This window comes from Crinia signifera, chromosome 1, assembly GCF_055691185.1.
Source record: "Crinia signifera chromosome 1, ASM5569118v1, whole genome shotgun sequence".
Taxonomy (NCBI): domain Eukaryota; kingdom Metazoa; phylum Chordata; class Amphibia; order Anura; family Myobatrachidae; genus Crinia; species Crinia signifera.
This window is the reverse complement of record NC_139217.1, coordinates 253854498-254142855: the sequence shown is the minus strand read 5'-3', so window position 1 is coordinate 254142855 and position 288358 is coordinate 253854498. Positions and strand designations below refer to the sequence as shown.

Genomic DNA, 288358 nt, shown 5'->3' with positions numbered 1-288358 from the left:
CCCAAATCTTCCATCTCCATGTGTGTGTCAACCTGTCCTGTGTCAACTCTATCCAATCCCGTGCACAGGGTACCAGTATGGCAAGCTCCTGCGCTTCAAATGCCATGTTCCTGGTGCTTGGTTCCTCTGTTGGCCTCTTTCGGCCGCGCCCACGGCCACGGCTACCAGTCGCTGTACTTGAAGTGCTGGCCAGGCTACTCTCTTGTGAAGCCACCTGCTGTGTTCCCAATGATTCTGCTGAGGCAGAACATGGCCCAGCTGTAGATTGGGCAGCTGTAGATTGGTCAGCTGTAGATGGGCCAGCTGCCTGCTCACCTCCCAATGGCTGGTCTCTGGTGAGGGCCATATTGGAGGTGATAGAGTCCAGGCGAGCTAGGAGGAGCTGATGCTCCTGTTCTCCCTCTGATTGTGAACCAGACATGTTTGCAGCACAAAGTTGTATTTTGTGCACACCTATATATACACATTGATGTAATAGGCGTACATCAGCCCCACCCTGCGTTCTGTGCGGCAGCGTACCGTACGGCGACGTACACCGTGGTGTTTGTGCTGCGCATAGGCCACGCCCATACCAGCGAAAAATCAAATGTACAAAACCAGGCGTACAATCTAAGTCTTATTTTGAACTCAATGCCAGATTTTAATCACAATGAACAACTGCACCTTTAGCCAGACATAAATTAGATCTGTGAATGTTCTTTTGTACTGTGCACTTGTTTGGTATGTACTACAAATGACACTAACCCATTCCATATGTTAGTCCAGTCCACAACTCATGCATTTGTAATCACTGATTGCATCCCAATCACATGTGATAGGCCTATAAATACTGGCTTGCTGCTAGGTACATTTAAAACCACATCTATAGTGTGGGCCGGTATAAGGTAAGTGTATAAATGGCACCATGGCCTATTAATGGGAAAAGGTATAGCACTATTTTGTATGTTAGTGGTGTATTGCTTTCAGACCAATAAGGCTGTCTAATTTAGTACCTTGTACAGATATATGTGTAACTGTATATTGTGGCACACTATTTTACCTGTTGTTTTCACCCATGGTTGGTGAGTATTTTGGATCTCCTACTTCTTTCACCCTGTCTGCTTTGTATGTGTAGCGAAGGCAAGGTCAGCGATGCCAACCTATGGCAAGGGTTGCTTGGCGATGCGATATTTTCGCCGATTGTTGGGCGCATACACAATGTTCATGTCAATATGAATAATAAAGTTTATACCAAATAGTACACTTCACAACCAATCACAGGACATGAGTATTTATCATGCGCCATAGCTAAAATGGCTTCTTACGGATGTGCAGCACCTTTCTCCACCGCGTAGCTGCTGGCCCTAGTTGCCGTAATGGAGCAGAGGCTGGGGCGTGCGGGCCCATATATCTCGAATCGAGACAAGCGCCGGGCGTACGTTGCTGCCCGGTGCAGGATACTCGCCCGCACACACGTGCGGAACACCGTCGCCCAGCTGGAGAGGCGATGGTCCGACCTGCGGAGGCGCCAGCCAGAGCTCCTCCAGCGTTTGAGGCGCCGTATTGAACGGTGTAAATTTTTTGCTATTCATACATGATTAACAGTGAATCCTTTTCAAATTAGTAACAAATTTATTAACATGAGGTAAAGTGGGTGTTGATGATTGAGAAATGGCATATACAATATATGTGTGATACTTCCTCTTTCACATGCAGTAATGGGGATATAATATGTAATTGTGATAGAAATTTGACTGTAAAATGACACTCATCCATTTTGTCAATTTTTCCCACAGCGTGGGAGAGAGCCAGACAGGCCCGTGAGGAGGCCCAGGAGGAGGCCCGTGAGGAGGCCCGTGAGAAGGAGGCCCGTGAGGAGGCCCAGTAGGAGGCCCGTGAGGAGGCCCAGGAGGAGGCCCGTGAGGAGGCCCAGGAAGAGGCCCAGGAGGAGGCCCGTGAGGAGGCCTAGGAGGAGGTGGAGGAGGCGGGCCAGGTGGAGGTGGAGGAGGCGGGCCAGGTGGAGGAGGAGGAGGGCCGCCAGGAGGCGGAACACTTCCACTGCACTCCCCCTACACACACCCCTCCCCCTAGCCACTCACCAACCTCCTCATTCTCCCTTTCTTCCCCACCCATCTACCCTGGTCATGATGACCCACCCCTACCCCTACCCAACTACCCACCACCCAGCAACGTGGAGGCTGAAATGGGTGTGGAGCTGGCAGGCAGTGGTACGTAGACGTAATGCCTCATTACTTACTTATTTAGGTACAGTTTGTTATGTTGCACAGCTGATTACATTTTGCTTTACTATAGTAAAGACTAGTAAAACCAAGTGGTTAGAAACAGACACACTTTGGGGTTATAGGGCCCTGCTGCAAACGTAGAATCTGGAGGCTCATGTAGGTGATTATTGATTATTTATGAAGGGTCTTTCTATATGGAGTATGGGCAGGCCTGATTTATAATGGAGTCACAAGTGGGCAGTGCCCCTGGGCCCCCCTCTAGCCAGTGGGCCCGTGTTGTTGCCATGTATTTTTGAAACCAATTATGTAGGATGGATTTTATTTAGAAAATGTTTGGTGCATGGGAGAGGATTAGTGCTGCACCTTCACCTATCTGGCAATGTGACAATGATTCATGGAGTAAGGGATAGAGGGAGTAGCCCAGCCTTTTCATGTGGTATGTATGTAATCTATCTATCTATCTATCTATCTATCTATCTATCTATCTATCCTGCAGTTTAGCATTGAGCACTGACATGCAGGTTTATATGTATGGCAAAATGTGACAAGTTCTAGTGGATGTTGCTTTCTAGTACATTGGTGAGTGTTAAGGCAGGACAAGTGTGAGTGAGGCTCAAGTGTTGTTGTGCTTTTGAAACATACATTGGCAATGTTATAAGTAACATGTTGTGTAGTGTAAGCCACTGTGTGTGTGTGTCACCATCATAGTATTTATTTGAATTTGAAACACTATTGGCTATTTAATTGTGGAATGTATGATTTATCATGTTGTAGGTAGTTGGGATTGAATGTAGGTATCACATTGTGCAATGTCAGTCCGAATAGCATACTTTAATGTTGAACCCCCTTTAACATGCCCACAGATGACCAGAGGGAAGAAGGCGAGGGTGTGCGAGGGGCCCTCCAAAGGATGCGCCAGCACCTGCTCCTCCTGGCAGCAGATGTGCAGGACCTCTGTGACCTGCTGCTATACATGTTTTATAATTTGTTTTGTACTTAAATAAATGTTTATATGAAAGTTAGAAGTGGTCTGTGTGTTTTTGTATCATTTTACAGTATAGGTATAAATAGTGTTGTATATATGTAAGTTGCAAAAGGTATATACAGTATATAGATGGGTTTATTGCATACAAGTGCTTGAAAGTGAAGGGTAATATAAAGATGTAAATAGTGTGTTGGTGTGTATGTGTGTGTTTGCATTTGAAGAATAATTTATGATACATGCATACATAACACATGGGCGTAAAGGGGCAAGAAAGAATGTTTGTTTTTTTGTATGATGTAAGGGTTAATCTAAAGTGGTAGTAATGTGTTTAATGATCAATTCAAAAAATAATAGATGACCATTAAAAACAATCCCTTTTTAATGAGGTAGCCTAATTGCATAAGTGTGTCTTGTGTGTGATGTATGAGTTCCGATGATAGTAGTATGTTTTGCGGAAATACACCGCATCGGTGCGTACGGGCAGGTTCCCGTCCGCTCTGACGCTGTAAGACCGTGCAGTCGCTGTAAAACCGTGCAGAATATGTGTGTGTCCACCGCACACGCAAGGTTTGGATGTCTTCCGTAAACACGCCCTCTTCTTAAGAAGTGAGTCCGTCCGAATGCGGAGGACCGATGGGCGTTTCTTCTTACGATGTCCGCACAGCGTGGCGTGCGGTCCGCTCCGAAAGAATTCGGAAATTTACGCACCAACCAGAATAACCTCCATAGTGTAGGACTGAAAACTACAAGCACTGGTTTTGCATATTACATTGATCATAGATCATTTTAATTGGTCGTGGCACCACCAAGGAACTACACTGCATCCACTGAATATGGTGGATATTTATTAAATGTATGTTCTCTACGTGTTCTCTCCTAATGCCAAATGACTTTAGGAGAAAATTATAAAAATATATAAAAGTAAATGAACTAAAAAAAATACTTACATTTTTTGTAAACACCCCCCCCCCCCCCCACACACACACACACACACTTTTCTAAGTTAAAACTTTATAGTGCATATAATCATCTGTTTCTACTTTGCCCTTGGCTCAGAGCTTCATATGAGATACTGACATATGAATGGCATTATGAATTTGAGTTGCATAGTCATTATGAATTAATTGAAGTGACTCCAGCTGTCAAATATTCAAAAAGAAATGCACTCAGCTTGCTTGCATGTAAAACTAATTTGCCGAAGCTTTTGTATCTGAAACACAAGGCTCATCATTTATTTGCATACTAAAGACAGTGTGCATTAAAAAAATTCTGATTGAACAGATGAAGCAGCTGAAATGTGTTAGTTAGATACATAATATTAATTACATTATTATGTACTGTGTACATTTCATTTTGCACCTTAGCCACACTTGCCTACCTGACCCTCTCCATGCGGGAGAAAATGCTCTGTTCCTGGACTTCCCTGGTAATTTATGATTACCATCACCTGTGGGGAGCCAGGTAAAGGTGTTTCACCACAGGTGATGGCAATCATAAATTACCAGGGAAGTCCAGGAACAGAGCATTTTCTCCCGCATGGAGAGGGTCAGGTAGGCAAGTATGACCTTAGTCCTGCAAATATGTATCTGTTTTGGGGATGCCATAAAAGAATTAGAGTCAGCAATGTAATTGCACTGTAAATATATTTTATAATTCAGATCTGATCGCAGTACAAATTTGTTTGGAAAATGGGCAAAACCATGTTCACTGCGGGTGGGGCAGATGTAACATGTGCAGAGAGAGTTCAATTTGGGTGGGGTGTGTTGAAACTGAAATCTAAATTGCAATGTAAAAATAATGCAGCCAGTATATACCCTGCACAGAAACAAAATAACTCACACAAATCTATCTCTCTCTGCACATGTTACATCTGCCCCACCTGCAGTGCACATGGTTTTGCCCATTTTCCAAACAAATTTGTACTGCGATCAGATCTGAATAAAGGCCATTGTGAGAAATCTTATGAGCACCACTTTAAAAATACTCCTGTGACTCTTAAACATATACATGCGCACACAGAAAAAAAATATGTACAGTATCTGTATATCTCTATCTATCTATCTATCTATCTATCTATCTATCTATATACATATATATATATATATATATATATATATATATATATATAGTGTGTGTGTGTGTGTAAAATATATATATATATATAGATAGATAGATATATATGCACACACACATACTGTACATCAATTATTAAATAGACATTATCAATTACATAGTTACATAGTAGGTGAGGCTGAATAAAGACTTGCGTCCATGTTGTTAACCAATAAATGTTTATCCAACCTTATTTTAAAGGTATTTATAGTGTCTGCCGAAACCACTTCTCCAGGAAGAGAGTTCCAAAGTTTGACTGCTCGGACTGTAAAGAAATTTTTTCTTTTAGATGAACAAAATCTTTTTTCTTCTAATCTAAACTCGTGGCCTCGCGTCCTAGATTCCGTTCTAGTAGAAAAAAGGGTGTTTGACGGTTCCTTTTATTGGCCCCTAATATATTTATACATGTTGAGTATGTCCCCCCTTAAACATCTCTTCTCTAGTGTAAATAGTCCCAAATTGTTTAATCTTTCCTCGTAGCTTAAATTCTCCATTCCTTTAATAAGCTTTGTTCCTCTTCTTTGGATTTTTTCTAATTCTATGATGTCCTTTTTATAGTGCGGGGCCCAGAACTGCACTGCGTATTCGAGGTTCGGTCTAACCAATGATTTGTACAGAGGCATAATTACTTTTGAGTCCCTAGTTTCCATGCCCCTTTTAATACATGTGAGAATTTTGTTGGCCTTTTTTGTTCCTGCATTACATTGAACACTACACCGTAGTTTGTTGTCTATTTGGACTCCTAGATCCTTTTCGAGTACTGAATTACCCAATTCATCCCCGCTTAGGTTATAACTAGCACACTGGTTGTGTCTCCCAAGGTGCATGACCTTGCATTTGTCCATATTGAACCTCATCTTCCACTTTTTTGCCCACTCATCTAGATTGTCAAGATCATTTTGAAGTGTGGTGACATCTTCTGATTTAATAACTCTGCTCAGTTTTGTAGTAGTCCGCAAAGATGGATACATTGCTGAGTACACCTTGAAAAAGACTTAAGTGTTGAAACGCATTGGTGTTTTTTATCTACCAGTCAGGAGGCCTTCTCTATAACTATAGTGAGGTGATCTGTGGTGAGTTAATGGTGGCGCCCCTTTGTTGCTCCCCAGTCTTCTCACATATTCTTTCATCTGTGAAGAAGTGCCTTCCTGTTTTATGCATATATTTTTATTATCAATAAATAAATTTGAAATGAATTTTTGAAAACTGCTTGGTGCCGGTTCCTCATATTTGGAGAAAGAAACCGAGATAGGAGGACTGATTGTGGAGAGGAAGTAAGATCACGTGAACACACTATCTATTAAAAAGATACCTTTATATGTTTCCCATCATTAGTGCTAATGTAAGCCTATTGTAAGCACCTGTTGATGAATATCACACAAAGGGTGACCCCTTAAAAAATAAGATCATGAGATCCTGCAAGAGGGGATTTAATCCTATTTGTACATCACATTTCTAAAGGACTTTTGATCATAAACAATATCACACTATATTTGTTTTTCTTATTTTTCATATGTAATATATTGGAAAAATTTGAGAATCTACACAACAGGAACTTCTGATTTCATCCTACTACCATTGATACATAACTATAAAATATCGGTACTTGTGAGTTATCCGGGCGCCCGATGTTGAAATTGAATGTCAGTACAATAAGAGTACGATGCGACGCGATGCGACGCGATTTCCCTTGAAATTTCATCGTTTCCAAAATCGCGCCGTAATCGCGTCGCATTGTATGGTATACAATGCCACGCGATGCGACGCGACACGATTACAGTTATTCCTTAAATTCTGTTGTCCTTAATGTGTCAGATATGAATGATATTGATGAATGATATTGGATGTTCACAACCAGGCCACTATCAACGTGAACCCGAAGCGTGGCGAGCGCAGCGAGCCCGCGAGGGGCAGCGGTACGTGTCCTCCGACCTTTTCATGCCCTACTATCCACTAGGGCGTGGAGTGAGAATAGAATAGTGTGGCGAGCGCAGCGAGCCACCGAGGCCCGAAGCGTGGCGAGGGGACGCGGATACCTTCACAGGTAAGCGCGTCCCTTCGCGGGCTTCACAGGTATCTGTGTCCCCTCGCGGGGCTCGCTGCGCTCGCCACGCTTCGGGCCTCGGTGGCTCGCTGCGCTCGCCACACTATTCTATTCTCACTCCACGCCCTAGTGGATAGTAGGGCATGAAAAGGTCGGAGGACGCGTACCGCCGCCCCTCGCGGGCTCGCTGCGCTCGCCACGCTTCGGGTTGGCGTCAATAGTGGAGTGGCATTAACAATGGGGATGGGATTTAAGTTTTGTTACTTTTTGGGGGTTTTGGCCATTTTTACATTGAAATTAATGTAAGATCGGGTCTCAGGGACCATTTTACATTGATTCCAATGTTAAAATCGGGTACACTGCTAAAATCGGGTGCTGATCTCGTCGCGTCGCATCGCATGCCATTTGGTTAACACGCGATGCGACGCGATCCGATCCGATGGTACCCGATCTAAAATCGGGCGCCCGGATAACTCACAAGTACCAAAATATCTTTATATAGTCAGTGCGCAAAGATTATTTTACCATTCCTTTTCTTGTACACTGCTGAGTAACTTAATCCCAATATGGTTAATAAAAATGTTAAACAAAATGGGCCCATCTCGTGCGTGCGCATCCCCTTTCGCAGATACAGATGGCGGGTGGCGGGGGATGGCGGCTGGCGTCGCCATCGCCATCCCCTGCAAAGACAAGCCCGGCTCCATCTATAGATTAGTTTGGCATGAACGATTTTTCATGAACCCATGCTGGTTATTACTGAGTAAACTGTGAAGGTCTAAATATTCCTGGATACCATCTCTTAAAAATCCTTCAAATAGTTTACCCACAATTGATGTTAAACTAACAGGTCTGTAATTAGCGGGATCCTCCGTTTTTCCTTTTTTGAATAATGGCACTACCTCTGCTATTCTCCAGTCTTTTGGTACCTTTCCTGATGATAGTGAATTATCAAAGATATAATGTAGAGGGGAAGCTAATTCCTCCCTTAATTCCATTAGTACCCTAGGATGAATCCCATCTGGCCCAGGTGATTTTTTTGTATTGATTTTGCTGAGCCTCAATATTATTTCCTCGGTAGAGAAATCAGTATTGAGGTCCGGCTTGTTCATCCCATTTTTGGTATGTGTGCGTTCCACAGTCTGCTCTCCCTTAGTAAACACTGATGAAAAGAAATCATTTAACAGTTCTGCTTTTCCCTTATCTTCCGTAAAACTTTTTCTATTGATATCGGTTAGTGGGCCTATGTTGTCCTTAATTATACGTTTACTATTTATGTATTTGAAAAACTTCTTGGGGTTAGTTTTACTTTCAGTGGCTATGCGCTCTTCATAATCCCTTTTAGCTACTTTGATTGCCCCTTTGCAAATTTTTTTTGATTCTTTGTATTTGGTGAACGCCTCCTCATTTAAGTTATTTTTAAAGAATTGAAATGCTCTTGTTTTATTGTTGATTGCTGACCTAACTTTTTTGTCCAACCATGGTGGCTTTTTTTTATTGAATTTACCCTTATTTACTTTAGGAATGTATGTAATAGTTAATGATTCAAGTACATTTTTTAGAGCAGGGGTCCTCAAACTATTTTGCTCTGGGACCCCATCAGATAATAAAAATAATTACAGGACCCCAGCAAGTTACTAAAGAAGGTCATCACATCACATATGTAGTCATCAGACGGCACATACATGGCAGGATTGTGGAGACACAAAATGATGTGAGGAGTCTAAAATAACAGACAATTCCACAGATTTTTGAATCACTGACTGAGATTAGAAAAGCCATCAGCCTGATGGTCAGCAACATGTAGTCGTGACCCCATGCTGAGAATGTCGGGACCCACTTTGGGGTCAGGACCCACAGTTTGAGAACCACTGTTTTAGAGTATCCAACATTTCCTCAGCATTTATCCCCTCAAAAACTGTTTCCCACACTATTTTTTTAAGGGCTTCTCTGAATAATTTGAAGTTCGCTTTTCTGAAGTTTAGTATTTTTGCCGATCCTTTATGATGTAATTTACTGAAGTTGATTTCCAGTGAAACCATATTGTGGTCACTGTTCCCTAGGTGTTTAATTACTTTTGTGTTTGAAACTAAACCTATGTTATCTGTTAATACTAAATCCAATAATGCCTTATTACGAGTTGGAGCTTCTACCATTTGTGTGATAAACTGGTCTTTAAGTAAGCTTAGGAACCCACTGCTTCTTGCTGTTTTACATTTTTCCAATCAATATCATGTAAATCCCCCATAATTAATACCTGACCCTGATCTGATGATTGTTTGATTTGGTTTAAAAGAAGAGACTCATCCCCTTTGTTTATGTTCGGCGGTCTATAGCATACCCCTATTAAAATGTTGTTATTGCTGTTATTAGGTTTTTTGTTATTGTCGGTTATCTCTGCCCACACGGCCTCCATGTAGTCTTCCTCTGTACCTGTGCTCATTTCTTTCTCACACGATGTTAAGTTATTTTTTACATATAGGCACACACCCCCGCCCTTTCTATTTTCCCTGTCTTTTCTGTAGAGTGTATATCCCTCCATGCATAATGCCCAATTGTGCGACTCCTTACACCATGTTTCTGTAATACCAATAATGTCATAATCGTCTTTAGTGACCACAGTTTCAAGTTCCCCGATTTTACCTGCTAAACTTCTAGAATTAGCCAGTAGGCATTTTAATTTATGTTTATTTTTATTTGCGTCCCTAACATTGTGTTGAATTTTTCTCCTCTGGACTTATTTGTATTCCTTACTAACTTCCTTGTACCCACCTCCCCCTTAGTAGACTCTCTACAGCCCTCCCCACCATTCCCACTGTCCGACCTATTTACAGTTTTGAAACTTTCTCCTATGTCGTTAACTCCTTCCCATATCCTAAGGTCATCTGTACCTAAGAGCTGTAATGAGGTAATATTACTGTTATTACATAATATTCCTGGAGCAACCCGGGAATTACCCACAATATTACCCTTATTAGTACCCCAGACTCAATGTGTGCACCCTGTTATTTCTCTAGTCCCTAGGGGATGTGGCTTCATCCCCTAACCCTTGCTTTCCTCACTCTGGGGATCTGGGAGATGCCGAATGCTCCGGGAGACTGCTGTGACTGGAGTGTCTTCTATTACATTGTGAAAGGTGCTGCGTGCTGCACATAATGGCCCTTATTCTAGTTCACTCTTAGAGGCAAATTCCTTCTTAGATGGACAAAACCATGTGCACTGCAGGTGGGGCAGGTGTAAAATGTGCAGAGAGAGTTAGATTTGGGTGAGTTATTTTGTTTCTGTGCAGGCTAAATACTGACTGCTTTATTTTTACACTGCAATATAGATCTCACTTTGAAGTAAAACCCACCCAAATCGAATTCTCTCTGCACAAGTTACATCTGCCCCCTTGCAGTGCACATGGTTTTGTCCAGCTACGAAGGAATTCGCCTCTAAGAGTGAACTAGAATAAGGCCCATTGTTACAGTGTAGCACCCGGCTCCTGTCAGTCAGCATTTTGGTCTCAACTCAAGTGAATGAGATCTGGGTGCGGCTTGCACTCTCTGCCATAGGCAAATTAAGTTTTCAATATTGGTACTGCACTTCATATACATATATATATATATATATATATATATATATATATATATAGGTGCAGAAGACAATTGTATATTACAATACATGTGTATAAATACCTTTCCTTGTCCCACGCAGTCCACGCCGGCCGCCAGGCACGCCGTCGCCAGTCAATGACGTCATCCCGCGCTAACAGCCGGGTATGGGCGGGGGAGAGGGCGGGCATTCATAAATCTGTGAACATAATAAAAAAGACAAATATAATATATAATATAATAGTGCAATTTGCATCAGCATAAAACATTCATATATGCAGCCATAATACAATAATAAAGTGCAAGTGCAAAACAATTAATAAGAGCGTGTGCCGCATGAAACTAGTGTTAAAATTCGTGTATCACTTCTAATGTGTATGTATGGTGAACATAGATAAAACCTCACGAATAGACAGACTTACATACATCCTCTCTATCATGTAACCAACCTGACTCCACATTCTATTTTCAGATGGTTTTGTATGCAGGTGTCGATTTCACCATATCTTTACATAATCAAATATATCTGCTATTGGTTGCTGTGGCTGAAACATATGTGCTCTTGTTTATGTCTCTAATTAAATGTAATGGATATTACCCCTCACATACTGGATGGCCGATATGTAAACCAATATTATGTCATGCTCCTGATTTAACGGAGCTTTCACTGTTACTAGATTTAAGGTGAACATGCACATCTCTGTGTCAGCTGTCAATTTTGATAAACATCATATGTGGCTAATAGTTCAATTGGGGATAACTCAAATCTCACAAGAAATATAAGTACCCCGCATGTTCATTAAGTCCCCTTGGGGCCAGGGTTTCAAGTTTGTAGATCCAACTACTTTCTGCTCTACATAGTAGAAGTCCCCTGTCACCCCCTCGTTTGGGCTCCGGGATCTGTTCTATAACCCTATACCTGAGGGATGTTAAGGGTTTTTTTTCAGTGGCAAAGTGGCGTGCCACGGGCTGGTCACTGTGCCCAGTGGCAATCGCCCCTTTGATGGCCGATCTATGTGCAGCCGCCCGTTCCTTAAATGCCCGGATCGTCTTACCGACATAGTGTCGGCCGCACGGGCAACTGATCATATAGACCACGTAATTAGATGTGCATGACACTCTTTGTCTGATTTTAATGGGTTTTCCAGAGTAGGGGTGAAAAAATGTATCCCCAGCGGTCATAAAGTTGCAGGTAGTACACCCGCTGCATTTAAAACACCCAACCCTTGGACTCCCCAAAAAGGTTGACACAACTTTTTTAGTGGACACAATGTCATTTTTTACCTGAATTTTTTTTAGATTTTTACCCCTGGTGCAGGCGCACATGATTTTTTGGTTATGTAGTGACTTTAGGGAAGGGTCTGTCTTGATAATGGGCCATTAAGTTTTAGCAATGCCACTGATGGCTGGACTAGCTGAATGTTACGCATTTACCCAAATGAATTTTTCTTCTTTAGGCTGTTGATTTCTGCCATTAATGGCCGTTTCCCTTGGTAATAGGCTGACTCTATTTTTGGTTTCCTCCAGCTCCACTCTATTGTAACCGTGGGCTGCGAATTTGTCAACCATTTGAGACAGAGATCTATCTAGTTCCCCCGGGTCACTAACAATCCTGCGCACTCGTAACATTTGTGAGTACGGCAACCCTCTTTTAAGAGGGGTAGGATGATGGCTACTAGCCAACAATAAGTTATTTCTGTCCGTACTCTTACTGTACAAAGAAGTTGAGATTGTGCCCTCCACAACTGTGATTTTCACATCAAGAAAATTGACACTTTCACTGCTGACATTAAATGTGAACTTCACCGGTGAGTTAGACTGATTATGTCCCTCAATCAGCTCCTCGAATTCAGATTGTGGGCCATTCCAAAAGATCAGCAGGTCGTCTATGTACCTTGTGTACAGCACCAGACGCCTGCTGATCTCTGGATTGCTAAGAAACAATGCACGTTCTACTATGAACATGTAACTATTGGCTAGCGATGGGGCCACAGAGGACCCCATCGCACACCCACATTGCTGTAAGTAATACCTGTTGTCCGACATAAAAAAATTGCGTTTGAGGGTTAAGTTCAACATGGTTAAAAAGAACTCTACGTCCGGGCCAGAATACAACGGGTTTCCCGTGATTAGTGTCCGCACCGCCGCGAGTCCCCCCTCGTGTGGAATACACGTGTAGAGACTCGCGACATTCACGGTACACAACAGGCACCCAGGTGGCAGCTGGCCCAACTGTGACAATTTCTTTAACAAACAATTGGTGTCTTTTAAGTAGGAGCTCTCCCCCTGAACACAGGGTTGGAGGAAATAATCCAAAAAGATGGATACCACCTGTACCTATATAATTAGTTGAAAGTATTTACACAAATAGAGACACACCCATGAGCAGACCACCCAACCAGAACACTGGTCACGCCCCCCACATTATTAGTTGCTGGCCACAACCCCTATTATTGCGCATAATAGGCACTTGATAATTTTCAGCTCCAGGCCCATTTAGACCTTAATCTGGCACTGGTGAATGAAAGTGAGTCCTGCCTCAGTCTTCTTCCGGTAAAATAAAGCATAGGTACTTGTTTCCTAGCACGGCGCCAGCGATAAAAATTGTATCCATCGGGACCCCAAAAATCGCGTTGATCGCATCGCATGCAACCAAATCGCATGCGATGCGATCGATGCGATCGACGCGATTTTTACATTGGAATCAATGTAAAATGGTCCCTGAGACCCGATTTTACATTGGCCCCAATGTTAAATGCCCCCCAGACCCCAATTTTCATTGATTCCCAACCCTGATGGGTCAAATGCCCCCCATTGTTAATGCCACCTCACGATGAACGCCAACCCGAAGCGTGGCGAGCGCAGCGAGTCTGCGAGGGGCGGCGGTACGCGTCCTCCGACCTTTTCATACCTCCACTATCCACGTCGGCGTGCAGTTGACTATATATAGTGTGGCGAGCGCAGCGAGCCATCGAGCCCGAAGCGTGGCGAGCGCAGCGCGCCCCGCGAGGGGACGCGCATTACTTCAGAGATATTACGCGTCCCCTCGCCAAGCTTCCGGCTTGGTGGTTTGCTGCGCTCGCCACACTATATAAAATCAACTCCACGCCGACGTGGATAGTGGGGGTATGAAAAGGTCGGAGGACGCGTATCGCCGCCCCTCGCAGGCTCGCTGTGCTTGCCACGCTTTGGGTTGGCGTTCATCGTGGGGTGGCGTTAACAATGGGGGGGGGGCATTTGTCATGTAAAATACCCATAAGGGTGGGTACACAATGAAAAATCGGGTCCATTGGCCCATTTAACATTGTTCCCTATGTAAAACCGGGTCCATCGCATAGGTCGCATCGCATGCCTTAACTTAAGGCATGCGATGGATGTGATTTTTTCATTGTCGGGGAAAAGGCTTAAAATAGCCCTAAAATCGCGTCGGTCGCGTCCATCGCATACCTTAAGTTAAGGTATGCGATCACCTACGACGGGCGCCATGCTAGGAAACAAGTCCCAAAGCATTAATGAGAAAATATGGACATTATATATTAATGATTGGCCTGCTGGGGCTACAAGTAATGTGGAAGTAAAGAGTGACATTTGTTTCCACATTTCCAACAATTTAAGTACAACAATACATTTAACACAGTTATCTATAATGTAATAGTAATTATTTTTAAGAAGCTTTGAAAGAAAATGTTATTTTTCAATAAAGAAATGATTGCTATCCCAAGTCCTAATAAGAGATAACAGAGAAAGCTATACAGTACATACTAATCAACTACTGCACACACAACTGTAAGCTGGAAGAGCAGCAGAGTCCAGTCCATTCATTAATGTGCAAGAAGTACATCTAATGCTACCGATAAATCATCTACTTAATGTTTTAAACCTCTGACCCACATTAGATCTCCAAAGACAAACTAATAATAAAATGAAAGCACTACAGTAGTTTGGAGATTAAATGAATGATAACAGAGTACTAAACGTATTATGCATTACATCAGAGGCAGATTTTCCACAAGGCAACCTAGGCACCTGCCATGGGCCCAGAAGTGCCCAAGGGGCCCCTTAAAGATACTACTCTAGCTGTCCAGAACATTCCCAAAAGAGCATTGCGCCACCTCCACATTACATTACATGGACCTGCGCACACTTAGAAAATCCCTTTGATGTTCTTAGGATAAAAAATATTTGGACACACAATCAGTTTACTTTATATACGGCACTGGTATTAGGCCTAATTCCGAAAGACCTACAGTAGGAGCAAGTTTCATCTTTGCTCCTTTGTCCATGGCTAGCCATGGCTAGCCATGGCTAGCCATGGCTATTCTATTGTTCTCAGCTGCAATACAATACGTATTGCAGCTGAGAACAATAGAATAGCCATGGCTAGCCATGGCCAAAGGAGCAAAGATGAAACTTGCTCCTACTGTACAGCTTGATTCAGATTAGTACGCAATGCTGATGTTCATGCAATTATTGGTAGACTGAGCACATGTCAAGGTACTCGATGCCGGCTGCAATTAGCAGCAAAAATATAATGCTATGGGCTGTATGAGGAGGGCCCCAAATCGGGATCTTGCCTAGGGCCCCATGAGGTCTATATCTGCCCCTGTATTACATATTGTATGCAATACATCTCGCCACTTGTAGCATGCATAGCTGCATTTATTTATGCATGAATAAATGCAATAAAAAATCCAAAGAACAGTTCTTCATTAATAGATGCGATTAATAGATTAATAGTGTGTATACACTGAGCGATTTTCAACCCAGCGATATTCACCATCAACATTGCGATGTGGCTGATTCGGTATATGGATGTAAGTGCAATTCTGTTTGCCTTTCTCTTAAGTCAAAAGGCTGACAGGTCAATTGTAAGTAACATAACAACAACCCAAACATATTTATATTTGACATGAAGTCTCCCTGGCATTTTAACTTGCATTTTAAAGGCTTCCTTTAGAGATCAATTTTGCAAAAGGAGAAGGTTTCTGGAGATTTTCGACAAATTGCCATATTTAATAAATTGCAAATAGTTGCAAAGTTGCAAAGTTGCCAATAGTTTGCAATTCCAAGGGGAAAAAGTGATTGCCAGACGATTTAGGAAGCACTAAGATTTAGCCGCAAAGATTTAAAGTGGCATTTTTTAAGGCAAGTTAGCTCCAGGTATGTAAGGTTTATTTACTTATTCAAATACACTCATTGATTATAATAAAAGCAAATAGTGCTTCAACAAAAAAATGACATTAAGGGTGCGCACTCTTATGTAACCAGGGTATTGTTGCATGCTGTGTGCTGAGTTGCATGGGCCTGGAGAGGTGGGGGTATGCGATCATACTGATTGCACAACCGATTAATCTGCCTCTGGAAGAGGCAAATGGTAAAATGCTGCATTGTGGCACATATTATTTTTTATGGTTTTTTTCTTAAACATAAGGGGGACTGTACACAATTACGCCACATCCCACTTCATTACCCGGAACTGGCCTCCCTCTCTATGCTGCTGCCGACCACAATGCAAGTGCTCTCACACAGGGCCGTCTTAACAGCAGTGTGGGCCCCTGGGCAAAGCAATGCACTGGGGCCCTTACCCATTCTCCCATCCTAGGGGTGGGGGGTGCTATCAGCAGCAGCTTTGATGTCCCACGGGTGGCAAGAGGTGCTCTATCTTCCACTCAACATGTAGGACCTGGAGCAGTACCTTCTGCTAATTACTCCTTTACTGCACAGGTGGTGGGAGGGTGAACACTAACATGTGGAAGGGGGCACTGAGCTGAATAAAGGGTCTATTGTAAATGACTTCCAGGGAGGTAGGGGGTGTTTTATACGCAGAGGAGGGTTGGATAATGGAGTGGGCTTAATATTCATCATTTTCCGGTGGAAGGGCAACTTGTTTGACTGCAGATAACGCCATTATCTGGAAATAGATTTCTTAGCCTTTAATAGAATAAAAACCTAGAGTCCTAACTTTCAGGAGGTGCTGGGGACTTGGGGATCAAAGATCAGGAGCCAGAGCAACCCATTGACAAAAATATAAAACTGTATACCAAACGTTCGGAGCTGGAGCAGGGACCGGCTGCTGGAAGGCTGATATCTCTGGTTCTGGGTAGACTAGAGACAAGCTGCTAGTGTCGGCAGAAATGGGAGAGTCCCAATTTTTTGAATATATTATCAGAAAAACTCTAAATCAGAGAGAACCTGAGAAATATGACTGGGAAATGTAATTAATAGGTCGGATGTGGATGTGCTGTTTTGAAGCTGGATATCTCCAGTTTCCCAGGGCCGATTCTCAAAATTCTGGTATCCCTGAAAAAAGGGGATCCTCAGCTATCAGCAAAGGGTCCTTATACACATGGGGCCCCTGGGAAAGTGTCCATTAAGCCCATACGAAAAGACAGCCCTGCTCTCACATGAAACTTAAAAAAGAAGGCAGTGGTAACTACCAGTTTTAATGCTGCATACCTTCCAATGGTCCAGATGCTTACATGACAGTCCCGTTTACACTTACACCTAGCTATTAAGAAATAAATGATGAACCGATGGTTATTTAGCAATTGCCCCTTTGTACAGGTAACGTCTGGGCGTACTTTTTGTGTCTCTAGGGATAACTTTTTACATAAAGAAAACAAAGAATATGTTTACAATAAATGAAACACAGATCTATTGCCTCTTTAATGCATTTGTACATACATTCCTACATACCTACCGACCTACAGTACATAAACATGCTACCAACTGAGACACACTGATCCATACTTACACGATACTCATATGCACATACACTTTACATAATAATTGTGTTGCCATGGTTAAATACTTCCACATTTAACTCATTTCCAAACCTATGCCCTTATTGTGTCCCCAGAGATCACCATCTGGAGAGTAAACCAGGCTCGTGCAGTCAGTCCTCTGTCACACGACAGAGCACAAATGGGCAGCTAATGGTATTTAAATTGGCAGCATGGGGGAGGTGGAAATAAATGGGAGTTTTATAGCAGGATCTTGGCAGAAAACAGCAGCGGAGAAACGTGCAACATGATTATCATTTTGTCTACAGCATCGCACATCCTTCTAATCACTTGTACTGCTCATCCATTCACCTGATCCATATACTGTAGCTCAACCTGATTCGTATGACTCAACCACAACCTCGGCCTGAGCCATACAATGTAACACAACTTAAGTTGACTATTAACAGTAATAAATATACGGCATACACACAAACATCATGAAAACCTATTGCAGCTTACAAATTACCCAATGGTGCTAAAGGATCATTTATAGAAGTCATAAATACCAATTTACTAGTACTACATTAAGGTGCTGCATTTTTACTAAACAATATCAACCATTCACACACTTATTTCTACTGTCTAATTTGCCAAATACAAAAGCTGACTGCTGTTTGGTTACTGTGGTTCAGTGCAATGTCCTAAAATATAACGCTGAGGTGGAACTATTATTGGATGCAGCAGGTACTGTACATTGCACCAGGGCCCTGAGGACCAAGGGGCGCACTGCTGCTTAGACCAGCAATGAGTTATCCCCTGGCCTCCTGCAGACCATGTTGAGCATTGAGTGAATGGCCCAGTGCAGGGATCAGGGTGGTCCCCACTGCCTGAGGGACCTGGCCCTTACCCAGGGCCGTTTTTAAACAATTTGTCTCCCAGTATGTTAACTCTTATGAGCAGGGCCCTCCTTCCTCACGTACTCACCCTACCTCATTACCTCACCTGTGCTCCTGTCCTGTTCTTCCCTTCCTCTACTTCATCTTCAGTCTCCTTGACAATTTTGACACCTACTTCAGAACTGATGCTGATTTTAGTTCTACCAGCTATACCCCTATTTATACTGTATCTTTCAACACACCCTGTACGTTACCTTGTAATTTGTTTTTTTGTTTGCTATGTACGGCGCTGCGGACACTTTGCGGCGCCTTATAAATAAACGTACTACTACTACAGTGCGAGGATATAAAATTGCGCCCCCCCCCCACACACACACATCATCTGTTAGTGAATAAATTGCACGTGTCAAAAAAGGGTGTGTGGCTTAGTATAAGGGAGTGGTCTAGCAGGGAAAATATTTCCTTACACCTCACTTTTGCAACCTGCATGACCAGACATTGGTTACAGCAGGATTGGTCGTTGTCCTCCCACGCAGTGACATATAAACATAAAGGCTCACACAGTGACCTAGTACGCCTCACAAATCAAGCCCAAACAATAACAGGCTACTTAAATACTTAAATACACTGTTTATCCGTAATGCCAATTACACATTATGCCGCACACCGTGATGCCCATTACACATTACGTCCCACACCATGATGGCCATTACACATTACGCCGTCCACTGTGTGATCTTTTGGCGGCAGCACCAGGTCCCAGCGCATCATTTACACAGCATCAGTTCAGCCTCTTGGGGTTCCCCTGCAGCCGCCCGGCGCTTGTTATAGACACAGGGGACACCAGGCAGCACGCGCTCGGCCACCGGAAACATTCGGATTTGGGGGCTGGTTCTCCTGGTGGTGGCTGATTGGCCTGAACATCCCTTTTAAGGGAGACTACCTAATACAGCCCCGCCTGTGATATTGCCTCCTGCAGGTGATTGCTTGGCCCTCTGCTGATCTCAGTCAGGTTCCTGTCTGTTTCTGTGTATAATCAGCCTGTTCCTGTCCATTCCAGCCTGCTCCTCTTCATCTGCAGCTGCTGGAGGTCTCCTGGTCCTTCCGTTCCAGTGTGAGGTTATGTAAGTGCTCCTTTGGAGCCCGGCTCATTCTTATCTTATTCTATCTAGCGATTAGCCTTATCTCATTTGTTATCTTAGTTTATTTGGGATTCTCCCTGTTCTGTTCCTCCCCTGCATGGTGAAGCCTTCAGAACTTTACTGCTATAGTCATTTTGGGTACCGTTCATTTGTGGGGGGCGCGGCATATCCATTCGCAAGTCGGGGTTAGAGTGACTCATGCCCAAGCGAGTCAATCTGAATAAAGGCCACAATGTATCATTAGAATATTGAAATGATGATTGCTGGAAGTTGGCCTCTATGCACCTATGTAGATATTCCTTAAAAAAACAGAAGTATGCAGTACGCCGACGGGGGAGATGACTGCGGGGCCCTATTCAATGCTGTCTTCCCTGACAGCATTGAACAGGGGATCTCGGCAGAATGAGCCTGACTTCACAAGCAGTCGAGTTGGTACTTGTGAGTTATCCGGGCTGCCGATTTTTTCATCGCGCCCGAAATCGTGGGCATCGCGTCGGTCGTGGCCGTTATAAGGGGCCGCGACGCGATGCCCGCGATTTCCCATAGACAGTAATGTTAAAAGACGCGATGGACCCGATTTCCCATAGACAGCAATGTTAAAATAAAATGACAATGTGAAATTGGCCAATATGGCCATTTCACATTGGATATGTTTTAAAAAAAAAGGTTTCATGGCCCCCCACCACCGTTAATGCCACCCCGCTATTGACGCCAACCCGAAGCGTGGCGAGCGGCGGAGGTACGCGTCCTCCGACCTTTTCATACCCCTACTATCCACTAGGGCGTGGAGTGAGAATAGAATAGTGTGGCGAGCGCAGCGCAGGGACGCGGACACCTGTGAAGCCCGCAAGGGGATGCGGATACCTGTGAAGGTATCCCCGTCCCCTCGCAGGGCTCGCTGCGCTCGCCACGCTTCGGGCCTCGGTGGCTCGCTGCGCTCGCCACACTATTCTATTCTCACTCCACGCCCTAGTGGATAGTAGGGGTATGAAAAGGTCGGAGGACGCGTACCGCCGCCCCTCGCGTACCGCCGCCCCTCGAGGGCTCGCTGCGCTCGCCACGCTTCGGGTTGGCCTCAATAGCGGGGTGGCGTTAACGGTGGTGGGGGGCCATGAAACCTTTTTTTTTAAAACATATCCAATGTGAAATGGCCATATTGGCCAATTTCACATTGTCATTTTATTTTAACATTGCTGTCTATGGGAAATCGGGTCCATCGCATCTTTTAACATTACTGTCTATGGGAAATCGTGGGCATCGCGTCGCGGTCCCTTATAACGGCCATGACCGACGCGATGCCCCCGATTTGGGGCTAAATCGCGGGCATCGCGTCGGTCGGGTGTCCTTAAGTTAACTAAACTTAAGGACAAAATCGGCAGCCCGGATAACTCACAAGTACCGTCGAGTTTGTTCTGCTGAGAACGTCAGGGAACTGACGAGCTCCTGGCTGAAGGTCGCCCCTTTCAGGGGGTATTCAATCTTGGGTCACGGCTGTTGAGCTGGACGACAGCCGTGACCCTGTCCAGTTCTCGGTCTGCTTGACCAAGAATTTGCAGGTGGGATTCAATGTCCTGCCTGCAGCGTGACGAGAAGGGGGCGTGGCTGTGATCTGCGGCCGGGAATTGTCGAGCTGCAGCCGGGAATTGATGAGGTCATCAACTCCCTGCCCTTCTCGCCAGAACGAGCCTGACTGCTTGTGAAGTCGGGCTCCTTCTGTCGAGATCCCCTGTTCAATGCTGTCGGGGATGTATATGTTGGTCCTGACATAGAGCAGTTTATCCAATTATTGTCGCTTACACTCAAAAGAAATTATTTTCTATTTGATAAGCATTGGTCTTGAAAAAGTTCCCGGTTGCCAAGGGAACGAAACGCGTCGACGTCACTTCCGCCCTAGTGCCAATTCCTTCCTGAGGTCACGAGGTCGTATACACGGAGCCGGCTTACTACACGGCCTGCCGCTACTAAAACAACTCCGTAAGCTTCATTCAGCGCATCAGCGCCTACAGCTGTCTGCACCTGCCGCCTATTTGGCGTCCTCCCCTGCTACCTCACATTGGATACAAAGCACGGACGCCATCACACCGTGAGCACCGGGTTGAGCCTCCGTGACATCGGGCTCCCCGCCCCTCCGCCACTATTCAACAAGGAGGGTGAGCATACTGCAAGGAGCTTTTACCTGATTACCTGACTATACTTCTCTGGCGTTTCCAACAGCGCTAACAGGTTACTTACAGCTTTCTCCTGCAAAATCAGTGCTCTGGCTTGTACTTTCCTGTGCTTATCTTGCTATTAACCAGCTGGCTGCAGCAAGTTGCATACTAATACCTACTGTGTTATTCACAACTGTATCGACCAATTATATGACCCATTTTGGAATTGGCTATTTCGACACTATTCATTCAAGTGTCTTCTATATGAATTTATATGGTATCTGCCTATAATTTTATTAATTGTGTATTTTTTATGCTTTATTTTTATTGTTATTGTATATGTCCCTATATGAGCTCTTTTTTATTATGATATTTTCCTATATATAAAATCAACAACGTTAATCAAACTGTGCCCTGGTGTCCTTCTGTTCAGTAAGGTTCATGAGGTTCATTCCTGTCCCCAGCAGCGCTAGTGCATAACCCCACCCTCTTGATAAGCATTGGTACCTGCAGCACACGGACTGTGCAATAGCCCCTGCGTTTGCCAACAGCTTCATGTTTGATTTAGAGAGTGACCTGTTTTTCAATGATTCTGATATTGCTAAGCATATCTGCCTGTTTGTACGATATATTGATGACCTACTGATAATCTGGTCCGGGAGATGTTGGTTCATCTGATAGGGTCAATCAATACAACAGAATCTACGATCATATTCACGTATGAAATTAGTGAGACTACAGTACACTATTTAGGCCTCACAACACGGGGGAGATTAGGACCCAGGAGGATTACCTGCCTCAGGAGAGAGCGGGAAGGTGAACTCCTGCAGGGATTGGCGGCAGGAGAGAGCGGGAAGCTGGAGAGGTGGAGCTGAGAGGGGCGCACGAGGAGTCCTGGAAGTAGAGGAGGGCTGAGCTGCCGAGAGAAGACAGGTGACGTGCTGTGTAAGGAGCCAGCAGCCTTTTGCGCAGGGGGAGCGGTGTGGAGGAGAGAAGTGCCGGCAGGAGAGAAGCGCTGCCCGGCGGTGATTGACAGCGGGGACAGGCAGCGGCAGAGTGACCCGGCAGTACAGAGGACGCAAGAAGATAGCTCAGCCGCAAGCGTGACCCCCCCCCCCCCGGCAGTGAGTGACAGGGGGAGAGAGGACCAGAGCAGCAGCGTGACCGTGGCAGGAGAAAGCCACTCAGGAGAGAGAGCTTGCAGCCCACCTACGCACCCCAGCAAGCCCCGACAGGTCCAGCAGAGCAAGGAGCAGTGACGGACAGCCCATCAAGTTTAAAGGGGGAGGTGCATGCAGTGCGACTCCTTGAAGACTCCAACCGTGACTGGCACTGGTCCTGCTCAGCCCAATGTCTAACCATTCTATGCTGTGCCTCACTACCATTCCCTGAGGTGCTTCCCCGGGCATTAATCTGCACAGGCCTGTATTACTAGGCCCTGGGCACAGGCCTGTCCTGTCAGGTCCCACTTGAGAGCCACCCCAGGAGGCCCTTCTGTGAGAGACTGCCCTTCTTACCCCAGTCCATGACGGTATCCCCATTTGTGCCCTGTGATTGCAACCTGAAGGCCGATTGAGCTATCTGTTGGAAACCTTAGTGAATTACACTCAGTACTGGCATTGTGCCAAAAGTGAGAACAACCCTTTTGCCTTGGATTACAAGTCCTATCATTAGTTTTTTTGAAAAGACACGGTGCACCTAGGCCAAGCAGGTACCTTATTACTTGAAAGAACTGCGCAGTTCAGGGATTGTTCTTCTGTAAAATGGACACTTATTGCTACTGATATAAGGTATAATCTGCTGCATGTTATTGTCATCCATTTAAATGTTGTTACAAGTCTCTTTTGATTGAATTGTTTGCATTGTAGTCTAACTGTATAGTGACATTGGTGACGCAGTATACCATGCGAATTGCGGCCCACAGGTGTTACACGTGGCCCCATCGCGCACAATATCCTCTTTACAGAACAGTATTACTCTGTTGCCTTCCCTGAAATTATTAGTTGAGCGGTGTATTGCATTTACTGCAGTGTATTGTGCGAAGTGCGACCTATGGTGCTACAGTGGCCCCATCGTGCACAATATCATAAGGAAGAATTGTCTTTACCTCTTTGCCAACCATTGCATTCCAGTGTTATTATCATGGTGTTGGTTAACATCTTTCATAGCGGTGATCCGTGAATCTTTCAGCAGCTAAATACTGTAAATTGTTTTGATTACTGTCAGCATGTGTGGTTGTTTTGGGGTATTGTCTTCCCGGGGTGCCTTTGTCCTCCGCCCTCTGAATTGCAGGCGAGTGAAGCAGGCAGGTCGCAGCCAAGCAGTGCCGAAAAGGAGAACAGGAACACCAGGTAATGGGCACACACCTGCACGCAGTTTGACAACATCACACTATGACTTTTTATTTATTTAGCACCTTCTAGAAGATAGTAGATAGAAACTTTAATTGTCATAAAAAACATCCACATGAAAACTTATAGCCAGCTTTAGCCAGCCAATGCTAGTTCAAGCCTTGGCAGTAGGGTGAACAATCCCGGGATCAGGATTGGTAATATTCCAAGGTTACAGGTCAAATATGCCGGGATCTTCCAATCCTGGGATTTGCGGGATTAAGCTATGTATGATTGTGTTTTGGCCAACCAAGCTTAGGGCTAGACTCAACCTCAGATACTGCCCAGCCCCGGCTTCTGGGTTGTATGCAGCGCAAAGTCAGTGAGGTCATGCTGCACAACCCCACATTAGCCCAGCCTGCCCCTTCAGCTGCGCCAATCTGTCAGCCATATTTTTGAGTAGTGGACTCAGAGCCATGCAGTGGATCGTGAATGACACTCAACAAGGTGCCAGGGTTTCTGGCTAAATTGAAGAACAGAGAAAAAGGCCAATTACCTGACAAGCCAGTCCTCTGTCTCAGTTTCCACTCACAAAACAATATTTCCATAATTCAGAGGAACATTTAATTTTTAATAGACTCATATCTGGTCTATTCTTATGTGAGTTGCAGGTGATTTATTTATAAGAAGTTTAAATTTCAAGATATAAGGTATCTAGGCCAATCTAACCTCACAAGGTATTATATTTTATATACAGTACTGTATATCATGACAGTAATATGGACACCCCATATTTTGTATCATCCTCTGGTGGGGGAAGTTACGCCCAAATATGTGAATATGCGTTATAATAAATTATAAGAGCAAGTTGTGGGAGGTTCCTTGGATTAATTATTAAATCTCCCAATCAGCAAGCCTTGGATGACTTTACCCAGGTGTGATACTCTGAGGATAAAAGGTGTGCTGACCTATGGTTCTAGATTCAGGCTTGGGAGAATCTATGCCTGGCATGGATGTTTGTAACCTGCATTCTCTGCAAGTTCCTTTTGTCTCCTGGGACAGATTAGCTGCACATTTAACTCTGAATGTTTGTCATTTTTCTTTTAATTGCTGCATGTATGTACTTCTGTAACCATTTAATTGTTAACATTCTTTTCAAAATAAGCATTGTACCTTTTTGGTAAAAAAAATCTTCTTTTGTTTAATTCCATCATACTGTATATGTCTCCAGAACCCAGTCCCGTAAAAAGATTGTGAGACATTCATTAGGTTGACGTGGTCAAAAGGACAACACAAGCAAAATGTCAACATGAAAAATGTAAATATGAAAAATGTTGACATGGGAAAAGGTCAACATGACTGTTTCAATAGATTTCACAATTCTTTTGTATGTATGTTCACTAATGTCAACATACATACAAAAGAATTGTGAAAAACTCATGTTAACCTTTTCCCATTTCGAGCTTTTGACACAGCCGCCATGCCAGGAGACTAGTAGAGCAGTGGAGAACATGGCACCTGATGATAACGGCCACCATGGGCTCCCTGCTTCAAAGAAAGCTGCCGCAGAGGGGACCAAAAGGGATACTTGAGTCATGGCACGAGGTACCAGTCATTTATAGGGACAGTTTTAGAACTCCAGCTTAATATAAAGAGACTTAATACTGAAAACTATCAGCTGCGCAACAAAGTGGAGGACCTGGAGAACAGGTTGCTCAGGAACAACGTATGATTGGTTGGCATGCCAGAATCCATTAAGGGCCCGGCGCTGGCCCACTTCATAAACAACACTCTTCCCTTATTACTTTAAATTTAATCCATTTGCCAGGATATGGTGGTCAAGAAGGTACACAGGGTGGGCCCAGACCATGCTCCCGTGTCACCCTCTTCAAATGCCTTAATTACCTCCGCAAGGTAGAAATATGTGTCAGGTGTGTTGCTGCTGGTTTTGTTATTTATCTGTTGCTAAGCAATCTGGACTGGTTTTCTGAGCTGCAGCACACCGGCCATGATTATCTCATTTGCTGGTTCCCTTTATTAGGGATTCTGACCAGCTGATCCATGCTGGTTATACTTCCTGTTGTGTTCTCCAGTGAGTGTCAGCAGTGGCTTCTCACTGTGCAGTCTGTGTTCCAGCCTTAGTTCCGAACTGTGGGTATGCTGTCCAGACTCCGTGTGCAGCGGCATTGACTTAGTTTGCTATTGGATCTGCTGTCTGCCGCTGGTCACCTGAGTCCAGTACCAGTCCTGCGTCCTCTGGCCAGTCCTGAGTTACCCAGGAGGTTGAGATAAGTGCACTCCCTTTCTATCATGGTGCCTTACTACCAATCTGTGAGAGATTCTGTGTAGAGTTATATTGTCTCTCTTTCAGGCCAAGTGTCTTCTAAGACATTGTGTCTTTGTACTTGTTAATAATTTTGTGTAACATCTTCATGCATTGTTGCATTTACCAGCATTATACTTGTGCGTTACTTTTAACATCTTCATGCATAGTAGCATTCATTAACACTGCTTGTGTGGGTTGTTATTTCTTATACTGCCATGCAGGGTGGTTGTCCGTATTTTGTATGCAGGGTATTGGCGTCATTAGTTCTGAGCTTTTACCTCCTAACTAGGGGCCTTATTTTGGTTCATTCTTTCTGACAAAATCCTTCTTAGATGGGCAAAACCATGTGCACTGCAGGTGGGGCAGGTGTTACTTGTGCAGAGAGAATTAGATTTGGGTGGGGTTTTACTTCAAAGTGAGATCTATATTGCAGTGTAAAAATAAAGCAGTCAGTATTTTCCCTGCACAGAAACAAAATTACTCACCCAAATCTAATTCTCTCTGCACATGTTACATCTGCCCCCCCCCCCTGCAGTGCACATGGTTTTGTCCATCTAAGAAGGATTTTGTCAGAAAGAATGAACCAAAATAAGGCCCTAGGTCTCTTGGGCCTGTTTGGTCATTCCTTGAATTACCCGTTGGGAACAATTGTGCCAGGTACATTATTAGTTATAGTTCCCTGTTCTGTCCCTATAGAACAGGGGGTTAATCCTAACAATATGGACTGCCTGCAGAATGATCAAAGACCTTTCCTGGTCTTTCCTGCACATTTTTCTGGACTACTCCACCAAGTTGTCCAAAGCAAGAAAAGCCTTTGCACCCCACTACTCTCAACTCACCACCGAAGGTCGAATATTTGGCCTCATGTACAGTCAGTGGCGTAAGTTTGTCCATGGTGCCCGGAGGCAAAATAAAAGTTGGTGCCCCTCCCCCATAGATAGATAGCAAGAGAGAGAGAGAGAAACAAGACTGTCAGAGAGAAAGAAAGAATGTCAGGGAGAGAGGGGCTTTCATAGATGTCTGCTGCTGCAGTGTCTCCCACCCGACTCCCAGCACTTTGTCACTGTCTGACAGTGACACTGTTGGCTGGCTTGCTCAGCCTCAGGCCAACTTCCACCCCAACCAGCATCCAGGTTGCAGGGAGAAGCAGCGACACGGCCGCTACGCACAAGGCTGGGGGGTGCTGCTACACACAAGGCTAGGGGGGCTCCCGCTACACACATGGCTAGAGGGGCAGAGGGTGCCCACCGCATGGACCACTGCACACAAGGGTACGGGGGGCACCCACCCACCCGCACCACTGGACACAAGGGTATGGCGCAGGGAGGGCTGCACACAAAGGTATGGGGAGGGAGGAGAGCGGCCCGTCCTTGCTGTGCTGCATTAAATACCCGCATGCCGCTGAAGAAGATAAGTGCAGCAGCGGCACTAATGAGCGGACCATCGGAGGCAATGGAGCCAGTGCCCCCTTTAAGCCTGACAGCAGATGACTCCATTTCTGCCGGGAGTTCCGCCACTGTATACAGTATCCTGAAAAACTTAGGATATATGATGGAAGCTCCTTTGAGGACTTCACCAACCCTAAAGATGCCTCAGCTTATCTACAAGAGCGATCTCGTGCTGCGTCAGCAGAGATCAGAAACCCTGCTGCCTAATTTCACCTGCAACTTGACTACCCTCGTGTTATGTCTACTTACTATCTATAATTGAAAGTTACAGACCCTTGTAATTCTACCCAGGTACTTTCTCTGAACTTGCCATATACTCAGGAATAACACCTCACAGGCTACACCAACATGTTTTTTTAGAAATGCTTACACCCCAACCTGGCATCAATCCACTGGCAAGTCTGATATGTTTTTGACTCAACATACGGCTCATTTACCATGCAAATTTTATATACTGTGCCACTCATTGGGTCTCTTTGTCATGCCATTGTTTGCATGATATAAAACATTACATTATAGGCAGTTACCTTCCCCTATTTAGGGAGCGGGGGGACAGGGCTGGATGCCAGTGTCCTCAGGGTTCGCAAAAAAGCGCTATAGCGCGTATTTTACCCCAAAACAGTCCCCGGGGACTCAGCTGTCAAAACTAAAGGGGTCCCCGAGGACGCGCTGTGCAGATTCTGTACCTGTGACTGAGACGCCGGCGTGAGCCAATCACTGCAGCGGCCGCCGGGACTCAATCATTGTACAGTGGCCGCCTGGCAGCCAATTGTGGCACCCCAGCCTTCGCCACTGTCTTCCAGTGGGGGCAGGGTTAATACTCAAATCATTTGGGGTGCGAAGAAAACATCCCCAGGCTGATTGACAGCACTGGAGGATGTATGGGAGCGAGGAGGAAGTGAGGTGTGACTAGTGAGAAGAGGGGTCAGAGGTCCCAGCGAGAAGGGAAGCGGTGTGACCAGAGGGAGCAGCGCGTGTGTCCGCGGAGGAGTAGAAGTGAAGTGACGGCGGGAAATCAGAGGCGGACGGGAGAAGAAGCTGTCCTGACCTGAGAAGGCATGCACCCCGGGACCGCTGGAGGGAGAGAGGACGCCTCAAGAGCCAGTGACGGGAGTTGTGACTAAGTGCAGCAACGTTCCGGCGCCCGCACTAGTCCACCCGCTGGCTGAAGAAGGAGAGCGGCGCGCAGACATGGAGACGGCGTGGAGTGACAGCCAACTCCAGCGGCTGCAGAGAACAGCGCAACTGAGTGCGGCAATGCTACCTTTGTGTAGCATCGTCTGCAGCGGGAGACCAGGGACCAGAGGCCGGGTGTCGGTGTCGGGACAGGCTGGAGCCTGCAACTTGATCCAGCAGAAAGGTATCCCCCTACTCCCGCTGCCACACTTACCCAGCGCCAGGCACCCTCCAGCCAAACAGCACCTAACCGCATAACGGTGTGTACTGTAAAGTGTACTGGGCATAACGGTGTGTACTCTAAAGTGTACTGGGCATAACGGTGTGTACTGTAGTGTGTACTGGGCATAACGGTGTGTACTGTAATGTGTACTGGGCATAACGGTGTATACTGTAATGTGTACTGGGCATAACGGTGTGTACTGTAATGTGTACTGGGCATAACGGCGTGTGCTGTAATGTGTACTGGGCATAACGGTGTGTGCTGTAATGTGTACTGGGCATAACGTTGTGTGCTGTAATGTGTACTGGGCATAACGGTGTGTGCTGTAATGTGTACTGGGCATAACGTTGTGTGCTGTAATGTGTACTGGGCATAACGGTGTGTGCATGTAAAAAAACATGCCCTAAATTTTTAGCGCGCGCCTTCGGCACGCACTGTCCCTTTTTTCAGGTTTATATAGTTTCTAGTGTATACTGTATGTATCTTTATGCAAATCGGCCAATTCATACTCCCCCTCCCCCCCCCCCCGACCCACATGTGCCATGCTGGGGAGAAGGCGAGAGGAGGCTTTATTCTGTTGGGACCCAGAAAAGGTCAGGTAGGACCCCAATTTTTAGAAGTGAAGGGTCCCCGGGACCCACTTTTTTGGGTGGTTTTTGCGAACACTGGTCCTCTGTCTGGTTGTATTATACCCCTTGTTTACCGGAAGTTTAACTCTGATGGCGTAGCCTCAGGGTTTAGTATTGTGTTCTTATATCTCATGATCTCATGTTACTTTCTCTTTTTCTTCTCTTTCTGCCTTTTCTTTTTTCACGCCTTGCCCAACCCTCTTTCTGTTTCCCTCTCCCTGTCCCCAACCCAGAATCATATATTTTATGTAGGCAGCTTGTTGTATATCCTGTTAGATACTGTCCGTTTTCAATGGAGTGGTCATTCTTTGCCACCCTTACATTTAATTTAAGTGCTGAGCATTGCCTGATCTTTCCTTTTGCACATGGAACGTACAGTAGGTGTGATAAATTCACCTGCCAAACATAGAAAAATTGGGTACTTATGTAATATCTGGGCTCCCGTTTTTCTTATGAGACCGCGTCCCCTCGCCACGCTTCGGGCGCGGTGGCTCGCTGTGCTCGCCACGCTATATAAAACCAACTCCATGAGTAGTTGGATAGTAGGGGTATGAAAAAATGGGGTGCATTTAACATGGGAGCCCAGATAATACATAAGTACCAAAAATTGTTATGCACCTAAACAAAAATAACATTGATTTGGCCTTTTTACAGGAAACCCACTTAACCCAGTCAGAAACGCTGAAATTGCAGATGCTGGGCTGGTCCATGGTGGCCTCTTCATCCTTCTCTTGCAAAGCCCGTGGAGTGGTGATACTGGTCAAATGCTGTCACCCCTTGGATATCCTTAACATAAAGCAAGATGACAATGGAAGGTATGTGGTGGCATCTGTCCAGCATATGCAGAGGACGTGCTGCAAATGGTAGAAGGAGCCACCTCTTCCCGTACAGTGATGGGAAGGTGAGGCATCGCAACCACCAACGCCCTTGGACTCTCCTTGGGGATTTGTGATATCATGACTTTAGAATTCACAGTTGTTTGCTGTGTTTTTGATGACTGCTTAACTCTCTTAAAATTTCTAGTTGTGTGAAGCTAAACCACTAGTCATGAACATAGGCCAGGGCCTTAGTCGTTCCTTGTCACTCCGTATCGTAAATGGCATATTGGCAAGCTTACGTTTCTCGATTTACATTTTTTTCCTTCAACTTATTGAACCAATTTGGATTTTACATGCAGTCTACAATGACATTGGGCACTGGCCTTGGCAGGCGACGTTGCTGGCATTTCATGATCTATGCCATGATTAGTGGCAGCAGCTTCAGTACTTGGAGGAAGTGGTTTTTGTTCTTTCACAATTTTATCCTCCAAATTTTTGTTCTCCATTATCTATCTGGAGTTATAAAAAGATGCGGCACAGGAGAGTGTACCTCTCGACCCCCCCCACACACACACAGCAAAGCCTGAAAAAAATATGTGGATTAAAATAACCCTTTTGGGGGGCGGGGGTTAATTTATATGCGGCACAGGAGGACGGTACCACACACACACACACACACACACGGCACTGTGTGTTTTTTTAGAGTGTATACTGGACTTAACGGCAGTACTGGACTTAACGGCAGTAACACAGGACTTAGCAGTAACACAGGACTTAACGCAGTGGCGGAACAATAAATATTGCGTCACCCCGCCCCACCCCAGTTAATACACCTTCCTGTGGAGCTGGCAGGGGGTCCGTGCGGCGCGGATGTACCTGCGGCGCTGTGTAGAAGCTGCGGTGAGAGGGTTCCCTGCGGCGCTGTGTAGTGAGTTGGCGCTGGGTTCCTGCAGTGTCTTGGAAATAACCGGGCAGTGGCGCGGGAAGCTCTTCTGATTTTGAAAACACTGGCCGCATGCTGATTGGCTGAATCTCAGCCAATCAGCGTAGGCCAATGTTGTCAAAATCAGAAGCGCTTCCCGCGCTGGAACTAGTTTGCGGCAATCTGCTGCCCCCCCTCCCCCCTGTGCTGGACAGCAGCAATTTGCAGGTAGCACCGGCACCCCCCCTGCATCGCGTTAATCCACGGGCTTTGATGCTACCCCCCCCCCCCCCCCCATGCTGGACAGCAGCAATTTGCGGGTAGCACCCGCACGCCACCCCCCTGTAGCGCGGTAATCGGCGGATGGTGTCGCTGCCCCCCACCCCACCGTGAGCTATTGTGCCTGTTTGAGGAGGAAGGGAGGGTCGTCTGGGGCCCTGTGACCAACATATAGAAAAAAGTGGTAAATAAAGAGGAGATAAAGGTACATACAGTAAACTATAGTTTATGTACCCTTAAAATTTCTATTCTACCATTTAAACATGTAGGAGTAAATTTACTAAGATGGAAGTTATTTATCTAGAAGATAATATATAGAATCTGATTGGTTGCTGAGTACAACATGCCATCTTCAATAGAACTCCCATCTTAGTAAATGTACCCTGTACTGTATACACCTTAACACATTACTATACATATACTGTAAACTCCCCCTAATATTATTTCAATAAAACCTATTAATTTTCCCTCCCTACATCCCTAAATAAAGACCTGCACCACGAAAAGAACACATTTCTATTTGTTTTACTTCATTGTGAATAGAGAAATAATGCAAGTTGTTGTAACCATCACAACTCGTCCTGTCATAATAGTCACACAACAAATTGTTCTAAGTTTATGTGACAAGTCGACAGCTATTGTCAGGATACATATATATACTACATGCCACATACAGTCGCCATACATGGATAACCCTAAATGTACATTTTGGAACAAATGCAACATGATTAGTCAAGGCAAAGTAAAGTAATTAGCAAATGGTTTAACCTTAATGTAATGGGCACCTTACATTTTTATGTTATATAATGTAAACATTATACATCTCAGAAATAGCAAATCGCAGGTTTCAAGGGCTTTCATTTGCCTGCCTCTTCCCACAATAACCCTGTAACACTCCGCAGCCTCAGAACAGTCACTGTAACCTCTCTACAGCTGATTGCAGTGGAATCTTTTAAAAGAGGGCTGATTGCCACTATTGTTCTTATGGAAATATGCCTCCTATTTCAATCTGGAGATATATGGGATATAAATATGATTTGTTTCTAAAATCCCTGTCTGTCTGTGCTCCTGGGTCTCAGCTGTTTTTCTGCGGCTACACAGAAATAATAATGATGAATGACATTTTACATTATTTTGTCAGCTTGTGTTAAATTTGATAGTAGGCTTTCTAGGACAGACCTGGGGTGTTTGTAGCGAACAGAAAGAAGATGAAGAGGTTATTTATGGGCTATAAAATGTAAGTAGTATATTGGATACATCTGAGTATTAAGGGTCAAACCTAAGAAGGAGTGTTTAGGTGTCAGCTTGTACAAATAGCCTTGAATACTGATTTAAATATACAACACCATAGTGACATTAGTATTTGGGATGTAGCTGCCTTACAGAATGTTATGGGAGGCATAACAACAATAATTGCTATGTGGATGCTAAATAAACTCTTGGTTATCGTAAAAAAAAGTTGAATGCAATGGAAGAACTAACATGGTTGCCGGAGGGTGGGGCTGCTCTGTGGCCAAGTAAGGATAGGGCCCTCTATTCCTCTGAAGCCTGTGACACACTTTAAGCACCGACATGGTATAAATGGGGCATTCTCAGAAGAAACCCAAGAGGACACGGACAGGGCCAGATTAACAATGGGGCAGATGGAGCGTCAGGCATCCACATAAAAATTGGTCCATCATCATGACAGCATGATGATCACCAGCTTGCTACTACAGGATTGGCCATAAATCATAAGTATTAAAAATGTATACTTTTTTGTCCACACAAAATTATGCAATTTTGTGTATTTTTTATATTTAGGGGGACATTAGGGCGTATAATGTATGGGTTCTACATGCCAACATGACATTGGCCTCACCTCCTCCACTTATCATAATAGGCCCTTGAACATTTTCAGCTCCAGGCCCATGATGCTGTTAATCCAGCCCTGGGCACAGTGGTAACACTGGTCCTGGTGCTATGTGCATTGTAATCTTTTATATCTAGTCGATGTCGGCTATGGACTAACTAAAACATAACCATAAGCCAGTAGCGCACGCAGGGAGGGTTTCTGAGTACCCAGAAACCCCTCCAGGAGTCTAAGGGCCCTAGGCTGAAAGCTGAGGGTCTCCTCTTTCCATGGGTACAAGAATTTTAAAAATCGGCCCTTGGGAACCAGAGATATCTGACTTCAAAGCAGTGGTCCCCATCCAAGCCTGTTAATTGCTATTCCCAGTCAGATATTTCAGGTTCTGGCTGACTTAGAGTTTTTCTGAGGATATATTCCAAAAGCTGAGACTCTTCCCCTTTGATGGACACTAGTAGCTTGTCTGTACTGTTCCTAGAACCAGAGATATCAGCCTTCCAGCAGCTGGTTACTGCTCCAGCTCCACACACCTGGTATGTAGTTTTATATACTCGTTGGCAGATTGTTTTGCGTCCTGAACTCTGATCCCCTAGTCCCCAACACCATTTGGTAGGTGGAATTCTCTAGTTTTTAATTCCATTAAAATCTAAGAAATCTATTTCTGGGAACTGGAGATATCTGCAGTCAAGCAAGCTGTCCTCCCACCAGAAAATTATGAATAATAAGCCCACTCCACTATACACCCCTCCTCTGCGTATTAAACATCCTCTACCACCCTGGAAGTTATGTATTAGGGCCCCTTCATTCAGCCCAATGTCCCCTTCTTCCACCCCATGTCCCACCATCTGTGCAGTAAAGGGGCAATTAGTGGAAATTACTGATCCAGGCCCTACATGCTGAGCGGTTGATATAATACCCCCTACCAGTCGCGGGACATCAAAACTTCCTCCACCCCTACTGCAGGAGGATCGGTAGGGGCCCCAATACATTGCTATGCCCAGGGGTCTACACTGCTGTTATGTATGTATGTATATATATATATATATATATGTGTGTGTGTATATTATTATTATTATTTATATACATTTGGTCTATCTATAATACTTTAACTGACCCGGAATATACTGGGTCACCTAAGTGTCCATCTCCGTGCTTTGCTCCGCCCCTCTGGAAACCCCCTTCTGAAAATCCTGCGTTTGCCACTGTAAGCAGTATTTAGATGACAGAGAATTTATATATTTATGTATGTATTCATCTGAGTCACTTCATTGGTTAACTGTTTTCTACCATATTCGATACAAAATTATTTTACTCACACACAAAGCCATAAACCAAACTACACCAACATACATATCTTCTCTTGTCTCAAAATATCTTCCAATCCGACCTCTACGCTCCTCCCAAGATCTGCGTCTCTCATCCACACTCATTACTCGCTCCCATTCCCGACTGCAGGACTTTCGGGCTGCACCAACTCTGTGGAATGCCTTACCAAGCACAATAAGACTCTCTACCAGTCTCCAAACCTACAAGCGTTCATTGAAAACTCACCTCTTCAGACAAACTTATCAAATTCCTGAACCTGCCACTTAACCTTCATATACCGTTCCTATCTAATCACATCCCCACTCTACAGTACACACATATCCCCTCTCTTTCCTTTTTTACATTTTCCATCCTCCTGACCCCTGGCCAAACTGCTGCATCACCGTATCATACGGCACAGCAGGAACCTTTACATTCTGGTGGAATTAATGCAATAAAAATATCTGTCCTTGTGTATCAATGCCTTTTTCCCTATAGGATGTAAGCTTGCAAGCAGGGCCCTCATACCTTTGACTGTCTGTAAATACCCAGTTTGTTGAATCCCTGTCTCTTATTGTAAAGCGCAACAGAATATGGTGTGCTGTATAAGAAACTGTTAATAAATAAATAATGTATATATGTATTCTGTATATAGATAGGAGAAAATTGTTTCCTTGCAAGCTGCGAAATTGGGGATAAGCCAAATCACAGCCAGCAGGAACCCCAGCGCTCTAAATTAAGACCCAATATGGGGTGTAAAACGGGTATAAATATATATCAAGTATGTAGCAGCTGCTGCAGGTCACACCTGTGGGTTTTGCCTGTACCCACAAATAATCAATACTAGAAAAAGAAAAAGAGGGGAGTGGTGTGTATTGCGCTGCTGGCTACAGGTAAATTTGTGGGAATATACTCCAGATAAAAGGGTAAATGACCAACGTGCAGAAAATGACACGGACACACTGCTTAAAAAAGTATAAATTTTATATATTAAATCACATCAAGCAATACATAAATAACAATTAAGAAAATAATCATATATACATAAGAAAATAAAAAAACACAATAAATACACTATAACTGTAATAATGAATTAATTAAAAATAGAAAGCATAATAGGTATGGAAAGGGGGGGGGGGGGGATGGAAGACTGGGGGCTGTTAATATCGAGCCTGGTGGTAAACAGTCCTTAATGGGACTAGAAATGGATGTTTGTTGGGGGTGCTCCGCTGTTGATAAGTAGCACAAATGGTTAAGAGCCAGGTGGTTAATAAGCGTCTCAAGAAAAATGCTGTTATAATGGTATTGGTTAGTTTGGTTAGTGAAAAACAGTCCGATTGAAAGTTATTGTTTTTAGTAGTGAAATTAATATAAGTCAACAGTCACTTTAGCATGTAGATTGCATGCAATGAGGATGGAACATGGCTGGGCTCTACACCAATAGCAATAAATATGCAGCAGTTGTATATGCAGCGGTTAGGGGAAGGAATTACCAGCTGCCGGCGCCTACATTAAGGTGACCCACAGAGGACAACTACCGGCCGCAATCCGCCCTCCGTGAACGGAGCAACCATCAGACCGGACAAGTCAGCGTATCAACAGGGTGAGATAAAAATCCAAAATTCCCTGCACCTAACCGCTGCATACGGTATACAACTGCTGCATATTTATTGCTATTGGTGTGGAGCCCAGCCATGTTCCATCCTCATTGCATGCAATCTACATGCTAAAGTGACTGTTGACTTATATTCATTTCACTACTAAAAACAATAACTTTCCATCGGACTGTTTTTCACTAACCAAACTAACCAATACCATTATAACAGCATTTTTCTTGAGACGCTTATTAACCACCTGGCTCTTAACCATTTGTGCTACTTATCAACAGCGGAGCACCCCCAACAAACGTCCATTTTTAGTCCCTTTAAGGACTGTTTACCACCAGGCTCGATATTAACAGCCCCCAGTCTTCCATCCCCCCCCCCCCCCCCTTTCCATACCTATTATCCTTTCTATTTTTAATTAATTCATTATTACAGTTAAAGTGTATTTATTGTGTTTTTTTTATTTTCTTATGTATATATGATTATTTTCTTAATTGTTATTTATGTATTGCTTGATGCGATTTAATATATAAAATTTATACTTTTTTAAGCAGTGTGTCCGTGTCATTTTCTGCACGTTGGTCATTTACCCTTTATCTGGAGTATATTCCCACAAATTTACCTGTAGCCAGCAGCGCAATACACACCACTCCCCTCTTTTTCTTATTCTGTATATAGATATCTATTTATTTTTTATTAAAGCAAAAACTTTCTTAATGAGTATCTACCTATGTTTATATGGGATGCGGTCATCTATTAGAATGAACTTAGGTCTACAGTCATTAGGTCTACCCCACTAGGTCGACTGGCAGGAAGGTCGACCTGACTTAAGGTCGACATGGGCCAAGGTCGACATGACTTAAGGTCGAATTTGCATAAAGGTCGACATGAGGAAGGTCGACTGGTCATAAGGTCGACATGGGTTTTTCACTGTTTTTTGAGCCGACATGTGCCGACAGGCGGTATTTCATGCCCTACCATCCACTAGGGCGTGGTGGGAGAATAAAATAGTGTGCCGAGCGCAGCGAGGCACCGTGCCCGAAGCATCGCGAGCGAAGCGAGCGATGCGAGGGTCCGATTCTCATTGCCAACTGTGTCCATGTCGACTGTGTTGACATTCGGATAAAAAAAAACAGTGAAAAACCCATGTCGACCTTATGACCAGTCGACCTTCCTCATGTCGACCTTTATGCAAATTCGACCTTAAGTCATGTCGACCTTGGCCCATGTCGACCTTAAGTCAGGTCGACCTTCCTGCCAGTTGACCTAGTGGGGTAGACCTAATGACTGTAGACCTAAATGCAGTCTGACGAATGATCCCATTCAGTTTATATGTCTTAAAGGAGAGTGACACCTCTGTCTTGTCCTTCCTCCAGACCAGCCGTGTGTGCTAGGGAAATCATTTAGTAGTTGCTTGGGAAAGGCTAATATATTACTAAAGAATGTCCCCAATCCCCAGTCAGATCTCTATGACATGCATGTCAAACTACAAAAGCTGGCATCTAATTGGCTGCTCTATTTTTTGCACCTAAATGCATTGTTAGTCAATGATAACTATTGTATTGTATTCTTTTTTTCTTACATATTTTTCTTGGTACCTCCACCAAAGATGTGATAATGGGTGTGTATGTTTTGCGGTTATCATGATTTTAATGAATGTGTTTTTTAAATTAGAGATCCAAGATACATTTCCCGGAGCCAGTAAACATATTAAAACATAGCAAATCTCTGTTTTCCATCACTGCTGATCGCTGCAGTGGGTTTTTGACGATATTTAATTACAGAAATCCTTCTTTTGATCATTGCAGTAGTTACGGCTAGCAAGTTCACCTTGTCAGCACAGAGCTATTACATGCAAACTCCGAGCCCGTAAAAATAAGAGCCTTATGGCTGTGACTTCATTCGTCTGCAGCAGCAGCAATTTAGTTTGTTCCAGTGGCGCTCCAGTGTGTGATGTCACCAGAAGTAACAAGTATAAACCTTTTCCTTCCCTACCAAATTGAATTCTTTTTTTACAATTGGTACCTTTTAATTGTATTAATTCTTCAGGAAATCCATTAAGATGAGGTCAGATGCAGAACTCATGTCTATATCAGAGTGTCTTAATAGCTGTTTGTAAGACAGATTCTTTACACTGTGGCTAGCATGAAAAGTACTGTACTGTATGTGCACTGACATCTCTGATGGTCAAACCACATTTACATGCATTCACGTATACATGCAATACCAATTTAATTGAATTTCCCAGTGGTATAACTACAATTTTTGCGCCCCCCCCCCGCCGATATTTTGGCAGCGCCTCCCCCTTAAGAGTTAACACCCCCTCACCCCCCCCACAGCAAAGTTACCCTCCCCCACACACTCCGAAAGCTGCTGTAGCAGTACAGCTGTACCTCTGTGGTCCCGGCTCCCCTGTCCGGTCCTGGCTACTACAGCGTCTAATCTAAATGAACCATCACAAAATGTGACAGTTTTCTGCTGTATGGGGGTGGACATTTTGTGATGGTCCGTTTAGATTAGAAGCTGTAGTAGCCAGGACCGGACAGGGGAGCCGGGACCACAGAGGTACAGCTGAACTGCTACAGCGGCTTTTGGACTTAGAAGCAGAAGTGGGTCCTGGGCTCCGGCCACCGGCCACAGAGGCAACAGGTGAGCTCACGGCAGGCGGCAGTGGCATTACAATAGCCCCGCAGACCCCCGGCGCCCACACCTATGCAGCGCCTCCCCGCCACCGCAGGGTCTGCGGGGCTATTGTTACGCCACTGGAAATTCCCTAACACTTATGTGCAGGGGAGGCTCCAGAGGTGGGTCTGCAGCACACTTCAAAATTCAAATAGGGAAGCCACAGCAACTACCACCAACTGCCACACCAAAAGTGACTCACTGGCAGTGGGTGTGGCTGACCTATTTTAACTTTGAACTGTGGTGTAGACCCACCTCTGGAGCCACCACTGCTAATTTCTTACTAACAACATTTTTTATTAAGATGGGAGTTCTATTTCACATGGGATGTTGCCATTGGCAACCAATCAGAATCTATTTCTTATTTATTTAGCAACTTCTAGAAGATAATAGATAGTATCTGATTGGCTGCCCATAGCAACATCCCATATGAAATAGAACTCACATCTTAGTAAGTGTTCCCCAATGGTCAACATATGTACAATAAGACTCTCCACTAGTCTCCAAACTTTCAAGTGTTCCCTGAAAACTCACCTCTTCAGGCAAGCCTATCATATTTAAGTTCTACACGCATAACCCTCTGATGCTGCTTTAACACCGCAAAACCTGCTTAAACCAGGTATTTAAAACGTTTTTAAAAACGGGTCAGAGCCCTTTCACATCGCATGAAAATACCTGGTTTAAAGCAGGTTTGCGGTGTGAAAGTCTGCAAACCGTTTATCCGGAAGGGCGAGAACTCAGGGTGCCTCTAGGGAAGTGGGTGCCTCCAGGGGGTGGGGGTGCCTCCAGGGGGTGGGGGTTTGAAATGCCTAGGGGGGGGATACAATACCTCGTCAGTGGCGGGTCCTGGATGGAGATTTCGGCCAGCTGGGTACTGGAAGGTCTCCATGGTGACGCGTGTCTTGCAGGTGACGTCAGAAGGAGTCCCGCTGCAGCCGCTGAGGTGACGGTGCAGCCGCCACCATGTTCCGGAGCCTGGTGTCCTCGTCCCAGCACCGGCAGCAGCATTCCCTCTAGAACTGTCGTGCCCTGTCCTCCGCCGACTGCCTGCTGCCCCATCTGCCTGGAAGTACCAAGCTGCGGACACATGTTAGTATGACTGGGGGCAAGGAAGTGCGGGGGTGCAGGAGAGGCGAGCCGCCTGGATTTGACTGTGCATATCTAATGACACACTGGTCCGCTCATTAGATATGCACAGAGCGGATGCCCTATTGACTGGGTCCTAAATACCGTTTCAGACCTGATTTTGGTGCCAAAATACCGGGTCTGAAATGGGTAGGACCCTCCATTTTAACCGTTTTAAAAAAACTGCTTTTTTTTTAAAACGGTATATCGGTTCTGCACCTTTCAGACCGCACATATAACCGTTTTGAAACGGTTAAGAAATGGCAAAATACCGGTTAAAAAGTGCGGTCTGAAAGGGGCATAAGGCACTTATGTATTATATAGCTTCCCTTCTGGACTTGTACCTTGGTGGGACTGCTATGCTATTACTGGTGCCTGTCCTTGTGTCACTCTTCTATATGCCTATAGATTGTAAGCTTGCAGCAGGGCTCTCCTACCTCCAAGTCTGTCTGTTGTTACCCAGTTTGTTTTATCACTGTCTACTATTGTAAAGCGCAACGGAATCTGCTGCGCTATATAAGAAACTGTAAATAAATAAATAAAGATGTAAAGGTCAACATGAGTTTTTTGGGGGGAAATTGTTTTCTTTTTTTGTTTGTAGTTTTTTGGGTACTTGTTTCCTAGCACGGCGCCACCGATTTTAATTGTATGCAATCGGGTTGCAAAAATCAGTTCAATCGCATCGCATGCAACCAAATTGCATGCGATTTGATTGACCCGACCAACCCGATTTTTTACATTGGAACCAATGTTAAATGGTCCCTAAAACCTGATTTTACATTGGCCCCAATGTTAAGTGCCCCCCAGACCCCATTTTTCATTGTATGCCCCCCCATTGTTAACGCCATGCCACGATCAACGTGAAACCGAAGCGTGGCGAGCGCAGCGAGCCCGCGAGAGGCGGCGGTACGTGCCCTCCGACCTTTTCATACCCCCACTATCCACGTCAGCATGGAGTTGATTTTATATAGTGTGGCGAGCGCAGCGAGGGGATGCGCATTACTTCAGACGTATTACACGTCCCCTCGCGGGGCTCGCTGTGCTCGCCACGCTTCGGGCTCGGTGGCTCGCTGCGCTCGCCACACTATATAAGATCAACACGCCGACGTGGACAGTGGGGGTATGAAAAGGTCGGAGGATGCGTACTGCGCTCCCCATCCTTCGGGTGGCGTTAACAATGGGGGAGGGGGGGGGGGCATTTGACATAGAAATTACCCATCAGGATGAGACCTGATTTTACAATTACCCATCAGGATGAGACCTGATTTTACATTGGCCCCAATGTTAAGTGCCCCCCAGACCCCATTTTTCATTGTATGCCCCCCCATTGTTAACGCCATGCCACGATCAACGTGAAACCGAAGCGTGGCGAGCGCAGCGAGCCCGCGAGAGGCGGCGGTACGTGCCCTCCGACCTTTTCATACCCCCTGTTAATGGTGATTAAATATGACCGGAGAGACAATAAGTGAAAAGCGCAGGTTACGTAATAAGTCCGCAACCTGCGTACCCTTTATACCTAACTACGTGCGAACAAAACGTAGCGCAGCGTAGCGTACCTTTTATTGTTTTTTATACACCGAGAACCAATACCTTAATAAGAGATTCCTTCGCAGTACTTTGTCTCTAATCTGCGAATATACCTTAAAGGACAGTGTCCGTAATATACCTTATCGCTATTATGCGAATAAACAGACACGACCACTGTATAGAAATAAGGAGATAAGAACTCCGTAAAAAGGTTGTATTTAAGTCCCTAATGGACAAAAGGGGGTTACAGAAATAAGAATAAACAGGTATAACAAGTGATACAATATACTAACAATGAATAATAAACAGGCTCTGCTAGGGGGAAAGAATACAGATACAAGACACAACCAGCCAACAATATAATAAGAATAAATACCGTGAATGCAACCGTTACCCGTCTCATCAAATATGCGAAGCGCAGTCCGGTCAGAGCTCACTATCGTTCAGGGCTGAACTATAGTCCGGTAGAAAGTCAGGGAAAGGTAGATGTGCCGAAGTGACCGGGCAGCCCTGGGTCACCTATCTTATAGGGTCAGAAGGGGGAGGTCAAAGGCCATTCCCATTGGTCAGAGATCGTATGTCAGGTCCACTGTGATTGGGGGGTTAGATGATACAACTGGTTTGACTAGGTGCAGGGGGGTGAACTTTAAGAGTCCTTTGTTTGATGGTTTCGGCGTCAGCAGTGATAAGAACCAGTTTCATCCAGATTCCTTTGTTACATACTTTCAACAGAAACTGTCCCTGGAATATGGATTATGTCCATAACTATCGAGCCGTGTATATTGCGAAATATTCGCAATGACCGGAATACTTCGCACAATGAACGGAACGGAACGGTACTAAACATGATACAATCAGATGTATGCAGGGCTAACTAAGCTATGTGTGGCGTTCTAAACCTTTAACTATATTTTATTTAGTGTCAGTATGTTATTATGAATTTATGTGTGATAGTATGGCTACTCTTCTGGTCCACTTTGTCACGCATACTCGGGTATGGAAACTTTATTTGCGCAACTCTGCGAACCAAAATGGCGGCCATACTATCCTAAAATGGCGTGTGTGCAACTAGACTTCCACAGTCCACCCTTTAACAGTAAATATAAAACTGTTACAATACAAAACATTTTACACAGCAATACAGAAATTCATAATCCTAACAAAGAAATTGGGATCCATGAAATAAACATATAAGGGGAGTAAACCATCTGCTCTTGGCCGATCCAGGATCACGGATAAACGATGGGCCGCATTTATCGAACAATCTACTCAGGGTCACAAAGGATAATGTACAGTTTTGGGATAAAAATAAAAACAGGGGTGGTTACAACATATACACGTTTTTCAGATATGGCATCCTTTGGTAGGTATTGTTTGTGACAACAGACCCTTGAACTCTTTGTTGTCTCTCTTTTTTGTATGCTTTTAAGTATGATGGTATTATCACTATCAAACATCCGGTCCTGGGTAATGTGTCAAGTTTATAGATTCTACCTTGACCTAAACTGGGATGGGTAACACACTCTCAGAACTCTGTATCGTCCGTCCAATGCCTGGCAGCAGTGCGGCGGCGGTATCCTTGATTTTGAAGATAACGGATAGTGTGGGGGGGAAACAAGAATAGGACCCACAACAATAAAGAAAACTGAGAAAGGAAAAAATTTTGTTAGTGATCCTTCCAACCTGTTACCAGTGGGGTGTGTCACAGTCCCTTTTGTAGCTTGTACAGGTTGCTTGACCTTAGCTGCTCTCCAGTCCTCCCGAAATGGTGCCTCTTAGCGATTTCTTTCTTTCGCCCTCGAGTGTAAGGACCTTTTGGTTTTTTTGTTCCTTTGGCAGTAGGACGAACGTACCCGAATCTCTCTCTCTGCGACTTTGTTATTGAGGTAGTGCTGGTCAACAAGATCTGGGGTGGTCCTTTCCAAAGGTCTATCAAGCAACCTGTATATGGCAAAGCAGGGGAAACAACAACAACATCTCCTGGTTCATGGTTATGACAGTTCACAACAGGTGTCAACAAAGTCCTTTTGCTGCAGTTTTCCAGGTGTGGATACATCACTTGCATTTGTGGTCTAGGATCTCCTTGTGGGATTACCATAACCTGTGGCTGCCGGCCAAGCAATGTTTCGATGGGGACCAATGAGGTGGAGTTCTGAGAGTGATTCTACTACTACAAAAAGAGATTATGGGGTGTACCATCAGTCCCTGAAGGTTCACACATGACTTAAACCTTTCATATATATATTTGCATACTCAAGGGTGCTTCTGGGCTGCCATATCTATACACACAAACGTCAACATATATATATATATATATATATATATATATATATATATAAAAAATAAATAAATAACTTAAATGCTTCTAGAGTGGACTGTACAAAGCCAATTTTGTATTACCTGCAGAGGATCCTGCTGGAGGAGGGATGTGGAGATGGCTCTGTGGGAACAGCCGTTGCAGTTTCTTTCCCCCAGACAAGTAAGGCATGATCCTGTCATCTTACCTGTCTGTGGGCACACTAGTAATTTCGGACTAATTTTTCCACATACCTTCCCTGTCAAGACAAGTCAGGCCATGGGCTATCTCTGTCCTGACAGTTTGGCATGTTCTTAGAGTCACTGGTTTTCCTTGTCCATCTTTCTATTCCTGTCCACATCCCTTCGGCTTCCAGACTGCTTCTCCTGCAGGGGACGCAAATCTTGTATTTCTATGTGAATATACTGACATTTACAGGGGGAACACAAACATTATCCGCAGAGCGCATGGCTCACCCAGCTGCCTTGCCAGCATGTTCATTATCAAGTGACACTGAATCCTCATCGAAGATGTGGGCTTTACACTTGATAACAGCCACTCTGTCCGGCAGCTGTGTGACTGTCAGAAATCTTTTAAACTTACAACGCTTGCGCCACTGGAGTGCCAGTTACTGAAACAAAACATCTGAGGCGCCATAGGGCCTAAGATCTTCTGTATTACCCCAACAAACGTACTTGGAGTCGGCATGAATATTGGCTGTTTTTTTCTCTCAGCCCGCAGTACTACTAATGAGACTGCTGTTGCTGAGTGAGACGTCCAATGGGTTCAGCCTCTACTATGCCTTTTCCATCTATTACGGTATAGCCAGTGTACAATTTTCCCCTCTCTGTGTTGTGGAAAGAAAAATGATTTTCCTCTTCCAATGGGTTGTTACCACCCTTTGGGGGCATGCTGCAAAGGTCTGATTCAAACATGTCATGCAATCATATTCGTCTCGGCTCCCCCCTAAACTCCACCATTCCAGCAACCTCAGCACCACTCCACCCTTTGTGCCTTGGAGGGCACACCTGGTAGGAGTGTTGCTGGGATTACAATATTACCCGTTTTACTGGTAACATCAATGCAAGTTCCCATTTAGTGGACTTGGCTGATGAATATTTTTTCACATGTTTAAGCAGAATTTTAGGAATGTCCAGACTATATGAGGAGCATAAACAGTTAAAACACACCCCAACACCACATTCTCAGTTTTGTTTACCGGTAGTGCTATGGCAACTACACTGTGTAGACAAGTAGGAAGTGCTCAAATAATAGGGTTTAATTGTACACTGTAGTACGACATTGGTCAGGCTGGCATCACCAGGTTTCTTACGTCACTATATCTGTCGCCCCCTCAGCAGGTCTAATATTCTAAATCACATGATCTCTTGTGTCAGTCATACCCATGTCAAAGGCTGTAATCAGGCCTGTTTCTCCTTCTTTATTATCCACATCTGTCTGTGAAGACATGGGTATTGTGATTGCACCTATTTATATGTAAATGCATTTTACAACCCTATTCATTCTTTGTAGAAGGGGAATGCTTTGTGCATTACTTGGACTGCTTTTCACAAGATGGTGGCTGTGGTTGCCCTGGGTAACATTAGGAGTAATGCTTAAAGTTATTGGGACTTTGTTCAAGATTTACTGAAAAATATATATTGTGACTACTCGCTTTATGGGGTACCGCATATTCACAATTGTATTTCTCTGCTGGGAGTGCGACAGATTCTTCGAACTATTTTTCTATGATTTGTGGGTTTATGGTTACTAATGTGTCCCAGATTTTCCCCTCCCCCCTCCTTGTTCAGGCGCAACCGCAATCCATCCTGAGATACCTTATGTCCTGCCTCAGGAGGATACACCAGAAGTTGTCTATCGCCATCTGCTGGTGTTTTGGATGAGGAAAGGACATAACAATAGATAATTAACCCATTGTATTGGTATTTACCCATTGGTGGGCCGTGAGGACAGTGTGCGATTTTTTGCACGACCCGGGGGAGGGGCTTGGCGGCTCTCTGAGGTTTCTGGAACAGAAGAGTAGGGAAAGGAGAAAAAAATTGGGAAAAGAGAGAGAGAGAAACAAAAAAAAAAAAAATTAATGACAGTAGGGTGTACAGTTATTTTTAAACAGGAAATTTCTCTTTTATTTGGATGACACCAGGATTTGGCACTATGGGGGAATTGGCTCTCAACTATTTGGTTCTTACCCTTTTCAACTCCTGTTCTGATTTGTAAGCCCTCCCTCTTTCTCTTTCCCAGTGTGTTTGTGACTATGGGCTGTGTCTAGGGGTATTTTGCTAAAAGTTCTCTTTTGGGAACCTTGTTATTTCACTGGGTATTTTTCCAGCTCAACCTCAGATTTCAAATGGTGAAGCTGTACTTTGGGGCGCTATACTTTCTGTTTTTAACAGGGTTTCTATTGAAGCTATGGTTGCCATTGATTCTGTGTCCTTCCCATCTTTAGTTCAAAGGGAACTAGGTATTTGTGCTGTAGTTTTTAGCTACCTTAGATGGATTTGACTCTATAACAGTGGAATACAACATTAGCCTCTGAGGACTGTCCAGCATATCTTGCACTTCTTGTGTAAGATTTCTAGGAGTGTCTAGAAATACCCCATCAGGGGTGCAATAGATGACACATCCCATTTTACATAGTAAATCTCTACCCAGGAGGTTAGTAGGGGCCGCTGCAGCCAACAGAAAAGAGTGTTTGGTAAGCAGAGGCCCGCTTGTAACATCTGCTGGTTTCGTCAGTGGGTAATGCTGTATTTTTCCTGTTACCCCAATTGCTGCTACTAATTGCTTGGCACAACCTAGACCAGGAGGGAATGTTGTTAACGGGTTTGATACAAAAAAAACTTTATATTTAAACTATTCCACTTACCCATATCTGAGGCTCCTCCCTCAGATATTGTCTTATGTTCCCTGGATGTGGGGTGTATGTGTGTCCTACTCCCTGTTTGCATATATGTGTCATGCTTAGGGCGGCGTTGGCTACTAGGTGGGGCTATGGCTATGTGTTGAGACCTACTTGTCTTCTCCCATTGTGTCTCCCAGTTACTTACATATGTGTTATGTTTCCTATGGTTACTTACCCTGCAATGTCTGGCTATGTGTCCTTTGTTTCCACATTTGAAACATACCATTTGGTTTTGTCTTTCTGTCATAAATCGTTTGTCCAGATCAACAGCAGATTTCTTTAAAGTGTGTATTGACATCTGTCTGCAGTTGGGGTGAATGGTTTCTGTGTTGGTTCTCAGATTTTCCCTAAGACCTTGTATCAGCACAGAGACAATCCCTCCCTTAAGATGTATGCTGTCCCTGGGGCTGGGGATACCAGAGTGTTCTGGCAACGCCTGTAAAGCACGGTTGAAATATCCGCTGGTGGACTCACCATCTTTCTGTGTGATGGTGAACCCTAGGGTATTTTCAACCGTCGCTGGGAAATATACACCCAATTGTATATTTATTAGGCGTATATTTTCCTGGTTGCCCTGTTCAGTTAAAATCTTATCGCCCTCCACACCACTGTCTCGAATGAACTTCTGGACATCTATGTGTGAAGGGAGGCAAGCTCTCAACATGTATCGCCAATCCTTATTGGTGGGCTCATCTGAATTTCCTCGCTCCCTTACAAATTTCTGACACTTTGTCAGATCTTTGCTGGGATCAGGGAAATTTTTGATGATTGAATGACGTTCCAATCGTGTCCATGTATTGTGCATGTCACTATCCTTTACAGGCATTACCTCATCCCCGTCTCCCCGTCCACAAGGAGGTTCCACTGTGTGCAGAGGGCGGATCTGTATCCCCCCTGCACCATTGGACAACATCCCAGGAGCAACTATCTCTGTGCTGTGTGGTGTGTACTTACCTGTGTCTCCAATCGTGTTCCTGGCATCAGCCATCTCCTCGACCAGAACGGCAGCAGCAGCTTGGGCTGTCTCAGCCTCTCTCTCCTTTCCGCTAGCTTCGCAAGGGATGGCTGATGTCAGGAATCTCCCTTGTGGATCTGTATCTTGCTTATAGGGGGTAAAAACAGGGTACAAGTTAGCAATGGATACATTATTACTCATGTCTTTCTTATGAGTCATTAACCCCTTCGGCACATATGGGGGTGGGGGAGCTGATTCTATTGTGGCAACGGTTGCATTTTTATTGTGGCTGATTGCGTCAAGTATTGCCAGACCTCTGGTTCCCCATTGTTCCTGTCCTTCCTTCTGCCACAATTTAAGAATATCTATGTGCTTCACTCTCTTCTTACGATTGGAGAGTAGGCATATTTCATCTTTTACTGCTGATAAGATTTCTGGATCGAAGCTACCAACACTGGGAAATTCTAACTTGCTGCCTTGTGTCATTTTTCTCCATTTATTTTGGTAAACAACTGCGAGTTCACCGTGCTTCCTGCACATAATAAAAGCAGCCGATCCTTTTGGCCGGCTTGCTTCCTCCCTAACATGCACGTTATCACAGCGTGACCCGTTATTACCCATAATTACAGGAATAAACGTTCACAGCTTAATAGATATCGGTGGGTTATTAATTGTCTGAGAGCTCCCCAAACACTCACTTCTACAGCTTCCTAGAACATCCCACAGTCAAGCAGGTGCGAAGGATACGAGGTATGATACTCAATCACCAAGTCTTTCAACTAGCAGCGAACTTCTAGCCAACTTGCTTGGTGCGGCACAATTTTTCCAGGGTACAACAAACTTGTTTTCCTGTACCCCCAAAAATTGGATTTCTAAAGTAGCTAATCGGGAACAAGTGCGTTCCGATGTATCTTCTTGTACCCTCCTAGCGGAATCAATTCCACTGAAGGGGCAGTTCCTATGGGCACGTCGGCACGTGAACCCGGTCCTAACTGGACTGTCCTACACTGGACTACACTGCGCTTGAGTCGTGCCGTCACACACCCGTTCGCCTCAGTTATTTTTCACACTGGGCGCTAGTTACACCTTGGTCTTATGCTTATTTTTTAAATATTTCTGTACAGAAAATCTTCCCAGGCCGGTAGCTTTTCACTAGATACTTATGCAGGTATAAATCCCTTATAATACGCTATAGGAATCTATTAAAATAATGCTTGAGTTGCTTGTTTTAAAAAAAATGAACAAAAAGAAAAAAAACTTATTTTCTTTTATTAATCACCGCCTTATTCGCAGTATATTACTATACTGTTTAAATAAAACTAGTGGTTTAATACTGTTCACCTTTGAGTTCCTATGTGTGCTGCATGTGCAGTACCAATGAACAGCCACGTGGGTACGTGCGTTGTTCACAGGCCGCCGATGAATCGGCCACCCACGTGTTCTATAGTGTATTTGCAAGGTTGCGCTCGGGTTTCGCTATACGCAGTAATTGCGCCTAAATGTGGAATAAATCCCTTAACTCCGTCCGAAAGTTACGTATCAAGATGCGAAATAAATCCCGCACTTAATCCGTAAATCACGTACAAAGATGCAAAACTTTCCCGATGTGGGCACGTGCGCGCGCACCTTGCGTAATACACAATAGACGCTTTACGTTACTGTAAAAGGCCCAGGACTTGTCGCCACGTGGCGGAGTCCCTGGTTTTGCAGTAACTAACAATAAAAGTTATAGTTTTGCACAGAGGGGATCCTCTATGTACTATAATAAACACAGACTCCACGTGTGCGAACCTTATCGCACGTGGTACATATACTGTAATGAACAAGCAACTCAAGACACTATACCCCGTTAAACTACTTGTGGCAGGCAGAAGTACAGTTTACTAAACACGTAATATATGCTTTAAACACGTGGCTTTCACTTATTGTACTCCGGGTTCAACGCTAGCACTTCCCAAACCCCGCACCGCCGCGGACCCGGCCTATCCAGCAATGGATAATACTTCCACCCTTTTGCTGGTATAGGTCGGGTCGCACGCCTGGTACTGAGTTCTGGAATGTGGAGCGGACGGACGAGCCCTCAATTGTTAATGGTGATTAAATATGACCGGAGAGACAATAAGTGAAAAGCGCAGGTTACGTAATAAGTCCGCAACCTGCGTACCCTTTATACCTAACTACGTGCGAACAAAACGTAGCGCAGCGTAGTGTACCTTTTATTGTTTTTTATACACCGAGAACCAATACCTTAATAAGAGATTCCTTCGCAGTACTTTGTCTCTAATCTGCGAATATACCTTAAAGGACAGTGTCCGTAATATACCTTATCGCTATTATGCGAATAAACAGACACGACCACTGTATAGAAATAAGGAGATAAGAACTCCGTAAAAAGGTTGTATTTAAGTCCCTAATGGACAAAAGGGGGTTACAGAAATAAGAATAAACAGGTATAACAAGTGATACAATATACTAACAATGAATAATAAACAGGCTCTGCTAGGGGGAAAGAATACAGATACAAGACACAACCAGCCAACAATATAATAAGAATAAATACCGTGAATGCAACCGTTACCCGTCTCATCAAATATGCGAAGCGCAGTCCGGTCAGAGCTCACTATCGTTCAGGGCTGAACTATAGTCCGGTAGAAAGTCAGGGAAAGGTAGATGTGCCGAAGTGACCGGGCAGCCCTGGGTCACCTATCTTATAGGGTCAGAAGGGGGAGGTCAAAGGCCATTCCCATTGGTCAGAGATCGTATGTCAGGTCCACTGTGATTGGGGGGTTAGATGATACAACTGGTTTGACTAGGTGCAGGGGGGTGAACTTTAAGAGTCCTTTGTTTGATGGTTTCGGCGTCAGCAGTGATAAGAACCAGTTTCATCCAGATTCCTTTGTTACATACTTTCAACAGAAACTGTCCCTGGAATATGGATTATGTCCATAACTATCGAGCCGTGTATATTGCGAAATATTCGCAATGACCGGAATACTTCGCACAATGAACGGAACGGAACGGTACTAAACATGATACAATCAGATGTATGCAGGGCTAACTAAGCTATGTGTGGCGTTCTAAACCTTTAACTATATTTTATTTAGTGTCAGTATGTTATTATGAATTTATGTGTGATAGTATGGCTACTCTTCTGGTCCACTTTGTCACGCATACTCGGGTATGGAAACTTTATTTGCGCAACTCTGCGAACCAAAATGGCGGCCATACTATCCTAAAATGGCGTGTGTGCAACTAGACTTCCACAGTCCACCCTTTAACAGTAAATATAAAACTGTTACAATACAAAACATTTTACACAGCAATACAGAAATTCATAATCCTAACAAAGAAATTGGGATCCATGAAATAAACATATAAGGGGAGTAAACCATCTGCTCTTGGCCGATCCAGGATCACGGATAAACGATGGGCCGCATTTATCGAACAATCTACTCAGGGTCACAAAGGATAATGTACAGTTTTGGGATAAAAATAAAAACAGGGGTGGTTACAACATATACACGTTTTTCAGATATGGCATCCTTTGGTAGGTATTGTTTGTGACAACAGACCCTTGAACTCTTTGTTGTCTCTCTTTTTTGTATGCTTTTAAGTATGATGGTATTATCACTATCAAACATCCGGTCCTGGGTAATGTGTCAAGTTTATAGATTCTACCTTGACCTAAACTGGGATGGGTAACACACTCTCAGAACTCTGTATCGTCCGTCCAATGCCTGGCAGCAGTGCGGCGGCGGTATCCTTGATTTTGAAGATAACGGATAGTGTGGGGGGGAAACAAGAATAGGACCCACAACAATAAAGAAAACTGAGAAAGGAAAAAATTTTGTTAGTGATCCTTCCAACCTGTTACCAGTGGGGTGTGTCACAGTCCCTTTTGTAGCTTGTACAGGTTGCTTGACCTTAGCTGCTCTCCAGTCCTCCCGAAATGGTGCCTCTTAGCGATTTCTTTCTTTCGCCCTCGAGTGTAAGGACCTTTTGGTTTTTTTGTTCCTTTGGCAGTAGGACGAACGTACCCGAATCTCTCTCTCTGCGACTTTGTTATTGAGGTAGTGCTGGTCAACAAGATCTGGGGTGGTCCTTTCCAAAGGTCTATCAAGCAACCTGTATATGGCAAAGCAGGGGAAACAACAACAACATCTCCTGGTTCATGGTTATGACAGTTCACAACAGGTGTCAACAAAGTCCTTTTGCTGCAGTTTTCCAGGTGTGGATACATCACTTGCATTTGTGGTCTAGGATCTCCTTGTGGGATTACCATAACCTGTGGCTGCCGGCCAAGCAATGTTTCGATGGGGACCAATGAGGTGGAGTTCTGAGAGTGATTCTACTACTACAAAAAGAGATTATGGGGTGTACCATCAGTCCCTGAAGGTTCACACATGACTTAAACCTTTCATATATATATTTGCATACTCAAGGGTGCTTCTGGGCTGCCATATCTATACACACAAACGTCAACATATATATATATATATATATATATATATAAAAAATAAATAAATAACTTAAATGCTTCTAGAGTGGACTGTACAAAGCCAATTTTGTATTACCTGCAGAGGATCCTGCTGGAGGAGGGATGTGGAGATGGCTCTGTGGGAACAGCCGTTGCAGTTTCTTTCCCCCAGACAAGTAAGGCATGATCCTGTCATCTTACCTGTCTGTGGGCACACTAGTAATTTCGGACTAATTTTTCCACATACCTTCCCTGTCAAGACAAGTCAGGCCATGGGCTATCTCTGTCCTGACAGTTTGGCATGTTCTTAGAGTCACTGGTTTTCCTTGTCCATCTTTCTATTCCTGTCCACATCCCTTCGGCTTCCAGACTGCTTCTCCTGCAGGGGACGCAAATCTTGTATTTCTATGTGAATATACTGACATTTACAGGGGGAACACAAACATTATCCGCAGAGCGCATGGCTCACCCAGCTGCCTTGCCAGCATGTTCATTATCAAGTGACACTGAATCCTCATCGAAGATGTGGGCTTTACACTTGATAACAGCCACTCTGTCCGGCAGCTGTGTGACTGTCAGAAATCTTTTAAACTTACAACGCTTGCGCCACTGGAGTGCCAGTTACTGAAACAAAACATCTGAGGCGCCATAGGGCCTAAGATCTTCTGTATTACCCCAACAAACGTACTTGGAGTCGGCATGAATATTGGCTGTTTTTTTCTCTCAGCCCGCAGTACTACTAATGAGACTGCTGTTGCTGAGTGAGACGTCCAATGGGTTCAGCCTCTACTATGCCTTTTCCATCTATTACGGTATAGCCAGTGTACAATTTTCCCCTCTCTGTGTTGTGGAAAGAAAAATGATTTTCCTCTTCCAATGGGTTGTTACCACCCTTTGGGGGCATGCTGCAAAGGTCTGATTCAAACATGTCATGCAATCATATTCGTCTCGGCTCCCCCCTAAACTCCACCATTCCAGCAACCTCAGCACCACTCCACCCTTTGTGCCTTGGAGGGCACACCTGGTAGGAGTGTTGCTGGGATTACAATATTACCCGTTTTACTGGTAACATCAATGCAAGTTCCCATTTAGTGGACTTGGCTGATGAATATTTTTTCACATGTTTAAGCAGAATTTTAGGAATGTCCAGACTATATGAGGAGCATAAACAGTTAAAACACACCCCAACACCACATTCTCAGTTTTGTTTACCGGTAGTGCTATGGCAACTACACTGTGTAGACAAGTAGGAAGTGCTCAAATAATAGGGTTTAATTGTACACTGTAGTACGACATTGGTCAGGCTGGCATCACCAGGTTTCTTACGTCACTATATCTGTCGCCCCCTCAGCAGGTCTAATATTCTAAATCACATGATCTCTTGTGTCAGTCATACCCATGTCAAAGGCTGTAATCAGGCCTGTTTCTCCTTCTTTATTATCCACATCTGTCTGTGAAGACATGGGTATTGTGATTGCACCTATTTATATGTAAATGCATTTTACAACCCTATTCATTCTTTGTAGAAGGGGAATGCTTTGTGCATTACTTGGACTGCTTTTCACAAGATGGTGGCTGTGGTTGCCCTGGGTAACATTAGGAGTAATGCTTAAAGTTATTGGGACTTTGTTCAAGATTTACTGAAAAATATATATTGTGACTACTCGCTTTATGGGGTACCGCATATTCACAATTGTATTTCTCTGCTGGGAGTGCGACAGATTCTTCGAACTATTTTTCTATGATTTGTGGGTTTATGGTTACTAATGTGTCCCAGATTTTCCCCTCCCCCCTCCTTGTTCAGGCGCAACCGCAATCCATCCTGAGATACCTTATGTCCTGCCTCAGGAGGATACACCAGAAGTTGTCTATCGCCATCTGCTGGTGTTTTGGATGAGGAAAGGACATAACAATAGATAATTAACCCATTGTATTGGTATTTACCCATTGGTGGGCCGTGAGGACAGTGTGCGATTTTTTGCACGACCCGGGGGAGGGGCTTGGCGGCTCTCTGAGGTTTCTGGAACAGAAGAGTAGGGAAAGGAGAAAAAAATTGGGAAAAGAGAGAGAGAGAAACAAAAAAAAAAAAATTAATGACAGTAGGGTGTACAGTTATTTTTAAACAGGAAATTTCTCTTTTATTTGGATGACACCAGGATTTGGCACTATGGGGGAATTGGCTCTCAACTATTTGGTTCTTACCCTTTTCAACTCCTGTTCTGATTTGTAAGCCCTCCCTCTTTCTCTTTCCCAGTGTGTTTGTGACTATGGGCTGTGTCTAGGGGTATTTTGCTAAAAGTTCTCTTTTGGGAACCTTGTTATTTCACTGGGTATTTTTCCAGCTCAACCTCAGATTTCAAATGGTGAAGCTGTACTTTGGGGCGCTATACTTTCTGTTTTTAACAGGGTTTCTATTGAAGCTATGGTTGCCATTGATTCTGTGTCCTTCCCATCTTTAGTTCAAAGGGAACTAGGTATTTGTGCTGTAGTTTTTAGCTACCTTAGATGGATTTGACTCTATAACAGTGGAATACAACATTAGCCTCTGAGGACTGTCCAGCATATCTTGCACTTCTTGTGTAAGATTTCTAGGAGTGTCTAGAAATACCCCATCAGGGGTGCAATAGATGACACATCCCATTTTACATAGTAAATCTCTACCCAGGAGGTTAGTAGGGGCCGCTGCAGCCAACAGAAAAGAGTGTTTGGTAAGCAGAGGCCCGCTTGTAACATCTGCTGGTTTCGTCAGTGGGTAATGCTGTATTTTTCCTGTTACCCCAATTGCTGCTACTAATTGCTTGGCACAACCTAGACCAGGAGGGAATGTTGTTAACGGGTTTGATACAAAAAAAACTTTATATTTAAACTATTCCACTTACCCATATCTGAGGCTCCTCCCTCAGATATTGTCTTATGTTCCCTGGATGTGGGGTGTATGTGTGTCCTACTCCCTGTTTGCATATATGTGTCATGCTTAGGGCGGCGTTGGCTACTAGGTGGGGCTATGGCTATGTGTTGAGACCTACTTGTCTTCTCCCATTGTGTCTCCCAGTTACTTACATATGTGTTATGTTTCCTATGGTTACTTACCCTGCAATGTCTGGCTATGTGTCCTTTGTTTCCACATTTGAAACATACCATTTGGTTTTGTCTTTCTGTCATAAATCGTTTGTCCAGATCAACAGCAGATTTCTTTAAAGTGTGTATTGACATCTGTCTGCAGTTGGGGTGAATGGTTTCTGTGTTGGTTCTCAGATTTTCCCTAAGACCTTGTATCAGCACAGAGACAATCCCTCCCTTAAGATGTATGCTGTCCCTGGGGCTGGGGATACCAGAGTGTTCTGGCAACGCCTGTAAAGCACGGTTGAAATATCCGCTGGTGGACTCACCATCTTTCTGTGTGATGGTGAACCCTAGGGTATTTTCAACCGTCGCTGGGAAATATACACCCAATTGTATATTTATTAGGCGTATATTTTCCTGGTTGCCCTGTTCAGTTAAAATCTTATCGCCCTCCACACCACTGTCTCGAATGAACTTCTGGACATCTATGTGTGAAGGGAGGCAAGCTCTCAACATGTATCGCCAATCCTTATTGGTGGGCTCATCTGAATTTCCTCGCTCCCTTACAAATTTCTGACACTTTGTCAGATCTTTGCTGGGATCAGGGAAATTTTTGATGATTGAATGACGTTCCAATCGTGTCCATGTATTGTGCATGTCACTATCCTTTACAGGCATTACCTCATCCCCGTCTCCCCGTCCACAAGGAGGTTCCACTGTGTGCAGAGGGCGGATCTGTATCCCCCCTGCACCATTGGACAACATCCCAGGAGCAACTATCTCTGTGCTGTGTGGTGTGTACTTACCTGTGTCTCCAATCGTGTTCCTGGCATCAGCCATCTCCTCGACCAGAACGGCAGCAGCAGCTTGGGCTGTCTCAGCCTCTCTCTCCTTTCCGCTAGCTTCGCAAGGGATGGCTGATGTCAGGAATCTCCCTTGTGGATCTGTATCTTGCTTATAGGGGGTAAAAACAGGGTACAAGTTAGCAATGGATACATTATTACTCATGTCTTTCTTATGAGTCATTAACCCCTTCGGCACATATGGGGGTGGGGGAGCTGATTCTATTGTGGCAACGGTTGCATTTTTATTGTGGCTGATTGCGTCAAGTATTGCCAGACCTCTGGTTCCCCATTGTTCCTGTCCTTCCTTCTGCCACAATTTAAGAATATCTATGTGCTTCACTCTCTTCTTACGATTGGAGAGTAGGCATATTTCATCTTTTACTGCTGATAAGATTTCTGGATCGAAGCTACCAACACTGGGAAATTCTAACTTGCTGCCTTGTGTCATTTTTCTCCATTTATTTTGGTAAACAACTGCGAGTTCACCGTGCTTCCTGCACATAATAAAAGCAGCCGATCCTTTTGGCCGGCTTGCTTCCTCCCTAACATGCACGTTATCACAGCGTGACCCGTTATTACCCATAATTACAGGAATAAACGTTCACAGCTTAATAGATATCGGTGGGTTATTAATTGTCTGAGAGCTCCCCAAACACTCACTTCTACAGCTTCCTAGAACATCCCACAGTCAAGCAGGTGCGAAGGATACGAGGTATGATACTCAATCACCAAGTCTTTCAACTAGCAGCGAACTTCTAGCCAACTTGCTTGGTGCGGCACAATTTTTCCAGGGTACAACAAACTTGTTTTCCTGTACCCCCAAAAATTGGATTTCTAAAGTAGCTAATCGGGAACAAGTGCGTTCCGATGTATCTTCTTGTACCCTCCTAGCGGAATCAATTCCACTGAAGGGGCAGTTCCTATGGGCACGTCGGCACGTGAACCCGGTCCTAACTGGACTGTCCTACACTGGACTACACTGCGCTTGAGTCGTGCCGTCACACACCCGTTCGCCTCAGTTATTTTTCACACTGGGCGCTAGTTACACCTTGGTCTTATGCTTATTTTTTAAATATTTCTGTACAGAAAATCTTCCCAGGCCGGTAGCTTTTCACTAGATACTTATGCAGGTATAAATCCCTTATAATACGCTATAGGAATCTATTAAAATAATGCTTGAGTTGCTTGTTTTAAAAAAAATGAACAAAAAGAAAAAAAACTTATTTTCTTTTATTAATCACCGCCTTATTCGCAGTATATTACTATACTGTTTAAATAAAACTAGTGGTTTAATACTGTTCACCTTTGAGTTCCTATGTGTGCTGCATGTGCAGTACCAATGAACAGCCACGTGGGTACGTGCGTTGTTCACAGGCCGCCGATGAATCGGCCACCCACGTGTTCTATAGTGTATTTGCAAGGTTGCGCTCGGGTTTCGCTATACGCAGTAATTGCGCCTAAATGTGGAATAAATCCCTTAACTCCGTCCGAAAGTTACGTATCAAGATGCGAAATAAATCCCGCACTTAATCCGTAAATCACGTACAAAGATGCGAAACTTTCCCGATGTGGGCACGTGCGCGCGCACCTTGCGTAATACACAATAGACGCTTTACGTTACTGTAAAAGGCCCAGGACTTGTCGCCACGTGGCGGAGTCCCTGGTTTTGCAGTAACTAACAATAAAAGTTATAGTTTTGCACAGAGGGGATCCTCTATGTACTATAATAAACACAGACTCCACGTGTGCGAACCTTATCGCACGTGGTACATATACTGTAATGAACAAGCAACTCAAGACACTATACCCCGTTAAACTACTTGTGGCAGGCAGAAGTACAGTTTACTAAACACGTAATATATGCTTTAAACACGTGGCTTTCACTTATTGTACTCCGGGTTCAACGCTAGCACTTCCCAAACCCCGCACCGCCGCGGACCCGGCCTATCCAGCAATGGATAATACTTCCACCCTTTTGCTGGTATAGGTCGGGTCGCACGCCTGGTACTGAGTTCTGGAATGTGGAGCGGACGGACGAGCCCTCAATTGTTAATGGTGATTAAATATGACCGGAGAGACAATAAGTGAAAAGCGCAGGTTACGTAATAAGTCCGCAACCTGCGTACCCTTTATACCTAACTACGTGCGAACAAAACGTAGCGCAGCGTAGTGTACCTTTTATTGTTTTTTATACACCGAGAACCAATATCTTAATAAGAGATTCCTTCGCAGTACTTTGTCTCTAATCTGCGAATATACCTTAAAGGACAGTGTCCGTAATATACCTTATCGCTATTATGCGAATAAACAGACACGACCACTGTATAGAAATAAGGAGATAAGAACTCCGTAAAAAGGTTGTATTTAAGTCCCTAATGGACAAAAGGGGGTTACAGAAATAAGAATAAACAGGTATAACAAGTGATACAATATACTAACAATGAATAATAAACAGGCTCTGCTAGGGGGAAAGAATACAGATACAAGACACAACCAGCCAACAATATAATAAGAATAAATACCGTGAATGCAACCGTTACCCGTCTCATCAAATATGCGAAGCGCAGTCCGGTCAGAGCTCACTATCGTTCAGGGCTGAACTATAGTCCGGTAGAAAGTCAGGGAAAGGTAGATCTGCCGAAGTGACCGGGCAGCCCTGGGTCACCTATCTTATAGGGTCAGAAGGGGGAGGTCAAAGGCCATTCCCATTGGTCAGAGATCGTATGTCAGGTCCACTGTGATTGGGGGTTAGATGATACAACTGGTTTGACTAGGTGCAGGGGGGTGAACTTTAAGAGTCCTTTGTTTGATGGTTTCGGCGTCAGCAGTGATAAGAACCAGTTTCATCCAGATTCCTTTGTTACATACTTTCAACAGAAACTGTCCCTGGAATATGGATTATGTCCATAACTATCGAGCCGTGTATATTGCGAAATATTCGCAATGACCGGAATACTTCGCACAATGAACGGAACGGAACGGTACTAAACATGATACAGTCAGATGTATGCAGGGCTAACTAAGCTATGTGTGGCGTTCTAAACCTTTAACTATATTTTATTTAGTGTCAGTATGTTATTATGAATTTATGTGTGATAGTATGGCTACTCTTCTGGTCCACTTTGTCACGCATACTCGGGTATGGAAACTTTATTTGCGCAACTCTGCGAACCAAAATGGCGGCCATACTATCCTAAAATGGCGTGTGTGCAACTAGACTTCCACACCCCACTATCCACGTCAGCATGGAGTTGATTTTATATAGTGTGGCGAGCGCAGCGAGGGGATGCGCATTACTTCAGACGTATTACACGTCCCCTCGCGGGGCTCGCTGTGCTCGCCACACTTCGGGCTCGGTGGCTCGCTGCGCTCGCCACACTATATAAGATCAACACGCCGACGTGGACAGTGGGGGTATGAAAAGGTCGGAGGATGCGTACTGCGCTCCCCATCCTTCGGGTGGCGTTAACAATGGGGGGGGGGGCATTTGACATAGAAATTACCCATCAGAGTGGATATACAATCAAAAATTGGGTATGGGGGGCCATTAAACATTGGTTCCTATGTAAAATCGGGTCCATCGCATTGGTCGCATTGTATGCCATTATAATGGCATACAATGGACCCAATTTTACATAGGAATTTAACATTACATACAATGCTTACAATGTAAAATCGGGCGGTCGCGTCGGTCGCATTGCATGCGATGGACCTGATTTTACATTTGTCTGGAAACCTCAAAAAAAGCCCGAAAATCGGGTCCGTCGGGTCCCATCGCATACCTTAAGTTAAGGTATGCGATGGGACCCGATGGGCGCCGTGCTAGGAAACAAGTACCCTTTTTTGTACTTTAGCAGCCAACTCAGAATTTTAAAATGTACGGAATGCAGCAGTAGCGGAAAGAGGCACCTTGTCCAAGCCATGCAAGGGGAAATGGTACACTAATTTGGGGTCCATGTAATCAAATCTACAAATTGATACAAACAAAAGATAAACTAATGTCGACCTTTTCATATGTCACCCATGTCCATTTTGACAATTTGCTTGTGTCGACCTTTTGTCGGTGTCGACCTAGTGGATGTCGACCATTTGGTGTGGACCGATTGACTGTTAACCTAAACAATATTGACCCTTTATACCATAACTCTTCTCTAGCTACAGTTTCTACATTGTGCATTATTAGCTGGACATACTGTATAATAACAAAAAGTAGATGCTTCAACTAGTGGATGTCCAATGTTGATGAACATGTGTTTCTGTGGATATTTGTTGTCATCTTTGTACTGTGTTAACCCTTTGAGTGCCAATATCTCTGCGAGAGTTTTCAAAATTACCGGCTAAAAATATATAAGGTAAACATTACAGGTCATTATGATGAATACAAATGTTTGCTTGCCAATTTTCACACCAATTTTGACAAATTTGCTTGGCGCTCAAAGGGTTAATACTGACAGACATGATGCTTCTGCAAAATATATACACATCTGCAAAGGAGACATCTTTGTTATATAATCCACCTGCATGCTAAAATGTAAACATGGTACACACTGGAGTAATGTTAGCACAACATGTCATGTCATAACGACATATCACCTACATCGCCCTTCATTCAAATGTGTACCCAGTTTTAGGGAGAGATGTAACAAGCCATCAAGATAGTTAAACTGTAAAGGTGGGCATACATCAAGCCGATTTGGACCGATTTCGGCCGATTGCGATCAATCGGACCGATAAATCGTACCAAATCGGTTCTTCGTGACATGGGGTCGGGTCCGATGCGCGGTCCCGTGCGTATCGGACCCGGCCCCAGGGGTTGGACCGGCGGGACATACGATGTAGGTCAGTCGGACTCTGGGCGGTGAGGAGCAGTGGGGGCGGGCGGCTGGGGAGGAAGCAGTGGGACAGCTGAGCAGCGTGTTACCAGATCAGTGCTGGGCGGTGACCATCAGTCTCACTCTCCAGTCTCTACTGTCCATGTCCATTATAAAATAATGTGTCAAATGACTCTCCGGCTTTTGATTGGCTGAGATAGAGCACTCTCAGCCAATCAGCGGCCGCGGAGGAAGGCCACTGATTGGCTGAGAGTGCTCTATCTCAGCCAATCATTAGCCGGGCAGTCATTTGACACGTTATTTTAAAGATGTAATAGCCGCGTCTGCCCGCCCGCCACAGCGCTGGACAGTGGCGAGTGAGACTGATGGTCACCGCCGCCTGCCCCAGCACTGATCTGGTAACGCGCCGCTCAGCTGTCCCACTGCTTCCTCCCCAGCCCCCCACCCCCACTGCTCCTCACCGCATTGCAGCTCCCTGTTGTTATTTTTTTTTTACATGTGATAAATCACATGCGATTTATCACATGTAAAAAATGGCACATCAAAGTCCTAATCGTATGTGAGCCTCCCGGGGAGCTGCCGGGCGGCTCGGAGGAGAATAGGGTCCGACATGTCCTTAGGACAAGTCGGCTCTATGTATGGGGGCCTTAAGCCAAGTGCATACGGTACGATTTGGCCAGGAGATTTTGACTATATAGTCAAAATCGCCTAGAAGGTTAGCTAAAATTACACCGTGCTTATACTGTGGGCGATGGGTGTGGATAGTTTTATGGAACACACTTAGGTCGACAGTTATTAGGTCGACACCGTTGGGTCGACAGGTGGTAAGGTCAACAGGGTTCAAGGTCGACATGGGTGAAGGTCGACAGGTGTCTAGGTTGACTTTGGACAAGGTCGACATGGGTTTAGCTCGACACATTCGTTATGTCAACATGGGTTAGGTTGGCAGGTCGTTAGGTCGACATGGTTTTTTTCTACAGTTTTTTTACCCGAATGTCGACACAATCGACATAGACACAGTTGGAAATGAACGCAGCCCCTCGCATCGCTCGCAATGCTTCGGGCACGCCCTAGTGGATGGTAGGGCATGAAATACCGCCTGTCGGCACATGTTGACCTAAACCCATGTCGACCTTGTCCCATGTCAACCTATCCACCTGTCGACCTTCACCCATGTCGACCTAGAACCCTGTCGACCTTGCCGCCTGTTGACCCAACGGTGTCGACCTAATGCCTGTCGACTTAAGTGCTGTCGACTATACAACCGTATCCCGTGGGCGATAGTGATGCACTGCCCCGTGACATCACTATCACCTAGCCAAATAGACTGTGCACACAAGGCAATTTTGACTTAAGGTGCCCATAGACTGCTGCGATGTCTCGCAGCAGTGTACGGACACCCGATACCCTGCGAGCATGTGTCCCTGCTTCCTGCCTGCTTCGCCGCCAGGACGGAGGTCCCAGAACGGGTGGTCGGACGGCCAGCAGGTCCAACCAACTGCTCCGGTCCAGTGTGCATGGGACAGCACATCGGACCTGACAGCATGTCAGGGACAGCCAATTTGGTCTGATTAACGGCCCGATTGGTCGCAATCGGCGTGAATTGGACCAAATCCTCTCAGTGTATGGGGCCTCCCCACACAGTATATTTAGTTTACATGGCTGGGGATGGCAGCCGTATATCTCCTACAGCTAACTTCATCTTGATTTTGAATAAGCCTAAATCGCGTTAGTCCAAATCACCCAGCTCAAGCCCATATGCACACTCCTTTAAAAGATGCCCATAACAACGACGTCTGTCATGTATAGGCAGTACTAGATAAATGAGAACTACAGTAGAAGCTAATTTCTCCACTTTATCTCTTTAAAAGGTTTGTTAAATCTCCTCTTAAGTAAATGTTAGTGTCTGCATTAATATGCTCCATAATTATTCCAAATAATGTAGTGTACTCAAAGGCAACATCTAGCTTTGTATCTCCTTGGCAATGGGGAAGACACTTGATCAGTCAGGATTGTGTGACAGCTGGCTCCATTACATCTGAGTCCCACATAACACAAGAAGTCAGCTATAGTAACAGATATTTAACCCTTTTCTAGAGGATGAAACAGAGCAAAAGATAAGCAAGCAAGTTGTGCCCTAATATAGCATTTTGCATTAACAAGTTATTTGCTACTTGTAATCCTTATCTTTCCTTTTCTTCTTCTTACCCCGTTTCCTTGCTTACTTCTATGGCTCTATTCTGCAAGCACATTTCTACTAGAATTATAAGGTAACCAGCAATTCTGCATCCTGTAATTTAAGTATTCCCACTGTTCAGCAAAGGGTTATCAGACAAGACAGAATAGTCTTCTTTGTTACCACGCCGCTACTACAATATTGCACTATAGAAAGAAAGCCATTGTTCTCTACAGTACTAACATTTTATGCTATCCACGTAGCAGAAAAACATGAAAGAAATGTACAAAAAAACAATTATGTTACACCACCTCAGAAAGGTGTTATATGAAGAAAAATTCTTATTTCATTCAAATCTGCTGGGCTGAACATTGACTTGGGACTTTCACAAGGTGGTAACAATGGATCCCAGAAGACAAACTAGGGGGTTGACCACAAATACTATGACATACTATGGGGTTGGGGTCCCAGTGTACCCTGGCCAGAACTTCAACCTGGGGAGCATGTGATGGGCCTGCCACTGGATGGATTTTGTAGAAACTCCACAAAGTGGTAATATTGGATCCCAGAAGACATACTAGGCAGGGGCGCATTTAGGGGTCAGACCACCCCATAGGCACAAAATATTTGCCCCCCCCCCCCCATATACATGTAAGCACCTCCCCCCCCCCCCAAAAAAAAAAAATAAGAAGTGACGCTGCCCCTTCCCCACACTGGAGGAGACTGATGAGAGGGAGCATCCAGGAGGCAACACTGCAGAGGTGCGCGAGCAGGCTATGAGGGTTTAGCCGTTACCTTGGCTACTGCACACACCAGCTGATCTAGCTAGGCTGATTGGCAGAAGGTGCCTGGCGGCTGCCGCCCATGACAGGTGCCGCCCCTATGCCCGTGCCTCACAGGCCTAGTGACAAATCCGGCCCTGATACTAGGGTGTTGGGGTCCCAGTCGGACCTCCCGTTGGTATATGTAGGGCAGAACTTTGCCACAGGAAGCCTATTCTTGGCTTCCACTGAATGGATTTGTTTAAAAACCTTAATGAACTATAATAACTGACAGAAATGACCATAATTCAATGCCCTTCGGGGGAAATTTACTAAAGGAAATTTGTAAAAAAAATAGGTGTATTTGTATCCAGAAATACACTTATTTTTTACATTTACTATCCTGAAAATACGGCAATTCGTAGTCGTATTGATGTGCTATCAATACGAATACGAATTGCTGTATTTTCGGGATAGTAAATGTCAAAAATAAGTGTATTTCTGGATACAAATACACCTATTTTTTACAAATTTCCTTTAGTAAATTTCCCCCGAAATATCTGACAGAAATGGATGTGGGAAGGCCAAAAATTTTGTGTACCCAAAAGTAAGAACAAAGTGAACGAACATAAGAGAGAGATCTTATTCGAAACAATATTTGCTGTGACCACTCATTGCCTTCAACACTGCATGAATTCTTCTATGCTCACTCACATACCATTCATCCTGAAATTTGCAAGGAACTCCACCATGCATCACTGTGGCCTGCAGACACTCAATCTTGTATGCTCTCCAGCTTTTGTTACAGCCAGTTCACTTGCTGCAAGTTTTCTGCACCCCAGTTCCTACAGTGCATCCGAAAAGTATTCACAGCGCTTCAATTTTTTTCACATTTTGTTATGTTACAGATTTATTCCAAAATGGAATAAATAATTCCCCCCCACAAATTGTAGAAAAAGTGAAGTGCTGTGAATACTTTCCAGATTTGAAAGTATTTTAAAGTTCATCCTGAAACAGGACACGTGTTTTGCTGGCCATTAAGATACACTGTAATGAGCTTTCAATTTTTTTGTACATGGGACATAGTTTGTTTCATTAATTCTGTACCATTATTAATGTTTGTGCTCGACCACTTGCGTTTCGAAAAATCAAATGAATGTATGCTTGATTTTAAATGAGTTTCTCTAGCATTTAGATTCCTGAGATGCTCTGTCATTTTCTATTGCCTTACATGGGTTCAGCGCCAGTTATTCTACCTGTGCTATTTCCTAGCTATTTCCTTTGTTCTGTTGCTACTCCTCATCTTCATCTATGCATCTGCCCTTTCCAACTTTTCCTTTCCTCCTTACGTCTCCCTTTCTGGCTCAGTTACAGTCTACCAGCTCCGTTTTAGCACCATCTGGCTCTCTTTTACTCTATCTACATATTTCTCCATATATATAACCCTCTTTTGTCTCTCCCAGACCTATAGCCTCAGCTTCGTTTGCCACTTCATCTACCGTCTGAACACTTCATCTGCGCTCTCACACTTTTTACCTTCTAGATGAATAATCTCTTGCATCCTCTCAGTGCCAGCGTTAATGCTCTCAGATACTCTATTATACACTGTTATTCGAGTCCCGTTTCCTAACATCTTATTGTTTCCTTTGCTCTCCACACTCTCAGTCTCAGTGTCTCTTTATTGTCACAATGATCCTCTCCCCTGTCCCTGGGCTATTGATTTCTACCTTCAGCTCTTGTACTCTGCTTTCCCATCCTATTGTGTCTAAAAATTTGGATGTGCTTATTGTCTTTTTCTTGTATTTGCACAATCTATAACTCAGACCTTCCTTTCACCACAACCTCTAGCATTAACCCTTCCTGTACCCCTGCTTTTATCTCACATTCTCATTCTCCCCATCTAACCTAACTGATCAATTAATCATCCTCTATTTCACAGGCCCGGCTCCTATGTATCCCACCTTATTTTTATTGCATTGATCAATATTTTATCTCATCTATCTCCGTCTGTCTCCATATATTCCTTTTAATTCCATCATTTCCATTCATTTAAATTCTCTTTCAACATTATACAGTGTCCATTCCTGTCCACCTTCTACTATATTCCATCTTTCCATGCTTGATTTCCTCTCCCGTGCAGTCACTATGTTATCTTTTAAACACACATCTTATTAAACCTGCAGTACTCCTTGACCCTGAGACAAAAAGCGTTAATTCACCGCATTTCATGACTAGTAAATGCCCAATGGTTGTTGTCTTTATGAATTCAACAACGTGTTTTTAGCAATAGAGATTGTGTTTCAGTGGTAACAAACCCCCTGCAGTGCAGCACCTGAATGAGCACCAGTCTTGATCATAAAGGGTGCAGCTAAATCCCCACGCATGCTCACACTAGACTGTCTCCCCTCTCCCCCACCTCCTCTAAAGCACTGTGGAGAGAGAGAGCAGTATCTCTCCTTCTCATTTCCTATTGATCCCTGATGGGATGTTCCCTGACATAGGAAGGGGATGCCCAGGGGTACTGTGTGTGCAGCCTTTAACCTTAGACACCCCTTCCCTAGTCTGCTGATGTGAGGGAATACAGAGGATGCAGTGGAGATGTATGCCTGTCTTATGTACACACCCCTTCTAAGAAGTCGCTCTTCTGCAGCATCTCTGCTCTCTGGTACCCAATAGACCTGGATACCTAACCTGCCTCTTGTCCTGCTTTCCTGATCCACCTATCGTTCCCCTTACCACTGCTAGCCCCTGTGCACCTCTCCTCTCTCTCTCTCAGCAGCTGCATATTAAAGAGCTATTCCAATGCATTCCTGAAGATCATCATTATGGATCTACAACATCCAAGCAGGTAATTATTGAGCCTTATTATTTATCCATTCATATGATCAGAGCTTTCATTAACTGACACACTCCGATGAAACACATTACTCTTATTTATTTAGGATTACAGTGGGCTAAGTACTTTAAATTGTCCTAATAAATCCCTTCCGTGTCTACTGGTATAATGCTTTTGCAAATATGTTTTAATAGGATTTCTGGTGTGTTGCTCTGCCATTTTACTAACTGCAGTGTGTGTTAGATAAACCTTTATCGGTTGTATTAGTGTTCAGGCTTTTTAATTGGATTGACTATTGTTGTTGGAAGCTTTTTTTCCATTTGAGTATAGCACACGAGAGGAAAATTAATTAAAAAGCTAAAAGCACAATTTCGTACTATTATACCGTGTTACATACGGCTTGCACAAAAAAAACAGTTTTCACAACGTGATTTCAAATATTTCAGCAAATTAACTGATTTCATCAAAATATAATTGATTTTATTTGTGTGTTTTACTCAGCTTAATATGAAGCATTTCACAGAAAGTAGTAATAGCCTTTTATTACGGGGTTCATTTACCGTATTGTAACCCGCAGTGTCATTTGATAATGTCTTATAGATACTTCATCTTTCCATTCTTGAACGGAACAACTTTTTTAAGGGCTTGTAACGCAGCTTGTATTCATTTTGCATGTGTTTACTTTTATTAGATGGATCAGTGTTTTTTCTGTAAATTGTAGCAACACAGACGTTAATTAATGAACAGTGTATGTTTTCTGTTTGGCCGCCTACAACATGTTGCTGGAATATAGAAAGAAACCATGTTGGTAGTAGATCAGGCTGCTGTGGGAAATGCCTATAGAATGCAGAATGACTTCAGAGTCATCAAGGCGAAATGTACATGGATACATGTCATTTTTATGTATCTAGGGGGCTGGAGAGAAAGCCATTCTTACTATAGAAAAGCAATATAATTGGCATTTGTCACTCTATATTTTCCTCATGTGGAGCAGGTGGGCCATTACATTCCAGTTTGGCAGTCCTTCCGAAATTAATAGGAGGTAAGAAGAATGGAGCGTGCACCAATGAAGTACGCCGTGTACTACAGAGACATGGGAATGATTCATTCCTTTTTTCTCCCACAGTGCATGACACCAGAAACACAGACGCTGTCTCTAACATCAGATAGACATATGCATACATACATGTGTGTTGTACATGTATTAGATAGATAGATAGATAGATAGATAGATACCAGGATATACACCAAGATAGATACCAAGATAGATACCAGGATGGATAGATAGATAGATAGATAGATAGATAGATAGATAGATAGATAGATAGATAGATAGATACCAGGATATACACCAAGATAGATACCAGGATGGATAGATAGATAGATAGATAGATAGATAGATAGATAGATAGATAGAAGGATATTTACCCATATATATACCCAGATATATACTTAGATAGATACCCATATATACATAGATAGATAGATAAATAGATAGATAGATACCAGTATATACACCAAGATAGATACCAGTATGGATGGATGGATAGATAGATAGATAGATAGATAGATAGATAGATAGATAGATAGATAGATAGATACCAGGATATACACCAAGATAGATACCAGGATGGATAGATAGATAGATAGATAGATAGATAGATAGAAGGATATTTACCCATATATATACCCAGATATATACTTAGATAGATACCCATATATACATAGATAGATAGATAGATAGATAGATAAATAGATAGATAGATACCAGTATATACACCAAGATAGATACCAGTATGGATGGATAGATAGATAGATAGATAGATAGATAGATAGATAGATAGATACCAGGATATATACCCATATATATACCCGGATATATACTTAGATAGATACCCATATATATACCTAGATAGATAGAGAGATAAATAGATAGATAGATAGATAGATAGATAGATAGATAGATAGATAGATAGATAGATACCAGGATATACACCAAGATAGATACCCAGATAAATACCAGTATATATAGATAGATAGATACAAGGATATTTACCCATATATATACCCAGATATATACTTAGATAGATACTCATATATACATAGATAGAGAGATAGATATAGAGATAGATAAATAGATAGATACCAGTATATACACCAATATAAATACCAGTATGGATGGATAGATAGATAGATAGATAGATACCAGGATATATACCCATATATATACCCAGATATATACTTAGATAGATACCCATATATATATCTAGATAGATAGAGAGATAAATAGATAGATACAAGGATATTCACCATATATATATATACCCAGATATATACTTAGATAGATACCCATATATACATAGATAGAGAGATAGACAAATAGAAAGATAGATACCTATATATACCCAGATATATACTTAGATAGATACCCATATATATCTAGATAGATAGATACCCATATATACTTAGATATATACCATTATATATACCTAGAGAGATATATAGATAAATAAATAGAAAGATACCCATATATACCCATATATATACTTAGATAGATACCCAGATTTATACCTAGATAGATAGATAGAGTAGGTACCAGTAAGACAGATACCATATAGATTCCTAAATAGCTAGATAGATATTCTTTCAGTAATGTATGTATACAGTATGTACTGTATAGAAAGTTTGCCAGTTACTGGAACCCCCTAGGAGCGGTATCACTACCTATTTTGTTCACTGCGTTTACCATTCAACTGAAATATGTGATCAACAGTACAGGGAAGATTAAGAGAGCCAAACACAGCCCATTACTGTATAATAGGGTTCCCATAAATCCTAAGAGACAGGTCACTGAAGAGGGGATACTAATATGAATAATGTATTGGGCAGGCTAGCATTGTTGCTAAACATGAAAGCAAACCCATATTTGTTCAAGTACTAGATAACAGCAAAAAGGATATTTGTGTGGGCACTTGATAAAAGTGGCACTATAACCAACAGTATATTAGATCCATTTGGTTTCTGCTGTTGTCACTACCAAGATAAATATAGACATAGCCTCTATTCCCGTAAACTTCCACATGAAAATAAGGCATGAAGCTGTTTAACAATATCCTGTAAAGAGAAATCATTCTGCTACAACATATATAACACTATACAACTTTAATCATTTACATCTAAAATACCCCCCCCCCCCCTTCCCGGCTCTGCTGTTCACTTTGTTCTATGTTGCTTTTTTGCTTTCTCGCTGCTTTCTGTTTTCTTCTTCTTTGTCTTCTGTCTGCTGTTGGGTCCTCTTTGCTCTTTTTCATTTTCAGTGCAGTGACATCATTATGTCACGTGGGCTGCATATAAGAAGCCTGTAGGCATCTGGGCACCATTTGGGCACTAATTGCGCACTTATGGTGTCATTGCATCCTATAAGTGGGGACCAAGTGCCACTGGGGCAGCAGATGTGTCCCTGCTTGGACTTATGTTCTCAGTATGGCCGTTAGTTAAAGACCTTCATTCATGGATCAAAGTGAGAAAATAAAAGTACAAAAATGATAAGCTGCTAGAAATATCCAGGACCCTGACCTCGAAATCATAGTTGCCATATTACATGCAGCTAGTTAAGTGAATGGTGGAAAGGTGTTACTGTATGTGGCAAGATTAAGCTGTTTAATTAACAACCTAGCTGCAGAATTGTATACCAGTTGCAACTGGCACAGTTGTCTTTATGTAGTTATGTTTCACTCAGTGTGCAATTGGGATACCAAATGCTTTTTCCTAGCCAGAATTGCCCCTCCCTTTTGGCACCTGAGTGACACACCTCTGATTGAGCCGCTTACCAACAAAAGTGTTGTACAGTTGTCTTTTTTGCCTGGCAGAGGGCCTTATGCATGGACACAAATGCATGTATGTAGGAAGATCTTCTGAAGCATCAAACGCTTGGCTCTGGCTATGATCGCCAGATTTAATAATAGCTGACATTTTCAATTCCAAGCCCCCTAAAGCCTGTGTTCAATTTGCTGGCCTATCGTATTTGACTTTGTTCTTTCACCATAAGAATCACTGTTTTATCAGGATTCAGTCTCAGCAAACTTTCATCCCTAGAACTCAAGCATACAGCCATTTACATTTTAAAAGGATATCGGGTTCTTAGAAATCGCAGCAAAGAACAGGTAGAATTGATTATCTTCCATGAAGTCTGATAATTTTACCCAATAATTGATTGTATACTGCATGTAACATAAGTGATAGGCTTGAGCTCTGAGGTACACCACATGAGAAGGGCACTGATGCGTATCTATGTACTCCTGAAGCTATATTCTCTGTCCTGTCAGTGAGAAATGATATGATCTAGCTAAGGGCCTGCACTACACAGTCCTCCAGGTGCTCTATTAAAATCCTATGGTTTATGGTCTAAGATGCAGCAAAGAGATTCAAGAGGATTGTCTGATTTTGCCATGAGAAGATCGTTATGCATACGTACCAGGGCTGCTTCTGTATTTTCCTATTTACCCCTGTATCCTGACTTAAATGAGTGATACATATTGTGATTGACAGGCAGAGTTCTAGTTGGATTGCAAATACCATCTTTTCAATGACAACTTACTATGGGCTTGATATATTTGTCATTATAGAGACCTATCTGTCTGTTATTATCCATGGATGTAGGTGCCATTGCTATTGTGCCCAAAGCTTAGGGGGTCCACCTATGAGCCCTGACTCAGCTGCACCAGGTCTTAATCTTGTCTACCAGGTTCATGGAATTGCCCGCTAAGCACTGTATGGCATAATGTGAACAGTGTGGCATATATACTAGCAGCACTACAATGTGGAATATTTTGAACTTGGAGCACTGCAGTGTGACATAATGTGAATAGGGGGCATTGTGTGGTATAATGCGAACTAGTGCACTACCATGGGACATATTAATTACCCTGGCACATAAAATAAAGTGTCTCTATAGAAGGGGTTAGGAGCCTGTTCAAAGGGCCTACAAAAGTATAGCTACAACCCTGTGTCAATCTCAGTATTTTGATACCGTATTATAATCTTTTCTTTAAGATCCACAGGGGCAGATTTATTAAGCTTGGAGAAGAGATAAACTGGAGATAAAGCGGAGAAAAGGTAAAAGGAGATAAAGCACAGCCAATAAGCTGTGTTTGAAAAAGACAGTTGGGAGCTTATTGGCTGGTGCTTTCTCTCCTTTTACCTTTTCTCAGCTTTATCTCCAGTTTATCTCTTCTCCAAGCTTAATAAATCTGCCCCTAAGGAAGCTGGTGCTGAAAGTGCCACATGTGCTCTTTCCTTGGTAAATGTGATAAATGAGTGTAAAAGAGAAAAAGAAGAGTAAATGAATGTGAGTGACCTCAGAGTAAATTGGATGTGAAATGATAGGGTGTAGGAAGGGGATTGCGCTACATGGTTAAAAGAAAAGAAAAGAAAGAAAAGTGAGAGATGTGGACCTGCACCAGATTTATTATATGAATATCATTACAATCTGCTTTATAACATATGTAACAAAGAAACATTGGGTGCAAAAGACGGACATTTTCCAAATTTTTTCCTGAATGATTCTTCAGGTTTTTTAATATTTTTTTTATTGGCTATCTAATTTGAACACCAGAAAAAAAAACAAAAAAAACAGTCTCACCTGAAAAGACGCAGGCTCAGTGAAACCTGGGTGATTTTGCTGTTTTCAGTCTAATTGAATGACACCCCCCAACAACATCAATAATCAGGAGTAATTGAATATAGCCTATGTTCTTATTTCAATGATTTTCCAAAAATACTCGCCTCACAGTGTATAGTAGACAGAAAAGTTATGGTTAAAAGGATATCAGGGGTCATTCAGATGTGGATGGAGTAAATTGTTGGAAGCAGCAGTGATAGCTGTGTATGGTAATGCAGCAGGAGTAGCCCATTACAAACAGATGCCTCCTGTATCCTAGGATGCACCACCTGATCCCATATACACCATTAGACGCTTTACGGCACCCATGCTGATGCCACCCATCCAATGAGATTCCTTCCTTTTCCTAAACAGCGGCGTCACACCTTCATTTTTCCAAACTGAGCCTGTTGCCCCCCCTCTACTCCCCAAAACAACATCAGGCTATCAATTACTTTGTTGCTTCTCCATGCGGGGGGGGGGGGGGAGCACCCCATTGGGTGCAACAGGGTGCAGGTCCCTGAATAAATGGGTGGGATATGGGTGTAGTGATGCGGATGCATCATCACAGCCCTGCCACTGCTATGCAATGGCCATATTACCAGCATTGCAAAGTGTGTGGCAGTGATACAAATATGCAATTTAGCAAGTCGCATCATCACCCCGCTTACTTTTCACCCACGAGCAAGGTTGTGCGGAGACCAACAGGGGGTGGAGAAGGGCAGCAGGCCATGAGAGACTTGCCTACCCTTTCCAGAGGGCCGAGAGTGCCACACGATTTTCGACAGAACAGACAGATAATAACAGATAATAGTACAGTGTATGTGGGTGACCAGTCTGAAAATATAGATCGCCAAGCATGTCTGTAGGGTGTAATATAACACTGCCCTGTATCGCCGGCCACCGCATTCTTAATGATCGCATGTGCTCTAACATATGCGATCATTAACGCAAGGGACAGCTCTTGCGATAAGAGCTGTCCCTTGCGATGCGGCCACGGCGCTGGACTTCCAGGTCTGAGACCCGGGAGTCCATCTGCGCATGTGCATAGCACGTTGCCGGCCACAGTGCATGCTGGGAGGGATCCATGCCAGATCCCTCACACAGCGCTGCGGTAAGAAGCCTATAGGCTTCTGCAGGTAATCACCAGCTTCTGGGGTTAGAGCATACAGAAATGCAGTAAAAAAAATAACAAGGTTTTTACCGCATTTCTGGTTTAGAGCATCCCGCCCTTAGCGAGTTAAAATTCAGTGGCGGAAGGCGTCATGAAAGGAAAGAACAAATTACTGCTTCTTATGAGAGGAGTTCAGATATTAAGGCCAATTCACTGTGGGCCAAGTGACCATATAACTGTCATTCTACAGTGTTTGTAAAATGACAGTTAGGGGATGGGTGTTCATCACTCTCCCCTTTATCACATTTCGAAGCTTGGTGCCTCTGGCCATGTGAGAGGTTTCCCAGTGTATGTCCGCAATATCTGTAGAATCTGGGGATGTCAGATAACATGCCTCTCGATCTGAAAGGAATTTTATCTGCATGTGCACGGATAATGTTGGGGTGGTACAACCAATTTAATCCATAGGTTACAGCAATGCTTGAACTCCACTCAAGCAGAATTTTTGCCTTGATTGTGACATAATTGGATAACTCTCTTCTCTTACTATACAGTATGTCAGATGAGTGCAGTTCAGCTCTCACTGCACACAGCTTTATCAGAAATATATTGCTCCTATGTGACAGGGTAGATGTGTTTCCTTACATTAATACATTAATAATGGCAAGGACTGAGCTATTATGAAAGCTGTACCGAACAAGCTAGAAAATTCCAGCATCTAGGCATTTCTCTGTAATACCACACTCAATCCTTTTTATTGTAGTAGAATCCTCTATAGCAGTTATAAGTTAACCTCAAATAATCAAGTAGAATCTTGACACACTGCATTATTTCTAATAATGTACTGCTCTTGTGCATCCAACCACCTTTGCGGAGTAAATACCATTTGTATGGCCTCTTTGTATATTTTACTTTAATTCTCGTAATAAATATATTATAGAAATACAGATCTAATGAGATGATCATACATTTTTTTCATGACAAAACCATGTGTCCCAGAATCCTTTTGGGTTTATGCAGACCATCACAGCCATAACAAAAGTGATACCAATACCAATTATATATCTTTATATTTATGCTATTTTTGTTATATTTGTAATATTTATGGCAACATTCATATGATCGTATTTAAAAATCATGTTAAAAATGTATGTTGTGCGTGTTTCAAAACGTCTAGTGCTGGATAACTAAGCTTCATCGATTGGCATAAGCAGATGTTTCATTTATCTCTGATGACAGATTGAGAAAAATCTGATTAATAAACCTACACTATGAGGTGCAATCTGTTGCTGTTTTTATTTGTATCATGATCAACTTACTGTAAACATTACCACTTAGAAATTCCTTATGATGAAATCCAGAGATGTTAATGAAAGCACTTTTCACATAAATGTTAGAATTATTAAATGTCACAAGATTTGAAGAATTTCCATGGCAACCAATCTATAGAATGAGTTATTTCTCCTGCCATGAGTCAGCTGTACAACATTCACCCATCCATATGTGAGTTAATAGTGCAGTATTAACTGTTCATCTATTGCCACAAAATGTCCTCTAGCCCCTAATATGCTTTGCAGCTTACCGTTATTTTGTTTTATAAACGTTACACAGGCAGATGCATTCACACTTCTTTCATACCCACTTATCTATAAAATAAAGACTCGGACAACTGAATGTGGCGTGAAAGGGGTCGGCTTTTATTTATTTGAAGAGAAAGGACTATTTATAGCCTATTTTCCTCTAAGCTAAGAAGAAAGGTTTCAAATATGAACAAAAATTTATACAAAAATAAAATTAATTAAAAATACAAAAAAGGAGGGCCAACTGCCCTTCAATGGTCAGGGATCGACCATCTGCCACTATTCATGACCACGACACAACTCGTAAGGGCAGAGCTGCACACTCTAAACCCTTACGGGGATAAAAATCGGGCCAACTGCCCCATGATGATTCATATACTGTAGATACGACAGCCAATCATAAAGTGGCATGCGAGCCCACCTGGACCGTGATGCCCATATTTGTGAACTGATATACATGCCTAGCCACTTATATGACTAAACTGTCCTTCAACCAATACTTTCATATATAATCAAAAAATATAACCGTTCTGAACCGGCCATCAATAAAGCCGACACATCAATTCAAACAAAACTAACCCAACCACTTAAACGAATCTGACTGAAAGAGAAAGAACCTTCTAGAGCCAGGCATATATTGCATGCAGGATCACTCCCCTGATGTTCCATCAGCCAATCAAATTATTACTCCCTTCACACAGTGCTCCTCCCCTTAAAAGCATGACCCCCAGCCAGTGTCTATGATTCCATGTCACATGCCCATGCCGGTAAGTTTATGTCGCTTCGGATAAATTAATTATCCTCTGCGATCTTTCCATCAATATGCCTAACATAATCTTTACAAAGACTAGTAATTTAAATATTTCACTTTACAAACTACCAAATAGAACAAGTGCAAACATTTTTTTTCCCAATAAGGCATTACCTAATACTGCATTTGTGGAATATCAGTTATAAGCCTCCAAATCTATATAAGGCTAATGGGCCCTACACACATTGCGATGTGTGCAGGGCTACCTAGCTATGCTAGGTCGGGCTGTGCTGCGCCGCTATCGCCTAGCACACAGAGCTGACAGCCCACACACAGAGCGAGCTGTCAGCTCTGTGTGCTAAGCGAGCAGACAGCGCCAGTGTTCTCCGGTGGGAGAACACTGCCGATGCCGAGATTGATGGACACTGTCCATCAATCTCGGCCAGCGATAAAGACGCGCGGGGACGCGCATGGATGCCGATATAGCCCCCACACATACACCGATGTGAGGGTATTTGCTAAGCGACTTTGCCAAACTAAGCAAAATCGCTTAGAAAATGCCTTAATATCGGCATGTGTGTAGGCCGTATAACACTGATCTCTCTACTTCACTCCTCACTTGTATTTCCAACTGGCTCTGCTATCTTTTCTTGCATGTCCCAGTGCTTTCTTAAACTTAAAATGTCTAAAAGGTGTGAACACACGGCCTGACTTAGCAGGCGTCAATATCGATACCGAAGGTTACCAGGATCTAGCAGGCAGTGGCGTAACTATGAAAAATTCTCCCCCCTGCCACAAATAATTTGCGCCCCCCACCTCGACCCCAACCCCTTTACCCCTCCACATAGTGTCGCTGCGCCTGCCCCGGGACCTGCCGCCGGCGAATCAGTCTGCGGTCCGGCTCTCCGTCTCCCTGCTCTCCCGGCTCCTGCTACCATAAAAAATGTGTCACTCAGAAAATGGCTGCCCCCATACAGCAGACCATTTTTAAGGATGCTAGTGGAGGCCACCACCTCCTGTAGCACCCTCAAAAATGGTCTGCAGTATGGGGAAAGCCATTTTCTGTGTGTCACAATTTTTATGGCAGCAGGAGCCGGGAGAGCAGGGAAAACCGGACCGCAGGTTTATTCTCCAGCGACTGGTCCTGGGGAAGACGCAGCAGGTAACAATAGCCCCGCAGCCCCCCCGGCGCCCTCAACTTCTAAGTGCCTTCCCGCCACCGTGGGGGCTGCGGGCGATAGTTACACCACTGCTAGCAGGGTACAGGCATTAGCTGGCAGGGGGGATGGACGGCAAAGGGGGGGGGGGGGCTCAATGCTGCTGCCTGGCCAGGGACGGTACTGGGAGGTTCGGCTACCTCCTGCGAACTATAAATTTGCGCCCACCCAAACTTAACAAAGGGAGGGGCGTGGCCACACAATAGTACTCCCACTCCAAATTACAGTAGCACAATCGTATTCACCTAACACAGCACCAGTGCTGTAACTAGCCATTTTGATGCCATGTGTTAAAAAACAGGGAGAGCGTGCAAAATTGAAGATTGAGAAGCGTGGCTTCATGGGGAATTGGCGTGGTCACATAAAAGTACCAATAACACCATATCCCCATAACACATTATGCTCACACCTCAAAGCCCATTACACATTATGCCACACACAGTAGTGCACATTATTCGTTATGCCACACATCATGATGCCCCTTACACATATGCAGAACACCATAATGCCCATTACACATTATGCCACACACCATAATTCCCCTTACACAATATGCCATGCACTATAATGCCCATATGACATTGACACACATTATTCTACACATAATGCCCAGAGTACTTCTGTATATTCCCACATTTGTAGTGTTGCTTATTCATAACACCCACACCAGTTGCGAAAAGTAGTTGCTCTGCTTATACGTAGTGCCCACACCAGTTGCCCACAGTAGTAGTGCTGCCTATATGTAAAGCCCACACCAGTTGCATACATTAGTAGCACTGTGTAAACATATGCCCACACCAGTTGCTGACAGTAGTAGCGCTGCCTATACACGTGCCCACACCAGTTGCCTGAAAGTAGTAGGACACAGCATTAAATGTGTTTTGTTTAATATTACCCAAAACATTAGCAATTCAGGAACAAAGGAACTTCACAAGAGAATAAATCAGACCCCAGGGCCTGGATTGGCTCAATCTCTGTGTTGGACTACACCACGGATGAGAACCACAGATTGTTGTGTCCTTCCCCAAATAAATAACTACTGAGATGTGCCTCTCATGAAGGCCAAGTCTCATGGTGTCACTGTGGCACGAGAGTCTCCGGGACGGAATCCCAAACCTACTATTATTATTCCGAGCAAGGTGGTGGTGAACTAGGTACAATAGGTCATTCCTCAGGGGGCTCATCGGGGAAGACATAGCCATTCAGGGCAAGTCTCTGTTCTGTTTTATCTTGGAACGAGACCGAAAGTACCTCTCTCCCCTCCATACATCATGCAGCTGTCAGTGGTCGTGTTGTTGGTGGTTTTTGGTGAACCTGACCTTCCCTTTGGCTACTTAGATAGATTGCTTCAAGTGGATGGCTGAGCTGTTTGACCGAGCGGCGAGGAAATATACAATATTCTCCTTCAGAAAGATTTCCCAATTCACGGTTCTGCTCTCATCTGGCTCCGGGCTCAGCTGTACCTTCTCTTGGCTTTTCCCACTGGTGCTGCTGGATGGGCTGCTCTCCGACATTGGACCCACATGGCTAATACTGATGTTACACAAGACTGCTTCTTTAGACTGTTTGCGGAACCAGCCATGCTGCACTCTCTCTTGCAGTGGCTGCTGCCAATCAGCCTGTCATTGTCCTGGTCCAGGGACAGAAATGTTGCACGTGCCCGCTCCCTCTCCTTGGCAGACATCTGTCTCAGCAGAGAATTCAGTGAGCACAGATTCTGCAGCAACCAGATAGACACATGGGAGAGGAAATCCACCCATTCTACCTGCCCCTTCTTCTCCGGGTCCACAGAGGAGAACTGTAGGGTGGCCTGTTCCTTTCCACTTCATTTTGAAAGACATGCAGGAGCAAATCCGACACGGATAGAGGCTCTCGGCCGTCCACACCTCACAGATCTCACAAATCTCATCATCGGCGACCTCTTCTCATTGGTCCAGGCTGATCTCAGGGGAGTCATCATCATTCAGCGCCCATGTAGGTCTGATGAAGGCAGGTGGGGTGAAACGTGTCATTTTCTCAAATTCATCAGGTTCTGACCCTCTCCCATCATGTAGCCTTTCCCAGGCTGCCCTGTTTATGGGGGTCTCCTGCCGAGTCTGACAAGGGGAAACACTCTCATCTTTCTCCTCCTCCAACACCTGAACCAGAATGTCAGCCTTGTTGCTCTACCTGATGCAGCCCTCAGATTTTCTCTTTGCGGATGGCTTGTCATTCACCCTATCCTTAAATGTGGAAACTGCAATTCTGACCTTCTGCACCTGCTCAACAGTCTGCCGCTTGGACATCAGAACACCCATCCTCCCTCTTGAGTTGACTTGGCAGTGTCTAGTTAATCCAGCTTGTCTTCCTCAGTGCCATGGGCTTGTCCTTCCAAGCAATAGCAGCCCAGTGTTCCCAGCCCTCACTCCATCCTCCCTGGTGCCCCTGACAGTGCTCCCTCCAGCCCCCAGATGCAGGGTCTGGGCAGTTATCAGTGCAATAGATGCTGGAAGTGTGGGATGTGCCCCCTGGGACAGCAGGATGCTGGTGGGAGCTCTGCTGCTACCAACTGCTGCTTCTCCTATACATTGCAAACCCTTCTCCTCATTTGACCAGCTCAGGCCCAGGGGGCTGCAGAGCACTTAGTAAATGCACAGAGTCGTTGACCTATTGACTGTCGACCTAGACACTGTTGCCCCAATGACCACATCCGAGCTCATGTTGCGTATGTGTGGTGTACTATGGGAGATACTCTAAGCTAAAAATGCGGTAAAACCCCCGTTGTCAGGGTTTTTACTGCATTTTAGGATGCACTAAGCATCCCCCGCGGGGTTACCGTGGCGGGGGGCATCGCCTATCTGCTTCTGGAATTGTACTATGTAAATATGCAGTGGTCAGATCAGTTGAGCGGGTGTGGTGCAAATTATCAGCTAATCAAGGAGATTACTGACCCTCTGCTGCAGCTCCAGTCAAAGACTCCAGGGGGAGCTGACAAGCACATATCAACATAATGTACATGTAAAGTTGTATTTAAAATATGTAGTTTCTGCCTTACCCGGGGATCAGTTGCCACAGTACAGAACACAGGCTTACTGCACTGAGCCTATCATCAATAAGCAATATATGCATCATCAGACAGACAGAACAATTATCTGACAGTGGGGGGGAATGTTCTAAGATGGGAGTTCTATTTCACATGGGATGTTGCTATGGGCAACCACTCAGAATCTATTTCTTATTTATTTACCACCTTTTAGAAGATAATAGGTAGTATCTGATTGGTTGTCCATAGCAACATCCCATGTGAAGTGGAACTCTTGTCTTAGTAGATTTCACCCAGTGTAGGGTATGTCACAAGATATGCCTGATGGTGACTTTTATCTTCACAGTATCTGTCCTATATCTGCTTCGGTTGTAATAGAATTATGCTATGAGCATGGCATACTTGTTTCAGGGAGATTATAGTTCATAGTAGAATTTTGCACAGCGCCCCATTGTCGTGGCATGTCATGCTAGAACCAAAGGGTTTGTCTAGTTCCATATATGTACAGATTGTGAAAAGAGATTGTGATTGCGGCATCTAGAAGCGTGGGTGTGTAAAATTTAAAATGATTTATATACAAATATAGATGTTTAAAATGCAAAGCAGTTAGTAAGAGTTACTATACTTGCTAAAAAAAAAGAGTCACTGATACTGTACGTTTCAGGGATTGTTCATCTATTGTGTTTTACACATGGTTCCATATAAATGCCCACCAGACATCATAGGTGCCGGATTATGTTTTTGCTGGTGGGTGCTCAAGCCAAAAATATAGGAGTGGCTTCATGGGGAAGGGGTGTGGCCACAAAATAATACCAATTTATATTATGGAGCACAGTTGTCTCCAATATTCAAATTACGGCAACAGAGTGCAGGTACATAAATGCCCCCACAGTGCAGGTACTCCACGGACAGAATACACTCTTCCCGGCATACTGTTTCCCAGGTGGCGGGTCCGGCGATGTGGGTGCTGCAGCCGCAAATTAGGAAGTTAATATGGTGGCCCAGCAGCGGGACTCGGGCCCGTGGGTGCTCATCAATTTCCGTGGGTGCTCAGGCCCTATCAGCACCTATGCCAGACATGCATGTAGCCTTCATTGTGGGATTATTGTGTTTTATTAACAATGCTTGGAAATGGTGCTGGTGATTCAATATAAGTATAACTATATCTCATTCCTTTTTTTCCCAAAAATGTAACAGCTACATAATGTGGGCTAGGTGAAATGAGGGAGATTGCTAGACTAATGAGGGAGAGAGGGAGATTGCTGTTATTTCAGGTAGTCTCCTGCAGAATGCAGGAGGGTAGGCAACTATGGATCATGCACATTGATCACATCATGTTAGGTACTATAGCCGTGGAATCCTATATCTGTATACTATAGAGTGTAACAGACATGTACTATGATCAAGTGCAGCAGCCAGATGTACTATATCTGAATACTGTATAGTGTGATAGAGTTATTGTATGTACACATGCAGTGGTCAAGTCATGTGGGATAGATAATCTGACCTATATCTATAGATATTTTGGATTACAATAATTTATTTGCCCAACAGCAAACTAAAAATTATTTGGAAATGTTAAGTACTGTATGTGAGTATACTTTTGCTTCACCATGCTTCCTGACAGGGATGAAGTAATGAGCCACCTGTAGTCTGCCCTGGATTTAAGTTTATAGTTCCCTGAGGCATGTTTTGCTATCCTTTCTCAGAACTCCATAGTGGCTGTCCTCCATAGCCTTTAGTTACCAAGTCGTCTGTATTAAATAGATGTCAGTCGGGTTCCCCTATATGTTACTCCTCTACCCCAGCAGATATACAGTTACAGATAAAAAAAACTCTGCAGTCACCAAATTACTAGACCCTAGCCAGAACTTAAGCTTTAAACTAAGAATTATATGGTCGTTCCACAAATTCCGATTTTTCTGCAATTTCACAAACTGGTCCCATTAGATTTGAATTCAAATGTTAATTTGTGCATTGATAAATCAAAAGAAATATGAGTAACCTTTGTTCACCAATTAGAAGGAATAGGTAATGCACCACACTCATGTGGGGGAAAAAAATCATTAAGAAGATACTGTAATAAATGTATTACTTGCTAAAGGGAAAAAAAATGCCAGTATCGCTCACAGTGACTGTTCTTTTTTTGGGTGCAATATTTATCTAAACTTCAATTTATTGACTTGGCTGTACTTGTATTTATTTATAATAAAAGAACAGTCGCGCTGTAAGTGATGGTATTTTTAACAAAGTTTGTAAGCTTGCAGCAGGGACCTCCAACCTCTATGTCTGTCTGTTTCACCCAGTTTGTTCTTTCAGTGTTGTCAACATTTGTAAAGGACAACGGAATCTGCTGTTGGCACTCAAAAGGATCAAAGTCAAAAGGGGCTGTTATACAGTGGCCTCCCTTCTCTGGGCAGTGCCCACATCCCTGCATCTTACCTCGCACGACAAGCAGGGTTTGCGGCGTGGGTTTCCATGTGCTCTGCAGACCCTGCGCCATTATCAATATTTCTCCTGTATGTTTCTTTTCCTTTAAATGTTTTTCCTGCTTCTGCTTTTCTACCATACCATTTTCCCTGTTTAGCAACAACAGAATGAATCCTAAGGCGTTTGGATGTGACACATTGTTGAAGACTGTTGGAAGCAAATAGTGAGGTTGTGAAAATATAGCCCCTGTGTGATTGACGAACCTACTGTAGGTTACAGTTCCTTCAAAGTGCAAATGTATTCTGACAAACAATAGTAACAAGTGTGTGTTTATCCATGCAGAAATGGTTATTAATTAGTAGGAGAAATGTAATATCTTTTTAATGAATACTGTCTGCATCGGTATAATTGCTTTGTAAGTGAAAGCTCCCTGTCATGCACAAACGTCTCTCCTTATCTACAGCTATGTGACTACAGTGAGGTCTAGATTCACTAAATAGTTCCAGATTAAATGCCTGCCGCAAAATGTAGTATTGAGATTCCCTACGTACAAGCCATTGTAAGCCCTCCCAAGTGCAGGACCAACCTTAGCCTTCTCCTCAGCAAATCAGCATATAGGGCCTTATTCTGGTTCACTCTCAGAGGCAAATTCCTTCTCAAATGGACAAAACCACATGAACTGCAGGTGGGGTAGATGTAACATGTGCAGATAGAATTAGATTTGGGTGGGGTTTTTCTTCAAATGAGATCTATATTGCAGTGTAGAAATAAAGCAGTCAGTAATTTCCCTGCACAGAAACAAAATAACTCACCCAAATATAATTATCTATGCACATGTTACATCTGCCCCACCTCCCCTGCAGTGCACATGGTTTTGTCCATTTGAGAAGGAATTTGCCTTTGAGAGTGAACCAGAACAAGGCCCATAGTTTGTTATACTTGTGTATCTCTATTTTGTGTACTGCATGTTGTTAGTTCCCAGTGGATAGTGATGAGCAGCAATGTGGTGCCTTACAAATCTAATACCCTGTTCTCACTGCCGCAAAAACACAGGTTTTTGCCAGAGCAAGCAGGGCAGCCGAGAGGGGGGGGCGTGTACTAATTACCCAGGCTTGCTGGAGGGGCCCTGCAGGGGCCCTGGTCCGACCCCTCCCTTCCCCCTCCGTCCCTCCCAGGTAGCAACAGCAGCACACACTTCTACTTCACACTTTTTCTGTGCTGATAGCAGGCTCAGCATGAGCATCTGACTGACAGAGTGTGAGCTCATGCTGAGCCTACTGTCAGCACAGCACATGTTTAGAGTTTTTAGCGTTCTCTTTCACCCTCCTCTAAACATTTTGGGGCCATGGCCTAAGTGCGGGAGGTGGCCACACCTCCCACACTTAGGCCACGCCCCCAACATTTTACCGGGGCCCGGCATTCCTCTCAGCTGCCCTGAGGGGAAGCAGCAATTTTTCAGTGTGAATGGGTGTGAGTGAAATTCCCAGGCAGAGCCGGCCTTAGGCATAGGCAAACTAGGCAATTGCCTAGGGCATTTGGAATGCCTAGGGGCATCAGCAGCTTCTGCTGATTAAAATGATATGCAGCATGCCTATATTCTGTGTGTGACTGAGGCTGTATCTGCATATGACATAGTGTATTCATGGAAATCACTGTAACATAGTATTCCGTATGCAGGTACAGCCACAGTCGCACACAGAATATAGGCATGCCACATATCATTGTAATCATCGGAAGCTCCTTGTGTGTGCTGGTCATATAACAATGCAAATAAGATGAATTTTCAGCAAAAAAAGGCACCCAACGTTAGCAGAACTGGCCAGGAGCTGCATGGCTTATTGAGTCAAGATGTATGAGGAAACATCTGTATCCAAGCAGAGGCAGAGTTCACAGTGTTAGTGGCTGTGCGAGTGCTATCTGCTGGTGGGTTGCTTGTGCAATAGTGTTCAGCATATGTGTAAGGGACATTATGTGTGTCATGTATAAATGCATTAATAATGTGCGACATATGTGCAACAGGCATTATGTGTGTCATGTGTATAAGTGCATTAATAATGTGCAACATATGTGTAATGGGCATTATGTGTGTCATGTGTATAAGGGCATTAATAATGTGCAACATATGTGTAAGGGGCATTATGTGTGTCATTATGTGTATGAAGGGCATTAATAAAGGTTGGCATAATGTGTAAGGGGCATTATGGTTATAAGGACATTAATAATGTGTGTCATGTGTAAGGGGCATTACTGTGTGGTATTATCAGGGGTACCAAGAGAAAGGGGTAGGGGGGGCAAATTACCCAGGCCAAAGTCTGATGGAAGGGCCCAGTGGGGGCCCTGGGCTCCCTCCCCTTAAGTGACAGCAGCAGCTGCAGCTCTTCTCCTCTGCCCAGCACACGCTGCTTTGTGCTGGGTTGCAGTGTGGCCATGGAGGTGCTTAAAATACGATATTTTATCAGGATTTTTTTTTAAGGGTATAATGTGAATAATGTGAGGAGTAATGTGCATAAGGTAAAGTGGTACTACTGTGTGATGTAACTAGAATAAGGGACACCATCACAAGATATAATGTGAATAAAGTTGCACTACTGTGTGGCATAATTTGAATTGGGGGTACTATTGTGTGGCCATGCCCCTTCCCAGCAAGAACACACCCCTGTTTGGGCTGTTTCTATTTAAAATATTGTGGGTAGGAGCACCAAAATGATGACTGCTATAATGAGGGTTGATGTTGCTCGGAAAGGGGAGCAGGGTCAGAGGCAGAACTAGTGGCGGTGCTAGGGGGCACCAGCCAAGATCTTGCCTAGGGCGACATTTAGGCTAGGGGCTCTGTTCCCAGGTGTAATGCCCCTGTAATTGCAGGGTTTTTTCATGTTTTTTTGCAGGGTTATTCCTACGAATTACATGGGTGTATCAACCCAGGTTTTTTACACAGGACTTGAAAAAGCAAGCTGATTGGGGAATGAGATCAGGTGACATGTGGAGGGATGAGGAGGTGCTGGAGCTGCTGGCTGTGAGAGGGGAGGAGGAAATAAAGAAGCAAGGATTGGACAGTGTACTAAAACATATTAAAAAAACCTGTCTGCCCGTGGCATCCATAAAACCCAACAACAGGTTGTGAACAAACTTAAAGCACTTTGGACGGGATGCTCTAACATTTATGACCCCCCTCCGCCGGGCTTTGCATTGTTAATGATCGTATATGCTCTAACATATGCGATCATTAACACAAGGGACAATGATCCAGCGCTGGACTTCCGGGTCTGAGACTTGGGAGTCCGTCTGCGCATGCGCAAAGCGACAGGGATGGCGGGGGGCATGCTGGGAGGGATCCGTGACGGATCCCTCACACAGCACTGCTGTAAGAAGCCCATAGGCTTCTGCAGGTAATTACAATCTTTTGCTGGCGATTCACTCCGCAGTGCTGACACTACGGAGAGGGGTTAGAGAATACAGAAATGCGGTAAAAACCCTGATAACAGGGTTTTTACCGCATTTATGATTTAGAGCATCCCGCCCTTTGTAATGCAGTGTACACACGGGGGCGATAGGGGCTGAAATCGCTGGGAATATGGTCGCTGAGCGACCATATTGCCAGTGATTGGAGTGTGAACCAGCGATAAATCGCCGGGTGCGCGCTCCCGTTTTCAGCCCCTGAATGGTCGCTGGTCGGAGGAACATGCTCCTCCGACCAGCGACATCCCCTGCCTCTTCACCCAGCAGTGTTTAAATTTTCATCTGCGACCATCTCTGGTCGCAGATGAAAACGGGACACGGGGCAATATGATTGCTGAGCAATATATTTCAAGTGATCATATTGCCCCGTGTGTACGCACCTTAAGAAGTACTCCAAGGTGCATGAAGAATGGTGGTGCCCGTATGGACAATCAAAGCTGCTCTTTCAACAACCAAAATTAGCTGCTCTTAGATTCCTCACACTTGTTGGCAGGGCAGACCAGGGAAGCAGTGTGAACAAGGCAGACACAGGCATTTTCCGGGCCTGTGATGATCTGTGCCCTGCCAAAAACCCAACAACAAAAATCTGGGTTTTTGCAGGGGCGGCAATGAGAACATGGTATAAGTTAGTTGTATTAAGTAAAACAGTGTATTATACCCCGTTCTCACTGCCGCAAAAACCCGGGCATTTGCCAGGGCAAGCAGTCATTTCCCATGTCCTGTTTCAGTGTGAACGGGTGTGAGTGAAATTCCCGGGTGATGTGCCCCGGGAATTACACACGGGTTTTTTGCAGGGTTATTCCTGGGTAATACACGGGTGTATGGCAGTTTGAACAGGCTAGACCAGGGTTTTTCTCACAAGATGCAAAAAGCAAGCTAATTGCATTGCTCAAAGCTGCATTTTAAATAGCCAATACCCCCAGTACTGCCAACACTGCCAGCCGGGACTCACTTGCAGTTGGTGTGACTCCCCTTTTTGAATTTGGCCACCTCTGGAGCTGACACTGTGCATAACTATATGGGCACCATATCAAGATTTATAAACATGTACCACCCCTAATCAGACTCTGGGGTGGAATGTGCTACAGAAAAATGTGGAAAAACCCTATTCTCTAGTTTTTTATCTGCTTTGTTATAGGAGCCCGACAGTCGGGATCCCAACAGTCATAAGCCCAACGTCGTGATCCCGACTGCCCGGACTCAGACAGTGGGGGGAGCGCAATGATGCCCCTTGTGGGCTCGCTGAGCTCGCCACGCTGCGGGCACAGTGGCTCGCTATGCTCACCACCTATTCTGTTCTCCCTCTATGGGGGTCGTGGTCCCTCACAAGGGATAATAGCCGTTGGCCGTCGGGACCCCGAGTGTCTTTTAACAGTTGGGATCCCGATGTAGGGCTAATGACTGTCAGGATCCTGATTGTCGGGCACTTATCCGGCACCCCTTTTTAAATGGCTTTGCTGCGGATGGTTAAGCCAGCCCTAGCTGGTGAAACCCCATAGAAGCCTATGGGCTTCTCTTCGCAACACTGACATGGATCCCTCCCAGGATGCCCTGTGGCCAACAAAAGACCAGGCAGTCACAGGGATTCCAAAGGGCAGCTCTTATCGGGAGAGCTTCCCTTTGTGTTGCTCATCGCATATGTCAGTACATATGCGATGAGCATGGCGACAATGGGTGGCGGGTTGTACCACTGCTGCTTGGTACATCTCGCCTTCTGTCTGCTAGCCACACTGAGGGGAAAATTTATGAAGCAGTGAAATGAGTGGAAAAGTGGGCCAGTGAAGTAGCCCATGACAATCAATCAGCTATCAATCAAGTAAAATGTATCATATTATGCATTCTATAAAATTATAGGTAGCATCTGATTGGTTTCCGTGGACTTCTCCACTGGCAAACTTTGCCACTCTTTTCACTGCTTATGCCACCACTATTAGGTATATTCAATGCCCCTGATGGTGAGCTATTGACGGCGAGAAGCGCTGATAGCTCGACGTCAGTATTCAAATCCTTCCCCTTCACTCACTGTTTCCACCTCGCCTGTTCCCTGAGGCGGGGTGGAAATTGTGAGCGTGGCCATTAAAACATTGGGGCTCGCCACAAAATGCAGCGGTAGACCTCGCCATTTAAGGAAATCCTCGCCATCCTCTCGTGGCGAGAATTCTGGGCAAACATTGAACATGGCAAGGGGATGGCGAGAGGGTTTACACAGAGAGGATGGCTTGTTTTCTTCAAGGAAAAGCCATCCTCGCCTTACAAACCCCCTCTCCAGTCTCATTGAATAGTCAAGATGGCATTTCCCATTACAAGTTTGAGAAATACGATCTGTTTACTAAAAAAAATTAAAAGGCTTTGGAGTAGTTTTTTTACACTATTTTAGTAAAAAATTATGTTAATAAATATGCCCTCTTATTTTTGGAGATTTGGGACTCCTACACATGGCAAAGCATGTGAGGCCATGCCCCTGAAAAGGGATACGGTGACCAGCAGGTGGGACAGCGCACCCAAAAAATTAGACTGTCCCACAAAAATTAGAGACAGTTGGTAGGTATGCCCGCATGCATGACCCAACCCTCTCTCTTTCACCTATTGGGTCATTGTAATTTCATCATTCTTTTATCTTGAGCCCTCACATGCCTATTTCAGATCCCGTGATGTCCTAATGGGATGATTTTAAATAGCAGGCATGTGGTAATAAGATTGTCAGGGGCATGGCCTATGATTGCGGCACTTCTGCAAAGCCACGCCACAGCTCACAGAGCACTGGCCATTTTCAACACTGTGGGGCACTTTGTGAGCTGCTGGCCATGCCCCTGTCCCTCTCTCCCAGTGAAAAGAAGCAGCTAGTGACATGGAGGACTCCCAACTGCCCCCCCCCCCTCCCACCATGTGACACTGCTGCCTGTGGGTGGGACAAGGGTAGGTCACAAACATAGTTTTTTTTATATTAAATGGGATTATTGTTTTTTACATGGAAGGGAAATGTACACAGTACTGGGATTTTACACCAATGATTGGGAGACAATACTTACTGAACACAATGAACTCCCCCGTAGAGCAAAAGTAGTTATGCTTTAACTTGGTTTTCAAGTTAAGCCATAGGGGTCTTTGTGCAATGTAAAAAAAATGCAGGAAAATTACACTGAAGATCCCACTGGGATGTATACATCTCTGGTTTCTTTTTTCCAAGTGTATACAGAAACAGAATGTGGAGTAAGGGTGCAACCAGTTGGATTGCTAGACCTGCAGGGAAACAGGGAGCCCCCTTACATTCATGGAGAGCTGACATACATTTAAGGAGAGTTAACAAGTATAATCAGTTCTGAATTTATACATCCAGGCAGCGACATTGTTTTGGGAATGAGGAAGATACCATATTACCATTCAGATGATTTGTGAAGGGATTTCACAAGATTTTTTTAACCTGGTATTTTCCATTTAGAAAGAATAATAAGGAGCTGAAAGTCACTGAAATTCTAACGATTATTATCATCCTTTGTATGGTGTGTGCACTGTCCTTTACAGAAGAGAGCTCTGTGACAATTAAGTGAATTTATTGTCCAGTGACTTTTTTACCTGGACAAATTCCCGCAACACCCACCATACTTTATGATGGTAGGATCTTGCTATAAAGTGTTGGCTACTCCATAGCATAACAAGCACTTTTAGGCAAATCATTTGGGTTAAGGGGACAAATTGGGCTGCTGTTGCTAGTGTATAAACATCTTTTCAATGGTAATTTGACCCCTTAACCCACAACTGAATCCCCAACCCTTCCTCTAGTGCTTTTTAAACTATGCTGGCTACAATTCTTTGCAACCCACATAGACCACTATGTCAACAGGGATGGTGTAATGGTTAGCATTACTGCCTCACAGCACTGAGGCCATGGGTTCAGTTACCACCATGGACCTAACTATGTAGTTTGTATATTCTACCTGCGCTTGCGTGGGTTTACTCCAGGAACTCTGGTTTCCTCCTACAAACCAAAAATATACTGGTAGGCTAATTGGCTCTCAACAAAATTAACCTTAGAATTAATGTGTCTGTGCGTGTGCATGCGGTATGGAATATAGATTGTAAGCTCCACTGGGGCAGGGACTGATGTGAATGTTCAAATATTCTCTGTAAAGTGCTGCAGAATATGTGTGCGCTATATAAAATGTTGAGACCTCTATTGCAGCCTTACTGCTATTTAGATAGTGAGAGAGAATGGAAAGTTATGAGAGAGCCTGGCAGTAAAGTGTGAGTGAAAGTGATCACTTTACAATTCACTCTTTTGGCTCAATTCAATGTTGTGCCTGCGAGCCTTGTGTTACTATCAGATTGGTGGAATTTGGTTTGCAGGCAGATAGGGGGAACGTGGTGGAACTGAGTGCACAGTAATTCCAACAGAAAAGCCAGTCCCAGAGGCTTCTTCTGGCACAGCGTATGTGATGTCATGCCATCACCGGTGCTGAAGTGAGGAAGAGCCAGTAAGAGGATCAGGCTCTGTGCTTGCTGAAGACAGGTGAGAGGGAACTGGAGTGACTCAGAGGTGGGGAAGCTGTTGGAGGGACACAGGGCATGGAGCTGCTGAGGGACATGGACAGTGAGCTGTTGGAGTGACAGAGACAGATGTGTATAAGCAGCACAACTATGGACATTATGTTTATAAGCGGCACTACTGTGTGATTTAATATGAATCAAGGGTACTATGTACGGTGTAATGTGTATATGATTGTGCTACTATGTGTCGTAATATTTATTGGAGTTACTATTGTGAGACCACATCCCTTGCTTGTGGGATCATTATCACTTCATGGGAGGTAGGGCACAAATTCACTAGCACTAATTGGGGGGTTCTGTGCTATGGGAAAGAGGAGTTCCACCACCTCTCCAGGACCACTTTAAGCCCTGCAGATAGGGCTACGTCTAAAAAATCCACAAAGAGTAGACAGCAAGGGATGCGAGTCCCACTGCCTATGCCGGTGTTTCTATTCTATTGCAATGGCAATTAGACCTTAACCGTATTGACTTCTTTGTCAGCACAAGCTTTAATTGGAGCCACTGTCCTACTGTATTAAGAGGTTTTAGTTAAATTGCCCCGAAAAGACATCTGCTAAATCTGCAAAGTGGTGATAACAGTGGAAACATATTAGGGCAAAATTGCAATGGGGCTTACACAACAGACGGCAAAGTGTGTTTAAGGCATACATTTAAAATGCAATAAAATGTAAAGATTTACTATGTTAATTAAGGTAAAAGGGTGTAGGATCATATGTCTGCTTAGAATGTACGGTGGGAAGCATATAAAGATGTTCCTGCTCAGCAACTGTGTCCTCGGCAATAATATTTACATTGCGACTATGATTTACTACTTTACAAGCATTATTTATTAATGATTATTGTCATCAAGTATTATTCCACTTTACATCCAGGCAACAGTACTTGGCACCTTCTTTCTGGTTGGTAAAGAGTTACTCTTCATCTTGTTATTACCACTAATCTCACCCACCCAAGAATGCACATACTAATTTCTTCCTCTCCCTGCTCGTGCTTGCTTTTAATCGGAAGTTAATCAACGTTCTTTGCATTTCCATATTCTTGCATGAACATTTATTATTCATGAGATGTCTAAGTGATAGATGTATCATTGAGTCATTTTGCATTGCTCACAATTAACATACCTGCAGTGTAAGGCGGGGGGGGGGGGGGTGGGGGTGGGAGTTGTTATTAACATTTGTGGCTTTGGAGAAATTTGTAGCAATTTTGGCACTTTTTTCTGAGGTAAAATATACAGTTAGTTGCATTTACATGGCTGCCCATGATATGGGGCTTTTAGTTCAACGTGTAAAACAATAGTTCAGTTTGATTTTTTATTTTATGTTGTAACTTGTAACATTATATAATAATAATAAGGGATGAGAAACAGCCTACTTACAGTATATGTTAGATATATGGTTTCTATAGGCATACTGTATCTTACATTACCAAGGCATCATTTCTTGATGCAGAAGGCATGTGTGGCCCTCTAGATATATGACGGACCCCATGGCAGTGTTATCTGTTCAATGTCAGTGGGTTTGAATAATCCCCCACTGAAAAGATGCAGCTTTAAAGACTCATACACATGAATGGTTTACTATTTTCTTCACACTATGGGGTCTATTTATAAAACTGAAAATCATGCGGAAACTGCAGTGATTAAAGTATCCCTGCTATTTCAGTAGAGCCTAAAGCGGGAGATAGAGCTATTTCCTGCATTAGGCAAATGAATGATGCAGACCACTGTCCTCATAATTCTCAGTGAGCACAATGGTACGACCCAACTTGCCAAGCTGACAAAAGTTTGTCTTTTTGAAGCTTGACCCTGATAGCTAAAGCCATCTTCAGATGGCATCAGCTGCTCTAACCCTATGGTTATTGAATGCAACAAACACCACAAATCATAATGGAAGAGCAAGGAAGCCACGAATAACTGAAGACACCGTAAAACACAGCATGCACAGAGCTATATTGAATTCATCTGCTAGATAAACTAGACTCTCACAGTTCCAATACTCCCCATTGGATTCACTATTGCATTTACAGTACCTGGGCTGAGTTAATTAATGGATTTTTTTAGCAAATAATTCAACCTTCTTATTAATTAAATCAGCCAGCATAATAGTATTAGTCATTTAAACAGAACATTTACAAGGGAAGCAATTTGCATTGTGTGCAATATGTCATGTTGGAACTAGGGGCGAGATTCTATATAGCAGAGATGCGGTAAAAACCCCGTTTTCGGGGTTTCTACCGCATTTCTATATGCTATATTGTGCCTCCGCAGTGTCAGCGCTGCGGAGGGAATTGCCAGCAAAAGCTGGCGAATCCCTGCAGAAGCCTATGGGCTTCTTACCGCAGCGCTGTTTGAGGGATCCGTCACGGATCCCTCCCAGCGTGCCCTGCGGCCGGCGCCGGGGTCTGCGCATGCGCAGATGGACTCCCGGGTCACAGACCCGGAAGTCCAGCACCGGCACCGCATCGCAAGGGACAGCTCTTACCGCAAGAGCTGTCCCTTGCGTTAATAACGGCATATGTTACAGCATATGCCGTTATTAAAAATGCGATGTCCGGCGAAGGGGGGCCGCGGATGTTATAACATCCCGCCCTAGTACTGGGCAAAGGCATGCCTACCATAGCAGCAGAGGTTCCTTCTTTGCAAAATATAGATCAAAATTGATACGTTGAATACAGACCATGTCAACTTTAACATGTGTGCCCTTGTAAAAAAAGCACACGCATCAGTATCAGACCGATATTGCCCATGTTTCATTATGCAGAGAGATGTTCTCCCCTTAATGCTCTATGTGGAATGTGATGTGAAGAGGGAAGTCAGTCATAGACAAAATATCAACACACGGAAAAGGTCAACATGGCAATGGCTGACACAAAAAGGAGTCGACATGAATAAAAAAAAAAATGTTTTCATACTTATAATCACAAGGACTATGATTCATAATGGTAAAGTATGCCAAGCACAGTTAGGCACCTGACCAAAGGGAGATTACATGGTACACAAATTGAGGGTCCATGTGCTCAGGTGTCGACATTGACACCCAAAAAAGTGAAAACTTATGTTAACATTTTAATTTTGACCTTTTTCTGTGTCAACCTTTTGCAAGTGTCGACCTTATTCCAATGTCGACCTTTGAGCATTTCAATCTTTTGGTATCGACTTATTGGCTGTCGATCTAGACACTGTTGGCCGTAGGACCCATGCCCTATTAAGTTAACACACTTATGGTGTGTACACACGGTGAGATTCCCTTGGTATTCGACTTAAGATTTGAGTGCTATTCAATCTTTGCTATCTCTGTACTTTTAACATACAATTCATACAATCTGCATTAGATTTGCACTATATAGTCATTGCTGCTCTGTCTATCTGGGTTTCGATTTGCGCTATCACGGGAGCGCGCATTAGGATTGAAAGGTAAAAAATCTGTGATATCTGCATACGATCTGCTTACGACCAGCATACGATCTGCATGCGATTTTGACTATATAGTCAAAATCAAATGTCAAATCTCACCGTGTGTACACAGCATGTGTACACACACTTCAGACTGAATGTTTGAACTGAACATGTACAGAAATATTCACAAGATTTCTCTGAAAAAAAATCATATTTTCAATCCACTACTCCGGGTGGAATTTTTACTACTATTTCATCTTTTTAGCAGAGGTGCACTTACAATCAACATGGAAGGCACCATATACAGTATTCCATACTTTATCATAAAAAAATGTCTGCTATAATGATGAAATAGTAGTAAAAAGGGCAGCACGGATGGTGTAATGGTTAGCGTTACTGCCTCACAGCGCTGAGGTCATGGGTTCGATCCCCACCATGGCTCTAACTGTGCAGAGTTTGTATATTCTCCCCGTGCTTGTGTGGGTTTCCTCCGGGTACTCCTGTTTCCTCCCACAATCCAAAAATATACAGATAGGTTAATTGGCTTCAAACAAAAATGTAACCCTAGAATGTGTCTGTGTGTGTGTGTGTGTGTGTGTGTGTGTGTGTGTGTGTGTGTGTGTACATGTGGTAGGGAATATAGATTGTAAGCTGCACTGGGGCAGGGACTGATGTGAATGGTCAAAAAATATTCTCTGTAAAGCGCTGCGTAATATGTAAGTGCTATATAAGAAACTGTTAATAAATAAATAATAAATAAATTAAAACCACCCAGATTGATGGATTGAAGTTTCCAAATGAATAGCTAAATTGAAATGTATGTGTTTAGAGGACAGCTCTTGTTATAAAGGTCGGGATGTATGAAGCTGAAAATGCGGTATGTACTAAAACCCGGCCTCACCATTACCGCCGGGCAGGGTATCGGCGATACACTATTAAAGCCTATGGGCTTCTTTTTGCCACCTCCGCCACAAACCCACCGCCTCGCCGACCCCCCTCTTCCCATCCCCCTAGCTTACCTTCCTGCTGCAGGTCCTCCTGGACCCCAGAAGGTAAGCCCCTCCTCCCCCTAGCTAGGCAGCCGGAGATCCTTCTGTCTGCAGGGGGGAGGAGGAGGCGCCGGGGACAGCCATGCTGAGCTGTCCCGGCGTGAGGGGAGCAGTAGGCGGCTGAAAGGTGACAGAGACCCCCAGCACACCACAGTACAGGTATCGCGGGGGGCCTCTGTCACCGCACAGCGATGCAAGCCGCATATATTAGTACATATGCGCTGGCATCGCATCGGCCAGGCGGCAAAGGGTGGCGGTTTATGTTAATACATCCCGCCCACACTCTTTTAGGTTTTAAAGTTTCTTGGAAATAAGATATACAGTAGGCCCGTATTCAATGTGAGCTGCGAAGGGGGTTAAATGGCAGGGATCGCAGAAAACAAGCGATCTTCTCTGTTTAACCCCAGCATCGGCCGCTCATCGCAATTAATGTTCCGGGGACTGTGAGGATTCCCGCAAACAGCGAGGCTCGCAGCTAATGCTCTTACCTCCAAGTCTGTCTGTTGTTACCCAGTTTGTTTTATCTCTGTTTACAATTGTAAAGTGCAACGGAATCTGCTGCGCTATATAAGAAACTGTAAATAAATAAATAAATAATGCAGGGAGCCGCGAGTCTTGCTGTTTCAGCAGCCGCATATGCCGATTCCCCCTCTCTCCAAAAACGAGAGCTGTGCCGGCGAGCAGGCAGCACTGTTTTCTGTCACAGCTTGCCCCCTGCATTGAATACACCCCTTTATATTCAGATGTACAGTGCTGTGCAAACGGTTTAGGCAGGATGTTGAAAAAATGTTGCAATGCTTTCAAAAATAAAAATATTAATTGTTTATTTTTATCAATTAACAAAATGCAAAGTGAATGAACAGAAGAGAAATCTACATCAAATCAATACTTGGTGTGACCACCCTTGGTGTGCCTTCAAAAACAGCAGAAATTATATTAGATACACTTGCACAAAGTCAGGGGGTTTCTAGAATCTGTCAGGTGTATGATTAATCAATCATAACAGATAGGCGATAATGATCATTATTTAATATGTAGAATGGAACACAGCCAGAAACAGAAGCAGCTGTGTAGGAGGCAGGGCCGGCGCTACCCACTCAGCACAGCCTGCAAAGCAGGTAGGCGCCGGCCCTGAGAGGCGCTCAGAGTCCCGTCCGGCAACTTACTGTACACTGTTGCCGGGTGCACCTGTAGCCGGCACCTGTCAAACTATATGACAGGCAGCGGCGCCGTCAGTGTGCTCAGCGCGCACACAGGCAGCACAGCGGAGCCCTGAGTGTACCCAGAGCCTAGCCTAGGGTCGACTCTGCTGACAGCAAGCATCAGCGCGGGCTGAGGACTGCCAGAGGCAGTGCATGGCGGGATAGGAGCCGGAGGATGGCAGCCAAGGAGTAACTGAGTGACATGTGGGAGCCAGGGTTAGAGGAGTATGCCTGGGCTGGATTGGACTGAGCGAGCCAATCCAGTCTGCGGGGGGAGTGGCTAATGCAGGCGCTCCTGTCCTCGAAGTGTGCCAGTAATTCCGCCCCCTCCATTTGGCTGTCCCGCACCCGAGACTCCTCACCTCCGCATCCGCTAATGTCAGACCCCCCCACTCCCGCTCAGGCACCCGGTGGCGTTGTCCACCCCCCCCCCCATGTGGCGGTCTCTCATTATCAGCACCAATCCATCTGCCCACCCCCATAAAGACACCTGGCAGGAGGCCTCGCATCCCGACCCCCGGCGGCTGAGCTGACCCGAGCAGTACTGAAGATCTTTAACAGGGGTCACAGCTATACAGTATGCACACGAGGAGCCTGGTGAGTACAGTGAATGGTGGACTTCTGCCTTCTGGTGCTAGTAATAGAGGTTCTAGAAGATGGTATTTTTATATTAAATGAAAAACCACTTCAAGGATCTTCTAACAATTACATGATCAGATACAGGACCAGTTAAAAAAAAACAACCAGAAATAAATCAAACTGTTTGTGAACCCGAGAACAAGCTTAGACACTGACACAGATACCATGATGTTGGCTTTATGTCAGCATCTGTGTCAGAGTCCAGCTGTCAGTGTCTGTGTGTGCCTCTGTGTTTCAGTATAACTTCGTAAGTCCATATGTCAATATCTGCGTGTCACCGCCCGCATACCACTGTGTCAGCATATCAGACTCCATGTGTCAGCATCTGTCTGCGTGCCAGTGTCTATGTGTCAGCATTAGTGTGTCAGCTTTCACACAGCAGTGTCTGTATTCATGTCAGCGTCTTTGTGTTGGCATCTATCTGTGTGTCAGTCTGTGTTTTAGCATCTGTCAGTGTCCGTCAGTCTGTTTGTTAGCTATATATTATATATGTATTTCAGCAAATGTCCATGTAGCAGTGTCAGAGTGTCAGTGCCTTTATCAGCATCCATCTGTATGTGTTTCAGTACCTGTGTATTAGCGACCACAAAGGAAAAACAGGACAGCATGGGGAGCATGATCTGCAGTGCTGACGGTTCCACACAACAGCTGTTAGAACTTGTTACTGGTACCCTCCCCATTGATGAGACAGCTGATGAACATTGGCAGCAGCATGCATCATAGGACAGGCAGTGTTGTAATATTTACTAATATTCCATTCTAATTTAATTTCTGTCCCTCCACCCCCCTCCCCACTCTCTTACCCTCTCTTCCTTTCCCTCCTTCCATCACACACTCTCTCCTCCACATCTCTTCCACACTCTGTCTCCCTTCCTATCTCTATATCATCCACTCTGTATGTCTCTCTTCCTCTCCATCACACAGACACCCCTCCTCTTTCCCCTCTCTCTCCCCTTTCTCTCCATCCCTCCTCTTTATCACTTCCTTTTTTCCCTCCCTCTCTCCCTCCTCCTTTCTCCCCTCTCTCCCACAGTCCGCTCTCTCTCAACCTCTCCCTTCTCCTCTCTCTCACTCTGAATATGGGTAATTAAATTACATATTTTAAATTTGACACTAGAGCTATTTTCCTTATCTTAAAATACTTATCTATTTATTCAATTTATTTATCACTGGTCTACCATCAGTGCTCTATGGGGTATAGTGCTGCTTCCTGTATTATATATGTGTATACGTTGCAGTACTGTATAATGGAACATGTATACATGGCATTGCTGTGTGGTGTAATATGAATAAGGAGCAATACTGTGTGGTGTAATGTTAAAAATGGACACTACTGTGTGGTGCAAATTTCAGTAAGAGGCATTACTGTGTGGCTTAGCCTGAATAAAGGGCACTTACAGTATGTATGATGGCATGTGAATAAGGGGACTATTGTGTGGTTTGATATAAATAGGATTGCACTGCTGTGTGGCGTCATTTGAATTTGGGTTAGTATTGTTTGATCACTCCCATTCACAGCAAGACCAAGCTCCTTTGGGGAGTGGCAGTGCCAATGCTCCTGCTGGCACAGGGCACCAAAATGTCTAATTGTGGCTCAGTGGATAAGGAATGCTATGGGTGAGAGGTGCTAAGTGTTGCTGGCTGAAGGGTGCTGGGTCAAAGGGGGAACTAGAGGTGGTGCTAAGGGGCACCAGCTAAACACTTGCCTAGGGCATCAAATTGGTTAGGGCCGGCTTTGAGTGTACCACACTGTAAGCCGCTGCTGCTGTCAGTGTCAGCCAGGACGAAGCAGGTGCAAAAACTTCCAGGAAGTGACTCCTTGCACTTGCAGCAGACCCAATGGAGACTGGATGTGCTGACTGCAGTGCTGAGAGCCAGGAAGAAGGTAACTAACCATTATGGGAGGGGGCAGGCTGCACATCGTCCCAGACACCCGGAGGCAATATAATGTCCAATTTGGCTTTATTATTATAATATATGTGTCCCTGCACTCCACTTAAAAAAAAAAAAACTTCCTTGTAATCTACAGAAAGTTGCACCCCTGGTACCTTCCAGAACACTGACAAATAGCAGCATCAGCTCCCTCCCAGATACACACTGCATCAATTGACTTCTATGCCCCCGGCAGTGCTACTGCTGTCGGCAACTGTTGTGGGCGCTACGTATAATCAGCGCTACTAATAAGGGCAACGGTGGGCATTATGTATAAGCACTGCTACTACTGTGGCCAACAGTGGGCATTATGTGTAAGCGGCGCCACTACTGTGGACATTATGTATGTGTAAGGGTTCTACTACTGTGGGCATTATATGTATAATCAGCACTACTACTGTGGACATTTTGTGTAAGGGGCACTACTCTGAAGTGTAATGTGAATAAGGGGCACTAGGGGCTGTGCAGGGCCATAAATAGATGTGCCAGTGGTGCCCTGCCCATTTGCACTGTGGGTATACCATCTAGAAGCAGCACTCACTGCCATTAGCCACTGCTATCAGCTGCAGTTATTGATTGGCTGTCGGACCGAGAGCTCCGATTGGTTCATGAGCTGGTGTCATACTGTGATGCATATTGTGGAATGGCCATTACGGCATGTGGTATAATGTGTAATAACGATGTTACTATTATGTGGTCATGCCCCTGTTTTCTCTGTGGTGGTGGTGGTGGGGTCACAATTTTGTTTCTGGTGCTCTGTAATGAGAATAAGATTGTGCTACTGGGTGGCATAATTAGAAATGGGATTACTATTGTGTGGCCATGCCCCTTTCTTGTGAGACCACACTTTTTTTTTGTGCGCACTGTCTCTTTGTAAAGTATGAGGGGGCGCAAATTTAAAGTTTGCAGGAGGGCGCCAAACACCCTAGCACCGGCCCTGGTAGGAGGAATAAAACTGGGTGAGGAATAGTCAAACTCTGCTACAAATGTGAGATTGTGGAAGGCCCAAGATACTGCATACTGCCTACAACGTTTGCACAGTATAGTATTTTTCCAGATCCATAGGTGTAACAAGACATTTGTTGGTCCCAGAGAAAACGGTGTTCCCCAAAATGACAAAAAAACTCAACTAATGCCCCTTTCCCACTGCAGGCTTTACACGTGTAAATGCCGTTTTTTTAGCCTTTTTAAACGGCTAGAGCTGCAGTGGGAAAGCTCCAGGTTGCTTTACACGGGTAACAAATACCGGTTTTTGTTACCCGTGTAAAAAGCAGTGTTTTTAACATGTAAGAGCCGTTTTTTCCGCAGTGGGAAAGGGGTAGCCCTTACACGTTAAAAAAAAACCGGCATGGGGTCCCCCCCCACTGCCGTAACCAGCACCAGGCTGAAGGAGCCGGGGCTGGTATTAAAAAAATCAGGAAACCCGACAAATAGGGGTTCCCTGATTTTTTACAACCAGCCCCAGGCTCCAGGTCCGGGGCTGGTTCCCAAAATACGGGAGACAAAATGACTAGGGGTCCCCCGTATTTTAAGAACCAGCCCCAGACCAAACAAGCCAGCAGGGTAATGTCACAGCCGGGGGACACTTATAATATAAGGTCCCGCGGCCAAAACATTCTCCCTACCGACCAGTCAGCCTGGCCAGGGGCCCTGGGGGAGTGGGGACCCCCCCAATAAAGGGGTCCCCCCCCTCCAGGACTTACCTGACCAGGCTGAAGCCTGGTGCTGTCCTCGATGCCCCTGGGCGGTGGGCATCGAGCTGATGGTATGGTGTAAAAAATAGAATAAAAACCATTGTCTTTTACTGGTGAACTATGAGTCCCAGCAAGCCTCCCCCGCAAGCTGGGACTTGGAGAACCACAAGTCCCAGCCTGCGGGGCATTAAAGGGCCCGCTGGGTCTTGTAGTGCCACAGTAAAAGAAAGAGTTAAATAAACACACTGACACACGTGAAAAATAAAAGTTTAATACATACATAACACATACATACTGATACTTACCTATCTTGAGCCCGTAGGTAGCCCTGGTCCTGATGTCCTGGTCCGTGTCGGCGTCTGTATCCATGTCGGCATCCCTGTCGGCGACGGCGTCGGCGGTCCGGAGTCCGAAGAAATCCATTTGGGAAGCTGTGGAAGGAAACCATACTCACCTGTCCCAGCGCGACGTAGTCCAGGTAAGGTCTTTGCAAAAAAAAAAAACCGACACCCGAACCAAGCGGACAGCTGAGAGACGCACGGTGTGTTTACATCGTGCGGCTCCGCCCCCGAATGCCGCTATTGGCCGCCTTGCGGCCTAGCGGCCAATCAGGAGCCACTAGGCCGCAAGGCGGCCAATAGCGGCATTCGGGAGGCGGAGCCGCACGATGTAAACAAACACACGTGCGTCTCCGTCAGTCCGGTCTGGTTTCGGGTGTCGGTTTGTTTTTTTTGCAAAGACCTTACCTGGACTACGTCGCGCTGGGACAGGTGAGTATGGTTTCCTTCCACAGCTTCCCAAATGGATTTCTTCGGACTCCGGACCGCCGACGCCGTCGCCGACAGGGATGCCGACATGGATACAGACGCCGACACGGACCAGGACATCAGGACCAGGGCTACCTACGGGCTCAAGATAGGTAAGTATCAGTATGTATGTGTTATGTATGTATTAAACTTTTATTTTTCACGTGTGTCAGTGTGTTTATTTAACTCTTTCTTTTACTGTGGCACTACAAGACCCAGCGGGCCCTTTAATGCCCCGCAGGCTGGGACTTGTGGTTCTCCAAGTCCCAGCTTGCGGGGGAGGCTTGCTGGGACTCATAGTTCACCAGTAAAAGACAATGGTTTTTATTCTATTTTTTACACCATACCATCAGCTCGATGCCCACCGCCCAGGGGCATCGAGGACAGCACCAGGCTTCAGCCTGGTCAGGTAAGTCCTGGAGGGGGGGGACCCCTTTATTGGGGGGGTCCCCACTCCCCCAGGGCCCCTGGCCAGGCTGACTGGTCGGTAGGGAGAATGTTTTGGCCGCGGGACCTTATATTATAAGTGTCCCCCGGCTGTGACATTACCCTGCTGGCTTGTTTGGTCTGGGGCTGGTTCTTAAAATACGGGGGACCCCTAGTCATTTTGTCCCCCGTATTTTGGGAACCAGCCCCGGACCTGGAGCCTGGGGCTGGTTGTAAAAAATCAGGGAACCCCTATTTGTCGGGTTCCCTGATTTTTTATTACCAGCCCCGGCTCTTTCAGCCTGGTGCTGGTTACGGCAGTGGGGGGGACCCCACGCCGTTTTTTTTTTTTAAATTCTCCCCCCCCCCCCCTATCTTTACACTGCTTAAACGGGTTTTTAAACGGGTAGGTGGGAATGTGACAAAAACAGCTTTTAAACGGTAATTTACCGTTTAAAAGCTGCAGTGGGAAAGAGTCTTATGGCTCTTACCCGTTTAAAGACCCGTTTAAAAAAAACGGGTCATTACCCGTGTAGGCAGTGGGAAAGCAGCATTATATAGAAAAGGGTGTTTTGGTTGTTTTTTTAACAAAAAAATCCATGCATTAGCTGTGCCTGATGGCAATAGCAAATTCAATTTGTAGAATGGAAGCATGGTTTATCAAACAAAATAATTAAATTATAATGTGTTCAGTTATTCCTTGATTTCTGTATTAAATTTGTTTTGAGGTTTTTTTAAAAAAAAATTGTGTCTTACATCAGGCCAGTTTTAAGCCCCATACATGCTAAGTGATATTGTAAACAATATTGCTCATTTCCCCTCTTCTCAACAATATTGTTTAAAATATTGCTTAGTATGCTAAATATAAGCATACATGCACACACTCCTGCGATCACCCCTTTGTCACCCTGTATGTACAGATGAGGGAGTGCATTGTTATTGAGGACTATGCTGTAGAACGCAGATTGGCCCACGCTCCCCCCTCCATTGCTTCCACTGGCATCGGCAAGTGTCTATGCACTCGCTAATGCCGGGATTGGCTGAGGCCCTATCAACGCCAATATCGCTGGGTACACACACAAACCTGCATGACATCCATGCACATAGCTTCCAAATGTCCCGCTTTCCATAATCTCATTTAGGGCCACTGAGAGTGGCCATGGGCCCGGAATTGAGGGGGGAATGGCCACATCCCCTAAAAAAAAAGATTTCCCGGGTAACCACATATCAGGGCCGGCTCTACCATTTGGCAGCTTTAGGCAGCTGCCTAGGGCCGCCAGGCTCTTGGGGGTATACCGTCATGTCTGCCTATCAAAAATCAAGGATGTCTATGAGGATGCTTGTTGTACTTAATGCAGGTGGCTGCTGAGGAACTTCTAAGACCTCACCTCCATTCTTTCCCTTGAGGCATACTTCCCTACTTTGCTGCCCCCTCCTCCTTGTACTCTGTTGTGGGTGGCAAAGGGGTGCCTCCAGCGAAAGTAGGGGACTCGCCCGAGGTGGGGCTGGGAGGACCACCCAATTTTTTGGGAGCCTCACTGTCATTCCAGAATGTTTGTCAAGTATACCTTAAGGCAGGCATTCCCAACCACGGTCCTCAAGGCACACCAACAGTGCAGGTTTTAGTTATATTCAGGCTTGAGCACAGGTGACTTAATTAGTACTTGAGTGATTCTGATGAAACCATCTGTGCTGAAGCCTGGATATCACTAAAACCTGCACTGTTAGTGTGCCTTGAGGACCGTGGTTGGGAATGCCTGCCTTAAGGGGTTGGAAAGTGAGTATTGGTGGCAGTATGGGGGGGGGGGGTGCAGTAGGTTTTGCCTAGGGTGCTGTGAAGCCTTACACCGGCCCTGCAGCAGCTGCAAAAGGGACATTTTTCCCCTTCAACAAGCCAGGTTCCAAGTATTTGATACTCGCTCCCTTCCCCATGGCACCCCTAACCAGATTTACCTGTCGATAGGAAGTGTCCCAATCTGGCTTAGCCATAACCATTTCAAGTGTTAGAACTTTAGAAGTATATCCAACAGGAAAAGATTTCAAAAACAACCGGCGCTTCACCTCAAAGCGGCTGCACGAATCTCTAATTTTAGCAACTACAACCTGCTAAAACAAAACAAGTACATATAACAACAAAAGGTGGTTTAGAGATCTCTGCGCTGCTTATCCTCTCAAAATGATGGTCAGAATTGTTGCCTCACATAAAGGTTTTTTCTGTGTTCACCAAAGATGTTATTTCTTCAGTATAAGCCGAATCTCCACATATGGGACAGGAAAGAGAAACAGCAAAAAAACAGACCGTCAGGCAACCTTCTTTATGTACACAATCAATGGAATATATTCCAAAAAGGGGGGGATCCCAAAATCCCAACATGGATGGCTTACACGTGCTTACAGGGATAGCGTGTGTGACAATCCTATCTGGGTATCTTTTAATGGGACCACCAGTTAGTGCTCAAACGATGTTAGCTTACATGTGCTTACATGCAAGATGCTTAGGGTACACATAAAAAGGTATCTTTGCAGACTTTCTATGGGACCACCACTTAAGTGCTTAAAACGATGTTAAGCTTACATGTGCTTACATGCAAGATGCTTAAGGTACACACAAAAAGGTATCTTTTGCTGACTTTAGAACAACAATGCTCACACTGTCTTACGTATTGAAAAGCAGCGTCAATCATACAAAGGTATCTTTCTCTTTGCTCAGGACAGATGTGATGTCATATGCAACAAAGAAAACATCTCCTCATGGTGCAGATATGATAAAGACACAATTCTTTATTTACAAAACAAAATATTAAAATGACAGGCCAAGCCTCGTACCTAGGGTGGCCAATCCCGGGATCGGGATCGGCGGGATCCCGGGATTTGGCCTCCAAAATGCCGGGATTTCAATCCCGGGATTGGAGATTCCAATCCCGGGATTTCGGGATTAGACTGCACATGTGCAGTCTAATGCAGGGCAGCGTCTGAGCACCCGCTCAGACGCTGCCCGGCTTCTCCCATACCCTGCGTGCGGCCTGCGCAGCGTGATGAGGTCAGCTGTCACGCTGCGCAGGCCACACAGCGGAGCCGCCCACACACCCAGCAACCCGGTTTATCAGCACACAGCACACGCCCACCGACCCGCCAAGCTACGCGACCACCCGAACAGCTGCCCACCCGCCCAGCTGAAGCTGCCCACCCGAAGCTGCCCACCCAGCTGAAGCTGCCCACCCGAAGCTGTACACCCACCCGCCCAGCTGAAGCTGCCCACCCGCCCAGCGGACTTACCTGCAGCCCACCCGGCTCCCAGCAATATCTGCACGCTCGCCCACCCACCCAGCACCCGCAAATGTAAGTTCTGTGAATGTGCAGGGTGGCTGGGGCGTTTTTTTTTTTTCAAATTAGGGAAGCCAATCCCGGGATCCCGGGAATCCCGGGATTGGGCATTTTTCAATCCCGAATCCCGGGATTGAAAAAATGCCCCGGGATTGGCTTCCCTACTCGTACCGTAGGTCAGGGATATAACAGCAGGGAAAAGAATGGAAACCCGGGTAGCTCCTGCTGCAGTCTCAACCTGGTCCTCTGTAACGTGGATGGCCTCCTAAAAACACTCCTCCAACATGTTTCGACGCTCCAGGCGTCGATTCGGCTTATACTGAAGAAATAACATCTTTGGTGAACACAGAAAAAACCTTTATTTGAGGCAACAATTCTGACCATCATTTTGAGAGGATAAGCAGGGCAGAGATCTCTAAACTTTAGAAGTATGTTGACCATAGAAATTAAATATTTGATTTTTTTCTGTATGCAGTTTACTATTGATAAACATATATTAATGTTCCTGATAATGTATTTTGCATTTATTAAACTGGAAGGATTTATGCATGTTCCTCCTGGGCTCTCCCTACTAGGAGAGAATGAGTTCTCCTTTAATCCAATGTACACACCTTCCAGTTTAATAATGTGGCCAGTTTTAGCAATTCCCTGCCCGAGCCTAGCATATGCCTGGTGTTTTGTTTCTGAACAGGTTAAAGCATGTGTTCATTATCTGCCTAAAAATGTGCTAATTGCATTTTTTTGTTAATTGCACTAAACTGCCATCTGCAGAGGAGATGGGAACAGACGCTGAGGATCCCTGCAGATTCATGTCGGTTTAATGCATGTATTTCCATTGAAATGTTAGCTTTTAGGCATGTGGTAAACTACAGAGTAACCTGGGCCTGACTATCAAGCTACAACAATAAATCAGGTTTGGGTCCCATAAATTGTGCATAGGCCTCAAGTGTCTGCACTTTATCATCAGTAGATTTTTACAGCACGATATTGAATTTTTTATATTTTTTGGAATGTGGAATGAATTTTTCTCTTTATGGAACTGTTAAGTTTAAAGCTTTCATTTAGCATTAGTTTACAAACATGTTGCATTTCACACTTTCATACTGTGCTACACAGCATCCATGCACATAAACAAAATGGTGAACACAAGGGTGGCTAATAAGACATGGTTAAGATGCATAGACTAAGGTCTAATCATTTTATTGTATCAGTATTCATCTGTTGATTATTCAAGATGTACCCAGTTTTGCAGTGGGATCAGTGGCATAACTAGATATTTGCATAGAAAATTTTGTAAGGGCACCTAGGTCTGATTCTGGTTGACGCGGTAAACTGAGAGGATCACAGCTTACCAAGTACCAGAGTCCCTGTCCCGCTGAATACCTGTCCGAATGCCAACCCCGCCGTCGAGTCCTATCGGTACCATTCGAGGGGATGTGTAAGGAAGACACATCCCCTCGCATACCGTCGCTGCAGGAGAAATCATTCAATGGTCCCCGACTATGATTTCTTCTGGCTTCTCAAATAAAAATCAGTAGCGACTGACTTTTATTTGCGGTCACCAGGATGAAGACATTTCGTTCTGCCTGCAAACCCATAGGAACACACAACATTTTCATGGGGGCACCCCCGGGCCACCCTGAACCCTGCAAATGTTTCACCCCCCTTATGTACCACCCAATGATGAAAAACGTATTCTTTACTGTGACAGGCAAGGTGGGCCCCTCTTAGCTCCAGGCCCCATAGCAGCCGCACCTAAGGTAGTTACGCCCTTCGGTAGGATGGAATTGAAAACAGCCAATCAGAACAAGATTATTACACCACAGATTTTTGCCAGGTCGAGCTGTGTCTCTGTGGGGAATGAAAGCACCATTTTGAAAAACCTGGGTCCAGCGACCCTGTATTCCAACCAGAGTAAAAAAAGAAGGGTTTTACTCTGGTTGGACCCGGATTGCTGGGCAGTGTAAACGGGTACACAAGCAAGTGATATTCCCAAATCTGCGCTCCTCTAGGCTGCCACAGAGGTTATAAATGAGGGGTAATCCTGTTAACTCAAAAATATAAACATAAATGGAAACAAAGTATATAACTTCACATGGCTTATTGCCGGGTCGCTAAGGGGAGATTCACCTTGCAAATGCTGGGTCGCTCCCAGGATCGACCCGTATCCAAAACCAGGGTGCAATCCAGCATTTGTGTTGTGAAAGGGGTATTATTTAAACTTGGCATCCTTTTTATTATGTGCATCCTGTCAAAGATTAGAAAACATTGACTGCACTGAAAAATTATCATTGAACTGGTTGACTCTTCACCCAAAAACTTTTGCCAAGTTAGTGGTTGGCTTTACTTTGTAATTTATGTATAGAATATATATATATATATTATGCCAATATAGTTTAGTCATTTAATGCAATCGGTATGGGCTATGATTAATTTAAAGTGCAAGAAATTACACTATTTGACATTAGCATATTATAAATTACAGTGCAAAATAAATTACGTTAAATAACAGCTACTTAACTATGTACACCATGCTGTCTTTCACAGCACTGCAGCAGATTGTAACCTTGGGACAGAGCCTTTAGTGACTAAACAGTTTGAGTTTTGGTGACTACTTTGTAGACTTGTTGTAAAGAATTCACTGTTTAGATTAGCTGACTTAAGGTGCCCACACACTAGAACGATTTTTGGGCCGATTGGGCGATTTCCGATAAATCGGCCGATATATGTTTACCGATAATCGGTCGAAAATCGGCCGATTTTTGTCCGATGCGCGCTCCCGTGGATCTTTAGCTGAATCTTCTGATCTTACGTGGTGCACAAAAGATCAGAAGATTTAACAAAAGATCCATAGGAACGCACAGGGGATCTTAAGAGAAATCTTTGGTAAAGATGTGCGCTTGCCTGAAATCTTTTGTCCAGGACGGAAAAAAGATTTCAAGGCTATTTATGCGCACATCTTACGATCGCAGATCTTTCTAGTGTGTGGGCACCTTTATACACAGTAACGGAGACAGACAAGTGGTCACCTTTGGGGCCAATGTGCCTAATTCAGATCTGTTCGCAGCTCAAATTTGTTCTTAAAATGGGCAAAACCATGTGCATTGCAGGTGGGGCAGTTGAACCATGTGCTGAGAGAGAAGATTTGGGTGGGGTGTGCTCAAACTGAAATCTAAATAACAGTGGAAAAATAAAGCAATAAAAAAGAAAAACAAGAAGTGGAGCGCTAGGGAAAAATTGGATTAGGTCAATTGGGTATCACAATAAAAATACATTTATTTAAGCATATATGAAGAAACCTATAATCGATTAGGCTCATACAATAATTATTAAGAACAGTGGTATTTCGACCATAAAAACAATTGGTATAAAATGGTATAAATGGGACCGAGCTAACGTATTGTGCGTTCTCCTACTTGCCAATAGTCCAGATCACAAGGTGCCCCTTGGTTACCCCTTTAGTTGGTTGGGGATCCGAATGGATGGGTGTCCATAACCATGCTGGGATGAATTCGGCCGCTGTGTCTCAGAGCTTACTGTCCGTAGTTGGAATGACGGTTGCACAGATGGATAAACGGCTTCCCAATTAGGCTGGTGATAGTGTCCCAAACAGGATTCTTCCAATGTAGGGGTACAGTAAAGTTGGGTACAGATGGTACCAGGCAAGGTAATTATAGGAGTGTCCCGCTGTAAAGCTTCAGGTCCCAATACACCAATGTATCCTGACGCGTTTCGTTACCCTAACTGGTAACTTTTTCAAAAATTATATGCCAGGTACCATCTGTACCCAACTTTACTGTACCCCTACATTGGAAGAATCCTGTTTGGGACACTATCACCAGCCTAATTGGGAAGCCGTTTATCCATCTGTGCAACCGTCATTCCAACTACGGACAGTAAGCTCTGAGACACAGCGGCCGAATTCATCCCAGCATGGTTATGGACACCCATCCATTCGGATCCCCAACCAACTAAAGGGGTAACCAAGGGGCACCTTGTGATCTGGACTATTGGCAAGTAGGAGAACGCACAATACGTTAGCTCGGTCCCATTTATACCATTTTATACCAATTGTTTTTATGGTCGAAATACCACTGTTCTTAATAATTATTGTATGAGCCTAATCGATTATAGGTTTCTTCATATATGCTTAAATAAATGTATTTTTATTGTGATACCCAATTGACCTAATCCAATTTTTCCCTAGCGCTCCACTTCTTGTTTTTCTTTTTTATTACTTATTCTCAGGGAACTGACCTTCCTTGGTGTGAGCTGCTCAGGTCACAAACACCCCATCCTCGGCGCCCCTCTCTTACCTTTGGTAAGAAACCCACTTTTTTTCTGAAAAATAAAGCAACCAGTATTTACCCTGCACAGAAATAAAATAACTCACATAAATCTAATGGTATGTACACACGGTGAGATTTGGCATGAGATTTTGACTATATAGTCAAAATCGCATTGGGATCACATGCAGATTGCACAGGTTTTTTTAACCTTCCGATCCTGATGTGCGTTCCTGAACAGCACAAATTGAAGCCAGATAGACAGGGCTGCATTGAATATATAGTACATATCTGTGCTAATATTTATTTATTACCAATTTCTAATATAGCGCACACATATTCCGCAGCGCTGTACAGAGAATATTTGAACATTCACATCAGTCCCTGCCCCAGTGGAACTTACAATCTATATTCCCTACCACATGTACATGCACACACAGACTTTTTGTTGGGAGCCAATTAGCCTACCAGTATATTTTTGGATTGTGGGTGGAAACCGGAGTACCTGGAGGAAGCCCACACAAGTACGGGAGAATATACAAACTCCACACAGAGCCACGGTGGGAATCAAGCCCATGACCTCAGTGCTGTGAGGCATTAATGCTGACCATTACACCATCTGTACTGCCGTACCATATAGCCAAATTGCATGCATGTCTTATGGCTTGCAGTGCTATTCGAGCGCATCGGGATTGATGCACGTTCCATCAGCCCCTCCTGCAGTGCAGCATGGTTTTGTCCATTTTGAGAACAAATTTGTTCTGTAATCAGGTCTGATCTTGTTTAATCCTATTCACTGCTTGGGCAGGAGGTGGGGAGCAGGGTGCTGTTTCCATTAAGAACTATGCAACAGCTATTGCGGTTGATTTGATACTGAGCACTATAGACATATTCAATCACTCCTAAATGAAGATGCTTTTAAAGAGCAATGATAAATATATTCCTCTAATTTTGCAAAAACATTTGTTTTTGTTGGCTTAAGTGGCAGGGATCATTTATAAATAGGCCCACATAAATACTTTCATCGCAGGGGTCATTTTTGATAATGTAATACAATAATGTAAATGAAATGATTGTAGTACATTTAAAGGATGTCTGAATAACCATTCAGTCATTATGTGGTCATATTGTGACACTGTGGGTAGACCGTACACTGTGTTCAATTGTCTGAAAGCATTTAGTGGTCTATTTATATTGGTTATCATTTTGTACATGTTTTAAGCATAGGGTCGAAGTGTGGCGAGCGCAGCGAGCCCCGCAAGGGGACGCGCATTACTTCACAGGTATTACGCGTCCGCTCGCCACGCTTCGGGCTCGGTGGCTCGCTGCGCTCGCCACACTATATAAAGTCAACTCCACGCCGACGTGGATAGTGGGGGTATGAAAAGGTCGGAGGACGCGTACCGCCGCCCCACGCGGGCTCGCTGTGCTCGCCACGCTTCGGGTTGGCGTTCATCGTGGGGTGGTATTTAACAATGGGGGAGGCATTTGTCATGTCAAATATCCATAAGGGTGGCTGTACAATGAAAAATCGGGTCCATTGGCCCTTTTAACATTGTTCCCTATGTAAAATCGCGTCCATCGCATCGGTCGCATTGCATGCCTTAACTTAAGGCATGCGATGGACTCGATTTTTAAATTGTCGGGAAAAAGGCTAAAAATAGCCCAGAAATCGTGTCGGTCGCGTACATCGCATACCTTAAGTTAAGGTATGCGATCACCTGCGACGGGCGCCGTGCTAGGAAACAAGTACCCTAGCTCATTACCCTAGTAATATTTTTATGCCCATTGTGAGTTTATCCTTTAATTATCCATCTTTATTTGTCCTGCTCTATACATTTCAGTATGTGTAGTTATATAAACCCACCTTTTTTTATACTTTTGAAATTTACTTACATTTCACTTGTAATCTCTCACATTTTATAGTACATTTTCTATGTGTGCCTGTTCTCTCCCTCCTTATGTATCACAGCTCACTCCTTCCCTCCTGGTCACTTTTACGTAGCCATATAATACAGTATGTCAGTGACTGCCTCCCACTGTATGAACACGTCCTCCCTATCTCCTGGCACTTTGTGTTGTGTATGATAGTTTAGGCTTTATGCCTGCTTTCAGTCTGTGGCTTCTAACTAATTACTCTTTGTCTGCGCTCCAGACTCAATAACAAACAGCCAAGCCACATATTTCTGAGCCAGAAGCAGTGTGCTTTATCCTGGTCTCAGCAGGCAATTTGTGAAGGATTCTTTGTGAGGAAATCCGTTGACACATTTCCCCAGTTTAGATCACACACAAACACACAGTGTCACAGGAACAAGTGCAAGATTTTGACAGAGCGTATTCCAAATTTCCCTTGCACCAAATTGTATTTTATATTCTAATACTACACATTATCATACCTCCCAACTGTAACGATCACCCACCCCGCCGCCCCAGCCTAGTGGGGCGGAGACCTGAGGCCCTGCAGCATGAAGCCCCAGGTCACCGTACCCAGGGGGCCCCGGTGGAGCGGGGAATGGATAATCGGCACACAGTGCGCCCTGCCCCCAACCGGCGGCATCCATGGCGGGACGCTACACAGGCGACCTGACTAAGGCGGTCACCTGTACAGCCGGCGGGGGAGGGGCTGGGCTTGCATGGGGGACAGCTGGGGGGAGACTCCAGGTCTCAGCCCCAGATGGGGCCTGCTGAGGAGTGGCTAGCTGTGGAGGGGGTTGCCGTGGGGCAGCCCCGGGGAAACGGGCCCTGCCCTGTGTGAGGGCTGGTCATGACCTCCTATCAGATATGTGGGCGGGGTGTTAAATGGTGCTGGAGCCCGGACATGGCCGCGGGTGACCATGCACCCAGGCGCGTGGACCCACCATTGGCGGCGGCGTCCCCAGCGCCCCCTGAACCTAGTGCTGCTTGTCCAGGAGGAGGGGATGAGCAGGCCGGGGAGGGCAGGGAAGCCCTGCCCAGTCCGGAGCTTCCGGAACGGGTGTGGTTTGGTGGGTGGGCAAATGTGACGCGTAGCGCATCATAGGTGGGAGCCGGTGGCGCTGGCGGTGACGCATAGGCTGCATGCGGCGACTGGTGCCCGCCATGTGCAGCCGGGGGAGCTGAGGTGGGCACCCGGGATCGTTGGGGTGGGGGCACAGCTGGACCCAGGAAGGGAGAAGGAGGCGGAGGAGCCAGAGCTAACCCGGAGGCGGGCTGAGGTGGGCTGGAGGAAAAGGGGGGCCGGGGGGTGGTGCTGCCAGGAACTGGGAGGGAGGGGGCCGGGGGGGGCTGACCGGAGCTGGTGAACTCAAGGGGAAGGTAGCCTTCAAGGAAACGGCATGGGGGGGGGAGCGGAGCTGCGCGGGGGGAGGGATCAAAGAGGTGGTAAAAGGGTATACAGACACTCCAAAAAGGCTGACTGCACACTGAAAGAACTTCTGCTAGAGGAAGTACTTCCTGTAAGGACCTGCCTATATACCCCTCTCCTAAGCTCACACCCCTAAGCTCACCCATAGGCTAACCACAAAACTGAAACCAACTTTAAACAACTAGCAGTCATTAACTCCTTCCTGCAAACCCAAAAAATGTAAGCCTCTTAAGTAAGCTCTGGTTTAGGCAGCCCTTGCTTAATCTAGTACATCATACACTGTATATGTGGGCGATATGTAATATTCTTTGTCCTGCAGCCAATTAACTGTGCAGGTCTTTACAAAGGGAATCAATTAAAATAATTTCTAAACACTCTGCCTTTCTCTCAGCTCCGTTTTGATATAAACCTGCCTGGTTTATTTGTAAGGGAATAAAGAGTCACATGATACACTAATGTCAGCATTTTATGCTGAGCCAATTAGTAACTATACATTACTGATTTTGTAATTCCATCCTGCCCACCTCCTCCTACTCTCTCAGCACTAAGCACAGACACGTGCTGCCTTGTTCCTAGCTTCAGAGACTGTGTGCACCTAGAACACAAATACTGTATGCAGTGCAGTTTGCTCACTGCTGCTCCTGTTCCTTTCCACACACATACAGTGTTGATAGTGCACTATTCTCCTGCTTCACCATTCTTTCTCATCTTTACTGTATTGATATTCACACATATTTCTTTTTGTACGTTTATATCATGCTCTTGAATGCACAGGCACATTTTGGTTAATGTTACATAGATGTGGAACACAGTCATGCTCTACTTAACACAAGTTGTAAGAAGATTTTGGGGCATAATTGCCTACCCTCCTGCATTCTGCAGGATACTCCCTGAATTAGCAGCAATCTCCCTCTCTCCCTCATTAGTCTAGCAATCTCCCTCATTTCACCTAGCCCACATTACACTGTTACATTTTTGGGGAAAAGAGGAATGAGAGACAGATACACTTACATTGAATCATCAGCACCATTTCCCAGCACTTTACCAAGTATAGTAGCTCTTACTAACTGCTCTGGGGCTCATCTACATTTGGATATAAGTCATTTTAAATTACACACCCACACTTCTAGGTGCCAAGTTCACAATCTTTTTCCACAATTTCTCCATATATGGAACTAGACACGCCCTTTGGGTGGAGCATGACACGCCCTCTCAATGGGGCGCTGTGCAAAATTCTGCTACCAACCGTAATCTCCCTGAAACTACTTTTCAGAAGTAGGCAAGTATGTTTTGGGGCCATTTAATATTTGTGGCTAATTCCCTGAAAACACCCATTTTCGGAGCCCCTGCGTGAAGGAAGATAAATCTGCATATTGCTGGGGTAGATCCCGCCTATATCGCATTGTATATGTGATCTACTGTAAATAGGCCCTCTTGTTTTCGACACTCTGGGCCTGATTCAGACCCATTCTCAGGCTGGCAAATTCGCAGCCCTGACGATTATCGAATTATTGAATGTGCATGCATTACGACATTACGCAGGGGTCCCCCTGTCAACAAAACCAGTGATGGCTAGCCGTTCACAAGATGATTGACTGATGGTGGCCTTTTGTGGGCGGCAACCTGGGAGTGCTCTGGAAAATGCAGACGGCACCCAGACATTGGGACGGAGGGCCGCTGGTGTCAGCAGCGACTCCCATCTCCCCACGGCCATCGCAGCACTGAGTAATTACAAATGGATTTCCCTCTTTCTGCACGCAGGGGCAGGTTTTCACTCTGGGGGTGGGGTTTACCTTATGGCTGGGCTTCGTTTAATGTCTCCTCTTTAAGCAAATCTCATTTGCCAAACTTTCTAGTTTGCTGTTTAATAGTTTACTTATTCTGATCTTTGATGTTGATGATGTTCACACCGTGGTAGAATATAATAGTCCCCCTATTTATATTCCACCATGAGTGAGAGATTTTGGTAGGAGTTCTTTTTTAAAGTGGCAATCATTTCTACTGCAAAACCAGGTTATGTGAATGATTGCCACGTTAAGAAAAAGGGGGAGAACTCTCACAAAATGTCTTATTTTCTGATTCTTACACTGGTACATTAAACCCCCCCCCCCTGCCCCCCGCACCCCAATATTTTCCTTTGTGTTTGCAGTGCCACTTAAGCCAGTGGTTCCCAAACTGTTGTGTGCTTGGCCTCCTGGGGTGCCACAAGTCTCCTTGGTGTCAGCAGAGCCGGCCTTAGGCATAGGCAAACTAGGCAATTGCCTAGGACATTTGGAATGCCTAGGGGCATCAGCAGCTTCTGCTGATTAAAATGATATGCAGCATGCCTATATTCTGTGTGTGACTGAGGCTCTATCTGCATATGAAATAGTGTATTCATGGAAATCACTGTAACATAGTATTCCGTATGCAGGTACAGCCACAGTCGCACACAGAATATAGGCATGCCACATATCATTTTAATCATTGGAAGCTCCTTGTGTGTGCTGGTCACATAACAATGCAAATAAGACGAATTTTCAGCAAAAAAAGGCACCCAACGTTAGCAGAACTGGCCAGGAGCTGCATGGCTTATTGAGTCAAGATGTATGAGGAAACATCTGTATCCAAGCAGAGGCAGAGTTCACAGTGTTAGTTTCTGTGCGAGTGCTATCTGCTGGTGGGTTGCTTGTGCAATAGTGTTCAGCATATGTGTAAGGGACATTATGTGTGTCATGTATAAATGCATTAATAATGTGCGACATATGTGTAACAGGCATTATGTGTGTCATGTGTATAAGTGCATTAATAATGTGCAACATATGTGTAATGGGCATTATGTGTGTCATTATGTGTATGAAGGGCATTAATAAAGGTTGGCATAATGTGTAAGGGGCATTATGGTTATAAGGACATTAATAATGTGTGTCATGTGTAAGGGGCATTACTGTGTGGTATTATCAGGGTACCAAGAGAAAGGGGTAGGGGGTACAAATTACCCAGGCCAAAGTCTGATGGAAGGGCCCAGTGGGGGCCCTGGGCTCCCTCCCCTTAAGTGACAGCAGCAGCTGCAGCTCTTCTCCTCTGCCCAGCACACACTGCTTTGTGCTGGGTTGCAGTGTGGCCATGGAGGTGCTTAAAATACATTATTTAATCAGGATTTTTTTCTAAGGGTGTAATGTGAATAATGTGAGGAGTAATGTCTATAAGGTAAAGTGGTACTACTGTGTGATGTAACTAGAATAAGGGACACCATCGCAAGATATAATGTGAATAAAGTTGCACTACTGTGTGGCATAATTTGAATTGGGGGTACTATTGTGTGGCCATGCCCCTTCCCAGCAAGAACACACCCCTGTTTGGGCTGAGCACCGAATGTGTGCACTGTTTCTATTTAAAATATTGCGGGTAGGAGCACCAAAATGATGACTGCTATGATGAGGGTGGATGTTGCTGGGAAAGGGGAGCAGGGTCAGAGGCAGAACTAGTGGCGGTGCTAGGGGGCACCAGCCAAAATCTTGCCTAGGGCATCATTTAGGCTAGGGCCGGCTCTGGGTGTCAGTGGTGTCTTGGGTTGGTGGTCCAAGACCAAATCAAAGCATTTATGTCAAGATTATAGGAAAAACCAGTGCCAGTTGCTGCGAATCATAAAACATACTGTATACCACATCATTGACTCTAAGGAAGACTTGTAGGCACAATTTAATTAATTTAAGATGTTTTCCAATTTTATCAATAAAAGCCTTTTAGGAAAAAAGGCTGATACTTTGGGGTGCCGTGGTTCAAGAAGATTTGGGAACCATTAACAAGCTGAAGATTAAAGAGAATAAACACAATTATTAACGTGTCTGCCTTTCATTAAAACCCTTTATTTAAAATGACATTGATAGAGATTAGAGTAGGGTATTTATGTAATAAGTTCTTTAAGGTTCACCAGGATGATCATCTGAGGAAGGATAAGAAGACGATTACGGATAAATACTAACTTGGAAATCACCACACATTGGGGGTTATTCAGTTCTGATCGCATGGCTTCTAAATCACAGAGCCCTCTGATCATGCAATTGCCCTGTGATCAGGTAATCGCTGCTCGGAGTGAGATCCCACACTGTGAAAACCTGAATTGCTTAGCACGGCTTATGAAAATTGACTGGATCGACAACTAGCTGCAAAACCATATGCATGCGGCTGACCATCAAATGATTTTTTCCAGGATGTGCAGTCTGTGTGTAGCCCAGGACTTACTCGGCTTTCTGTCAATTTATTAGCGTACAGCCAGCAATTAAAAAAGTAACTGGATTTTGTTGCAGGATGGCCTTTCGCATACATACAACAATCCGTACGCATACACAGTCTATTGGTAATCACCCAACCTGTGAACTTGCAGCTGTGTGATCAAGTCTGAATAATCCACATTGGCAAAAGATTTATTTTTCTGAAGTTTGGAAGGTACTGTAAAACCTCAATCCACTGTGCAATGGAGTATCTTCAATAGCCCTACATTGCTCTCAGGAGATTTAGCTCAAACCACATGGTATGACTGGAGGGAAAATACAGCTATTATGTGCATTTCTGTTCTTTCCACTCATAAATACAGTACAGAAACACACCATAGTGAGAAAGAGGGGAAAAAAGAGAAACAAAAGGGCAAAACAGATACATAAGCATGATTGGAAATAACAACACAAAGGAGAAAATGACCAAATACACTAACAAAACTTTAAACACTATTGATCATTTTGGAGGCCTTTCTGAGATAAATTTTTGTACTATCACTTAGGGCATGAAAAATTATAAAATGGTGAGTGATAAACCACCAACCAATCAGGTCCTACTTTTTCAAAAACAGCCTGTGACATGTAAGGCAGGAGCTGATTGGCTGGTGGTTTAACACTCTCCATTTTATCACTTTCAAGCTTAGTATATTTGGCCCCTAGTGCGTATGCTAATCATTAACGATGCCCCGGAGGCCCCGTTCGTTTGTACATGCAGCTCAATTTGACTATATCGTCAATGACTGCACTTACGGAGCGTGAATATAATGATGTCACTGAACAGTATTTCTAACGATATCGTTCAGTGTGTATGCACTATATAATTTACCTGAAAGTTCATCAGGAATCGTTAACGATATTGCTGTGGAGCAAATCGTCTAGCGTGTACCCAGCTTTAGCCCTGTATCCATTCCCGGACAAAATTTTTGGCAGCCGAAAAACTGTAACTTTTCACCCATTTTTTGGGGGGCGAATTCAATCCCAGTACTGATTTTTTTCCTGGGATAAAAATCCAGCACTGGGGTAAACTGCGTGTATCGGCGAAATTGCAGAGAAATCACGTGGTTTTGCGAAATTTGCGGCTGTTTTAACCTGTTTTCACCCATGCCAATTCGCCTCCAAGAAAGAGAAATAGCATGGGCAAAAATGTACTAAAAAATGAGATTAAATACACCCCTTAGTGGTGGTCTGAAGCTAAATAAGTCAAAGGCAATGGGACATGGCCTCAGCATCACATTTTATTTGTAATTTTTCAGGCCATTTTATTACCACTTCTAATTTTGACTGGAATATGGCTTTATGATTTCACCCACTCATTTTTCACAGCCTAGCATCATACTCCCTGTCTGACATGATGTGCAGATTAAAGAAGGTGTGCAGTACCGAAGGAGGGAGTGGAGATAAAGTCCCAGCCAAGGGCATAACTACCATAGGTGCAAAGGGAGCAGCTGCTATGGGGCCCAGAGGTGAAGGGGGCCCATCTTTGCTATCTAAGTAATATGTTTTACATACATTTATCACCATTAGTTGCTAAATAAGGGGCCCTTACAAACTTTTGCTATGGGGCCTACGAATGGGATGCAGTTAAAATCCCGCTGGTCGGGATCCCGGCGTTCAGAATCCCGACGCCGGAATCCCGACCGCCGAAATCCCAACACTTTCTCCTTCCGGGGGTGTCCATGACACCCCCGGAGGGAGAACAAATTAGTGTGGCGAGCGCAGCGAGGCACCGGGCCCGCAAGGGGGGGGGGGGGGGGCGATCCACGTCCCCCCCTTGTCTGGATTTCGGCGGTCGGGATTCCGGCGTCGGGATTTTGAACGCCGGGATCCCGACCGCTGGGATTTCATACTGAATCCCTATGAATATCTAGGTATGCCTCTGGTTCCAGCCAATCATCTCCTAACTGCCATATTATAGAGTTGGGGCCAAATGGAATAGGGTGTGAAAATCAGAAAGTGAGAGATTTTGGGAGAGTTTCCCAATGTTTTTAGAGCGGCAATCACTTACATGGCAAAATCAGGAGCCAATTCCATTGTCACTAGTGAGGGTATGTATCAAACCTTGGAGAGAGATAGTATGGAGAGAGATAAAATACTGGCCAATCAGCTTTTATCTGCCATCTGTGTCAGAAAAATGACAGTAGCTGGGTGGTTTGTACTTCTTTATCTTTCTCCAAAGTTTGATACACCTCCGCCTAGAACAGCAGCTGCTTGTTGGGAACCAGAGCAGCTAGAAGCCTTAGTAATCATAAACCTAATTTTCCCCACATTTAGGGGCAAATTTACTAAGATAGGAGTTCTATTGAGGATTGATAGCAACCAATCAAAAATCTTTCTATTACAGTCTAGACTCTAGAAGGTGCTAAATAACTAAGAAGTGGGGCTGCAGTGCGGGATTCCGTCTGAACATCCCAGCTTCAACAAAACTCCCATCTTAGAAAATTTACCCACGAGAGTGCTCAAACTTAACATAAAACTCCTCCATTTAAAACTGCTAGGCCCCACCTCAATTTAATTGTTTGGACAAGAAAATGTCCAAAATGTTTGTTTTTTTGGACAAAAAAGCCAATATTTATGTCAGGGGACAATTTGCTTCCACTGCTTCCTCCTGGGTACATTATAACATTATACTAAGCATCAGAAGTTACCCCAATGATAAGTAATTCATTTCCTGCTCTTCTTTGAATACCCTGACACACACAGAAAAATGACATGACATACCTTTACTTCTTAACAGTTTAGTGTCCTTGCAGGCAAGCATCATCATCCATTCAGCAAGATACCTTTAGAAAAATGTCTCCCTACTGAATGTAGGACGACATATGGTCTAGAAAGGGGTGCTGGGTGGTCATTACACCAATGTGGAAATCCTGACTGTTTAAACCCTGATTGACATGGGCTATTCTCCCTTGTGGGGGTCCACGACCCCCATAGAGGGAGAATAGAATAGGTGGCGAGCAAGGCGAGCTTGCAAGGAGCTTCTTGCACTCTCTCGACTGTCTGAGTCCCAGCAGTCAGGATTCCGACGTCAGACTAATGGCTGTCGGAATCCCAAGAAAGCAGTGTTCACAGACTGCAGAACATGCTGTCACTTTGGCCCTTATTCTGATCGGTGCGGCCCGATCAGAATATGCGGCCGCAACCGTGCAGGCGAATCCCCGCCTTCCATACGGATCGCCACCTGCCGTCCGTATGCGGATATGTGGCGATCCGCATGAAATTGTACGGGGATACGCCTCCTCCGTCTTGGGAGCAGCCCCTGCATTCGATGGTCGCCGAACATCGAATGCAGGGCCGCACGCTCCACCAGGTCCCGCAACACAAGACCACACGGACACTTGTCCGTGTGAAATCATGTATGGGGGCGGGCAGCTGACATCCGGCGATGTCAGATGCCCGCCCCGTACCCACGCGTCACGGCCTCATTACCATGCATACGCCCCGCGTTTGCATGGGAACGCCCATGAAACGGGGGGCGTATGCATAGGGTAATGAGGCTAAGTAGCCCCTCACGCCCCTCTACGCCCCCTGTGCGGCGTATAAAGAATCCGTGCAGCGAAATCGCCTGCACATGCGCAGAGTGACCTCTGCACATGCGCAGACGATCAACATCGGCGGTCCGTCCGCATGCGGGAATTTTTCCGCACCGATCAGAATAAGGGCCTTTATTACCCTTTCTGTACTGGGGAATAATATTTCTTTATTACAAATGTAACAAATGAAACATTGTAATATATAACTTTTGTGGCAAACTTTCTTGTATCACTGCACCCTATCAATAGTTAAGGCAGCTGTAGTCCAAAAGTTTCTTACTGATAAATGAAAAAAAAAAATCTATATATATTAAATGAAGTTGTGCTTACTTGTCACCGCTAGGTTCAGTAATGTGGTGGTGGACATACTGTAGTTGTGGTTCTAACTGTCCACATATTTTATGATTGGCAGCTACAGTACCTGCACTGGTTTTACCTATTACATTGATCATAAATAATTGTTTCAGCAACCCAGGGCACCCCTGCAACTGTCTCCATGCACCTCAGGGTGTCTAGGAAAACAGATTACGAACCACAGGTTTAACTGTAGACTATTTTTGTAGATGGTTTCTTTTTGTCTGCAGTCCTCCTATTACATGCACACTAATCAAAGCATCCCTCTTAAATTATATGTTTCTATTTTGTTGTTTTACAGGTGTGTAATCCAAAAAAAGAGAATATTTTTTAAAAATAATACATATCTATTTTGTCTCCAAATTAAGGCTTATAGCACTTGGAATCTCGCTCCTTGTGACTGTCAGTACGTGCACAAACATTACAGGTAAGACTTGGCATGCTTATCTATATAAGTAAATTACATATGTTTCTAGTTAGGATTCATTTACAGTACATGTTTCTGTTGTCATTCATCCAGCTTTCACTAATTGTATATTCTTTTGCATGTTGCTTATTGGTACTGCTTGCCCAGTTTTATGCATCTCTGTATGGAAATCTTACTTAGACACATAAAATAAAAAGGCCATGTTCTATCACACTAATGTTCTAAAGTGCCCATAGGGCAATCCCTGCCAGGCGAATAGAGCATAACATAAGCAGTGAGTGCCTATGCAGCCACACAAGGTGCCTATGGATCCCAGTGAAGACTTTACAGGGTACATTTTCAGCTGAACCTAGCTGGAAATGTGGGGAGGTTAGGGGGTGCTCTGGGAGAAGACCAAAAGGTGGGAGGTGAAGAGGTGAAGAACATATGAAGGAGGAGATGAGAATGGCGCAGGGCTGGTCCAAAAGCAGGGGTCATCCGATAGTAATTACCCACCCACTGCAGAGACTGAAGCTGGATAGATGGTGGGCAGCGTGCCCTGGAGGCAAGCAAAGAACCGCTATGGGGAGGGAGGAGGTGGAGTGTATTATCTCTGTCCTGAGACTGCCCATATTAACTGTAATAGTTGGCACCCATTACAGTACCTACAGCAAATACTTAATAGACTCCGGTTGGGAAATAAGCAATGTAGCTTATTTAGCTGAATCTCAGATGAATACATGAATAAAAATTGAAAGATGAGCTGCTGTATCTAAATAAGGTAGGCATGGAAATAGCTGGCATTTTGTATAGCAGAAGTAGTCCCAATATTTAAAAAGGGAAATAAATCACACTGTAAGTCTTCTGTCTATAGTCGGGAAGTTATTGGAGTGTATAGTAAGGGATTACATTTAGGAACATTTTCTGAGAAACAAGACTATTACTTTTGAAAAATAAAAAATTTATATTTAACACATATTTTCTTGCCACGTCTCCATTAAGGGGTTTTGGTAATCCCCCTTAGGTAACAGCTGCTATGTTATATATTATCCAATCAGCGCTCAAATATCATCTTGTTCTTTTTGGGTCTCTATTACTGGGAACCAACATGGTTTTGTGAGGGATAGGCCAAGTCAAACTAAATAATTAGCTTCTATGAGGAAGTTAAGGCCCATACACACTGGGTGACTTTGAGCTGAAAGTCGCTCAAAACAGGAGGTTTGAGCGGCTTTCAGCTCATCGCCACCCAGTGTGTATGGCCCGGCGATGAGCGGTGAGCGCTGCTGCACACTCCCGCAACATCGCCGGGAAAGCCATTCATCTGCTGGTTATACCAGCAGATGAGCAGCTTTCAGGAAGGCTTTGCATAGTGCTCCGCTATGTAATGCCGTGCTCCCCCCTCCGTCGGCGCCGGGCAGGGGGAAAGCCGCTCAGTGTGTATGTATTGAGCGGCTTTCCCTGCAGCGATGATTGTCATCATCGCTGTCCATACACGCTGGGCATAGTCGCCCAGTGTGTATGGACCTTAAGTGTATATTCGGAACACTGTAATGCAGTAGAGGTGGTTTATTTGGATTTTGCTAAGGCATCTGATACAGTGTCACATAAGAGGCTTCTCCATAAAATGGAGGATTTGTGTATAAGAGCTAACATCTGTAATGTAAGAACAGGGCCGCCGACAGGGGGGTGCCAGGGGTACAGCTGTCCTGGGCCCTGGCCTCTGGAGGGGCCCGGGCCACTGCCCACAGTGGCACGGCACCACCCCCTCGCACCCGCACAATGCATTCCCCTGGCGCTGGCAGCCAGGCACGCACAATACACAGTGCAGCCTGCAGAGCACCGAGCCTAGGATTCAGAGTGATGATCCGAGCCCTGGAGTGAGAAGATGCTGCGCTGCCGCCTGCCGCTGGTAAGTAATAGCAATGGTAGGAGAGGGGGGGGTGCCGCTGGGGGCCCGGGCCAAGGGCTCAGGGTATGTTGGAGATACTATAGTACCATATTATAAATAGGTTGAACTTGATGGGCTTTTTCAACCTAACAAACTATGTGGGTCATCTGATCGAAGCTAGCAGTTTACCAAGTCCCTAGGAACTTTGCACCTGATACTGATTAGTATGTAAACCTGATGGTTTAGATCAGGCATGTCCAAACTGTGGCCCTCCAGCTGTTGTGAAACTACACATCCCAGCATGCCTTGCTATAGTTTGAGCATTCCCTAATAGCAAAACTTTGGCAAGGCATGATGGGACTTGTAGTTTTACAACAGCTGGAGGGCCATAGTTTGTACATGACTGGTTTAGATACTAACACGAGGGTGGGGGAACTGTGCATGTGCAGGATCCTTCTTATGGCTTAGCCACAGCATGGTGGGGCCATCCATATTTTATAGGAGTGTTGAGGCCACGCTCTGTGTGCTTGATTTTTTGGCCTTGGTAGAGTTCCAATGGCAAGTCATACTTGCCTACTGCTAGGGTGGGGGTTGGGGTTCACGGGGAAAGTATTATATTGGGGTGTGGCCAGTGTGATCATGTCATCATGGCCATGCCTCCCACAATGCAATGACGGTATTACAGGCATTGCACAGTGGTGGCAGGGCTACGATGGAGCGAATCGGGTCATTTTGTCCCCATGTACCATCATGGAGTAGGTGATGCTTGAGACTGGCAGCATGTGAGGGACTTACCAACCTTTCTGGAGGGCTGGGAGGCGGACCCAATTTTTGAGAGCCTCCCGGCCATTCCTAGAGGGTAGGCAAGTATGGTATGAGTAAGAAAAATGTTTGTGATGGTGATCCGATGTTGCATCGTGGGACACAGCTCTCATATCTCAGGTGCTGGAAGGGGTCGTCCTTTTCCTATAGAGGATAGATTATGATTGGTTGTAGCACTAGATTCCCTTTTCCTACAGAGCCATCCTTCTGCATTAGTATATTAACTGTATAGTATTACACAGTTGCTTAGATAATATGGAATATCAGGTATTCACTGCTTAACCAAGGATGAAAAATGACTGCTAGAAACCAAAGCAGTTGGAGTTATAGGGCGCAGCAGGTAAGTCTTTAAAGAGATTAAAATAATAAATAAAACTATAATCTTATAAATTAGATACCAGTGTCAAGCAGATTGTTCTGGCAAAGAGCTAATAAAAAGTTGTCTCATAACACATTAGTAGCTGTTTCTGCAAAACTTCTAGGCCTAGATCAGCAAATGAGTCAGTTCATATTTATCATCTTGTCTTATTATTTAAATGAGACTTGAATTTCTGAAACAATACATTTTTCAGTTTGTAATGCAATGTCGGCTTCATAAGCAATGAGAGTTCCTGATGAAATATTTAATCAGTACCTACGACATGCTGCCAGTTTCCAACAGATGTCAAATCAGAAAATGATTTCTTGAATTTTTGAAAACTGATACATAGGGGGTTATTTTGGTTCACTCCTTCTGACAAATTCCTTCTTAAGGTGCGTACACACGTGCTATGATCGCTGGCAATATGGTCGCTGAGCGACCATATTGCCAGCGATTGGAGCGTGCACCGGTGATAAATTGCCGGGTGCGCGCTCCCGTTTTTAGCCCCCTTATGATCGCTGCTCCTGCAACCAGCTGATTCCCTCTGCGGCTCCCCGGGCAGAGGTTCCCTTTCATCAGCAACTATCTCTGGTCGCTGATGAAAAGGAGACACAGAGCAATATATTGCTCAGCAATATATCGCCCCCCTGTGTACACAGCTTACGAAGGACAAAATCATGTGCACTGTAGGTGGGGCAAAGGTTACTTGTGCAGAGAGAATTAGATTTGGGTGGGGTTTTACTTCAAAGTGATATCTATATTGCAGTGTAAAAATAAAGCAGTCAGTATTCTCTCTGCACAGAAGCAAAATAACTCACCCAAATCTAATTCTCTCTGCACATGTTACATCTGCCCCCCTGCAGTGCACATGGTTTTGCCCATTTTGAGAACAAATTTCTACTGCGATCAGATCTGAATAAGGGCCATAAACACAAAGAATACTTTCAAGAAAGAAGACCATGAGAGGAACATATACTGTATGCAAAGTTTTTGCTTATAGGTTCACGAGAAAGCTCTGATGCAGGGGGACTGCCTGTGGCAACCCCATGTGCCTCATGTTCCTAGTGAGAAATCCAGCACTGAGCTCAGTGGGCCACTATAAGTAAGATCACATATTCTTGGATACCTGGAGCCTTTGCTTCCTCACATAGGGCGTGATGCTCTAAAGCGATTATTCGTAAAAAGTAAAACCCAATTTTCTGGGTATTTACCGCACTTTCATATGCAGTAAAGTCTCTCCGTCAGGGCACCGCTGCAGAGGGAATAGCCAGCTTTTGCTGGCGTTACCCTATAGAAGCCTATGGGCTTCTCTCCATCATGGATCCATCCCAGCATGCCCTGCGGCTGGCGCAGTCACTCTGTACATGCGCAGAGGGACTACCAGGTCTCAGACCCGGAAGTCCAAGGATGGAGCCGCATCGCAAAGGACAGTTCCTATCACAAGAGCTGTCCTTTGCTTTACTAATTGCATATGTTAGAGCATATGCAATTAGTACAATGCAGTAGCCGGCGGAGAAGGGCGGGGGATGTTAGTTCTGGCCCATTAAATGCCTAAATCTAAAATAAAAGTGTAATTAGTTCATAATCAGGAAAAATTGCAAACTTCTGAAGTTTAACCATAGCTATAACCAAAAGCATACTGTAGGTATGAATGCTTCATTGATTCAGTTTACTTTTAATGTTATGGGACCTTCTAGAATTCCTCAATGACTTGTCTCAGCACCCTTGGGATTCAGGAAGACCCCTTGGGCCAGATGCACTAAGCTTCAAAAGTGATAAAATGGAGAGTGATAAACAGCCAGCCAATCAGCTCCTACCTGCCATGTAACAGCCTAGTTTTGAAGCTTAGTGCATCTGGCCCCTTATATATTAACTATAAAAAAAAAAATCAATGATTAAGAGGGAGGGCCGGCCCTGCCAACCCTGCCCCCTCCCCTCCCTCCTAATTGCCAAACACACCTAGGACATTGCAGGCAATTATCAATACAGGGCGGTAGGAGTTGCATTCGGTACACAATGCTCTGTTCCTGGACTTCCCTCTTAATGTATGAGTGCCGTCACCTGGGTAGAAACACCATTCTCGTCAATTACCTAGTTCAACACAGGTGATGGCAATCATATATTAAGAGGGAAGTGCAGGAACTGAGGGGCAGATTTATTAAGCTTGGAGAAGAGATAAAGCGGAGAAAAGGTAAAAGGAGATAAAGCACCAGCCAATCAGCTGTGTTTGAAAAAGACAGGTGGGAGTTGATTGGCTGGTGCTTTATCTCCTTTTACCTTTTCTCCGCTTTATCTCCAGTTTATCTCTTCTCCAAGCTTAATAAATCTGCCCCAGAGCATGGTGTACCGAATGCAATGGGTCATGTTGGAGGGTATGTCTTAATAGTGTGACCAGTTCTGATTCGGGCCATAAGTTCCCTGTTTTGGGACCCTGTCGAATTCCTCAATGACATTGAAATTGCCACAGCGCATCTAGTTGCTGTTGTAGAATATTGCATGTGTTTTGAACAAGATGCGATGTGATCTACTTCAAAATGTGTGGCCACCTTCAGGCAATGGGCATACTTTGCTGTAATATGTGACCATGGAGAATCACTGCGTGGCTTTTGTATCCAGATATCAGTGAGTTAATACATATAAGACAAATGTCAGTTCTTGGCAATGTTATGACGAGCAGATCCCATGCACAGATTGTAATTATCGGCTGCAGACAAACGGATCATCAGCTGCATAGTTTTGGAACAGCCTCATTACGGGCACACTACATCTATGTGTGGAAAATCATTCTAAATTGCTGTAAAAATAATTGTATTTTTAATTTCAAAGAAACAAAAAAATAGTGTACAGTTTGAGTTCCAGGCTTTCCATTTAAAGGGATTTTCCAATAAAAATGTATTATTGATAGTAAACTAGGGTTGCCTACCTGACCCTCTCCGTCAGGGAGAAAATGCTCTGTCCCTGGACTTCCCTGGTAATGTATGATTGCCATCACCTGGGCTGAAACACCTTTCTTGTCAATTAACTGGTTACTAAAGCTGTGTACACACAGGGGCGATAAGGGCTGAAATTGCTGGAAATATGATCGCTGGTGAGCATATTGCCAGTGATGGGAGTGTGCCCCGGCGATAAATCGCCAGGTGCGTGCTCTCGTTTTCAGCCCCGTTATAATCGCTGGTCGCAGGAACTTGCTCCTGCGACCAGCTGATTACCTCTGCGGCACCGCCAGCAAAGGTTCCCTTTCATCAGCGACCATCTCTGGTCACTGATAAAAAGGAGAAACTGAGCAATATATTGCTGAGCAATATATGTCCCCCGTGTGTACAGGGCTTTATACTGAGTGTACGACTGTTCCACTTCATCATATACCAGTCGACATGGACACCAAAAAAGTGTACAGCGTCCCCTCCCATGGCTCGCTTTGCTCGCCATGCTATACTATTATATTCTCACTCTATGTCCACTTGTCTGTCCACTTGCAGATTATTCCACCTCCTGTCCTAGATTGATTTGATATTGTCATAGGTAATTGATCATTCTGCACACTGCTTTAGATATCAGAAATGTGTTATTGGTAAACTTCATTTTGCAAGTTAACTTGAAAATCTCTCTTGCCTCTGTGAAGGGAGGAACTTCCTATAATTCTTAATGATACATGTTACATTGGAATGCCATGGTTTTTTATGTTAGCCCCTTTTCATTGTAGTAGGGGGTGGTGATTGGGTGGTAGATTCTAATTAAGCAGACCACATACAATGTCTTAAGGTGCCCATACACGCTCCGATCCCAGCATGCGTTCTGGGCTAAAATAGCATCCATCACATCGCATTGCATGCCTTGTGCAAGCAATGCGATGCGATGTGATGAAAAACAAGTACAAAAAGTATGTGCAGCACATACTTTTTGTACTGTGCAATGAGGTGCTGCGGGAGCGCGCACCTCAAAGCACACATCGCACCGCCGGGATCGGAGCGTGTATGGGCTCCTTAAGTATTTAAGGAGCATTGCATCGGCTGTGGCTGGTATAGGCTGTGTGCACAATATTTGAAGGGCATAATTTTAAAGGGCAGCTTCATTTAAACATAACTGCAGCAATATACCGGCGTTCTACCTAAGTGAAACAGAAGGCACACAACCAGAACACCCAAAGCTCTGCAAACCAAAGGACTACTTTGAGTGAGTTCACTTTATCCTCACAACATACTAGTCCTACCTGCTTAATCTGGATCTTCTTCTAACATAACATCACCTTTTGACATCAGCAATAACATTCACTGTAACCGTTAATGCTTGTATTTGCACTGGCAGTCTTGAAAATGCCCAGCTGTACCTTTAATGCCTCCACCTGTCCTGCACTTCCAATGTCAGTAGGTGTCTCCCAAGGTTCTGTTCTTGGTCCACTTCTCTCTCTCTCTATATGACCTCTCTGGGTGAACTTATTCGCTCACTTGACTTCAAATATCACTTTTATGCTGATAATACTCCACTTTACCTCTCCTTTCCTGATCTTTCTCCCTCTATCCTCATTCATTTCCAACTGTGTCTCTGCTATCTATTCTTGGATGAACCAAAGCTAAATCTAAAGCTGTGTACACACGGGCAAAAATCAATGGCAATATGGTCACAGATCGACCATATTGCCAACGATTGGAGTGTGCATCGGTGAAAAATCGCCAGGTGCGTGCTCCCGTTTTCAGCCCCCTAATGGTCGCTGGTCGGAGGAGCATGCTCCTCCGACCAGCAACTTCCCCTGCCTCTTCTCCCGGCAGTGCCTCATTTTCATCAGTGACCATCTCTGGGCCATAAGTGTCGATTTATGTTTTTTGCTGGTGGGTGCTCAAGCAAAAAATATAGGGGAGTGGCTTCATGGCAAAGGGGCGTGGCCACAAAATAATACTGATTTATATTACGCAGCACAGTTGTCTCCAATATTCAAATTATGGCAACAGTGCAGGTACAAAAATCCTCCCCACAGTTCCAAATACATAAATGCCCCCACAGTGCAGGTACATAAATACCCACACAGTACCTGTGCCAGGGATGAGGGAGGGGGAGTGCAGTGGGACACAGGCGAGTGGGCCGCTGCTGAGTGGGTGGGTGCTCATCAATTTCCGTGGGTGCTCGGGCCCTCAAGCACCCACAGAATAGTTACCTATGCACTGGGCAATATGATCATATTGCTCCGTGTGTACACAGCATTAGACTGAACTGATTATCTTCCCACCTTCCCGCATAAAATCCAACCATCTTTCATCCTAACAGTCTAGTTATGCTCACATGCTCACAGCTCACATGCTCACAGCTACCCCTTCTGTGTCACTCCTGTCTGTCTTACCCTCCCCTTTAGAATGTAAGCTGTCACGGGCAGGGCCCTCTCTCCTCATGTGCCTTTCTTAGAATATCTAAATCTCTGTCCCCCTGATAATTGCTTCAGTGTCCTGTCCCCTGATGTAACTAGCCTTATTTACCATGTACTTGTCCTAAATTGTCTTGTTCTGTCATTCATTATTTGATTTTTTCTCATTTATGTATTGGTAGGCGCTGCGGAACCCTTGTGGCGCTATATAAATAAACAATAATAATAATAAAGTATGAAAAAACATGAAAAACTCATGCTGATTCTTTCCAAGTCGACCTAATGCTTGTGTCAACCTAATGACCTATTTCATGTGCTGACATAATGCTTGTAGACCTAGTGACGGCATCCCAATTCAAACATGAGAGGTTAACAAACACAGAAGAAAGGATTGGAATGTCAGCATTACTTTTATACATTTCTTGCAGTCATCCCCAGGGATCTCTGTAATACATTACTTGGGTTCTGAATATATACATAGCCTGGAACAATAGCTGGGTCCAAACAAACATTGCAAACAAAGCCATTGTTCAGCGTATATATAAGCTTGTCCGCAGCTTCTATCCCCTTCCTTCAGGGTACAGCTGGCCCTAATTATTCTTATCACTAGCAGGCAGCGTGATAAATCCTCATAGAATGGATCCCTCCTTTGACAGAACTTAAATTGGCTGTAATCTCAGCTGTGATCAGAAGCAGCCTGCATTAGTTAGAAGTGTGTGCAATGCTGCAGCCCTGACATTGCTTTCTCTCTGCAGACCTCTTGGGCTTGTGTTTTAGAGAATGTAGAAAATTACATCTAAAGGAATCAACAGAACACAGTGCCTATAGCCTCCAGGGTAAATAAATCCTGGAAGAAGATACTGGCACCTCTAGTGCCTGTCCGATATATGAAATATTGTCTGTTCGCCTAGACGAGCACTACGTTAAGGTAATTTAACTTACCCTCAGGGGCCTGTAAACTGCCAGAACAGCTGTGGCATAAAAAACACAGTCTAATCAATGCCTATGTGGGAACAACGTATACCCTTCTTTCAGATTTTTATGATGGATAAGACACACTGAATCACTATTGGAGCAAATTATAATGATCTCCATGGGTTCCAGATATGTTACCCCTATGGTACAACCAGTGTCGGACTGGGGCATAAAGGGCCAACTAGGGAAGGGAGATTTAAGGGCTCATACATAGGGGTGTGGCAAGTCTCCAGAAGGGGTGTGGTCAGCCTCCACAGGAGCTTGGCTAGTCATTAGTGTATGCATGGCCTGGACCACTTTATAAATATACGGAATATATAGTAAATACTGCAAGTACATGTATTAAAATATACCACATTAATAACAGGAATGCACTGTAGGAAATACAACAAAGCACTGTGCAGTATATTGTAACATATGTATGGTATGACCAGCCGCAATAAGTACAGCAGCTCACTATTATCTTCTGGGTCCTCGCCATCACTAGAAAACCGGAACACTAGAGTTCATCCTCACTAACTGCTTGGCATGCCGGTTCCAGCATTCACTAGGAGAGCGGGACACCACCATGGTGGCTGTACTGAGATGTCTCAGTTGGTTCTATGTACTGGGACACTCAGTACTGCTACTGTATGTGCAGAATATATTTATTTAAAGAGCTTGTCTTTGTTAAAGCATTATGATTAGCTGGTTCCGGTTTTTAGATCTACAGCATACTTGCCTACTTTTGAAAACTAGTTTCAGGGAGATTATAGTTGGTAGTAGAATTTTGCAAAGCATCCCATTGAGGGGGCATGTCATGCTCCTGCCAAAGGGTGTGTCTAGTTCCATATATGGAGAGATTGTGAAAATAGATTGTGAACGTGGCATCTACAAGCGTGGGTGGGTATTGCTACATCTGAGAGGAATCTTTTAAAATGACTTATATCCAAATGTAGATGACCCCCGACGCGTTTCGGAGAACGTACTCTCCTTCATCAGGCTGGATAAAGTGCCTGTGCTACTGGAGGGTGTTATATACCCCCCTTCCTGGCATCATAATGTTCCTTAGTCCAATAGGGAATTTTCCGCAAAATGGGGGGGGACCCAACGACGGGGGGGAAGAAGTTGTAGAATGAGGGTAGTAAGAAATAAGTTAGATCTAAGGAGATAGGTTTTGTGCTTGTGAGGGGGAGTATTACGATTGACCCGGGAGGGGGGTGTTGTGATATGTATACCATGGGAGCCAGACAGAATGGAATTTTCGAATAGTGTTATTTTGTAAACTTGTGATATATTCCATTTTAGCTATGAACCACAGTCTATTAACTAGTTCTTGTCGGCTAGGGGCATTTGGGTTTTTCCAGTTGCTGGCTATTTGATGCTTAGCTGCGCAGGCCGTGTGTAGGATCAGCTTATTTGATTCCTTTGGGATGTGGTCAATTGGGGCGCATAATAGTAAGTAAATGGGTTCGATGGGGGTGGGAGAGACCACCAGCTGAGATAGGAGAGCGAGAACCATCTTCCAGTAATGTGCTATAATTGGGCAGGACCACCAGAGGTGGTAGAATGTCCCCCTCTGTCCGCAGTTCCTCCAGCATTGGTCTGATGTATTGGGGTAGATGCGGTGAAGGCGAGTTGGGACTAGGTACCACCTGGAATATACCTTGTAGGAATTTTCTTTTATTGATGCGCTAATTGAACATTTTGAGATAGCAATTCGAATTGATTCCCACTCCTCCTCCTCAAGATGTCGGCCTAGATCTTTTTCCCACTCACATTCGTGATTATCTAAAGTAGGAGTGTCTGTTATTAGGACAGAGTGGTAAAGTTGTGAGATAGATCCCATGTCCGTTGGTCTATATATGCAAATTCTTTCCAATTGGGAGGGAGCCTGTCTTGGTTGTGTGGGTTGATATGAAGCTGTGAAGTGTCGGAGTTGCAGATATTGGTAGTTTAAGGTGTTCGAGATATTATATTTTTGTTGCAGTTCGTCAAACGTTTTGGGGGCAAAGTCCCCCTGTATGTGGTGAATTCTAGTGATGCCCGCTCGTATCCAGGGGGAGGCCATCGAGGGGTTGAGTCCCGGAGGGAACGATGGGTTATTCCATAGAGGGGTTAGAGGTGAAAGGGATGATTTGAGTTTGAATTTTTTGCTGAGTTTCTCCCAGGACTTTAGCGTCAAATCTACTGTAGGAGATGCAAAGGAGGATTGTGGATGGCTCTTACGCGGCAGCCAGGAGAGATATGAGATGGAAGGGATCCCCACTAAGTCGCTTTCCAGGTCTACCCACCTTTTACTCTTAGGGGGAGAGTGCCACGCTATGAGCTGGCTTAGCCGAGTGGCATCTAGATAACGCTGAAGAATGGGGAGGCCAAGGCCGCCATTTAGGGATCGTTTAGATAAGATGTCTCGGCGAATTCTGGGTTTCTTATTGTTCCATACAAATTTACAGAGAACGGATTGTAGTGCAGTAAGCGTGGACGATGGGATTGGAATTGGAAGGGTTTGGAAAAGGTAAAGTAGTTTGGGGAGTGTATTCATTTTCACAGCAGCAATGCGGCCAGTCCATGAGAGGAAATGTGTTTGCCAGTTTTGTAAGTCTTTATGGATTGATCTTATAAGTGGGGGGTAGTTGGCTTGATAAAGGGAGCTGTAAGATTTAGTTAGTTGGATCCCTAGGTATTTGATGGAGCGTTTTCTCCAATTAAAATTTAAGTTAGTCTGAAGAAGTTTTTTAGAGTGTTCTGTGATATGTAGTGGGAGGGCTTCTGATTTTGAATTATTAATTTTATACCCTGAGAGGTTTCCAAATGTTGTGAGTTCTCAGAAAAGGTTCGGGAGTGAGATTAGAGGGTTGGTAAGTGTGAGGAGAATGTCGTCTGCGAACAAGGAGAGGGAGTATTGAGTGTCTTTGATGCGGATTCCTGCGATATCTGGATTGGATCTGATGCGGCAGGCTAGAGGTTCAATAGTTAACGCAAATATGAGGGGCGAGAGGGGACATCCCTGCCTAGTTCCGTTTGTGATCTGAAAGGGAGAGGAAAGTAGTCCCCCCGCTAGAACCGAAGCTGAGGGGCAGTGGTATAGTGCCTGTATGGCTGTGAGGAATTTGCCTTGGAGACCGAATTGTTGAAGAGTTTGGGTCATAAAAGGCCAGGAGATTCTATCGAAAGCCTTTTCGGCGTCTAGGGCCAGGACTAATGAGGGAGTCTTAGTGGTATTAATATAGTGGATGACGTCAATGGTTCTTCTAGTATTGTCTAAGGCTTGTCTTGATGGGACAAAGCCAACTTGGTCGGGGTGTACTAATGATGGGAGAAGTGGGTTTAGACGGTTGGCCAAGACTTTGGCAAATATCTTTAGGTCCGCATTGAGCAGTGAGATGGGGCGGTAGTTAGTGACAAGCTGGGGGTCTTTATTTGGTTTGGGGATGACCGTGATAGTGGCAGTTGTAGTAGCTGGGTGAAACTGGGCTCCTTCCATTATTTGATTAAACATCGAGGTTAAATGAGGAATTAGTGGGGTCTGAAATATTTTATAATATGAGATTGGATAGCCATCTGGACCAGGGGCCTTTGATCCCCCTACATTATTTTATTGTACTGTAATACTGTGTATTTTATTGTGATTTTTATGTGAGTAAAATATTTCTTATATTTCCAATCATCTGGTACAATCATTTATAGCGCTGCTCGACTTGCCTTGTGCTTGTCTCCCTTTCTTGTCTTTTTAGTGGGGAGTGACTACCCCCACATTTTGAGCAGCAGCTTATATTGAAGCAACAGCTCATGTCAAAGTGCCTGTATATTCCCTAGGGAATAATTTAATGTTAACAAATAATCCACTTGCATTTATATTTCCATTGGTACCAGTGGCAAACGAAGGATTTTCAGAAGGGGGTTTCCGGAGATGGACACTTAGGTGACCCAGTATATGCCGGGTCAGTTAAAGTATTATAGATAGACCAAATGTATATAAATAATAATAATATATATATATATACAGTATGTTACTATTAACATCCTTGCTGGCGGGTCGCCAGAACGTACGCGCTGGCGACCCGCCAGCAGCCTCGCCAGTGAGGAGACTGAGACGCACGTGCGTCTCACGCGCACGCGCGTCTCAGTCTCCGTCGCTGGCGCGACGGAAAACCCTGTCCGTCTCCGCCTCAGGGAGACGGACAGGGTTAGGGGGGGTTAGGGGGGGTGCGGGCAGGCGGCGGGGACCCCGGGTTACCGCCGGCAAGCCGGCGGGGACCCGGGGGAATGGATCGAAGCGCCGTCGGAAGGGGACGCGCGCGCCTCTCGTGCGCGCGCGTCCCCTTCTCACCATCGCCATGGCGCTGGCGGGGGATGGCGGCTGGCGACGCCAGCGCCATCCCCTGCAAAGATGGACCCTGACCCATCTGTATATACACATACAGGGGCAGAAACAGCAGTGTAGACCCCTGGGCATAGCAATGTATTGGGGACCCTACCGATCCTCCAGCAGTAGGGGTGGGGGAAGCTTTGATGTTCCGCGGGTGGTAGGGGGTATTATATCAATCGCTCAGCATGTAGGGCCTGGATCAGTAATTACCACTAATTACCCCTTTACTGCACAGATGGTGGGAGATGGGGTGGGAGAAGAGGGCATTGGGCTGAATGAAGGGGCCCTGAGGAGGGGTGTATAGTGGAGTGGGCTTATTATTTATAATTTTCTGGTGGGAGGACAGCTTGCTTGACTGCAGATATCTCCAGTTCCTGGAAACAGATTTCTTAGATTTTAATTGGAATTAAAAACTAGTTAATCCCACCTACCAAATGGTATTATGGACTAAAGGATCAGAGTTCAGGAGGCAGAGCAATCCGCCAACGAGTATATAAAACTACATACCAGGTGTGTGGAGCTGGAGCAGTAACCAGCTGCTCGAAGGCTGATATATCTGGTTTTGTGAATAGTAGAGACAAGCTACTACTGTCCTTCAAAGGGGAGAGTCCCAGCTTTTGGAATATACCCTCAGAAAAACTCTAAGTCAGACAGAACCTGAAATATCTGACTGGGAAGAGCAATTAACAGGCTTGGATGGGGACCACTGCTTTGAAGTCAGATATCTCCGGTTCCCAAGGGCCGATTTTTTAAATTCTTGTACCCTTGGAAAGAGGGGACCCTCAGCTTTCAGCCTAGGGTCCTTAGACTCCTGGGGGTGTTTCTTGGTACTCAGAAACCCCCCCTGCGTGCGCTACTGATTGGTACATAAAAAGATATTAAAAGACAAAAAGAAGACATATGAGATAAAATGCATACTGGAAGAATTATTAAACAAACGTATTCTAATAAAAAAAGTTTAAACAATATATCATTCTTCTAAAAACCAGTTCAAAGTCAATGTTGTGGCCATTTGGCAAAAGGGTATCTAAAAGAAAAATCCATTTCATTTTTTGCCAAGTTAATTTCCACATTGCGATTTTTCCAATTGGAATTTACCTACTGAATACCAATAAACCTTTTGATAGCCCCTTCACATTTTTTTATGATGTTTAATAAAAATGCTCTGACAATGGATGGGTAATTGCCCCTTTGTGAATATTGTATATATGTTTTTCGCTGATCTTAATTTTAAATTTCTTTTTGTTTTTCCAGTACAGGTTGAGTATCCCTTATCCAAAATGCTCGGGACCAGAAGAATTTTGGATAACGGATTATTCCGTATTTCGGAATATTTTAATATTTCAATGATGTATTTTGAAGTATCTTGCATTTATGCTATATAAACACATAATATACACACAAATATATTTTATTACCACATAAAATACACACAAATATATTTTAATTGTTCAAAAAACAAGGTTTCAAAACGTGAAACAAAATGTGTGTACTATCTCAGCACTGAATTTGAATGCCAAGCAATCATTGTCTTGCACATATATAGTGCCAGTTACATATCATGTCCCCAGTGATGCTGTTACAAATGTCCCCAGTGAGTTTTTAGCAAAAAAAATAAAAATTTTCACTTTCTGGAATGTCCGTATTTCGGAATAATTCGGATAACGGATATTCGGATACGGGATACTCGACCTGTATATAGTTCATTACATTTACACTCCAGGAGGTATATGACATTTCTGGAGTGACATGTAATAAACTGATTTATCCTATACTTCACACCATTTACTTCAAACTTGGTTGCCTTTTTTTCATATGGTCTATGTGCAGTTGCCCTACACATCAGGCAGGATCCACATCTGTGGAAGCCTTTGTTACGTTCGCTTCCATTGTTTCTCCGGTAGAGCACTTTTTACAAGTAGATTTTTCATTGATGGCGCCCTTCTATAAATAAAGTTTGGTTTTGCAGGGATATTTTTTCCCAACACTGGATCATCCAAAAGGATTCTCCAATTGTCTTTAATTATGGATTACATTTTTTTGTAATGTGACCCATATTTAGTAAAAAAAAAAAGGCCCATTCAGTGTAGTTTGAGTCCCTTTTATATATTTGTTCTGGTGATTTGGATTTTAACAGCTCAGATCTTTCGATCTGATTAATTTTATCTCTTGAGTCTTGCAATAATTTTTTGGTATAACCTTTTTGTCTGAATCTTTGATTTATTCCTTCAAATTGTTGTTCCAAGACATTAGATTCAGTACAATTCCTTTTTAATCATTTATACTGCCCAAGAGGTATATTTTTAAGCCATCTTTCATGGTGTTCACTGTTCATTTATATATAGGAATTGGAATCAGTTATTTTCCTATGATTTTTTTTTTTTTTTTTCAGTGTCAATATAAATATTCAATATCAGTTCAGTTTTACTGATATTATGGGGGAAATTTACTAAAGGAAATTTGTAAAAAAAATAGGTGTATTTGTATCCAGAAATACACTTATTTTTGACATTTACTATCCTGAAAATACGACAATTCGTATTCATATTGATGTGCTATCAATACGAATATGAATTGCCGTATTTTCGGTATAGTAAATGTCAAAAATAAGTGTATTTATGGATAAAAATACACCTATTTTTTTACAAATTTCTTTTAGTAAATTTCCCCCTATACATCAACTTGATGTTAAAATTGTTACAATTTAAAAACTCACAAAAATCAGTTAAAAGATCGTCACTTCCTCTCCACACAAATAAAATGTCGTCTAAAAAATGCCGCCAGGCTACCAGGTTTGCCCCCTCTGCCAATCTTCTATCTACAGTGTTTGTCTCCCAGAATGCCATAAACAGGTTGGCATAACTGGGGGCAAACCTGGTGCCCATAGCGGTCCCCTTAATTTGTATGTAGTAGCTTCCATTAAAATAAAAATAATTATTACTTAAAATGAAAGCAATGGATTCCACAATAAAATCTTGGAGGTCATTTGAATAGTCACTCTTATTTAAAAAATACTTTATTGCCTCCTGTCCTTTTTCCCACTCTATAATAGTATAAAAGGTGCTAACGTCTGCAATAATTAAAGTGCAGTCTGTGTCCCATATGTCATCTTCTAATTTACGTAGTATGTCTCCAGTATACTTTAAAAATGATCGAGTTTTTGAAACAAGTGGTTGGAGATAAAAATCTACAATTGCTGACAGATTTGACGTGACACTCCCGGTCCCTGTAATTATGGGTCGATCAGGGGGTTTAGTTTGGTGCTTATGTATTTTAGGGAGGACGTAAATTGTTGGGGTTGATGGATTAGTTATATTTATGAAGTCCAGTTCCTCTTTAGATAGTACCCCTTTTGTATAAGCTTTGCCACTTAGGGTCTTTAGATTTTCAACTATCTTGAGGGTGGGATCACTCCTTTATTTTTTGTATGTAAAATGATCCTCCAACTGTCTTTCGATTTCTTTAATATAATCACTTCTATTTAAAATAACAACCCCCCCCCCCCCCCCCCCCCCCCCCCCCCCCCCCCCGTCAGCTGGCTTTATAATAATATTTTCATTCTTTTGTTTAGGGATTCAACTGCTTGCCATTCTTTGTTAGTGATATTCTTTGTTTTTGATTACTCTACTTTTCTAAGTTCTTTTGAAACAATGGAGTTGAAGCATTCTATGCTTCCTCCTTTGACATGTTTCGGGTAGAATTTGGACTTTCTTTTTAAAGAAGTAGTATTCGTTTGAGTAGATCCTTCATTTTCTTTTTCATCAATTTTTATATCATTTTCTTTCATAAAAAAATAAAAATGTATACTTAGCTTTCTGATACATTTTTGCAGATCCACAAAAAGCTCAAAGGGGTTAACCTTTGCTGTCAGAGCAAACTTAAGTCCTTTCTCTAGGATTTTTATTTCTTCCTCTTTTAATGTCGAATCACTCAGATTAAATACTTTTCCGACTTGTTTAGGGTCATCAATAATTGACAGTTTTTTGGGCGATTTTTGAGGGCGTTTTCTTTTTAACGCGATCCCTCCCCTTTTACCTCTATGAGTTTTTCCCTTTTTGGTTATACAGGGATGTCAAAAGTGTGGCCCTCCAGCTGCTGTGAAACTACACATCCCAGCATGGTTTGCCATAGAATTTGTATTCCCTAATACCAACACTGTGGCAAGGCATGATGGGACATATAGGGTGAGATTTAATAGGATGAGAGATTCAGAAAATGAAAGATTTGGTAAGAAATCTCCAGTTTTTTTAAAGCGGCAATCATTTACACTTCAAAATCAAACTGGTTTAGCAGTGTAAATAATACCCCTTTTACACCAAAAACCCTGGTCAGACCCTGGTCTTTGAACACTGGAGTTTTCAAGATCTGACCCTGCTTTATACCACATTTACACAGCACTTTGACCTGGGTCGGACCTGGGTCTGCACCGTTTACACTGGACCTGGGTCAGCCCTGCCTTTCCTTGTGGATGTTTTTAAAAATGGCCATTTAAGGTCTGATAAAGATCACAAAAGTTAACAAAAGGGAGGGGTGAGGCCAGCTCTCAGCATTGCAGCAATGATGGCAGAGAGAGCACATATGTGTGATCCTGATTTTCTTTGTGTTTTCAACTTTTTGATGTTTTATACATCTATGGAGAGCTTGACACAGCACCTCATGCTGTGTCACCTTCTCAGTACTGCAAGGAGGAGATCCCTCTCATTTGCCCCCCACCCCCGACCTCCCCCTTCAGTAGCAGCAAAATCAGACTATATACAAAATTCCCCTTTGCCTCCCCATGCAGCATTTTGCATTTACCCTTTGCCTCCCCTCCACCTGCTGCAGCAAGCAGGGTGCATAGGAGACAGTAATGACCTGCACGGGGGAGTCCAACTTTCAGCAGCCAATAGCAGACAATGCTGTCACTTTAGCAGAGTATGGGCACCGTCTGGAAGCGTGGCCGGCGGGACGCCTGACAGTAGAACGCCAGTGTGCGCTGCCTCCCGGAAAGTGAGTACTGTGTGCGACGCGCTTTTGACTCCCCGCCGTGGCTGACTTCCTGTGAAGTGTGCAGACAAATTAGCTCCCCGCTGCCGCCGACTTCCTGTTAATAGAGCTGCTGATGTCCGGATACTCCTGACCCGCAGCGCAGCGTTTATACCGGCGTTTACACGGGTCCTAAGCGGATTCTACCCAGGTCAGGACCTGGGTAGAGGACCCGTGTATATGGATCCGGATACACCCCATTTACACCGCCGAAGATCCGGGTCTGACCCGCCGCTGACCCGGATTTTTCGGCGGTGTAAAAGGGGTATTATTGTCGCTTTAAAAAAACTGGAGATTTCTTACCAAATCTCTCACTTTCTAAATCTCTTATCCTATTAAATCTCAGCCATTGTTTCACAACAGCTGGAAGGCCATAGTTTGGACATGTGTGCTGTAAACTGTGCCATTACTTCTATCTTTTGTTTTACGTTTGGGTGAGATTTGACTATACCGTCTACTCCCTCTCTCACTTAGGGGCCAATTTGCTATTAAATATTTGCAGGTTATTCCCTGAAAACTGTTTGGGGGGTTAGCCACAAATATTAAGTATCTCCCAAATGTAAGACAGATGGACAGCAGCAGGAATCTACAAAACCCTGCTGCGATCCCTCCTGCCCTGCTCACAGCCACATCCCATATAGGTTTTTATGTGGAATGCAATGCTGTCCGATGTATCAACATCGGTCAGCATCACTTCGGGTTCGGGCTTCCACCATTCTGAGATGGTGGTAGCCCATTGCAGTATTTAGGCTACACACTGCAGTGCCTAGGCACACCTGCAGTTTTCTTAGCACTCCCACTAAACAGCCACTTTACACACCTACTGTACTTCTTGTCAATCACCTTGCATATGACTTGCGAATAGAAAAAGTACTTCAGGCCATAGTGTATCGATAATCGTCCACTTTTAGTGCTAACCTATTACAAATAAATAAATGGATTTATTGCTGAGAAATGACAGAATAGAAATAAAATGTAAATCATTAACTCAAATTAAAATCACGTAGATGCATAGAATCATAAAAAATAATAACAGCTGTAAAACTTGAAGGACACCATAAAACAATAGTAGAAGGATGATTGCAAACAGTGGCAGGTTTTTAATAAGGCAGCAAATGACTCAAGTAAGTATTGTAATGTAATATAAAACACACTTGTAAGCATGATGAGTGTGCTTTCCAAGTATAAGCAAATAACCTATAGTAGTACTGACCTATTGTGTTGTGTAAATGTGACAATGTTCTCCAGTCTTTGTTACGCATGTTACGGTCATAAGTTGTATTCTGTTTGTTATCGCATTTATCAAAATCATATGTAACTGAGCAGGATGAGCCTTAGGGCCTTATTCAGCTTTGTTAGCAAAGCAAAAGAGCATAAAAATAAGCAATATCATGTAGCACTGCAGGCGGGGCAGATGTCATGGATATCATGATAAAATGTGCAGAGGGTTAGATTTGAGTGGGGTGTGTTCAAACCAGGGTTGCCTACTTTCAAAGTTTTCTCTTCGGGAGAAGGCCGGAGAGGATACTATCAGCAGCACTTTGGGAGGTGGGGCCTGACAATTCGCGGGTCTTTGAGGAGGTTGCAGGGCTAAAATAATGCGTTAGCATCATTAGCTCCACCGGGATGCCGTCAATATGCCGGCGGTCGGAATCCCGGCAGTCGAAATACTGACCGCCGCAATGCACGACACCCATAGAGGGAGAACAAAATAGTGTGCTGAGCCCGCTGCGTGGCAAGCGCAGCAAGCCCGCAAGGGGGGGCAATCCACCGCCCCAGTATTCCGGCGGCGGTATTTCGACCACCGGGATTCCGACCGCTGGCATATCATACCGGACCTGCTCCACCCACTCCCCCCGAAATGCCATGAATCACGGGGCTGATCTGGGGGGTGGGGGTTTCCTGCCTAATCTGGGAGGTTTGCCCACCTTTCGGGGGGGCTGGGAGGGGGTCCCAATTTTTGGGAGCCTCCTGGCCACTCGAGGAGGGTATGCAACCCTGGTTCAAACTGAATTCTAAATTGCAGAGTAAATATAAAGCTGTCTAACATCTGTTGGCTACATGCAAAGCACCCAGTACTGAATTTATCATGCAGGGAAACAATAAAAATGTATTTGTTCCCCTTGCATAGCAACATGGTGTGTTACAGATACACTTGCTTGCTTATTTGCTTTACAGAATGTGTCCCTTACCTAGCTGTCCCTTTGGTGCTGTCCTGAAATTAAAAACCGTTATTTTACAAACACATGTACAAAAATTTGGCAAACAAAACATATATTTCTAAACTTTGATTGGCAGCAGTGTCAGCTCGGTCTCTCCCAATCTCCTCTTCCTCTCCCGTGCTGCTATCGTGAATGGGCTCGAAAGCCCAGGCAGGAGTCCCCGTATATTGTAGAATCACAGTGAATCCCTCTCAGTAGCGCACGCAGGGGGGGTTTCTGAGTACCCAGAACCCCCCCCCCCAGGAGTCTAAGGTTCCTAGGCTGAAAGCTGAGGGTCCCCTCTTTCCATGGGTACAAGAATTTTAAAAATCGGCCCATGGGAACCGGAGATATCTGACTTCAAAGCAGTGGTCCCCATCCAAGCCTGTTAATTGCTCTTCCCAGAGAGATATTTCAGGTTCTTTCTGACTTAGAGTTTTTCTGAGGGTATATTCCAAAAGCTGGGACAATCCCCCTTTGAAGGACACTAGTAGTTTGTCTCTACTGTGCCCAGAACCAGAGATATCAGCCTTCCTGCAGCTGGTTACTGCTCCAGCTCCACACACCTGGTATGTAGTTTTATATGCTCGTTGGCAGATTGCTCTGCCTCCTGAACTCTCATCCCCTAGTCCCCAATACCATTTGGTAGGTGGCATTCTCTAGTTTTTAATTCCATTAAAATCTTAGAAATCTATTTCTGGGAACTGGAGATATCTGCAGTCAAGCAATCTGTCCTCCCACCAGAAACTTATGAATAACAAGCCCACTCCACTATACACCCCTCCTCTGCATATTAAACATCCTCTACCACCCTGGAAGTTATGTATCAGGGCCCCTTCATTCAGCCCAATGCCCCCTTCTCCCACCATCTGTGCAGTAAAGGGGTAATTAGTGGAAATTACTGATCCTGGCCCTACATGCTGAGTGGTTGATATAATACCCCCTACCACCCGTGGGACATCAAAGCTTCCCCCACCCCTACCACTAGGTGCCCCAGCACATTGCTATGCCTAGGGGTGTACACTGCTGTTGACACCCCTGTATGTATATATATGTATGGTATGTATATATATATATATATATATGTGTGTGTGTGTGTCTATATATATATATATATATATATATATATATATTATTTATATACATTTGGTCTATGTATAGTACTTTAACTGACCCGGCATATACTGGGTCACCTAAGTGTCCATCTCCGTGCTTTACTCCGCCCCTCTGGAAACCCCCTTCTGAAAATCCTGCGTTTGCCACTGCCTCTGCCTGTGCTCCGAGTGTTATGGATGCCGCCTGGGTGCTGGGTGTAACTACCGGAGGCTGAAAGCTGGAGATCAGGCGTGACCGCTGTTTAGGACGGCCGTGGCGAACCCTACACTCTCTCTGTTGAGCTCCTCAGGCAGATGACAAACCCCTGCGAATGCTAGTCTTCACCTGTTGCCGCCGGATCCGAAGGAGCGAGTTATGCCCGCTCCAACCCCGATGCAGCTAGGTCTATGAGGGGACAAAGAACTTGCAATCGTCAGAGGTTGGCTCAAGAGGAATGACTAGCTAATGGGCCTATGCTGGTAATGACCCCTATCTGCCAGCACCAGGCCAAGGACGGGAATGCGACCCAGTCGCAGACACAAGAGAGAGCTGAGGGGAATCTCCACGGAAAAGTAACAAGGGCTGGAAACGAATCCCCAAAACCAATAACCAGAATAAACAGGAACACCCTGCCTACCCCAAAGGACTAAGGAAGTGTAAAAAGAACAGAAATAAGGAACTGGTAACCACCAGAGAGGGAGACAGGCTGGACCCACAGAGGGGTGGAGGCCTGTACCCTCAAATAAAACAAACAGGCTAGTAGCCAAAAAGATGGTAACACTGGCCGTCTGGCTGCCGGCAAATAAAGGTAAACAACAGGCTCCACCTGGGACAGATGATGGAACCTGAGCTGTCAGCAGGGTCACGAAGGGACCAAGAGGCACAGACCTGGAACAGAGTCTGGGAGCTGATAACCAGGGCGGTAGCAGGACCGCTGGAGAACCTTAGCAAGAGACTCCAAAGAACTGAAAACCACCGGGGACCAGAAACAGCTTTGCAGAGCTTCAAAGGATATATCCTGAGATCCAAACAGCAGACCGGAACAAGGAACCAGGTAGCGAAGCTGAGAGCTGACAGAGAGTTCCCTACACAGGAAGCAGGAACTAAACATTGGTTAACAGGAAGCTATCACTGAGTATTGAAAGGAGAGCCTGCCCTATAAAGGGCTCAGGTGATTAATTACACCTGAAGATCCAGGGAGCTCCCAGGCTTGTGCTTAACGAGCTAATTACCTCACAGCCTTGTGAATAATTGCTCACAGAATATTGAGCTGATATGGCACAGACCTGCCACTGGAGGCCACCAGTGAGTCAAATGCTGAACACAAAACCAAAGCAGACTGAATAATAAATCCAGATTCCCAAGACCGAGTCCTGCTGTACATTCCCAAATGACAGGAGCAGAGGGCATAAGAGGGCACTATGCTGGTGACCCCCTCCTTCGCTGTGCTGAAGCAAGGGAGCCACATGGAATAGTCCATGCTGGAAGGAGGGACGAAGGACACAGGTGGAAGCTCAGTGTGAGTGCACTGGAGGAGTTGCTGGGAAAAGGACACTTTGTGCTGTAACTGGGTGGGGGGTGTTTTCACGGACACTGTCCACAGTGCGTGGGGTCACTGACATTGTTTGCAGTGCACAAGGGTTGCTGATGCTCCCTACATTGCACGGGGGTACAGAAATGGGGGGTTGTTTGGTCAGGGCAGTCAGAGCCAATATAGTGAACTGAACAAGTAAATACAGCTACTTTCAAAATGGTTCTACTGTGGTGTAGCATGTATAAGGCACTCAACCATGGCATAATGTGTATAAGAGTCTCTACTGTGGCATAACATATATAAGGGGCTCTACTATGCCAAGACATGTATAAGTGGCTCTATTGTGTTTAATTTGTATAACCTGCTCGACAGTGTTGTGCAACATGTATAAACAGCTCTCCTGTGCAATGTAATTTGTATAAGTTGCTCTACAATGTGGCATAAAGAGTATAAGGGGCTCTGCTTTGTGGTATAACATATAAGAGGTACTATTGTGTAGTGTTATGTGAATAACAGACACTACTGTGCAATATCATTTGAATTGGTACTATTTCTACTAAACTAATCTGATCATTCAGTGGACTGAATGTACCCATGTTTACACTGCTGGGGTCATGGGTCTATTATAGCCTTTCTGAGCTTGTATGATATTTCTGTGTTTGTGTGGCTTTGCTCACACACATATGTTACTTGTCTTATGTGTGTATGAATGGTAGGCAATTTAGATTATCCAGTATAAATGTACAGTGGAAAAATTAATAATAATTATTTACACTACAGAATATGTTACACTATATTATTGTTAATAAATAAATAAAATGTCCCTATTCCCCCAGTTTTCCTTCTGTTTTTAAATAAAGTTTTAATTAAGTATGATGTTGTTAATATTACCACTAATATTTGTATTACTATTATTATTATTATTATTTTCATCATATAATTTAGATATGTTGTATGTTTAAGCCTATGCAGTCAATTATCTAATTGACTGATGTCTTCAATGATTACACAGGGATAATGGGTCTTTTATTTCAGGTAAATCAAACTGGTTTTGCAGTGTAAATGATTGCTGCTTTAAAAAAACTGGAGATTTCTTACCAAATCTCTTATTTTCTGAATCTCTCATCTTTATTTTCCCTCTTGTTTACATATTTTATTTGTCACTAGTGCTATACATATACAAAATATATTGATTGTGCTAAACATTGCAAGAACAGGTGAGGTTAAGGTGCATAGTTACACATGGGGCGTTTTGAGCTTCAGATTTTGACTATATAGTCAAAATCAGAAGAAAAGTTTGCACAAATTGCACAGTGTGTATACAGCTTGTGATGACGATGCTCGCCCCCGTGGGATCAGCATCGCATGCAAATATGGACTTTGCAGGCAAATAAATTTTGACTACATTGTATACAGTCTAGTGTTCTTGTATAGTCAAAACAGCCATAGTCAAAATCTCAAGTAAATATAGTCAATTTTGTATGGTTCTGGGCTCCGGGGAGTTCAAGGAAAATCGGATACTCAAAATCGTACATAGCCATAGCCGTGTGGATACAATAGAATTGGGAATTTAAGGAAAACTAAGCAAATAGCTTAGTGGGTGCCCAACTAACATATAAGTACCGGAATTTTTCTATTTGTTCAATAAAATAGTATCCCAAGTGATTTTTCTGTTTGTGTTTATGAAGCAATTATTTTGTGCGTTGTCATGCAAGATTTGCCACCCAATGTGATTATGCACCAGTAAACAAAAGCATTTTGTTGAGATTTGCATATATTTTAATGCACAGTGCATAGATGAGCTTACAGCATACTTACCTACTCTATCGAGTCATCTGTAAAGCTCCCAAAAATTGGAAGTCGTTCCCAGCCAACAGGAAAGGTAGGCAAGTCTCCCAGAGCTGCCCCTAAGCCCCCCACCAGCACCACCAACACCTCGCAGCCTACCCCCTGAATTTGGAATATTGGTTTGCATTTGAAGCATCATGCAATTGTTCTATATGGCATTCTTTTGTACATAGCATTTAACACATACTTTCCTATCCCCCACCCCGGATGGCTGGGAGGCTCCTAAAAATCAGGTAACCTGTTTGGCCCTCCGCATCCCCTCGGCCACCTACTTACAGAACACAAGTGGGCGGATTGTGGGGGATCCAATGACGCAACTTGCTTCATCGTAGCCCCACTTTAAAATGTATGTCTTTATGGCACTGTATAGTGCAGGGTGGAGCCATCGTGCGGCAACACCCTCAGTCGGTCCAACTTTCCCACGGTCCTGGCCCTTTACACCAACCAGGCTTCCTCCTCTTGCAGGTTGATGAAAGTTAAATATGTTTTAAAGCCACTTCTGAGCTGGTGTAAAAATCCTATGGAATCTATTTACTAAGCATTGGAGAGAGATAAAGTGAAGAGAGATAAAATACCAGTCAATAAGCTTCCAACTGCCATGTTACAAGTTGTTTTAAAAAGGACTGTTGGGTGCTGGTTTAGTTCTCTCTAATTTCTATCTCAAAGGCGTAGGGCCAGATGCACCAATCTTCAGAAAGTGATAAAGTAGAAAAAGATAATCAACCAGCCGATTTGCTCCTATCACTTTTCAAACCCAGCCTATGACATGTCAGTTAGGAGCTGATTGAATGGTGGTTTATCACTCTCTGCTTTATCACTTTCTGGAGCTTGGTGCATCTAGTATGCTACATCGCATGTGACCCTTCTGCATGCGATGTATTGCATGCAGTCCTCACTCCCTGCTGCCGGGAGGAGGTCTGATCCAGAGATTTTACGTACAGTGCATATGATCTCCGGGTCTGAATCGATGCACACAAGACCACACAGTGGATCAGATCGGACATCTGACACATGTTAAACGACAAAATGTAGAAAAGTCCCAAGGCGCTATTAGTCCTTGCAGCCTCAATCCCCAAAGGAGGACCACTTGGTAATCCTCACTTGCAAGTAATTCCGGAACCAAACAAGGAATTGATGGTGCTTGACTTGTATGTCCAGTGATGTGGATTTCTCAGAATAATGAAAAAAAACAAACAAAAAATGTGTATAAGTGAGTGACACAGAATATACTGTGAACTTTTAGTGGGGTAAGATGGGTCCTAGAGACAAATATCGTACCGAAACTCACAATGAAGTGATGTGCTTGAAATATGTAACAGTATCTTTTAGTACGTTCACTCCATTTGGTACGTATCTGATATCAATCACATTCGGTGTACCCCTAAAAGATATCGTTACATATTTCAAGTACATCACTTGATTGTGGGTTTTGGTGCCACATTTGTCTCTGGGACCCATCTTACCCCACTAAAAATTCACAATATATTCTGTGTCACTTATACACATTTTTTGTTTGTTTTTTTCATTATTCTGAGAAATCCACATCACTGGACACACAAGTCAAGCGCCATCAATTCCGTGTTTGGTTCTGATCTTACACATGCTATTTTCAAATTTTACCCAATTTTTCCGCCTGATCCATCTGGAATCAAGTGAAATCGGGCCCAAATCACACAGTGTATGGCAGCTTTTAAGGGAATGTTCACAAACTCCCCACCTTCATCCAAGTCAAACATTTGTTTCTTTCTATGACATACAGCCATTATCCTATATTCATGTACAATGACTTTAATTTTGTTAACATTGTTCTAATATTTCAAATGTGCATGAATGCTCCTATCCTTTTAAGCACTGCATGATAGGTGACATTTGTGTGTATTTGTACATGACATCATGTATGTTTTACTCCCAGGTCCTGGAGAAAGCGCAAAGCCTCTACATATCCATAAACATCAACATGGCCTTGTGCAGTGTGGATTGGCTAAGTCTGTGGCATTTCCTTGCCTTTTCTTCCTACATCCCTCCAACACCCCACAGGCTTTCAATGTTGTCTCAGAGTCCCCACGCATTAAATGGAGTAAAGTTCAGCCCGGGCCAGGCCGGAAGGAATTAGCTGTATTGGTAGCACATGAAAATGTGGTAAAAGTGGCTCGTGGTTATGAGGGGAGAGTGTCTTTGCCTGGATATGCCCACAACCGCTTTAATGCCACCCTGGTTCTGTCTAACGCTCGTGCCAGTGACTCAGGAGTGTACCGTTGTGAGATTGTTCTAGGCATTGAAGATGAGCAGGACACTGTTCCATTGGAAGTAACTGGTAGGTAGCATCTATTAGTGTATGTGAGTGTTATATTAGGATATTGGGCTTACATATATAAATGTTTTTCCTACAATGCTGCTTATATTGCTGGACCAAGAACCCACAATCAGGCTTCCAGTGAGAAATTTTATTTAATAGACTCAGGTCCAGATGTATCAAGCTTCAAAAGTGATAAAATGGAGAGTGATAAACAACCAGCCAATCAGCTATCTGTAATTTTTCAAACCCAGCCTGTGACATGGCAGCTAGGAGCTGATTGGTTGGTTGTTTATCACTCTCCATTCTATCACTTTTTGAAGCTTGATACATCTGGCCCTCAGGGAGAAATGGTCTAAAGTGGGCAAGTGAAGGGGTGGCCTAAGTAACTAATAAGATTCTAGCTACCAGTTTATAGAATGCACTAAAAAAATTATAGCTTTATGGGTTATATAGGGTTATATAGGGTTATTCTGGTTGAGTCCACCAAACACCACCCGGGAAAAGCCCAGGCGGGGCCGCCCCCCCCTCACAGCGTGTGTTCGCAGACACTAGCTGTGAATGGATGTTTAACATAAACCTCCATTCGCAGGCTGCAGGGGAACACCCACATCATTCGAGGTAACCTTGGATGTGCGTGGTCATTCTAAAGGAAGTGGGCGGGCAGCTGACATCCAGTGATATTAGCTGCCCGCCCCCAGCACCCACATCACCGGGTGATTTCCATGGGAACTCCCAACATTTTCATGGGTATGCCCATGAAATGCTGGGCATTCCTGTGGACTAGTCCCCCGGCCTGCTGCCCCATACCCCCCCCCCCTTGCAATGTTGTTGGGTTGCTCACTGTGGCCACACACACCCTGCGTCAGCACATGTGCAGATGTAAAATATCGGCTGTGTGCGAAGGAAGGGGCCAATGCAAACAGACCAGAATAAGATCCTATATCTGTGGCAATACTTCAGAGGGTTTGCTAAATCTCCCCTGCGCCAGGGTTCACTAGAGACTAACCCATCTGTATTGACATATGTGTTTCCTTACTGTTTTGATTTTCAGCCTACTACTTTTTTATTATACTTATTGAGCAATTTTCCTCCATGTCTTACACATATTTGTAAATCCAATGTTGCACTTACTCAGATGCAGTGGTGCCGCGAGAGGGGCGAAGGGGGTACTAATTACCCAGCCCAGGTCTGTTGGAGAGGTCCAGTGGCGCCCCCATTGCCTGGCAACAGCTCTTCTCAAGTCAGCACATGCTGCTGTGTGCTGTGCTGCAGTGTTGCCAGGGAGGTGTTTAAAGTGCTATTTCTTTCTGTATTTTATTCAAAGGGGGCATGGTCACACCTCTTACAAATAGGCCACACACCCTGAAAAGTACCTGGGCCCAGACAAGCTTTCCATTGCCCTGCTCAGAAATACTCTGGGCGAGATGTATCACTGGTTTTACTGCATTTCCCAATGTATCAAAAATGATACCGCACTGAAGGGTATAGCCACCTTTGGGTGGCGATACCCTAAAGAAGCCTATGGGCTTCTTTTTGCCGCCCGCCGACGCAAACCCGCCGCCTCACCGATTCCCCCTCTGGCTTACCTTCCTGAAGGGTCCTCCTGGACCCTGGAAGGTAAGCCCTGCCTCCCCCTAGTGAAGCAGCCGGACATCCTTCCGGCTGCAGGGGGGAGGAGGAAGCGCCGGGGACAGCATGCATAGCTGTCCCCGGCGTGAGGGTAGAGCGTGGCGGCAGGGAGGTGACGGAGACCCCCCGCACACCACATTCCAGGTATCGCGGGGGGCCTCCGTCACCGCACCGCGATGCCAGCCACATATGTTAGTACATATGCGGCAGCATCGCAGCGGGGGGCGGCGAAGGGCGGCGATGTATTTTAATACATCCCGCCCTCTATCTGATATTAGCTGTATTACCATTCCCCATCTGACACTTTTTTTACAGCATTTATTTCCTCTGTTATGAGGTGCATAATCAGTGGCGTAACTATAGCCACGCAGCCCCCGCGGTGGCGGGGAGGCGCTGAGAAGGTGTGGGCGCCGGGGGGAGGTGTGGGGCTATAGTAAGCCCCTGCCGCCGGCGATTCTGTCTTGCGGGTCCCGGCTCTCCTGGCTCCTGCTGCTTGTAAAAAAAAGTGACATTCGGAAAATGGCTACCCCCATATGAAAGACGGCGGCGGCCTCCTCTAGCAACCTTAAAAATGGTCTGCAGTATGAGGGTAGCCATTTTTTCGAATGTCACTTTTTTTTTAGAAGCAGCAGGAGCCGGGAGAGCCGGGACCGGCAAGACAGATGCGGCAGGAGGTGCCGGCTGCACGGGGGGGGGGGTTTAACCCTATGGGGGTGGGGGGTTGTTAACACTACTGGGGGGGTTGTTAACACTATGGGGGGTGTTTATTAACCCTACTGGGGGGGGGGTGCTGGCAAAATTTTCGGCAGGGGGGGGGGGGGCATAATTAATAGTTACGCCACTGTGCATAATACTCATTGTTCTCTGTCCGTGCTAGTTTCATTTGAGGCATTGTTCCACACATCCCATGAGGATTTACAGCTCCACTTCACTTCTAGTTGCAATGAATTTACTAAGTGGTAAATATTCAAAACCCTACATTTTTGTAGCTTTTGCCTTTCACGTATTATAAAAAGAATTGTAATACTAAACCAGCCTGATTTTGCATTTTTATTATTGCCCTAATACGGTAGTCAAATCTGCAAAAATCATGGTTTTTGAAAATCCATTGCTTAAATAAATATACCCCTTATTCAATCTGATTCCCCACTGATTCAGTGTCACAACCTCCTTCTCTCACAGTCCCTTTACTGTCACATCTCTGATCTCAGCCTCATCCATTGCTCCCCAGCACTGTAACATTCACTGACATATAATTGGGTCATCTTTTTTAAGTCTCATTCATCCTTCACATTAGCCCCACTCTCATGTCCTGTGCATTGTCTTCTACTTATTCTCCCCTAATCTTGCTCTTTGATTCACTGGCATCTTTCACTTTACTTGATATGATCAAACACCAAGAATCGCATTAGACGCTGTTATCCTAACTTCAGCAGTAATTGCAGCATTCCGGATCCTGGCACATCAATTCCATCTTTTCTTTAAAAAAAAAAACAGCATCCTCTGGACCATCTGTTCTCACCTCCTCTCTGGTTTTGGCCCCTTCACATGCCTGGCCATGTTCTTTTGTGTTATCACTCTCCCCCTCTGAATATCTTCTTGTATCACAGCTTGCTTTCACTGGTAATTAAAGGTAATTATGTAAATCTTTAGGACTGCTCTGGACTGCTGCTTGCAGTGTTTGAATAAGGTTACGTGCAGGTTTTTTGACACGTGTCACAACGTCATTAATTTATTATTTGTTTCAAGCAGTCTGTTCATTTAACTGTATGCTACTGTAAAAGAGCACCTGTCTTCATGTTTTGTAGTGTTCAGTCTTGGTAGGACTAATGGACCATACCATGCATTAATGGGATAATAATATTATTATTTCTTTAGTGAATATAACAGTATATGATGTATAATGGCTTCAACCTCAGATTAACTGCAATAAAGTAGCATTGGACTTATTTTCAGTAACAGAAAACTTCTAGTGGTTACTCCCCAACATCCCATGATATTACACCTTATTACATACCACCCTACTTGACCCATTCCTGGAGGGACAAAGGGGGTCATTCTGATCTTCTCAGATTACTGCAAGTTTAGCCCTGTCCCAATGTTTTGGGGACAGCACATGGTCTACTATGCGCAAGTGCAGCTTCCCTTTGCGAATGGCTTTAGTGACTAGCATATTCGCTGAGCCATACGCAAGGATCGGGGTGGACGGCGGCTGGGAAGGGGTTCGTCCATGGGAACGCAAAGCCTTTTTTTTGGCATCCCTATCTCTATGAGACCTGCAAATCTACTTCACGCAGTCCTGATGCTCTTCCTGCTGCTAATGAAAAATGCCTCCAACAAAATGGCTGCCCCTAGCAGCAGACCGTTTTTAGGGATGCTAGAGGAGGCCACTGTTACATCATCAGCCCCACCTGCAGTGCACATAGTTTTGTCCACTGAAGAAGGAGTTTGCTTTTTGCAAACCAACCAGAATCACCCACTTAATGTATTATACTGTACAGCAAACCCACATCATTGGTTTAGCAAGTTTTAGATTTTGGTGGGTGTAAGCTGCTACCACTGGTATGTGTAAGCTCTCCAGGCCCTGTATAGCCCCATGCCAGTCTGCCACCAATAGCTAGCTAAAGAGGTATGTTCATTGCCTGTGCAGCTTGCCGGAGAGGCATGCACAGGATCCTGCCCCTCAGTTGGCATGCAGTATATATAAAGCAGCTTCAGCCCTAATACAAACCCCTCCTCCTTCTCCCAGTCACCACACTGCTCACCTCACATAGTGTCTCCCTTACTGTCAAACTGATTCACCTTCTTCCCTCACCTACAAGTTACCACACATATCCCCAGTGCTGTGGGACCGTCTGGTGGTTCCTGCATCCGTTTCTTAATTAGTGCTGCTGCTACTTGTTGCCGAGTCCCAGAATGGCAGGTAACCTGGGGTTGTGGCATAGCAAATGGAGGAGGGGGTGCAGAGTATGGTGAGAGCAGTATATGGATGAGAGGGATAAACTGTACATAGAGGGCACTATACGGAAGAGTATAGGTGTACAGTGTATATATAGGGGCAATAAATGGTGGGAGTGCAGAATATGGAAGAGGATGGGGTGTAGTCTATATAGAGCCAGTATATGGTGTGTGTGTGTGGGGGGGGGGGGTGCAGTGTACTGTACATCCACAACGGTGCGGCACTCAGCATAAAGTACAAATTGACATTTCAGTGTGTATAACACTATTTTCAAGAAAGTAGTGCTAAAAACACTGAAATTAAATTGGCCATACAGTTACTCTGATGGTGAACTCTAACTGGAAGTTTTATCTGTCAGCCCTGCACCAAAGGCTTTTAGTGCATCAAATACGGTAATGAGGTTTGCTATAAGCAAGGGAATATGTTATTTTATCACCACATTCATGAAAAGCCTTATTTCCCCATTCCCACTGCCTGTCTGATTACTTACAAGGTCTCATGCTTAGAAACCAGAGGAGTCCCAAACCTTATTTAATGAGCTGTAGTATATTTCCCTCATCCCTGCTTTCTTCCAGTTTAATTCCAATAAAACTGTAATGCATAATTTAATTACACTGTTTATTTCATCAATTAATACAACCGTGTACACAGTACCAAACTACATGGATTCAGCTCACAATTATAACAGGCCTGTGGAAGTTTTCCTTGTGTCATAAACGCTTAGCACCTATGGAATTAATCAATGGTTCTAAACAGCGGTGGCTTCTACCTATGTTGAGTAGGGGGCTGCCATTGCCATGCTTTGGCATGTGCAGAACCTTGGCTTCTATGGACTGCATCAGTTGCAGCACACCATCTGTAAATCACAACCCAGGCTGGCAGTTTCAGATGGAGGAAACACCTTCCAACAGGACTACTTGTTCTGGAAGTGACTGACTGGTAGCACTTCTAATAGGGAGCCATGGCCAATCAGAATGAAGCCAGTGCAATCATGCAAAACTAGTGGTGACTTTCCCATTAAGGCTAGCAGTTGAATGGATGCACTTGGATGCTTGTTTGGTACTATCAACGGTAAATATGCCCTTGCCGCAAACAAGGTACTTCTGGTCCCGAGCATTTTAGATATGGGTAACTTGAGTAGTGCTTCATTCTCTTTAAATATTCTAAAAAGATTTTTTGATAATGGAAAAATCCACCGATAATTGCATATTAGGCTTTGGATACAATATTCAATTATTCAATGCTGGTCCACAAAAGTTTTTACTTTTGAACTGAATTCTCCAACAATCTGACTGATATAGTACTTCTACCATGAAAAAGGGTGACCAGTCTCGGGTTCGGCAGGATCCAAGGATTTTGGCCCAAAATCGCTGGGATTTTATTCCCAGGATTGGAGCTTCCTAAAATTAGTCTGCGCATGCAGTAGATGGCTTAGACACTTGCCCCCGGATGTGCACACCGGCACCATGCACAAGTGGAGGTTGGTATCTGCTACAGGTGCCAGCGCATGCAACAACAGAAGAAGCTAGCCTGGGGAGTCATGCGCAGAGAGAGGAGCACACAAATGGAGACCGGTACTTGGGGGAAGGGGGCAAGAAAGATATAAGGAGTTGAGTGATGGGAGAAAGTGGTAAGGCCTTGGGGCGGGGGGGGGGGGAAGAAACTTGGGGGTTTCAAGAAAGAGACAAGGGGGCAGATATATTAAGCCATAAAAAGAGATAAACACAAAGGTGATAAAGAGTGATAAATGTCCCTCCGATCAGCACCTAACTGTCATTTTTCAAACACAGCCTATAACATGACAATTAGGAGCTGATTGGCTGGACATTTATAACTCTTTTTCACCCTCACCTTTATCTCTTTTTAAGGCTTAATACATCTGCCCCAAGGTCTTGGGGGTACAGAGAGATATAAGGACAGGGGTGGAGAGAGAGAGAGAGAGATAAATGAGGACTGTGGGACCGGGGGAGAAAGGGATAAAGCCTGAGGGATGGGAGGAGGATGGAAGTGCAGCCACTAAGTCCTGCTAGTGCCACTACCAAGTAATTCCTGAGAATCATGGGTTTGTGCGTTTTTCAATCCTGAATCCGGTGATTGAAAAAACGGCTCAGGGTTGGCCACCCTATTCAGAAGTTACATGATTATTGATTATTTTGAGGTTTGCAGCAAATATGCTACTTTTTATTTATTCTAGTTGCCACACTCTAATATCAGTATCATTTAGTATCACCATTTGTTTAATGTTTAGACTAATAACTAAATGCTATTGGAAAGTGAAGTCTGTCGCTAGAAATGTGAGCTGCTATGTTGCGTATGAAGAGAGAGGAATCAACATACTTTCATTTGTTTCTGTGTTACTATGAAATTACAGGCATTTGATGTAATATAAGTTACATCATAGTAGAATTTGTGAGGTCTATGATTGCATAAAAAACATCTATAGCTACTCTGTATTGCTTAGTCCTTAATATCATCTTGGCATAATGCATCAATGCAATTATTATAGAAATATTCAAGGACACTATAAACTGTAGAATTCCCTTTGATTTATTTCCGCACTGTGTAGATGCATTCATTATATAACAATGCATCAGTTTAATCAAATGTATTAATATATTTTCAATGCTTTAGTAAAGGATTTTGTTTTGAGTTACTTACATACATTTTAACAGTTTTTATATTTAAGAGATTAAATTCAATAATTTCATTTTATCACTTCGTATATGGGTGGGATGCACTAAATGCAAAATGCGGTAAAAACCCAGTTTTCGGGGATTTTCCTACATTTTGGAATGCTCTAAAACCCCTCTGCCAGGGTTCCGTCATGGAGGGAATCGCCAGCAAAAGCTGGAGATTCCCTATAGAAGCCTTATGGGCTTCTCTTTGTTGCACTGTTTTAGGGATCCCTCCCTGCAAGCCCCGCGGTCAGTACTGTTTCTCTGTACATGTGCTGAGAATATGGATGTCCAGCGTCGAAGCCGCATCGTAAAGGACAGCTTTTATGTTAGTGCATATGCGATTATTAACAATGCGGTACCTGGCGAAGTCTAGCGGTAACACCGCAAATGTAAGTGCATCTCCCCCTATATATCTTTAGCGACAGTTGTTGTCACTGATCATTGACTAACCTATTTCTTTAGAGAGTGGAAAATTGTCCAGGTTGAATTACCTAATGATAGATGCATAATGCTAGATTATAATTTTAAATTAGAAAATGCCTCACACCAGGATGTATTTTGATTCCTAAAACATCATAAAAAAATATGAGTTTCATAAGACAGATAAAACTAAATAAAATTCAAAGTAGATTTAGAGAAAAAAAGATTTTAATAATTTACCAGCCGTTTCTTGCTAAAACAGAAAATGTGTTGCCTGTAGATAAAATGTATTATTATATTATGTTTACCGTTTATATTTGGGTATGACAATTTAAGATACTATACATGCTCATAAATGTTATTTGCAGCTCTTTCATGTTGTATTTTATGTTTGGTGGTCCGTTAATAGAACTTAGCTCTGGAAAAAAAAAAATTTCCACAGGAACTTTGCATGTATTGTAAAGTACAAACCTTCTAAAGTAGTTTTATGTATTTATTTTTGTATTACATGCTTTTTGTTGCCTTTTTTTTTTTTTCATTTAAACAATTTTCAAGTGCTTCAAGGTGACTTGTGTATCAGTTGCACTTCTTTGATCATTTTTTCATGATCCATGTAACACCACCTCCACAGCCAACATTATTATTATTTTGTCCACTTGAAAGTTTTTGGATCATGTACTACTTAAAAGTAAGCAAATCATGAAAAGGTATTGTAGCATGCTGTGCTCTGATGTTATCTTTAAAGCAGTCAAAAAAAAAAGAAAATGCTCTTTACATTTTGTTCTCCTTCAGGTCTGGTTTTTCATTACCGAGCAGCAAGTAATCGCTATGCCCTGACTTTCGCTGATGCTGTGCGATCCTGTGAGGAGAACTCTGGTGTTATTGCGTCTCCGGAGCAGCTGCAGGCAGCGTTTGAGGATGGCTTGGACAACTGTGATGCAGGATGGCTTTCTGATAAATCCGTGAGGTGCAAAAAATGGTTTATTTTACCCAAACAGGATTTATACTTGTAGATTTTGCAGGCATTGTAGATGTTTACGTTACAGAAGTCAGCTTATTATTTATTGAAAGGTTTTTACAGTGTATAGCACAGATATATTATGCAGTGTTTTACAGAGAAAAATTGTAATTTCACATCAGTCTCTGTCCCAGTTTAGCTTTGGATCTATAGAGCGAAATGTAGTAAATTGTGATTTTTAGTAATGTGCGATTTTCTGGGGTCAAAAACATCCAAAGTCACACATTTTTCAAAAATCACACACATGTAGTAACATGCAAATTGCGGTATGTTTTGCCGCAACCAAAAAAAACGCACATTGTAAATCGCACCCAGATGTCTCCCCCATTAAAAAGTATACAACTTGCAAATGTAATAAGGTTTGATTTTTTTAGATCACACCCTAAACATTACCAAAAGTCTCCAGAAAAATAGACCTGGCACTGTTTTCTTTTCTAATTCTTACTTTTAGAAACTTTATTATACAGAACCATGCACAGATCTCAATGTTCTGTGCATGGTTCTGTATATAAAAGTCTCTAAAAGTAAGAATTACAAAACAAAATGGCATCCCAAGCATTACCAGCCCTGGCCTCTTTAAGTTCCCTAAATATGGGGGGGAATAGTGGTGGTCCCCCCGTATTTTGGCACTGGTCTCCAACAGCAAGCTGTGTAATGCCACAATCGGTAGACAATTTTATACATGGTCCCAAGGCCAAAACATGAATATCGTGGCTGGTGAGCTCTGTCCTCACCACCCTTGGGCAATGGGTGGTGAACTGATTTTTTGGGTGTAAAAATAAGAATAAAATAATTCATTTGGGTCTGCAGTAGAACTACAAGTCCCAGAAGGCCTCCTCCGCATCCTGGGACTTGGAGAACCACAAGTCCCAGCATGCAGGGCATTCATGGGCCTGCTTAGACTTGTAGTTATACTGTGAAAACAATATAAAAAAAAGAGCGACAGACACAGAAAAGTATAACTTTAATACACACATTAGCACACATACACACATGATTACCCTATCATAGTTCCTTCAACCAGAGCTGATCCTCTCCCGGCGCTCTTATAGGAGTCCCCGTGACATTATTCACAGTAAATCTCACTAACCTCCATCACGGGGACTTCACTGATTGGCTGTAAGCGTGATCATGGAGAAGTCTACAGCCAATGAGGCCTGGCATGGAGAAGTCTACAGCCAATGAGGCATCACGGGGAATCCGTGATTGGCTGTAAGCATGATCATGGATAAGTCTACAGCCAATGAGGCCTGGCTTGAGCAACCCGGGCGTCCCTCTGCACATACGCAGAGTGAAGATAGCAACGGGGCATGCTGGTGGGGATCCTTGATGGATCATTAAACCAGCACTGCGAAGTGAAGCCCAAAGGCTTCTATAGGCTATACTCTCTGCATCGAAACTCGGATGTGCGGGGTTTAGTGCATCAGGAAATGCTATAAAAAAAACCAAGGTTTTTACTGCATTTTTCCGTTAGTGCATCTCGTCCGGGGCCGGCGCTACCACTAGGCAGCTCTAGGCATTTGCCTAGGGCGCCGGCACCTGGAGGGCGGCAGTTCGCCCCTCACCCCCAGCATGGAGGGTTAGCGAACTGTGTAAAAAACTTGCGGCGCCGGCGTCGCTGCAGTGCTGGAGCGGGCAGGGGTGTCCGTGCCGCGAGGGTACCTGCGGCGCTGTCATTGTGTTCAAAGCTGGCGGCGGCCGGCGGGGTCCCTGCAGTGAATAGAAAATAACTAGCGCTTCCCGCGCCGCCGCCAGCTTTATACACAATGACAGCGCCGCAGGTACCCCCGCGGCACGGACACCCCTGCCCGCTCCAGCACTGCAGGGACGCCGGCGCCGCAAGTTTTTTACACAGGTATTTTTTAACTACATGACTACATTTTTTTTCTGATGGGTAAATATGCTGCAATTTCCTTAAGATGCGTCTGTAATTGGGTTTTACCAAGTAATTAAAATAACTGCCACATTTGCTGGCTAAACACCTAAAAATTAAAGGTTCATTATTGAAGTTGTGAATCTGAAGGGAAACTGTGATAAAGAGCATCACAAATAAAGTAGAAGGTATACAAATACACTGCATATATAGGAAGGGCAAGAAACAATATCATAGTGTTAGGATGTTTCTTGTTTTAGTAAGATGTTTGGACAATGACACATAATTTTTTTTGTTTCAATCCTTTGAAATATAAAAAATCTCAGAAAGCAATATGTCCGTGTACATTTTATTATTCTGTAGAATTGGTCAATGTTGAGAATATATTTGGGGGATGCTGCCGCTCAATAGGCTAGGATACAGGACAATACTTCATATGTCCTATGTCCATAGTGAATAATATCGCAAATGTTATTTTGCCTGCCCACCTCCTTCTTGTTCCTCTTTACCCATTCTCCCATTTGCAATCTCATGAGAATACTTACTCCTAGACATGTAGATTCTCCTAACCTCCTCATATAACAAATAAGTCTTCAGAAAGTTTGTGACAACATTTGCATAAAGCAGCGTTTTTCAACCATTGTGCTGTGGAATATTCGTGTTCCTTGAGGTGTTCTCAAGTGTGCCACCAGATCTAGAGATGTTTTCAAGTGAGGGCCAATGTATTTTAGTTTTGTTACCTGTGCGGACCAGTGTGATTGTTTTTTTCATATGGGGGCTAAAAGGTTTTTTTTCTTCCAGGGAGCCAATGTGTTTTTCCCTTTGGTGGTCTTATGGTGTGCCTTGACAATTTAAAAATCTTGTTTGGTTTGCGTATAGGAATGCAGGAATTAATGACTCCCCCAGTGATACACAAGCTCTTGGGCCGGGATGTATTAATATACATCGCCGCCCTTCGACGGCTGTCCGCCGCGATGCCAGCGCATATGTACTAACATATGCGGCTGGCATTGCGGTGCGGTAACGGAGACCCCCCGCGATACCTGTACTGTGGTCTGCGGGGGGTCTCCGTCCCCTCCCTGCCGCCTCCTGATGCCTACACGCCGGGGACAGCTAAGCAGGCTGTCTCCGTCGTCTCCTCCTCCCCCTGCAGCCGGAAGGATGTCCGGCTGCGTTGCTAGGGGGAGGAAGGGCTTACCTTCCGGGGTCCAGGAGGACCTGCAAGAAGGTAAGCCCAAGGGAGGGGGAGAGGGGGGGTCGGCGAAGCGGCGGGGTTGCGGCGAGGTGGCGGGTGGCGAAAAGAAGCCCATAGGCTTCTATAGGGTATTGCCACCTTTGGGTGGCGATACCCTGCCCGGCGAAATCGGTGCGGACGGGTAATAGTACATAGGAAAATGCGGTAAAACGGGCGTTTTACCACATTTTCCCTTTAGTACATCCCAGTACATGTATTTGTTGTGCCTTCTGCTAAACAAAAGTCTACAATGATATTGAAAGTGCAAAAAATGTATTGTATCTGTATCTGATCTACAGATATCCAATCAAAACACCAAGGCCTGGTTGCTATGGAGACAGAAATAATCTTCCTGGTGTTAGGACATATGGAGAGCGAGAGCCAGAGGAAACCTATGATGTGTATTGTTACACCGAAGGACCCCAAGGTAAAGTTTTACTGGGAGGTACAATAGTCAATATAATTAACATGACAGTAAGATAATCTGTAATAAAAGAATACCTTTATTGTTCTCCTATAATATACACAATGATGTCTGTGTTGCTGTAGTGACATTATTATAACTTGAAATAAATTAATCTTACCTCATATTTTCTTTCAATCAGTATGCCATGTGTCTGCCTTAACTCTTCATCTATATTGTGCTTCTAAATGCAGGAGATGTTTATTATGTGTCGGAGAGAAACACCCTGGAGGGTGCAAGAAAATCTTGTCTGCGTGATGGTGGGACATTGGCCACTGTTGGACAGTTGTATGCTGCATGGAGAAAGGGTTTGGACCAATGTGATCCAGGCTGGTTGGCAGATAATAGTGTTCGTTACCCCATTCGGAATGCAAGAAGGAACTGTGGTGGTGAGGAACCCGGGGTTCGAACTCTATATCAATACGCAAATCGCACTGGATTCCCCAAGCCTGAAAGGAAATTTGGGGCTTATTGCTACAAAGGTATTAGAATTAGTATTTTGACATACATACAGAACAAAATAAAATGTTAAATGTTAATGTTAAAAAATAACATGCGGCTAAATATAATAGCTGCTATATTTCGGGGTGCAGGACTTTTGTGCGAGTCACTCATTTTTTTTAAGCAACAATAATTTACAGGCAAAACCAACCAGTCATTAAATTATAGTTTGGAGGTGGCATCTTCCACAGCCGCCATGTGCATTTAGAACAACATGGATGTCTTCCTCATTCGCATCCTTCATTTTGTGACAGCCAGACTCAGTGAAGCGCTCTCAAATCCCAGGGACCTAGGCAGCTGCCTAAAGCTAACTAATGGTAGAGCCGACCCTGCATCTGTCACTTAGGACCCGCCAGGTAATCAGGGAGTGCCACATAGTGGCAGGCATCGCTGTACGGCTCCTGACACTACCATATTATTGCAGTCAGGCCTGTACTAGGCAGCTCTGAATAATAGCTTGGTAATTGTAAATAAAAGATGTTAGGATGAACATATAGAAACTATTTGTAAAAAATATATAATGGAAATTTATATTGTTGCACATAAATGAGAGTGACTGTCTACCAAACATTCTGTACTTGCATCAATAACCGTACCCCTCATTGGGATGAATGACACCCGTGGTCTGCATTTGGATAATGTTTTCATGAATAGTATCACTTTCTCCATAATTAATAGAATTATGGAACACTGCAGGGTTTATTTACTAAGATGGGAGTTATATTGAGGAGGGGATGTTGCCCATAGCAACCAATCAGATTCTACTTCTTATTTATTTAGACATTTTTAAAAGATAGAATCTGATTGGTTGCCCATAGCAACATATCATCTTCAATAGAACTCCCATCTCAGTCAATAAACCCCTGCATCTCTTCCTCTGTAGAAAAGTGAACTTTGTATGTTTCAGTCCGAGTGAAAATTGGGTTGTTGTTTTTTTGGGATCACTGCAATAAACATTCTATTGTTTAAGGCTAGAAATATATTTTTGTATGTCAGTGTTGGCTTGGTTAAAATTGCTGGTGCAGTTTTAGAGGTAACTCTTACTTTCTAAGGGCAATTATGTACAAGGTTGATGGTTCAGCTGGTCGTGAAGCTCCAGGTATGAGAGATGTTAGCAATGACAATTTTGTCCTATAAGTGCTTATTACACACAATCTTTCATCCTTATGGGGCTAGATATTTCTCAGCAGTAAAAGCCACATAGCGTGAAACTGATACAGGGCTTTCGAAGGTTACATGGAGAGGGTTGAATGAATGAGCAATGCTAAGAATTATCGATTCAGTCAAATCAATATGTTTGTCCTGACTAATCCTTTCCAATGAATATTTGATGGAAATCTTAATCAGATAAATAATTATGACCTTACAGAAAGATATACCAGCAGCTTGGTACAGAAAGGAGATTAATCTGGGCGTCCCACCAATGTTGAATCTCTGCTGTGCCAGGGTTTGAGGCGAGTATATAGGACTAAAGCTAAGTAAATGAACTAAAATACAGCAAACTGCTGGGAGCCAGGCTTAATGCAATGGATTTACTTATCTTCTTATAGGAGAGCTATCTGCAAAATATTCTCTGGGGAGGTTGTGAGCCTAGCACATGTAAATGTGCACATTAGGCATAGGGGTATATTTATCTCACAACCCACCTTTTTAATTGATGTGCTAAATATTTTTTGCATAAATTTGCAAAATGAAAATGTATATTATTTTATACACAACTACCGGTATTTATTGCTTGCCATGAGATATGCTTGTTATTCCTGGTTCAGGCCCTACATCCAAAGTACAGCCATTGGAAATTTGTGATATATTAGCCATAAGCAGGCATGTCCAAACTATGGCCCTCCAGCTGTTGTGAAACTACAAGTCCCATCATGCCTTGCCACAGTTTTGCTATTAGGGAATAATAAAACTATGGCAAGGCATGCTGGGATGTGTAGTTTCACAACAGCTAGAGGGCCACAGCTTGAACATGCGTGTGCCAGAAGCTAATGCTATCTACAATTGGAATTACATGTCGGGCCTGGAAAATCCAACTGCCTAGCAACCAACATGTATGTGCAGACAGAAATGGAGGGGCCACGGCTTATATTGGAGATATCTGCTGAGATTCATCCATGGTACATCTGAGGGTCCTTAATATTTGTGGGTACCCCCGAAGATGCCTGTTTTGGGATGAATAGATAAAAAATATTAAATGAATGAACTTTGCCCCTTGTTCAGCTTCAGTGGGTCTTCAGCAAAATTGCAAATCACAATTTTTGCAGATCTGTGTGTGCTACAGTGCATAATTTTACTGTGGCTGCAATGCTAAAAATCCGTCCGCTTGGCTCCTCCCCCTCAAAGACTCTAGCTGCTTAACAACTCCGGGATTCTCCCGGAGAGTTGTTCGAAAAAGTAGGTAAGCATGCTCTGGGGGTCCGAGAAATGTAGGCTGCCCCAGGAGACTGCTATGGTTGCATTGCCAGATCCTACCCAGTGACATGAGCCAGATTCCACACATAATACACTGCAACACCCAGCACTGAGCAAGAGCCATCTTTTTGGTGTCAGCCCTGAGAAACTGATTGGTTGGTAGTTACCACTCTTCAAGGCTTCACCCCTATATGAGTTAACTGTACAATACCCCTTTTCCATATTCCAAATAACCCGGACAGGTCATAGTGGAAATGGCTCCCCAAAGATTTTACCTGGTGGATTTACCCGGCAATTTTACCCAGGTCTTGATCTGGGTTGAACATGAGTTACACAAATTATGCAACTCTGGTAATGCTCCTATAGGGTGATTGAAGCTTCTGTGGCATGGGCAGATGATGTCATCTGTCAGTGCCCTGCAGAGAGAACAGAATCAGCATATGGAGCATTGCAACAGTGACGTTGAGTTGAGTACACAGACAGCCTGAACAGTTTCCTTCAACCACAGACCGTTCTACAGTCTGATATTCCACATGTCCATCGGCTTGACCAGCAGCCAAAAGCTGTCAAAAGACTGTGGACTGTGAGCCAGTGAGTGGAACCACTGAGCTTGCGTACTACTCTGAATTAGGCCCAATTTTGTATTATCCAATAGCTCATTCCATCTGGATGGAATTATTCATAATGCACTGGATAAATCAGTGTTTTACTCTACAGCTAGGCACTTCTAGATTTCGAAAGGGAAAACAGGGTATCTCTTGCGCTGATACTTAAAATATATTTCTTTACTTTAATTATTCAATGTGTGTCAGTCTGTAAAGCAACAGTGTGCAAAAGGAACAAAATACTAACTGGAGAAAGACTGTGATCTTCTCTGATTGTTAAAAAGAGCTCACGTGATCTGATCAATCAATACATATGACAGCTTTAAATGTATTTTATATCACACTCCCACATTAACAGCATGCAAATAAAGGGAAAATACATTTAAATAATTTTACTGTGATTACATATCGAGCTGAACAGTTTGTTATGCTGAAAGCAATCGTAATGGAAAGTTTGCCTAAAGTGCATTATAATGGCTAGCAACAATTCACTTCCAATTTAATATAATATGGCTTTTAGTAATAGCCCAGGGGTTCCCAATCTTTTTTGATTCACGGCACCCTAGAAAATCAGACTTTTTTTCACGGCACCCCTAGGTCAATTTTTTTTAATTTTGATTGGGTTTATATGCGATTCTTAGTGGCAGTTATGTGGTAAAGGGCAGGATTTGCTTCTGTTGGTACACATTCTATGATTGCCAACTACCAGCACTGGTTTTGCTCATAAATAATTAACCACTAATAATTTGAGTTGGTCCTAGACCACCAAGCCGTGGCACCCCTACATGTGTCCTGAGGCACCCCAGGGAGCCACGGCACACAGTTTGGGAACCACTGTAATAGCCTATTACTGCAGCAGAACAACCAGTGTGATAGCAGCACCCACTTCTACATATAAAGCAGCAGATAACTGTTGCTGCAGAATAACTACTGGACGCGTCTTACTGAACATTAATGCATAAAATAACAGGCGTACATCCAAGTTATGATTATGAGGTCTTTGGTAACTTATATTTATATTCTCTCACTCTGGGCCAGATGCACTAAGCTTCAAAAGTGATAAAATGGAGAGTGATAAACAGCCAGCCAATCAGATCCTACCTGTCATGTCACAGATGAGTGTGGTATAGGGTTCCGACAGTCGGGATCCCGACAGTCACTAGACCGAAGTCGGATCCCGTCTGGCCGGACTCAGACAGCATGTTGAGCGCAACAAAACCCCTTGCGGGCTCGCCATCTATTCTGTTCTCCCTCTATGGGGGTCGTGGACCCCCACGGTGGAGAATAGCCGGTGCCCATCGGGAATCCGTCTGTCGGTGTTTTAACAGTCCGGATCCCGATGTCGGGCAAATGACTGTCGGGATCCCGACTGTCAGGATCCCGTCCGGCACCCGTCACAGACTGTATTTGAAAAGTGTCAGGCAGGATCTGATTGGTTGGTTATCACTCTCCATTTTATCACTTTTGAAGCTTCGTGCATCTGGCCCTCTCTCTCTCTCTCTCTCTCTCTCTCTCTATCTATCTTCAAAGTATTGTCATTTATTTGTAATATGTGTTATAAGAAAATGAATTAAATTAATTATGTATAAAAAGCTAGTCTTCACTTGAGTGTAATCTCTCACAGGGGTAGGTGGGGAGTTAAAGCAAGGGAAAATTAGCAACCCGCAGACATGTTATGCTGTGTATCAGACAGGCAGGACAGGCAGAGGTTATATCTCACAGAAACTCCCACCTGGAGATGTGTCTGGCACACACATTGGCAGAGATTTTTATCATTATAATATAATAATATAGTCTCTTCAAGGGCCAGTAGTTCCTGAACCACAGCTATAAACCACAGCAGTGGTAACTGAAAATGTCATAGACATAATTGTGTGGGAATCAAGATCTGAAAGGCATTCCATAAATATTTATTGGATTGTCATATAATAAACCAAGTTTCTGTGGCATGTCGGTCTGCTAATCCTGTTAGCATCTTTGGTGTGCTTCAAAACAGAAACCGAGCATGGGTACAGCTAGATATTTCTAGCACTATGAATTGACTGTTGAATTAAGAGTAGCTTCTTGTTTCTCTCCCCGTTCAGCTTGATAGGATTCTAATTTATCCTTTTGACATGTTGCCTCTCAACAGCTCTTCAAGCAACAGCCCCCACCCCACTAGGGAATGAGCAACAAGGTCCAGTGTTGATGTCACAGGAAGACCTCAGGCTGATAAAACCAGAACTTCAAAGTCAAAAGCCCGGACAAGCAATACGCTTGGAATTTAATAATGCCTTGTCTGCTACTGACATGGCAATATCTGCTACAAGACAAGGATATAAAATGGAAAGCAGCGATCCAGTAACACCCATAAACTCAAAGGGCAATGCGAAGGAAATCAATGCGTTATCTTCAAAGCCACTTGTCCTGGCTTTCACTGAAGACATACGACAACAAGCAGTGACCCGTGTACCAGCAAAATCTGATTATTTTCATACTTGGGATCCAGAAGCACTAAGTACTACAGAGATTCCAATCTGGAATCAGATAAGCACAGATAAAATACAAGAGGCAATTCCAGGTACAGCAAGGGGGAAGGTTATTGCGTATGGTGTTTCCCAAGGACAGGAAGAGGATTGGTCTTTAAATATAGTAGATACAAAGTCCAAACCAAGACAGACTCACTGGAGGGATTTTCATGAAGAGTCTGAACCAGATTCTTCTGAAGAATCTCCTAATATTGACCAGGTATCCGAAAAGCATAAATTAGACTTAAGTTCTCTCTCTGAAGATGCCCGGAATTCTCTACAGTACACATGGCAGAATTCTTTAACTTCAGACAAAGAGTCTAATGGCCTTGGCACTAACCTTGCGGTCCCAACACTTTATGAAAACTTGGACCTTCCCACTACCACAACTGAGTTTGAAAATCAGGAGAAAAGTGCACACTCTTATATCGTAGCAAATCCAACAAGTACATTGGATGAAGAAGCACATCGAAGCAAACCAAAACCACAGTTAGGACTAATTGACCAGAATGTACATAACCTCTTAGAGGAGCATGAAATAAGCCTGGATATAGCACAGGAAGATACATTACAGAGACATGTTGAACATAAAGAATCTCTGGATAATATCAATGAACTAATAAAACAAGCACAGAAGGACACAGACAATTTACTTCATACAGAATCCTTGTTTAATTCCAACGAAGTAAAGGGAAATGGAAAAACACAACCAAGTAAGAATGCATTCAAATATAAAGAAATATATATATATATATATATATCTGGTTTAATTTGCCGTGGTGCATGCCAACTATACAAATCTACAGTCCTATTGGTTGTTATGGATGTTGTTTCATTCCACTCTTCCATTTCATCATTTTACTTATTGATATATTCTGATAAAGTTGTGGGGAATATGGGATTTTTAGGAGCTGGTTGCAGATGACAATAGAAAAAAACAATTGTGAAGTTTTCTAGTGGAACATATGAGCTGACATGTTGGTCATTATATACTAGTATTTTTTTGCCACTAGTGAAAAATGTGACAGTGGATGCTAGGAAAGTTTTGTGAGTGCGCTTTTATTCTGCAAAGACATTTATTAGAAATGGAGCACTCCAGCCTGGCGTGAAATTTCAAAGAAATAAGGAATACTACATACTATAAGTGAGCGGGCTTGTTACTTTACTTATTGGACCATCCTCGTACAATAGGCAAAGGACAATATACTGGGCAAAATGCACTAAAGCAGAAAAGTGGTAAATCTCCCAATTTCTGTGTTTTTACTGCACACTTCTGTATGCACTAAAGCCAGCATGTTGGAGCTTTGTTGCGGAGGATAGCACCAGTATGTACAGCAATGTGATATATATATATCATTACATTGCCTCACCACACCACTTAAGTGTGTACCCAGCAGTACATGGAGTTAATATTTTGCATATAGTAGCTCAGAGAAGGGAATTTTGTATGTTTTCATAGATTGCAATTGGTCGTTAGAGAACTGATCGAATGTGAAAAAGCAGCCTATTTATCATTGGTTGTGCTTTTGAAGAAGTGTGGAAGAGTATTGCTATATATTAGACCAATACGGAATGCTGTGGTGTCTATCAACAGCAAAAATCACACTCCTGTGCAGAGGTAAAATGCATGCCTGACCTAGAGGGAACCCAGCCACCCCTCAAAGGCTTCCATGGGTCCATATTGATGGGTATACTGTAGGTAATGCTCATATGGTGGAATTTAAAACTATGGGAATGCAATTATGTGTGAAAATAAATGGAGTACAAAAGAAATCAGTGATTTCTCTACATCCAGTTGTGTAATAGGAGAAAGTAATGAAAACTACTTTCGCCAGCAAGAAAGATAGAGAAAATAGTTTGCAATCCTTGATAAATATACCACAAACTCTTCCGTTTAACTCATATCTCTCATATTGCAGTTTATCTATTGCAATCTAGCCCCAAACAGCGCATCTAGACCAGTGGTGAGCAGCATTGATGAAAGGGTAGCAGAAAAGCAAATCAGTGGATACCACTGGTGGAACATGAGTATACAAGTGCAATAACTGGGTTAGCAGTAACAATTAACTACCAACCAATCAAATGGATCATTGCTCTGGGACTAATAGCTCAAATGGGAATATGGAGTTTAATAAGATGTTCTGCTTGTTTGCATCTATAAGTGATATCATTATTATGACATTACTATTTTTGACATCACGTTTGTGATTTTGCCCAACATTTGACAATGGCAAATCTAAAAAAAATCTTGATAGTAATATGGAAACCCATGGGACAGCTAGCAACTGTCTGTTGTGGATCAATTTTAGTTCAGATTTATATGCAGCATATAAATATCAGTACTGCACGCATCTACACAGAAATAAGTGTATTTCTGGGTGTACGCAGTGCAGTGTAATAAAACTTCCTCTATTTTGCCTTTTTGTCATAAATGAGGTTAATGTAAAAAGTTGCCTACTCTCCAGAGAGCTTGTTGAGCAATCCAGGAGCTTGATGACACCACTTCTGGTGAATCACATCTTGGTGGCACAGCTTCCTGAGCCACGAGCTGCAAACTGAGGCATTGAGCCACGAGGACACAATAAATCACTTCACTGCCAGGGCCGCCAAGAGAAATCCTTGGTCCCGGTACAACAACTTCCCAGGGCCCCTCTTGAGGGGGTGTGACCACAGCATTTTGGGGGCATGGTCTGCTGCTGCCTCTTGCCCAGAGGCACCAGGAACCCCCGCACCACTGCTGTCTGCCCTGCTCCTGGTCACCCTACAATGTAAGTAAATGTGCAGGGCGGACGGTGTGCCAATCCCGGGAATGCCAGTTCGAGCATTTTTCAATCCCAGGCCCCGGGATTGAAAAAAATGCTGCAGGATTGTCATCTCTACCTGTACCCCCTGCCCCACACTACATCAAATGCAACCCTGCACATTACTCTCCACAACTGCTCATACCTTTAAATGCCATCCCTGCACACACTACCATCGCTACCCTGCACCCTCTTCCCCACACATATCGCCGCTACTCCTTGCAAGTGTCTGTGTATATGTGTTTCCGGACCTGGGCCCACTGACAGGCCTGGGCCCGGGTAAATTGTACCTGCTCCCCCCCTCTCGGCTGCCCTGTTCACTGCATTGCATCCTAGACCCTGCCTACAGCACACTGCTACCGAGGGCATAAAGTGGTCATGCAGAAGTGGGGGAACTTATTTCTCTATGCCACCTATTTACACCTCTCCCCTACCCCCATTAGACAGAAGTCAGGGCCAGTGGTAGGGTTTTTGTCATCCCCCTGCAAACTAGAATGCTTTTCTTTGAGAATTACTGTGCAGGGCCTCTGTGGAGGTTAAAATGTTCCACCTCAACATTAGAGGTGGTGGAACTCAGTTCCACCCCGTTCCCCCTCACTTTAACCCCTGCTACCCATCTGGACACGTATGACTTAACATTGTAACAGGATTTTATCTATCATTTTAATCATTTAATTATTCAGTATTTCCATTTGTTCATGAAGAAGTAGAAGAAAGTCCTAAGAGATACTACATAGTGTAGAAGATCCATTGCTAAATGTTACAGTAAAAGGTTAAATTCTTGAGGCCATATCCTCCTCTGTAGTGACTAGACTGAGAGCTGTAGAGTTGCACATGTGCCTGCTGTGTGCAGATGAATTGCTTCATCCCTTGTTACAAGCTTCATTTAACAATGAAATCACTGCTTTGATTAAAGCACAGATTCTCAATAATGAACTTTCTGTGGCTCTCTCCATAACCAGCGTTGCCCATGGCCGGCTGCCCACAGCCAAAGCCTCTCTGGTGGGTTCAGTTTACTAACATCCATACTGGTTCTAGGAGGAGATATTATGCAGCAAGCAGCCATCTGCACTGCTCGGCTATGGGCTTCCACATTTACACAGAATACTGTCCCAAATGTTATCGCATGCACTGATGATTGTGTTAACTGGGATTGCTAAATGTGCCAGCGGGTTTATTACACATGTAAGAAGCAATAAGCGTTTACATAAAGGTGTGTGGTTGGGTAGATTGGGGGAGGGGGGCTGTAACATTAATTAAACTTGCAGTAATGAGACAATATCTGTGCTCCTTGTTTCCAGCTGTGATGCTGGATTACTGCATGTGTCTAATGCAGGCAATACACTGTTAGATGCTAATGATTACTCTGGACTGGGAAATTGAAGAAATAGTTCAAGATATAGATTATTCTTTTTTTCTTTGTTCTATGATTGCTAAAGTCGCAGTATTTTAGTAAAGGGGCATTTGTCCCAGGAACACAAGGACAGGGGGTCATTGTCTAAGATTGATGATGCTGTCAAATGCTGTGGAGCCAATTTGCCAAATGCATTGGCTTACCTGAGATGTGGAGTCTAATGGATTCCTTTTTCCATATGAATTTCCTCACCAACTTGATCAAAATAGTTATTTTGCTAAGGTAATGACATTTTTTTTTTTTTTTAAATGTGTTTATTGAGATTTTCACATATACACAGAAAATGCTAAAAGTAAAATATGTAAGCAGCACAATAAGATAGTACACAATATAACATCAACAGGAGACGGATCCTGACGTCGAAGCCAAGGTATAAACATTCCTCACATATTATTCTTTTCAGCATCAGAACAATTACTAAAAGATGTGAACCTTAAGAATCCAAAGAGATTTGTAATGCATAGAAAATTACTGAAGTACATACAGCTCCGTCAGTGTCAAAAGCACGTTGTAAAGCCTTGGACAAATATAACGATATATCGTGCACCAAAACAAACTAAATAAAACCGCTGAGCTAATTAAACATACAGAACAGTAAGGACTTATTCATTCTCCATTCATACCAGAGGGGCATAAGGGGGGGGGGGGGTATTCTCTCAAAGAAATCTGAAGTCTCTATATTCTGGACATAACGTCTCAATAAGTGGGGACCATTTAGATAGGATTTTCTGAGTTTTACTATCTACATCTGGGAGAGTAGACTGGCACTCGTAGCATAGTATTGTCATCAATGCAGATTGCTAGTGTTCAAGTCTGGGGGGTAGAGGGGAAATCCACTGCTTAAGTATGAGCTTTTTTGCATCTGTAAGAATTATGATCAGAAGTGGGATCATTGGGTGCATGGAGTGAGCAAGCAGCAGTTTGTAGACCCAAAAGAGCACATATATTAAACGGTAGGTCAATACCAAATGATTTATGTATATACCATTTCACTTTAAATCAAAACGTTGCTATTTTGGGAAAATGCCCCAAATTATGGATAAATAGGGCTTTTGGAGAACGACATTTGGGGCATCTACCTGAATCTGAAGATATCATGTGTATTCTCTGGCCCGGTGTAATATATGCCCGGTATAAGAACTTCAGATGAATCTCCTGTAATTGCGCTGAGTGCAAAATTTTAAATATGTATGGTATAGAGTGAGTTAGGTCTCGTCTGGCCACAGGAGAAGAGAATTTCGAAGACCAAGACTCGAGGAGGGGGGACCATAGCGTATCCATGTTTATAGTGGAAATAAGTATGTCGCCATATAGCCATTGAGTTTTATAATATGTTTTGCTAATTCTGGTAATTAGTAAGGTAAGAGGGTCTGGTGTTTCTACATTCGGAAAAGTCCGACCAAGTTAAGTCAAAAAGATTGACTAAATCCGTGAAAGAATATAGGGAACCACCTGGGACAAATACATCTCTTATTGTAGAGATTCCTTTAAGCTTCCAGACAGTAAATCTGGAGTTGGTAAGAGGTGGGGTAAAACAAGGGTTGCCTCCTATAGATATGAATTTGGAGTGCGTAGGGTCTCTGCCCCAAGCTCTATGTATGGCCCCCCAGGCTTGGTATGTATCCCAAAACAAAATATTGTTTTTAATAATGGACGGAATAAGGGATTTAGGGGTATGTAGCAGAACTTTAAGATCGTACGGGGCCACCAGTGCTTGTTCCAATTCGTAATTACTACAAAAAGACGAGTCCAGTAACCAATCAGAAATGTACCGAAAGGCAACAGCTCTAGAGAAGGATAGAAGGTCCATGACAACGAGGCCACCATGCTCCTTATGGAGCTTCAGTTTTGTTAAGGCTATACAGGGTTTTTTATTATTCCATAGAAATTTGGTAAATAGTTTATCGTAGGCTAAACAGTCTTTTCTAGTGGGTCTCAAAGGCAGCATCTGTAATGTGTAGGATATCTTTAAAACAATACTTTTTAAAACCGCCACCCTCCCCAGTAGTGAAATCGGTAGTGGAGACCAATAGGACAATGAGAGATTTTGGACAAAATAGGATTGTAATTTATCGCGTACAATTTAGTTAGGTCAGCAGGGACAAGGACACCTAAATATTTCTGTTTAGTCTTATTCAGGGAGAATTGAGAAAGGGTAGAATGGGAGGCAAGTGTGAAGGCTGAAGGAGTAAGTGGAAGTAGTTCAGATTTAGAAGTGTTTACCTTATAACCAGCAAAAGAACTAAAGGTATTAATGACGGACATAATACTAGGGATGGATTTCAAAGGATTGGATACAAAAAGAAGCATGTCATCCGCAAATAAACTGACTTTTAAAATTTGTTCAACAACATGTACCCCTGTAAACGACTGTAATTTTCGTAGGGAAATTGCTAATGGTTCAATAGCAAGAGCTAATAATAGATTCGAGAGTGGGCAGACCTACCTGGTGCCTCTCTTTATGATTACTGGGTCAGATATATAACCATTGCAGAGAATCTGAGAGCTAGAAGCAGTGTATAAAGAATTTAGGACACTGGAGAAGCCCAACGGAAACCCAAAATGTGAGAGCGTGGTGTACAGATGGTCCCAGCTCACAAGAATGAAATGGGCGTCTTGGTTAGCCGTTGAGCTCAGCCAGTGTGAAGCAGCCAAAACCTTCCTAATGTTCCCCGTGGAGTGACGACCCTTAATGAAGCCTGTCTGATCCGAGTGGACCACAGAAGGAAGAATTAATTTCAGCCTATCTGCAAGAATTTTGGTATACAACTTATAGTCAACATTGAGAAGTGAAATGGGTCTATAAGATCCCAGCAGATGTAGGTCTCTTCCCGGTTTAGGGTGGAGATGAATGATAGCATCAGTGAAATATTGTGGGATGGTGTGAGAAGTCAAAATTATATTAAATACGTGTACTAAGGGATCAATAATATTAGGGGAGAGGAGTTTATAGAATTCGCTGTAAAAGCCATCAGGGCCCAGTGACTTGAAGGATTTTAGTTGGGAGATGGCTTGTTCTACCTCCTGATATGTGATAGGGGCGTATACTGAAGCAAAAAGAGAGGACAGTAAACTGTATAGAGCGCTTTTCAAGGCTGTTTTCTCAAAGTGAGCTGCTGCAGGAGGGATTAGTCAGATCCCTTCAAAGTAATGGGAAAAAAAGGAGGGGTATGCAGCGCTCATTTAATGATGACACAAATGTATTGTACAATACAAATTTATTAATGATAAAATATATATAAAAAAAGGGGAAAAATACACGTTTTAAAAAACACTTAATGTTAATTGTGAGAAAATAAAACCAATGATTGGACCTGCCAAGAAAGGGGTAATTGATATAATCTGCTCTGGTCTCTCAGATTAGTCCCAGCATGATTGGAGAGAGATAAGATGTAGGAGTCCAATTGTATTGATCCTTAAGCGCTGCTGGAGGTGTCCCGGTCCTGGGTAGGAATGATGCAAATTGTTAGGGATCCTCTCTAAAGTGCGGCTGTGCTTGTTTAAGGTGGTACACTCCAATCTACAATCTCCAAAAAGTGGCTGAGGTATCCCAGTCTGTGAGGACTGGATGGATGTGTGGATCCTCTGTAAAGTGCATTCGTGCTTGGGAAGGAAGTAAGTCCCAAATAGGGGATGGATGAAAAGTGAGTCCAGATGATTAAGCAGGAAAGTAAGTTGGGCAGGTCTCAGTCAGGTCCCTGGATTTGAAAACCAACGCGTTTCACTGTACTAGGACAGCTTTATCAAGGTCGTATACTGAAGCAGCAGCCTCTGCACTAATAGTGGGCAAGGTAATAGAGTCACAGAAAGTGGATTTTGCCTGAGTATCAATGGGGGCTTGGGAGTAAATTTCTGTATAAAAGTCTGATAACACTTTTGCTATGTCACTAGATTTGGTCACCAGGGAGCCGACATGTTTAAATTAAACAATGGGCAGCTAAGACTCACTTTGAGCATACTGTACAGTAGTGCGCATCTTACAGTACCTCCCAACAGATTCATATTTAATTTTGGGTTTTGGGGCTGTATCCTCTTTGGGTTTTGGGTCTGGATGTGTTTTGCCAAAGTCACCCTTGTGGGTTTTGGGTTTGGATTTTTTCAGGGAAAAAACATAAAATCCGCTAAAATGTGTTGTTTTTCTTTTTTTTGCTCCTCTGATATTCTTATCCTCAATAATATTAATTTCCAGTTAATTCTGAACACCTCACAATATTGTTTTTAGACCAAATGGTGTGGCACTGCAGTGGCAGACAGGATGACAGTTTGAAAAACTAGACTCCAAAGAGCACATAATGCAAAGGGAAAAAAAGGTGCAAGAGGAACTTGTTGTTGGACCCTCCTCTCCACCATTTTGTTGTATAAACAGGACACACACACTTTAACAAACAAATCATTTCAGCGCCAGGGTCTGCCACATGACTGTGGCTGAAATGATTGGTTTGTTTGGACCCCCACAAAATAAGCTGCAAATTAATCTGCACAAACTGGCTCTACTGAGGCAGGATGTAGTCACACCCCCCTGTGAACAAGCGCGACAGCGAAACGTACGTCAGGGTTGCCGGACCACATGGTGTACACACGTGACCGGCCAGGCAGGAGCTCAGACAGGAGGCAGCACCGTAGGAGACACAGCGGAGGAGCTCATATAAGTAACTGTCACAGACTGATAGGTCCCTAAGGTAACCACTGGCTCAGTCCAGTGGATTTTTCTTTTTCTATCACCCGGTCACTCTTACGCAATTATTATTTGAAGGAGGAGTTAAGATGGAGGGAGTCCGCTAAGTATGTGGGACTTGTGGATGAAGCCCTTCATTCACTTTGCCAGGATTTGAGGGTGATCATAGTGTTGAAATCAGAGGAGTGCATTTTGGCCACCGTGGTTGATCCTTGGATAAAAGCCTACGTGGTGTCACTCTTTCCGGTGGACACAAGTCTGCAGAAGTACAAACAACTTTTGAAAAAAAAACTGTCAACTGAATCGGAAAGTGACTTGGCAGAAGCCTCTCCTTCATTTTCTCCCGCAACTGGGGCTGCAAGGAAACAACTGAGATATCCTAAACAACCCACTGGTGGTAATGCAGGGCAGGCATGACCAAGTTTGGACATTTGGTATGGACCGAAAGACCTGGCAAAAAAGGGTTCACCAATTACACAGAATCCTGTGGTGGTGGATTCCAGCGGGAACAAATTAATACTCTGTGAGAAGAATGAGGATGTACACGACACTGTAGGGGGTGAGGAATCAGTGGATGAAGAGGAGGACTACATCCTGCCTCAGTACGCCCCTTTATATCCATATATATCTATACAAACACAGGGGGTTCAGCATTCACTACAACAATTTACTAGAGTGCGTGGTCACAGGCCACTGCACCCCAACCTGGGAAGTGGGTGCTGTCTGCACCCAATTCGCAGGACTGGTGAGTGTGTTGGTACTTCTGTATCTATATATATATGGGCTTCTAATAAAGAACTACCTTTTATATTTCGAAGTCTTCGGTGTTATTTTGAAGTTTATGAACACTCCGTCTGAATATAAGTGACTGCAGGATCACACGAATCTGGGACTCTATACCCTACTGGCTAGGTGGTACTACTGGAGCGCACTCTGGACAACCCCCCTTCCTTGCATATATATATATATATATATATATATATATGCCATTACATGCTACCTATCCCAATCATTTATTATTATTATTTTACTATAATGCCATAAATCAATTCTCTTTCAAATATAAGACATTCAAAGAAATCACTGTAATCAAGAGAGGGCTGACAGCTTTAGGCCAAGGGGAGAACACATTCAAGGCTCTCTCACTTATGTGCTGTAGTGGAAAAGTTGACATGTTTAAAATAATTTATAACCTATGAATTACATTATATAGTTTTCATTATATTAAGAATTTTGATGTCAGAGCTAAAATTAAGTTTTATTCTTGTGACTTCTCTACAATTCTAGTAATCTTCAGTATATGCAATAAGACAGCATTCTGTGGATCTTTATAAAACACAGAGAGCATTCTATTGGCCATTGTACAATACAGAGAGCATTCCAGTTACATCATAATAATACAAAAAATATTTTAACAAGCAATACTCTATAATGAAACTTATAGTGACCTTGATACAACACATAGAGCATTCCAGGGATAGCCAAAGAGCTTGAAAATAGCCACAGTAGAAATCGTGTCAAAGTGACATACAGTAAATGTTTTTTCTCCATTCTGCAATAATCCAATGGCCCGAATTTTTAGGGGGTGTGGCCTATCAATATGTGGGTGTGGCCTATTCCAACAAGGCCACGCCCAATTTTTGCCGCTGTGAGGGCATGGCTAGTGGCTCTCTTAGCTGCTGGCTATGTCCCCAGCCCCTCAGGCTGCAGAATAGGCGCATGCGTACAGCGTTTATTCTACAGCCTGTGGGGCTGGGGAGATAGAGATGGGGGGGGGGTGACAGGGGGTCTCCCAACACAGTAGAGTGGCAGGGTGGAAGAGGATGCAGGGAGGGAGGGGGGGATGGAGGGTGCCGTAGAATGCTGGGAGGGGAGATGCAGAGTGGCTGAGAACGAAGGGAGTGAGGACTTACACAGGGTGGCACAGGACGCAGAGTGTGAGGGGGCATGGTGGCACAGGATGCAGGGTAGGAGGGGGGATGCAGAGTGGCAGGGGATGCAGGGAGGGGAGTCACAAAGTGGTGGAGGAGACAGTGATGCCCATTATAGATATGCCATACACCGTGATGCCCATTATACATATGCCGCACATCCTGATGCCATTATACATATGCCGCACACCGTGATGCCCATTATACATATGCCGCACACCCTGATGCCCATTATAGATATGCCGCACACCCTGATGCCATTATACATATGCCGCACACCCTGATGCCATTATACATATGCCGCACACCGTGATGCCCATTATACATATGCCGCACACCGTGATGCCCATTATACATATGCCGCACACCGTGATGCCCATTATACATATGCCTCACACCGTGATGCCCATTATACATATGCCTCACACCGTGATGCCCATTATACATATGCCGCACACCGTGATGCCCATTATACATATGCCGCACACCGTGATGCCCATTATACATATGCCACACACCGTGATGCCATTATACATATGCCTCACACCGTGATGCCCATTATACATATGCCACACACCGTGATGCCCATTACACATATGCCACACACCGTGATGCCCATTACACATATGCCTCACACCGTGATGCCCATTATACATATGCCGCACACCCTGATGCCATTATACATATGCCGCACACCGTGATGCCCATTATACTTGTGCCGCACACCGTGATGCCCATTATACATATGCCACACACCGTGATACTCCATTATACATATGCCGCACACCGTGATGCTCCATTATACATATGCCACACACCGTGATGCCATTATACATATGCCACACACCGTGATGCCCATTATACATATGCCGCACACCGTGATGCCCATTCTACATATGCCGCACACCGTGATGCTCCATTATACATATGCCCCACACCGTGATGCTCCATTATACATATGCCACACACCGTGATGCCCATTATACATATGCCGCACACCGTGATGCTCCATTATACATATGCCGCACACCGTGATGCTCCATTATACATATGCCACACACCGTGATGCCCATTATACATATGCCGCACACCGTGATGCCCATTATACATATGCCGCACACCGTGATGCTCCATTATACATATGTCGCACACCGTGATGCCCATTATACATATGCCGCACACCGTGATGCCATTATACATATGCCACACACCGTGATGCTCCATTATACATATGTCACACACCGTGATGCCCATTATACATATGCCACACACTGTGATGCCATTATACATATGCCCCACACCTTGATGCCCATTATACATATGCCACACACCGTGATGCCCATTATACATATGCCACACACCGTGATGCCCATTATACATATGTCGCACACCGTGATGTCCATTATACATATGTCGCACACCGTGATGCTCCATTATACATATGCCGCACACCCTGATGCCATTATACATATGCCGCACACCCTGATGCCATTATACATATGCCGCACACCCTGATGCCATTATACATATGCCGCACACCCTGATGCCATTATACATATGCCGCACACCCTGATGCCATTATACATATGTCGCACACCGTGATGCCCATTATACATATGCCGCACACCCTGATGCCATTATACATATGTCGCACACCGTGATGCCCATTATACATATGCCGCACACCCTGATGCCATTATACATATGCCGCACACCCTGATGCCCATTATACTTGTGCCGCACACCCTGATGCCCATTATACATGTGCCGCACACCGTGATGCCCATTATACATGTGCCTCACACCGTGATGCCCATTATACATATGCCTCACACCGTGATGCCCATTATACATATGCCTCACACCGTGATGCCCATTATACATATGCCGCACACCGTGATGCCCATTATACATATGCCGCACACCGTGATGCCCATTATACATATGCCGCACACCGTGATGCCATTATACATATGCCTCACACCGTGATGCCCATTACACATATGCCACACACCGTGATGCCCATTACACATATGCCACACACCGTGATGCCCATTACACATATGCCTCACACCGTGATGCCCATTATACATATGCCGCACACCCTGATGCCATTATACATATGCCGCACACCGTGATGCCCATTATACATATGCCGCACACCGTGATGCCCATTATACATATGCCACACACCGTGATGCCCATTATACATATGCCACACACCGTGATACTCCATTATACATATGCCGCACACCGTGATGCTCCATTATACATATGCCGCACACCGTGATGCCATTATACATATGTCGCACACCGTGATGCCCATTATACATATGCCGCACACCGTGATGCCCATTATACATATGCCGCACACCGTGATGCTCCATTATACATATGCCCCACACCGTGATGCTCCATTATACATATGCCACACACCGTGATGCCCATTATACATATGCCGCACACCGTGATGCCCATTATACATATGCCGCACACCGTGATGCCCATTATACATATGCCGCACACCGTGATGCTCCATTATACATATGTCGCACACCGTGATGCCCATTATACATATGCCGCACACCGTGATGCCATTATACATATGCCCCACACCTTGATGCCCATTATACATATGCCACACACCGTGATGCCCATTATACATATGCCACACACCGTGATGCCCATTATACATATGTCGCACACCGTGATGTCCATTATACATATGCCGCACACCGTGATGCTCCATTATACATATGCCGCACACCCTGATGCCATTATACATATGCCGCACACCCTGATGCCATTATACATATGCCGCACACCCTGATGCCATTATACATATGCCGCACACCCTGATGCCATTATACATATGCCGCACACCGTGATGCCCATTATACATATGCCGCACACCCTGATGCCATTATACATATGTCGCACACCGTGATGCCCATTATACATATGCCGCACACCCTGATGCCATTATACATATGCCGCACACCGTGATGCCCATTATACTTGTGCCGCACACCGTGATGCCCATTATACATATGCCACACACAAGTGATGCCCATTATACATATGCCTCACACCGTGATGTCCATTATACATATGCCACACACCGTGATACTCCATTATACATATGCCACACGCCGTGATGCCCATTATACATATGCCGCACACTGTGATGCCCATTATACATATGCCACACCGTGATGCTCCATTATACATATGCCACACGCCGTGATGCCCATTATACATATGCCGCACACCCTGATGCCCATTATACATATGCCCACACCGTGATGTCCATTATACATATGCCCCACACCGTGATGTCCATTATACATATGCCACACACCATGATGGCCATTATACATATGCCACACGCCGTGATGCCCATTATACATATGCCGCACACTGTGATGCCCATTATACATATGCCACACCGTGATGCTCCATTATACATATGCCACACGCCGTGATGCCCATTATACATATGCCGCACACCCTGATGCCCATTATACATATGCCCACACCGTGATGTCCATTATACATATGCCCCACACCGTGATGTCCATTATACATATGCCGCACACCCTGATGCCATTATACATATGTCGCACACCGTGATGCTCCATTATACATATGCCACACGCCGTGATGCCCATTATACATATGCCGCACACCCTGATGCCCATTATACATATGCCCACACCGTGATGTCCATTATACATATGCCCCACACCGTGATGTCCATTATACATATGCCCCACACAGAGATGTCCATTATACATATGCCACACACCGTGATACTCCATTATACATATGCCACACGCTGTGATGCCCATTATACATATGCCGCACACTGTGATGCCCATTATACATATGCCACACCGTGATGCTCCATTATACATATGCCACACGCCGTGATGCCCATTATACATATGCCGCACACCCTGATGCCCATTATACATATGCCACACGCCGTGATGCCCATTATACATATGCCCCACACCGTGATGTCCATTATACATATGCCCCACACCGTGATGTCCATTATACATATGCCCCACACCGTGATGTCCATTATACATATGCCCCACACCGTGATGTCCATTATACATATGCCCCACACCGTGATGTCCATTATACATATGCCTCACAGTATGAACCTCTCTCTCACACTTTAGTTACCTTAAAATCAAGCTGGCTGGCACTTCATCTACTTCTTCCTTTCATTAGATGTGTGCTCCCGTGTAGCTCCGCCCCCTTCCACTCGTGTAGCCCCGCCCCTCAACTCCGTGTTGCTCCGCCCCCTTTCCAGTCCCTGCTGTCATGACTGATGACACATGAAAGTGGGTTGGAAGCCAGGGAGAGAGCTCTGTGCTGCCGGCGCTGCTGCCTCTAATGTAGTGTGACAGTGTACTGGCAGCCGGCAGCTACAGAGTCTGAGGACAGAAGCGGCCGGGGATGTACAGCAGGGAGAGAGCCTCCCTGCGCAACCATCCTCACAGTGAGTGCTTGCCACACACAGACAGAACCGCGGGAGCAGCTGCGTGCGGTCGCACATGCGCACCAGCACTCCCGCGGCCATTTTTATTTCTGTAATAGCCGAGGCTGCCCGCAGCCATATTTGTTTGGGGCACAGTGCTGCGGCCACGGCCGCCCGTTAACCGCAGAGATGGCGGTCTGCGGCCCCGCCAATGGGGTGAGCGGCCTTTTAGTGACTATTAGGGGCCGGCCCACCGGGAAATGGCCCGGTTTCCCGGTGGTCCAATCCGCCCCTGTTAATATATGTTATATATGTGCATTAATAAATATTAATTATTTTTTTGACTCCTACTCCTCATTGGTTAGAGCTACTTTCTCCTTTCTCTTCTTTTTGTTTATTAGGGATCTGCTCAATCCCTACTAGTAGCTGCTTGGCAAGCCACCCCATTTGGCTACCTAGGTAGCAACCGTCCTTTCTACATTGTGCCTAATTCATGCAATGGCTGATTATAATGCAACAGGATAATTATCGGCAGACCGCACATGTTTTGCAATCCCAATGCGCATGTGTGAAGGTACCTCTGTGATCTCTCTTACAATGTGGTGTTCATGGAGAAGTGGTTGTCAGGAAGTGACCTTTGGAGGTGTTAATGGGGAGTAGGTGACAAAATGCAGGTGTGCCCTGGCCTTTTGGAGTCTACAGTACGTATCCATAGTCCACTCTTTAGACCGGATGTTCCTTGTTTTTGCATATAAGTCCTGTAATTAGAAATGATTGGCGATGGCTCCGGCTGGTGTCTGCTGTGGGCAGCACGTTCACTTGCTAACATTTGCGGCTCCATAGGACAGAAAATTGCATTTGCATATAGACATGATTTAGGCCCAGTGAGGCAGATGGTAGCCTGTACCCTGTGCTAACAGCTTACACCTGCGTGCTCCCTGACTGCAGTATTGATCTGGAAGAACTGAATACTAACCGAGCAGAAATGGTACCGTATACATTTGGAATAGATATTTTGCCCCAGCAAACAATTGTTTTCTATATAAAACATACTATGTTCTACTCAAGAAAACAGCTTTTGCTACAATCAAGACATAAATCACATGGATTTGAAGAAATTAGTTTGACAAATTGTTGCTTTAGTGAACTTGAACATGTAATTAATTTAATCTAAATTGCTTGATCTTTGTTAAACCATTCCTTCTTCCCCAGACGTCCTTTCCAATGCTACACAGGCTAGTGTCACATATTATTTATTTATTTACAGTTTCTTATATAGCACAGCATATTCCATTCCGCTTTACAATTGGAAACAACAGTGATTAAAGAAACTGGATAGATACAAACTGACATGGAGTAGGAGGGCCCTGCTCGCACGCTTACAATCTATAGGGATAATAGGAGGGATACATAAGGATAGAATTCCATAGCATGGCAATTAGATAAGAATGCTACTGGAGGTTGTGTGGGGGTCCTGAATATGATAAGCTAGACTGAAGAGGTGAGTTTTCAGGTAATGCTTGAAATATTGGAGGCTAGAGGAGAGTCTTAGTGTGCATGGAAGGGCATTCCATAAGGTGGGTGCTGCCCGACAAAAATCCTGCAAGTGTCAAACAATCGAATCTACATACATGTGTTGTTTTTTTTTGTGTGGGCATGTGCGGTACAAATTTGTATATTATGCTACGCAAATGGGCTTATAACGAACAAAGCATTGGGCCCACTGTGCGGAATATCTACAGCCTTAAACCTCATTAGTTCAGTTATGTTATTGCAGGTTGACAGTGTCTGGGTCAACAACATAAAGATGACATACTGTAGGCACACAGTCGACGCAAGCAAAATGGAAAATGTCGACATGGGTTTTTAACTTTTTGTGTCAATGTTGACACCTGAGTACGGGGACTCCCATTTAATGTACTGAACCCCCTCGCTATGCTTCAGGTCTGGTGCCTCGCTCCACTGGACACAGTTTACTTTCACAAATGCAGCCTACATGGATGGCAAAGTCCAAATCCCAAAAAAAGAAAAAGATTAAAAACAAACTCATATCGATCGTTCTATTCCCAGGTCAGCCTTTTTTCTATGTCGACCTTGTGCATGTTGACCATATAGTATGGAAATATTAACTGGTGACCCATCTACCAGATACTATTAGTTCAATATACTTCCTGATCTGAATTTTCTGCTGTGTAATGTCTTATAATGGCCAAGAATAAGACAGCCAGGTGGGTAACAAGTAAACAGCATACAGTACAAACAATAAATAATATAAACAAGTGGGGGAACATGTACAGTCATATAGAAAGTTATTCCGAGAGAACCCCGTGTTAGATTATGTGCAAAGGGTTATGGCGCGACTAGACAGTGAGGTATTCATGAGTACACGTGTGAACAGGTGAACCGCTTGAGGGAAGAAACTTTTTAGGCTTCTGGTGGACCTGGTGGGAATAGCCCTGTAGCGCCTGCCTGATGGCAGCAGGTTAAAGAAGCCAAGGATGTAGTTGGTCCTTGACTATCTTTGTTGCCCATTTTTTGTTTTGGACAAGTACAGGTCCTGGACAGAGGGAAGGTCTGTCCCGATTATCTTCTCTGCAGTTCTGACTACCTTTTGGAGTCTGCATTTGTCTCTCTCACTGGCGGAGCCGTACCAGACCAGTATTGAGGAGCACAGTACAGACTCCACAATTACGGAGTAGAAGAGGAGCAGAAGCTTCTGTGGGATGTTAAACTTCCTCAGTTGCCTAAGGAAGAATAGCCTCTGCTGCGCTTTTCCAACAATAGTATCAGTGTTGGGCCCCATCTAAGGTCCCAAGAGATTGTCGTTCCTAGGAACTTGAAGGAGTCCACTAACGACACCACATTGTCAGCAATTGTTAGCGGAGGAACACCAACAGCCTTCTTCCTAAAGTCCACTAACATCTCAATGGTTTTGAGTGGGTTGAGCTCTAGAAGGATGCTGCTGCACCACCGGGCCAATCGGTCTACTTCTTGTCTGTAGGCTGATTCGTCCCCGTCCTTGATAAGGCCAATGATGGTAGTGTCATCAGCAAATTTGATTATCTTTACTGATCGGGCCTCTGAGGTGCAGTCGTTGGTGTACAAGGAGAAGAGCAGGGGTGAGAGTACACAGCCCTGGGGGGCTCCTGTGCTGATGCCTGCACTTGGGAGGTGAATTCCCCCGCTTTCAAAACTTGTTTTCTATCAGTTAGAAAGTCCACAATCCAAGAAAATGTAGCTTCAGGGACTCCTAGGCGGAGTAGTTTGGGATAGAGTATGTTGGGGATGATTGTGTTGAAAGCCGAGCTGTCGACAAACAGGATCCTTGCAAAGGTGCCAGGCATATGCAGGTGCTGCAGAATGTAGTGCAGGCCCAGGTTCACTGCATCCTCAATGCATCGATTAGATCGGTAGGCAAACTGGAGGGGGTCTAGCTGGTGGCCAGTCACAGCTTTCAGGTGGTTCAGTACCAGGCGCTCAGAATACCAGGCGTTCAGATTTGTAATAGTTTATTTCTTGGGACCGGAACAATAGTGGAGCTTTTGAGGCAGGGGGGAACCTTGCGTAGCTCCAGTGATTTGTTGAAGATCCTGGTGAATATGGGGGCAAGTTGACCCGCGCATACTCTCAGGGCATATGGTGACACCCCATCAGGATCTGGTGCTTTCCTTGGTGTTTTGCCCTTTTGAACATCTCCTCCACCTCTACTTGCGTGACCTGGAGTTGGCTGTCGATATTTGGGGCGGCAAAGAGGGTATGGTTTGGTTCACAGTGGACTACTTTTTCAACCTGCTATAAAAGTTGTTCAGCTCATCAGCTAAGTCTTGGTACATGGTGGTGGGTTTGGGTGTTTTTTTGTAGCTGGTTATAGATTGCATTCACACAGATACATGGTCATTAGTGGACAGGTCATTTGTCAGCTTGTCAGAGAACCGCTTTTTTGCTAGCCTGATTTCTTTTGTTAGGGAGTTCCTGGCTCGGTTGTATTGTGCTCTGTCACCGCTGCTGTAGGCCTCCTTATAGACTCGGCGGAGTTGTCTAAGCTGGGAGTTGAACCAGGGCTTGTTGATGTTGAAGATGCGGTAGGTCTTTGTGAGTATACACATGTCCTCACAGTAGCTTATGTAGGATGTGACAGTGTCAGCCAGGTAATTCACGTCAGTTGCCAAGGCTTCAAAGACTCCCCAGTCCGTGCAGTCGAGGCAGGACTGGAGTTTCAACTTAGCCTCATTAGTCCATTTCTTAACTGTCTTGACGACAGGCTTAGCTGCTCTCAATTTCTACGTATAGGTAGGAAGTAGATGGATGAGGCAGTGGTCAGATTGCAGTCCAAGTGCAGCATGGGTGATTGACCGGAAGGCAGACTTAAGGGTGGTGTAGCAGTGGTCAAGGGCATGCCCTTCACTGGTGGGGCACATGACTTGTTGTTTGAACTTGGGTAGCTCCTGGTTTAGGTTAGTTCTGTTGAAGTCACCCAGCACTATGAACAGAGAGTCTGGGGGTTTTTGATCCATGTCAGACATGCTGGTGGCCAGGTGGTGCAGGGCTTCCTTTGCGCAAGCAAGGGGGGGATGTACACTCCCACTCAGACAATCAAGGCAAATTCCCGGGGGGAATAGAAGGGTTTGCAGTTGATACATAGCATCTCCAGGAGAGGGCTGTATTATTTACCTAGGATCGTGACATTGGTGCACCATCTATCATTGATGTAGAAGCAGATGCCGCCACCCTTTGTTTTCCCTGAGAGAACCTTGGAGCGATCAGCTCTGTAGAGACCAAATCCTGGCAGGGACACCGGGGGGTCAGCAGTGTGGTCATCCAGCCATGTCTCTGTGAAGCATAGGACAGATGATCCTGCAATGCTCGACCTTGTGCTTCCCATGAGGAGGGACAGCTCATCAAACTTGTTTGCCAGGGAGCACACGTTTGAGAGCAGGATCACAGGGAGTGCAGATCGGTGCCCCCGCTGCTTCCACCTCACTAAGGCACCACCACGACAGCCTCTCCTCCATGACCAGGGCAGGTACACACTGCGGCGTAATCCAGGTTGGCCTCTGCTGGCAGTGGTGGGGAGCTGATGGTCTGTGGCTCGGTCTGCGACCACCGCCACACTACCCTGGGGGTTTACTTTTCTGGTACCTCTGTGGTCGCCGGTCCACTCTCCAACAACTGCCATTTAACATTGCTGCATCCTTTCTGCACAGGGCAGCATGAGTATGATTAAAGCACTTTTCCTCAAGTCTGTGAGTGCTCCTGGTTATTGCTTTGTTTGGTTGCTTCTTTCTTGTATACAGATGATAGGTTGACAGATGATATGTTGACAGTAGGTCAAAACCTGCATAAGATCAACATAGACAAATAGTCAACACACATGCAAAAGTTGACTTGCCTTCACAATTTGTGCATTTTGGGGTTGACCAAGACATGGTCAACCTAATTATTGTAGACCCTATAGGCCCCTATACACTTATCCAACTTCTCAGACAGAGAAGTCGCATAATTCTCTTGAGCCGCCCTGGGACGGCAGGGCTGCATGTGATATATTGCATGCAATCCCATTCCCTACTGCCGGACCAGATCAGATACCAAACACATCCGATTTGGCCACTTTTCACCTGATTTCTTGGTCCAATCCATTGGAATCGGGGGGGGGGGGGGGGGAAGTGACCAAATCAGACAAGTGTATAGTCAACTTATGATCCATACACCTTTAACCAAGATTCATTAACATACATTTATACATAGAGTAGATATACTGTTTACATTGCAGATCATATTAATATTTATTTCTGCTCAGTATTCACTGCTGAAAGAGAGAGGAAGGGGCCACAGTTAAGTTTCAAGTATAGTCAGAAAACTGAGGGAGAAACAAGTACTGTACATTTACAGAGGAGAAAGTCCTCACAGAACTCTTAAAACTAAAAGTAGATAAATCAATGGGGCCAGATGGGATACATCCAAGGATACTAAAAGAGCTTAAAGGGGAGCTGGTAAAACCAATAACAGAATTATTCAACCAGTCACTAGCTACTGGAATAATCCCAGAGGACTGGAAAACAGCGAATGTAGTCCCACTGCACAAAAGTGGAAGCAAGGAAGAGGTAAGCAACTATCGACCAGTGAGCCTTACATCAGTAGTAGGTAAATTGATGGAAACACTCTTAAAACAGAGAGTTGTAGAATATCTCAAAACCAGCAATTTACAGGATCCGAAACAGCATGGGTTTACTAGGGGAAGATCATGTCAAACAAATCTTATTAACTTTTTGGACTGGGTGACTAAAGTAATAGATCAAGATGGGGCAGTAGATGTAACTTATCTAGACTTTAGTAAGGCTTTTGACACTGTCCCACATCACAGACTGTTAAATAAACTTGAAAGCTTGGGATTGGATTCTAAGATAGTTGAATGGATAAGATCTTGGTTGCAGGACAGAAAACAGAGAGTTGTAGTAAACGGAGTACAGTCAAAGGAAGGAAAGGTTACAAGTGGAGTACCCCAGGGATCTGTACTTGAGCCCGTGCTTTTTAATATCTCTATTGGTGATATTGCAAATGGAATTGAGGGTAAATTGTGCCTTTTTGCAGATGACACAAAGGTATGCAACAGGGTAGACACACCAAGAGGGGTAAAACAAATAATTGATGATCTAGGTAGATTAGAGGAATGGTCAAGAGCATGGCAACTACAGTTTAATGCCCAAAAATGCAAAATCATGCACTTGGGTCTCAAAAATCCAGACTAAATATAGTATAAATGGCACTATAATTGAAACTCTTGAGGAAGAGAGGGATCTATGTGTCACTATTTCAGGTGACTTAAAGGCAGGTAGGCAATGTAACAAAGCAATGAAGAAGGCAAGTCAGATGCTTGGTTACATAGGGAGAGGTATCAGCAGTAGAAAGAAATAAGGGTACTTGTTTCCTAGAACGCCGCCCATCACGGGCATCGCATGTACATCGCATGCCATTATAATGGCATGCAATGCGACCGATGTGATGCCCGCGATTTTACATAGAAATGCATGGTAAACTGTAAATCACGTCCGTCGCATCGCATGCGGCCAAAAAATCACATGCAATGCGACCGACGCGATTACCAATTTTACATAGGGAACAATGTTAAATGGCCCAATTGACCCGATTTCACATAGGGAACAATGTTAAATGGCCCACATACCCCAAATAGCCAGCCTGAAGTGTGAAATGGCCCCCCGATTGTTAACGCCACCCCACGATCAACGTCAACCCGAAGCGTGGCGAGCGCAGTGAGCCCGCGAGGTACGCGTCCTCCGACCTTTTCATATCCCCACTATCCACGTCGGCGTGGAGTTGAGAATATAAAGTGTGGCGAGCGCAGCGAGCCACCGAGCCCGAAGCGTGGCGAGCGCAGCGAGCCCCGCGAGGGGACGCGGATACCTGTGAAGCCCGCGAGGGGACGCGTATAGCTGTGAAGGTATCTGCGTCCGCTCGCCACGCTTCGGGCTCGGTGGCTCGCTGCGCTCGCCACACTTTCTGTTCTCAACTCCACGCCGACGTGGATAGTGGGGGTATGAAAAGGTCAGAGGATGTGTACCGCCGCCCCTCGCGGGCTCGCTGCGCTCGCCACGTTTCGGGTTGGCGTTGATCGTGGGATGGCGTTAACAATTGGGGGGCCATTTCACACTTCAGGGTGGCTATTTGGGGTCTGTGGGCCATTTAACATTGTTCCCTATTTGAAATCGGGTCAATTGGGCCATTTAACATTGTTCCCTATGTAAAATCGCAGTAATCGCGTCGGTCGCATCGCATGCGATTTTTTGGCCGCATGCAATGCGACCGACGCAATTTTTTTCCTTGCGATGCCTAAGAGCAATATCGTGGGCGCCGTTCTAGGAAACAAGTACCGAAATAAGTAATAATGCCACTGTATAGGTCATTGGTACAACCTCATCTAGAGTACTGTGTTCAGTTCTGGAGGCCATATCTCCAGAAGCATATAAATACATCAGAGACTGTACAAAGAAGGGCAACTAAAATGGTGCATGGCCTACATCACAAAACGTACCAGGAAAGACTAAAAGATCTTAATATGTATACTTTAGAGCAGAGAAGGGAAAGGGGGGACATAATAGAAACTTTCAAATATATCAAGGGTTTTAACAAGGTACAGGTGGGAGACATTCTTCACAGGAAGAGGAGCAACAGAACACGAGGACATGCACTGAAACTAGAGGTAGGAAGATTCAGGGAAATTTGAGGAATAATTACTACAGAGAAAGAGTAGTCGATAAGTGGAATAGCCTCCCATCAGAGGTGGTAGAGGCAAATACAGTAGTACAATTTAAACATGCTTGGAATAGGCATATTGATATCCTTACAAAAAAATAAGGATCAAATATGGTTTGAGGTAACATGTTTAAAAAAGGGGCAGACTAGATGGGCCAAGTGGTTCTTATCTGCCGTCAAATTCTATGTTTCTATGTTTCTAGATTAAAAACAAATAATAAAAGAATAAAAAATATACCTCCTTTTTTCCGTGGTGTACAGATACATGATACATGATATATACTGCAGTAGCAATTAGAAACATAAAGAGGCCATTTAATGGCCAACTGCTTTTACACACTGTTCTATGTTTCTAAGCAAAAGCCAAGATTAATTGTCCCACATAAGCATCTAGCTTTGGGCAGACATGTTGGCAGGTTCTTTAATAAACACGTCCAACTAATCTCTTTGTTATTGTGGAGTGGTCATTGATTAAATGAGGCCCATTAATCAGGCACAGAAAGGGGGGAGTTGATATCATAAGGGGACAAAGTCGTTCAGGCTTGAAATTAGTGTCAGGAAGATGGACTTATTCCCATTTTATAGGTATACTGTATGTGTAAGTCTGGCCTTAACCTTCATCAATCAGGTTTGGAGGGACAGATATATGAGATTTTAGATATAACAGCCCTATAGCAATAAGAGCTATTATAACGAAGGTGTGAGCCCCGGCTTTTACATCCAATGGGATTATGGACAGGGCATTTCCTTTTAAATAGTACTGTGTTAAGGGAATAATTTTACTGATAATCCTTAATTTTCAACATGCATAGTGCTTCCCCATTACCGTTCACTGGGGTTAGAAAGAAGGTATTAGTGTTTGTAAATAAGTTTGATTCTGTGAAACAAATTACAATTATGTATAAACTTTACTATTCAGGTAATTTAATGTACATTATGTTATGAGTAGATATTGTGATAAATTGTATGTAGAGATATTGTAGGTTTTGTTATGTTTTTATCAATGGGACCAGACCATGCACTCTCTAATGGTTATCCAAAATTCTGGAAACTGGCCACACCCCTACACTTGGGCACTTACTGCATACCCCAGTCTAGTTTCAGGGAGATTATAGTTGGTAATATAATTTTGCAAGCTGCCCCATTCCATATATGGAGAGATTATGAAGAAATTGTGAACGTGGCACCTAGAAGTGTGTGAGTTTACTTCTACATCTGCGAGGTATCTTTTAAAATGACTTATATCCAAATGTAGATGAGCCCCAAAGCAGTTAGTAAGAGCTACAATACTTGGTAATGTGCTGCGAAATGGTGTTGACAATTCAATGTAAATGTATCTATCTCTCATTACTTTTTTTCACCTAAAATGTAACAGTGCAATGTGGGCTACGTGAAATGAGGGAGATTGGTAGACTAATGAGGGAGAGAGGGAGATTGCTGCTATTTCAAGGAGTCTCCTGCAGAATTCAGGAGGATAGGCAACTATGGCCTCAGTCCTCTTTTCAGGTGGGCCTCTGTATCCCTCTTCCTAGGGGTGCCTCAGTTGTCTATGTTCCTTGATCCCATCTGTTCCCACATCCCATCTGTCCCTACCACACACTTGCACCTTACCTTCGCCACCCTCATCTTCCACTTGCACACTCATGTTTTTATTTTATTCTCGTCTTCCAAATGTTATAAGCAGAACCATGGCTGTTTGCACCTGATCAGAAGTGGTGTGGAAAAATGGCACAAATGAGTTTGGCACCATAAATTAAAACCTAAAGATTAAAGTTAAGTTAAGCTAAGTTAAGCACACTCATTAGTTCTCTTATTGCCTGAAAGGGTTTCTGGCAGATAGGACACTGCATTTTCCATTCATTTTTTTAGGGGAATTTTGGCCGAATTCAGCATACCAATGATTGTAAATCTGACCATCTGATAGAACTCTTTAGCCATTTGTGGCCAAGTTGTATCGGTGGTATACTCCAGGGGTGGCCAAAACTATCTTCAAGATCTACCAACAGTTTTTCAGACAACCTGTGGATCTATAGTAGGAATGAATGCAGCATGTTTGAAACTGTGACAGTTCATAATGACTACAGCTGTGCACCAGCTGGGTGATTTGGAAAATGTGGACCGTTGGTAGATTTCGAGGACCAGTTTGGTCACCCCTGGTCTACTTATTAGCAATGCCAAATTCGGCAGAGCTTGTCATTCGTAAAAATGGCAACTCAGCCAAATTTGGCACTTTGTAAATGTGCCATTGTGCGGGTCTCAGCTGTGATTAAGATTGAATTGGTGCAATTGTACCCATTCAATCTTAGTAAATTTCCTCCTGTCTATAAATGCTATGGGCAGCATTGTATTGTTAAGCTGGGACAACACTTTTCTAGTATTCACTGCTATTGAGCATGATTCTATTAACCAATTATTTAATGGAAATTGTACAGTCAGCAATCCCCTTCAGCGACATATTGTGTGAAATTGTCTCTCTACTTGCTCTCTGAGGGGGTGTTCCTGGTTGGTTTGCAAAAGCAAGCTCCTTCTTTAATGGACAAAACCATGTGCACTGCAGGTGGGGCAGATGTAAGATGTGCAGAGAGAGTTACATTTGAGTGGGGTGTGTTCAAACTGAAATCTAAATTGCATTTGTAAAATAAAACAGCCAGTATTTATTTTTCACAGAAACAAAATAACTCCCCCAACTGTAACTCTCTCTGTACCTGTTACATCTGCCCCACCTGCAGTGCACATGGTTTTGAGCATTGAAGAAGGAGCCCACTATAGTTAGTATGCTCATACCCCCACTATCCATGTCAGCATGGACTTGATTTTATATAGTGTGGCAAGCGCAGCAAGCCACCAAGCCCAAAGCGTGGCGAGCGGACACATAAAGCTAACCAAATAGCTTAGTGGGCGCCCAACTAACATATAAGTACCATGGCTCCTATTAATCAAGCACCAAGATGCAGTAATCTTTCAGAAATAACTTTTTAAGGAGAAAGTGACGCAGTGGATATCTTATCTGTTCCCCCTCTTTACGTGTAAAAATCCAGTCCCTATAATCTGCTATGGGGACTGGATAAAAGGCCAATTTATCAAGCACGGCCCATTGTATTCTATTGGTATCTTTGTCACTGATAAATTGCTTCAGGACATAATTTCTGAATGCAATGATATGATATGATATGATATGATAAGAATTAATATTGCAGCAATAAATGTGTTGCCCCTTAATCACGTTTCTAATTATTCTGACCAGATAATTCTCCTAAAATCCCATGTCTCTGCACCTCCCATAACACAAAACCACACACCAGTCTACTGCCTTAGTTGCCCTCCTGGTTTTACACACACTCCAGCATCAGATCTCAGACCCTAGGCAGCAGACAGGGTATGTGTGTCCCTGTGCGGGTCTGCATCTGCTTGTAATAACACAAACACATCCTTCTTGCTTAGTTAAATTTCCCCAGAGGTTACAATGAGCCTTTGTTACTTGTTCAGAGCTGATATAAATTATATGATCCCTTACCGCAGTGACTTAGGCTGCACAAACTACCTTACAGACTTTGCAAAATGACAGATCCTGTGTCATCCCTCCAATATACAGTCAATTATTTGTTGGATCAATTAACATGACAACTTGCTTGCACCTTTAAATACCATAACATGAATATTTGTAATACTAGTTTATAGCCATGACACACAAAAGAAAGAAGCCATCATCCTTGGTTTCCATCATTGTCATTGCAAAATAATGTACTGTGTGTATATGTATGTGTGTATATATATATATATATATATATTAAGAAAAGAGAATACACAGAAGGGTGCACCAAATGAGTATAGTATTTTATTTTATATATAAAAAAAACATATGCTTACATACATGGGGGTAAAATATATTAAGCTTGCCAGCTGGCTATCACCGCCATAGTGGTCTCTCTCGCCGTATGGGATAGGTTTTTGCACTCGCGCTGCTGAATCTAGGTATAAACCTTGTGAACCACACTGAACAGAAGGACACCTGGGCACGTTTTAAATATCACAATTAAATTTTATGTATAAAAATACACATTAAAAGGGCTTTTACATATACATAGACAAAAAATATAAAAATCAAAGGCAGATACCATATAGTTGATAATGACTTTTCATATAAGAAACAACAGAATTAGTGTCAATAGCCAACTCTAAACGGGTCACGTATTAGCAGGTATGAGATGAATTTCAGGAGCAGTATAAGCTTAGTGTGAGTTAGCATCAGCCAGAATGTTAGTAGCAGGGGAAGATGGGTTGGGGCATTGGGAGAAGGTACAAGCCAAAGCACTTAGTTAGGTGTATTAGGAGAAAGCTGCGGGTCGCGTGTTAGCGCATATAACGCCAGATGGTGAGAGTCAGGTAGCGCAGAGTCTCCTTGTAACATGCTAACCCTCCTTGATGATTGATTGTGGAGGGGCGGGGAGCCCGATGACACGATAGCTCAACCCGGCGCACGTGGTGTGCTGGCGTCCAAGGGTTTCTCCAGTGGGAAACGGCAGGGGGGTAAGCCGTAGGATAGACTTACTGATGCAGGCGGCTGTGAGCGCTGAAGCGCTGAGATAAGCTTCCAAGACGAGCAGCGGCAGTCAGTCCGATATGCCGGCTCCATATGCACAGACTCGTGACCTTAGGAGTGGGTTGGCTCGGGGGCAGAAGTGACGTTGACGCGTTTCGTTCCCTAGGCAACCGGGAACTTTTTCAAGATGATCAGGTCTCATCAGCATGGTGTATCACCGACAGCGTTTTTCAGACCTCCTGCTTCTAGCAGCTGTGGCCAGGTCTCCAGTCAGGTGCACAGAATGTCAGTGCTGGCATGGCAACCAAGCTGGGTGGGTGGCGGACAGATAACTTCAGTGTGCCGCACAAGGTTAGGCCACGCCCCTGGTCTAACCTTGTGCAGCACACTGAAGCCATATATATATATATATATATATATATATATATATATATTGTCTGCCACCCACCTGTTTATGGTTTAAAAAAATAGAGGCTGCCCGGAGCTCCTGCCCGACAGCCTTCCCTGCAGCCTTTCCCCTCTGCTATCTACCCCCCGCTGCCCACTACTGCCTTCCTGAGCAGCCGGACATACAGCGGGGAGCAGTCGGGGACCGTGGCTGCCTCCCTGACGCCTGCCGCGTACCCCGACCGCCGGGGCCTACTCCGCTGCCGGAGCCGCGGCCTCGATTTGCGGCCGGCGGAGCGGTTCGCGGCATCTCCCGCCCACACCGCCGACCCCTGACGGCTGCCTGGACCCCATCCACCCTCTCCGGGTCCCCGCCGAGCTGCGGACGGCCACCCGCAGAGCAGCAGGCCTCTCTGTGGCGCTGGTCGGTTCGCGGCCTATCCATAAGGCCGAAGCCGCGGCCTAAATTTATAAAGGCATCCGGGATTGATCTGTGGCTGGCGCGGAGGACCGTGACTGGCCCAGAAAAGAGTGGGCTGTCCTCCAAAAGCAGCCCTGCAGCCCTACAGCCCTCCCCACCCCACAAGCCTTCCATCAAGTGGGCAGCAGCAGCAGCAGTAGCTGGAAAAAGATCAGCTAAGACCCATCTTGGATGACAAAGCAGCATGAAGGGAGACAGGTATGCTTGCTGAGCCTGCATAGAGTACCCTCTGTCCTATACCTATACTGGGGCTCTGGGAACCTGCTCCCGTCACTATGATATTTGATTCATAATTGACCCCTCGAATTATCTTTGGGAGTGCACCCCACCATCCCTCCATCTTTTCCCTTCAATCTTGAAGCTTTGAATTTGCAATTGCATTAGGAGGGGGGTCGCACCCACTTGTTTATTGGTTTAGAGCAATATAAACTATAAGTCAATTATTTAGATAATTATTACGTAACTACTAAAATGAACAAAGAATAATTTGAGGGGAAATACCAAATAAGGCTTCTGTGCGGACTCACAAACCCCCTTTTTCATAATTGAGTCAACCCTGCTTCCCCACCACCTAAGCTGATACACTCCAGCCTTTCTCCTTCTAAATCCTAGCCCGCCTATACATCGGGGCACGCCGTCAGCCGGATGCCGCCTAAACGTCTCAAACCCCCTAAAGGAGTACCTCCAGTGAGCCTGTTTAAAACTACCTCTAAGTCTCCCAACATGGCCGGGCGCCCTGCCCCCCCCACCCCGCCTCAACCTAGTATCCCTACTCAAGCACTGTCCACTCCTGAAACTTCTAACGATGCAACCCTAGACGAGCCTATCACGGTTCGAAAGATGTTGCAACTATTGGGAGATTTCAAGAAGGACATAACGGCTGATCTAACAACGTCTATCCGCGAGCTAAAGCACGATGTGCACGACTTGGGAGAGCGTACGGATCACCTTGAGGGGAAGATGGGAGAGGTAGTGGCTTCCCACAACGCACTGATATCAGCCCATGATGCGACACAAGCTGAGTTATCTATGCTCCGAGATAAACTGGCAGATTTTGAAGACAGGGATAGACGTAATAACCTGAAGATCCGGGGGATCCCGGAATCTACCCGCCCATCTGAGCTGGAGAACTTTGCCAAAAACCTGTTAAAAAAATTGCTTCCAGATCTCCCAATCCCACAACTCCTCATCGATCGAATCCATCGACTGCCGAAACCTCGCAATGCCCCAGAAGGCTCCCCGAGAGACACCATCTTGAGACTCCATTACTTCCAAACCAAAGAACTTCTCCTTAGAGCCTCACGAGACCCAGAGCTACAATCTTCGATACTGGATCCCCTGCAGCTTTACGGTGATCTCTCTTCGGCCACTCTACAAAAACGGAAATCCTTCTCGAACCTCACCTCAGCTTTACGCCAAGCCTCCATCCCGTACAGATGGGGCTTCCCTTTCAAGCTGATAATATCCAGGGATGACTCAACAGTCGTGATTCGCTCCCAAGATGAAGGCCTAAAGTTATTGGACTTATGGCAAATCCCTTACTCTGCTGGACCCCCAACAACCACTCCGCTATTGAGACAAGATTGGTCCATATCCTCTAACAAGTGATACCTGGACTTTATACTGGCCTCCTGGGTATTACGGCGGACCACAGGACTCACGTCTGCTCTCTCTTGCCTTTGCCCAGCTGCAGACACTCCTTCTCTGAGATGAGCCTGGTCTACGTAACTATATTGTTTCATATCACTAATTAATGTTTGCCTATTGGTCTTGTTTATTTTTCAGGTATTATCTCCCCCCTTAAATAGATACTACTGAGTAATTTTAGGAACCTATGTCTCAATTGATAGAGCCATGATTCACACTATTACTATTGTACATTCAATGTGAGTGTATTTACGTTAAAACCTTGTTGTTTTTTTTTTTTTCTCACCTAACCATGTTCCCGGTGGTGGGGAACTTGATGTTACTACCCCCAAAATTTTCGCCACACTATTTTGTGGCCTGTGCGACTCTCACTGTAGAGTCGTTTTGGTTTGTTTAAATTTTTTCCCCCTTCCATTTTTGTTTTCCTTTGATTCCCCTCGCTGTCCCCTTTTTTCACAGGGTATGCTTTATTTAATTGCTTACATTCTGTTAATGTTAGGACCTATTTACACTATCTCGCCCCTACCACATAACTATGCCGCAGTTTATGTCTATTAATGCCAAAGGGTTGAACTCTCCCCAGAAACGAAAGACTGCCCTCCGCTATTTCCACTCCCATAGAATAGACATCGCTGCTATCCAAGAAACCCACTTTGCCTCCTCTGCCCCTCCGTCCTTCTCTGACCATCACTACCCAACAGGTTTCTTTGCTAATGGCCCTACTAAAAAAGGAGGTGTTGCCATTCTCATAAACCGTCACTGTGATTTTACACTGTCGTCCCAAGCTCTTGATCCGTTAGGCAGGTATGTCGTTCTGACTGGTGTCCTAGAGGGCAAGCTAATCACATTAGCCTCCGTATATGCCCCCAACACAGGCCAACTACGCTTTCTTAGAAAATTCCTCCACGTTGTTCAAAAAATATCTGTTGGCCAGGTAATAATCCTTGGTGACTTCAATTTAGTTTTAGATCCCAAAATGGATAGGTCTGACTCTGCTGGTATAGCTCCCCCCCCATCCGCCCTACATATCTCCAAGGCTTTTGGGCTTCTTATGTTAGAATTTGGTATGTACGATACCTGGAGAGCCAGGCACCCCACAACGAGAGACTACACCTTCCATTCCCGTGTTCACCACTCCTATTCTAGAATAGACTTCATGTTTCTTGATAAATGGTCCTTACAACAAGTTCGTAAAATCAACATCCTTCCTATAACATGGTCAGATCACGCCCCTCTAGTCGCTACATGGGATCTTACCCATACTATTCAAGCCCCTAGACCTTGGAGATTTAACAATTTCTTACTATCCTCAGTAGAAACCACTCAAGCCATCCAATCCTTCCTACGTGACTTCCTCCAAAATAACAGACCTGAAGATACATCCCCCATCAATTTCTGGTGCGCCCTTAAGGCGGTAATCCGCGGTACAATCATTCAGATAGCCTCCAGACTTAAACGACAAGAACTAGAAACACAAAAATCCCTAGAGGCTAGAATTCTCCTACTGGAGACTAAACACAAAGCTGACCCCAATAACTCCTCCCTTTTCCAAGAAATACTAAAACTTAGAGCAGAATTAGAAACCTATACTCTGCGCAAAGTCAATGCAAATATCGCTAGAATGAACCAAAAATTTTATGTAGAGGGTAATAGGGCGTCCCGACTCCTGGCTAGAAAACTGAAAGGCAAAGAAATACGAGCTTCCACGAAAGCCCTTTATAATGACACCGGCGCCAAACTTACTAACCCGTTGGACATCTCCAACGCCTTTGCGGACTACTATGCGCGTCTCTATAATTTAGCCAATGACACTTCTATCCCCCAGCCCTCCCCAGAATCAATCTCGGCCTTTCTCTCTGGAATATCCCTTCCCACCCTCTCAGCCCAATCCTTTAACTCCCTTAACAACCCCTGGTCGGAGGAAGAAATCCGTCTTGCCATTCGCTCATTAAAAAAAGATAAGGCCCCAGGACCAGATGGCTTCTCTAACAATTTCTACACTACCTTCCAATCTACCCTCATCCCAGTTCTCTCACAAGTATACGACTCAGGCGCTACATTAGGATACTTTCCGCCAGAAATGCTCGAGGCCCGCATCGTCACCATACTAAAACCCGGTAAAGACCCAAATTACCCCCAAAACTACAGACCCATTGCCCTACTGAACACAGACATTAAAGTATACGCCAAGTTAATTGTGAACAGATTGAACCCGCTGCTCCCAAATTTGGTCCACCCGGACCAAGTAGGCTTTGTCTCTGGTCGCCAAGGCCCGGACAATACCCGGAGAGCCCTAGTTATCCTAGAACACTATATAAGCTCCAGCTCATCCCTGATAGCTCTCTCTTTAGATGCCGAAAAAGCCTTCGACAGAATTCATTGGGGCTACATGAAGGCAGTGCTACTCAAATATGGTTTTTCAGGACGTTTCCTACAAGCTATCCTCTCACTTTACTCATCCCCAAGCGCTCGGGTCTTTAGTAACGGCTTCTTATCCTCCCCTTTCCAAATTAGTAATGGCACCAGACAAGGCTGCCCCCTATCCCCGTTAGTGTTTGTTTTAGCAACAGAACCCCTTGCTGAGCATATACGCACCTCACCCCTCTTCTCGGGCCCAATTATAAATGGTTCCCACCATAGAATATGTCTGTTTGCTGACGACATCCTGCTCTTTCTTACGGACCCGGAGACGTCCCTCCCAGAGTTACACACCATCCTTGCGAACTACTCAAGAGCCTCCCTATATAAATTAAATACTTCCAAAACAGAAGTGCTACCGCTGAATATACCTCCTGAAACCCTGCTCACCCTTCAATCCAAATATAAGTATAGCTGGCAAACCGGTTCCCTAAGATACTTAGGTATCTCCTTATCAGCTTCCGAAGAGACTCTCCTTGAGATTAACTACGGCCCCCTTCTGAAACAAATAATAGCCTCAACTAAAGACTGGCTGTCCCATGAGATCTCCTGGCTGGGTAGGATGGCCACAGTTAAAATGACAATCCTCCCTAAAATCCTGTATCTATTTAGGTCTATACCTAGGCTCCTCCCGCCTTTCTGGCTCAATAAACTACAGGCGGCTCTTAACAAATATGTATGGAATAATGCAAAACCCAAACTTGCAAAAAAATACCTTATGATGTCTAAGGAAGTTGGGGGGCTATCATACCCTAATCTAGAACTGTATCAGCTGGCATGCTTGATAAACCAAATAAGCGATTGGTCTGGTCCCTCTAGCCTTAAACCGTGGGTGACTCTGGAAGTGAGCAAGCTGAACTCCCTCTCCATGTTGGATCTAATATGGTCCCCACCTAATGCTAGACCTGTTATTGCACAGGCTGCTAGAGCTTCATTGGACACTCTTAAAGCATGGGACAAATTCTCCAGACTTATGTTGTTAAACCTGCCATCACCCAATTTGTCTTTATTAGGCCTCTCCTCTCTGATCCCCAACCTGAACCTGTCCCCATGGTACGACAAGGGCATTAAAAGGATCAGCGACCTGCACTCTGGCGATGTTCTTATGTCCTTCTCTCAACTACAAGCTTCTTTCTCCCTCCCCGCTGCTGATTTTTACAAGTTTTTGCAAGTCAGACACTGGTTGCAGTCATACCCTCTCTTGCTTGATCCCTCCAGAAGAGTGCCCCCCCATATCCTTTCACGCCTTTCATCTCCTTATCGAAAGGGAGGCATCTCCTTCTGGTACTCTCTGTTAGTAACCTCCACACAACCTGATAAAACACAGCCACACTTAAACTGGGAAAGAGATTTAAACTTTTGCTTAGAAGCTAAAGAATGGTCTAACCTGTTCGCATCTGTCTTTAAAATGTCCAAATGTATTTCCCATGTTGAAATGTATATGAAACTATTCTACCGCATATATCTAACCCCCGCTAAGCTACACAAATTCTGGCCGGCTCAGTCTAACCTGTGCTGGCGAGGATGTGGTTCGGTGGGGGATATTATCCACATTTTTTGGTCATGCCCTCATATCCGCCACCTATGGGGCTGGGTTGAAGACCTAATTCGGAAAGTAACGGGCCTCCGTATCTCCTTGTCCCCACCAGTAGCACTTTTACATATTTTCCCAGAATGTATCCCTATACATAATAGATACCTTATCACTCATATGTTTATCGCCACCAAAACTGCGATAGCGCAATTCTGGAAACACCCTCTCCCACCCCCAGAGGACCTAATCATAACTAAGCTTACCCACAATTGCACTATGGAAACCCTATATAGCCGTTACTCCCCCCCCTATTCCTCAATCCTTCCGAAATGGTCTGATTGGCAGGAGTTCCTATCTGCGAACCCACAAAACTCACCCCCCGGGTAGGTAGGCTCCTCGCACTGCTTACCCTTTTGGTGTTTTGCCTTACCACTCTGTTTTCCATAACTGTATACATGCATCTCCTAATGTCAATTGTAAAACCCTTGTAATTTTGTTTGTGACATTGCCCTGTGAACCCCCCCTCCTATTTTTTCTTTTCCTTTCTGTACCCCCCCCCCCCCATGTTATGTTATAAAAACCTAATAAAAATTATTGTTTAAAAAAAAAAAAAAAATAGAGGCTGCATACTGCATGGATAAGCCCATTTTATTATTGTTTTGTGCATGAACTATATATATATATATCATCTCTTTGCACCTTGATAAAAAGGCCGGACGGCCTTGAAACGTTGGTTTCCAAAACTGCCTCTGGTGTGGTTTTTTTGCTGAGTGTCGCCTTCAGGAAAACTATATATATGTATATATATATGCAGATGGGGCCGGGCTCTTCTTTGCTGGCGAATCGCCAGAACGTCACCGCTGACGCCCGGGCTCTTCTTTGCTGGCGAATCGCCAGAACGTCACCGCTGGCGCCCGGCTCGCCATCTGACTGAGACGCGCATGCGTCTCACGCGCACGTGCGTCTCAATCTCCGTCGACGGGGCGACGGGATCCCTGTCCATCTCCGCTTCAGGGAGATGGACAGGGTTAGGGGGGGTGCGGGCAGGCGGCGGGGACCCCGGGTGACCGCCGACAAGACCGCCTCTCGTGCGCGAGCGTTCCCTTCTCGCTATACAGATGGCGGCTGGCGGGGAATGGCGGCTGGCGTCGCCATCGCCATCCCCTGCAAAGATGAGCCATGCTCCATCTGTATATATATATATATATATATATATATATATATATACATACAGTTGTGCTCATAAGTTTACATACCTAGCAGAATTTGTGATTTTCTGGCCATTTGTCAGAGAATATGAATGATAAACTTTTCTTTCGCTCATGGTAAGTGGTTGGGTGGAGCCCGTTATTGTCAAACAACTGTCTTTACTCTTTTTAAATCATAATGACAACAGAAACTGCCCAACTGATCCTGATCAAAAGTTTACATACCCCAGTTCTTAATACCGTGTATTGCCCCCTTTAACATCAATGACAGCTTGAAGTATTTTGTGGTAGTTGTGGATAAGGCTCTTTATTTTCTCAGATGGTAAAGCTGCCCATTCTTCTTGGCAAAAATCCTCTAGTTCCTGTAAATTCTGCAGCAGGTTCAATCTGTAGGGTCCGACCCGATGCGCATCGGGTCGGTGGGGATGTCAAACACATCCGATTTGGGCCAAGTTATCTGCCTGATCCGTCTGGATCGGGCAAAATCAGCCCAAATCGGACAAGTGTATAGGTACCTTGAGAGAGACGCTTAGTGCTGTGAAATAAATGTGACGACATACCAAGAATAAACTGAAACAAGAAATAGCCATTAACGTTATACAATGTTGCAACTGCATGAATACGCTATGATCTAAAAGTTACATTAATATGCATAGTACTCTGAAGGAGCTCCCATGCAAGACAGCTTCTCAAAACGAAAATAGAATATGCAATATTGGCTACATATGCTACTTCAAAGTTGCCATGTGGAACATGTAATAGATTAAGCATTTAACTATCTAGATGTTTGAAAAGAATAAAAAGAAAGAAACATATATAAATCCGAAAAAATACCCAAAAACCATAATGAAACATAAAAAAACAAATGAAAAAAACAAGAGTGATAAAAAAAACATGAAAAACCTAAAAAAGCAGAAGAACCCAAACAAAAGAAGTCCATTAAGAAAAAAGACAATTATTTCAATAATTTCAATAATTAATTAATTATTTCAATAATCTCCCTGAAACTAGTTTTCTAAAGTAGGCAAGTATGATCCACCATTACTGTATAATGTACTTGCCCTGTATTGAATGAGTATTAATTCTAAGCAAATCTTGTTCTAATCTTGAGGGAAGCAGTGAATGTGTCTTGGAAACATACAGGGGGTTAACTTACCAGTGTACAAACATAATTCTGAAACATCTAGTGTTCAGGCCAAATGTCACAGCAGTAATGCATAAATGTGCTTCAGAATGCTTTCTGTGAATAAAGTGTGAAGATTGTAACAATTTCTCACTGACAATATGGTACAAATATTGATGTGTTTCATGTACAGTATATCTATCCCTGTATTAACCCCTTCACTGGTGGTTATGTTTTAGGGAGCGCTCCCCACCTCCCCACAGGGCAGTTTATTTTTGGAGAGCGCTCCCTAAATCCCCCCCCCCCTCGACCAGCTGTGCCTCCCGGGGCCAGGCAGTGCTGGTGTGCACTATATCAGCCGCTGCCCAACCCTGCCCCCTGCAACCCGGCTGTGTGCGGCATGACGTTAGCAAGTTCACGCCGCACACAGCCAGGAGGAAGGAGCCGGGGCCAGGCAGCTAGCTCAGCTCAGCACACCAGTGCTGCGCAGTGCCAAGAAGGGGAAGACATTGGCAATCCCAGAAATTTTCGGGGATGCCAGTGTTACTTCTGAAGCATCACCTGGAAAATTTCTGGGATTGCCAGTGAAGGGGTTAAGGGCCTGATTCAGACTGCTCACTGGGCTTCGAGTTTTCATAGCCAAGGGAACAGGTAAAGGCAGCCCCATGTCGCCTCGCTTAAGCAAATGCGTTCGCAGCCGTGCACACAGGGGTGAATCCATTGACCAATACTCACTATTGAATGGATTCCCCCCTGCTGGACTGGTGGCTGCGAAGGCCATGGAGAGAATGAGGCCACTGCCGTCGCAAGCAACCCTCCATCCCAACTGCCAGGCAAAGCCTGTGTTACATGGGGCACTCCCGGAAAACACTGGTATTCCACCCCAAATTCTGTACCTTGTGTACGGCCAGCAAAGGCTATGGGACCTTGTGCATGCGCAAGCAATTGTTTGATAATCGGAAGGGCTGAGAATTCCCAGCCCTCTGAGCGAGGCACAAGCACCCCCTAAGTATGACATATCTTACTGCTTTAAAGGCTCATTTGGGCTAATAAAGAGTTAAACACAGTTTTGGGGACATTCTGATCTGCTCGATCCCCGGCATATTCACACCGGGGACCGAAGTTTGTACACTGTGCATGCGCATATTCGCATGTGCAGGGTTTCTGTGGGGATGCCTTTGGTGACTTGCGCAACTTGTCTAGGCGTTTGCACATGGGTGGGCTGGATCGAGGCGGGCAGGGGACATTCACATGGGGATACCAGCATTTCCTGGTCATACCAACAATAACGCTGGGTGAACCCAGGAAAATGCTGGCCATCCCCAATCAGACGCAGGCCGGCAGCTGCCTGCCCCCGTTCTCAGACCGGATGGGGCAAATAAAGGTCAGCCAGGCGATAGTCAGCAACCATCTAACGATTTCATTTTGCCCCTGTACGCACCCTTGCAAATGGATGTTTATGCAAAACAGCCATTCGCAATGCGCCGGGAATGTACACGCGGTGGGTGGCGTTAGCTGGCTTGCTAAGCCCATGGGTTGCTTTTTTACGTTGCAGGACCCATTCGCACATACACACACAGAACAACAGGTCCTGCGCATACACAAAGTACTGATATTCGGTACTTTGTGACATGAACAGCACATACGTCCACATCTAAATAACTCCTATAAACTCCTCCTCCATGGTTTTAATAAATACTAAATCAGAAGTACCATATAAAATCCAACAGATGAAAATATAAAATAAAAGTACTAATTAAGATCAAGGTGATAATACAGTTATTGTCAGAAAAAAAAACCATGGCTTTTGCAAATGAGTTGCAAATGCCATACCAATAATAATAATAGCATTAGTAAGGGGTGTCAAGACATAGTCATTTGATAGAAAGTCAGCACTTATTAAGTGGTATAGCACCAGCAGGATAAATGTTATTGAAAGGCACATGTGCTTCCTTTATTTATACAATAATAAAGCTGACATCATTTTAGTGTTATACACATACAGTATTCTATATAAGATCTATAATGGATCTATATTGCATCCCTATAATGTAACAATAATCATTGAAAAGGTTGAGCCCACCTAGACAGAGTCAATTAATATTGCAAATCCATAATATGGAATCATTTAACAAAATGATTATAACAACCTTAATTACAGACAAGCTCAAAGAAATAATTGCACAATTAAATACACAAACCTAATTGCATTGTTAGGAACATAATGAGAATCACAAGAAATCTTAGTAAAAAGTATTACTAAGTAGTTAAAAAATATTTTAAAATAATTACAAAATTAACATTATAACAATACATAGCATAATAAATACTCATTAAATTACCAATTATATGTCTACATGAGCTACAGGGATCCTCCACATAGGTCAACTATAAAGTACAGTCATTAATTAACGGGCAACAAGAAAAAACATTTATATTTTTGTTAAGAAAATAATTACTAGATTAATGGAGTCAATTTTATTAATCTAACCAAATAGATTCTCTTTTAGGAATAGTTTATTAATCCCTTTTTCAATTGACATGAGTTTTTTTCTTTAAATTGTCTAAGGGGTAAATTTACTAAGATGGGAGATCTATTGAATTGAACATGGGATGTTGCCCATTTCAACCAATCAGGTTCTACATCTTACTTTTTTAGCACCTTCTAAAAGATTATACAGTAGATAGAATCTGATTGGTTAATATGGGCATCATCAATAGAACTCCTAAAACTGTGTTCCCAACTGTATGGCATCTGCTTTGGAGGAGACCTACAGTTGGGACCACAGTTCTGGTACTAACCTGTTTAATATTGTTATCCCCTTACTGCAGAAAAGCTGTCTGAAGTTTTTTCCCCAATTTCTGGGATTTTTCCTGATTTTTACTTTAATGAGGTACCTGTTTGAAGGGAATCATTAATTTCAATAAGTTATTTGCTTCATAGAAACATAGAATTTGACGGCACATAAGAACCACTTGGCCCATCTAGTCTGCCCCTTTTTAAACATGTTACCTCAAACTATATTTGATCCTTAATTTTTTGTATGGATATCAATATGCCTATCCCAAGCATGTTTAAATTGTACTACTGTATTTGCGTCTACCATCTCTTATGGTAGGCTATTCCACTTATCTACTACTCTTTCTGTGAAGTAATTTTTCCTCACATTTCCCTTGAATCTTCCTCCCTCTAGTTTCAGTGCATGTCCTCGTGTTCTGTTGCTCCTCTTCCTGTGAAGAATGTCTCCCATCTGTACCTTGTTAAAACCCTTGATATATTTGAAAGTTTCTATCATGTCCCCCCTTTCCCTTCTCTGCTCTAAAGTATACATATTAAGATCTTTTAGTCTTCAAATCTATCCCTGATGAAGTCGTCAAGACGAAATGTGTGGGGTTTCAAACACCAACTTCATGATTGAAAAGAACTGATTATTTTATATTGTTTTTTATAAAAATTTATTTTATAAAAGTTGTTACCTTATGCAATAAATATGCAGGATTTCTGATATTGAAGCCTTTCTCCACCTCTATTTAAATGAAGTGTTATTTTCAAAGGTGGTGGTATAGGTTTAGCGTGCTCTATTATTTCTATTAGATAGATAGATAGATAGATAGATAGATAGATAGATAGATAGATAGATAGCTGCATGTATACTCAGCACTCTCCCTTAGATTGATACAACATCCTGGGTGCCATCCATAATAGTTTGCACACATATATTTCTGGTTGGCGGCACTCATGTCTATAATAAGAAGCTGACTCGGCTTTTAACTCAACGTTTCAATTCCTGTTTAAATGCTCCTGATTAAAAATTCGGTTGAACAGGAATTAAAAAGTTGAGTTAAAAGCCGAGTCAGCTTCTTAGTATCTCCGTGAGTGCCGCCAACCAGAAATATATATATATATATATATATATATATATATATATTTATATATATATATATAATGTAATCCTGTAATATTTATTATCTAATCCTGTACATTTTTATGTTTTCTGTATACTTTTGGTTTCATAGATATTTTTTAAAGCTGACCCTGTTCTTATCAGTTTACAATCTATGGTGGGTGGGAATGGAAAACTCTTGATACTGTATGAAAGGCAGTGGATTAACAATTTTAGCTATTGAGATACATGTGCAGGACTGATATGCAACTATAGGAAACATTAGGTTGAGGTTATTGCTGCCAGAGGAGGGTCAACCGGTTATTAAATCCAAGAGTTCACATACTTTGTCCACCCTGAACTTTGAATGTTTACATGGTGTGTTCAATAAAAACATAAGAACATATAATTGTTTATGTGGTATTAGTTTAAGCAGACTGTGTTTGCATATTGTTGTTACTTAGATGAAGATCAGAACAGATTTTTCTTGCAACTGTATATTGCTAATAAAAAAATAAGAAATACCTGTCACTATCAATTAACTACCTGGACCCAAAAATGAGCACAGTGGCGGTATCCATGAACATGTATCTCAATAGCTAGAATTGTTAATCCACTGCTTTTCATACAGTATCAAGAGTTTTCCAGTCCTGCACAACATTCCTCTTTATAAAACTGTTTCAGGTTAGCAATATTCTTGGGATGTTTGCTGTGAATTGCTCTATTGAGGTTTTGCCACAGCATCTCAATTGGGTTGAGGTCAGGACTCTGACTGGGCCACTCCAGAAACATATTTTCATCTGTTGGAGCCATTCTGTTGTTGATATACTTTTGTGCTTTGGGTCATTGTCCTGTTGCATCACCCATATTTTGTTGAGCTTCAATTGGTGGACAGAAGGCCTTAAGTTCTCCTGCAAAATGTCTTGATAAACTTGGGAATTATTTTTTTCCGTCGATGATATCAATCTGTCCAGGCAAACCATTATGTCCCCTTCACCATACAGTTGAGATTAGGTTTTCATGATGGTGTGCTGTGCTTTTTTGCTCCACACTTTGGGGAAGATGTATTAAGCCTTAACAAGAGATAAATGCAAGGGTGATAAGGAGAGATAAACGTCCAGCCAATCTGCTCCTTATTGACTTTTTTCAAACACAGCCTGTAACATGGCAGTTAGCAGGTGATTGGCTGGACGTTTATCTCTCCTTATCACCCTTGGATTTATCTCTTGTTAAAGCTTAATACATCTGCCCCATTGGGCCTTATTCAGATCTGAGCTATGTATACATTTGTTTGGAAAATGGGCAAAACCATGTGCACTGCAGGTGGAGCAGATGTAACCTGTGCTAAGAGAGTTACATTTGGGTGGGGTGTGCTGAAACTAAAATCGAAATTGCAGTGTAAAAATAATGCAGCCAGTATTTACCCTGCACAGAAACAAAATAACTCCCACAAATCTAACTTGTGCACTGCCCCACCTGCAGTGCACATGGTTTTGCCCATTTTCCAAACAACATGTGTACTGAGCTCAGATCTGAATAAGGCCCATAGGGCGGGATGTTGTAACATCCGCGCCCATTATCGCCGGACATCGCATTTTTAATAACGGCATATGCTATAACATATGCCGTTATTCATGCAAGGGACAGCTCTTGCGGTAAGAGCTGTCCCTTGCGATGCGGTGCCGGCGCTGGACTTCCGGGTCTGTGACCCGGGAGTCCATCTGCGCATGCGCAGACCCCGGCGCCGGCCGCAGGGCACGCTGGGAGGGATCCGTGACGGATCCCTCAAACAGCGCTGCGGTAAGAAGCCCATAGGCTTCTGCAGGGATTCGCCAGCTTTAGCTGGCGATTCCCTCCGCAGCGCTGACACTGCGGAGGCGCCATATAGCATATAGAGATGCGGTAGAAACCCCGAAAACGGGGTTTTTACCGCATTTCTGCTATATAGCATCCCGCCCATAGTGTTGTGCGTTCCTTCCAAACAACTCAAGCTAGGTTTCATCTGTCCACAGAATATTTTGGCAGTAGTGCTATGAAACATCCAAGTGCTCTTTTACAAACTTCAAATGTGCAGTAATGTTTTTTGTGTACAGCAGTGGCTTCCTCCGTGTGTCCTCCATGAACTTCATTCCTGTTTAGTGTTTCATGAATCGTAGATTCGTCCACCGAGATGTCAGCATGCGCCAGAGATTTCACTAAGTCTTTAGCTGGCACTCTAATATTCTTAACCTCATTGAGCATTCTGCGCTGTGTTCTTGCACAGGCTGCTGGAGTAAGGGGGGCTCAGTGCCACCGGGGCCTCCTCTATCTAGCCCCCCCCAATAATTTTTAGCTAAAGGTTTAGTGCATGTTCCGTTCACTCTACATGCGTCAAAAAGCCACTGTTAGGACAGCATATGGAAATACACATTGGTTTGAGATTGGGAAAGGTGTTCGGCAAGGATTCATTCTGTCTCCAGCCCTGTTCAATCTCTATACCAAAATGATCATGAGACAATGCAACTGGTGTGTTCAATGAAACCATGAGAACATATCATTGTTTGTGTGGTATTAGTTTAAGCAGTCTGTGTGTATCTATTGTTGTGACTTAGGTGAAGATCAAAACACATTTTATGACCAATTTATGCAGAAATCCAGGTAATTCCAAAGGGTTCACATACTTTTTCTTGAGCCAGCATATTCAGTTGTGCTATACTGTGATCATAGGTTCTGGAACAAGTTGGTCAAGGGTACGGCTCTCCCCCCGTTCAAAAAATAATTGAAAGGTGCCAAAGTACGGCTCATGGGGTACAGCAAGGCCTAGTGGCTTAAATTCATACCAGGCACCCAGAAACGAAGAAGCAAAATAGAAGATGGCACTCCACAGTGACTCCAGCTTGCACATGTGTTAACATCCCAGCAAGTAACCAATGGCACATCTGGGAGAATAAGGAATCAAGGTATAAGGAGGCTGACGCTGGGACTAAAGAGGAATGGCTCTCTAGGCTTCAGTGTGCCTTCCAGAAGCACAATGAAACTGTTAACCAAATGCTGATGCCATCAAGTAGGCCCGGTGCCCTCAGTGGTAGTTACAGCATTGAGCACAGTGTTAATTCCTGGCTCTAGTTTCTTGCTGTCTTGTGCATGTTCTGCATACAAAATAATGTAATATATGAACCATCAATGAGGAAAGCTCTCATCAGCTTTAAAGATGATTTTCAGTTCAAGCAATTAGAAGCAATTAGCTAGTGCTAGCTATTAATATCAACATTAGAGTGTATTTACACCAGCCTCCAGGCACCAACAATAGATACGGGTACTGACAAGTATATATTTTTCAGAATTACAGGAGCATGCCATACCGTACTGTGACTCCTTCCCTCCCTGTTTCATTTCTTCAGTCACAAATAGGCAATTACTGTACCTTACTTATTACTTCAGGCCCCTAATGTCCCTTGGCACACATGCAAGCAGACAGTAGCATAGATCCCTCTCTTGAAGAAAATGTACAAAATGTAGTCAATTAAAGATCGTGCTAGCTGCTGGGCAAAGTTTTTTATATATTAATTGGCAGTTATGTATATAGACATGTTCCTCATCTCTTTACAGAGAAAATTTGTCCATTCACATCAGCCCTGTCCATTGGAGGGGGAAAATATATATCGGGAAGGGCATCGGGAGAATATACAAACTCCACGCAATTAGGGTGGTGGTTGGAATTAAGCCCTAGTCCTCATTGCTGTAAGCGAAACCATTACACCAATCATATTTTGCATTCTGGAGCACAGTACATTTGTCACTTAAGCAGTTCCTATAGAATCCTATTGAACCTGCTTTTGAAAATGAAAACTGAGTCTAGTTTCAGAGATCAGAGATATCTGTTGCAGTATCCTCATTTTTACATATAGTGAATGCTTCATTTCTATGGGTATTCCACCATGTACTTGGCTGTTTTCAGGTGATATCCCACAGAACTGCATTGATAAATGTGCCCCCTAGGCTGATACAGAGTTGTACTAACTGTGCACACATACCGTATACATAGTACAGAGGTTCCCAAACTGTGTGTCTAGGCACCCTGGGGTTCTGCATGGCTTTTGCACAGGGTGCCTTGGGTTGGTTGTTTAGGACTAAACCAAATTATTTGTGGACAAAGTGATAGGCAAAACCAATGTTAGTGGCTGCCAATCATAAAACATGTGCACAATCAGGAGCACAATTGTACACCATCAAACAACTGACCCTAAAGGTGCATACACACTGTACAATTTTTGACCAATTTTGTTGAAAGACATTTCCCTTGAACCCAGTGTCCTGGACAAAAGATGTTGACGAAAGATATTGACGACAGATGGCAGACGAAAGATCTAGCTACAGTTTATAGGCTCTTTTTGAAAGATATCCAAATTGAGCTGCATGCACAGTTGACAAATAACTGGCGGGTATGCGCGGGTATGCGCATCATCATTTGTCGTTCATCGCAGTCACACTGATATTTTGACCAATTTCGTTGAGAATGGCCAAAATGAATGAAATTAGTCAAAAAAATTGTACAGTGTGTATGCACCTTAAGGATGACAAGGACCCACAATTTACTTAGTTTACTACTTTCTTCCAAACTTATCAATAAAACATTTTTAGCCTAAAAAAAACAACACAGCGGACCCTATACTGCCTCTGTTTGTGCAGCAAACTATACAACAGATAAACACTCCAGACAGAATACAAATAACGCCGCTAAGAGCACCTGAACTTAGAATAAATAGCACCGATTGTGGCGCAATACATATACATATATATCCTGAGGCGTGCTCCAAGAACAATAGATGGCAAAACAAAGAACATTAACTGACAAGAAGCAGAAGAACTAGAATATATAAAGAACCAGGTTTCCCAAAGGAAAACTCACGGACACCTGAAAGAACCAGGAGCTGTCAGACAAATCACCAGGATAGCTGACACAAGTCCAGCCGGGACTTAGTGGAGCAGACAGGAGGCAGGATGGAGAGCTAATGGAAGCTGGAAGCTGGCTGCATGTGGTTGCATGCACAGGGAAACAGGCCTGGAACATAGGACACCAAATAGAACAAGTTGGCCGGACTGCTGGAAGCAGTGAGCAAGAAGTTGGAAGCTGAGAACAAGTAACTGGAATCTATGAACAAGAAGCAGGCAGCTAGTCACTGGAAGCTAGAAGCTACTAGCTGGAAGCAAGCACCTGGGAATGGGAGCTAAAGCTCCCGCTCCTAGGTGCTTGCTGAAGCCACCGCAGTGGCTCATAACACCTAGACTATCCTCTGTGAAATGCAGACTGAGGAAATGGGTGCTTGCATGTATAGGCAGTGCAAAATATCACAATCGGGTATTCTCACAAAGGCAATGATCAGTAAGGGGTATTTTTTTATATCTGGTGGATCTGGAGGATCAGAATCAGGAATCAGGTGGTTGACTAAACCCGGAGTAGAGGCATGGGATCTAACACGCTGGGGGGGTGTTCACCAGTGAACCTGCAAAGGGGATATAGGCTTCGTTGCAAGAAAGCAGGCTAGCCATGAGGGATATTCCTGTATGGGTATTGCCCAGACTTGAAGATTGCAGATTAGCTGTATAAAATAATTGGTACAGGTGCTGGGTGAATGCACACCAACCCTAAACAATATTCCGGTATTGGTATTGCAGAAGCTGGACAATTGCAAGCCAGATCTGTGGATAATCCAGGAAAGACTGTAGCTGTGAGCAAATTGAAGACAAGACTTCTACGACTATGACAAATAATCAGATAATTCTCAGAAGATTCAGAGTATCTGAGCAGAGACCGACATGCATAAAGAGTGACTACAAACAAACTACCAATGGCAGGAAGTAATGGGCTAAGAGCAATTTAAACAAACACTGACCTGACCAATCACAGGCTACAAACAGGTAATTAGTGATAAAGAAAGACAGGCGTTCAACAGCAGTCTGTGCAAACTGGATAGCTAGACAACCTGAGTGGCGGAAGTGACCAAACATTCTGGTTGCCTAGAGACAGAGGAACCTCTGTGTACACAGGCTGTAAGTTGTACAGAGTCCTAATTACCGGAGGGTCATTTCTGCACATGCCAGGAACCAGCGGCTCCATCAGCAGAAATCCGCACAGTGCTGCTGGCAGAGAGAACCGGCACCTGGTCCTTGCGTAGACCCACAGTATTATGGATAACAGGTATTGATGTATCTGTGGGCTATGCAGTGTTGAATGTAAGAAAACAAACATTTTTGAGGTATATATTTTCCACTCAGAGTTGGGTGGGTGCAAGTCCGCACAGATAATGATAACTAGTAGCAAAACAGATTTATGCATGTACCCAACTAACCAACTGTCCACTATATTTATATTTAACACAGACTTTTAGCTGGAGGATACATTACTTTATCATTGCTTTGTTATATGTTTTGTTGATGTTTCAATGTGGGAATGAATTCAACTGATGTGTTGCTTGATTTTTTTAGGATTGATTGGCTTCGAAGGGCAGGAGAAACCAGAGGACCTAGCACATCTGACAGCTCTTGAAGATGCCAACCACACTGTTCAAAGTGAACACCAGCCAACATCAATGCAATCACAAACATTACATCCTCCTAAAAATAAAAGAGTAAAAGAGGTGCCCATCAAATTGGAAAGAAATCAAGACTCCTCCAGTTCTGGACAAGACTTGTCACCTACAGCCACTAGGTCAACACCAAGACACAGTTCATTAGTCGATAGTGATCCAGTCAACAGTACTAGATTTCCTTTGCATATTGCCAATGGCACAAAATTAACAGAAAGTGGGAGAGATATAGGCGATGATCACAGTAGATCAGTAGATCAAGACATTGAGGGTTTTTCAGGAAATTCAATTGTAAAGAATGATTTATTAGTTAAGAAAATTAAATCGGAAACATCCAATCCTTCTGACCCAGGATTGGGAGCCCAGGTTTCAGATGACTTCTTTTTCCCAACTGTAGAACTTCCAAACACAGAACAGAAAATCGATGGGAGGTTGAATGGAAACATAAGTCTATATGGCAACTTCCAGGAAAGGCAGGGCAAAGAGAGGAGTTTCTCAGAAAAGCTGGCTTTGTCTTTACTAGAAAGGCAAGCACAATCTCAAGTAAAAGAAACATTGGTCACTAGTAATTTGAATGGATCAGTTACAAAGATTCCAGATACTATCTTCGGGGAACAGGATCCTGATGCACTAAAGGTTCAGGAACTTACAGATGATATAAATATTCAAAATAAGATGCAGGAAGCAGTTCACAGAAACGTTCAGCCAGAAATAAATAGTAATCTAAAAGAGTCAGAAATGTTGAGATTAAATTTAACTTTACCAGTTCCTTCATCACTACCAAAGACAGGGACCCCATCATCACTAATCCACATAACCTTTAATGAGAAAGAAGAACAAAGTGAAATCTCTAACAACCAAATACAAGTCACTGAAAAATTAGTAATTGAGAGTCAAACCCTTCCAATGTTCACTCAAAATGGAAAAGATGGATCTAATGAAGCTTTGCACATATTTGGAGAAGATACTCAGATGGTAACTGAGGAGAGGACAACAGCTGCAGGATATATCAATACATCATTTAAGGGAACTGACCACACTTCTGTTGCCAACACAATCAATGCACACTCTAATTTGGTGTCAGAAGCTGTGGTGGAAATTTCCAGTGGAACATCAAGACCTCCCCTTCATTTTAAATTGCATGTTCCACTAACACCTTCTACTGTAACTGAAAAGCAATCCTCTGCCGAACTGCCGGACAGACTGAATACCGATGTTGTAAAGATGGAGAAGGAAACCCTTATACCAAGTTCAGTAGACTCTACAGAGAAAATGGGTTATGGAGGAGAAGACTATACTGATGTAAAGGGGTTTTCAGTTCCAACAATCATTTCTGCATTGTTGAAGTCCTTAGAGAAAAGTGAAATAGAAGGATTGTCATTGGAGAAGGATGAAGACCTTGGAAGTGGTGGAGAAGATAGTGCACAATGGCTATTTGAAGAAAACAGTGCAGAAGGTAATTACTATATTAATTCAATTACTTGTGAAAACAGATATTATTATTATTATTATTATTATTATTATCATTATCATCATCAGTTCAGTCATTACAAGCTGTTGAGTAGGCGTTTGCTCTACTTGCTCCTATCACTCTCTATACTGTGAAATGGAATCACATACACAGGAAGGAAATACAGTCTGCTTATTTGTAGCAGGTAGACAGCATACAAGGTTAACAGCTGGGCAATTCTCAAGTTACTGTACAGCATGGCAGGTTTTCCAGCAGGCAACACATAGGCTTTACAATGTGGATACACTTCAGAGATCCCTAGCCTAATCCCCAAATTCCCCTAGTCTATTACCAAGCCACTTTACAAGGCTCTGGACAAACATATAACTAGGAAATAACAGGTGTTGTTAATTAGCAGACAGTGATTCACAACAGTTCTTGGGAAAATCCGGACTGAATCTAATGTGTCATATTGCTGCTGATCTAAATTCTGGACTGGACATTCCACATTCAATTAATTCAGCTTTTCTGCTTCAACACCTACTTTCATGTGTCCGTGAGTCTCCAAAACACTGCCATCTGCTGGCAGAGAGTGAAAATACATCTTTCTCATACATGCACAAACACATAAGGTAGAAGACTAGCTTTCGAAGCTTTTGCTTCAAGCAGGCTTACTAATTTTATATATATATATCTGTTCAAAGGTCATTGCATTCTACACTTGCTAAAAATAAAAAAATTATTGTTTCATGGGCGACGCCGTACCCTGTGATAAAAGGGACTTGTTTCCAACACACTATTACGGCACTGTGTTCCACCAACTACCCCCCCGCCAACTGCAAGAACACACCCCTTACCATTGTTTTCAATATAGCATGTTCCCATGTTCCCATATTGTGGAGGGAGTATATATATGTATTGGTATATATGATATAAAACAAGGTATATTTATGTAGTAATAGCCCTTGTAAACCAAAATTCTTAAAGATACAATTCAACCTGTATATTTTTTATTTTTGTTTTTTTAAACATTTTATATTTTCTCCTGCCCTCCTAAGCCAGTCAATACTAAATATTTTTTTTAATTGAAGTTCACAAAAATGAGATGCACTGAAGACAATGAATTGCAGTGCAAAACAACAATATGCAGTGAGTAGCTAGGTGACATGGTGCCATATACCGTAATGCCTATTACATATAGGCCCTTATTCTGGTACACTCGTAAAGGCAAATTCCTTCTCAAATGGACAAAACCATGTGACTGCAGGGGGGCAGAGAACTGGATTTGGGTGTTATTTTGTTTCCGTGCAGGGAAAATACTGACTGCTTTATTTTACACTGCAATATAGTTCTTACTTTGAAGTAAAACCCCACCCAAATCTAATTCTCTCTGCACATGTTACATCTGCCCCATCTACAGTGCACACGGTTTTGTCCATTTGAGAAGGAATTAGCCTTTGCAAGTTAACCAGAATAAGGGCCACTATACCACACACAGTAATGCCTATTACATGTTATGCCAAATACCTTAATGCCTACTATACAATATGCCACACCGTAATGCCTATTATATATTATACTGCACACTGTAATGCCTATTGCATATTATGCCACACACAGTTATGCCGCTGACACCATTTTATACCCCACACACAAAATTGCCTCTTACAAATGATGCCCTACAGTAAGGCTTCTAATTACTCGTTGCTAGGTTTTTCATGGCAAAAGATCTGCTCTTGGTGGTGCAAGCATTCCCGACACTTTTGGGTAGCGATATACATGCAATGACATAATTATACATTTTAGTGCCAGTTACACATAATCCCAGTAGTACCACTTACATGTATTATGCCCCCACTTGTTACGTTTACATATATATTATGCCCCCCTGTAGCACCACATGCTTATTGCCAGGGGGTTAAATGCTTGTTGCGCTCGCAACACTATATAAAATCAACTCCACGCCGACGTGGATAGTGGGGGTAAGAAAAGGTTGGAGGACACATTACGCCGCCCCTTGCGGGGCTCGCTGCGCTCGCCACGCTTCAGGGTGACGTAGAGAGTGGTGGTGTTTTAGGTGTTTTACCATATGAGCTACTGAGATCACATCTCACGCCACAAAAAGGGCCATGTGATGCTATGTGCGATGAGATTTCACTCAGGGTGCAGTGAATAAATTAACTAAATTAACTACTGAGATCGCATCGCAAGGCACAAAAAGCCATACGATGCACGATGCGATTTCACTACGCAGAATAGCACACTAAGCAAATAGCTTAGTGGGAGCCCTGCTAGGAAAAAAGTACCCTCATTGCTAGGGGAAGTTATATGTTTGTTGCCAAGGGGGGTTAAATATCTGTTGCCAGGGGGGTTACCTGCTCATTGCTAGGTGAAATTACATGCTCCTTGCCGGGAGGATTAAATGTCCATTGCCAGAGGGGTTAAATGCTCGTTACCAAGGGTTGCAAGCAGAGGGGAGGGTGGTTCCATGGTGCAAGTTGCATAGTTACATAGTAGATAGACGTGCATCCATCGAGTTCAACCTTTGGTTATAGTGTATTATTGATTTGTTACATCCTTTTATATAAGTTGTGTATTCTGATTTAATTATGATTGTTATGCTTGTTGTTTGTACCCCTGGATGTTTTTACCCAATAGATGTTTGTGCAAGATTTTACGAAATCTTCTTTGCTCTAGTTTAAACACATGCCTGTGTGTCCTACAGTCCTGCCTTATGGCAAAAAGTGTGCCTGACCGTTCCTTATATTTTACCCCTGATATAATTGGAACATGTTAAGCATTTCTCCCCTTAAATGTCTCTTTTTCATTGTCCGATCTGTCTTCGTAGCATAATTTCTCCAACCCTTTTATTAGCTTTGTTGCTCTTCTTTAGATTTGTTCCAGTTCTATGATGTAATTTTTGTAGTGCAGGGCCCATAATTGTACTCCATATTCTATATGCGGTCTAACCAATGATTGTAGACTGGCATAATTACATTTGATAATCTTATACAAGGTAGTATCCTGTTGGCCTTATTTGTTGCTACATAAAACTGAGCACTACACCCCAGTTTGTTGTCCATATGGATACTGAGATCTTTTTCCAGTTCTGATTTACCCAATGCCACCCTGCTTAGGTTATAACTAGTACACTGGTTATGTCTCCTAAGATGCATTACCTTATATTTATCAACACTGAACCTCATTTTTCAATTTTTTTTGCCCATGGTTCTAGTTCTGAACATTCACATCAGTGCCTGCCCCAGTGGAGCTTACAATCTATATTCCTGCCTCATGCACAAACAGACACTGTAGAGTTAATATTGTTAGGAGCCAAATAACCTACCAGTATATTTTTGGAATTAATATATTAAATAAAAAAAGACCTAGCACCGAACCCTGTGGTATTTCACTTAGTACTGGTGTCCAACCCGATACTGCGTTGTTCACAACCACTCTTTGTTCTCTATTCCGCAGCCCGTTTCCTACCCATCTCCAAATTTTTACCCCTAGTCCTAAATCCTTCATTTTATTTATCAACCTCTTATGTGGCACAGTATCAAAAGCATTAGCAAAATCCAGGAAGGCCATGTGTACAGCATTTCCATTGTCTAGGTTAGACAGAGCACATGCAGTGTCTCTCACCATTTAAGGATCATTGCATAGGCTGTCAGCGGTTTAGGCTGTGTGCATGGTATAGCTGTGTGCCTAATATTTGAAGGGCATAATTTTAAAGGGCGGCTTCATTTAAACATAACTGCAGCGTTATACCAGTGTTCTACCAAAGTGAAACAGAAGGAGAAATAGCAACCCCAACTCTGAAAACCAAAGGACTACTTTGAGTGAGTTCACTTTATCCACACACCATACAACTCCTGCCTGCATAATCTAGATATTCTTCCATAATAACATCACCTTTTTTACATCAGCAAGAACATTCACTGTAACCATTAATGCTTGTATTTGCAGTCTGTCAGATTTGAAAATGCCCAGCTGTTCCTCTAATGCCTCCACCTGTCATGCACTTCCACTGTCTTGGATGATCCAGCACTTTTTTAGACTTAAAATGTCTAGGACTGAACTGATCATCTTCCCACCCTCCCGCATAAAATCCAACCATATTTCATCCTAACAGTCTATTTATGCTCACTGCTACCCCTTCTGTGTCACTCCTGTCTGTCTTACCCTTCCCTCTAGAATGTAAGCTCTCACAGGCAGGGCCCTCTCTCCTCTTCCCTCCTGTTCCCACAGCACTCTTCTGGCATTTCAACTACAGCTCTCTTACTCACCTACAATCTATACCTTCATCTATTCTCATTCACTTCCTTATATCTCAGCTGTACAGTGCTGGCTGGTGCAATCACCATGTGGCGCCGCTGAATGGCTGCCTGGGTGCTGCACAGCTCAGTAATTATATGTTCCCCATGTCTGTGTCCCTCATTAGAGTACATCTAGTATACATATATATATATATATATATATATATATATATATAAAGAAAGGGGTGATTGGAGTGCGCAACCTAATTATCTCTATGGTCACGTATATGACATGTACCACCCAGTTTGTCCAATCAGTACTCAGAAGTCCTTTCTGAAAGTATTTTCTGTATGTCCAATATTGAGTTTGTTTGCAGTAATCATGCGATTTTCATTTTTGAAAAAACTTTTTATTTCACAAGGCAACCCGACGCGTTTCGTCTTAACGACTTCATCAGGGGTACAACTGGGAATGGTACAGAAAGAAAGAGGGGTACTTTTAAGTACATAAAATACAATTTTTTGTGTTAAAATTTAACAAATAAAATAAAATAATTATTATATTACATACCCGATGTATGATTATATAAATGACAATCCATACAGTAGGTATTGCCGATTGAAGTGGAATTAAATGTATCTGAAATATTTAAAAAATATATGTATAATTAAAATACTATAAGGTTACTCAAAAAGAGGGGGGGGGAGAGCTAGCTATCATAGGGTGAGTGAGGTTTCTTTCACTTACCAATATGGTATTGAAGGTATAGCCAAACTTTTATACAAAGTTGGATATTCAAAAAAATGGTGGTAGATCTATTTTGGATGTTCACAATTGGAGGGTGAGTGATCGGTCACCAGTTTAGATCTGTTTTAGGATAATAATTACCATTAGAAATTTATACATACATTATATGAAAAGAATCAATTGGAAAGTATATAAGGGATTTTTCCTAATTTACATAAAAAAGTGGGTGACTCTAGATAATTATATTTAATCATAAAATGGATTAGGTTTCTTATCACTCACCAATATAGTACTGTGGGTGTGGCCCACCTTTTAACAGATAGTTGGATATTCGTTGGTTTGTGGGTGATCAATCGGTCACCAACTTGAATCTATTTTTGGGATAGTAACTACCATTAGTAATCAGTTTCTTAATTATATATAAATAAAAATAAAATATTTAGGAAGGTTTCCCTTATTAACATAATAAAATTGATGGCTCTATATAATGGATTGTATTCTATTGGATAAAAAATAAAAAATAAAAAACTGCCCCAGAATACACTGGATCAAAATAATATAATATGTTATTTAAAACCCTAAATTAAGTTTGATCAGCTCCAATACATAGATTATTATAATGTATATACGCCATCCCTGTGGCATTCTCCAATTAGCTTCAGTATAATTTACAGGGAAGGTCCAAATAGTTTCAATAATACAAATATGGAGTGAAGATTTCAGCATGAATACATAGTGCAGCAATACATGAATGACTGGGCTGAGATTTGACACATATGTGAGACTTAAATGAACAATGTAACGATACATGAGTAGCTAGGTTGGATAAACAAAGCCTGATATATATACAAGATAACATTTCATTGTTAGATACAAAGTATAACAATATGCACTTGTTGGCTTACCAGGGACTCTTCCAAATGAATACCTCCCCATCACCCCTTTCTTTGTATTTCTTGTTATTCCTCACTAACAGGAGGAATTTTGGAGGTGCTGCATTAGTATCTAGCGCAATACAGAATCCAAATCCCCAATTGTATATATATATATATATATATATATATATAGCCACAGAGATGAGGACACTCACCGGTCTTTCTTCCAAAGAAATTTTATTCCATATCACCACATCAGATAAAGTGCAAAGTGCATGACAGTGGGCCTAGGGCCAACGTTTCGGTCTGCCAATCAGACCTTTGTCAAGGCCCCCCACTATCTCCTCCTAAATTTTGCTGCTAATTGTTATTTACACCCCTTACCAAGGTGTTTTTCCTTAAAGGACCAGCTGACAACCCCCTCCTTTTTTATAAAGGTTACCTATCATAACCATACTACTAGGTTATTTATTAGTCCAGAAACACAGGTGGCGCCATACATCCCCCTTTTTCTCTCTCTCTATATATATATATATATATATATATATATATATATATATACACACAGCGGGGGAACGCCGGCACTCAGCTCCATGTCCAAGGTAATGGCCCTGTGCCCTCAGTAACTCCCCAACAGCATGGAGGGGGTTAATAGACAGACCGGCAACACCGCGGCACTCGGGACTTGAAGAATAAATACAACAGCATCCAATGAATAGGTTGACGTTTCAGCCTCCAACAAGGCTTTTATCAAAACAGCTTACATGTTAATTGGCCTATGTTCTCTTTTATTATTCTTTTGCTATTTATGTATTTGAAAAACCTGTTGGGATTGGTTTTGCTCTCTGTGGCTATGCGCTCTTCATTTTGCTTTTTAGCTACTTTATTAAGTGTTTAATTATTTGTACTTATAGAACGCCTCCTCGTTCCCAGTAGCCTTGTAACTTTTAATGTCTCTTATCTTATTATTTATTGCTAGCCTTACTTTTTTGTCCAACCATGGCGGCTTTTTACTATTGATTTTCTTATTACTTTTTGGGATATATTTACTACAGTAGTTAGTGTTTCGAGAAAATATTTTTAGGGTTTCCCACGTTTCTTCTGCATTTTTTTCCCCTCAAATAAAGCATCCTAATCAATTTCTTTTAAAGATTCCCTGAATAGTTCAAAGTTAGCTTTATTAAAATTTTATATTTTAGATGGTCCCATATATTGTTGTTTACAGAAATTGATTTTCAGTGAGACCATGTTGTGGTCTCTGTTTCCCAGATGTTCTATTACTTTTGTATTTGATACTAAATCTATATTTTTTGTTAATACTAAATCCAATAATGCCTTGTTCCGAGTCAGTGTTTCATTAATGTTAGGTGGTCTGTAACATACCCCCATTAAAAGTTTATATGATTTTTTGTTATTAGATCTACCCACAGCTATCCCCGAGCCCATTTCCTTCACACATGGTGTTAAATGTGTTCTTATATAAAGGCACACTCACCCCCTTCTTCTTTTCTTCCACTGTCTTTTCTGAAAAGGGTATATTTCTCCATGTTCAGGGGCAAACGCAGGATTAGCAAGGGGAGGTTTCCAGAGAGGGGTGATCTCGACGGGCAGTATACAGACATTGGAATCCCACCCGCCAGTACTCCGACAGAGGGGCAATCACAAAAAAAAACTCACTGCACTTGCCACAGGTTCTATTCTGCCTCTATCTGGGTCATGGATCCCACAAGGGAGAATAGCCCCTGATGGTTGGGATCCTGACTGTTGGGCAGTTAGGATTTTGATGTAAGGATTTCCACATCGGGCTACGTCTGGGCAACAAATACAGTTTTTAAACATGATTAATCTTGTTGCCAGGGGTTACAGATAATTGCCTGGGGATTACATGCTTCTTGCCAAGGGGATTACATGCTTGTTGCCAAGGGGATTACATGCTTGATGCCAGGGGTTCACATGCTCGTTGCCGTAGGGAATTGAATGCTTGTTTCCCAGGGGGAGATAAATGTTTTTATTGTGGGAGGAGCGGTGCTGCGGAGGCACAGAGTCTCAGACCTGCACCCCAACAAAAATGTCCACCGCCACAAAGGAGACACCTGCTAGGAGACACCTGTGTGACAGACACTAGAGGTGGAGAGGTTATCTGTTTTCTTCACAACCTGCTATTCATGGGTGTTTGAAAAGGGGCGGGTTTCTGGGTACTCAGAACATCCCCCCCCCCCCCTCCTGCATGCACCACTGATGTTTAGAGCCCAGTCATGTCATTCATTGCACTATGTTTCAGTTATACAATTATATTATAGTCATCCCTTGTGGCCAGAGTTTATAGTTCCAAATTCTGCCTGCCAAGTTTCGTGTATTTCAGTTTACTTTCTCTCTTTTCCCCCTTCAAGGATTGTTTATGTTCTTGATGTGCTACTGCTTTATTACAAAATCTAGTTTTTCTACCTGACCCCTCCTTCTACACCCTCCATCTTTTGCTTATCTGCTCCTTCCTATTCTGTCTTTTTAGCCCATATTTTCTTTCTGTATCCCCCCACCCATGTCCAGTTTAAAGACAATCTTTTAACCACCCTGCCTCCCAGCACTGCCAGCCCCTTTCCATTTAGGTACAATCAGTCTGGGCTGTATAGGTGGCCCCTCTTTGAAAAGTCAGACAGTGCTCTAGAAATCAAAACCCCTCTTACCTACATCACCCCCTGAGCCATGTATTAAACTCTCTAAGGTCCCTCTGTCTCCCTTGACTAGCCCGCCACACAGGTATTTATAATAAAAATTACCATGGATGTTATTGTCTTTAGCTTACGTCCTAGATCCCTGAAATAATTTTTAAGGACACCCCACCAGCCACTAGCTTGGTCATTTGTGCCAAATTGCACCATGACTGCTCGGACTTTCCCAGCCCCACACAGTAATTTATCCACCTGGTCCGCAATGTTCCATACCGTAGCAACCGGAAGACAACAGACTTTACGGTGATCGCAGTAGCAGATTGCTGTCTGTTTTACAGATGATGGAATGCCCTACAGCCACAATGTTCCTTGTTTATTGGATTTTCTTGACCCCACTAAGCCTGATTTGCCAGTCCCCTGGTTGCTAGAGGAGTTGGTCACATATAGCCCCAACATTAATGAAGGAACGTCAACAGTAGCCTCATCCTGTCTGGTAAATCTGTTGGGATTAGTTAACTCAGCACTGGCCTGCCTCTTCCACCCCCTATTACCCCTTAAGACGGTGACCCAGATAGCTGGCTCACCCACCTCATCTATTGCTAATACCCCCTGATCCTCAAAAGTTTCCACAATGAGGCAAAAGCTTTCTTCCAATTTGGCAAAGATTTTTGAGGGTATGCTTTAGAGCAGAGAAATGGGCTTCCAAAGGAACCATCTCCACGCACTTTACACAGATGTATTCACCCTGGATCCTCTAAAAATAACCAATATAAATAAAATTAAAATACAATTTAAAATACTAATACAATACAGGGTTTTATAGTTGCATCTCCCAGAGGCGGTCATCGCTTCTAGCTGCTCTCCACATACAGTACCACCACTATCTCTGCCAAATGTCTGCCAGACGTCCGCTCCTTGCCTGGTGCCTGCCTCCTCCATGCACCTCACCTGGTGACTGGTGCCTGGTGTCCCCCTCTGTGGCCTTCCTGAAGTAGCTCCCTCCTCTCAAGTATGCTGCTCACTCACAGTACCCGCTTTAAGAAAGTACCTGACACCTGCACCCTCCAGCAGACCCGGGCCTGAGTAAAAAGTACACACTCCCTCCCCCTCTCAATGCCACTAAGGACAAGTGCATGGTACATAAACATAGCTGCATCAGCAGATAACACTAAAATAAGTATCAGTGTGGCATAAAACCTCAAAAAAGTGCTAAATAAATGTATTATAATTTTTTTACACACACAAACCACATATATACATTTTACAAACATACACATGGCACAGGCCACACCCTTGGCACACAAAGGAGCCTTTAAAAATGTCAGCCCCAAGAGGAAGTTAATCCAGCATTAGCAATGTTGAATATCATAGGCAACAGAGGGCAAGCCTGGTGGGTTCTGCGTTGTATATGGATTTGCTCTCCAGCACATTAAGTAGGAGAGAAGTTAATAATTGTTGAAAAAAATATATATATTGTATTACGTGAACAAATTCTGGCTTGAATATTTTGATGTGGGTATATGGGAAACATATTTATAGCAATGGCCTGTTGCACACTTTTCACTAAAAGCATACCTCGAAACTGTCCCGATTACCATGGGACCATCCCGGCAGTGTCCCACGGGGAGTCGGGGGGGAGGGGGCAGTTTTAAAATCAGTGTTTATGCAATTGATGAGGCAGTCAGAAGCTTATTGTTGTGGCTCTTTATAAGGATGATAGAGTATAGTAATATAGGCCCCGGCTAATGAAAGAGTAGTGGCAGCGCATCTATCGGTCACCTGACCTAATTCCACTAGAGCAGGAGTTGCTAGGCTTTGTAAACGTTTATAATAATTCAAGAAAAAAAGGAAGAAAGTGATATTTAGCGCTGATTGATATTCAACACTGCGGCTCGTACCTAAGGGGGATTACCAAACCCCTTAAAAGGATAGAACAAGAAAAAAATAGGAAAGTGGTACAGCGCTGTGTTCAATATTAAATTCAAATTTTTATTTAAATTGTTTCACAACATTAGATAAATCAATGTGGCCAACATTGGGACAGACAAGACTTACAAACATGAAAATGGACTCTCCCCTCAAAGAAATATATAAAGGATCCTTTGAACTCAGTCAATGGTTTAGCAGCATGCAACTTGATTATAATCAAATGGGGGTTAGTGATGTTTTAAAAGTTAGTAATATTAGCCTCTTGATTAATTGCCGGTACTTGTTTATGAAAGTGCACAATCATTAGAGTTAATACTTAAGTTAGTATCCGGATGGGCAAACGGGGTCCAGTCTGCAGTCTCCAACCAAACCTCTCCGACCGCTGAATGTTTGGTGCGGTTCTAGCTGGGATGGTATGGTGGCTCTGTGGGGCGGCAGCTTCTCTCCCCAATCCTTATCCTCTACGCGTTTCTCCGCCTTGGACTGTCAGCGGCTTCCTCAGGAGGTGTGTATAATAATTCATGGAGAAGCGTTGTGGACCAGCGGTATTATGGAAAAATAGAAAATAAATAGTGTAGTCCTAGAAAATGATAGAATCTGATTTGTTGCTATGGGCAATATCACCTCTTTTCATTTTTATACGCTTTAGTACATTTACCCTAGAGTCTAGAAAATCTTGCATCTTATTATTTTATATGATTGTCCTTTTTGGGATTTATAGGGAAGCTCAATAAAATAACAGGTTTGTTTAAAATGTAAAAAAAAAAATCTTAACACTGGGAACCAATTAACTTTTTTCTCCGCTGTGTTTGTACCTAACAGTAAATAAATTAAGCATGTGGATTCCACTTCTGTATTCATATGTCCAGGTGACAGCATTGCCATGGCAACCACGGCTTTTCTCTTTTCTTTCTGCCAATCAAATGGGAGAACTTTGTAGCAGCATTCTGTTAATAAGGCCCAGTGAGCCCATTCCAAGGCTGTCATAAATTTAAGGACTGTGTTCTTCCTGTAAATATTCCCAAAATAACAACTTCTTTCTTATCCATAGAGGCATGACATTTTTGGCAGTGCCTTTAGCTTAAATAAACAACCAATAAAAGATGTGACACAGTTTAATGTCATGTTAAAAACTATTTTTATTATGCCATGCCTTACATATAATTGGTAGTTGGTATTCATCTTTCTTCTGGCTATCGGTAAATGCAATTTGTTTCTTCCTCTTGTGTTTGGCATTTGTAAGTAACTGAATCAGTGCTGGACAAATTTCTCCTACAGTTAGGAGAAAATACCAGCCGTTTTCTCTCTCTGGGCGTGATGTACCAAGCAGCGGCAGTACATACTGCTGCCCATCCAGGTCCATCTTAACGTATGGGCTTAATGGACAGCTGCCCAAGGTCCCCCTATTCTAGTGGTCTGGACTTCCGGGTCTATGACCAGGGAGTCCCTTTGCACATGTGCAGAGGCGTTGGCTGCGGTGGGCATGCTGGGAGGGATCTGTGTTGGATCCCTAACACAGCTGCGTAGAGGAAGCCATAGGCCTCTATGGGGTAAGGCCAGCCAGAGCTGGCATTGCCCTCAGCGAAGGCCTGTCTAAAGACATTAAAAGGCCATACTCCCAAAACTCATGGCATTACCCTGTTAGCAATGGCCGCACCCCTGTAATGTGAGTGCAAGGTGAAGATGCACTCGTGGGCACTTAGGGCGGGATGTACTAAAAAATTGCTGTACATCCCGCCACACATTGCATTGATAGTAATCACATATGTATGAAAATATACGATTAGTGTCACTAAGGACAGCTCTTGCAAAAAAGAACTGTCCTTTGCGAAGCCTCCATTGCCAGGTGAGAGGGTGTCCGCAGGTCCCTCTCACTTCCTACATCTGGGAGCCCCCTACTGCAGACAGCTGCAGGGACTCCCAGGCTCCTCCACCTCCCTGAACCTGGATGGGGAAGTACTGCTGCTAGGGAGGAGGAGGTCACTAGGTCTGGGCAGCACAGCAGGATGCCAGACAGCAGGTAATGGGGGGGGTGGCGTGTGTGGCGAGGGGCAGCAGAGCCCGGTGTGGGGCAGCAGGGGATATGAAAATAAGCCCTTAGGCTTCTCAAGGTAACGCCAGAAAAAGGTGGCATTACCCTCTGTGGTGGAAAGGTGGAATCTGAAAATACGGTAAAAACCCCTAAATGCCAGAGCTGGAAAGCAGCCCCAGTCCGTCACTAATAGTGCAGCATTAAAGTCTGTCAAGCAAGATAGACTAGATTACTGCTTCTGCATTTTATTTTTACTAGTGCCTTCTATCTATCCATATATAATACTGTAACTACCCCATAAATCTGTACATTTACTGAAAGTAACCTGTAATTTGAATATTTATTTACCTTTATATACCTTTATAGCAGTGGTTTCCAACCTTGGTCCTCAAGGCACACTTAGGGGGTGATTCAGGTTGGTTGGCTCATATAGAGACTAATTCTGTCAGTGGACCAATGGTGCTGCTCTGCGCATGTGTGTATAGGAAAAGATGCCCATAGCAACCAACCGAATTCCATCTAGCATTTCTCTGTTGCATCCCAGAAAATGATAAACTGAATATTATTGGTTGCTATGGGCAACATCACCTTTTTTACAAAACTTTAGTAAATGTATGAATGTAAATGAAACTTTAGTCCATGCTTGAACACAGATGGTTTGAAAAATTACTGAGGTGTCAATTAAGTCTTGTGTGATTAAATATGGCTAATCGTAAAACCTGGACTGGTACTGTACCTTGAGGACCAAGGTTGACAAACATGGCTATATACAAAAGGGTATTAGAAATTAGAATGGAGTTATATTAATATAAAGACCAGTAAAGTCATGGAAATACACAGTGTTATCAAATATCTATAGCAATCAGGAGCAGTACTTCATTATTCTATATAATGCTTAAGTTTTCTCAATAAGCACTAAAGGGTTGTCATGTTAATCCATCATTTCATTTTTAATGATATTATTAAGGGCTGTAATGGTTCATATTACTGCCTCGTAGCACTGAAGTCATTAGTTCAATTCTCACCGGGGTCATAACTGTGTGACGATTGTATATTACCCCTAGTGTGTGCATGTACATGTGACAATGTGTACAATAGACTAAATGGGCGAAGTGGTTCTAATCTGCCATCAAATTCTATGTTTCTAAGTGGACCCTATGAAATCACTAATAATGTGTTTACATTTTAGGAGAACCTCAACCGTGTTCTCACAGTCCTTGTCTGCATATGGGGACCTGCCAGTCCAATGAAAGCACATACAGTTGTATCTGTCACAAAGGCTACACAGGAGAGAACTGCGAAATAGGTACATTCAAACCCAGTTATAAAACAACATTAAAGCAGCAATTGAATATAAAGTCATTTTTTTTCTTTAAATAACCCAATTTTAGTTCCTTTTAACCATTCATTTGTTGATTTGATTCTCATTCATCTGTTCAAAATCTCTCTGTTGCTTCCAGTATGGCTATCATTTACCGACATACAGACCATTTTCACTCAGAATGTCATGTGAAGGCAGAGGGCGAGAAGGAAGGGGAGGATCTTATGGTACACAGAGCAGACCTGGCTCAAAGAGGCATTCCAAGGCCTCTCTGCTGTCTAATAATATGACCGTGGCCCTATAGTTCATTTTAGTTTGTGGACTCTTCAGAATTAGAAATCATTTATAGCATTGTGAAGAAACAGAGCTAATACAATTGTAATTCCCCTGCTAATAGCCTTGCACAGTGATTTATGTAAGAAACAAATATATTCAACTATTTTTTCATGGAATTGTTGCAAGAAATTGAATTGAACTTGCAACATGCAAGTAGATTAGAATTAATATATGGTAACATGAACAACCAGCATTGTTCCCAGAATGGGATCCTCCATTATCTTCTTGCTGCTCAGCCACCACAATCCCTGTTATATCCATATTTCTGCCATTGTATAGAATATATTTATAACAATAATCTCTCCAGTCTGACATTGAGAGGACTTTGCAAGGGAGAGCTGAATAACTCTCCGGGCTAAAGAAGCAGATTATGTGTTGTGCATTGAGGCATGAACCCGGACACTAAACAATATAAGTTTTACTGATTTACGGAACAAATAAACTTCACAGAAGGAAATTCTTTCAAACATAAAACAACCAAGGAGGTTTCTGCAGATTTGAATCTCCGGCCTATAGGTGTTCCATCTGGTAACCTTCATTCAATATGCAACTCTGCTTTGTCATACTGAGTATATTCCCCCAAGGAGGGCTCTGCTAGGGGAAATGTTAGGGGTTCTGCTAGGGGCTCTAGCAACAATAATCTCTTCCATGTATTCCCCTTTCCATTGCCTATTAGGAAATGCCCCAATCTTCTGGCTACTGCTCATCAAATAGTGAGCACCAGGAGTGTGCTGTTATCCAACAAGTTACAGATTGATATTACAACCTATACATACTGTACATACAGTACATACAGACATATATACATACATACATACATACATACATACATACATACATACATACATATATACATACATAGCTTTTTTTCAGCAGAAACTATTGAGAACTATATATATATATGATGCAAACTTGACTGGCATACTATTCTTGTTCCTGAGTAAGAGTTGCGAGTGCCACACCACCACTTTATATATATATATATGTATATATAGAATGATGTGTCACAGGATGGCACTCAATGCAGGTAATTGTTAATAGTCCGGTGCCAGGTACATATGAGAAACATAAAAGCACTTACCCCCTCTTACAGGAAAGGATTGGAACCAGCACACGGATATGAAGTGAAAGAAAAAACGTGGTTTATTGTACAAGCATTATTGCACAACAGACAGCTGTTCATGCCGTTTCAACTGCATGGCACCTCTGATGAAAACTGCTGCCATGCAGTTGAAACGGCTGTCAGGTGAACAGCTGTCTGTTGTGCAATAATGCTTGTACAATAAACCACGTTTTTTCTTTCACTTCATATCCGTGTGCTTGTTCCAATCCTTTCCTGTAAGAGGGGGTAAGTGCTTTTATATATATATATATATATATATATATATATATATATATAGCACTTCCAATGTTCTGGGTAGAACAATAACGGCACTCAGGAGACTGGTTACATGCAAAAACGATATATTGTGGTGTACAGGGGAACGTTTCGGGGAGTGACCCCCTTCCTCAGCCCCAACCTACAGCACTGGGTAACACATTACAAAGACAATGTAATGTGTTACCCAGTGCTGTAGGTTGGGGCTGAGGAAGGGGGTCACTCCCCGAAACGTTCCCCTGTACACCACAATATATCGTTTTTGCATGTAACCAGTCTCCTGAGTGCCGTTATTGTTCTACCCAGAACATTGGAAGTGCTACATCATTGTGTTCTGGCACCTGGAGCATGCTGTACCTTTAACCCAGCGAGTGCCGGCAGCTATTGGATCTGTATATATATATATATATATATATATATATATATATATATATATATATATTACATAATCAGGAACTTTTGTTTTAACATTCCTTTTGTTCTCTTCTAAATTAGATAGATAGATAGATAGATAGATAGATAGATAGATAGATAGATAGATAGATAGATAGATAGATAGACAGACAACCTGGTATTTGGTGCATGTGCCTGAGTTATTCCTGTATCATATGTTCAATACTAAAAAACAAATGTGAACATTAAAATATATTTATTAAAAGTCAATTTTTCTTAAAAACGATGCTATAACATCACCTTCAGCATCTCATATGGTTTTAACAGCAAGTGTTAAACAATCCAACGCATTTCATCTCAAACGAGTCAGGTGTGTATGTCTGGAGCCCACTTTTCATTCAGCTGCACACAGGTGTTTGGGACAGCACAGATACACTGTAAGTCATCTCTCAGACTGAAACATACGTCATCATTTGAATCCTTTTGGACTATTTTTCTTTTCCATTGGCTCCAGTCATACACCCGATGAAGTCTCGTTTTTAAGAAAAATGTACTTTTAATAAATATATTTGGGCTTTCACTTTGGTTTTTAGTATTGAACATATGATACAGTAGTAACTCAGGTACAGTTTGGTGACCTGGTATTTGGCATCTAATGTTGTCTATATGTGGTTTGTTTGAATTGAATTTTAGTGCCTGGAGTTCCTAAACCTCTTTTTCCACCAAAAATAGTACTGCATAAATGCACACACACATAATGATATGATATGGATACATATAGCTATGTACTCTTATAAGATATATGCTTTATTTGTGTTTATGCTGTGTTTTCAACAGATATTGACGAGTGTCTGTCCAACCCCTGTGAAAATGGTGGCACCTGCATTGATGAAATCAACTCCTTTCTGTGTTTGTGTTTACCAAGCTATGGAGGAAGCACATGTGGTAAAGGTGAGGAGAATACTGAATGTTGATATTTCTAACCATTTGGTATTGCAGTGTTGCAGTGTTTTGGGATTTTGTTGTGGCTATGAAAGAAATCAACAGTATAGCCATAGGGTCGGTCACACAGAATATTCTATGGGGAGATGTATGAAAAAGTAATGAGTAGACCGGTAAAGAGGTTGCCCATAGCAACTTTGAGGTAGCATTTGAAGTATAACAGCTTGGAGATATTAAGTACATCCTATAAAATGATAGGCAGAAGCTGATTGGTTGTCAATGGTGGGCAACTTCTCACTGGCTCACTCTTTCACTTTTTTCCCTGCTATGTGTGTATAAGACTTTAAGGGCCAGATGTATCAAGCTTCAAAAGTGAGAGAATTGAGAGTGATAAAATACCAACCAATCAGCTTCTACCTGCCATGTCACAGGCTGTGTTTGAAATATGACAGATAGGAGCTGATTGGCTGGCTATTTATCACTCTCCATTTTATCACTTTTGAAGCTTGATACATCTGGCCCTTAGAATAAGATGATGTGTGAATGGGCACCTATAGAAAGAAAGGCATGACATGAACATGAATTTGGTTTTCTATATTAAGATTCTAATTTAAATGTAGCACAATTTCTCTTTCAGTCACTTTAATTATCACATGTGATTCATTTATGTTTTCAAATAATGAAATGACCGAGGACAGCAAATATCATAGCATAGGCAGGGTAGAGGATTTGGTCAAAATCCTGGTAGCCAGTAGGCCAGCAGGGATCCTGACAGACAGAATCCAAGCTGATCCTGGAGGTAATTATGGGCGATTAGGGGGAAGGTTAGGCTTGGGCTTCAGGGGTGGGGGAATTTAGGATTAATCTGTGGGTCAGGCGGGGTGGTAGTGTGGTAAGGTTTAGGCTGTTAAAAAGTTGGGTTAGGTGAAAATGCTGTGACCCGTCATGATTTCTCAGTACAGTAAATCTGATTGCTGGGATCTCAACAGCTGGGATTTCATACCCAAGTTATAGATTAACACAGGGGCGGAGTGACCATGGGGCTGTTGTTGAAAGATTCCAAGTGGGTTGGCGTATATGAGAGGCTTGTTTTGTTTGCTGACATGTGGCCCCACCACAGCAAACTGCCCAACGTACTCATTACACTGCAGTGTTCTCATTCGTTCTGTTACTCCATCTCTGCAGGACAGTAACTCTGCCATCCAGTGTTCTGCCATGGCTACATGGCATGTTATATCTTTGATTTTACCATGTCGGACCATTGCTATAAACTTTTCTAGTGCCACTTTCAGTTCCCAATCTGACCCTGCATAACATGCAGTTGGAGGTAGTAGTGGTATTTTTTACACTAAAACATTTATTTACTTTCACCTTTAAAGACAGTTTACCAGCACTTAGACGTTCCTTAGTGTAGATAGCATCTGAATTATGTTGCTCCGTTTGCAAGTGATGGGCAGTCACAATTAAATCAAAATGCTCATTAAGTGCCTCCATTTATTTCTTGTCTGTCTGTCTGTCTGCCATTTTTTTTTTATATAGAGCTTGGATTAGATTCTATAAAGCCAGGTTTAACAGTAGTTATAAGTAGTTATTTCAAAATAGGTGTCACAAAGTAATTTCTCCCTTTAAAAATTATTATTATTTTTTTTTTTATAAAGAAAATTTTCATTTCTCCCACTTCCGCTCATTGATGAGTCCTACTGTGTGGCTCGTTTTAAGTTAACTGTATTTACTGCCTGCTCTGTGAACATGTACTGTGAAATGAGCAGCCCAAAGGTGTTAATATTTATAACTGCAATACTATAGATATTGGTAGAGTTTCCAGCTGTGTATTATAGAGGTCAGTCTTTCCTTCTTTATTTTCACCTCAGAATCAGGCTCATTGTGTCTAACTTGGTGATTGAAAACTTGCATAAACGAGAATAGAATAGACCAACTAAACAATTTACTTTGATGGTCAAAAAGCTCTCGCTTTGCACAAAGGTCCTGTCCTGACAAGTAGCTATGACCTTCTCCAAGGGAAAACATAATTGGGCAGATGTATTAAGAATTAAAAAGAGATAAACGTGAGGTTGATAAAGAGTGATAAACCTTCAGCCAGTCAGCTCCTAACTGACATGTTATAGACTGTGTTTAAAAATGCCAGTTAGGGGCTGGTTGGCTGGGCGTTTATCACTCTTTATCACCCCTGCATTTATCTATTTTTAAGGCTTAATACATCTGCCCCATAATGTGCCATAATGTCTCTTACTGAACTGTTATGAAAAGCAGGAATACACCCTCATAATCTGTAAAAATTATAATTTAAGATAGGCATGTCCAAACTGTGGCCCTCCAGCTGTTGTCAAACTACACATCCCAGCATGCCTTGCTATAGTTTTAGCATTCCTTAATAGCAAAACTGTGGCAAGGCATGGTGGAAGTTGTAGTTCCACAACAGCTGGAGGGCCATAGTTTGGACATGCCTGATTTAAGCCTTAATGCCCATACAAAGTAGACAATATGTTGAGTGAAAGATATTGGGGTTGATCCTATTCCCTGCAGATGACTCGTGAGTGCGAATCATCAGAGCACTGGGCTAACTTTGAGGCAGGCTGAATTTGCTTAAAAGCACTCGCACCTCCATAGGGGGTGCAAGCAATTTTAAGCAAAGGGTGTGAATTCGGCTTAATTTGGGTGCCGTTTTTAGAAATTAAATGCATGAATACAGCACCCAAATGGCACCTCCTACCCTTCGGTCCTAATAGGATTGACCCCATTGTTGAACAAGTCTAGTAATATGCAGCTTTTTGTGATGACATAGCCAAAAATGAGCTGCATGTTCACACGCCCAAAACCCTCATTAACGACCGTGGGAGCACGCATCCTTTATTTTTCATTGCATACACACTTTACGATAATTTGAACGATATCGATCAGAAGGGCCAAAATGAGTGATATTGTTCAAAATAACATCCAGTGTATACGCACCTTTAGAAGTTCCCTTCAGTGGTCCTTTTCTCCAACTCTCACCCCACTTACGGCAAACTCAGTTCCCTATTTATAAACAATGTATTTCATTATTGGCAATATACAGCAGTAATGTTTTACTAAAGTTCAGCATACGTATCATTCGGCTTCCTTAGTATTTATCCTTCTCTGATATACTGTGTGATTCCATAGATCATTGGTTCCCAAACCTTCTTGAATCATAGTGCCCTAGAGCCGTCACAGCAAACCTTGACACTCCAGATGTTGTTGAACTACACATCCACGCATGCTCTGCTACAGTTTTGCTATTTGGCCATGCTAACACTGAAGCAGGGCATGCTGGGATGTGTAGTTCAGCAACATCTGGAGTGTGAAGGTTAGCCATCAAGGCCCTAGAGCAGGCATGTCCAAACTGTGGCCCTCCATCTGTTGTGAAACTTGCCATAGTTTTAGCATCCCCTAATAGCAAAAATGTGGCAAGGCATGATGGGACATGTAGTTTACAACAGCTGGAGGGCCATAGTTTGGACATGCCTGCCCTAGAGTATGAGCACTTTTTTCACGGCACCCCTACCATAAAAGTTGTTTTTTTATTACTAAATGTAGGAAAAAACATCAAATTAAGTAATCCATGCATTCATTTATTCAGTGGCGTAAAGAGTTAAGTTTCATATTGTCCACGTGTTTTATGATTGGCAGCCACTAACACCGGTTTTGCCTAACACTTTTGGTCTGGATCACCAAGTGGAGGCACCCGTGCAAGAGGCTCGTGACACCCTAGGGTGCCCAGACATACCATTTGGGAACCACTGCTCTAGATATTGTCTTTCCCCTCACCATTAATGTGTTTCTCTCCTTCATATCTCCTTCATCCTGTTTTCTCATATTTCTCCATTATAATGTGCCATATTCGCTTATTATTGTTATTGACAGCCTAATATCCCACATACACATCTTCTCTTGGCTGTCTCCAAAATTAATTATACCCTTCTCTGACAGCCTTTATTTCAGCAGCTCCATCCTACACATCCTTTACAATTAATCTAATGTTTTCCCGATTAACTTTTTAATACCCTTTTTATTTTTTGCATCTGTCCCCTTACTGGGTTAAAGTTTGTTTCATGTTATAATGCTGTTAAGACAACCCTGATAACAAAAAGAGCTACAGCTGGTGCCTGACAGAGCTCCATTCTGGCGCGCACACAATAATAGGAAAAACCTATAAGATACAAATGTGTCTATCAAGGTAAATTGTATCATATCTTCCCAGGGAAGTAGCATCAAAGTATTCTCATTGTTCGTCCAGTTACAATTTGGCAATCTAGAGGCTAGCAGCCTAAAATGATGATTTTACACATGATTTATGTTACACAAATTCCCTGGTTAATCTTCAAAATGTAACTCAAGTATCTTTAGTTGGCCAAAAATACAAAGTATATAATATTACAGTATATAACCAACCAGATACCAGAGTACACCTCTACAGAGTATACTAGTATAGTAAAAGTGACATCTTTGCACCAGCTGCGGCCCATAGAAGCCCAATTACCTAATTTTGTTGATAATTGAATCAATCTTCAGTTTGTATTCACCTTTGTATTTGTTTTGCTTTATTATTGTGTTGTGGGTTATTAAATGATGCTGCTTTCCCACTGCAGACCCGTTTTAGTTTACAGGTAATCTTAAATGGTATTTAGCATTCCCACTGCAGCAGATTACAGTTTCAAATGCCATTTAAGTACCATTCCCATTGCAGGTAAAACGTTTTAGCTCTTCAAAACGTTTAGTGCCTGTGACAATGGGTCAGGCCTGTCTTTCCTTGTTGATATATATATATATATATATATATATATATATATATAGATCTATATATATATAGATCTATATATATATATAGATCTATATATATATAGATCTATATATATATAGATCTATATATATATATATAGATCTATATATATATATCTATATATATAGATCTATATATATATATAGATATATATATATATCTATATATATATAGATCTATATCTATATCTATATATATATATATATATATATATAGATCTATGTCTATATCTATATATATATATATATGTCTATATATATATATATATATATATATATATATATATATATATATATATAGATATATATATATATATATATATAGATCTATATAGATCTATATATATATAGATAGATATATATCTATCAACAAGGATAGACAGGCAGCTTGGAGGGGGTAGAGGGGGGAAGCTGTCCCCGGGTGCTGTGGGGGTAGAGGGGGGAAGCTGTCCGAATGTGCTGCGGGAGGAGGGGGGTCCCTGCTGCTGCTGAGGGGAGAGGGGGTACCTGTCAGCCTGACACGGCGCTGCCGCTGCTGTATCTCCCCCCCGGCGGCCGGTCCTTGCGGCGTATGTACAGTCAGTGTCGGCGGTCCAGGGGAAATAAGTACTATTTCCCCTGCGCCAGAGGGACCGCCGACACTGACTGTACATCCGCCGCAAGGACCGGCCGCCGGGGGGGAGATACAGCAGCGGCAGCGGCAGCGGCCGCCGGGGGGGGAGATACAGATTATGCTGCCAATGAGTATTGCGGTGAGGATTAACTCACTTGAGCAGCGTGTCTGATTGGTGTGTGGGATACAGCACGGGAGACCACGCGCACACTCTGGATGAGCTGCGGCGGTGATTACCTTACTGTGACCGCGTGTCTATCACCGGCCGGGGTGGCGGGTCTGGTTGCGGCGGTTAGCGCGTCATTTTCTATGTGACAGGCTGACAGGTACCCCTCAGCAGCAGCAGGGTCCCCCCTCCTCCCGCAGCACCTGGGCACATCTTGCCCAGCGCTGCACGCTGTGGACCCGCTGCGGGTGCCTGCACCCGCAGCGGGACCATGTACACCACTATTTACACGGACCCGTGTAAAAGGGGTATAACAGGACGGGGGCGAGGGCGAGGGGGAGGGGGGGAGGGCGGGGGGCAGCGGGGCGTACCACCGGGCTGAAAGTGGTTAATCTTTCAGCCCGGCAGCGTACACACACGGAGATGATTGCTGAAAAAAATCAGCAATCATCTCTACCGTTTAAAGATGCATTCCCATTGCATCTTAAACGGTAGATTACCGTGCAAAACCCTGCTCTGAAAACGGGTTGAAATACCGTTTAACTTTAAACGGTATTTCAACTCTGGCGCTTTCCCACTGCAGCCTTAAACGGTATTTTGCCCTCAAAAATCGGCAAAATACCGTTTTAAGGCTGCAGTGGGAAAGGGGCATTAACCGAATCCCTCCCAGTATCCCCAGCAGCGCGGGCATCACTGGACGCATGCACAGATAGGACTCTATCAGGTCGCATACCATGTTGTCCTATCATCATACAAAACGCTCTTACTGCAAGAGCCGTCCTTTGCCAAAATCGTCATGCATACGGCATTTCTATCCGCCCGTATGCGTGCAGAGAGAGGCATCAGCTGTTCCGGTGAAGGAATGTTTTAAAAAAAAAAATACTAATTGCATTTAAAGGATCAGCACCATGTAGCTGGCATACCCAATGACTGCTAGACACCTGCCTAGACTACCTAATGGGAAATACAGCCATGCTTACAATGACAGTGTAAATATGCTCCAGTATAGTATGAAGTGTTCCCTGGGCATATGCGTATGTATAATCGAAAGTAGACAAGTATGAAAGAGTTGGAGCAAAACAAAAGCAGGAGCAAAAAAGGAGGAAAATTGGCACATTGGCAAAATCATGTTATGGGCTGTACACATGTGCTTCATGTGTCCTCATTACCCCACACAGTGCATGTTTTGCTGGTAACCCAGCCGGTGCACAGGTGTACTAATTACTCACAGACACATATTATAAGGTCCGCAGGTGGAGTTAATTATTTCACTTGTCATTCTGTGAGGAGACCTGCAAAACATGCACTGCGTGGGGTAATGAGGACCGAGTTCCCTGACCACTGGCTTAGTGTTCTAGATTGCTAAGCAAGATCGCTCAGCACACATGTGTGAGAGAGTGTGCCAGCTCTGTGTGCTGAGCAGTATGTCAGGGCCAGTGTTCTACAGTTAGAACACTGGCCCTGACTAGCGATCTGACTAGATTTATCCTGCATGCTGGATCTTAATCACCAGCCTATAGCAACAAGTGTGGCCGTGCATCACTATCGCTATGCCCATACATACAGAGCAATGTAGAGTAATTCTCTAAGCGATCTAGTCAAATTAATTCAGATTGCTTAGAAAATGAGCGGAAATCACCCTGTGTGTAGGCTAGGGGCAAATGTCTAATATGCAGATTTACAGTTGGGAAGGCTGTGTTCAACCCCAACCTACAGTAGCTCAATGATTAAATCTAAATTTTAGTGTAAAAAAATAAGCTGCCCAAACTGCAAAATCAGCCGATAGTCTCATTATATGATAACGTTGTGTGTGCTATCTGGTGTGGCACAGAGGCAGTGCCGTCTTTCCCATTGGGCACGATGGGCAGTTGCCCGGGGGCCCTAGGACCTAGGGGCCCCCGGCTCAGCCCAATGGGAAAGATGGTGGCCGGGGTCCGGGAATCCGCTCACCCTCGCTGGGGGATCCGGGCAGGGGGATCAGGGCGGTGGCGGTAGCTAGAAGCCTGATTCGGCGAAGCTCTATTTGCCGGCGGGGCGGGAAGCGCTGTTGCATTTGAATAGACTGGCCGGACGCTGATTGGCTGAATTCAGAAAATTAGCATCCGGCCAGTCTTTGAAAAGGCAACAGCGCTTCCCACCCCGCCGGCAAATAGCGCTTCACCTCCTAGCTAGCAGTGAATTTAATTTCGGGGGTCCGTGTGCCGGGGTTCTGATCACCCTCACTGGGTGATCCGGCAGGGGGATCAGGGCATCGGTGGCGGTAGCTAGGAGCCCGAAGCGGCGAAGCGTTATTTGCCGGCAGGGGGGGCGAGAAGCGCTGCTGCATTTAAAATGACTGGCTGAATGCTGATTGGCTGAATTCAGCCAATCAGCATCCGGCCAGTCTTTTCAAATTCAACAGCGCTTCCCGCCCCCGCCGACAAATAGTGCTTCGCCGCTTCGGGCTCCTAGCTACCGCCACCGCCGCCCTGATCCCCTTCCCCAGCGAGGATGGTCGGATCCCCGCCACCCGGCCACCATCTTTCTCATTAGCGCTATTTGCCGGTGGGGCGGGAAGCGCTGCTGCATTTGAAAAGACTGGCCGAACGCTGATTGGCTGAATTCAGCCAATCAGCGTCTGCCCAGTCTTTTCAAATGCAACAGCGCTTCCCGCCCCGCCAGTTAATAGCGCTTTGCCACTTCAGGGCAGGCTCCTAGCTACCGCCGCTGCCCTGATCCCGCTGCCCGGATCCCCCAGCGAAGATGATCGGATCCCCGGCCGCCGGAAGCTGACTGGCTGCCGCACGGAGCCAGAGAGGTGAGGGTTGGGGAGGTGACTGTGGGCTCCTGGGCAAACTAATTTGGGGGGGGGGGGGTCCAGTGAACTAGGTTGCCCAGGGGCCCTTCCTAATGTTAAGACGGCCCTGCACAGAGGAGGAGCTGCTCTGTAATATTTGTGCAGGGTTTTTTCCTGAAATTATAAGTAAATACTACAGTGTATATATATATATAGAAATTGCTTTGGTGTTGTAAGGCCGCTTTTGTAAATCTTGTATTTTATTCCTCCCCTCTTCCCTGCTATTCAGTTGCTTTCATTGTATCTTTCTGTTCAGTTTTCCTCTAATCAATCACTGGCCTGCTTCATTCCTCTATTCCTGTATTCTGTGCCACGTTTCTCTATTTATCTCTTCTATCTTTTGCACATCTCATTCTTTTTTTTAACCTGTCTGTGATTGGTGATACTCCTTTGTTTCCTTGGCCCTTATTCTGATCGGTGCGGCCGGAGCCGCATATGCGGCTCCGACCGCACAGACGAATCCCCCGCCTTGCGTACGGATCGCCACCTCCGTCCGTACGCGGATATGTGGCGATCCGTATGAAAGTGGACGGGGATACGCCTCCTCCACCTTGGGAGCAGCCCCTGCATTCGATGGTCGCCGAACATCGAATGCAGGGCCGCACGCTCCACCAGGTCCCGCAACACAAGACCACACGGACACTTGTCCGTGTGAAATCTTGTATTGGGGCGGGCAGCTGACATCCGGCGATGTCAGCTGCCCGCCCCCTACACGCGCGTCATGGCCTCATTACCATGCATACGCCCCGCGTTTGCATGGGAACGCCCATGAAACGCGGGGCGTATGCATAGGGAAATGAGGCTAAGTAGCCCCTCACGCCCCTATCCGCCCCCTTTGCGGCGGTCAAAAAAAGTGTGCGGCGATTTCGCCTGCACATGCGCAGAGTGCCCTCTGCACATGCGCAGAGCGAAAACATCGGCGGAACGGCCGCATGCGGCCGTTACCGACCCGATCAGAATAAGGGCCCTTATCTCATTACTTTCTCTCTGTGTCTCCCTTTCTATTATCATAATGAATTATACACATGAAATAAGTGGAGTCCTTAAACTTTACTAATTAAATCTACCATACTCATTCTCACTCCTCTGCAGGGATTGCTAGGTTATGAGGGAGCTCCCCGGAGAGAACCACTCAACTTGGGTGACATCCTGATTAGTCACCGCTTTGTTAACAGTTGTACAGCCAACCAGCGACGGACTGGGTCTCATATTTGGCCCTGGCATTTGGGCATGCACATGCTGGGGGTACACATGCCCCATTACAGAAGAACAGCTCTTTCCTGGACGCGAGTCCAGCAGGAGAGGCTAGATTTACACAAATAGAGTTTCCGAAAGCCCAGCTATCTGAGCTTTCTCTGTGTCTGAATTGGCCCACCAGTCCATCAGCCTCTTTGGCATTTGCCAAATTTGCCTGATGGGCAGTCTGACCCTGCTGCCAACTCATGTAAAATGTTTTAAGTAGCACTTGCTGACATTACAGTATCTACATCCTTGTGTTCACCAAATACTTGTCAAAATTATATTTGTCAGCAAGCCATATGTATCCCATTCACATAGCTGTGCCAGGTACAGTGGTGGTACACTCAGGACCTGATTCATGTTTGCAGTGCTGATGTTCATGCAATTCAGTGAATATCAGCAGACTGCGCATGGGCTGTGCAAGCGTCAAGGAGCCGCTGGGATCCTTTTCACAATGAGGATTTCATGGAGAAGTGATTGACAGGAAGTGAAAATTTGTAAGGGATTGGTTGTAGAAAAAGTGTGTCACTTTCAGGGTATGTATCTGGTGACATCTTCCCTACTGCTGTGTGTCTATAGCCAAAGGCCTACACGTAACCTCCTTTCTTCCACCTTTTTGCATTTAGGCTGTGAATGTGTATGTAATATGACATGAGATTTTGATAGCTCTTCACTTGCTAGCACTAGAAAGTTGCAGTTGCATTAGGTCCTCTGTCATCCGTGTAGTATTGCTTACTTCAGTCTCTGAAAAAAAACCTGCAAAATCAGGAAATTCATTGACTTTTCCTTTCAAATACATTGATGGAAGCATATGTTAAAAGTGGGTGTATTCTAGCGCTGCTGCAGCATGTAGTGAGTAATGAGTAGTGAGGACTCAGTACCCACAGTAAAACTTTACCCTTGGCTCTAACTACCCATGTGGTATCTACATCTGCACTATTCATAATATATGCAATTTGTTCTGTCCCTTTTAGACACAGAGGGGTGCGATCATAACTGGCACAAATTCCAAGGTTCCTGTTATCGATTCTTCCCCCAGCGGAGACCATGGGAGGAGGCAGAAAGAGACTGTCGTCGGAGATCAGGGCACTTGACTAGCATCCACTCGCAAGAGGAGCAGGTCTTTATCAATGGTAAGCATGCCCACGCCTATGCTAGAAAGCCATGCATGAGGCATCAATGACAAATAGCAAATAGCTTTATATATCTATATCTATCTATATATATATATATATATATATATATATATATATATATATATATATATATATATATATATATATATAGAGTCCATAGAGCAAACGCACACGCTGACATATATTGAAAGACCTGTGCCAGGTATCAATTGCATAGAAGTAGAGTCCTGTACAGTACAGAACAACCGGCACCAGGAAATCAGGAAGTCCAAATGAAATTCTTTAGTGCATATTTAATGCAAACACATCTTCAAGCTCAGATAGAACAAAGCATGGTATACATCACCCATCAGGCATTGAGATACAAGGTAAGTACTCCCGTCTCCTCGACGGCCGTTTCGGTGCAACAGCACCTTTTTCAAGAGGGTTTGACAACATACTGAGAAAAAGACCTGTGTATTATAGGGCAAACAAGACACACTCACCTGCTCTCACTTGCGCTAATCACAGAGATCACGGTCGCCCACTCCATGTATCTCCTCCACATTGCCGCCGTCAGTATCCAACAACGCCGCGCACCGCAAGTGCACACTGCGTTGTGAAACTAATCTTCAGCTAATGTTGGAGGAGGACAGCAGATAGGTTCCCCCGTCCCCGGAAGTGACGCAAGTGCATAGCAGTAACCATGGTAGCCCAAAAACGCCAGTCATTTACGTGAATGAAGACTGATTGGGAACACAAAAACTGCATTCCACAAAATACATATACATATATACACGGAAAAGACATTGAAAAAGACAAGAAAAGGGAAAAAATATTACATGTGAAAAAACGGGATCGCATAGTTGTTGTCTGACATGTCACTAATAACCTGTATGTCACGTGACCCACGCAAGACAACCATTCATCTCTACTATGCAAAAAACACATCAATCAAATATAACATTTTCAGCAAGAGGGTTATTTGGAGCGGTGCAGATATTAACCATAAATGCATATTAGTGAATAAATGGTGAAAATGAGAACTCCTCATTTAAGCCCATGGGACGCATACAGTTTAACTCATATATCCAATAACATTGTTTCTTCATAAGTAAAGCATGCCTATCGCCACCTCGCCTCAAAGGGGGCACATGTTCCAGTGGCATAAAGGCAAAGTCTCTAATAGAGTGTCCGCTGTTCACAAAATGCCTTGCCACTGGAGGCGTATTTGTGTCCATCTTAGTATAGGCTTTGTTTATAGAGGACCTATGTGCCCCTATTCTCTCCTTGAGCATTCGCATAGTTTTGCCCACGTACAGTTTGTTACATGGGCATTTAATCAAATTGACGACATATCTGGTCTCACAGTCCATGGTATGCTTGAGACTGTATCTCTTGCCTGTGATGGGGGGTATAAATGTGTTTGCTTTGATCATGTGTCGACAGTTAACACAACCGGAGCATTTTTGTGAGCCAACAGGCTTGGAGAGCCAATTTTTTGACTGGTCCACTTTAGGGCTAATATCCGAAAAGGTGAGTTGCTGCTTTAGATTGTGGCTTTTCGGATATTAGCCCTAAAGTGGACCAGTCAAAAAATTGATGAAGACTGGTAGGACCCAGTTGAAACAGCTGTCGGGACCGCTGTTATAACTCTTGTACTTATGGAATAAACCACATCTTTTTTCTTCACTACTCGTGTGCCGGTTTGGACTCCTTCCGCAGTGGGGGGGTAAGTGTACTGTATTACTATTATGGACCAGGCACCGAATTCTACTGTTTAAATGATTTGAGTGCCGCCCTGTTACCCAATCCCTTATATATATATATATATATATATATATATATATATATATATATATATGGAGCAGACTCTCTTTTCGCGCCACTAATTTTTGTAATAACTTTGTTGGGGCTGCCGAGCTCACATGGACCCCTGTTGGATGGGGACAAGGAGAATGTGGATGGCAGTTGTGGGTTGGCGCCCCTTAGTGAGACCTTTGGTAATTAGATCTGTACAGCCTTTAGTCAGAATTCCAAACACATGCAAGTAAAGTCCAAAATTCGTATAAATGTATTAAAATGTCTCTGGTTCCACACTTCAATGGTGGTTAGATCAGACCATAAAAAGTTCAGTGGTATATTTCATAACAGCACTATAGACGATCCCAACGCGTTTCGTCCCCACACGGGACTTCATCGGGGGTTCGCAATGTACACTCGGAAAAAGGTGCAGCCAGTACACAGTCATAAACTGATCGGAAATATGGTTATCACTGTCCTTTAGGAGATGTGTGCCACTGAACCTTTGCACTGGCACACATCTCCTAAAGGACAGTGATAACCATATTTCTGATCAGTTTATGACTGTGTACTGGCTGCACCTTTTTCCGAGTGTACATTGCCAACCCCTGATGAAGTCCCGTGTGGGGACGAAACGCGTTGGGATCGTCTATAGTGCTGTTATGAAATATACCACTGAACTTTTTATGGTCTGATCTAACCACCATTGTAGTGTGGAACCAGAGACATTTTAATAAATTTATACGAATTTTGGACTTTACTTGCATGTGTTTGGAATTCTGACTAAAGGCTGTACAGATCTAATTACCAAAGGTCTCACTAAGGGGCGCCAACCCACAACTGCCATCCATATATATATATATATATAGATATAATAGATACGAGGTACCCCAACCGCGCCTTTACCGGTTAAGGCAGCAACTCTGAGGGAACCCCTGTTAGACGGGACCCAAGAGAATAGAGATGAGAAGGTAGAGGTTCAGAGTGCACCTATGCAGCCACAGTGTAATTCAATAAATACAACTACACGGGCTATCTACATCAGTGCAGAAGACACTCCTATTAAAATTGTTTTAATTCATTGAATTTTAAGTTGTATTTTTTGAATTACACTGTGGCTGCATAGGCGCACTCTGAACCTCTACCTTCTCATATAGATATATATATATAAAGCAGACTCTTGTGTCGTGCCATGGGGATTGAAGTAATTATGTGAAGGCTGCCTAGCTCACAAGATCCCCTGTTGGATGGGGGATATAGGGAAATATAGAATACAATTGTGGTTTGGCACCCCTAGTGTTGATGTTCACAATTAGATCAATTAGGCCTTAGATAAATTCACTTTAGCATACAGTAAAAAAGTCCAAGTAATTTCAAATATTTATTAAAAAGTCTCTTTTTTCAAACAGTGGTGACAATTGATCCAGATCTTTATGGTTCTCATTCAGACATTTCAGATACTTTATGACAAAAAGAAGTGGACAAAGAGTAGAGTAGCGCTAATGACAAAGAATTAATAGACTTTAAAAAATTTTAAGTTAATTAATTAGCCTAATAAACCCAGCTGCTAACTAATAGGGATTACCACTCCCTGTGGACAGAAAAAAAATATGGACAAGCAAGAAAGCGCTTGAGTTTTTCTGGCAAAGAAAATAGCCAGTTAAACTTTTTTATAGAATCATGCAATATTTATACACATAAAAAAGACATTATAAAAAAGCTTCCGTCTAAATGTCCCGAAGTGTACAGATATGGGAAACTCCACGGTCTATTTAAACCGTGAATAAATGGACAGAGGGTTACACTTGATCCTTGAAGAAGCCGCCATATAAGTAGGCGGGGAAACGAGTCGATCCACAAGTTCTTTCTCTGCCCATAAGGATAGCCGGCCGGCCTCCCTTTGGAACTTCTAATCACACTTTGAAGCAAAGTTTGGCTGCAGTACAGCAATCTGGAAAACAGGTTTGGGGATTTTTTTGTGTGGGTGCACCCCCCTTCCCCCCTATACCAGTATGCTAACAAATCAGCTACTGAGGATTTGCTAACTACCTACTGGTTTTACTATTGATCTCAAATAACCAATCTAATACTCTGATTACTGGACTGTTGCTTATTAATTCAAACTAATAGACTAACTGCATTCTTACTAATTGTCTTTCCGACCGTCTGGATAACATGGAGACTCTTTCCAAGTTGGTACTAACCCAGAGCAATTTTGATGCTCTAAAAATCTTTTTAATAACCATTTAATTGATTTTACCTAAAAAATGTCAGATACTTGATAACAGCAGAAGAATATATATCCAACGCGTTTTGTCCCTTAATGGGACTTCATCAGGGGTTTACAGATGACAAGAATTTATAAAGGCAACTTTCCCAAGAGGAAACAATTCTTAATGGGGTGGTACCTTGGCACAGTGAAGCACCTACTCCTATTCTTTCCGGCTAAGCGGCAAATAGTCTTCCTCCCAGCAATGTTGCTATTGAATACAACATCTAATGTTAACGTTTAGTGGATAAGACCTCTTTAGTTGGCCATACCTATACAGGTTTATAATAAAGACAATGTCTCCCATAGATTTGGGCAGGCCCAGTGTGTGATATGAATGGACCTAGGCTCAATTCCTGGTAAATTCCAACTGTTTAATTTGATTAAAAAGCAGTAAATTCAGTACAGAGTCTGGGATATTCCAAAGGCAATTCTCACCTTCCGTAGATGTGCTCTGGTCACAGGCTCTGTTTGAATGACCTCATTCAGACAGAGCCTGTGACCATAGCATATATATATAGAGAGAGAGAGAGAGAGAGAGAGAGAGAAAATACATGTATGCCGCTTACCGTAATGTAATGTGCTAAGATGTTACAGCCGCCCGTATCCGGAAGCAGGACTGAGCGCACGGCCAGGGCATTCAGATACATTCAGTTTATCAATCAACATATTCCTGAAGTGCTGTTCCTTCTTTTCTGCATATACTATAACTTTTGTTTCTGGCACCCATCCTGATGTTATAGAACTTATTTTTTTGTTGATTATTATATAACAGATTTAAACTTTACGTTTCTAAATTCAGCAGCAAGGATCCCACCTAGAATAATACACCTTGCATACAATAAGACACATAACTGGAAGGCTAGGCAAGCATTGGAGATTTTCTATTTCAGATATCAAAAATATTTGAACTGATATGCCAGTGTCCACAATCACTACATACAGTGATAGAGTTGGGTCTTCTGTACTTGGGATCACATTAAACAGGTGGAACAATGCCTTAATAAAAGTATTTTTATCTTCTGATCACCATTCAAAATATTCTTGCATCAGCCAGATCAATCAAATAGATAATACCCCCAAAATAGAAGTCGAAAAGGAATAGCCACTCATAGTGCTTAAAAGTTTATTTAAAACACATTAATATGCATATATTTCCACAAGTAAAGAATGCAGGTAAGCTCCTATACTGATATATGTGGTGATTGTGGACACTGGCACATCAGTTAAAATATTTTTGATATTTGGGGCGAGATTCTCCAATATTCGCCGCTCAGCTCCGCCCCCCTTTGCCTCTGTTCGCATACTTAATTATCGCATATGCATATGCGGGGTGGTGATGGGTTCGCGTTAGAAGCCCATTGGCTTCTATAGGGCATCGCCAGATTTTTCTGGCGATGCCCCCCCCCCTCCCCCGCGGGATGCTTAGAGCATCCCGAAATGCGGTAAAAACCGCGGTAACGCGGTTTTTACCGCATTTTTACCTTAGAGAATCTCCCCCCTGATCTGATACAGAAAACATCCAGCTCTTGGCTGTCCCTCAGATTTATTTTTTGTATAGTTTAAGTGCCAACCTCTACAATTTCTGTATATATTTTGCCACTTGTTGACACATGGCACTGTTTAGTCAAAGTCTATTGTGTACCAAATGGATTATTTGGTGTATTTTAATTATAGTCATGTGTGGACACATCTGTACAATGTGAGTGGTTATATTTAATGGTGAAAAATAGGACTCAGTACTGCTTGTCTAGACATTGAATACAGTTGCCGTACAGTACTGTGTGTACTTGGTGAAGTCTTATCCACTTCTTCAAGAGGAATACTTCAGCTATGAGTTCAAACACAAATGCGGAATTAGCTGGAGGTCAGTGAATTGTTATGGCCAGTCAGGATCATTGATTTTACGTCCCCCTAAGCTGTTTTTGTACATGTCAGTCTTAATTTTGTTGTTACAAAAGCATCAGAAAAATAGATTTGCCTTTATTGTTGATATAGAACTTTATGTTGCTGTAGCCTTTGATTTACTCAGTACTGTATTTCAGAAAACAACACCATTAAATATTAAACCAGTCTTTTATCTGTCTGTGCAACACAAGTGGACATTTACAGAGTATAACAAGAAATACAGTAGAAAAATTATGCTTGTTGTTTAAGAAATAGTATATTTGACAAGCGTTTATAATTTTTTCATTCCATGCTACCCAAACACTCAACGGCAAACTAAAATTAAAAATCAAACACAGGGAGTGAGGTGGGCCGTTTCATCGTTTCATGGGAGTGCCATCTTGAGAACAATATTTTCCTGCAATCAGGTCTGAATTAGGCCCATTGTTAGTTGTTATGCCCTTCTTGGTTCTAAGGGTGATGCTGATGCGCTGCACACACTCTGTATGTAACTAAGGGTCTTATTCTAGTTCACTCTTTCTGACAAAATCCTTCTTAGATGGACAAAACCATGTGCACTGTAGGGGGGCAGATGTAAAATATGCAGAGAGAATTCGATTTGGGTGAGTTATTTTGTTTCTGTGCAGGGTAAATAGTGGCTGCTTTATTTTTACACTGCAATATAGATGTCACTTTGAAGTAAAACCCCACCCAAATCTAATTCTCTCTGCACGAGTAACATCTGCCCCACCTGCAGTGCACATGGTTTTGTCCATCTAAGAAGGAATTTGCCGGAAAGAGTGAACTAGAATAACCCCCTAAATGAGATAGCGTTGTACTCATCTCTTGCAAATCAAAAGGAGTATCTGGGCTGTGAAGTTGCATTCTCACACAGGCAAAGTTCAGTCATAGCGGGTTGACAGAACTGTGGGTTATACAGAGTTAAGCTGGACACACATACATTACTGTTTTCTGCCTGATCTGCCTGATTGGTCAGATAATTGTCCAGTGTGTTTGCCCAACCAATCTCACAGTGCCAGTCTGTTGGAAATGCCAAAATGTCTGGCATATTTGACAGAGGCAATTGTAAGCTGCCCTGCACTGGACAGTGTACACAGCCCCTGTCCAACTTACCAACACCTCCTGTTTACTACTTACTACTGTATATAATGGAGAGTGATAAACAACCAGCCAATCAGCTGCTAAATGCAGGCTGTGTTTGAAAAATTACAGGTAGGAGCTGATTGGCTGGTTGTTTATCACTCAGTATTTTATCACTTTTTGAAGCTTGATACATCTGGTCCTTTAAAAGTACAGTATCTGTCAGTCTGACATACATCGATCTTATCTGCATGTGTGTGTCCGTCATTACATGTAAGCGCAGGCTACAAGCTTATCAAATGCACTTTGAGGTGTATTCAATGCCACGACGAGAAGGGTTTGTACGGTGAAGATGGCTTATTTTCAGTGAGGAAAAGCCTCGCTTTCCAACCCCCTCGCCGTATTTAATGTTTGGCAGTAAACTTCGTCTTAAATGGTGAAGTTCGCCGCAAATGCAGCGAGTCTGCTGCATTTTGTGATGAGCCCCGCCGTTTTAATGGGCACACTCGCCGTTTCCAAGCATATGTGTATGTGTGGGTGGAGCCCAAAGATGCATACAACTAATGATTCATGTTCTAATCCGCACTGGGACCTTTGGCTGTAATCTTTGTATCTATAAGTGTTTGCTATGTGACTCATTCTGAACTAATGTGCATAATGTGCTATCATTTTATTCCTACTAAGGTTTTGGTCGCGAGAACACCTGGATTGGTCTCAATGACAGAACAGTGGAACAAGATTTCCAGTGGACAGATAACACTGCATTGGTGAGTCTGCTACATAAATTAGTGGCTTGAATGGCAGAGGATGCCTAGTCATTACTGGCTACAGACAGTGACATATTGTATTGTTATTGCGCTTTATACAATACACCAGCCTAATCATGAAGTAGTAATGTTAAGCTAAACATAGTGAATCTATAATGTACTCCTTCTGTACATCACCAAAGCAAAAATCAATTCATTCATTCTCCTGTTTGTGTCCATCACAGCAATATGAGAGCTGGCGAGACCAACAACCTGATAACTTCTTTGCTGGAGGAGAAGACTGTGTGGTCCTGGTTTCACACGAGGAGGGCAAGTGGAATGATGTCCCATGTAACTACAACTTACCTTACATCTGCAAGAAAGGGACAGGTAAGAAAGTAAATGTGATGTTACATAAATACTCTCTGACATAATCTGCAATAAGATGGGATAACAAACTACCACCAGTCATGTTCAGGTGCTGCCATGGGTTATGATTTGAAAACTTGCAGTTAGTTATCAGAGCTAACCAAAGCAGTGTTTATAACAATGGGAATTATGTTAAAGATGATGGTCCCAATTCAGCAGCAGTTGCAGTTTTGTAGAGTTTCACATACTGGGGGCTGCCCAACATGATAAAGCCCCTCCTTTGTTGCAATCGCAATCGAATTATGATCACATTGCCGGAATATCCATGGTCGCAGGGATTATGGGTGACACTTGCCTGTGCAGCCAGGCTTCTAAGGCAGGCGCTTTTTTTGCATCACATCAGCTATGTGTGACATCATACAGCCACCCTGAAAGAGTCCAGATACACCTATATCGCCTGGGCCACACCACCTAAATGTTGTGCAGCTGCCCCTTCAGCAGCCCCCACTTTCCGGTATGCAATCACATTTTGAAACTTTGTGCACGCACGCTGCAGCAGCTATGCATGCACAGAAGTCCACAGATCAACTGTTTGCGATATTAAGACTTGTACAATTGATCCTGACTCGGGCCCTATATTGTATATTGCATGTCACCTTTATTTCATTTAGAGTAACATCAGCCACCCTGTAAAACTCAAATCAGCTCTTTCATTATTCGCTTATAAATATGATTTACATTTTTCTCAAATATGTGTATAAAAAAATGATATTTATTTTATAGATATGTCTTGCATCTATAAAGTATTATGTAAAAAATAAATTATTGGTGAAAAGCTGAGGACTAAATGTGTCTCCCACAGTGCTTTGCAGTTCTCCTCCCGTGGTAAGAAATGCTCACATTATTGGTAAGAAGAAGGATAAATACAGCATCCATTCCACTGTACGCTACCAATGCCAGGATGGGTTCATACAACGACACATACCAACCGTCAGATGTCACCGGAATGGGAGATGGGATAGGCCTCGGATCCTGTGTGTGAAACGTACGTTTGTTCTTCATATGTCTTCTTGGAATGTTCGTACAGGACAGCACAAAAGAATTTCCAAAATACATACAATAAAAACCATTGTGCAATGATTAGTTCTTCTATAATTTCCCCAATTCACATTGTGCCACATTGTAATACCCAGTTCCCGTTATACTGCAGGGTATTGCACCCAGTTGCATTATGCCATATTAATGTTTCCACAGTTCAGATTATAGTGTTCCCAGTTCACAATATGCCACACAGAAACCCTAGTTCATAATACAGTACGATACATTGTAGTGCCTCCAGTTCATATATTACCACATTGAAGTGCCCCAGTATATAACACCTCATTGTAGTGCATCCAGTTCATATTATGCCACTTACCTCACTTATGGAGATATTTATCAAATCTTGGAGAGATATATAGTACCCACCATTCAGCTTCTGGCATTTTACAGGCTTTGCTAGAAAAAGAAGCTGGTTGGTGCTGTAACACTCTACACTCTTCCCTATCCCACTCCACTACAGTTCTCCTCCGAATGCATCTGGTGTGTAATTCCTCTACCTTATGCAAGCTGCAGCAATGAGGCCTCTGGAAAAGGACCAATGAGCAAATAACTCAATCTAAAGACCTAAACAAACTGTAGTGTATTCAATACAGTTATTTAAATGCTGGGATGCTGAGTGTCTACCAAACACAAACGAGGTCCAGCGAGGTGCAGGGGAGACAATCCTAGGAGAGGTTCCTGGTAAGCCTTCAGCCTGCATAGCAACAGCAACCACTGTAGTTACACCCATGTCTATTACCTTATGTAGCCAGTTTTCCTCTTACTGTACCTCTTAATTGTGTAAGCTCAATGTACAGTGCTGCATTATATATTGGTATCTTAACAAAAACAATGAGTGTGTGAGTGTGTTTTTGTGTCATGTGGAACTTGTGGTTCTCCAAGTGCCATCATGGGACCAGTGGACCAGTGGTCCACCTATACATAACTATTATTAGTAGCAGCAGCAGAAGTGGTAGTAGTAGTAGTAGTAGCAGCAGCTGTTGTAGTAGTACTATTATTATTATTAGTAGTAGTAGTAGTAGTAGTAGTAGCAGCTGTAGAAATTAATGCAGTAGTAGTAGTGGTAGTAGTTATATTATTATTAATAGTAGTAGCAGCAGCTGTAGTAGTAGTAATGATGTTAACATTTTGTTTCATACCAGATTATATTGATCTGTGCAGTGTTTTCTCGCCTGCCAGATGCATACCTCCCAACTGTCCCCTTTTCCATGGGAATGTCTGAATTTTTGGGGACGTTGAGACGTCCTGCACAGGGCCAGCAGTGTCTCTTGGTGGGGAGGGGGGGGTTGGAAGTCCCTGCTGCCACCGCACATATGTGCCCAGTGTCTATTCCCACAGGCAGAGAGGCTGGCCATGCCCCCACAGCAGCAAAATGGGGACGTGGCCTTGCGGGAGGGATGCGATTTGAAGGCCATGCTTACAATGACTAGATCAACACCTATGAATGGTCGACGTACTGTAGGTTGACAGTAAAAAAAGGTGAAGCCAAGGTAAAGGTCGACATGAACATGGTAGACACTAAAAAAATGTCCACACAAGTGTTTCACTTTTTTGTGTCTATGTCGTCATATGTCGACATGGGCACCATATAAGTGTACCCCGTCATCTCTCACATAGCTCGCTGCACTCGGAATGCTTCGGGCACTATCAAAATCTAGCTCTGTGCCCACTTGGATGGTAAAATATGAACCAAGTTGGTTTTAAAAAAAACATGAAAAACTCATGTGGACCTTTTCGGTGTTGACCATGTTCATGTCAAACTGTAGCTTGTGTTGACATTCTTAGGTGTCGAACTACTTACTGTTGACCATTAGTGGTTGACCTACAGTAGTCATTGTCAACCCAGTGACTGGATACACCCGCTGATTAATAAATCTAGGGTTTCTTACTATATTTATAATGGACAAAACCACTGATAGCTGTTCTGTTCTATGCTAAAACGTTTCTTAGCATTTTTGCCAGTAAGTAAAATTAGCTTATAATGGTTTAGCTAAGATGACACTTAGGGGTTTATATACAAATCGATGCTGATCGTGTTTATGCCTCAAATGTAATACAGCAATGCTTTTACTACAGTAGCTGTGTCTTGCTAGTGTAAAAGCATTGTCCTTTTCAACATGATTAGATCATATACCTTTGCAAATATATCCCATGATGCCTGTTATCCTTAGATATTTTTGATAGTATTAAATGCAGTGGTGGCTCCAGAGGAAGGGAAGTTCAAAATGTAAATATTGGAGCCACAGCAACTGCCAGTGAGTCAGTTTGGAATGGCAGTTGGTTACAGTTGGTCTAGCTCCCCTATTTATATTTTTAACAGTGCTACAGCCCCTCCTCTGGAGCTGTGTAAATATCCATAAAGAATCCTCCTGCCTTATTGTTGCTAAGTCTATACACAAAAGACAATTGGTAGTAAAGGCTGACTCCTATGCTTTGCCCATTATGCCAGTCCACAAAACATGAGAAATCTTGTTTAAGTACAAATACTCCCCCAAAGTGCACACATTTTCCTTGAATTCTCCTGTTTTCAGTGCTTCAGTAGCACACTTCTTATCATAACTGATACCATCTCCACCATCTATATGTTTCAATTATTTATAGTCAAAATACATTTTTGTGATAAAAGTTTTTTTTTCCATTTCAACAGCCCGAAGACACCACAGGACAAGAAGACACCACCATCACCAGCACAGGCATCATCCACACAAGCAACATCACAATCACCATCACCACCACCACCAGCATCATAATCACCAGCACAAATCACACCGTGAGAGGAGGAAAGAGGACCAGCACAGACACCGGGAAGCTAAGAACACTTATTATTAATGAGCATCCAGTTATTAAGTCCTGTGCATTCCATTTACTGCTGACAAACCCATCCCATGCTGGGAGCAACAGACGAGATGCAAGAGAAGATTTAATCCCAGTTCCATTATTATTAGATGTTTCTGAGACTGTTCACAAGGCCCAGAGTACAGCAAATGAATTAATACAGATAGAAATTGTTACTGTAAATCTGATGCTGTTATTTGTTGGCACCTTTAATTCATAGCCAAATTATGGTTCTAAAAATAGAAAACCAAGTCAACTTGTCATATTGCCCTCTATATAAGCAAGGACTACAAAGCATCATTTTCACTATACTTGTAGCCATCGGGCCCAACTGATAAACTGTTCTTTTTCTGACAAGTGATTATTTCTTAATGGCCTCTTTTACGTGTGAATAAGAACAGGAAGGTGAAGCCCCTGTGTATGAAGAAGTGTGATCCTAAAGAAGAAACCCATACGTAACTGACTGAAATTACAGAACACATTTGACTTGATGTGGGAAATTATTACTACATGACCAGCCTAAGGGGTATGATTACTAAAATCAAAGTAGTGATGTTGCCCATAGCAACCAAACAGATTCTGTCTATCATTTTCTAGGTTGCAATACAGAAATGATAGACATAATCTTATTGGTTGAATCTTATATGGGCAACATTGCTTCTTTTCATTTTTAGAAGCTGTAGTAAATTTACCCCAAAGTGTTAAATTTACTAAAGATCAACATTGATGTGTTTTCCAGGATCTAAATCATACATTTAATGTTTGGCTGTTAATGTTTGGCTTAACATTGCTGAAAATTGATATTTGGTTAATTTACCTCTAAGTACTGATGCAGTGAAACTAATTGGAATACATTTAAGGTGTATAATCAGCACAAAGAACATTAGTAATTCAGTGAGATAAATGACTTTTTAATAAATATGGATCATCTCATCACTGAGGAAATGTGTTGCACAAGTACAGTATACAGATTATTCCTAAGTTTTGGAATTCTCTGCAGCAGTCTTTGGCTTTCATTATTGCATGGCTTTGGTGGCTGTGCTAATCTTTCTAGATGTTATGTGGCACCATTGGTTCTTGAATCATTTCAATGTTGATATTTGTGGGACCTACAGAACAAGAGGGAAATGGGGTGTAGTGAAGATGTCCTAACATCAGACACATTTTGGTCCTGTCCAGTCCTTACAATATCCAGCATGCATTGGCCAGAAAGGGTTTAGACCAATGTGTGGTGCTGTTTTATTTCTTCTTTAGTAGTTGAAGGTTTATAGGACTGCTCATATTTTCTAGAAGGTCACTAACTATTGCTTTCTATCTATATTAATATATAGAAATATCCTTTTATGTTGTCCCACAACTTTGTGGTAGAGCAAAGTTTCCTTGTCACCAGCTCCAATGAAGGCATAGGACTTAAGATGTCTTCTTCTACTGGTGCCATTGTACAACCTTTGTAAAAAGTGTAGGTTCTGAAAGTAGTGGTTATAAAGATCACAGAGGGAAAGCAAGGGTAGGATAGTGGGGAGGTTGGGTTTGGTATTATTAATGTTTGCTTACAGATGATATGTAGTTGCAGTTTTGTGGTAAGAATCTTGTTCCTCTCGTTTTTGCTGTTCCCTTTGCTAATCATTCGTCATTTTAGCTGTGTGGGTTTATGTGTGAGTGGGTACATGTTTATGGATCAGTTTATATATCTATGTGTGTACATGAGGAATATTTTTAACACAACAGTTCCCATTCTGTCAGGACCAGGGAGTATCCTCAGTCCCCTTGCCTAATATCCACTGATACAAGTTAGTAAATGCATCACAATTTGAATTGTGGAGCAGGTCCTTACTTTTGTACTCTGTTATTCACTTTTTATACACTATAATTCATGAAAGAACCGCCTAAGATGCATGGCTTATTTCTTATGACATCACTTCTTTTTTATTTTATTTTATGAAATATATGTGTCTTTCCAGAATTATTATTAGTAAAGTCAAAATCATTTTTTTACCCACCATAATTTGTTTATACACCAGCAACATTCATAAAAACCCAAATCAACAATTCATTACTCTCTACTCATGAAAACTAAATTGCAACACCGTAGGGACTAGATGCAGTAACTTACAAGGGTAGTCCAGAAAGTTAAAAGTACCTTATTATTTGTCTCAAAATAATGACCTTCTTTTAAGAATTTATCATATCTGCCAACGAGCTTTAGAATCCAGTCTATTGAAACAGTTGCTGACTGAACGCTTTAACTGATCATTGCTATCATAATGTTTTCCGCCAGGGAACTCTGGGGTAGATGTATGAAGCATTGAAAATAGTGGGGAAGTGAGCCACTGGAGAAGTTGCCCATGGCAACCAATCAGCTGCTATCTATAATTATATTGAATGCACTTAATAAATGTTACTACAAAGCTGATTGGTTGACATGGGCTATTTCTCCGCACTTTTTACTGCCTCATACATCTCACCCTCCGAACTTATTGAAAAGGTGAAAATTGCTTGGAGATAGGTCTGGACTACAAGGTGAATGATTGAAAACCTCCCACCCAAAATTGTCACAAGTGATGTCACAGTTCGTTGGTCCATTCTTGAATATTTCACACCACTTTCGCACATCTTCACACCACTCCCCCATGTCACACCACTCCCTCACATAACACCACTCCCCCCAGATGACACCACTGCCCCACAATACACCACTGCCCCATAATACACCCCTCCCTCACATCACACAATACACCCCCACAATACACCACTCCCTAACATCACACCACTTCCTCACAGCACACCACTCTCTCATATTTCTACTTTAAATTCTGTCAGGTTTCAGTTTATGTGCATTCATTCACCTAATAACACCCCTAACATCACAGTCAGCTGGATTTTGTATCATTGGGGTAATTTTACAAAGCCCAAAGTCACCAATAAAACCCTTGCTCACAAAGCATTCATAAAACAGGTTAAGAAGACCATGAATTGGGGAGGATGAATGACCTGCACAGCTGCAATGTCTTTACTTGTGTATATGCCAATGATTTTGTTTTCAATAATATGCATTAAGTGCTGCCATAAAACTGTAAACAACTTGGTCTGTTGGTCACCAGATTAACTCACAACTTCCTATCACTATCCCATAACAATCACAATATTGTAGATTGTATACTCAGATTGAGCGGCAGAAGAGCATTCCATACAAGTACTTTTATGCCACTGAGGGAAGATGCTACAGGCAGTAACCAAGGTGGATTTCTAAAAAAATGTAATTATATAAATGAAAAAATCATTTAATTATTAGGAAGAATATTTACAATAATTTCCTTGCTAATGTTTAAATTGCAAAAATGGCATTTTATTTTCTATAATGAAATCAGTAGAGATGTTATATACAGTATTTGAAGCCAGCCCCATGTCAGCTGGACCTCTTGTATGTGCCATACCGGTAGATTTTTAAGCCACCTGGGTGGTTGGAATGCAAAATTGTGACATGAAATAAAGGCAGTCCCAATGTCCACTATTTCTGGAAAGTCTTTCCAGTATTTTAGGAGAAAGAAAAAGGAATTGTTCATATAATGAAGAGAGAAGTGATATTAGGAGCACTTTGAGTTGCCCTTTCTAGGTTGGAATGATTACATTGCTATATTTATGGGGTGCAATAAAATAGATAAACTGTAAAAAGGTAATGGGTGAAATGTAATAGGATGAGATATTCAGAAAGTGAGAGATTTGGTAAGAAATCTCTAGGTTTTTTTAAAGCGGCAATCATTTACACTTCAAAATCAAAATGGTTTTGCAGTGTAAATGATTGGCGCTTTAAAAAAACTGGAGATTTCTTACCAAATCTCTCACTTTCTGAATCTCTCATCCTATTAAATTTTACCCATAGTGTCCTAAATGACGAACACAGAGACATTCTTGCTAATACACATGAACTTTAGCATCCAACCAATATTGAAAGAAGAGCAAAAGGTAGGTAACCGCACTCATCTTTACATTGCAGCAAACTTGCATACACGCAACAGAAGTTTTGATTTCAAAGCACAAGTGCTACTATGCATAAATGTAGCATAGAAGCAGATTATCCTGGGTTACAATAATTCTCCTTCCCTTGTTTATTGGTCCATATTTCTAGTAAAAACACTGTAATTTTGACTCGCCTGTAAGTGTAGGATTTGGCGTTTTCCCCTTTGGAATGGAATAGTAACAACAAATTAAAGGATATTGCAGGATTGGTACCTATATTATTTTACAAGCTACAGACACCTGGATCACACTGATATTCATCTGCCCTTTCATACATCACAAAAGGTCATTTACTTTGGTATTAGAGATGTGCGATTCTATAGAAATCCAAATGAAATTTTGTGGCTCTGAACCGAAGTAAAAATGGTCCAGCTCTTCAAAAGAGATCTGATCTGAACCGATTCTGAATCTTCACACAGTTTTCCATTTTTTTGGGAGTTGGATTGCAAAAATTACATGATTTTTGCTGTTTTTATTGTTTTATATAATGATTATTATTTTAGATTTGCTATCAATTTTAAAGCGAACCAATTTAAATCTGATCTACACAAGAGGGTGGTTTTGCAATACCAAAACAGGATGAAATTGAAACAAAAAAGACAAAAACAGAACAGATAGTATTATATCATTATTTCCGCTGTAGTCATTAACAGATCTACTAGTATAGTTTAAACTACCCATATACCCTTTCACAGCATTCTAGATCATTATATTTTTACCCCATAAAAGCACTCCCTTGCTGCCTAGGGTTTCAATAGCGAGAGCCTGCCTACATGGCTAACTGGTTAGTAGGAAATAGTTGATTGGCTTTTCAAAGGGAAATATATAACCTACAAGCAAGTTTAATAAAGTTATGAAAAATACATGTTACAGTAACTGCTACATAATGATTGCATCAAATCCTCATAAATGTAAAAAAAAAAAAAAAAAAAAACTTTTATCATAAATAAAAAAAAACTTAAAAAAAAAAAAACAGTAACAGATTTTGTTGAATACATTTGTATAACACTGTTTCCCAGCATCGTACAGTCAGCTCATGGCTACGGTGGTAAAAGGTTGTGATGGACAAATTAATTGAAATGCTTCATCCTGCAGTAATTTTTTTTTTTTTTTTTTATTTATCTTATTTTTAAGTGTAGAAGATGTATAAATATTGAACATAATGTGCTGTATAAACACTGTGCATTGATGTCAGGCTGAACAATTTTAATAAAGTTTTTTTAACAGTTCCACTGTATATTTTACTTATGGCTGAACAATATGTAATTTCATGGGACTCACATATCAACAAACAATTCTGTATTTTGCAGATGATTGTGGAAAAAAATGAAATTGGCATTGTATGGGATACACCAAAATCCAATTCTGACTAAAAAGAAGTCAGAATCTGTAAATCAGGGTATCCAAATTCTTGGGTAAATCTAACATTTACAACTTAATACACAGTGTCAGTAAGATCATAAATATAAAAAAATATTACAAATTAGTGTGCTTGGAAAGCAAGTCCAGACTAATGTTCTTCATACACTGATCGGATACTCGGATAGAGTGCAGCGGAAAAGTTCAGTGAGTAAACAGGACATATTCAATGTCTTTCATACACTTACCAGATACCATGTCGAAGCAAAGTTGAGCGTGAACGGGACATTGTCAATGTTTTTCATACACTGATCAGATACAATACAGCGGCAAATTTGAGCGTGTAAACGGGATATTGACAATTTTTTACTTTGATTTATAAACAAACAATACAATGTGCAACTGTAAATTATGAATTCCTCAGAAGGGGAGTACGTAACCTTCCAAATGGTACCTCTTCTACTTGCATATAAAGCTATTAACCATACTGCACCAGTATATATCTCTTTACTTATCACAAAATATCACCCATCTTGACCACTACACTCTGCACAAGATCTGCATCTCTCTTCTGCACGGATCACTAGCTCCCATTCACTATTAAAGGACTTTCATCCCTGAAAACTCACCTCTTCAGGCAAGCCTATCATAGTTAAGTTCTACACGCATAACCCTCTGAGGCACTTATGTATTATATAGCTTCCCTTCTGGACTTGTAACTTGGTGGGACTGCTATGCTATTACTGGTGCCTGTCCTTGTGTTTCCCTCCTATATCCCTATAGATTGTAACATACTTGCCTACCTGACCCTCTCCATGCGGGAGAAAATGCTCTGTTCCTGGACTTCCCTGGTAATGTATGATTGCCATCACCTGTGGTGAAACACCTTTACCTAGCTCACCACAGGTGATGGCAATCATACATTACCAGGGAGGTCCAGAAACAGCATTTTCTCCCGCATGGAGAGGGTCAGGTAGGCAAGTATGGATTGTAAGCTTGCAGCAGGGCCCTCTTACCTCCAAGTCTGTCTGTTGTTACCCAGTTTGTATTATCACTGTCTGCTATTGTAAAGCGCAATGGAATCTGCTGCGCTATATAAGAAACTGTAAATAAATAAATTCTTCATTTATCGATTTTGGTTAAGTATGAAGGGAGAAAAAGGGAGCGACATGAAAAATCACCCTTTAGACAATATATATGATTTTTTAATCTGCAGATCAAATATATTTTTAATCTGCAGTTTCTTTTAGCACCAATTTACTGAGATCAGCGGTAGGATATAAGACAATCAGAATTCGCCAGAGGTGTAGAAAACTGGCCAAACTGCAATTTTTTTTTTAAAGTGCCAACATTTGTAAGGAATGGTTTTACCTTTTAAATAATTGCCACCTAAAAAAAACATCTGCGTTCGGCTGGCATCCCAAAACTCCTGTGATCTCTCAAACCTCCCAACCTTGACTTCTTGTCCAGGGTGGTGTTGAAATCCCCCAAAGCCCGACCTGCAATCAGACATGATGAATGAAAGAAACAATAAAAATAATAATGAATCACCTTCTAAGACTAACTTGAAAAATAAAAATCTTTTGGAACTGCTAGGCTATCCAAAACAGTGTAAAATTGTAAAATGAAAAAAGAAAATAATCAGCACCTGAATGATGCTGATATATAGGGGGAAATTTACCAATATGAAAAACCTAGTTTTTCGTATTGGTATTTCCCCTACGGCTGCATATGACTGTTTTAGTCGTATGCAAAGTCGTGTTCCGGAGGGGAAATTACAAAGCAGTCAGATACGACTGCTTTGTAACCCTCCGATGGTGTATTCATTCGTATTAGCAGCACATATATACGGCCGCTAATACGAATGTTTCTGGCAGTCTGCACGGATCAGTCAGATCCATGCAGGCTGCAGTGTGTAAAAAAAAATAGAAAAATTAAATAAATAAAAAAAAAAACAGCGTGGGGTCCCCCCCACAGCCGAAACCAGCACCAGGCTGAAAGAGCCGGGCCGGTAATTAAAAATCAGGGAACCCGACAAATAGGGGTTCCCCGATTTTTAAGAACCAGCCCCAGGCTCCAGGTCCGGGGCTGGTTCCCAAAATACGGGGGACAAAATGACTAGGGGTCCCCCGTATTTTAAGAACCAGCCCCTGGCACAACCAGCCAGCAGGGTAATGTCACAGCCGGGGGACACTTATTATATAAGGTCCCGCGGCCAAAACATTAACCCTACCGACCAGTCAGCCTGGCCAGGGGTCCTGGGGGAGTGGGGACCCCCCCAATGAAGAGGTCCCCCCTTCCAGGACTTACCTGACCAGGCTGAAGCCTGGTGCTGTCCTCGATGCCCCTGGGCGGTGGGCATCGAGCTGATTGTGGTGTAAAAAAAAGATTAAACTATTGTCTAATACTGGGGCACTATGAGTCCCAGCAAGCCTCCCCCGCAAGCTGGGACTTGGAGAACCACAAGTCCCAGCCTGCGGGGCATTAAAGGGCCCGCTGGGTCTTGTAGTGCCACAGTATTAAAAATAGTAAAATAAAACACACTGACACACACTTAAAATAAAACTTTAATACATACAAAGCCCACACATACTAATACTTATCTATCTTCTTTCCGTAGGTAGCCCTGGTCCTGTGTCGTCTTCTGGTCCTGTGTCGGCGGTCTTCTGGATCCATGTCGACGTCCTTCTTCAAGTCGACGTCGCTGTCGGCGATGGCGTCCGGATCCGACGAAATCCATGTGGAAGCTGTGGAAGGAAACCATACTCACCTGTCCCAGCGCGACGTAGTCCAGGTAAGGGTCTTGGCAAAAAAACAAACCGACACCCGAAACCAGCCCGGACAGCAGGAGCCGCACGGTGTTTGTGTACATCGTGCGGCTCCGCCTCCCGAATGCCGCTATTGGCCGCCTTGCGGCCTAGCGGCCAATCAGGAGCCACTAGGCCGCGCGGCGGCCAATAGCGGCATTCGGGAGGCGGAGCCGCACGATGTACACAAACACCGTGCGGCTCCTGCTGTCCGGGCTGGTTTCGGGTGTCGGTTTCTTTTTTTGCCAAGACCCTTACCTGGACTACGTCGCGCTGGGACAGGTGAGTATGGTTTCCTTCCACAGCTTCCTCCATGGATTTCATCGGATCCGGACGCCATCGCCGACACCGACGTCGACTTGAAGAAGGACGTCGGCATGGATCCAGAAGACCGCCGACACAGGACCAGAAGACAACACAGGACCAGGGCTACCTACGGAAAGAAGATAGGTAAGTATTAGTATGTGTGGGCTTTGTATGTATTAAAGTTTTATTTTAAGTGTGTGTCAGTGTGTTTTATTTTACTATTTTTAATACTGTGGCACTACAAGACCCAGCGGGCCCTTTAATGCCCCGCAGGCTGGGACTTGTGGGTCTCCAAGTCCCAGCTTGCGGGGGAGGCTTGCTGGGACTCATAGTGCCCCAGTATTAGACAATAGTTTAATCTTTTTTTTACACCACAATCAGCTCGATGCCCACCGCCCAGGGGCATCGAGGACAGCACCAGGCTTCAGCCTGGTCAGGTAAGTCCTGGAAGGGGGGACCTCTTCATTGGGGGGGTCCCCACTCCCCCAGGACCCCTGGCCAGGCTGACTGGTCGGTAGGGTTAATGTTTTGGCCGCGGGACCTTATATAATAAGTGTCCCCCGGCTGTGACATTACCCTGCTGGCTGGTTGTGCCTGGGGCTGGTTCTTAAAATACGGGGGACCCCTAGTCATTTTGTCCCCCGTATTTTGGGAACCAGCCCCGGACCTGGAGCCTGGGGCTGGTTGTTAAAAATCGGGGAACCCCTATTTGTCGGGTTCCCTGATTTTTAATTACCGGCCCCGGCTCCTTCAGCCTGGTGCTGGTTACGGCTGTGGGGGGGACCCCACGCCGTTTTTTTTTTAATTTATTTATTTTTTCTATTTTTTTTTACACTGAAGCCTGCACGGATCTGACTGATCCGTGCAGGCTTAAAGCAAATACGACAGGACAATCAAGGTGTATTTTCCTGTTGTATTTGCGTGGGTGTTTTACACCACTTAGCAGCCGTATTATTAGTACGGTTGCTTAGTACATCAGGAACCACCATTCTTTTGAATGGTGATTTCTGTCGTATCCTATCGATGGTGTAGACATTCGTATTTGTAAATACAAATACGAATGTTCCATCTTTAGGAATACGAATTGTTGTATTTTCGGGATTGTAAATCCCGAAAATACAAATTCGTAAAAAAAAGGTGTATTTCTGCCTACGAATACACCTTTTTTCTACGAATCCATTTTGGTAAATGTCCCCCATAGTCACCAATAAGTATAGTCACCTTAAGATTTTAGGCTTCACTCGCTTCAAGTGGGATAAAACCTTTACTTTGTAATTGGTATATTAAGGCAATTCCAAGACATACATTTTATAGACTTCTTGACATATTCAGAGGTTTACATTTGTTACACGAATACATCTAACCCACCGAAACCAAGCAAGAAAAATATATCTTCAGTTAGATCCATTTCAGCGAGCAGAGGGAGGAACACAACAAAAAAAAACATTTTGTGCATATTAAATGAACAGTAGTAGAATATTGCATTAGGAACCAGTTTCAAAAAATTGTATGAACCCAAATGAGAGGTCAAGGACGCTGCATAGCAAACCACAAAATTAACTACAGTATTTTGAAAATGGGGGAAATAGGTTGACTGTAGCGAGAAGCAATGGAATATTTTATGTATTTATTTATTGTATTATTTATTAACAGTTTCTTATATAGCGCACATATATTCCGCAGCGCTGTACAGAGAATATTTGAACATTCACATCAGTCCCTACCCCGGTGGAGCTTACAATCTATATTCCCTACCACATGTACACACACACACTCATTCATTCTAGAGTTAATTTTGTTAGTAGCCAAATAACATACCAGTATATTTTGGAATGTGGGAGGAAACCCACACAACTAAGGGGGACAATATATAAACTCCACACAGTTAGTGCCATGGTGGGAATCGAAGCCATGATTTCAGTGTTGTGAAGCATTAATGATAACCATTGCACCATCCGTACTACTCCGTATTGCAGGCCCACCATTTATTTTGTCCTGTAGATACTTCAGATACTTCCTGCACCCATAATATGGACAGAGAACTGAAGTTAGAGAGGTCTGGTGTGCTATCCAACCCCACAGTAGCAATTAATTTCCCTGGCACCTCACTGCTTTTTTGGCCACAAACTTCTCCATGGAGGTGAGAAATGTAGGAGCGCTGAACTCAAACCACCATAGGGTGGTAAAATATAGAACTGTATAATACACTACAGGGGTCTGTTCCTCCTATCATTGCTGAGCATATTGTTATTTACTGTATATCTATGGTGTTATACAAAAGTCCAGAGCCACAGTGCAAACAGTGGTACTGGGGGGTAAAAGGCACTGTGTGGAGTGCCTCTGGAGCACATTACACTGGACAGACAGAATTGGCAGGGAGCATTATCGCTTCTAGGTATATTCACCACCAATTGGGAATCCAGCTGTTGTGGTAGCAATATTTGGATCATAGGGGCTATCTGGAAGTACGACTATGCCAAGCTGTGCTGTCCAGATGGCAACCATGAGCAGTGGTACAAGATACAAGGCACAAGATAGTTATACTGCATCAGCAAGGTCTCTGCCAGGCAAACATTTCAAAGCAGACTGGGGTTTTAAAATGTGCTTTATTAAAGAAGCACAAATAAATGGGCAACATTGAGGACTTATTTCCCTTAGAAATCAGAACATGTCCAGCAGTGCCATCAGCTCAGAATTGGCAGAAACCAGTGGGACCCAGGTACACCCATCTACTGTTCCGAGAAGTCTGCCCAGAAGTTGATTTCATGGAAGAATTTCTAGCCAAAAAGACATACCTTTGATGTGGAAACAAGGCCAAGCAACTGACCATAGGATCTGGTGTGCAGAAAAATGACAGCAAGTGCTCTGGACTGATGAGTCAATATTTAAAATATTTGTCTATAACAGATGGCAGTTTGATTAGGGAACAGCTGGAGACAACAGTGGCAACAATGAAGCATTTGGATTTGGTTAGGATTAGTGGTGTCCCTTATGCAATACCATCAGGGAGCCATCTGATTGGCTCCAAACTTATCCCGCAGTAGAACAACCGCAAACATACAGTCAATGTCATTAAGATCCATGGTTAGCTCTTCAAGGTGTTTGAAACAACCTCCCTTCTGAATTTCTTCAAAAACTGTGTGCAAGTGTAACTAGAAAAAAGAATGCTGTTTTGAAGATGACTGGTGGACAGATGCTGGTGGTCAGAATATAGGTCCAGTAAGCATACATACATTTCCTCTGCCCCCCCCCCCCCTCTAACCCTCCCCGCATCTTAACCCCAACCCTTCCAGCCCTTAGCCCCATAGCCTAACCTTAATCCTCCCTGCTAGTGCCTAACCCTAACCTTACTACCTCATAGCCTAAACCTAACCTTCCCCCCACAACCTGTCCCTTACCCTCACCTGTAAGTGCTTTACCCTAACCCTCCCTCCTCACAACCTAAATATAACCCCCATTCACCCTAAATCTAAGTGGGGGGGGGTTCCAAATGTAATCCAAAATATCCCACTCTGTAGCGCATTGGAGTAAGTACTGGAGTCTGGGGGAGCGGTAACAACCTTGAAAATTGGTATTTTTTTACACTGGATACTGTATGGAATACAGTATTGATATTTAACAGTACAGTATGGACCTATAGCATAGGCTGTTTAAAAAATGTAAAGAAGTGGTCAAGAAACCCCCCCCCCCCCTCGCATTTGCCTATGACTTCTAAAGTCCCACAGTAAATATGCCTTTAGTACTGTATAGTCTAGAAATGTGATTGTTTGTGTACTGACCTGTCACAGGAAATCTGTAACATGCTGTTATGTGTTATTACATTTATGACAGTAGCCAACAGATCCATATACAGTTGTGGCACACAAGGGTGGCAATTGGATAACTGTACGTTGATTACCTCTGGTCTTAGTGAACTGTGACAGTGGGGTTCTGTCTTCCCCTCCTTTGAAGACGGGTAGGTGTGCCACTTTACCTCAAAGAGTGAACAACAAAGACTGTAGCTCTACCAGTTTTATTAGTAAAATGAGAACCATTGACGTCAACATCAGACATATACTAAAGACCTCACACAGAATACACATCAAAGAATATAGTGCAGTTATGGTTTGTAGGTTCGCATAAGCAGATTTCAAGCAAGTTACTCCTCCTCAGAGTATAAACAATGTCCTGCATTTACCTATGCACATTTACTAGATAGTTCAGAAATTACACTTTGCAGTAAACTTGGATGTATTTAATTGATGTTGTATGCTATTGCTGTGCAACAACACAACTTACTCTGCAGAGCAGAATGCTGTGGTGGGCAGCCTGTAACCCCTACAACGCAATGACATCCACACAAAAACAGCATACAACAGTACCACTTGAATTGGCTTCATAACACGTATACCATTCCTGCTGTAAAATATCCCTTTGCATGAACACTTAATAATAGGAAAACAAGATAATAACTTTGATAAACTTTCCAGCTAAGCAATTCCCTCTAATTCTACTTTCAGGTACCCGAACACTACTGGTAGTCTAGTTACCAAATCCCCCTTCTATTACCTGTGCACAGGGGGGGTAATGTCTTATTACTAAATGTGTTTCTTATTTTAGCTGTTGGTGGTACTACATACTTGCCTACTTCTGAAAAGTAGTTTCAGGGAGATTATGGTTGGTAGCAGAATTTTGCACAGCGTCCCATTGAGGGGGCGTGTCATACTCCACCCAAAGGGCGTGGCTACTTCCATATATGGAGAAATTGTGGAAAAAGATTGTGAACGTGGCACCTAGAAGCGTGGGTGTGTAATTTAAAATGACTTATATCCAAATGTAGATGAGCCCCAAAGCAGTTAGGGCGGGATGTACTAACGGGAAAATGCGGTAAAACCCCCGTTTTACCGCATTTTCCTATGTACTATTACCCGGCCGCCACGTCACCGCAGTGTAGGGTATCGCCACCTTTGGGTGGCGATACCCTATAGAAGCCTATGGGCTTCTTTTCGCCGCCCGACGCCTCCGCCGAAAAACCCGCCGACCCCCCTCTCCCCCTCCCTCTCTTACCCGGTCTAGGTCCTCCTGGACCCGGAAGGTAACACCTTCCTCCCCCTAGTGACGCTGCCGGACTTCCTTCCGGCTGCAGGGGGGAGGAGGAGGAGGAGGCGCCGGGACAGCTTGAGCGATGCACGAGGGGGCAGTAAGGGATGCAGGAGGGGGAATGGAGGTGACGGAGACCCCCCGCACACCTCCTTCCAGGTATCGCGGGGGGCCTCCGTCACCGCATCGCGATGCCAGCCGCATATGTTAGTACATATGCGGCGGCATCGCGGCGGGGGGGCCGCGAAGGGCAGCGATGTATTTTAATACATCTCGCCCTTAGTAAGAGTTACTATACTTGGTAAAGTGCTGGGAAATGGTGCTGATGATTCAATGTAAATGTATCTATCTCTCATTCCTTTTTTCCCCAAAAATGTAAGTGTAACGTGGGCTAGGTGACATGAGGGAGATTGCTAGACTAATGAGGGAGAGAGGGAGATTGCTGCTAATTCAGGGAGTCTCCTGCAGAATGCAGGAGGGTAGGCAACTATGTGGTACTGACCAGGGCCGGCTCTACCACTAGGCAGCTTTATGCAGGGGGGCACCACCAAGTCTGCCTAGCAAAAAATCAAGGATGTCTGTGAGGATCCTTGTTGTACTTAATGCAGGTGGTTGCTGTGGAACCTCTACGACCTCACCTCCATACTTCCTCTTGAGGCATACTTTCCTATTTTGCTGCCTTCTCTTCCTGTACTCTGTTGTGGGTGGCAACAAAGGGGAGGGTGCTGGGGGTCTCCAGAGAAAGCAGGGGTCTTTCGCACCTACCTGAGGGGCTGGGAAGACCACTCAATTTTGGGAGGCTCCCTGCCATTCCAGAATGTTAGGCAAGTATGCATTGATGTTGGAATATGGTTATTGGTGGCATTATGTGTGTGGGGGGGGGTGGCAGTAGGTTGAAGTTTTGCCTAGGCCTAGGGTGATGAGAAGCCTTACACCGGCCCTGGTACTGACCACTTTGCAATCAGCCCCTGCAGGTGGCTTTATAGTTCCAGATAACATCCTGTAACAGTCTTGATAATTTGGCTTTGGGAATTATATGAAGTTATCCCAGTAAATGTCCATTGGTGACAGGGCAAACATGTATTCCAGCAAGGTGTTGTGTTCCAGAGTAGCTAATACTGTCTGCACACACTGCCTTTCCAGGTTAGCAAAAGTTACTCAGTCTCTGTGCAGTGATCTAACTCAATATGCAGCTTCTTACAGGGGCGTAACTATAGCACCGCAGCCCCCACGACCGCGGGGGGGCGCTATGCATGTGCGGGCGCCGGGGGCTGCAGTGCTATAGTTCCGTTACACCCCGCCGCCCGCCGCACCATCCCCAGTCTTTACCTGTGCAGGTGGGGGGGACGCTGCGAGGCGGCTGGGGGGACGGACGCTGCGGGGGACGGACGCTGCGGGGGACACAGCTGCGGCAATTACTTACAGCTGAGCCGGGCAGGGGGAGCCAGGAGCTGTCTGTACTGAAGAAGAAAAAAAAAGCCCATACAATGAATGGGCAGTCTGTGATTGGCTGCTGAGCGCTCTCTCAGCCAATTGCTGACTGGCTGAGAGAGCGCTCAGCCAATCACAGGCTGCCGATTCATTGTATGGGCTTTTTTTCTTTTTCTTCCGTACTGACAGTGACAGCTCCCGGCTCCCCCTGCCCGGCTCAGCTGTAAGTAATTGCCGCCTCTGTGTCCCCCAGCCGCCTCGCAGCGTCCCCCCCCACCTGCATTGACGGCTACCTGGGGGAGCGGCAGGCGGCGTAGATGGAGACCGGGGGCGCGGCGGGAGAATATAAAGAAATCTTATTCAAAAGACCGGGCGGCCGCTGATTGGCTGAGAGCTCAGCCAATCAGCGGCCGCCCGGTCTTTTGAATAGGATTTCTTCCTATTCTCCCGCCGCGCCCCCGGTCTCCATCTGCGCCGCCTGCGGTCCTCGCCTGCCGCTCCCCCAGGTACCCACAGATACAGTATATCGGATCTGACTGCGGGGGTTGGTGCGGTGGGCGGCGGGCGGAGGGGCGGGTGAGTGGCGGGTGAGTGGCTGGGCGCCCTCCCTTTAACGGCGGGGGGCACCCAAAATGTAATTACGCCACTGGCTTCTTGTGCTAGTATGACACAGTATGCAGCTTCTTGCAGCAGTGTAACTCAGTATATAGTCTCTGTGTAGCTGCTCAACAATGTCAGGGGTCTACTCAGTGTACTTCCATATAAATGCAGGGGACAATGATGTTGCCGACACGCAGGCTTACGTGTCTAGTTTCCTTCAGGATTAGGTACTTTTGAGGGTGACTAGCAGTGTCACTTTCCACTGTCTCCACACATGCTGCTCTCCTGCTCTTCCAGGTTTACCATAGAGATGGGAGAAGGGAGTCGCCGATCCCAAAAAGGTGACCCGTCGTTCTTTTACTTTGTTTCGTTTTTCATTACAATGCATTTGCCTGATCTCAGCACTGCCACCTGTGGCAGCTGAGATGTACTAACTCTGGAGACACAGTGCTGCAACTGCAAGTAAAACAAACAATAACAAGGCTGCTGCTAAGGATAGCCATCTGTGCAGACACCATCGATGGTTGCCATCGATGGTGATTCTGCACCCAGCCATCGATCAGTTTTACTTGGTCATGTATGTTCTTATTTGTTCAGCTCACTGTTTTTAAAAAAACAAAACAATAAAAATTATGCTTCCTTATTATCAAATTACCCCTTCTTTCAAAGTGAGCTGATGATCCATGTAAAAACATCCGGATCTTTTCACGGACTGATCTGTTGGTTCCCAGCTCTCGTTAGTGACCCGTTTTGCCCATCTCTAGTTCACCACACCCTGGGCCTCAACTCCACCCCCTCACTCCACTGAGGGAACTGTCCAGCCCAGTGGCTCCCTGCTTGTGTCAATCAGTTCAACATCACATGTTGAGGAGGCCTGTTAACTCCCAGTTGTCCAGCTGTCCTGTCTGAGTCTTTAGCATACCAGTCAATTCCTACTGTGCAGCTTGGCAGTTCTGTGGGGTGCTACACAGTTTTAAAAAGTTCTGTTACTATGGTTTGCAAAATGAAACAGAAAAACAACGTTTGACATAAAAAATGTCAAGCAGGAAAATGATCTACTTTAAATGTAGATGTATATGAAATGTCTGCCACAGAAGGCACTAATGGAAGAGCAATTACAGTCTGCTTTTGATGTGTAATTACTAAATATAATTTCCTTACCATTTATTTTCAACGATTATTATTTTATGTGCTATGTAGGTGCGAGAAATATCAGATCATCCCCAATGTCATAAATTATCGTTTCAAATAAATGTAAATATTTCAAATTCTAAATCTGTATTTTAAGAGACTGTAATATAAATTCAGCTAAAAAAATTAGATAATCGAATAGGATATTAAAGGTTTAATGTAGCTTTTCCCATGAGTACAGTAATGGAGGAAGGAATCAGCTCATACCTCCCCTCTTATTGCAGCATTGTTATGGAGATTACCATAAGCTATATTTTATTGTAAAATGACAATTACATCTGTGCTCAGTTCCACATGCACCAATAACTCCAAAGTAAATTCCAGCTCTATTAGTGTAGAATTTATTGGAATTTTAAGAATGTTGTACTACAAGCACTAAAGGAATTGGTGTGCTCATGGGGTGTACCAGCACTCATTTTAGGCATATCCCTACCTAAACTGTGTCCTTTATGCGTCTCCCAGGGTTCCCAGGGAACAGACAGCTCTTTTTCAATCCAAGATGGCTCATGCGAAACTGCTATCCGACTAGAGCAGTTTCCCATCGGCATCTTGGTACATAACAAGGCTACCTTTTACATAGGTGATGACCGAGATGCACGAAAGAGACATCAGCCGTGCACACCCCTTTTCCTGAGACTGTACACACTTATAGCTGAAAGTAAGGTCATACTTTACAGCCATGGCCAAAAGTTTTGAGAATTACACAAATAGTAGTCTTCCCAAAGTCTGCTGCCTCAGTTTTTATGATGTCCATTTGCATATAATACAGAATGTCATAAAGGGTGATCAGATGAATTGCAATTCTTTAAAAGTCACTCTTTAGCATGATGATGAACTGAGGGCCTAATTAAAACCTGATCACACGGCTGCAAATTCACAGGCCAGATGATTATCAATAGACTGTGCATGCATATAGACCATAGTACGCAAGCACAAGGCCATCCTGTGATAAAATCCTGCTATTTGATGGCTGGCCGTTCCCAAGTTGATTGACAGGAAACTGGCATTTAGGGGTGGTACCGGATGTTTTCTGGGAGTGTAAGGGAAAAAGCAGGGCCGGTGTAAGGCTTCTCAGCACCCTAGGCAAAACTTCAACCCACTGTCCCCCCGTCCCCCCCCCCGTCCCCCCCCCCCAGGAGGGGCAGCAAAGTAGGGAAGTATGCCTCAAGGGAAAGTATGTAGGTGAGGTCTTAGAAGTTCCATAGACGTCACATGCATTAAGTACAACAAGGATCCTCATAAACATCCTTGATTTTGTTGATAGGCAGACTTGGTGGTGCCCCCCCAGATCCCGGTGCCCTAGGCAGCTGCCTGAGAATGAAGGTATTATTGGAGTTTCATGAGAACAGGATTGCAGGGCATCCTGGAGTCGAGAAGACTCTGAAACTTCTGTCCCGTAGTGTTTGGTGGCCCAATATCGTGAAGGACACTAGGGAGTTTGTCCTCTCTTGCCCAGATTGTGCCAGGCACAAAGTTCCCCGGACTTTGCCAATTGATCAACTGGTTCCACTGGCCATGCCGTCCAGGCCGTGGTCCCACTTTGCCATGGACTTTGTAGTGGACTTGCCAGTGTTCTCTGGTCATCTGGGTGGTCATTGACCGATTTAGCAAAATGGCTCACTTTGTGCCAATGCCACAGTTGCCATCAGCCAAGGAGTTGGCTACATTTTTCGGTACTTATTTCCTAGCACGGCGCCCGCGATTTTGATTGTATTGATCGGGTCGAAAAAATCACGTCGATCGCATCGCATGCCAACCAAATCGCATGCGATGCGACCGACGCGATCGACCCGATTTTTACATTGGAATCAATGTAAAATGGTCCCTGAGACCCGATTTTACATTGATTTCAATGTAAAAAGCCCCAAAAAAAACCATTTTAATAGCAACCCCCCCCCCTGATGGTTGAAATGGCCCTCCATTGTTAACGCCACCCCACTATTGACGCCAACCCGAAGCGCAGCGAGCCTGCGAGGGGCGGCGGTACGCGTCCTCCTACCTTTTCATACCCCCACTGTCCACGTCAGCGTGGAGTTGATTTTATATAGTGTGGCGAGCGCAGCGAGCCACCGAGCCAGAAGCGTGGCGAGCGCACGGCGGTACGCGTCCTCCGACCTTTTCATACCCCCACTATCCACGTCGGAGCGGAGTTGATTTTATATAGTGTGGCGAGCGCAGCGAGCCACTGAGCCCGAAGCGTGGCGAGCACAACGACATTCAAACACGTGCAGTCATCATTGCCATGCAGAAAATGTCCTTCACAGGCAAGGATATTGCTGCTAGTAAAACTGCAACTCAATCAAATATTTATCGGATCATCAAGAACTTCAAGGACAGAGGTTCAATAGTTGTAAAGAAGGCTTCAAGGTGCACAAGAATGTCCAACAGGTGCCAGGACCTTCACCTAACTTTGATTGAGCTGTGTGATCAAGGCACCACCAGTGCAGAGCAAGAATAGCATCAGGCAGGCATGAGTGCATCTGCACATAGAGAGGTGAAGACTTTTGGAGGATGGCCAGGTGTCAAGAAGGACAGCAATGAAGCCACTTCTCTCCATGAAAAACATCAGGATATGATATTCTGAAAAAGTACAGTGATTGGACTGCTAAGGACTGGGATAAAGTCATTTTTTCTGATGAATTCCCTTTCAGATTGTTTGGTGAATCTGGAAAAACGCTTGGCCGGAGAAGGAAAGGTGAGCGCTACGATCAGTTCTGTGTCATGCCAACAGTAAAGCATCCTGAGACCATCCATGTGTGGTTGCTTCTCCGACAAGGGAGTGGGCTCACTCACAATTTTGCCTAAAAGTACAGCCTTGAATAAAGAATGGTACCAAAACATCCTCTAAGATAAACTTCTCCCAACCATCCAAAAACAGTTTGGTGACAAATAATGGCTTTTTCAGCATGATCGAGCACCTTGCCATAAGGCAAAAGTGATAACTAAGTGGCTTGGGGAACAAAACATTGAAATTTTGAGTCCATGGCCAGGAAACTCCCCAGATCTTAATCTAATGGAGAACTTGTGGTCAATCCTCAAGAGGCTGTGGAATATAAAAACCCACAAATTCTGACAAACTCCAAGCATTGATTAGGCAAGAATGGGTGGCCATGAGTCAGTATGTGATCCAGAAGTTGAGAGCAAAAAAGCCTTTGACACTCTTGGCTGTGGCTGTTTTTAAAACATAGTTTTAGAGTCATTGCTCATGGAATTATGTAACCCTTATTATAGTATACCATTTAGAAGTGTCAAGGAGATGCAAGATCATAGAGGAGCACTAGATCGCAGGCTGAGATGCTTTTATACAGGACTTCATTTTGTTTTAGCTCCAGGGTACAATATTTCTTATAATACACAAGGTTCAGTTTGAAACAAAACAAGTACTTGCATGAGGTGGTCATCAGTCCCAGGTGAGGTTTGTCTAAACTGACTCACATTCCATCCTAAAACACTATAAGAAGGCAAATGTATGACCTTCACTTCACATGGAGCGCATTTGAAAGTTAAAGATATACATTTTTCAGAAGCCTCACATAAAACTGTGTTCTGTTTGTGACACTGTGTTCTGTTTGTGGTCTATTTATCAATTAATGCCCTTTAATAAATCTACATCTCAGTCTCCTGCCTCCTACTAATTCGTATTCTCCTCATCACATCATGATGCTGCTCGCTCCTGTCATGCATGTCCTCACTAAATAATCACAGCGCTTACAAAGCCCTGTACTTAGTGAAACAATCTCTTGTGCTGTCCTGGTTACAGGTTTTTCTATATCCACCCACTTCAAAACAGGGAACACCGATAAGATTATACTGTTATTAATCATTCTCCCTGATGTACATTATCAGGACTTTAAAGACCCTGAGGACTGTCTCCAACTTGCTAGGAGTCAATGAAAACTTCTTTTGAAATTCAGATAAGCTTGATACTGTATTTCATAATATAAAGTGTGCATTTATAATTAGCTGTTATTAAATTGTCTTTTCAATTAATTTAAAAAATAACTACATTATTGTGGCATTTGTCTTTGAAACGTCACATGCACCAGGAGAGAGAGATCACATGATTAGATATGCACACCAACACACAGACTTTGGACAAGCAGTCACACGCACACACGCACACACACATTTAGATTTCTTCTTTTCTGAGCACCATATTCTGCAGTTTTCTCTGAATATTTATTGATCATGTGCTTTGTTGTTGCTCATCAGAAGCCTTGTCAGCTTACATATACTGTGCTTAGATCACAAGTTTTTGAATGATATTTGTTTTCTTTCAATGTAGTTTTATATAAAATAATACATGTATGAGTATTTATATAAGCTCAGGTGCATAAAAATCCAGCATGCTCCATCACCATGCAATTTGCACAGGCCAGCTGGTGCAGTGGCTTCTTGGACCCCAGTGGTGTTGCATACACAGTTTGCAGGCCATGTTTACCATAAATCTATAACCTGCCAGTCAGATTAGGTCCAGGAAAACCCGGAGTCTACACATGGCTGGCCTTCCATTGGTTTATTCCATCATTCATTTTTTCACTTTCTTTCTTTTGTTCTTTTTCTTTGTTTCCCCTATAGCAGTACACCCCAAATAGTTTATACTTCTTACTGGGAAACCCAAGGTTTCTTACTCCAGGCTCAGTACCCCCACATTTGACCCGTGGGTTTACAATAGGGTAGCGGACACTGCCATCACCCAGCCACCCAGCTTCACATCTGTCCATAAGCTGCAGCTTCCAGGCTGCATAAAGCTGACCGACCTTGGCTAGAGAATCACCTTTGTTTTCACAGGCTTTTGTGGCTTCTGGAAAACTCATCTTGCGAAATGTCTTCAGAAAGTAAACTTTACCTAAAATAAAGCATATGTCATTATTGGGACAAGCTTCGCTGGTTATTTAGGTGAACAATTCTTACAGGTGTAGTCATGGCAGCCAATCAGCTTTGAGGAAGCCTTTATCAAGTACATTCTATAAGATTATAGCCTGTAACTTTGCTTCTAGTCCACTTCTACATTCTTATCGCTGCCTGGTGCATCAACCCCTATGTGTGTTCCAGGTGGTATGTTCTGCCAGGCATTTTTTTTTTTTGTGTATTTGAAACATTTTATGCTTTACATACACCCAAAAATACCCATGAATGGAATACTACAATATCAAAAACAAATATGGAGGTAAGAGTGAAGATGGTGGAAAACAAAAAGAGGCTGTAAGTAGATCAGTACAATGAATATAAATAATATTACTGCATGCCCATTATGATCAGATGGGCCAAATGGGTCTTATCTGCCATCATATTCTATCTTTCTATCTATCAGGACCAGGCTAATTAACTCCGGTATAATAAGGCTATTTATAAATCAATATTTGCATTTCTGCTATTCTTATTATATATATATATATTTTTTCAGTTATGGTTTATGATGACACAGATCCTGACACAATTATAGCTATTAAGTAACTATCGCAGGTTTCTGTTTGCTTACAGATATGTATAGATTGTGTCATTTACATTCAAAAACAGTAGGTGCTGTGGATCTGACCCCTTTCACTTTGCTATATTGGGTTGCCCATTATACAGAGGTGACCCGGGTTTAGCCCTTCTTATAACCTGAAATTGTCAGGTTGGTTAACCTGGGTTATAAGCTTTGGTGCTTTCATATCTCATCTCGTCCCAGGTCGACATGCTAGCGACCCGGCAATATCCAGTTACGAGGTGCAGGGTAAAAGGGTTAACAGTAACCACTAGATACTGTTCACTGTCCTCTACTCACAGGAGGTGGATGCAAACAGGCAGCGCAGAATGTGTAACCATATATAATAAATTATGTCACCATATTTTTCCCAGAAAAATAGTATGGTCAAGAGTTAAGTGAGGAATGGTTTAACTCTTGACCATAGTATTTTTCTGGGATCTATTTCTAATCTTTCCACTTTTCACTTTTCTTGTTATTGCTGTAATTTTTATTATGTATGCATTTACATTATGTTTCTCATTTTAGATCGTATTAAAAATTGACTTTTTACTGTGAAAGCAGAAACAAGATGCCCGTAGCATTCTCGCGGCTCTAAAACCACTAAGACACCTATAGGAGTTTCTATTAGACATCAGGTATTACATTGTAACGCGCATGACAGTAACACGTCTGTGCGTTCCGAATGCAAGATGAGCCGTAACACGCACGGTCATCTTGCAAAGTACCAGGTGATTCATTATGACGCACATGACGGCAACACGTTCGTGCGCTCCAAATACAAAATGAGCCGTGACACGCACGGCCATCTTGTTTCCACTTTGAAAACGCGGATATCCGGCCACTGTATTGAACAGCGCATGGAGCGCATCAATTACAGGTTTGCCTAAATGAACTTATAGCTATAAAAATGGACACTTTATCCATATGGACAAAACACTCCTGAGGAAGGAATAACTGAAACGCGTTAAGTGTTTTATTTGGACGGATCCTGGAGGAAGGCTGCCTTGTTGGTCGATTGCGGTATTCCGGTGCTGATCCTGTACCTTGTTCCGGATGGGGCTCCTTGGACCTGCTACCTGACTGCAAAATTTCATCTGACCTTGCTGCTTTGCCACTGTTGGACCTGTTCCAAGTGCCATTTTAAAAGTCTACCTATTGTAAGTGTGGACCTGTATTAAATCTGCTTTTTAATCAAAGATAATCTTGCACTATATGCATTTTCTTTTACATCTCCCTCCATCACAATCATTGTGAGGACGGGAGTATATCATTTCAGGTGGTTTCAAGCCTGCCTGACTGCTGAATCTGCCATTATTGAAAAATATGGTGATATAATTTATTATATATGGTTACACATTCTGCGCTGCCTGTTTGCATTCACCTCCTGTGTGCATTGTTTTAGTTCTTTAAGGCATTTCATTGGATGTCTGCCCTTGGTGATTGTAACAATAGCTGCACCTTGTGTTTAATTGCGCACACTTGTAGGGAACTACATCTTTTCTTGTTCCACTGTCCTCTACTGTAACAATTTATAGAGCATAAAGTTCCTCTTGAAAATATGCTCTGATTTATGTCATAAAAAAATATGTGGAGTCTGGGTTTTTTGTAAATATTCACTTTTATACATTCATACCTTATGTTACTTAAAGCAACTGCAGACCATTTGGTTACATAGATAAAGAATACAGGAATATTTACTATATATATATATCTACTGTATATATAATAATATGCCCTTAACCTCACATTATTATAATTTGAATTGCCTTTAGTATTGCTATTATTGTTAGTATTGTTATTTTATGGTCTCTCTAACATCCAATAACATGATAAAAGTAATAGCAAAAGTCAAGATATATGTAACACAGACATCCAAAGGGACATCAAATGGCTTTTAATTGACATTTTTCTTGATTGATAATATATTTCTCACTAAATCGTGGTATTACTCCTTGATTATTACATATCATAATACTAATCAAAGAATAACAGCTTAGAAAAATAACCAAATTTGCATCCCCCATAGTAACCTATGAGGGATGCTGCCGGCAGGCAGCAGTGCAGGAGGGATCGCAGCAGGGATAGGAGATTACTGCTGTGGTCCCTCCTGATACATTCAGATGATACTTAATATTTGCTGCTAACCCCTGAAAATGGGGGCCTCTAAATAAGTAGTGAGAAGAAAAAGTGTTGAAAATCATGATATAAAACAACTAGAAGAAGATAGTAATCTTATAGTCATATGTAGTGTACATTCAATCCATATCGTATAAATATAATAAACTAATTTTACCATACCATTGAGATTTGATGTAAAACAGAAGGCGTCATAACGCTCATTATCCTTGTGTCTGTAGCCGTAGTTCCTTACTCCAGTAGGGTTGTCTTTTTTACCACATTCTTCCCTGGGCTTGGAGATGGGATACTGCACAGAGCCATCGTGCAACCACCCAGCATTGCACCAGTCCAGCCCATTCAGCCAGGCCTCATGGAGCTGATCGTAAGAAGCCAGGATGCCGTCCTGGCGTTTACAAGCCTGCTCAGCCTCATGAAAGTTCATACTATATCGTCCCAAGCGTGGGTGGTAAGGGAAAATCACACCTGAAATAAATAGAGAAAATGATAGTTGGATACTAAAAGGAAACTTACATATATTAGGAAACAATATAAATATGTATAGAAAATAGATATATTCAATTCTAATGCTAAGAAATACTAAAATGTAGAGACAACAAAGAATTATTTGATGTATGTTACTTACCTTCTAAATCCAGTTTGACAGTGCCTGTGTCATCTTCTAGCTCATTGGTAACCTCACATTCATATCTCCCATAATCCTCCAGTGTAACATTGTGGATGACCAATGAGGCATCTCCTGGCTCATGCTCTTGAAGGTAAGCACGGTTTTTATAGGAGCCAAATCCTCTCCTTTCCTTCCCCAGAGCCACAAATACATCAACGAATGATGCAGGTTCACTTATTTTTGACCACTTAATGCGTATTGGTGCAGGTTCCTCTCCGGAATGCTCATAGTGGTAACGACAGGGAAGAATTATGGAGCCACCGCGGTGAGTGGTCACTATACCTGGAGCTGTTTGTACAATCACTTCACCAGTCTCATCCTCTGTATATGGTGATTACAGGACAATGGCAAAAGAAAGAAGAGATAAATAAATAAATATATAAATAAATAAACTAGCAGATGGACAAATAAATTGAATGTAAGAGTTTATAAGGTCGATAAGCACTGCCCCAATGCTGTAAAATTGTGTAATGAACACTTCCAGTTTTTAATAACATGTAAGGTGTAATATCCGGTACCCATATTTTAGGATTATATTGACTACAGTATTTTATTCCAAAATTGCACGGTAACCACTGAAATTAATCTAACCTTTTAGTTTCATGTTACATTTAATTAGTGTGGGCAAAAATAATAAAGAAATTGTACTAGTTACATAAGAGAGCAGTATCTGGATAACTGAAATCACAAAGAAGTTAGGATTATAATTGACTGTCTGAATTCCTTTTTTCATTGGCTGAAACGCAGACACTTCCAGAAGTTGCCTCATACTCAGAGTTTGACAAACTCTGCCATTACAGTACATGTTGTAAGCCTATTTGTGCTTGAGTCCAGATGGTTAAATCAAATCAACTGTGGTAGTAATTAAGTCTCCTGTATCAGGCATGGTTATTAAAACCGGAAATGTTATGGTGGCCTTTGCATATGCGATTATTAACATTGCGGTACACGGCGATGTGGGTTGGCGGATGTTAGTGCATTCCCCCTCTGTCTATCATTTTATAAGATGCTATTGAAAAATTATACACATAATTTTTCATGTTTAGTAAATTTACCTCTAAGAGTCTGAGACTGGAAAAATCTGATGTACAGAATCCTTTTCCCACAGATCACCAAGACCAGGGGACTGGGGAGTGAGCTTTAGCTTTCAGAAATCAGGTTTCTGCTTTTTCTATGATGGATATCTCGTCGGTATGTTGTCTTGAATAATTTACCATATCTCCCAACATTGGTGGCAGCGGAGAAGGGACACTGGTCCATGCCCGAAATTAGGGGGCGTGACCTACTGTATAACAGCAGAGCTCTTGGGAGGCCACGTCCCCCGTTTTGCCACTTTTGCTGGCCCTGCCCCTATCCCTCCCAACTCCCCCACCCACCACAGGACACAGCCAGCCCGGGCGGGACAAACCCAAATAAACAGGACAGTCCCAAGAAAATCGGGACAGTTGGGAGGTATGTTTTACTGTCCTTTATTGTCTTATTGAATTCTATGGCAAGTTCATGTGAATGGGACACACACTAGTGACTAGTGGAAGGGGGTTACACACTGCATGGGTATCTCCAGCTTGGTAGGCAGCATTCACCGCTTCAGCACTGGTGGGTCTGCAAACACAAGCATAAGTTGCCAGACTCTTGCTGTTTCCCCTGAACCTCACACTGTCGTCAGTATCTTATTGTCCAAGGGAACAAAAATTAAGTAATAGGTCTGGGGAATCCCGTATTTATAGGCACTCTAATTCTTTGCTTTAGAACAGTGCCATATTTGTTTAAATTCAGAAATGCATTATTCACCTATGAGATAATATATGTGAGATGTGTGATCCTTTTTGTGCTAATGTCTTTGAAAAGTAGAGTAAACCCAGAACAGCGTCTAACCTTGAACGTGGACTATTTTTCTTTGTCCCCTGTCATGTTCTGCAGTAAGCGCTGATTGCAGAATAACAGTCATGGAGAGAGCACAGGATAGAAAGAGGTGTAAGACATGCCCACGAGACATCTAAAGGGGAGAGACATAGAGAACATGCAGGGGAATGGAAGGGAGCGAGTTAGAATGAGACAAATAAGAGGGAGAAGACAGTGATGTTGAGTCAGGATGTAGTGTGACAAAGATAGAAAATAAATATAACTGATAAAGCTTATAGACTTGTACTGTGCAGAAAGTTATGTGAGTTAAACTCACGAAAAACTGCAGTCACAAAATATAATTTTTCATTTATTTATGTGAAAAGAAAAAGTTCAAGTTCATTTACAGAATACTTCTGCACTAACAATGGCTACATTGCAGACCTAGAATTTATTATAGTTAATGCAAAATGCATTGGCACTCATTGGCAGCATTAGATAGTGACAGATATCCGAAAGTGGGCTATAGAGAGAAACATAAGGAAATGTGCTCAGAAAATTATACATATTTGTTTTAAGAATTAAAAAGAAAGAAATGAGTTATTTGAAATTACCTTCTAGCTTCTGTTACCAATGAACAGAGGTTTCTAAGACAGTCCCACGGATATATCAGCCAGTCCCAGCATCAAGCATAATGTGAACTGCACCAAAATACTGTCACCCCTTTCCCCTCCTTCCTCTTTCTTGCAGAGCCTGTGCTGGGATGGAGGAGGGAGAGATAGGGAGCAGGCAGCTTCATGTCCCATAGCTCAGTACTGCAGTACCGTGCATTGCAAAACTGCATGAGCAGACTGCACCAATCTACTCCAGTACAGAACAGGACCTTTCTCAGGGGATGAACAGATACACATCTCCTGCCTTCATGCTAATGTGTAATGTGCTCTGAGGCTTGTACAGTTATATCCATATAAAACATACCTTTCCAAATTAGGGACTTTTAGGGGGCGTCTTCCGTTGTGTCAGCCTCACTTTTCTCACTGCATTTAGACTAGAAATCTGGGAATGTTTTGGATCAATGGTACAAGATTCAAGGTATCACAATAATCCTGGAGTGTACCAAACTGGTGTATAGGTTACAGTATAAACGGTACACAATGTCTGCACCTTCAAATGGTCAACATACCCAAGGTTGACATTGACAAAAGGTCGACACTAGATTATGGTCAACATAGACATGGTCAATATGAATAAGGTCGACATGAGTTTTGCACGTTTTTGTGTACATGTCGACCTATGTCATCTTGGACACCATATAAGTGTACCGCTGCGCTCACCATGCTTTGGGCACGGTGCCTCGCTGCGCTTGGCACAACAAATATATTCCCACACTTTGGACAGTAAAATATGAAAAAAACACTCTTTATGAAAAAAATGTGAAAACTTCAAACTTATTCATGTTGACCAGCTATGTCGCCCATTGCTTATGTCGACCTTTGTCAATGTTGACCTTTCTTATGTCAATCATTTCATGGTGTCGATCTAGTCACTGTTGACCATTAGTGGTCGATTTAGTGAAAGTCATCCTAGACATGGTCTACCCAGTAACGGCATACCTAAAGATAACGTAACTTGCCCAGGCCATCCTTGCAGCATATAGTCCGATCTTGGAGGTATTCAGCTCATATTTGCCTAGCCTCCCAGAATGGCCTGGAGGCTGCCAAAAATTGTCTCCACCCACCCCCCTCCCCCTCCTGAAAAGGAGGGCAAGTCCCCCAAAATCTCCCCAGCCTCCAACAACCACCTTCAGCTGGGGTCCATGCGGACCTGATGATGTGAGTAATCTCATCAAGGCCCTGCCCCCCATTCTGTGCAATGCCTCTAATACCAGCATTACACAGTAGTGGGAGTAGCCACAATGATGCAATTGCAATGGCCATACCCCCACTCAATGCTCAGTTGTTGAGCCCCACCCCTTTTGCATCACACCTGCTGGCCCCACTCCCTGCTTAAACAAGCTAACTGCCCTTAAAGTTGGCAACAGTAGTTCAGCTTCATGTAGAGATGAGCAAACATTGCTTTTTTCAAATCTGCACATGCTTGAATGCCTCTTAAAGTCATATACTGGACTATTTGAGGGGGACCCAAAAGAGGGTGGGCCGGGGACTGGCTTTGCCATACTTCCCAAATTTAATGCAGAGGAAGCAGGACCTGTCGTGCTTTGGCACTCCCAAAAAGGGTGTGTGGCTTTCACCGGTGGGAAAAAGCTACACACAAAGGGGGCGGGGTGGGGCAACGGACAAGACCCCTGTTTTTCATCATTAGCGGGGATGTGCCCAGTGCTGCCTGTGGGCACCCAACAGTGACAGGCACAAGAGCTGTGTGCACCCCAATGTGGGGAACTGCCTGTAGCATTGTAATCCTGAGACTGGCCTCCAGTGCAGCGCTGGGACCTGGCTGCAGGAATGACTGTCATTGACTTTTAAGTCAGCGCTGGGTTTGGGGGCCAATTGCCTTCAGGGATGTGTGGCCATGGTCGTGGGGGTGCAGTGTGAGTGTTGCTGTTTGATGTCACCCCACTGAAGGGTAAAACCCAGGTGTGGGCCACAACCCCCTAGTGACTTCACTTCCCCCTGTGATTCCATTCTTGCAGAGTCAGCAATACGTGTCCCTGCACTGAGTGGTCAATGGGTCACAAAGAAAGCGGCAACTTCACTACCAGGCCCTCCAGCTACACCACTGGTTACATGATTGACTCCAGAACTATCATCAAATGAATAGCCACCCCTATATATTAAATGTATATCCTGCACCATACCAGTAAATGAATGGCCCAAGCCGACATCTTCATTACATTTAATGATCACACCTCACTAGTAAATACATACTATAAATGAATGAGTAAAACAGACTCCCATCCCTATGAGATTTAATGATTACTCCTCACCACACAAATAGATAACAGCCCCCTCCACACTAATAAATGGCCCTCTCCCATTACATGTAATGATTAGCTCCTACCACACTAATAAATAACACAGTGCCACGCCTGAGGGCTGAGGCTGACCCTGGGAATCCTCAGACATAAGGGTAGGTGAATGCACAACCTATAAGATCTCAGAGGATTTGTAGATATACATGATTACTTAAAGGAATGCCCGAAGGCAGGACCAGGACAACAAAGTAGTAATAATAGTAAGCACGCAAGTTGATGACAGCAGCAGATGATAATGATAATGGAGAGTAGTACTTCCACACTGGTAATAATAAATGACAGTCAATCATAAATAACTCAACATATGGAATTGGAGGTGTAATACTTGACTGAGGTGTAATACTCTACTTAAATAGTCCAGAGCAGTGTCCTAGCAGGAACACTGGCACTATGATGTGAACCCCTATAGAATATTACTTGAAGACACTGTGGTACCGATATCGAACAAACTATCGGTATTAGGAACTGTGGTAGTTGAACAAAGTGTCGGTCTTGGAGAAATGTGGAGCTGTGGTACCGATGTTGAACAAACTATCGGTGCTTTAGAACTGAAGAATAGGTGATGTTGAACTGTGAGTTGATGTTGGACAAACAGTTGATGATGTAGCTGCAGAACTGAAGAATATATGATGAAGAACTGTGAATCGATGCTGGATGAACAATCAATGGTGAAGCAGAAGACTTGATATGAGACAGACAATGGATGGCGAAGCTGAACACTTGATATCAGACAGACAATGGATGGTGAAGCTGAAGACTCAATGTCAGACGGACAATCTATGTAAAGCTGAGGACTACGAGTCAGACGGACATTGATGGTGAAGCTGAAGATTCGATGTCAGAGGGACATTCGATGGTGAAGCAGAAGATTTAATGTCATACCGACAATTGATGGTGAAGCTGACAATTACTGATTTGAAGAAATGTTGAATCAAAGAAGGAGTCAGATGGCACCATGGAAGATAACAGGTGCAGGTCTCTTTACGATGAGTGGCTTAGCACAGGAGCTGGAATCCTGGAGAGCAGCAGCACACATCCCTTGTAGTTTCTGACAATTTAATTTCTTTTGCCAAAGAATGGAATGGATCATGTAGGAGGCTATGCATGTTAGTAATACAGTTGAGACTGGATGCAGACGGATACTCTGTGTGGCAAATGCCACGCAAGCAGCGCTCATGGAATCCAGGCCTAACAAGCTGAGAAGGCAAGTAGAAATGAGTATCTAGTCACCCAGATCGTGACTCCCTCTGCTCTTTACACTTCGCTTCAACCAGCAGAGCATATCATAGAGTTGATGCTGCACGGCTGCTCCTAGAGCTGCAGGACACCACAGAGTTCCAAGGGGCCGAGCACATGCAACTATAAGTTTACTACTGCTGGTATACTAACTTGAATCAGAGTAGATGTATGAAGCAGTGATAAGGGAGCAGAAGTGATAAAGGAGCAAATCAGCTCCTACCTGTCATGTTATAGGCTGGGTTTTTAAAAATGACAGCAGGGAGCTGATTGGCTAGTCATTTATTACTCTCCACTTTATCAGTTTTTGAAGCTTGATGATGTATCATCACTTGGCCCCAAGAATTTTGAGGGAATGCAGCTTCACATAGATTTCTCTGGAAAAATCCAGAAATTCTTATTGCCCATACTTTATATTGTTCATATTCCAGTTTTACTCAAAATATATTTTAAACCTCTTAGTATCAATGTTAATCTCCGGCCATTAAATAGTTATTAAACTTTTTATTATTTTTATTTTTTAATAAATAGACTTTAAAGTAATTAGTGTGAACAGTCTTTCCTGTAAAGGACAAAATTAGTCTACTTGCACTGAAAGAAATGTCCCAATATGGTCTCCACTTTTTCCTTCCAAATCAATGGTTCAAATATGTAAAAGAAAGGAGAACAAAACACAATTGTAGTATAAGACAATATAGAGCAGGGATCGCCAACCCGTCGCTCGCGAGCGTCGGGTAGCTCGCCTGGTGGAAAGTGGTAGCTCGCCTGACGGCAGGAGGTCAATGAGAAAGTAACCTCCTGCTGCTCCCCTTCCGACGTGCAGCGGTTGTTGCTTGGCGGCAGGAGGTCACCGCCGCAAGAAAGTGACCACCTTCTTACTG

General features: G+C 43.5%; 2 protein-coding genes and 1 pseudogene across 4 annotated transcripts; 1 reads left to right on the top strand and 2 right to left on the bottom strand.

Moving 5' to 3' along the window:
* Positions 1–66851: 66851 nt before the first annotated feature.
* Positions 66852–261587, top strand: NCAN (neurocan). 3 transcript variants are annotated; one of them, XM_083180306.1, is made up of 15 exons: positions 66852–67285; positions 121651–121709; positions 149054–149455; positions 157916–158090; positions 161548–161675; positions 161906–162193; positions 167364–168452; positions 215011–216567; positions 230263–230379; positions 233339–233452; positions 244090–244248; positions 251975–252057; positions 252282–252426; positions 253268–253450; positions 256154–261587. In XM_083180306.1, the coding sequence occupies exons 1-15, from the start codon at positions 67263–67265 to the stop codon at positions 256333–256335; spliced, it is 4704 nt and encodes a 1567-aa protein (XP_083036432.1). In that variant the 5' UTR covers positions 66852–67262; the 3' UTR covers positions 256336–261587. The 3 variants fall into 3 exon arrangements, with proteins under 3 accessions (XP_083036432.1, XP_083036448.1, XP_083036441.1); XM_083180322.1 differs by lacking the exon at positions 167364–168452; XM_083180315.1 differs by lacking the exon at positions 149054–149455 and having other exon boundaries at positions 66853–67285.
* LOC146027693 (PHD finger protein 24 pseudogene) lies at positions 78929–79891 on the bottom strand (annotated as a pseudogene).
* Positions 261588–276734: 15147 nt separating the features above from the next.
* HAPLN4 (hyaluronan and proteoglycan link protein 4) lies at positions 276735–284081 on the bottom strand. Its single transcript, XM_083158285.1, has 5 exons — positions 283864–284081; positions 283283–283403; positions 281366–281728; positions 280903–281205; positions 276735–277980 (listed from the first exon to the last, which is right to left on the bottom strand). The coding sequence occupies exons 2-5, from the start codon at positions 283401–283403 to the stop codon at positions 277622–277624; spliced, it is 1146 nt and encodes a 381-aa protein (XP_083014411.1). The 5' UTR covers positions 283864–284081; the 3' UTR covers positions 276735–277621.
* Positions 284082–288358: the final 4277 nt, after the last annotated feature.

Bases quoted from the DNA above. Each gene is read 5' to 3' on its own strand.
- HAPLN4 (XM_083158285.1), bottom strand. From the start codon at position 283,403: ATGTCTCGTGGGCATGTCTTACACCTCTTTCTATCCTGTGCTCTCTCC. The intron at 281,729-283,282 runs GTTAGACGCTGT...CACCATATACAG, and splicing joins AAAAATAGTCCACGTTCAAG to AGGATGAGACTGGTGAAGTG. The intron at 281,206-281,365 runs GTAAGTAACATA...TATTTATTTCAG, and splicing joins TGTCAAACTGGATTTAGAAG to GTGTGATTTTCCCTTACCAC.
- NCAN (XM_083180306.1), top strand. From the start codon at position 67,263: ATGGATCTACAACATCCAAGCAG. The intron at 121,710-149,053 runs GTAAGACTTGGC...TTTTACTCCCAG, and splicing joins TACGTGCACAAACATTACAG to GTCCTGGAGAAAGCGCAAAG. The intron at 158,091-161,547 runs GTGCAAAAAATG...TCTGATCTACAG, and splicing joins CTTTCTGATAAATCCGTGAG to ATATCCAATCAAAACACCAA.